Source organism: Zootoca vivipara, chromosome 8 (assembly GCF_965207765.1).
Source record: "Zootoca vivipara chromosome 8, rZooViv2.hap1.1, whole genome shotgun sequence".
Classification (NCBI taxonomy): domain Eukaryota; kingdom Metazoa; phylum Chordata; class Lepidosauria; order Squamata; family Lacertidae; genus Zootoca; species Zootoca vivipara.
Genome location: NC_142591.1, coordinates 51,188,526 through 51,476,883, shown reverse-complemented (window position 1 = coordinate 51,476,883; position 288,358 = coordinate 51,188,526). Strand labels below are relative to the sequence as shown.

The window sequence follows — 288,358 nt, the reverse complement described above, 5'->3', positions numbered from 1 at the left end:
GTCTCTATTCAGATCAGGTCTCTCCATGGTTTTAAGTTTGGTAATAAGTTGCAATTCAGCAACTTCTCTTTCCAGTCTATTTCTGAAATTCTTTTGTAATAAGACAGCTACTTTGAGATCTTGTATAGAATGTCCTGGAAGATTGAAGTGTTCTCCTACTGGTTTCTCTGTCTTGTGATTCCTGATGTCAGATTTATATCCATTTATCCTTTGGCGTAGAGTTTGGCCGTCATACAATATAGAGAGCTGAAGGGCACTGTTGGCATTTGATGGCATACACAATGTTAGAAGATGAACAATTAAATAGTAGAACAATGAAGGCTGTAACTGCCTGAAGGGACCCATGTGGTTTATAAGCTTTCTACACACACAATGGCAATGCACAATCAGTTGGTCCACAGTAGCAACGACTAAGCAGAAACTATGCCTTCTTATTAAATGTTACCTTTAAGTATGTGGGCATCAATTTTTACATGCTTCAGTTTGTTTTTAAACTAACACCAGTCATTTCATGTGGCTGACAGCTGGGAATGAAAGTGAGTGTTTTATTTTATTTTCTACTAGTTCTGCTATAATGTGCTTTCAGCTACAAGCTCTAAATTGCTTTTTTTTCTATCTTCAGACAGATGATCACAAAGAAAACCGTGAGAAAAAATCTACTGAAAGGAGCACCATACAAACAAAAATAAAAAATATACAAAGTGGGAAATGTTGATAAACCATTGTTTCTTAGCATGATTTGACCCAAATGGGGCCCGATACCTGAGCAGTAGCAAATGGGTGTGGCAGATAATCAACCCATTTTAACAAATTCAAAAGCATGATAATGGTATCCTAAACCAGGGCTGAGATGTTGTTGACCCTTCAGATGGTTTTGGATTAGCCGTGCTGGCTGGGGTGATGTGAAGGGCCCCAGGTTCCCTATCTCCCCACCTAAAACAAAGGTCACATTTCTATACTTACATATGTACAGTAGTTGAATATTCTATAGAACTCAAAATGCCTTACTTCCAAGTCGGCTTGTATAGGTTTGCATTGTAAATCCTCAGATATTAAAGTGCTTCAAATCAGAAGTTGTTTAAAACAAAACAAAAATTGCAAAGGGAGCATCTCTCAACAAAGGAACCTCTAAATTTCTTGAGTCCTTTAGGGGAAGACTTGAAGTTTTCCTCCATGCTCCAAGAAGTGTCTTCCTGGGGGGGGGGAGTAGATTTTACCTTTCTCCTTGTACCCAATGCTTTCTGGATTTCCGTTTCCATCGAACCCCCAATTTTGCCTCATTATTTAGGAAAAGCTTTGTTGTTTCTGCCAGAAACAATGTCTTCTTTAAATGGTTCGGAGCTTTTCTTCAAGGGTTCAGCAGTTGTACTATTTGCTTTTGATATTGTTTGCAAGATTTTATGTTTATGCAACTGCCCAAGGTTATAAAGGCTTACCGTATATTTCGTTCCATAAGATGCACTTTTTTTCCTCCTAAAAAGTAAGAGGAAATATCTGTGCATCTTATGGTGCGAATGTGTGGTCCCTGGAGCAGAATTGCCCAGGGGCTAAAGGCAGATCATGCTTTTTTAAAAAAGGAAAAGAAAGAGCTAAAGGCTAACAAGAGGGAAAGAGAGCTGAAAGGAACCCGCTCAGCAGCTGATTGCAAGAGATCGGGGAGGGAGATAAGGGAGCTAGCTCTCTTCCCGGCCCCTTGCCTAGGCCTCAATTGTTGCCTGCAGAGGGAGACATGTGACTGGCTGATTAGATTTTCTGTCTGGAAACTGTAGAAATGTGTCCCTTTCTTTTCCTAGAGAAGCTGCCGAACTGTGGGTTGAACCCCATAAAAACAGGATTTTTTCCCTTTGCAAGGAAACTCAGCAACTTTGAGCTGATCCTAAAAAGTGGAGCTTTCCCCCTTTGCAAAAAAGATGCACAACTCTAAGCTGACCCCCCCCCAAAAAAGGGGCTTTTCCCATTTGCAAAAAAAGCTGCACAACTTTGAGCTGATCCTTTAAAAAATGGAGCTTTCCCCCTTTGCAAAACAAGCTTCCTCAAATATTTAATGGGGGGGCAAAAGGTTGGCTGCTATTCAAGAAAGCAAAAAAATAATTCTTGTTTTCCTTCTCTAAAAACTAGGTGCTTCCTATGGTCAGGTGCGTCCTATGGAGCGGTCCATCTAGGAATGTGATTCACACATATAATAAATTTTGTTGTCACTGCACAAAACATTGTGTACCTACAGGCAGCGGTATAGCTAGCCACTTGAGTGCCTTGTGCGGGGGCGTGTCCTGCAGCCGGGCCAGGGCAAGCCGCCCATGGGGGTGGAACAATCCATGCCCATGGGGCGGGGCGATACACCTGTGGAGGCGGGGTGATTGCCTACAGGGTAGTGGTGTCGTCATTGTAACCAATTCTGTTGACATACTGTATTTGCCACAATATCAGCTCAGCATTCTGCTGGGCTATTCTATTTTGCTGAATTTCTATTGAGATGTGCTGGTAGAATGCATGTAAAGAAGGTGCAAGGGAAACGAAACCACAACTGAGAAAAGCATTAGGCAATGGCTTCATTTTGGCATAATACTAAACCATGACTTAGCTTTGCAAGAACAAACTGCACAGAGCCTCGGGCTCATTTGCCCCCCTCTCCATCCTCCAGCACAACTGCAAGGAGTTTGGTAGCTTTTGATTCCATTTTAGATTACCATATATACTCAAGTATAAGCCTACTTATTCAGCACAAAAAATGTGCTGAAAAAGCTGCCCTCGATTTATATTCGAGTGAGGCAGGCGGTGGCGGAGAAAGGCACAGGACCGGGGGCTGCAACTCTCCGAACCCCTGTCCTATGCCTGCTCTGTGTGAGGTGGTGAGGAGGGAGAAGTGGCGAGGAAGGGATCCTTCCTCGCCGCTTCTCCCCCCACCCTGCCGCCGACAGCTGGGAAAGGCATAGGATGGCATTTATTTTTATTTTTGAAATTTACCAGTAGCTGCTGCATTTTCCACCCTCGGCTTATACTTGAGTCAATATGTTTTCCCAGTTTTTTGAGGTAAAATTAGGTGTCTCGGCTTATATTCGGGTCGGCTTATATTCGAGTATATATGGTAATTGCAGGTTATTGTTGACACCTCAACTCAGATTAACTGTGGTCAACCTTTAAAAGAAAAGCTAATGTGTTTTCAGGGGGTGAGGAGTGGAAAGCATGACCACTCTTGCCACCTCTCGAAAAAGGCAGTGAATGTGGGGGGGGGGGAATTCAGGAGGTTTGCGGGTACTAGGGGAACTCCATAAGGGCACTATCTCACCCATGAGCACCATATTGGCAAACCTGGGTTTAGAAATAGGATGACGTACTAAATGGAGGAGGCAGAGAGAGCCCTAGACTTGCCAAATCCTATGAAACATTATTTCATATTACACCAGAGCACAGCCATAGAGTAATTAATTTGCAGCACAGTCCTAGTCATATTTACTCCCAGAGACACAGGTACCAAGTTTTACCAATAAAGAGTGTAATTATGAAGCCACATTGAAGCACAAGTGTCAAGTCTTATCAGAAAGCGCAAGCTGAATGCTTTTATTGTTACAGCTGGTGCAAAAATTAATAGACCTGAGTAATCCATAGGTTTAATTAAGTATTGGACAATATAGTTCTGTGCACAAAAGTGTTTGCTTCTAAAAGTATTGTAAGGAGAGTTCCTTATACATGCAGGGTTTCCTACCCATATTCCTAGTAGCTCCCCCCCCCCTTGTTATGAGGGAATTACCTCCCCATGGCCATTGCTGCAGAACTGATGAGATAGCTACATCACCATGACGATACATGTTTTGTCCTTTGAGAAAGATTCTTTGGGTCTTCTTTTGTTGTGTTTCCCACCTCCATTTCAGGTCATTTTGCCCTATTTGGCAGCTTTAGTTGGAAGAATAATAGCACAGTATACAACAGTATTCAGAAGTATTCAGATGATACTATTGTATGGTATGTACAATATTGTTCTAAAAATGAGGAAAAACTGCTGTAAATTGATTCCCTAATACTGTAAGTCAATTTAAAGACTCCTCTGAAATGACTTGCAACATCAGGAAGTTCAGTTCTCAGAAGGAAATCAAATAAAATTAGCTGCCCGAATCTCACATGGAAGCAAAAACTAAGTGCTATGAGTGACGAAGAAAAACCCTTGGAGTATTTTAAATGACATAATAGGTAGAAATAATTCATTGTGACTGAAGTTTAAATTAATGTGAATAAGTTCACCTTTTACTCATTCCAGAATTGTATAAACATGGGCCATCTTCAATAAAGTTGTTTGATGCTTATTATATATTGCCTTCCAATTGTATGTTTGTGGGCACGTACCTTTTTAGTCACTGAATGCCAGCAATTGCAGAGCTTTTAGCAGCAAGCAGCCGATGTAAATTAATATTGAATGTACAGATTGACACTAACGAAACGTTAGTGTTGTACACCAAACTGTGGAACTACAGCTCCTTAATTTTTTAATACACTCAGTCCAACTTGGGACACATTTGTAAGAAAAGTTTCATCATTTGACTCTGGCTTGATTTAAGTTATTTGTGTTGTGCTTTCTGACAAGCGAAGGCATGCAGTTTCCTGGCTTTGAAATCCCTCCTCTGCACTTCCCCATGTGTTCCCAGCATTTCCTGTTTGCAGCCAGAACTGTGTCTGTCAAGTCTTTGTCAAAATATGTTTGTTCTCCACAACAGCCAAATCCCCAGTGGGCAGTAGCCAGTGATGTGCAACCAGCAAGTCTCTATGAAGGAAAATGCAAGGAAGGTTGGACAGGAAATTCAAAAGACACAAACACAGTATGCTTCTGATATTTCACCTTTGGGGACTTCTAGGTAAAACCAAGATCCTTGGGGTGGGGTGGGGGGGGACAACCAACCATGGTTTTGATGTATTTACATAGAACTTGACTGATAGATTAAAACATAAGTCTACAGAACCTCAGCTTTCATCTGCATACAATGTTTTTGAAGAGAAGCAGAGAGATCCTGTTTAGATGCCAGACTTAGGTGGATGGAGGAAAGGAAAAATAAATTCTGCAAAAGAGAAGGACGTACGTAGTAAGGTTGCTTTGCAATTTGATGCCTATATTCTGCCCTGACTCAACAGTTCTTTGTCCCATGTGTGGTTTGCCCCTAAATAGAAATGGCAGTATTTTCACTTCAGCAAGGATACGGGGTGATTAACTGACAAAGGATGCATGGGCAGACCTTGTGTAATCTTTAAGTAAATGAAGAAATGTCAGCTCATGTGTTGTCCTATGTGCCCATCAAGTGAAGCTTTTCAGTATCACAAATAAAGACGTTTTTAAAAAGGTTAAAATTAGCCATCTAAAAATGCAATTGAATTCTACTAGTTAGTATTATAGACCCCCACACACCCAGACAAAGACGTTTTCGAGCCGTGAGAATTTCAAAGGGCAGGCCTATTTGGTTTAGTCTCCTTTGGGTAACAAAGTGTTGGTGCCTCTGGCGGATGCGATTTTGTTACACACATGCAGCACACATTAGGCACTCCAGCAGCAAGCAGCTGGTCCTTGGAGAGCAACTTGAGCAGCACTTTCTCTTATGGCGGAACTGCCAATTCCAGCCAACAATAGCTAGCAAATATTGGTGCCTCTCCCCTCCTTCTCAAAATGCACACTCTGGCTTTCTATTTGTGTATCTTGAAGGTTGAGGCCCAATCTTTGCAGATGAAGTACCAAGTATCCACAGCCATTAAGAAAACTTAATATTATTTTGTGAAGGCTTTGACTGCTCTTTCACAGTAATCAAATAAGCCAAACTCAGAAGAATATACCAGGGAATGTGTTGCCAGTGCACGTGTACACACACTCTCCCTCTGCCTACAAGGAAATGTCATAAAATGAAAAGTAAACTCTGAAGAAGTGTCAACTCTGAGGAAGGAAAGTGATAGGAGACAATGGAACTAAGGCATTTATGCAGTTAGAGAAATTCATTCCCAAAGGTATCAAGAGATATTCAGCCTTTTTGATAAGACTAAAAACTACATTTCAAAAGGCCCAAACTTTTTATTCTTTCTTTGCCAGATTATGATTATGTAATCAAGCTAACAGACCCAGGAAGACTTCTGACAGTGTGATTCAAGATCAAACATGTTCTAGATAATTAGTGAGGCACATACATTATTCTTTTATACTTATAATGTATTTGATGAAGGAAGAAATTAAAAATGGATAAGTGGGGCTTTTGTGGGGGTGATGACACTTTGATCTGTTTTGTATCCAAGTCCAGTTAAAAAGTATTCTATTAACTTTAAGTTCCATTTTGATGTAAAAATACTAATAATATCATTTTCCATTAAAAATATATCTTGAAAGTATAATTGACTTCTCATGGATTTAGAACTTGTGTTGAAGTTCAGAAGCTTCTTTAAGCTTTAACTTGTGTTGAAGTTCAGGAGCTACTTTAAGCTTTAAGTATTTAACCATATTTCCATCCCAACATATTTAAAGTACACACAGCTCTGTTCTTTTATTTTGTAATAGTGTTTGGAATCTGACATCTCAAGAGTAAATAAAGAAAACAAAGTTGCTTTGAGTCTCCTTATAGGAAAGATAAAAAATAAGGTTTTAAAAAATAAATATGGGAGGAACACACACACACAGAGAGAGAGAGAGAGAGAGAGAGAGAGAGAGAGAGAGAGAGAGAGAATTTCAGGGGAGGAAAACCTATGGCCTTTGACTATTGGTCAAGTATGATGGGCATTGTAGCCTAGCAACACTTGGAGGGCCACAGGTTTCCCATCCCTGGTATATTTGATTCTTTACACTACTGATAATAAATATCTGAAATTACAGTATTGATCCTATTCCATTACTTTCTGGCCTTCAAGAAAGATACTGTCATTTTATTGCTCCTCCTCCCAAAATTGTATTCTTAGTGACTTGCGATCTTGGCCAAGTGGGATTCTTTCCACAGTGTTAGACTGCTAGCAGTTGGTCAATAAACTAGACCCTAGTTATGTAATATCCATGTTAAATCCCAGTGGAACATTGCTGTAACTGTTTTTACCTCAGGGAGGTGTGCAAAGTCAGATATTTTGTTTTGTTTTTTTCATGTTCTCACAAATGACTGTTGATATTGGTTCTACCCTACTGCTGAAACCATTGTTTTCTGGCTATAGGAAGGACATTTCCCTAAGGGAAACATGAAGCCTTAAAGTTATAGTCAAAGAAATCCTGAAACATGAGAAAGAGAAGTGATATTTGGAAAAGTAAGTGGGTGGGTGGGGGAGTGTGTTGTTGTTGGTGGGTCTGTTAAGATTAGGACTCCATTTTTACTCAAAAGTAGCCATGCACTCCATTGTTAGAATGCAGGTGATCCTGCTAAAGGTTCTTAAGATGCAATATGTGACTGACAAAAATCCATTTCTGCACCTTACCAACTAAAAACTTTCATAGGAGCATGTATAAAATAAAATGATAATGTATGGCCTGCTTCCTGTGTAACCTTTGTGCTACAGAAGAAAATGATTCCATTTTATAACATATACTTTATGCTAAAGGGAAATATAAAGATTTCAAATTGTTGAAGTTATCTTTGTCTGTGGTGATTTAAAGTTCATCCTCTCTTTCGTAACTATGAAAATGAAATATTTGCAATATTTAGCTTTGTTCTTTATGCTGTTGAAATAAAACAATTTTTGGATTTTAAAAAAAATGATTAATTTCCAAGTAGAATGAATATGACTTTGGCACAGTCCCAAATTAGAAAAAGATAAATTAGTGTCTACTCTGGAGACATTCTAGGTGTGCAGATGTATAGAAGGTTTTGAATTTAAAGAAAAATCTATCTTAGGTATGCAGACATTCTTGATAAGCTGTACATAAATACATAACCTGCTGAGTTAAAAGATAATGCTATTTTAATGGTATGCAGAAGTCCTAGGTATCCTAGTACATACATCTGGGAATTAAATGACATTCTTTTTTAAAAAAAAATGCTTAAAGAATGTTGATGGTAATTGCACCTACAGAAAGGGGGTAGGGTCTAAAGAAACTTGATGTTAGGCACACTGCATTTATGCACGTGTACAAAGAGGCAGAGGGCTGCCTCACCCACCCCCAGCAATTCATGGCTTCCCTCAGCTTTGGCCCCGACAACTACAGGTTAGGTCTGGACATCTGAGCTGGGGAATATGTGCCCAGGTTTTTTCAGAGCAGATGACAATGCCTAACATAACTCTGGAGTGCAGCAGCGACCCAGATACACAGAGAATGAAGGGCCAAAGGAAGTACCAGACCCAAACACCATGACTGACCCCCCAAATGCTTGATCCTGAAATGCTTGAGAGCCATCCCCAAGCCTGAAGTCCCTGACCCAAAGATTTCAGGTCCAACAAGAGGCCAACATATTCATCTCCAAGAACCTTTCACTCCATGATCCCAGTGCACCAACACAGGCCGCATGCCTGGCATGAGGAGCCACATAGCTTCCCCTTTAGCTGCCCCATAATCCTATGTAAGCCTGAGAAGTGTAGTCAAGTTCAGAGATCACAAAAGGCTCAGTTGGAAAGAAGTTATTGTTGCAACAAAGAGTCTGCTTGTTAGGCTCTGTCCAGGGTCCTGGATAACCTGCTAGTAGTCTCCCATGACTTCATGGCATGTCTCTTTCCTGCTTGTCCTCTCTTTGTGCTCCAGACTGCTGTCTGGATTTGTACCCTCCTGACCCACCTGTAGTCCTGCTTTGCAAGAACAGAATATGTAGGTTGGGGCTGGGCAAAACTGTGCATCATCCGCGGCCGAGCCAACGGCATAATCCCACTGCACATTTGCACACATGTTGCCCTTTGGTGCAAATGTGAAGCAGGTTAAAATGAGGCTATCAACCAAAGCAGATTGAGACAATGAATATTTGTATGCCAGTTGGGAGTAGGTGGAAATAAAGGGAAATTGAGGTCAAAGGAAATTCATCTGCTCAAGTCTTTAAAAACCTTACGGAAACATTTTGGAGGGGATTATGGTACATTTTCCATCTCTAGAACTCTTAGTTAAAATACTTCCCTCCTCTATATAGCTAAAACGTGTATGTCTGGGGTGGCAGCCCTTTAGCATTATATACACAACAGAAGATCTCAAGAGGAGAGGCGAAACGTGGTCTTTATCTCTCCCCTGTTCCTGAAACTCACCCCCTCCCCAAGAGGCTCTGTTCCAGACTGCCTGGAGCCATGCACAGCATGACTCCTTTTAGGGCATAGGAATACACTAACATTTTGTTACAGGTCCCACTGGTAGAATTATAATACTGGTCTCCCAGGGACTATGTAGGGGGGTGAGATGTACTGTTTGTCCTCCACTAGCCTATAAACAGCACTGAAAATTTTATAAAAATGAAAAACAAAACACAACTTCCAACAGATTTATGTAATGTGGCTGCTACTCATGACTTCAGGATCAGATATCGGGATTAAGAAGGAACAAATAAGTTCAGAACAGTTAGTCTGTGCCTAGGAGCAGTTATGTGGCATCATTTTCACTTTGATTGGACCCATCCTCATTAAATTACTAAATGAATGCATAACATCATAATCCATTATTAGCAAATGAACATAATACAAATACGTTTTAATTAGCTCACCGAAAGATTAGAATATTTTAGTTACAGTGTAATTATTAGAGCTATGAATATGGAAAGCACACTGCAGGGAATTAAAGGGAAACCTTTTGGCAAAACATAAAGATCTATAGTTGCAAATATTTAGGGAATTGAGCCCTTTCCCGTTGGAGTTCAAGATTATTATTATTTCTTTTTTGTGTAGAAAATATCCAAAGTACCAAGCTGTCATGAGCCCCATAGCAGGCAGAAACTCGGGCTCCAATCATGATGAGAAAAGGCCAGTCAACTCAGAGGTTTCAGCAACAAAGGCCATGTAAAAGCTAGACTCAGAGGCAAAGCCTGTCCACCAAAAGATCCTTGAACAGAGGTCCCCAGAGACTGCACCCATTGAGATCCTCAAAGGATGAAAACATCCTCACCTGGCAGCCTCCCACTGATCACCATCACAAGTCAAGAGCCAAGAGCAGATGGAGTGCCCTTTAAGTTCAACATTCTCCAAGAGATATGAGGTCCTTCCTGAGAGGGGTTTCCCAAATCAAGATCACTTGGACTTCAAGCTTTGTTGGAGCAAGTTGCTTACTTGGCTTTTTCCATGGTCCCAGAATTCCATCTTTATCTGTACCTCCTTGAGTTGACCTAGTGGCACCAAAATTTGATGCAGTTTTACACCCCACATGATGTTGTTCTGGTATAGAAAGTATGACCTGATTAGATCATAAAGAAGCATCAGAACAGTCCAGCCCTACCATGAGGCACAGGGAAGCAACCACCTCAGACAGCTGGTTTTCTGAGGGCAGCAAATTGCTAACTGGGTCATGTATTTGTGCTTTTACTGCCAAGGAAGGGGAGAGGTGCTTGTAGAATTTTAAAACTCTCCTTGTTTATTATGCCCTATGACTTAGAATCTAACTCTTTGGTGGGTGGTTTTATGTTCTGCCTTAGGCTGCAATATGTTTTGGGCTGGCTCTAGCTAAAAGCACCACTGTGCTTAGAACTGGAAGCAGGAAAACATGGCTATGGTGTAGAAGAACAGAAAGTAGCCAAAAAACAGAGCTGTGGTGCCCAAGAGGGTCTGGTAGTCTGCTTTCACAACCTAGCATAATTCTCTGTTGAATTTGATTGAAGAACTCCCAGTTAGTGTGTGCATGTATTGATGGCATTAATTCCTTTCAGAGTAAAAGGATTACTGCTGAAGAAGGTATTTGAATAGTGACTCTAATATAATGTGCTAGACTCTCATAAAGTTTACAATACTTGCTGAGTAATTAAACAGCACTGATCACAGGAATTCTTTAATCAGCAGAGAGAGAAAGCACCATTTCATTTTGCAGTTTCTTGGGCATTTCTGCTAATAAGAAATTAGGATTCTGTAAACAGGCAGCTGGGTGCTGTCAATAACTGTTTTCAATGGTGAAGCTATTCCACTGCATCACAGTTACATGAGGAATCTATTTACTTTTCCAATTTCCTCAAAATATTATGCTACATTTTTGCATATTTATGCAGTCTATTCCTCTGAAAAAGAGTTCTCTTTGCAATGATTATGATAGGCAGCTTCAGCTGAAAATGCAAAGCAGACTCCTTAATAAAGAGCTTGAATAGTTTTATAGCCATCTGTTCTGGAACAATCTGACTTCACCATGGTCTCATTTCATTGTGTTGTTGCTTAAGGGGACTCCACTGTAAATAATACCCAACAATTATTGAGGGTGGGTGGGTTGTATGCATCTAGAGAAGAGATCAATGTGCTAACACTGTTTATGTTTACAAGCTTAAAGACTGAAGAACTGATATGTTATATTACAGATCTTCAAACCCCAAAATATTGGGGTACAATGCTCACCATTTTGGATTTTAAAAAGCTTCTGTATTGTGAACACAGGTAACAAAACATCAATAAATAGATGTGCATTTGTATAAAAGCCTGAAAACTATAATCCATTAAATGATTAATCTGGATTACTTGGATTTAAACTGGCTTTTATCTGTGCCATCTGAGTATGGCTTGAACTGGAATTCATTCACAGCAAACATACATGGTGATTTTCACTCTTGAGCAAGCAGGTACATCAATTTTAAGTTAACACACTGCATTTTGGGATGTAGTTTCTATGGGCAAAACATTCTAAGAAATAACTGAGGATTCGTCCCAGTAGCAGCTGTGAAGTCCTGGCTGGGTGCTACAATATCCAACAAGGGAATGCTAGAAACATCATTTGAATTACATATACTTCTTCTCAAGGATCTCTCACATTAGCAACAACAAGCCAGCCATACAGAACTTCTTTGCTAAATCTCAGTGTTGTTGTTGTTGCTCATGTAAAAAATCATGTAGAAAAGCCAACAACATTTCAGTAAGATGCTGTAAGCTTTGCTTCACATTAAAGAAAAATATGTTTCATTTCCTTTACCTCTTTTTGGTGCTGGACTTTCTCTATAGTGTCATTTGACCCTGCAATGTTTTGCTTCCCCATAGGAACCATCTTATCCTGCATGCTCCAAACGGATCTGTGGAAGTACTTTTAGCAGTCCCCCACAGAAAAGAAGCACAACCCATGTCGATGAAGAGTCCATTTTCAAATTCACAAATCACAATTGAGCACGAGCTTGCTTGTACAAATATTTGAAGCTGAAAGGGGTCAAATTTGAGGATCACATATATATTTCTCTTGCTAATCTTATGTGAGAAAAAGCAGGTGGTGTTCTAATGAGGACTAAAGCAATATATATTGTATTCTCTGTTTCTGAGACTGACAAAAAAACATGCCCTAACATTTCAGAGAAGAGGAAGCTTAATAAGAGCACTACTTGAACTCTTCAGTATTATCATGACTCAGAAAGGTTGTTTAGAATCAGAGTAGTATGTACCTTCAAATGATGGCAGTTTATTATGTGTGACATGATAAAGTCTTGATCCTTCAAAAGCTTGCATTGTTTGCTCCAGGACTACAATGGCAGATGAATTTGTTTTTGCTTTTCATAACAGCAGATGAAAAGATTTTGTTTCCTACTCTGCTAGTAGCAAAACTAATGGATGTTCTTCAAACTAATGTTCAGATGGAGCAAACACGGCAAACTGATTATTAACTTCTCAGCAGGGAAGATGCTGTTACAATCTAAAGGCTTCCAGATTTCTTTCCTTATGTGATTTGTTATGAGGCATATGGTACTCTGCCTTCTTTGTGCCTATTTGTTTGTCAGATTTGAGTGGCACATCCACACTGGGGGCCTTCAGGCTTGGTCTAATAATCCAAATGTATTAAGGCCAGTGCTTTTTTTCTGGGGGGACGCAGGGGTGTGCATACCCCTAAACATTTTGTGAATCTAAGTTTGGCCTCATTGAGGGGCAGTATTTCAATATAAGTAGGAAATTGAGAGTACCCCTAAACATTTTTTTGGGGGGGGAGCACTGATTAAGGCTGATATTTCTAACAACCCACAGTGGCTAAAGCAGATCTTCTAAAAAATTCAGCGAGGATTTAAACAGGTTGCTGTATCTTGGGTGAATATTTAATTCAGACCTCATTGGCTACATTCAGGTCTACCTTTCTCTGAGCGGGAAGCTGACAGAGTGGTGCAGAGTTAATAAAGCCTCTTCCCGGCTTGAAAGGGAGGAGGGGTTGTGGGCTGCACGCGGGCTTCACGTGGGGGGGGGGAATGGCTAGCATTCCCCCCAGCCCATTGGTCGGCCTCCTGCCGCGGCACGCCTGCGGTGCGTCCAATCGGGGCGCACCGGCAGGGCGTGGCTTGCCAATATAGGTGAGGCCGCGGCAGGAGCTCGGCCTCTTGCCTTGGACTCATCTCACCTTTTTCTCCCACCCACCTCCCCCCGTTCAGGCAGGGTTTCCGTCTTGACGTTGCCTACGGACTTCGGTTGGTCGCCGTATTCGGGGCCTGGTAGGAGTTTTTCCCACCTGGCAAATTGGCTCAGGCCAGGTGGTTTTCGTCTACCTCGTGGTAATCGTCACAACTTGGTTTTGGCGGTAGGCATTGGATTATCTCTTGAAGGTCCAGATGGGGTGGGGAGGTTGCTACCATCACCTCCCCAAATGCGGAGGGGTACTCCCTTAAGGAGTCCAAGGGGCGTTGCCAAGTCCGAAACCGTGGAAGGTGAGGGCCAGAGGGCACGACCCCGAATGGTGGCCCCAGGATGGGTACCTAGTTGATGTGCATCGCAGGACCCATCCAACGGTGGTTAACCCTTCACAGACTGCCAGCAGAGCGGGCTGGAGTCAGATATAGTCGGTTAGATCCAATGCCTATGCCAATACCTCTCTTCTTCCGTAATCAATAAAGTTGTGGCCTATTCGACCCATTAACCTTAAGCTATGTGTCCTGTGTCTTTATTTCTTCCGGGGAGACCGCGGGCATTGCCACACAACTTGCTCATAAATACAAAGAAAACAAAGGAGCTTGTGGTGGACTTTAGGAGACAGAAGAACGAGGTCCAGTCACTTTTGATTGACGGAATTTGTGTGGAGAGGGTAACAACGTTTAGATTTCTAGGCATTGAGTTACAGGAGGATCTGTCCTGGAGTGTTAATACAAGGGGGCTTGTGAAGAAGGCGCAACAGAGACTGTATTTTTTGAGAATTTTAAGGAAAAACCATCTTCCACAAAAGCTACTGCTTGCCTTCTATCACTGTGCCATACAGAGCGTGCTCACGTACAGTTTATGTGTGTGGTACGGAAGCTGTACTTCCCAGGACAGAGCAGGGCTGTGCAGAATTATTAAAACAGCAGAGAGCATTATTGGCTGCTCACTCTCCACCTTAGAACAAATCTACACCACCAGGTGCCATAACAAAGCACTAGACATATCAAGAGATCCAACGCACCCTGGTCACCATTTCTTTCAGCTCCTGCCATCGGGACGGAGATATAGAACTATGCAGGGAAGAACAAGCCGTCTCAGGAACAGTTTCTTCTCTAGAGCAATTCTGGCCTTAAATGGAAAGCCTGGACTTTGAAGTCATCTTATTTTATTTGTTATTTGTATTATATTTACAGTTTTTAATTAGGTTTTGTAATTTTGGATTATGCAGAATGCTTTATCTGAGTGGATGTAGCAACCGAGTAATTTTGTTGTTCCCGCAAGGGGACAATGACAATAAAGATATCTTATCTTATCTTATAAATCAGAGCAGGCTTTGGAAGATAGAGTAATGAAGACCTCTGGAGCAGCAGCGCTGGTCATGTCCAAAGGCGAAGAGCTGTGGCTCAATGATGGAGAATGCACTTTGCATTCAGACAGTTCCAGGTGTTGTCAGAGAGCTGGGAAAGGCTCCCATCTGAATCCCTCCCTGTCAGTCAGTGTTGTTGCCAGAAAGCTGCTGCCACTGAGTGTTGATAGTAACATTGAACTAACTTGGTAAATGGCAGCTTTCTATGTTGCTGCATAAGCTAGCGGAGACATTCTAGGATCTGGTCACAGATCTCTTGTCTGCAATGCTATAGTATTAAACACCATAACATATGACTAAAGCAAATAACAATAAATTCATCAAAATACTACAATTCAGTAAAATCACAATAATTCAGAATACCGGAAAGAGCTGCTGAGCATTCTGGCTGTGGCATCTGTCATCCCGTTGATTGCCAGGGTTGAATTGACTATTCTGGCTGGCTAGGCAGGTGTCCCCTTCCTCCCTTACCTTTCCATGTCTGTCCCTCCCAAAGCTCTGTGCTTGGTGGAAGAGGACGACCACCCCAGATAGGTTGCATATGTGTGTGAATAAACCAGATATCCTAAAGACACAATAGTCTCCGCTGTCCATCATTCCAAAGAAACTGAACCCTAGATAAGCACCTGGTACCCCTAGAATCTTTCACAGCTTGGAGATTGGGGTGGTGTGCAACATTATCAGTGCTTTTTTTCTTGGGGGGCACAGGGGTACGCATACCCCTAAACATTTTGTGAATCTAATGGGAGAAGAAACTAAAAATTTCTGACATCAGTTCCGTTAAATAGTACAATGAAACTTCAGTTCCATTGCTACCCCCAATGGTGGCCTCATTCCCTGTCACAGTGTTTCCCGAGTCTCAGGCGGAAGCGAGAGTTTAATGTATGAAGTAGCACGGTGATTGGTCAGTTTCTTTGTTACCATCTCCAATGTACACCAACAGCAAGCAGAGAAATTGGGATGATGTTAGTGCACACAACCTCATGCCAATATGGATGTTACTGTGAGCTGTCCACTGTGTAATATGAGGTAATGCGTGTTCCTTGTACTTTTGTGCATTTACTGTATTTATTTTTCCCAATTTGAACTTTAAAATGGTGATTTTCTTGAGTCAAATGAGAGTACCCCTAAACATTTCTTTAGAAAAGAGCACTGATAATGATGATGGTTATTATTATTATTATTATTATTATTATTATTATTATTAGTGATTGCTTGTTGTGGTCCACTCGAACATCCAATGAAATAATTGCCATACCTGATTTGTTGGCAAATGAAAGGTCAACATAGAAAAAATATGTATTATTTTTTGTACGTTCATTAAGGCAAAAGTGGTGTGCAATAATCAGTGATGGTTTCTTATTCCCTTCCGCCATTGAGTATCTTGCCTCACAGCATTACAAGAAAAAAGGAAGAAAAACTTTAAAACGTACTTTTGATCTTTCCTTCTTTAAACTTTCGGTTATCTATGGGCCCCAGATAGAATCAATGCTTTGAGCAACTTTTGAACAGCATTCAGTTTGTTTGAAGCTCTTTACCTGGCTGGCATATTTTGGGGTATCCTCTTGTCTTGTGCTGTCTTCTCACTCATGAAGAATGAGCAAAGGAGTCTGCTGTGCTTGGAGGCCCATTGATTCTTGCCCAGAGCATCAATCCAGTGAAAGGACCCACAAGAGATCATGATCTAAAAGGGAGGAGAATAAAACAAAGAATTGAGAAAACCTTTCAAAATTATATGGCTTAAGTCTATGGTTTCCCTTTCTCATTAATAATGCAGTACCACTGGAAAATAGTACCTTTTTACAAAAGGGAAATAAATATCCCTCAAATAAAAGCAGAGGCTTTTGAATTGTGTTTTGAAACATGGATAGAACTCTTCAAATTGGGTACCCAAAAGGAAACATGTTCAAGGAAATATTTGGCTCCAAGACTCCAGGCAGGAATTTTAGCTGTAATTGATCCCAAAGAAGCAAAGCATAAAGGCAGCAGTAAGGAATTATTTACTAATAGTGAAATATAGAATGCAACCAGTTATTTTTTCAGCTTTTCCCGTGAATAGGATTTAAACTAGAGATAGAGAATCTCTGGTCTTCTAGGTTTTACTGGACCCCAAATTCTCATCAGCCCCAGCCAGCATCGCCAATATCCAGGGATGATGACAGTGAAGTCCAGCAACATCTGGTTGGCCACAGATTCCCCACAACTTAAATCAGATCACAGTTTGAAGATGGCTATGACAAGGAGATAGGACAATTTAAAGGACAATATGTATTAGCTTAATGGCACACCTGTGCTCCCAGGCAGTAGGCCCAGTAGCGTAGGAAGATGGGGGTGGTGAGGGCACGCCGCCGAGGGCACGCCGCCCCGGGCAGCGCGATCCCAGGGGCGCCATCACGGCGCCCCCCCTGCCCGCACTGGTGCCCCGCCCCCAAAACGCATGCCCCGCCCCTGCGCGCAGCGCGCCCCGCCGCCCAAAACGCACATCGCGCCCCGCCCCCATAATGCACACTACGTCCCTGGGGGCAGTGTGCCTGCTCTCCACCCTCGGTGGCAGAGCATGAAGCTCCGCCTCTGAGTAGGCCTTTGATTACCAAGGAGTATGTTTGTTTGTTTGTTTGTTTGTTTGTTTGTTTCATTTCTGTACCACCTTTATCTTACAAGGATCTCAAGGTGGTGTTCTCCCCCTCCCCATTTCATCTTCACAACATCCCTGTGAGGTAGGTTAGGCTAAGAGGTGGTAAGTGGCCCAAGGTCCCCCAGTGAGTTTCATAGCCAAGTGAACCATTTTGCCACACTATTGCCTTCAAGCAATGTTGGTGGGCTACTGAGAAGCATCTGAATGTCTGCTGTAGAAAGCAAGATGTTTGACTAGATGGATCCTCAAGCTATCTGGTAGGGCTCTTATATTCTATGATGTTGGTAGTAAAATGACTACAAATTGCTGAATCGGTGACCTGCCAAAATTGTCAAAACACAGTAAATGAAAATATAATAGGCTTGAAGGACAGATATCATGTGAGTGCACATCACCATATGCTCTGCAGCAACTGCCAAGAATAATAGCATTTTTAAAAAACACAACTACTACATTAATCCAGAAATAACACGTTAAAATGCTAGGGATATCAATGTGGTGGATTGAGTTACTGAGAAAGGAACTCTCTATGTGTGATTTCAATGTGAAGTAAGAGGAGGGATCAAGACTTCTGGGCCATAACCCAAATAAATATAAGGATAAAACAATTAATGTCTTCTAGTCATGATGACTACACACTATGGCCAGTATCAGTGTGCCTCTGGATACTATTGTGCTATCGTGCTCATGTCCTGTTTGTGGGCTTCCCATAGATAGCTGGTTGGTCACTGTGGGGACAGAATACTGGACTACATGGGCCTTTGGTCTGATTTAGCAATGCAGGAAATGCCATTTATCAATGCCTATTTTCTTATAAGACCAGTTCTACATTAACATAGAAAACTGCCCTATACAAAGTCAAACCATGGATCCATCTAGCAGGGGGGAATCCAGAATGCTGAGCTCAACAATGTTTCAGAGAAGTCTTTCCCAGCCCTACATGGAGATGCTGAGGATTGAATCTATGACCTTTGCATGCAATGCATGCTCTCTACCACTGAGCCATAGCCGTTCCCTAGACCTGTGGTTATTACAGTTGCAAATCTTTGTGTTTGAAGTACAAGCCAAAGCAACTGCACTCAGTCCATGGCTCTAGAGAATACATGCTGTGGCTGGTTCAGGGGGAGCCAATTGCTTATGTCAAAATGGCTTTGCTCTGGTTTCTCCACCAGCTAAGATGCACTTAGAGGTCAGCTAAAAATATGTTGGCTTCAAGCACAGTATGACTATTCCATGTACGCAATTGATCTAATTGCTTTGTAAATGTTGCTGGGGTTACCATCTTCTTTGTTGCCTTTAGATAATGCCTGTCATTTCAGGAATTTCTTGACATCTCACATTATTACATGAACCAGCCCTAAGTAGCTGCTCTAATTATATAACGGATATAAGTGGAAGTGGGCTTGCCATTTTCTTGACTGTAGTATAAGTCACCTCCAGACTGTCACTGTTTTGTGGCAGAGATTGAAACACATACCAGAAATTTAGCTTTACACAGTTGAAGTGGATTAAATGGCATTGTTGTCTTGGAACAACAAATCGACTTTTTATGAAGCTTTTTTCAGTTTAGAAAGTGATGGAGAAATGCACTGAAAAATATGGAATGAAACCATACTAGACCCTGCTTAGCTTTGCAAATGTGCTAGCAGTTTCATTGCTGCAGCAAATAATTAATGGAAAGATGTATAACCACCATGTAAACAAATCGGAACAATTCAAGCTGAATGCTCATTGTCATATAACTTATCTGAAAACAATTCAGAACAAATGCTCAATAACAGCCAGACATGGTCCAACCTGCATCTAAGCTTTGTGCAAACAAATCAGGGTGACTGTTCAATAAACAGGTCATCTAGAGGAGCCCAAACTTGTTCTTCTGAACCTCATGTATCTGAAGTGTTATGTCTGACTATTTGTGTCATTTGGAACAGTGATGACTCATTCATGTATGCAGCTCATTACTAAATTAATGAGCAACATGCACATGAGAACCAGACAATATACAAAGAGCTGTTAATAACCAAGTGCCTTCCATTGTGGCGGTATAATTTCAATACACGATTACAGTGCTGAGCATTTTTATCCCACTATTTATTTAAATTTTTATCTTCCCTATAAGAAGCTCAAAGCATTGTGCCTACAGTGGTGCCTCGCTAGACTAATTTAATTCGTTCCACGGGTCTTTTCTTATAACGAAAAAATTCATCTAGCGAGTCCCATAGGAATGCATTGAATTTTTTCTCATTGTTTTTTGCCCATAGGAACGCATTAATTGAATTTCAATGCATTCCTATGGGAAACCGCGATTCGCTAGACGAATTTTCATTCGTCTAGCGAGGCAACCTCCGCTCAAAAAATCCTTTCGTTAAGTGGAAATTTCGTTAAGCAGGGCATTCGTTAAGCGAGGCACCACTGTACTTCAGTCTCCTTTTCCCTCCCTCCATTTTATCCTTACGATAATCTTGTGAGCTAGGCTAGGCTAAGAAAGAGCAATTGGCCCAAGATCACCCAGCAAGCGTCATGGCTGAGTGGTCTGGTCTCCTTACTCCTAGTCTGACACTCTAACCACTACATTGCATTGACTCTCTTGGCAATAGCATCGTATACAATCCATAGGAGGATTAGAGTGCTCTCATAGCTGAGAAATAAGAAAATACTGGCAACTGCCCATATTGGCTAGAATCATGTTAATTTTAAGAATTCCCAGATGGTGTGAGAATGCACAGCCCATGCTGTTTTGTTGCCTGTAGGGACTGGCAATGCTGTGTGGCCCACTGAACTCTTAAAATTAACCATGTGCAGAGATGCTTCAGTAACACGGAAATTCACAAAGGCATAGTGGCATGTGGTGCATTGCACACAATGACTGAAAATGAGCAACAGGAAAGCAGAGATATGGAACTGCACGGGTTTTGAAGGAACAAGGATGGGAGAATGATAGAAACTGGAAAACAGGATCAGGTTTTCGCAACGGGGGGATAGTTCCAGTAAACCAACAGCCTGTTCCCCTCTATCCCTCAATGTTATCTCAACATCAAACCACATGCATTAAATGAACACCATAATTTCCTCGCAGTAAAACAGGTCTTTGGTTTCAACTGTGTTTTTGTGTGACCCTGGATTTTTATAGCATCTTTTTCTTAATGCTTATAACCATAGAGAACCTGCTTGCCTAAGGTTTGTTTAGAACAGGGGTTGGGGGACCTGTGACTGTCCAGATATGCTGGACCATAGCTCCCATTATCCCTGACTATTGTGTTTGGTAGCTGAGGCTGGTCGGAACTCTAGTTCCCCAGCCCAGGGGAAATGAAATACTCTAAAAGCAGAGTGCTAAGCAACCTATTTTACAAGATGTTCAAGACTCTCAAAAGTGAATGATGAGGACAGGATACTTCCTTCATAAATACTTTGATTGCTGTGGTTTTCCCTCTTTAGACACATTATATAAACTGGGCAATCAGAAGAACTAATACATGAGCTGCTGAAGAAAATGGGCTCCTTCAGCTCTACATGGTTTTCTGTGGCTTGTTCAGATACACTAGGGTACTTGATCCCAGATACAAGGCCAGCCCTACCAATAGGTAAAGTGGGGGCAACTGCCTCAGGGGGTAGGTGGATGTTTGGCTGTTCCTCCTAAGCCTCCTAGTCATTCCCCCCTGTTGAAGGACAGGTGCTACACAGCCCATGAGGGTCCCCTAAACAAGCCTCCTACCTTGGGTGAAGAGGCGGGTGCTACTCCATCACCAGTGTTGAAGTAATGCTCAATTGCCTGCCCAGTCAGCTTCTGTACATGGGAAAGGGGTGGTGGAGGTGCCATTTTGTCCTTCCCCTCATGCAACAAAATGTATTGGGCCAGCCTTGCCCAAATATTACCTTATTTATCCTGGGAGCAATTCAGAAATAAGATCTGAAATAATGAGATTGGACTGCAAGATGCTTTGGAGATATAATACCATTCGCATGCCAGAACACAATAAACCGGCTGTTATCTAATGCAATCTCATTGGAAGAATACAGCACAACCAATAAGACCTCTCTTTCTCCTGCAAAACAACCACAGTATATATATTTTGAATGATTTGTTTAAAAATGTATTTATTTCTCCTACTGGACTTCAGCTTTGTGTAACTGGAAACCACAATGTGCAATGCACATCAGCAAAAGTTGCTGGAGAATATCTTTAAAATTACAGTACATTAAGGAATGGAAGTGTCATGTTATTTAGGTCTATGACGTTGCCTATAATTTTGCTATGCATTATTATTTTCACCACCGGGAAAGGCTGCTTATATATGCATTCATATTTAACCATGGCTGCCATATACAATTAAAGCAATGCACAAGTGATAAGCACTTTCCTGTGTGGCCTATTATTATGAATAACATTTAGAATTCATTGTAATACTGTAGCTCTAATCATAACAAACTTGCTTAGTATTCATGAGACTGGAAAGCAAATTTTGTTCCATTATAATTTAGCAAAAGTTAATGGGCACATTTTTACTTTCTGTGTATGCTTTTAAAAAAAATGTTCAGTTTATAACAGTTTCACATCTGCTGTAGAACGCTTGTAGAAACAGCATTTTGGAATGTTTCTTAAAGTCATTATCGGGTGTGCTGATCTTTTACATGAGATTATGAGAGTCCACAGTGATAACTTCCTAAAACAAATTTTTCCAAAAGTTTCTGGAAGATGGTAAAGGTTCCTTGGTGACCAGTGCATGCTAAAACAAGATGTAAATATAAGAAACTTGCAAAATGTTTGTAACTATGTTTGTAAATATTGCATGCTTCTGAAGGAGAAAGAGCCTGTATAAGGAAGGAACCTCTGGAGATAGCGCAGAAATGAATTGCACACTATCCCTTTAGTGTGAAAAGGCACGGCTACTTTTTGATCCAGGATTTCTGTTGTAATTATTAGATATGTAACCAAGCCCACTTGCTATGGTTTGGCAAATAGTGGAGCCCAGAGACTCACAGCAGCTGAAGCCAGTTTGCACATTCTGGTTGTTGTTTTTTTAAAAAAGTAAAAATAAACTTTTTCCCACCCAGTCCCAGATATCAGAGTGGAATTTTTCTGAACAGACCAACATGGCCTCTTCTGCCTTTTCATTGCCTTCAAGAATTTATAATTTAGTTGTGCAGCAGCAGAATCCTAAAAATGGGAGGGCAATGACCTTCAACCACCTAAAAATTGAATTCTGTTTTTTAGAGTTACAGCCCCTGCAACTATTAAATTATGCTACCCAATTTCACCGTTGCTCCCTCCACATCCCCAAGGGATGGGACAATACAGATGGAGCCAGCATACATGGTTGCACACAAGAGTACAGCAAACTTCCACAGCAAGCAATCCTTTTCTCATCCCACACCCTCCATTTTGCTTAACGTCAAGCCTGAGGACAGACCCAAAAAAGAAAATAACAGAACACCACTAGTCATCACATACAGCTCCCAAGTTAAAACAGTACAACGCATCATCAGAGATCTACAGCCTCTCCTGGACAATGACAGCTCCCTTTCTCAAGCTCTGGGAGGAAGACCTTTCATTGCCTACAGACAGCCACCCAATCTTAAACAACTCCTCACCCACAATAATACAACCACCAGACTTAACATGGACACTGGTACCAGAGCCTGCAATAAACCCAGATGCCAACTTTGCTGCCACATACACCCGGACAACATCATTACTGGCCCCAACAACATCCAACATACCAACTCAGGACTATTTAATTGCTCATCTTCTAACATTGTGTATGCCATCAAATGCCAACAGTGCCCTTCAGCTCTCTATATTGGACAAACAGGCCAAACCCTACGCCAAAGGATAAATGGACATAAATCTGACATCAGGAACCAGAAGACAGAAAAACCAGTAGGAGAACACTTCAATCTCCCAGGACATTCTATACAAGATCTCAAAGTAGCTGTCTTACTACAAAAGAAATTCAGAAATAGACTGGAAAGAGAAGTTGCTGAATTACAACTTATCACCAAGCTCAAAACCATGGAGGGACCTGGTTTGAACAGAGACACTGGATTCTTATCTCATTATACATGATAAAGCTATTTTAAGCCATCTCATTGTCTCAACCCTTGCTTTTTCATGCAAAACCATTTGCAGTCATTTTCGGTCATCAACAGCTATCAGTCAGTCAATCACCCACTTCCACCACCCTTCTGAGTGATACCCCCTCCCCTCCCCACCCCCTCCCCACCCCTTCTCTACATAAGCGCCTGGGGACTCCTATTTCAGCGTATCTGAAGAAGTGTGCATGCACACGAAAGCTTATACCAAAATAAAAACTTAGTTGGTCTTTAAGGTGCTACTGAAGGAATTTTTTTAAGCCCGAGGAAGATATTTGAGACATTGAAATCTTACTCATTTTGTAACATTTCAGGTGGCCCTATTAGAAGCATTTCCCAACTGCAGATTTTGGATTTTTTCTCATTCTTTCTAATTACTTTCTCTGTTCACTCTTTTAAAAAAATATTTTCACCTTGTGTTCTTGAACTGATTGATATCTGGCTTTCTGAATGTGCTCAGTCATACCATTTTCCTCCTTCTCCAGAGCTGTAAAAATGACTATGCTTATGCTACATTGAGCCATATTCCTGAGGTTGCTTTTGGTTTTGTACACTGTTTATATCTCAATGCAGCCGGGCAACTAGAACTAAAGAGAAGCCAGATGAATAGGCAGGTCTCCAAGGACAACAAGAAAATACTGTAGGGACCACCCACATCTCCAAGATCACAGATGGCAACTACTGGTCTCTAACTAAACAGATGGATCACAGTACTGTTTTTGGATTTGCAGGGACTGGATGGAATACTTGTGGAACAGAGAGGCATGAGCAACTACTTAGACATCTGAGGGTGTCCGTGATTTTAAAAAGTGTGATCTGGATTATTTAAGTCTCTTTCTGCCAGTAGTCAATGGGGGGGGGGGAGAAGCTCAAGGGATAAATTATATTCTACCAATTCTTGTGTCATTTAGTAGATCAGAAAAGATAGGTCCTGATGCTCAAGTTGCATCTTTCCCGGGACACAAGCACTTACGTTGAGTCAATGGCAAATGCTTGAAATAATTGTCATAGAGAGGCATGGCAAGTCAATTGTTTTAGTTGTGTTGTGGGAGACCATTCTCTGATGCTTATGAATTGGTGCTCTTCCCAGGCATTCATCTGCTCAGTCTGACACCCCAGCTGCGAGGGTGGCTTTTTATAAGGGCACAGCAGAACATTTCCTGGATCAGCATTGAAGTATTAAACTTAATGTGGGAAGCATGCATAAACGTGGAGCTATGATGTGGTCGAGACACAGGTGGCACTGTGGGTTAAACCACAGCCTAGGGGGCTTGCCGATCAGAAGGTCGGCGGTTCGAATCCCCGTGACAGGGTGAGCTCCCGTTGCTCGGTCCCAGCTCCTGCCAATCTAACAGTTCGAAAGCACATCAAAGTACAAGTAGATAAATGGGTACCGCTACAGCAGGAAGGTAAACGGCGTTTCAGTGTGCTGCTCTGGTTCGCCAGAAGCGGCTTTGTCATGCTGGCCACATGACCTGGAAGCTGTACGCCGGCTCCCTCGGCCAATAACGCGATATGAGTGCCGCAACCCCAGAGTCGGTCACCAATGGTCAGGGGTCCCTTTACCTTTATGATGTGGTCAGGAGATGGTGCCAAACTGTACCAGGCTCCACATTTACCTCTGGGTGTAGTGTAAACAAGCAAAAAAAACCTAAGTGTGTTTGTGGACCATGTGAGCCAGAGGGAGACCCTGGATATGTACTTCAGTTCTGAAGGGGGTAGAATGAGACCATAACCACAGGGCTTTGTGCTATCCCAACATTTGATCGCCTTGTTCATTTAAAATACACCTGAGGTCAGAGCTGGCCCAAGACATTTTGGCACCCGAGACAAACCACAAAATGGTGCTCCCCTCACTGCCAGCAAAGAAGGGATCTGCTGCCCCTGTGAATCCTGAAGCCTAAGGAGGTCTCCTCACCTTGCCTCATGGGTGGGCCAGCTCTGCCTGAGGTAATGAAATGCCACAAACTTTTCTCATTATTTAGGACCAGGGTGTGTTCATACAGCATTGCCCATAGCATTCAACCTGGTTGATATAAGAGTTTCTAAACTAGGAGAGAAAAATATTTCTCACAAAGCCATTGAATGATTTTGAGGGAATTAGTCAAAGAGGCGGAGCAGAGGGCCAATGAAATTAGCCTGCTTCAGGCCTAACAGCATTAGAGTTCGAAAGTGGAGGTTAAATCCTCCATCCGTACTATGTAAAGAGGCTTCAGGAATGGAAAGGAACAGTTTTTCTTTCACTCCTGCTGTCCGGAAACTCACTCTGTGCTGTAGAATAATAAAGTGCTCAGGTTCAAGACTTCAGAAATATAAACTACAGCATGGGAAGTGTCCTGACAACAATCTGAGACTTCTGCTAGTGCCTTTGCACCACCAAGACTTCCCTGAGACCTCCCCATAACCCCTCACGGAAAGCAACCGTGAACCACCTACTGGGAAGCTGACCTAGTGGCTCTGCTCTGTCCAATGAGCCACTTCTGCTTTTACTCTACCCCCACAGGTTCTGAATAGCACTTCAAGGAGTCACTTCCAGACAAGCTAGCGGAACTGTTACAGTCTTATGCTGTGCGATAACAAGCAGAGCTCAGTGAAGTGGGTGGCCAGCCAACCAGCAGAGTCTCTGGTGTGTACTTGCCTGGAGGCAGAGTCAGTATCCAAAGTCAGGCAAACTGCAATCCATGTGGTCAGACAGTCCAAGGGTCAGGGAATTCGATGATGAAGGATCAAGATGAGTAGGAAGCGCAAGGTCAGGCCTGGAATGACAAGCTTTGGTTCCATCATCTGACTGAAGGTGGAAGTTCTGCTTAAGAAGGCTGAAGCCAGCTGGTTCTTATCAATGCCTTCTCCTCTGTGTCCTTGCAGGCTGACCAGCTGCAGGTGGAGTCACTCTGCCTTCTCCCCCTTCAGGCTGCTGTTCAGCAGGCAAATCTGACCTATGACAGGACCCCGGAACATGAATATTCATATTCATATTAGACACTGGAGATAGATAGAAATTTTAGTCTCATGCCCCCACTTGTAACACCTAATATTCAACATTTGTCCGTTCTTACATTTTACCAACCTCTACTTTCCCCAAGATTCTCTGTTATCACAAAACTTGGGGTGGAATTATGCATATGACATGAGCTGGGCCATGGACATGATGCTTGTCTTGGTTTTCAGTTGTTCTCAATGAATAAATCTGCATCAAAATAAATAGGCTTCTATCTGTGGGAGTGGTGCATCCGAAATGCTATAGAAAGAGTTAATGAAGTATAGAGTTCTATGAGGTCACCACAGTAGGCAATTTTTCCAGTTAGGTCTGTTATCAACTGCAGAGTCAGAGTCAGAGAGTGAGTTTTACTATTAGAGCAGCAAGAGTTGTTTTGTGTTGCTCTGTGCCTCCGACTAAGTTTGTAAAGTCTCATACGTTTGCCAGTCTCTCTCATTCACACACACACACACAGACACACACACACACACACACACACACACACACACACGTAAATGGCTCCCAGAGTGTCTGGGGAAACCCAGCCAGATGGGCAGGGTATAAATAAGTTGTTGTTGTTGTTGTTGTTGTTGTTGTTGTTGTAGTGTACCAAGTAAAGTAATGTGCTATGTTTAAACTCTAAACAGATAATCTTGCACAGTCTTTTCTAGGGGAGAAAAAGAGAACTATACTTTAAAGGGGTCAAGCAACCCGAGGGCAACTTCCGTACATATAAATACCACCCTATCTAGGACATGGTTCAGAGGAAACAAAACCTGACTTTCCTCCTAGCACCTAAAATCACCAGGGACAAGGGGCACATTTAGCTTCACCCCAGTAGTGAGGCTAAACCCACCCACTAGTGGAGGTAAAACCGATTCACCATCTCTCAGGTGTAACAAAAGAGAAAACAGACATAAAATACATGACCTGCAAAATAAAATAAAATTGTGCCCCCACTTATTAAATTACTTGCATCTTTTCATCTTGGTTATCTGTTTATTTTTCTGTTTGTTTTTCTTCAAGACAACAGTCTAATAGATTTGTACAGTGTTCATATTGGACATCTGTTACCATTTCCTTTGCTAAAATCCTAGAAACCTTTAAAGGTCTATTTATCCTCAGTTGTATTTACCCTACATATGTAGTTTGTTTTATTGTTTTAACTTTTTTTAAAAAGAAGAAGAAGAATGAATTGTGTCTTTGTATTGTATCTCTCCCAACAAGGTTTTTAGCGGTGCCGTTTTCCTGACTGTTAGTGCAAGGGCTTTCTTCATGGCCTTCATATGTTGTGTGAGTGTTGCTACTGTCAGCAGTGAGTTGAATGCTCTGACACAGCTTTTGCCAATCGTCGTTGACAATCTGCTCGGCATCGCCTTTCTCAGTGCAGCGATGCATCTTCTTGCAGGCAGCAGGTCTGTACTTCACTACAGCTTTGCGCTTCGCAGAAATAACAGATTCCATGCCTTTAACGTATCACATGATCCCATATGGTAGCAAATGCATTATTTGTCTGTGGGTTGTTATACAATCAAAGAGGGCACCAACCATGGTTTGCAGAAGTACAAAAATAAATAAAGAAAATAAAGGGGGAGGCAAAAACAGCCCAATGGGGGCTAAGGTAAGCTCAGAATGTTGCCTGTTGAAAGAGGAAGGGGAAATGGAATAGCCTGGAAGATGGCATGGGTAACTACAACTAGGGCTGGCCCTTTCAGTAGAAAGGGTGACGCAAGCTTCTCAGGCAAGAAGTTCTGGCTATTCAGAAGGCAGAGGGGGAAGTCCCTTCAGCTCTTCTTCTTCTTCTTCTTCTTCTTCTTCTTCTTCTTCTTCTTCTTCTTCTTCTTCTTCTTCTTCTTCTTCCTCCTCCTCCTCCTCCTCCTCCTCCTCCTCCTCCTCCTTGCCCCTTGGCTGCATACTTCTATTGGACAAGATTCCTGTCCCACACTCCATAACTAGTCTGCTTCCTTCTGGTATGGTGAAGGATGCTATTACGTTGCCAGCTATGAAGTGAAATTCAACTGCTATTCCAGTCGGTGGCTGTACATCAGGCACATCCAACAGGTAGGTTGTGAACTACCGGTAGATCACTGGCTCCCCCCAAAGAAGCTCTAAAACTTTGACTCTCCTGAAAAAAAGCTCAACATTTTTGCCTTGTACCCCCCCAAACAGTGTTTTCCTCCCTAAAAAAAGCTCAACAACCTGAACCCCCCAAAAAGGGGGTAGATCACTGCCAGTTTTTAACTCTGTGAGTTGATCACAATCTCTTGGGAGTTGGCCACCCCTGCTGTACATGAAATGTGTGTGTGGGAGGGGTAATCTTGTCCTTCACCACAGGCAGCAAAATGCCTTGCGTTCGCCCTGGTTGAAACAAGAACACTCCACGCTGTAATATTTTGATCTGCATAACTGACTCAGCAGCAGTTAGCCCCCAAGCGGCTCTTCTTCCTGTTGAGTCCTGGATTAGCTCTGCTGTGCCACATCATTCATGCCTCTCGTTAACACCAGCTCTCCTTTCATAGTGTGCCATGATCCAAGGCATTCATCACAGAACCCATTAAACACACTACATTATACAATTTTAAAAGCCACTAAACAAGTGCGTACAAATTGCAAATACAATCATTCTCAGCGAATACATTTCAGAATTCTGTCAAAACAATACATTAATTCTTCACTAAAGTATCATCAGGAATGCCCTCTGGAACTGAAAAGGGAAACCAGCCAAAAATTCATTTTGCTGGCCTGTGAATTATAGTAAAATCATACAGCTGCAATGAGAGACATCAGCAAGTAATTCAAGAACTTGAGTCTTTCATTTGTGCCATCCATTTTAAAGCATTATGATTGAAGCTTGAAGATTAAAATGACAACCACACAGATAGCACTGTAGATGTTCCTTACCCAAGTTGACACATAGAGATCAGCCTTTTTTTTACCCGTCAGGTCAGGTCCTCGGCACATCATCATCATCACCGCCACTGATTTATTTATTGCCTCCTATACCACTGTCTCACGGCAATTTACACATAAGATGGTTAAAAACTGTTAAAAACACAAAAGAGCTAGTAAGTTTATAACAAGACTAAAGCCATAACAAATAGACACTTGTGGTAAGGGCTCTTTTATCCAGCTGGGAAAGCCTGTCAGAACAGGCATGTCTTCAATTGTTTCCAGAAAGTGCAGACAGTGGGCACTTGTCATCTTCCACAGAGCAGGGCCTGCCACACTAAAATCTTTGCTACAAGTTACTGCAAAGGGGGTTTCTAAGATCTTTGGAACTTGCAGGAGAACCTCTCCTGTAGACTGTAGTGATCTAAGAAATGTGATTGGCTGGTTGATATTTTAAAGAACAAGCCTGCCATGTGCCTCTTTTAAACGTGTATGCAGCAATCCACAGCAGTCAGTCAGCTCACAGGCAGGCAGCTTGCAAAGCCCCACCACTATTGATTCCTCCTTGTGCAGTTCTCAAGGAAAGCATCCAGTAATTAACCATGCGGCTTTGGACTTAGTGCATTGAATTTTATGCATCTGGGTCATATTTGGATATGTTCTCTCAACTTGAATGGCAATGGAAGTCAAAAGATGAGACTGTGCATGTACTAGGCTGGCATGCCAACCCTCCCGTCTACACGACAGTCTGGATTACAGAGAAAATAACATCCAATTTGGCTCACCGTCATAGATGTTATTTGGATGTTGCACTACACCAGAGGTTGCCATCCTTTGGGGCCATTGGGTACATTTGGAATGTTAAGAAATGGGCATCAGAGATTCCGCAGGCATTGGTCACAAAAAGGTTAACAAAGTAGCTTGCAAATGAGATAGGACCACAAAATGGTGCAGGCATGCCCCCAATCAACCATTCCCATCAATGGGGGGAAGTCACCTACATCAGCCACTGCTTCTTACAGAGAAAAAAACTCTGTACCACCAGAAAGGAGGGAGAGAAGGAGGGTGTCCTATCCTGGCATCCAATGGAATGTGGGCATTTCAGTGGGGTATGTTCAGTGTAGGAGAGGATGAGTTAGTGCAAACAAGGCTGAACAGGAAGAACAAGTAGTGTTTTGCACACTGTGGATTTCTGTGGGGATATTTGCCGAAACCTTTCCTGGGTGCCATATCCCTGCACTATACGCAATGCTATCAGCAAGGTAAACTGCTTTGAAACCCTGAGAGCTTTCAGCACAAACCCCATTAACCTTTGACTGGACTGCTATTAAAACCAAGTGGCATGACAGCAAATGGGCAAAGCCCAGCTGACATATGGAATGCCTTATGTAATGACTTCCCTCTGGAAGTCCATCACAGGGACTATGCTGCAATATTCGGAATCAAAAGAACTATTTTCTCCTTCCTTGCCTCTCAAGCTGCTTTAAGCACCACCTTCTATGTTGTGACCGTGTCATTCCTACAGGCAAGGAAATTGCCTGTAATCCAGTGCATGCTAAACATTGCTCCAGAACAATCTGCTTCTTAGGTAGCATAGGACTCTTTTTGTACTTTCCTTCCTGCCATTCAGCCGTTTGGGTTTGAAGGAAGAGCTGGAATTATCATTGCTGCCAACACATTAGTGACTCACTTCAAGTAATGTAATTGCATTTTTTTGAGGTGAGTACATGATGTGCCAGACCAGATCACAGGGAGATGAAGCCCCCCCCACTTGCCAAGCTCCATTATGATCCCTCAAAACCCACTCAACCAGTGCTGACATGGGTGTTGAAGAGAGCCACCTGATAACCTTCAGTCCCAGTGGCAAGAGTTTCTTTTTCTTTCTAGGGAGTCATGGCCATATATGTAAGTTGATGAGCATAATAAACCTTATGATACAATCCTCCAGCAACCTATCTGAGCACTTGCAGAGCCACTTTCAGTGATAACTGGGAATTTCTCAGTGACTTTGTTTTCAGCCTCTGTCACCATGAGAACATTAATCCCCAGGTGGTTTCTTATGCAGCAGTACATAGGGAAGAACATTGAGTTAAGGGTGTTTCATAGCATAGCCAGGCTGTCACACTGCTCATGTTTTGTCTTTTCATAAGCAGTAAACAATATGTGTTGAACTGTCATATATCATGAGCTGATCAGGTCTAGCGATCAACAGTTCAGCAACATGTAACCTATGCACGTACACTGTGCCACCTTGAGTACATTTCTCATGATAACAGTGAATAGCGTAGGCAATCAGTGAACTTCGCTGGGGGGGAAATGAAATCTGTATTGCTGAAAGAAACTTCTGCCATTTAAAAATTCAACACTGGAAAAAGACACCCTCAATCCTAAAACCATCATTGATCTACTTATTCAATGTTGTCGTGCTATTTTTGAAATGATGTTTTTTTAACATAAATGTAATTAAACATCTCTACCTTGTACAACAAAGTATCTTAATTCACACCTTTCAAGTCTTTGTAGAATGTCAAGAACTTGGTTAAAACCAAGATACGGTTGATTAACTGTGTTTTACTTGTCTTTTCTTTTAAAATACGTTTACAATATTTTTGTCAGGAGGCTGTAAATATTTAGGCTGCGGTCCTTTCCACACACTTACTGCAGCCCCTATTGCATTTTCTGCCAACCCTCTGCTGTAATTAAACTTCTGAGGAGATGAAATCTACCAAATTTCAGGCTAATAAGGATGGAGGGGGTGTAGTGCAATAGTTTTGTTTTAAGTTTCAGGTTGCTTTTAAGAAAGAATATACCTTTAAATAAATTAAAGACTGGGTGAAATTTTTAGGCGTACTGAGGTGAAGAAGTCTCCCAGGTTTCAGACAACTAGGTGAGGATTGTTTGTCCAAGACAAGTGTGGGAAACTTTTTTCTCTCCAGTTGTTGGTGGCATGCCAATTTGGCCCTGCAACCATGGGTGCCCAGGGCCATGGGTGCCATGCAGCATGCATGGCCCTGGCACTGAAATTTGTGGGTGCTTGGCCCCATTGTGGGGAACTTTGTGGGTCCTTGGGCACACAGAGCCCCAGGGAGTTGGCACCGATGGCTCCCACCATCCCTGGACATGCTTGCTGTAGCTAATGGGAACTCCGGAGGTTCAGAATTGTATCAGTTTGGGGCTTGTGCGACACTGAAACTAACAACCCTCTGAAAACCAGCCTGAAGCTTCAGGACCAGTCTTATTTGCTTTGGACTGCTTCAGACATGAGCCATTCCAAATACATCCAAAGCAAGTGCTTCAGTTCAGTATCTGGTCATCATCTAAAGTAGATGCACACCCCTGATATCTAAGGGTTAACTTGGTGTATCAATTGTCCAAGATGAGCTATAGATCCTTGATGATATGCTGTTGTGATTTCAGTTATAATATGTAGATGACAAGCTGTACTCCATTACTTTCTCTGCTGGGCCAGTTCTGCAGCAAGCAACTTGGTCTGGGTACCATAGAATCGTAGAGTTGGAAGGGATCTCAAGTGTAATCCAGTCCAAACCCTTGCTATGCATGGCCTCTGCTTAAAAACCTCCAATGAATTAGAGTCCACAACCTCCTGAGGGAGTCAATTCCACTGTCATATAGCTGGTTATGGTACTTCCTGCCTAAGTGCACAATCTGTTAAGGTCGTATTAAATCAAAATGCAGTCTAGTTTTATCAGTCTGTTTCTTCACTTTAATGGGCAGCATGGTGTGAATTGATATCCAAGGAACTGAAGTGAATGTAGCTGATTTTAAGGTTTATCTCCAGAAGATAGGCCACATTTATTTGTTTGTTTGTTTGTTTGTTTGTTTGTTTGTTTATTATGCCACCCTTCATATGAAGATCTCAAGGTGGTTCACAGCATAAAAATAAAAGATCAAACAAGAAAAGCAAACAAACCAATAAGCCCACCTCCCACAAACACATGGTGTGCTCTTCATACACTGTGGAGGTATGTGTAGCAGCATGAAAGAGCATTTTGTGTGAAGCTGGATAAGTATCCCAGCTAACACTCTAATCCCATTGTTTATGCTAGTCAATAGTGCTTTTCACTCACAGCCACAATCTTATCCTTAATTTCCCACTAATCCTTTGACTCCTGCATTATACAATGTAATACATTTCATATATCACATGGACTTTAATCCTTTTCCTTTTTCAGAATTACAGCTTTTAGTTTGCTCTCAAAAGGAATACATGCCTTTGGGTTTAAAATAATTAATGTTTCTGTATGCAAACTCAAACTGTATTCTAACCATTAAAACCCAAGTGCTCTTTGTTAACTGGAAATATGTTCATCAATAAATTGAGCTGCAATGTAAACTTAATCACTAGCTTATGATTTTTTATTTGGCTCTCAGTATTTATATTTATATTGAAATCCTTTGTATGTGTTTATATAATGGTGTGCCTGTTTATATAAGGTGTCTAGAGTGAAGACAAAGGACCCATTGTCAGAGTATGGAAAGTTCCAGAGCAGGAACGTGCATACTAGCAGGTCAATTGCCAAATTTTGATCAATAATCGTTGGAAGCATGCTGCATTGTACTCAATATACATTTTAGGTAGGATTACTACCTATTGCTCTGGCCTTAGCAAAGAAAGAGAATCCAAATGGGAAAGGAGCTTAGGTTGCCTGCAAGTTTACAATCTACTGCTTGATCCTTTATGCTGTCTAGCCTCCCTAGTGTTTGGGGAGTATCATTTTTGTCTCAGAACAGACATCTAACTGCTTAGAATCATAAAATCATAGAATTGGAATGGACCCTGAGCTTCATCAGGCCCAACCTCCTGCAATGCAGGAATCTTTTGCCCAAAGTGGGGCTCAAACCCACAACCCTGTGTTTAAGAGCTTCATGCTCTACAGACTGAACTATCCAAGGTGTGTATTATCCCTACACACTTATACTGGGCTTCTCTTCAAATACCTGAAGGGGTGTTACATAGAATAATCCTGCCCTTTGCTGTCCCAAGTTCTCGTGGTCTTAAATTATAGGAGGGCAGATTATGGTTCAGCATTAGGAACAACACCAGTTTGACAATGGAACTGCTGGGATTAGGATTTGGGCTGCACAACAGGATGAGGCTGGGCATCTATTGGGGGTGCCCTAGCTCTGGATTCCCTGCATCAAGCAGGGTTAGACTATGTAGCCCATCTAGTCCAGCACTCTGTTCTCATGGGAGCCAACCAGATGCCTATTGGAAGTTTACAAGCAGACCCTGAGTGCAAGAGTGCTCTTCCCCAGTGGTGGACCTACATTTTTGGGGTCCCAAAGCTTGAGCTGTCATGAGGGCCCTTTCACAACCAGCAACAAGATCTGGCTAACAACAGATCACCACAACTGTGCCACTGTCTCTCAAACAAAATAATAATCAATTTGAGTCGTTCGACTCAAATTTGGTCTACTAGACTTATTTAAAACAAAAAACAAAACAATGCTGGCTAAAATTGCTTATGGGGCCCCTCTGGAATTAGGAGCCCTGAAGTTTCATCTCCATTAGTTTCCTAGTAGATCCATCCCTGCTCTCCCAACTTCTAATTCCCAGTAACTGGTATTCAGAGACAAACTGCCTCCAACATAGACATCATGGCTCCTCAGACAATGAGAGTGCCCAGTGTATCTTCAGATCTGGACTCCCTATTCATCTCAAGAGAATAATCAAAAACCACTATCTTCCTTTTAAAAATATTTCTGAATATATGAGCACTAATGTTTTACATACAATATTTTTTACATACAACATACAAACAGTGCAGTCCTGTACATGTCAACTTGCTGAGTTGAATGGAACTTATTTCCAGATAAGTGTGTATAGGATTGCAGCCTGAAAGAATATGTAATATATAAGCCTGTCACATCTTCTGTTGTTAATATAACACAGCATCTCATGGGCGTAATGGGAACATTGATGTTAGGCATGCCTTCATTTTATAAGGGTGCCATCTCCTCAGTCAGTGGAATCTAAATAAGAAAGGAAACATGTTGTCAGGTTTCCCCACAGTTGTTTTCAGTATTTCTCCTTCTGTGTATAAAACCCCAAATGCAATTTATCATGATGGCAAATATTGTTTTTACCAAGGAAAGCATACACAATGTGGATAGATTTTTTTTGTTATCTGCAATATTCATTCCTTTGCAAAAAGCATTTACAAGCAGAGGCTCATTTTTCTGTGCAACTACCTTCATGAAATGAAAATAAAAGAATGCTGCTTTATTATCTGAAGGAAATATATTTGAAGTATGTCTCATCTATTATATGTATATTGAATTGGCTGGAAAAATTAGCTTTCCCCTTGCCCCTGATACTGACATACATAATTTTTGAACTACATCTCCGCCCTCCCTTTTAATAATCTTATGTAACATATATATTACATTTTATCAATTACAATGTCTATTTTAAACAAGAATTCATAATAAGAGATGTTTGGCTATGGTACTCTGGGACATTCTACAGAAGCCCCCTTGAAATGAATGAGGCGGCTCTTACCTCAATATATTCCACACTAAACCGAGCCTGTAATTTGAAAGGCCAATTCAATCAGATTGTAAATTATTGGGAAAGTGGAATGATAGTGCTACAGACAATTGGAGTAGGCTCTATTGGGTTAGATCAGGCATCCCCAAACTGCGGCCCTCCAGATGTTTTGGCCTACAACTCCCATGATCCTTAGCTAACAGGACCAGTGGTCGGGGAAGATGGGAATTGTAGTCCAAAACATCTGGAGGGCCGAAGTCTGGGGATGCCTGGGTTAGATGAACCAATAGCTTGACTTGGTATAGAACAGTTTTCTATATAGAAATACATACATGTGTTTCTATAAAAACATGAAAGTGCCTTGTATAGAGAGAGTCACATGCTTGGTCCATCTATGTTCAGTACCAGAAGACCATTGGTCTACCTGCCTCAATATCTTCAGTGTTGTGATTCTGCTATGTCTTAGACAGGTCCTACTATTTGAGATCATTTAATGCCATTATGATGATAAAACCTACAACTTCTAAATCATGTGCTGTACTTATGGCATTGCTCCTTGAAATATACATGCCCTTGCACCTACAGATACGATATGATATGATATGATAATCTTTATTGTCATTGTCTAATGCCAACAACGAAATTGAACATCTACATCAAACTTACAACAACCAACAGCCTACTATCCAAAAAAATTACATATCGACCCGCTACCCATCCCACCTATACATAAATAACCCCCTAAAACGCTAACACCCCTCCTGATTTACCCCCTAAAACTCTGATGCCCCATTATCTGAATACAGACCCTCCCTCACAGACTGCCTTTTGCTGCATTCAAAACCGAAATCGCTCTTGGATAGAAGCTATTTCTCAGGCGGCTAGTCCTGGTCTTTATGACCCTATACCTCCTTCCATTATTATTATTATTAATAATTATTATTAACAATGACCCAAACTTGTTCCTTACTGCATCGTTCTGAACCAGTGCCAGCGCTTAATAAAGAAACTCTCTTTGCTCTTAAGAACAGGGTTCTCAAAAGCTCCTGCAAGGAAGTGAGTGCCCTCTAGTGAGCGAGTCTGGCTGAGAATAATGCAGATCGGATGCAAGGTACACTCAAGAGGTGCCTATGGCAGTGAGGACAAAATGAAGTGAGACTCATAGCTGCCAAGTTATCCCTTTTTTTCAGGGATTTTCCATTATGCTGAATAGGCTTCCTCGTGAGAAAAGGGAAAACTTGGCAGCTATGGTGAGACTTTTCTTTTCATCTCTGTTCTGACAAAGAAAAAAGGGTGGGAAAGAGAAAGCATCATAACAGAAAACTTTAAGAAATGCTCAGTGTGCTTCAGCATATTATATACTTTTCTTAGGAGCAACAGAATATAACTTGTGCTAACTCAGTAGGGCATGAAAGCCCAAAAGCTTTGTGTTTTGAGTATCCCAAGCAACATTCCTTTGACCCTGAGAAAGGTATAACCCTTTAAAGAGGACTGGATCAATTCATGGAGTATAAGGCTAGCCATGATAGCTGTGTTGTAGCTCCACAGTCAAAAGTGCTGGGGTCCACAAATGGGGAGGGGACTGTTGTGCCCAGGTCCTGCTTCCCGTAGCCACTTAGAAGCCACCTGGGCAATTATGTGGCATATAAATAAATTGGCAAGCGTGAGGAGAACAGGATGCTGGAGTAAACAGGCCTTTTGGCCTGATCTACATAGCTGCCAAGTTATCCCTTTTTTTAAGGGATTTCCCCTTATGCTGAATAGGCTTCCTCGCGAGAAAAGGGAAAACTTGGCAGCTATGCTGATCTAGCAGGGATCTTCTTATGCTCCTGTGTATAATATCATAATGCAGTGAGCCTTTCATAGTTGATGTCAATGTTTCCTATAACTCGACACCGTTCATTATTTGGTTTTGTTCTTTTTACTTCCACCCACCTCCCCTTGCAGGTTGTTCAGAGGGAATTTAAAGCAAGTGTCACTGGCAAGGTGGGCTACACCTGCTGATCTTCCCTCTTCCACCCAACTATCAAAGCTGCAGGGACCCTGTCCTCTTTTGCATCTGGTCACCCTCCTTCCTGTTGCGTGGCATCACTCTCTTTTTCTGCTAAAATATCTAGCCACAATGCTCCAGTAACCATTTTCTTTTGGATGCGAGTGTGTTTGTTTGTTTGTTTCAGTACCGTACTGCTGCCTGTATCCTTGACATTCACTTTTTCCCCTCCTCGGCTGTGGAGCAGGCTCAGGAGCCATCTGTTCCTCACAGTATTTGCCTGGATTCTAATAAACACAGATCAAAGCCATCAGAGGCAGTGACTATGGTCCTTTGGGTGGGGGGTGGCACCTTTTCAGACATAGCCTGAACATAATGTATACAGTACAGAGGACTGAGTTAAGAGATCTATTGTGGCATAAGCTTTCTTGCAACTGAAGCCCACTTCATCGGAGGTGTGAAATGTGGTCTCTGGTTGGTTGACATATGAATATGGATGGTGGGTGGGATGAAAACAATGAGGCCATGATAGCCTACTTCGAGTCTCTGATTTGTCTATGCAGAGCTCAAAAATATATGAGATAATGACCATTCACAATAAAAGTCATTATAGTGGGCATTATAACAATATTGGAGCCCATTTTCAGCTGACCTAACATATCTGTCCTGCCACTTTTAACAGATGTGTTGACATCGAGTAATTTCAGAAGTCTAGGACAAGGCATTTCAATGCAAGAAAGGGGACAAAGACCAAAATGATGCTGTCAAATACATTCCAAAGTAAATTGCAAGAAATTGGTGTGCTTCCGTTCTTCCGTTTGGTTATTCATTTGTTTGATTGTTCATTACACTTATTTCCTGCCTTTCCTTCGGGGGGGGGGGGCTCAAGGCAGCATACATGGTTGGTTCTCTTCTGCACTCCCGCATTTCATTCTCATCTTACCCTGTCAGGTAAGATGAGAGAAAGTGAATTTCTCAAGGTGATCAGGTGAGCTCCATGGCTGCGGTGGGGATGTGAACCTGAGACTTTTAGGACCAAGGCTGACACTCCAACAATTATACCTCATTGTCTCTCTTTTCTAAAGACCATTTCCTTATCTTTTAAAAGACTTCATAAGAACTATAGTGATGTTATCAAACACAGGCCTTATTTTAAGCAAATGAATTTGTACTTTCAGCATCTATGCCATGTGTGAAGATCCATTCAATTGTTTATAACACTCAGGTTATAGAAACACTAAGCTGGCTGGGATATTAGACAACACATTATGAATAATAAGCCCCTGTGGTCTAAAACACAAGAGAGAGGGTGTGCTGTCTTCCCTAAGTACCTCTTCTGCTTGTTGGGGATGCATTGCTACAAACATTAAAAATAATCTTTTCATGGGATTATCCTGCTTCGGCCTGAGCACTGAGTTTATTTGCTTCCCACTAATAACTGATCTGAAAATTGTTTCAGGATCTTTTAACAACATACCTTTTTAGGTGTACACCTAAAAATGTAATGTGCAAATCTGTTTCATATAGAGAGTAACACCTTTGCTTTGTTTTGTTACTCTGTAATGTGTACAACATCTTTCAGTCCATGGATCAGCTCACATCTCATAGCTCTCAAACACTTTATATTTATGGTTACAGGTAGGTAGCCGTGTTGGTCTGGATCGAAGTAAAATAAAAAAAAATCCTTCAGTAGCACCTTAAAGACCAACTAAGTTTTTATTTTGGCTCATACCAAAATAAAAACTTAGTTGGTCTTTAAGGTGCTACTGAAGGAATTTTTTTTATTTTACTTTATATTTATGATGGTGGTTGGTTGGTTGGTTGGCTTGCTGGCTTGCTTGCTTGCTTTTCATGTCATCTTTTTAAGGGCCTCTGCAAGTGCTCTGGGAGTTGTTCAGATTCCTTGGAGTCTGTTTAAATAACAAGAAAACCTGTCTTCTAACAGTGAAAAGCCAGGTGTGTTAGAAGTTTATTAAAATCAGTCACTCCTTACCTCCAAATGTTTTCACCTCTGTTGGTCTTCCTCAGTCCTATTCTCTCGCCTTGTAGCCTACAAAAATCCACATGAAATTTGTTAATCCAGACAGGGAGAATTTTGGAAGATGCTGGACCACATGAAAATCTGATATATTCTATGCCCTATACACACACACACACACACACACTTACTTCACTGTTAATTAACTCACCAAATTGTTCAAAACCAGTCAACTGTCGTCCTGATGCTCCCTTTTTTGGAAACCCCTCCACACACCCCACCTGTCATACAATTTTGTCTCTCTGCAGCAGGTATCTTTGTGTCTTTTCCTAAGGCTGTGTACAAACCATACCTTTTACAGCACATTTAAAGCACGCACACCCCTCCCATAGAATCGTGGGTGCTCTAGTTTGCCCCTCACAGAGCTACAATTCCCAGCACCCTTAACAAACTACAGTTCCCATGTTTCTTGGAGGTGCAATATGTTAAAGACCGGCAAGGCTGAACCTGGCGTAAATGCCAACTATACCAGTTGAACTCAGCAGAGTAGCGCAGGCACAGCAGAAACTTCTTGGTTGCAAGATGAAGGCAAGTTTCAGGAACACAGGAACTCACTGCAACTAGTACTGTGTAACTATTTACAGCTTTATTTACAAGAACAAAACAACAAACAGTACATAGATCGGTACTTCTCTCTATCTCTCTACAACACAATAACCACATCAGAAACACACCACCAACTCTCCACAAAACCCCACAAATTCACCCTTAGTCTAATAGGGTTACTGCACCAATGTATGGATGGGGCTCACATAGGGAACTGGGCATCCTCCTCACCCATACACACCTAGTGCAGACATTTAGAGCATCATGTTATGCATACTTTCACAAAGAAGACTGCATGTCTTTGTTTTCCTGAGAATATAACAATTATATACACAGCTCTGGCATAAAATGGGTGCCTGGCATAAGCATTTATGCTAGGACTGAATGGGATGCAAAGCTGTGTCATACTACAGGGAAGCAAACTAGATGGTTTTAGCGTCCATGCACCATTCAAGAAGCAGCTGTGAAATTGGGATGGTTCCCTCCATGGCTGTTTTGACACCAGAGTGCTAAATCAGAAGCAGGGTGGGGTAGTTCTCAAGTGTTTGCCTGCGACAGAACCTTGAGGACAGATGGTGGAGCAGGAAATATATATCAGATAAAGCACAAGCTTTCTAGAGGGGTCTTTTTCAGAGTGGCACCTCAGCTATGTAGTAGTCTCCCCACACAGACTCACCTTGCACCCCAAATCCTTCTGTATCACCCAGGATTTAAAATTGTGTTTTAAATTCGGGTTGTATATTGTTTATGCTTTTATGTAAATTGGTGTATGTTTTATGCTGTCTCTGTGGGTGGTTTTTTGGTGAATTGTGCTCTTTTATTGTTCCTTGCTGGTTTCAATCCCTACATGTTGTATTTTTAATATTGCTTCCTCTGTAAGCTTCGTTTTGCTTCTAAGCTTAACCCAGGGAATATTTATTCATAGCTATTGATGAGCAGCTGTATAACTAGGACATAACTGATGAACTAATTGATGGGCAGCTGTATGACTTTAATGAACATATAAATATGGCTTGGCAAACTGTTGAGCACCAGAGTGACGTTCCCAATGGCATCCCTTAGCTATGATCTGAGGAACTGATTCACGTCCAACATCCTCCCTCGACGGTGGACGACTCAGGGTCAGAGCCTTCGAAAGCGGGAAGAGATCTATCCTGCCAACATCCACTCCTCACAGCTAGAGGGGAGAAAAATATGACCTCAACACGGGGGGGGGGGTGCACCCGTCCCAAGTGGCAGGCTGGAAGTACTCGTGTCCCCGCGCCATCCATTTTTACGGAGGGGGAAGCTACCTCGGGGTGAAATGGATCCCTGAGGAGGGTGGGGAGATGGGGGGACGGCCGGTGAGTAGTGCATCTGCCCACCCACGCCGGGGGAAAAGCGAGTCGTGCGTCGTCTGTTGGCCTCGGGCAGCGTGCGAGAGCCCCCTTCCTCCCCCTCCCCGGAGTGCCAGGAGCTCCTACTGGATGTCGTCGGTGCTGCGTCACATGGAGGCTGGAAGCGATTGGGGAAAGCTCGGCGTTTCTCTTTTTTGACTAATTATAAAGTCGCTCGCTCCACTTCCCCGGGTGCTGACTTTGCTGGAGAGCTCCCGAGCCCACGGAACAGACCAGCCTCGGGAAAGGTTAAGGCAAGGAGCGGCTCGTCCTAGAAGTTCGCATCTCGACCATGTAAGATCTGCTGGAGCTGGCCAGCCTCGAGGGAGCTGTCCGCAGCGCGGCGTTGAACTCTCGTCCATGCCTTGACTCGCTTGTTTTGTTCTCTCTCTTTCTCCCCGCAGCTCCTCGACAGCCGCCTCTGCGCTCTTCTTTTAAAAGAAGAAGGAGAAACCACCGAGCGAGCTTCTATAAACTTCAGCGGAGCAGCTGCTCACTTCGGTAGAACGGCCAGGAACCCTCCAGGAGAAGAGGTAGGGGGACGGAGGGAGATGGGCATCGAGGGGTGGGAGGGGATTCCTCCTCAGCCTCTTTCCAGCAGCCAATGTTCACTCTCGTTTCTACTTGTCTGCTTAGTGCAGGGGTTAGAGAACCTGCCTTGCATTCAGAAGGTCTCAGGTTTCCACCCCCGGTGTCTCCAGGTAGGGCTGGAAAGGACTTCTGCCTGAAATCCTGGCTGGCTTCTGCCAGCCAGGGTAGGCAACACTGAGCTGGACGGAGCAGTATGAGGCAGCTTCCTATGTAAAGCCATGGGAATGGGTTGCATGCTTTTGCTGATGCTGCAAGCTTTGCCATGAACGTGGATCAAACTCTGTTCTGTCACCAGTGATGTGCTCCCTTTCCTTATGGGACTAACACCACAGACTAACACCACAGTTTTCTTGCCTTCTCTTGACCTGGTGGCCAGGACCAATGTTAGTCAATATCTCTTCTTCCAAACTCCTAGGCAAGGTGTCTCAATTTAGATACCTATTTAATAAACCCACTTTACTTGGGCTTTTGTGATATAGCCATCAGTGTGATTAAAGAGTAGCAGAAAGGATCAACATTTCCCCTTCCGCCCAAGGGTATGTCAAATGTAATTCTAAACAGCATTAGGAACCATGTATACAGAACCAATGAGTGGTGATTATTCCAGGTTAATTAATTTTTGGAGGAAGGCAGAAATGAAGGGATTCAACACATAGTTCTTTTAAATGCTTCTTCTTTGCTGGTCTATGACCGTAATAAAGATATTATTATTAATGCTTCTTCATTCATTGATAACTTTCAGGACCCTACATGTTCAAATGAAGCAGCACAATTATAAATCAGAAATGTGGTCCCTGGACTATGCACTCTACCGGTAACTTTCTGATGTGCAACATTAACACATTAGATTTAAAAGAGCTTGGATAGATTTTAATGCTTTGGTCTTCAGCGTTCTTCCTTGGAAGCACCTGCTTGATTATGAGCGGATTTGTTCAAATTCATGGTTGTAGAGGGTGTCGTTGGTGTGTGATGGTTAGTGCTCTTTCACCAAACTTCCCTGTGCATATCAATTTGGAACACAATGTATGTGCCTTGAACTAGGAAGCAAGTGATTAAGTTCAATTATCATTTTTTCTTTTTGCAGACCATGACATTTCTTCTGAGGTGTTATTTCTTGCTCTTCGCTCTTAGCACATGCCTCATCCTTACAGTTCAGGCAGAATGCAGCAAAGACTGTGCATCTTGCACCCACCGATTGGCATATCATGCAGACATCAACCCCCTGGTAAGCAGAATTTAGGCTTGTTTCTGAAGAACCCAATTAATTTATTAGCCAGTTAAGAAGCTTATTATTACTCACATTCCTTCTCTATCTATCGCAAGGTGGTGTACAGTAGAGATGTACAATATATAATAAATAACAACAACTTTAAAATATTTTAAAACAATACAAAAAACAGAATATGAATTTTGAAAAACTAATATAAAATAGAAATTATGAATTACCATGAAAAGCTCTGCTAGTGCAATCAGATTACAAAACTCAAAATTGTGTGTATCTCTAACACAGATTAGCCACCCCCTAATGCACTTTAGCCACTCTTGAAGGGCTGTTAAATAACATTGCGATGTAGTTTTTTTACATATGTTTGTGTGTAATGTGTTGCTTCCAATATGTATAAGTGAGCCTGACTACAGCATCAGAGAGAATGAGTTATTCTGGATTAACAATGCACAATACAAGCATGTACAGTAATTGTATATGCCCTCAGAGACATATACCTTTCCTCCAAGGAGCTTAAATATGCACTTCTTTACCCACTAGCAGAAGATTGCCTGAAACCTGATCTTAGTGTAATTGAAGATCATATTGAATACTTAATATTTAGAGTCAAATTATCTATGCTTCTTTGATAAATTAATAATAAATAATCACAAAACCTGTCATATTGGTTTATGCTACACTTCTGTACTTAACACTACAGACATACCAGCTAGTTCAGCACCTTGGAGAACTCCCACATTTCTCATTGTTCAAATACTAGATCTAGCTTGGTTATGTAATCATGGAACTGATGAACATAGAAAATGAGGCAGAAGGAATAGGATTATTTTTGCTTACGTAAAGTATGTAAATTGGGCATTTGCATCCCTAAAATTATATATGGAATCTACTGTTTTTAAGACCAGCATGAACACTGAAGACTTCAATTCCATTCTTCATTATTGTCTCCCAGTACAATACTTATCCCAGAGTTATGGTCGTCGCATAATTAATACCATTCTTGGGTTTTGTAGCCTCTTCCTGGAGCAGGTTATTTTGATCTGCCATAAGTCTTTAGGCACCATCAATGAACTAATTGGCCAAGGTGCATATAAACATGATTCAGGAAAATACAGCAGGCAGGCACAGTTCAAAAATGGATGGTTTCCTTTTAGAGCCCATTTAAACTTAGCCTTTGATTTTGCTGGAGAATGTATGCCTTTCCTATCAAATATTGCTTGCCTGAATATCTGAAGGTTTATGTGTTGTCTGCTTGAGATCCTCAATGGTACGGAGTGTTTGGCGTAATCAGTGTGCATGGGTTCATGTGGACTCATATTGGCATTTGGCTCTTCCAACTCTAATGCTCAGATCCGTAATAATGCACAACTAGTTCCATTTGCTCATGAGGCATTTGAACTTTGGTGGCTCAAACTGCAATCCATGCCAAATGGCAAGCCAGTTTTGAAATATATTATTTAATTAGGTATTAAATGCACACCCCGCCTTTTCTCCAAGGAGCCTAAGGTGGTATGCATGGCTCTTTCATCCCATCTCATTTTATCCCACAACAGCCTTGGAGGTTGGGTTGGGTTGGGTTGGGTTAGGTTAAGATAGGTTAGGCTGAGAGGTAGTACAGGGTCATTGAGTGAATTGCATGACTGATTGAAAATTTGAGCCTGGTTTCCAAGCCTTGCGACAACCCAAAATGAGATGAGCTTCAAAGGGAGCTTTTGATGTGGCATGTTTCACAGCTTCTGGTCTTCAAAAGTAACATTTTTAGAAGCCCCATGGGGTGCACAAAAGTCCTTCAACTCCCCTATGTGAACTCTTGATTTCTAACCAAATCTTCTAGATGGGAACCTGTGGGACAGCCACAGAGAGAAGGTGCTGGAGACAGTGGTGATGCAGAACTGTTTTTGAATGTGGAAATTAGGCATCACCGGGGAACTGACGTTTAACAACCCCATAGAAAAAAAATATGAAGTACCATGTTGCTTCATCTCCATGTACATCAAAGGGAATGGAGGTAGTTTGTCTCTTCAAGATTCAAGAGTGCTCCTGTAATTTTGTTAGGCTCTTATTGTTGTGCTTTATTATTTTCTTCGTAACTGCATATATTGCGGGATCATAACAAGGATCCAGAAACATAGGAACTTGCAACTAAAAGCATTACTTAAGTTCAGGACTCTCATTATTTTGACTATATAAAGTTGAAATCCTGTACCCCTGGGAATAAGTCCCATGCATACAGTGTGATTTACTTCTGACTGAGTAAACATGCATACTAGAACATTAAAGATCCATGAAAAAAGGTATGGTCACATCAGATCACTTGTTTTAGTACTCACTGGAAACTCTTAACAACTGGTGGGCTGTACTGCAAATTAAATACGCCATGTTCTAAATTTGTTTCCATTTTAAGCTGTTAACAGATGACATATTTTGACAAAATGTTTGAGCTGGCATTAGATGAAGTACTTTGTACATGAATAGAATTGGTTTTAACATTTCTTTCTGCTATAGTGTTTGATACCATCAGCTTTATTAGATAATCCACTATAAATCACCCTCATTAAGATTAGACTGAAGAAATAGAAATGTTAATATGGAATGATATATTACTTGTGTTTAATTTTTATGTTGAAATTAATAGGATGTGCTTGAATTTGGGTGGAAATCAAGTGGCTATTTATTTTAGTTCCGTGTGCATTTGAACCTATGTTGTTTATAACCATTGTATAACTGTTCTGTCTTGCCTGAAAGAAACAAGGGGGGGGGGACCCAAGGAAGTTAGACAGCATAAGGTGAAAAGGTACCTAGAATTACATATAAATATGTTGTAACTCTTTGAAAAGGAATGGATTTTGAAGTGGCTATATGTTTTCCAGATTGTTCATTTATACATGCAAATGACAGCTCTATTGGGAACAATAGTAGATGGAGATGGTGATGATAATGATTAACATTTGTAACCAATAACCCACCCACCCCATCCTCCCGCCCACTGAAAAAGATGTTTACAGTCACTGTTAGGACACTTACTTTATTCCAGATATTCCTATTCAAGCATGAACAGCTTCTATTTTGCAGGTGGGGGGCAGGCGGTGGCTGAGTATTAACTCCCCTTGTATCAAAAGTGTGCCACAGGCAGCCTGGGATCCTCCTTGCCTCCTTTCCTCTAGATTCCATTTTCAATCCAACCAACAATTTTAATCAGAACCCTCTGAGATATTCATTACCAGCACACACTATTCGAATTGTAATACTATATACAATACGTTAGCCACCCTTTTTACTCACATAGATGACACTGGCTGCATCCCAAGGGACTGGGGAACAGCCATAATAGTCCCATTCTATAAAAAGGGCAACAGAAGGCACCCAGCGAATTACAGGCCGATCAGCTTACTAAGTGTGACTAGTAAACTTTATGCAAAGAACCTCCTAAATAAGTTTACAGAATGGCTAGAGAAGGAAGATATCCTGGCAATAGAACAAGCAGGCTTCAGACCCGGCAGGTCCACGATAGAGCAGTGCCTAACGTAACAACATCTCATAGACAAGTATAAATCAGGAGGGCAGGGCTCATTATACGCCGCCTTCGTAGACCTAAAAGCAGCCTTTGACACAGTTTCCAGAACTAGGCTCTGGGACAGACTACAGGGTATTACCATAGATAGATGGCTTCTGCTACTAATTCAGGCACTGCATGCAAACACGGCCCTTAGAGTCAAGTGTAGCCGCCTAGGACACCTAACAGACCCCATTAAAACCTTCAAGGGAGTCAGGCAAGGGTGCCTTTTGGCCCTTCTACTATTTAATTTTTATTTAAATAACCTAGTAGCCGCACTCTCTGACTTAGAACTCCATCCACCAAAGCTCGCAAACCGGCATATTTCAGTCCTGTTATATGCCAATGACGTGGTAATTCTATCTAGAACCCCTATTGGACTCAAAAGGGCACTAAGAAAGCTCGCTGTATACTGTGAAACTGAATGTCTCAAAATCAACTATAAAAAAACCAAGATACTACCCTTGGGGGGGGGGGAAGCTGGGAACTTCAAGGCCACAAATTAGAACAAGTCACAAATTATAAATATCTAGGAATGGTGGTACAGGCCTCAGGAACCAACAAACTTCACATAAACTCTGCAGGAAAAAACGCAAACTGCATCCTCAAATTTTTTAGAGCCCAGGGGGGCTTTTTTGTCCCCACAGCCCTCAAACTATACAAGGCCAAAACGCTGGCACAGCTCCTTTATGGAGCCTTTCTGGGTTCACCTTCCTCTACCTTCTCCCCCCTGGAGTGCATTCAATCCAAATTTCTTAGAGCTCTCCTACAAGTCCCCAGATGTGTTTCAAACGCATGGGTTAGACTAGAATTGGGAATGATGAGAGTGGAGGCTTTCATCTGCCTAACATCAATCTACAAATGGCTGGCATTGAATCTGCTCCCTCGAGGAATAGCCACATTGATCCTCTGCGAGCAGTTCCAGTCAGGCTGGCTGACAGCAGTCTTGAACTCCCTCCAGAAGCTGGGTTTCGCTCCCCAAGCCCTTCTAAGTCTGGGATTGGGCCAAGCAAAAGCCACGGTGAGACAAAGAATCATAGACACTGAGAGACAACAGGACTGCTCAAGATGCCCCTACTATAAAATTGGAGAAACTGAGAGATATATAGCTGCTCCAGCAGCTTACCTCTTCTTTCTCCTATCCAAAAACACAAGAAGGGCTTTTACACTCGCCAGAAGCTCGGCTCTGCCCTCACTAGTCCTGGAAGGATCCTACAAAAAAGTCCCATACACTCAAAGACTCTGCACCTGTTCATTGGGGGAAATAGGAAGCCCAGAGCACCTGTTTTTCAGGTGCCCCTTCTATGAAGAGGCATGTAGTGGGACCATTGATTCCATGCTGGTGAGGCTAGCTGACCTCCTGGAAAAGCAGAAATTTGACCTGCTCCTGTTAGGCAAAGATCAGAAGACGATCCGGATGGTCGCCAGATTCGGTGTTCAGATCTGCAGGCATAGACCTTTCTCCAGATCCAAACTAGTTCATTAGAAAATCCCTGAACTTGGTTCTGCGAGCGACCCAGGGTCAGCTCTCTGCGACAGCTTATCTTAAAGTTTTTAAATATCTATCTGCTTATTGCATGTATAAACATTAATTTTACCGTTGTTCAATTTTTATATGTATGTTTTGTCCTCTAGGATTGTTCCCCCAAATGTGTTTTTATAAGCTGGTCTCCAACCGTAATAAATAAATTATTCATTCATTCATTACAAGCATGTATTGACTAACATTTCAAACAACATTTTGCAAACCACTGCTCAAGCAATGAGCTAGGTGTTCCAACCATCATGTTAGATATACTAAATGGGGATTCTGAAATTTGTTATCAATAGTAGACATTTTTGTTGTTGTTTAGCTTTAATATGGATGTGCTGGCATGATTTTTAAGAAGACTTTTTGGTGCATTGGGCTATTTATTTTTGTGCTACAGTGATTTTATTTATTTCTGTGATGTATCCCTGTTCTAAATTTTGGAAAGCCTTCTGTGATGAAATTATACCAAAAGGTTTGGTCTAAATATGCAAAAGAAAACAAAAAATAATCCTTCCTTTGAATGAATAATGTATGGTTCTGTTGAAAAGATGCTTGCTTCCAATACGGTTGTATTAACTGGCTGGTATAGCAACCCTGTGATCCCCATGCTATGTGAGTACGCAGCCAGAAGTGCCCAGTGCGGGCCATGCATGCCGGCACGATGATGCGTGCATTTACAGCAACTTAAATTTCAGCAAATGAAATGGTGTAGAGCCGCTGTGTGGAAGTGCTGCTTCAAAAGCCAATCCCTTCACATCAGAGCCTTGTGCCAGCCACATGCTCAGCAGTCCCCACCCACAAGGTCATGTGTTACCTGCTTTGTTGTTGGCAGATGTTGGTGCATGCTCTAGTTATCTCCCGCTTGGACTACTGCAATGCGCTCTACATGGGGCTACCTTTAAAGGTGACCCGGAAACTGCAATTAATCCAGAATGTGGCAACTAGACTGATGACTGGGAGCGGCCACTGGGACCATATAACAGCGATCCTGAGATATCTGCATTGGCTCCCAGTATGTTTCCGAGCACAGTTCAAAGTGTTGGTGCTGGCCTTTAAGGCCCTAAACGGCCTCGGTCCAGTATACCTGAAGGAGCATCTCCACCCCTATCATTCAGCATGGATACTGAGATCCAGTGCTGAGCGCCTTCTGGCGGTTCCTTCATTGCGAGAAGTGAGTTTACAGGGAACCAGACAGAGGGCCTTCTCGGTAGTGGTGCCCACCCTGTGGAATGCCCTCCCATCAGATGTCAAGGAAATAAGCAATTGTTGTTGTTGTTGTTGTTGTTGTTGTTTTCTGTTAAATGTTTTTTTTAAAGATGCTCCTGGTCCTAATGTGATTTCTTCATCTAAAGAAATTCAGAGTTGGCCACACAATCAAAGGCATGGCACCCACCCCACCTCATGCTGCTTTGGTGGACAAATGTTTCACCTCTGCACTGAACATGCAAGTACATATTTGACCCTACATTAAGATGCAGATAGCCAGTCTCACTGTGTGCAGCTCCACAGAATCAACAAATGTAAGAAAGGGGTTAAGGACTTAGACTGCATGTAGTCCACTCACATTTGCTATCTGCTCTCATTAGGTTTGCCAGGCTCCCCTTCTTGTAACAACATTACATATTGCCATGCAATCTCTGGCTCTGTGCCTTGTAATGCATTTCATCTTTAATAAATAAATGCATTTTGGGGGAAATGTGATTATGCATCTCTTCTTGTCGATGTAAATCCCACCACAAATCTCAAAGCAATGCTAAAACAACCCAGGTTAATGGTTCCCAGTGAGCGAAGTATTTCAGAGAAAGATAAAAATAGATAGTTGTGACATTTCCCCCCCTCCCCCATTATAAATAACTTGGTTTATATTCTAACATATGGATTTCTAGTATTGCTGCTTTTAACAAGGCAAAAAGAGGTCACAAATATGTTCTTACTTTGTAAATCAAACTATTTTTCAGGCATGTACACTAGAATGTGAAGGAAAGTTGCCCTCTGCCAAGGCCTGGGAAATCTGCAAAGACCTTTTGCAACTGAGTAAACTGGATACTTCCCAGGAAGCCATTGGTGCCCTAGGGGACAACCCAAAAGAACAGGATGAGAGTCATTTGCTAGCCAAAAAATATGGTGGCTTCATGAAAAGATATGGTGGCTTCATGAAGAAGATGGATGAACTCTATCATACAGAACCAGAGGAGGAACCTAAAGGAGGAGAAATCCTTGCTAAAAGGTATGGAGGCTTTATGAAGAAGGATGCCGAAGATGATGCCTTGGCTAATTCGTCTGATCTGCTGAAGGAGCTTCTTGGAACAGGGGAAAATGCTGAAACTGGGCATTATCGGGATCTGAATGATGGTGAAGTCATCAAGAGATACGGTGGCTTCATGAGGAGCATCAAGCGCAGTCCTGAATTGGAAGATGATGCCAAAGAGCTGCAAAAGAGATATGGTGGCTTCATGAGAAGAGTGGGGAGGCCAGAGTGGTGGCTGGACTACCAGAAACGATATGGTGGATTTCTTAAGCGTTTTGCCGATTCTCTCCTTCCTTCAGATGAAGATGGAGAAAGTTATTCCAAAGAGGTTCCAGAGATGGAAAAAAGATATGGTGGATTTATGAGATTTTAATTACCTTCCTTTTGTCCTTTTGGTCCCAAATCAAAGACTGCTTCATGGATCATAATTTATTGTCATGTGTTGCTTGTACTGTACAGTTTTTTACTGTCCTAGTTTATAATGCAACCGCTGTCTGTTATTTCAAGTTCTGTGCTCTTTTAAGTCAACAAATAACTTCTGTAATGACTTCTAATTTGTCTGTTGTACTTTTCATGCTAAATCTATTTTAATTACCATATCCATTTCTTTAAAACAGTGCAATTGCTTAGTTGTATATACAATAAATTGTTCATCCTAACTGCATACTATATCCTGAAGTATTATTTTCCCAACAATCATTACAATTCATTTTTTTCTGCACATGTGAAATGGAATTTATTCCCCTCTTCTCTCTCTCTCTTTCATTTTAATTTTTCAAATTTATTTTAGGAAACTTGAAGTGAATATTCACTACAACCATCTATGCCACACATACACATTAAAGCTCTAGAGGATGGTCAGTATATAATAATTTGTACACCTTGTTTGCAAACCGAATTACCAGTACACATCCCCATTTTAAGAAAGAAATTATAGTCTCAAAAATTCTGAGGACTTGCTATTTCTCAAATTTAACAACCTTTAACAGAATTCCAAAGCAGTCTAAATCAATAGGGTTTAAATTAAGAAAAATGACACCAAACCGCATTAGTTTGGGATCTTCCCATGTTGTATGTGTGCAGAAATGGCTCTGATGGATCTTGAGCTCAGGTTGCAGCTGATTACTATTACTATTTATTAAATTTGTATACTGCCCTTCATGTATAGATCTCAGGGCAGTTCACAGCATAAAAATACAAGATAAAAACACAAAACACATAATAAAAACAAGACCAAGAACAAAACTAACCAATACCCCCTCCATAGCTGCCAAGTTTTCCCTTTTCTCACGAGGAAGCCTATTCAGCATAAGGGAATTTCCCTTTTAAAAAGGGATAACTTGGCAGCTATGACCCCCCTCTCCCCCCACCAACCTGCTCTCACAAACATTTAAAAGGGTATAGGATGTTAATCAGCTCAAGGCCTGGTTAAAGAGGAACATTGCTTCGCCTTCTTGGAACTGAATTAGCCTTTCATCAGAATTATAGGAACTCATAGGAAGCTCAATATCTCTCAAGAACTATCCCAAAATGGATCCGACATTGTACCGATCTCTACAGTTTGCATTGGCCTTTCAAGATTTGCTTTTCTTTGGTTTTCTAATTACTTTCTTCATACATGTTCACCTCATATATGAATATATGTGAGTCTATCGCACAGGCTTATGTCGCTTTAAACAATGGACTAAATTCCTTAAGAATGAAGGTAAAGCTAACCTGGTCACTCACTAAAGTACTGTCATTGTTGCCATTCTAATTTTGTTTCATACACCCCATGGCAATCAAATAGCAGTAAAACGTATTAGAATTGGTTTCAGGAAGTAGTTCTTCTGGGTCTTTGTAGTGCACAGCAAATAGCGTAATTTACACTATGATTCCTTATGAGATTGGCACAAACACAAGGATGAAAAAAAAATTAAAGACAAGACTGTGTAGCTACCTGTTATGTACTGAGAATAAAGAGCATGAAATTCACTCTCGACTCTGAGTATATTTCACTACCCCTAATTTTATCCTCACAATCGGGTCTAAACCACTGAGCCTAGGGCTTGCCTATCAGAAGGTCAGCGGTTCGAATCCCCACAACGGGGTCAGCTCCCGTTGTTCAGTCCCAGCTCCTGCCCACCTAGCAGTTCGAAAGCACATCAAAGTGTAAGTAAATAAATAGGTACCACTCCAGCAGGAAGGTAAACGGCGTTTCCATGTGTTGCTCTGGTTTGCCAGAAGCGGCTTAGTCATGCTGGCCACATGACCCGGAAGCTGTCTGCGGACAAATGCCTGCTCCCTCGGCCTATAAAGGGAGATGAGCGCCGCAACCCCAGAGTTGTCCGCAACTGGACCTAATGGCCAGGGGTACCTTTACCTTTACCTTTTAAACTTGACTGAGAGACTGTGATGAGTGGAGAATCACTGCGTGAGCCTCATTGATGAAAGAATATGAACCTGGGTCTTCCCAGCCTAAGCCCAACACTCACATCATTCCACTACATACGCTCCATTCACTTTCAGCAGGGATGAGGATCCTGTGACCCTGCAGGTGTTGTTGGGCTCCAACTCCCATCAACCTCAGCTACCATCAGCCAAAAGCCATGGGTGATGGGAGTTGCAGCCTAGGAAAATCTGGATTCCACTTGCCTGCCTTACAGCATCCCAATCTCATTCTTTTCCTACACAATGAAAACTTGTCTTGCTTAGTTGTTTTCCTCCAGTTTCTTTTCAAGCTTTTCTCCAGCTGCAGGGCATCTGCTGCATAAACGTTTCGTGCATCACTCCTTTCCCTGCCCAGCCCTTTTGAACTGTCAGATCTTATCTCGTTTCTTCCTTTCACAAAGGGCAAAAATCACAGCTTTTTCCATATGTTTGACAACACGGTTTATAATGTTTTAAGGGGAACATCTTGTAATAGTGGATTAACATGGAATGTGTCAGAGAAAAGGAGGCATCTCTGAGTGAATGTGGCAGCAGTTGTGGAAAGGTTGCATGTAGTCTGTATTCATTTGAAGACATTAGGAAAAATATTTAAAGTTTAAAAATCATAGTTATTTTAGGGAAGCTTTTAATATTTGATTAATTATTGTATTTTAATATTTTGCTGGAAGCCACCCAGAGTGGGTGGGGAAACCCAGCCAGATGGGTGGGGTATAAACAAATTATTATTGTTATTATTATTATTATTATTATTATTAATGGTTAGAAAATCAATAATTTTTTCCTCTCCTCATATTTTTAACTTTTTTTAAAAAAAATGCATCTTTGTTTTAGAAGAAAACTCAAGGTAGCTTAACATTACAGAATTAAACACAGCACAAAAACATCAATAGAACAATAATATCCACACTGAAACAGCAATCAATAAAACATCCACTAGAACAAGGTCGCTGATTATGGATAGGTTGCTAATTATCAGAATATAATCAGCGAACAACCACATCTTTGCCAAATAGCATACAAATAAGATGATCATGATTGTGATGATAACATTGGCAGTTATGAGGTCTGGGGCAGAGATTCTAATGAAGGGCTAGGGAACTTGTGGCTCTCTGGAATTGTTGGGCTTCAGCTATCATCAGCTACAGCCAGCATGAGAAAGGCCAGTGGTGGTGAGAGCCATTCCAGTCCAGAGGCACCTGGAGGGCTGCATGTTCCCCACCCCCTTTTCTAAACTGAAGGTGTCCTTTCTCCCAAAGACCTCTGCTGTCAATCAGAATGCATGGGAGGGAATTATGAGACAACCTTGCTGTGAGTTCTGCAAGACTTGGTCCCGGTCCTGCTCATTTTCACCTGGCCTGAAAGGGAGGGATTCCGACTACTCCTGCTGCTCACAGTGCCTAGAGATCAATCAGGATGGTGTCTTGTTTAGGGGTTATTCCTGGAGGCAACTTTTAGTTGTGGAGGAAATGTATTGTTTTTGCTCCTATTTGGATTCTGTCCTTGTCTTTCTATGGTTAGGCCTTGGTATGAATTACTAGTGAATTGTTTGATTGTAGTGTATATTTGTTAATATGAGATGTGAGTAGCCTTTAGATATTAGTATGAGAATTTCCATTTTTGCTATGTCTTGTATTTGTTAGTGAATTATCTTGAAGCCTTGCTATTTAATGTAAACTTTCCTGATATTGTAAGCCGTTTGCAGTATGGCTTATCATGGAAAAAACGGCGTACAAATAAACAGATGATGATCATTTAATGAGCACTTCCTGTTGTTTCCTCCAAGGATAAAATGAAACCAAAATCACACTTAAATTTAAGCCGGTGCCCAGCATTCCATCCCATGCTAGCAGCACTAAAATGGATTTATATGTAGTTACCGGGACAGTAGTAGGATATCCCTACTGGTATTCTTGAATGTTTCCCTTGCAGACAATTGGAGCAACATTCAGTTCCCTGAGCAACTCCCATTCTATAACGACAGCCTAACCATGAGGCAGACTGAGACAGCCGTCTCAGGTGGTGGAATCCAAGGGGCTGTGGTGGCTTCCTGGTTCTAGTGAGATCTCACAAGAGGGAACCTGCAGAACCCCAGTAAATGAGGCTTTGGTAAGGGGGTGGAAACCTTGCACAAAGAGCAGCAGCATCTTCCCACTTCGCCTCAGAAGGCAAAACAGGATGGGCCATCCTTGTATAAAGGCTTTCCAAGCAAGAAAAAAACATACCGGTATTAGAAAAATGCACAAATGTGTGGCAGCTGTGTGTTTTGGGTTGTGAATTGTGATCACATACCACTGGGAAGTTCTAAATTTACATTTTAAAAAGGCTGCATACAGATACAACTATAATGGCAAGCAGGCGGTTTAGTTCTTGTAGTAACATGTTTCTGGTCACTACAACTATTAAAAAAAAAAGCTGCTGTGTACCATTCTCGTATATATAAACTGTGTTTTCCTATACTCATATGCTCCTGAAAAGACCCCAGTCAATTTTACATTAGACGACTTGCAGTTGCTATGAGGGTGTCAAAGAAGAGTTTGAAGAGTAGTTGTGGAAAATCAGAGCATTCTCTTTAGGAAACTTAGATACAAAAAAGTCTACTTTGTTTGGAACAAATTTTAATATGGTTAGGCTGCAATCCTATGACCATGTACCTGGGATTAAGCCCAATTGACCCCGGTGGGACTTACTTTTGAGTAGACATGTGTAGGATGGCATTGTAAGGATTCTACATATGACACTCCAGACTGTATTACTCACCATGACTAGACCAATTGAAATGAATGAACCTAACTTTAATGGGTCTACTCTGAATAGGACTGGTGCCCAAGTGCGATGGCAAATATACTAAGCTTTCTTTTTTTGTGGTAGGTTTGTGGCTCCATTCCTTCCTGGAGGAGTATGTGATTTTTTTTCATAAGTGAGTTACCTTTTCTTTAAAAACAACCCACAAATGACTAATGAATTCAATAAATAATAGTAGTAAATGAAGGGGAAACAATTTGTATGAAACATTATTTAGTCTTAATGGATATGTTTATTGAATTCTTTTACCAAACACCAGAAATCATCAGACATGGCATGTTACTCAGCTCCAGAACAAAGAACAAAACAACTCACCCAAAGAGAGTTTGTGTTGTTGCTCTTCCAATCGAGCAGTTTGGGGGAAATTAGATGGGGGAAATTATGTGTATAATAACTAGAAATAAGTAACTTTATAAAAGACATTTTCGTGCATTGGAATACGGCCCCCACAAGGTACACAATGTGAATTCTTCAAATCCCCAGAACAAAGAGAAATACAGCTCATCAAAAACTCGTGTGTAGGGAGTACAGAAGGGAGCAGAATCATGTTTCTTTCCCCTTCTCTTTTTAACATTATTTCTTGTCATCAGAGTGAGGCTCATCAGATCTTCCAGAGTGAGGCTCATCAGATCTTCCAGGGATTGGACACAAATAGCATTTTAAGCTCTTGGCACATCCTTAGCATTTTGTCATCCAGCTGAAATCCTGGTGCAACAAAATCTGGGCAAGCTTCTAAGCTCATTCAGTGGAAGGTGGTTAAAAGTTTCCTTCAGGCATTCTAGGTAAGCTCTCAATAGTAGGGTGTGCCTGTGTGCTCTTCCTTCATCCCTATTTAGCATTTAGGTCCCAATGCAGCTTGCATCTAGTCATCCTCACAAGCTGTTCCCATGGAAGTGTTTTCTTAAAGCAGCTTTACCTCCAATATTGCATCACCTTCCTTAGAGAATCATGAATGCAATCGTGGTATATGCACAGCCATACTGCTCACGTACTGGATATATGTCAGATGACTGCTGGCAAAGTGCAGTGGCCTGATGAAGGGGACCCAATGCTGAGATAGACCTAAAAGCCCGAGTCTATTTCAAAGTCATGGCTTTAGTGAGGCACGAGTAGGGCTTCTCTATAGGAAGCGAAGCCCAGTACACAAGCACCCCCTTGCGAGCCATGGCTGCTCATGTTTCTGTTACCTTGGCCCTATTCACACCTTACTCACCTGTAAAGACATTTATAGTGTTTCAAGATAATTTATTTATTGCATGTTAACACAATTTACTGTTTCTACCTCTGCTTGAGTTAAACATCTGCTACGCCACACAACTGGCCTCTTGCCATTTTAAGGATCAGTTTAATTTCTGCTGATTATTCTTAACATGTCAGAGCTGGCAACCAAGTAAAGCCGCTTAATCTTATTATACATAACACCAAATTAATATAAGGTAAAGGTAAAGGGCCCCCTGACCATCAGGTCCAGTTGTGTCCGATTCTGGGGTTGCGGCGCTCATCTCGCTCTATAGGCCAAGGGAGCCAGCGTTTGTCCGCAGACAGCTTCCGGGTCATGTGGCCAGCATGACAAAGCTGCTTCTGGCAAACCAGAGCAGCACACAGAAACGCCAAATTAATATATGTAAAAGCAAATAATTACACACTCATAATGCATAGGTCCCCATATAAACCAGAAAATTCTGGTGACGCCCAGGGGGCGGTGGTTAACATGGCCACCTGGAGGGATTTTCTCATTTATGTATGGGATTTTTTTTTCTGTTCCCCTATGGAAGCGGAAGCACTGTGGAAAGGTCGCTTTGTTGTTGCCTCCCAGATGACCCACCCGTCACCCTGCCGTCCACTGCTGCCGGTCGCACACAAAAAGCTCAACAACTTTGGACAATCGCTCCAAGAAAGGTCAACAACTTTTTGGATGGTCGCCCAAAAAAAGCTCAGCAACTGTGTCTGGATTTTTACCTCTTGAAGTATGGCAACTCTAAGTTAAGGATACTATGGCACATGACTCCACTTAAGACTGTCAAATACAGTACCTAGAGAAATTGTAATGAACATTCCTGGAAGTGTGGAAAGAAAAGGCCAGGTCACACCCCTTCCCAGGCCACACTCCCAGGCTACATTCCAAGGCTACATTTCACAATGACCGCTCCCCACATAAAATGGGGGGGCAACTTTTGCATGGTCACGGACAGCTCCCTGGACCCCAGTGTGGTTCCCGGTAGTTCGGGCTGGCTTCATCCTCCCCAGGCTGGATACCTGGGGTCTCCGCCTACCTCAGTCATGCGGCCTGGCTGGGATGAGTTCTTGATCATCAATCATGCCTCTTGCTTGCTTAGAACCAGAGAGGTGTGTGTGTTTGCAAACTTCTTACTCTGACTGTCAAAAGGTAAGAGTCCCACCTGCTGCTCCATCCACTTTTGGTTCTGGACCTGCCCAGCCCAGGCATATGGCTCCCCGTTAATGTTGCCCATGAAGATATGCAACCCTAGAGCTGAAAACTCCAGCTTTAAATCCCAAAAGTTATTTATTAACTTATTTAAAAGATGCAGCATTTGGGGGGAGGGAAATAATTATTTTGTTATAAGGGGCCATTTTTGCTTTTTGATATATAAATGGGAAAGAAAATAAGCCCCTTTCTTTAAATCATGGCTCATTAAATTATGGGAACTGGCAATCCTAAAATGTACTATTGACTCAATGGAAGGAAAGCTACAATGAGAGTAGGAATGGGAGCCATTAAGGAGTTCTTGGAATACAAGGCAAGGAAAGCTAGGGTGCAACGCCTCCCACTCCTTATTGGTGTCAAGCTTGGAGAGTCCTCCCTGTGATGGGCTGGAACTCGGGCTTGGACTCGGAACCAGAGGAGTCTCCATCGGCCCCGGAGCCTCTGCCTCAGACATTATCGGAACCTAGTCCAGGGCCCGATCCTGAAGAGTCCCAGTCTGCACAGGCTCCCCTGCAGCAAACACCAGCTGGGCCGAGTCAGGGGGAATTCAAAAGGGGAAAGGGGGATTCATAAAGGGGGAAAGGGAGGACCCAAACAATTACCGCCCAGTCAGCCTGACATCAATACCAGGAAAGATTCTAGTGCAGATCATTAAGCAAACGGTCTGTGAGCACCTAGAAAGGAACACTGTGATCACTAAAAGTCAGCATGGGTTTCTGAAAAATAGGTCATGTCAGACTAATCTGATCTCAGGGTTACAAGCCTGGTAGATGAAGGGAACACTGTGGATATAGCATATCTTGATTTCAGCAAGGCCTTTGTTTGACAAGGTGCCCCATGATATTCTTGTATATTTCATTTCTTATATTGTATTCCAATTTCTATGCACAATAATATAAAATACACAAGAAATATGATTTAAAACCACGCAACATATTGCATAGCACATTACAACTGCTACAACAGGCATAAACAAATATTTAATTGGTCTGCCAAGACTCTCAGCAATTTCCATATGGTCGGGGGGGGGGGGGAGTTGGAAAACCACTGATTTCTATATTGTTTTTCTTGTATCATCCCCGGTTTGGAAAGGTACCATAGAGAAAGAGGAAGAGGGTATTGTTTAATTGGCAATGTTATTTTAATGTGTCTCGTTTTGAGGTCCCTTCCCTTTTTGTTGTTGGAATTGTATTTTCCCTCTTCTTTTCCCGCCTCTTTAATGATTATCCAGCAGTGGAAAATGCAGAAGTCTTAAAAAAATTAAAAACTGTAATTCGTTTAGTGCATTAAAACGTTTATAGAATGGGGTGGGTGTTCACATGTAGTGGTTGGTAATTAGTACTTTGCAATATTTTATTCTTAATATTCTTAGTAATTACAATAAATATATTTCTTGGTTCTAAAAAAAGAACATAGGCAACACAATAAATGTGCTGCTGCAACTACACACACACACACACCCCTCTCTTTTTAACCTGCATTCCAAACCAGCCTACTACATAATCAGAGGCATTGTTCACCCCCTGGGTAAGAAAACAAATTCCTATTTATATTGCTCTAAATATCTACCAAAATTTTATACCTATTGTAAGTTCAGTTCTTGATTTCAAAATGCCCATAATTATTTCACTCCTGCAAAACTGGTTGTGTATAATAAGCTTCTAATGACAGGTCACTACTTTATTATAAATATGATTATTTCTAACATGCAAAAGCTAAACACATTTCTACATCAATCTGCTTTTTTAAAAAAAAAACTATGCAAAATTTCATATTGAAATAGGTTTTGTCACAAATATATATTTTATCACAATGCATACATGTCTCTTTTTCTTTTTGTGTAAACATTTTTAAAAATACACATTTTAATGCATTTTGGTACCTTTTAATTTTTTTAAAAAAACAAAACACCAAGTACTCTAGGAACACCAGGAAGTGATGTCAAAGTTTCTCTCTTATGTCAGTTTTCTGACATATTAACTGGGCTGAGGGTTGGGCTGCCTGGCAGGAAACTGTTGCCTCTTGGCAACAGCAGTATTCGCTTTTGGAAACACAACTACATCTTTACAAATGTATTCAGATACTCTTATGAATTATATTTATTTTACTTTCTGTAATTGGAATCGTGCTGTTGCTAAATGCTTATTTCTTCAACCTATCACCTTGGTACGTACACATACCGTACTTTCAACCCTTGCTGTGTGATGAATTCTCCTTTGGTCTGTAAATTGTTTTAAATTTATGTAAATTATAACTTAGTTGAGGAGAATGGGCATATTGACTATAGTATACTATATTGTATTGTCTATGCCAGCTTTTTTCAACCTTGGGTCCCCAGTGGTCAGAAGATGGGAGTTGTAGCTCAACAACATCTGGGGAGCCAAGGTTAAGAAAGGCTGGGCTATAATGATTGGTAGTGGCTTCTTCGGGGTTTCAGGAAGGTTACTCTCCAGCCCTACCTAGATTTCCTGGGGATTGAACCTGAGCTCTTCTGCATGAAGGCAGGTGCTCTACCACTGAGCTACAGCCCATTTGTCACTATATATAGCACTGAGCACCTTTTTCTATATCATACTTGACAAGGAAGCATAGAAATCTATGGCGGATTACTAAATTAAAGGTGATTGTTTCTTCTAATCCAGGTGAAGCACATTTACAAAAATGTACATCTTCTGATTATCTTGTGAGTGTCTGGAGGACGTTGGAGGATGGATGGCAGCTAACAGATTGAGGTTGAATCCTGACAAGACAGAAGTACTGCTTTAGGGGGACAGGAGGCAGGTGTCGGGTCAGCCAGGGGCAGGAATGATCCACAGGCACAATGCAGGAATGAATCCAACCCGTCTCTCCCATCAGCGTTCAGCGTGCAGCTCTAGGGAGTGCCAACAGCCCTTTCCGACGATTTATTATGACTCATGTCTTGGAGACACTGAGCACATATTCAGAGTCCAGGAGAGATAAAATGCAGACGGAGCCAGGCTGAAGTTGTGTACTAAAAGCTACTTTATTAAGCGTAAGGTAATGGTAAAGGGACCCCTGACCATTAGGTCCAGTCATGACCGACTCTGGGGTTGTGCGCTCATCTCGCATTATTGGCCGAGGGAGCCGGTGTACAGCTTCCAGGTCATGTGGCCAGCATGACAAAGCCGCTTCTGGCAAACCAGAGCAGCACATGGAAACGCCGTTTACCTTCCCGCTGTAGCGGTTCCTATTTATCTACTTGCATTTTGACGTGCTTTCGAACTGCTAGGTTGGCAGGAGCTGGGACCGAGCAACAGGAGCTCACCCCGTCACAGGGATTCGAACCGCCGACCTTCTGATCAGCAAGCTCTAGGCTCAGTGGTTTAACCACAGCGCCACCTGGGTCCCATTTATTAAGCGTAAGGTGGAACAAAAGAAAAACATGTCTCCTCTTGCTGGGAGAAGTCCAAAGAAGAAAAAACACAAATGAAAACAGAATACAGCAAACATCCGCTCCCATGATTCCAACAATCTTTTCTGGAATGCATAATACAGGGATGTGACCTGCACAGTGAGAGAAATAGAAACCTAACAGCGGACAGGGATGGAGGACTCCCTGGTCCTTAATGGGGTAACTGTGCCCCTGAAGGACCAGGTGCACAGCCTGGGAGTCATTTTGGACTCACAGCTGTCCATGGAGGTGCAGGTCAATTCTGTGTCCAGAGCAGCTGTTTACCAGCTCCATTTGCTATGAAGGCTGAGCCCCTATCTGCCCGTGGACTGTCTCGCCAAAGTGGTGCATGCTCTAGTTATCTCCTGCTTGGACTACTGCAATGCGCTCTATGTGGGGCTACCTTTGAAGGTGACTCGGAAACTACAACTAATTCAGAATGCAGCAGCTAGACTGATGACTGGGAGTGGTCGCCGAGACCGCATAACACCGGTCTTGAAAGACCTACCTTGGCTCTCAGTACGTTTCCAAGCACAATTCAAAGTGTTGGTGCTGACCTTTAAAGCCCTAAATGGCCTCGGTCCAGTATACCTGAAGGAGTATTTCCACCTCCATCGTTCTGCCCGGACACTGAGGTCCAGTGCCGAGGGCATTCTGGTGGTTCCCTCGCTGCGAGAAGCCAAGTTACAGGGAACCAGGCAGAGGGCCTTCTCGGTAGTGGCACCTACCCTGTGGAACGCCCTCCCACCAGATGTCAAAGAGAAAAACAACTACCAGAGTTTTAGAAGACATCTGAAGGCAGCCCTTTTTAGGGAAGCTTTTAATGTTTGACAGACTATTGTATTTTAATATTTTGTTGGAAGCAGCCCAGTGTGTCTGGGGAAACTCAGCCAGATGGGTGGGGTATAAATTATTATTATTATTATTATTATTATTATTATTATTATTATCTTATATAATATCGATTTGAAGAATAACCATTTTGCTTAGCATGCAACTGGGCATGTTGCCAGGCAACTATGTGTTTATGTGCATATCAGGAAAAAAATTCACCCCATGAACAAGGCTCATATTCTTGTTGCCTATCTGGAACTAATCTATGTAAAACACCTCTGTGGTATGAAGCATATTGGACAGGCTATAACGATACACTTTTAAACAGATTAAGCTTTTTAAATGAGGGCATGGTTGCATGCCTCATTTTAATACTATATGATGCTGAAAGCACTCCAGCTACAATCTTTGGACTCCTTATGATGACCTGTTTATTATGCATTAATCCTGTTTAGCTTGCGCAAAACTCATGCAATAGATTAAATCTGGTCTTTATTAAGCTTTGTTTTCAGGGCAGTTACAAAACAAGCATTCCTCCTGATTTGGGTTACATGGTTATATGTCTACCCATTAATCAATTGATTACTTCACACTTCTCAGTGCATTTCGCCATCACTTTCCTAACCACAAAAGGCCTGCTTTGCACAATTATTTTACTCCAATTTAATTCCGCATATAATTACACCTGCAAAATACTGGCAGGCCAGAGGTAACTACAATCATGTTTATGTAGAAGTACATTCCCATTGAAATAAATGAAACCTGTCAAGCAAAACACTTAGAAACAAGGGGAAAGTGCCACTGAGTTCAAACTGTAGTCAGTTCAAAACTCCAGGGACCCAAAATTTCACAGTGCAGGAACTGTGATAAAAATTGGTTTGGTCAAAACTGGCTTTCTGCTTCTGCTTCAGTCATTTATACTCTGGCTAGACATACATGTAAACTCATGAGTTAAACTGCTTAACCACCACAACATTGTGAATTGATTATGTAGAAACAATATTAATTGATTACCATAGAATATATTTTTGTACAATGTGTCTGAAGTTACAGTCAAAAGGCAATATATTTTTGTCAGCAAACGTTGGTTGTACTTATTATTCTTTATTGTTTTTGTAAATTGCTTTTTTAATAAATAAAAAAACTCAAAGCAGTCCCCAAACTCCAGTTTGTCAAGGTAATATGACTGTCAAGGCAAGGAACATTTGGTCAACCACACTTCTTATCTTCTTGTCTTCTAATTTGGCTAAGGCAGGAGTGAGAAACAGATGTTTGAATTCAGCTCCCACAACTGCAGCCATCATAACTGTGAAAAGAAAATCTTTGGAGATATATGACAGATAGATACAGTCAAACCTCAGTTCCCAAACGCTGAAAACCTGGAAGTAAATGCTCTAATTTTCAAACATTTTTCGGAGTGCAATAAGCCCTTGCAACCAATTGGAAGCCACGCCTCAGTTGCTGAATGTTTCGGAAGTCAAATGGTCTTCCAGAACGGATTATGTTTGACAACTGAGGTTTGACTGTAGTTAGTTAGATAGATGTAGATAGATAGGTAGATAGATAGATGATAGCTAGAAATGTCTGTCTCATGGAACATATGGGTCGTGTTTATTAAGTTCAGTGGGTCTAGTCAGACTAAATTTAGTTGAATACCACCCTGTTGCCTCACCATTATACTTTCAATCTTATATAAGGCATTATATTCTGTGAGAAAACAGACACTGTCACGTACTACTAAGGATTAACTTAAATACACCCCAGAACAGCAGCAATTATGTTAAAACTTTTAAAATGGCATGTTACATTATTCCAATCTATTGAAACCTTAGCCTAAAAATTTGAAATGACTATTCAGTTACACTAAGACTTGTAAAATGCTTATACAGTGGTACCTCAGGTTACAGACGCTTCAGGTTACAGACTCCGCAAACCCAGAAATAGTACCTTGGGTTAAGAACTTTGCTTCAGGATGAGAACAGAAATCGTGTGGCTGTGGCCTAACTTGCTCAATCTGTTTGCAGCATTTAAATCAGGCATCCCCAAACTTTGGCCCTCCAGATGTTTTGGACTACAATTCCCATCTTCCCTGTCATGAGACTGTATGCATTTCTGTTGCTGATGTTAGTGAAGCATTGTGGGAAACGTAGAGCCTGATGGGACTCTGGCCCTGAAGAGGAATCTATGGGAATCTTAACTCTTGAACTCAGGAAGGGGGGGGTTTCTTTAATCCTTCCTGCCCTTTTGATGTAGTGTGAAGAATCTCTCCCTTGCAGCTGTAAACTCTGGCATTCCTGTGATAAGCAATTTAGGGAGGGTAGTCCTCTCTGAGAGGTCTGGGAGTCAGGAAGTTAATTGCTCTCTAGAATGAGTAATGAGTCAACAAAGGGCACCTGCGTAATCTCACTAATTGATGACTGAAGTCAACAATTGTCAATCCATTGATTGGTCTGTTTGAATGAAAATCAATGATGATTGGGTATCTATCTGCAATCCCCACGTGGGACTAAGGAGTGCCTCAGGGATTTAAACCCCAGAGAGAAAGTGGTCTGTTGTTCAACAACATGGGCGGGAAATCTTTGTCTGTGTTGTCTGTTCCACCAGTCAGCTAATTGCCGGAGGGCTGTGCGCTGCGTCTGCCTGAGGGAGAGACGTAGCTTTGCTTCTATTTCTCTAAGTAAGTTAGTTTCTTGTTTTAAGTTTGTAATTCCTTTTATGAGAACTGCTTTTACTTTGTTATAACTTGTAACACTTTGTTAAACCTGTTTGCTTAACTATTCTTATTAATAAATAGTTAAAAAGGATTTCTGTTAAGTTTGTTCTTTCCTGAGCTGCATGGTCAATCTGGTTCCTGGCTGCTTGGTTACCTACCAAATATGTGTTAAAGTAATAAGTCGCAATTTGCTGGTAAGAAGCAAATCGCTGGTGGCAGCTACCGTTGGTTCTGATTCTCCAGTTAGACCAACCAGTCATAGCTTAGTCGTCCTAAGACAGGGGTGCCAGTCCAACTCTGGAGGGAGGTGGGTGGCACCGGGTGGAGGACAGACAAAAGGTGACTGGGGGCTAACATGACATTCCCCAACCACTGGTCCTGTTAGCTAGGGGCCATGGGAGTTGTAGGCCAAAACATCTGGAGGGCCGCAGTTTGGGGATGCCTGATTTAAATTAAAAGTAAGGTGTGGTCTACTGAAAAATTAAAGTAACAGTACTATATCTAAAGATACTGAGTTTTGCTGCGACAATTTAAAGATACAGTATCATGGTTTAACTACAGGCTGTATGAAGACACAAAATAAATTATAAGAATGCTGTAAAGTCAAGACTATTGTTCAAACCCCACGGATGTTACGTATTAAAGAGATGGATGAACTTAGATTCTTGTTGAAGGAGAAGTCTGTCATTGTTCTTCCAGTGAAAGCGGGCTGGAGGTAATCTCCATATTACAAAGAATAAAAAAATCATCCTCTGTATGTTTGTGTTGGATGTAGTGATCAGCCAGTGGCGCCTGATCTGATTTCGGATCCTAGAGCGATGTTCGCTTATTCTGAGTTTTATGGGTCTAGAACATTTGCCAATGTACATCTTTTGACATGGGCAAATCCATGCATATATGTATTACAGTTAGTATTACAGTTACTAAAGTGTCTGATGGTGAACTTAAACTTGGATAGGTCATCAGAGAACTCCCTCACCTGTAAAGAATATTTACATACATGGCATCCTCTGCATCTAAAGTGGCCCGAGGGAAGATCCTCTCTAGGTAAGGTTTTTGGCAGCATGGGGTGGAAGAATAAAACAAAGACAGAGACAGGCTTGATCAGCATAGCCCGTGGAGTAAGTGCGATCCTGCCTTTCCTCCTCAGGTCATTTTTGTTACAATCAGAAAACGTCACAGATTTCAAACACTCTAATGACAATTCATTCAGCTTTCCCCAGCTCCTCCCAAAGGTTCCCACATGGCAGGAAGGTGAGATACAGAGAAATCTCATGAGGCTGGGTGAGGTGCAATCTTCTATCTACATATCTATCAGAACTACAAAAGGATCGTGCATATTTGGTAAGAGGAAGTAGGAACAGTAAAAATTCCTGAAAGGATTAGGCATGGGGAACATCAGGAAACAGGTTTTACCACCTCTAGGATCTACTTCAAAGGATGTTCACAAAAGGAGAAATGCAAAATGCCTCTTATCACCAAATGTTAAGACAAATGGTTTGTGCCTGCTCAACCCAAATGCTTGCCTGAAACCATCTCAGGTTGAAATATGATTTTGCAAGTACAGTGGTACCTCTACTTACGAATAACTCTACTTACGAATGTTTCTACTTACAAATGGAGCTCCGTCCGCCATCTTGGATGCGGTTTAGATTTTTTCTACTTACGAACTTTTAGATAGGGTTGCTTCAACTTACGAATTTTTTCTCCCAATGCATTCCTATGGGATTCAACTTACAATTTTTTCCGACTTACAAATGTGCGTTCGGAACACAATAAATTCATAAGTAGAGGTACCACTGTATAGAGAAATGGAGACTTAAGCATCCTGTGGACTTTATGTCGCAAATCATACATTCTATAACCCAGGTGGAAAAAGTCTGACATAATGAAATATGAAATTCAAGTCATCCTCTTCAACCACACACATGATCATAAATCTATGAATTCTTTCAATAAATCCCTGGGGTGCTACTGCTACAATGAATCCTGTCTATTTATCTTGTCTGCTCTTCGTCGTGCTTCAGTCATTGTTTTCTGTGAATATCCGCGTTGGATCAGAGAGGTAGCAGAGAGGTAGTCATCTTCCTCGCAGAAATGTCGTAATCCTGGTAAGATGAGGTAAGATGAGGAATTTCTCTTTAATCGCAGGTGTTGGCCATATGGGAGGTTTTTGAGTAAGTGAGGCGGATGGAATGATAGGTTTTCAAGGTAGGTGGTGTTGTTAGATGCCACTTAAATGCCAGATGTTATGAAAAATGTACCCCAAAATGCGTTGCCTTTTAAGAAGGACAGACGCGGGTCGGAAGCTCCAAAATTTGCACTAAGTTCAGCTCTGCCGGGAAAATGACAGAGACCACACGATGCTGTCAGGAAAAACAAACTGATCCCTTTATTGCAGAATGCAAAACTACAGCTGTAGGGTCCCTGCCTCTGGAAAGAAGGAAGGAACCCCGGAAAATGGTAAAGTCCCCTTATATACCCTCCTGTCCCTGCATGGAAATCTCTGGACTGGGAGGGAGGGGGAGACAAGGGCGACGGGTGGGGGATCGGATTAGCTGGGTGCGGAGATGACTTTTCCTTTCAGATGGAGAGATGTCAATCGCTCTTCTCCTGTCGCTGATGGTGCTCCCTGTTGTTTGGCAGGAAGGGCAATCAGTCGAGATGGGTGCAGAGGTGGGGCAGTTCCTGGCGATTTCCGTGGGGTGGAAGTCCGCCCGGCAGGTGTTTTCCTCCAGGCCATGGAAGGGTGGACTACGTTGAAGATGGCATTTTTATTTTAATAAAGTTGTTCCAGCTAATCCCTCTATTGTCCGTGCGTTCTTGGGTGGGTATAGGGTGGTAGTAGGGAAAGGTTCAGGTAGGTTGGGGTCATACAGGGTTCACACAGAAAATATACCTGGAAAACATACCTAATACAGGGATTTCTAATTAAAAGGTAGCAGTCCTGACATATACAGTTCTAAGATATAAAACAGCAATTCCAATACAAAGAGATACTAGCAATTCTAATACAGAGGCAGCGGATAGAGATTTCATGGTAAGAGAACATATAATAGGCTGTATTATTAACTTGAGTAGAAAAGTGTCACTTTGGATTTGGGCGGTTTCCCCCCCCCCCTTCTTCTGGAAACATTGTTTTGTTCTGGGCGGAGGGGAGGTGGAGAGGGGAAATGTGTGAGTTTATGCTAACTGTTGTGCATATGCAGATCCTTAAGCCTTCCTTCAGGCAGGGTCGCGTCCTAGCGGGAGGGGTGGGGAGACAGGGAAGATGGCATTGAACAGGATTCTGGGTATTGCAGCTGTCAAATTCTGTCACCCCTCTCTGTTCATTAATAATGGTGTCCTGCAAACCCCCCCCCCAATATGATTTTATAACACAGAAGAGACTCTGTTTTAAATACATTCATCTGTAATTGTCATAGAGTAAAACGCTTCCTCTGTGTTATTCAATTCCTGAGGAACACCACCAGGGTGGGTATTCAGTCTATTCAGAAAGCTTGTGAATTTTGCTGTTGCTATTGTTGAGGCAGCTATTTCAAACCAGTTTTGCTATGGCTGATGGTTTAGACTTGTCTTAAGGATTGTTTCTGGTGGCTTTTTTCTTTCTTACTAGCATGTTTCTTGTTGTTTTTGCTGTTTAATCATTTTTGCTTGTTTAATCATTTATAAGTTGCCTAAAGAGTTTATTATTTGATTATAGCAGGATCCATGAAAAATAAAATATTCACTGCAGGTGAATTAAAATATTATTGCATGCAACCCAATCTCCAAATGGTGAGAGGCTCAAGGGGTGTCTTGTTTGGAGTTTAGTTTCTTTGGAATAAAGGGAAATGGAGAATGTGGCGTCTTTAGGATATAGGGTTTCTTTTCCACATACTTACAACCTGAGCATAGGATGGAATGGCTCACAACACTAACCCCCCAGCCCAGCAAACCTTGCTTCCCCATTACACTTCCAGGGATGCCACAGCAAAGATCTAGCACAGAGCAAGACATGTCTCTATGTCTCCAGCTTCCAGTAGTGCTTAACTGGCCATCCAAGGCCACTGGCTTAACAAAGGAAATGGTTTGGCTAATTCAGAAGTCTCTCCTACTATTTTCTAAACAACCCTACAAGGGACCCATGATATAAATAAAGACCGACCGCCCCCATCCCCCTCCAAAAAAATGACATTATAAATCTATGACATTATAAATAAAATGTTTAGTGGTAGTAGTAAATTAAGATCTATTGCAGTTATTCTGTTCCATGTAGAACAAATGAGAACTGTTTTTTTCCAGATGTGTAGAAAAATCTGTACACCCCCCTCCAAAACAACTAAGGTCCAGGAGAGATCATTTATCTCACATATATCTCTTCAGATTGATCAGTGAAACCAAAAGAGAGCAGTATCTCCAACAATCAGTGAAATCATGTCTGACCTTACACTTTGAACTTCTTCAAGGTCTCATTTCAACACACACTGTTCTCAGATTAAAGATCTAAACTTAGAATGCTGAAGTACTCAAAAAAAAATTTTCTAAATTGTTCTTTGTTGTTGTTGTTGTACACATTGGAGGTTGTTGGGTTTTTTTATACATGTATGGTAGTATTCATAGTTTCTGTGAGAAACCTTCTGTGAGAAAGAATTTTTCCAGAATTCCCTACATACTGTGATACAAAGAGAAAGAAGAAATAACCAAGGAAAGGAACAAAACTTGTTGAAGTACTCTCTGTATTAAAGCGAAAAGTTATGTGCAGCTTGTATCAAAACCCATCTATACTGTTAGTTCTAGAAAGCTCACTTATAGATATTTTTTGAAGGGAGGGGGTTGGCAATGCTTTTCTTTTTCTGTAATTTTATTACACCAAGTTGCTGTGAAGATGGAAAAAGATTGTGGTTTATCTCAGCCTATTGAAAACTGGGACATCATATACTTCCAAAAAAAAAAGATTTGATCCTCTAGTGAAGCTTTCCAGTATGAATCTTTGTTATCAGTTAAAATCATATTCAGAAACATTTAATTGTCCTGAAGATAAGAAGATGCGAAGGATTAACAATTCCATGGTTTATAACCTATTATTATAACTGCAGAAATAGCTAATCAAAAGCATTTTCTGTATAAACTGGCCTCTAGCACCCTCCAATGGATTATGGCAGTATAATAATTTGTTGAAGCGAAGCATAAATAATTTGTCAAAATTGTGTGTGTGTGTGTGTGTGTGTGTGTGTGTGTGTGTGTGTGTGTGTGTGTTTAAGCATCCTGTTACTAACGAGGCCTTCACCAACCTGGTGCCATGCAGCTGTTTTGGACTACAATTCCCATCAGCCCCAGCAATGCTGGAGGGGACCAGGCTGTACTAAGGGATTCTGAATCAGAAATGACTTCTATCTAAATCCTAAACTTTAGAAAAGAATCATTCCTAATATTGGATAGAAAATGAAATGCAGAATTCATATTTCAATATCTATGTAGCCCTGTACCGCAAGACAGCTCCATGTAATCTACATACTCTTCCACACAAACTAATGCAGGTAAAGGTAAAGGGACCCCTGACCATTAGGTCCAGTCATGACCGACTCTGGGGTTGCACGCTCATCTCGCATTATTGGCCGAGGGAGACGGCGTATAGCTTCCAGGTCATGTGGCCAGCATGACAAAGCCGCTTCTGGCAAACCAGAGCAGCACATGGAAACGCCGTTTACCTTCCCGCTGTAGCGGTTCCTATTTATCTACTTGCATTTTGACGTGCTTTCGAACTGCTAGGTTGGCAGGAGCTGGGACCAAGCAATGGGAGATACATCCCAAATTCCGCCCTTGCAAGGGCTTTTCTGAGAATGACTGAACTGATAATCTTTTGATGGGAATCATCCCCCAGTCCCCTGCTGTGATCCAAACAGAAATCATCTCCACACTGCTATTAGCCTTAGCAAAAAGCTCCCATGGCTTTTCTGCTATGGGAGCTTCTCTGCCTGTGGCTAAAAATGATGGCTTTTGTTGACATGGTGGCCAGGGGAACAAAATGCAAACCTTCCCATGCACTACAGTTTTGACAAAAATTGCCCTGTATCTTTTGTTATTACTTTCTAAGACACTGACATAGTTGCTAATGAAGCATTATTTGCAACATCTATGTTGACCCTCACTTAAGTACAGGCCACACACACACCATTTACGGGGGCGTTCAATACACAACCGCATACATGTGGATCAAACCGAACCTGGTGGTGGCCCCAAAATATCACAGAACCGTCATAAAAGGGGCAGGGTGTGGTAGGGAAGGAACAGGGTGTTTGCAGGATTTTCCAATGGTGTTTCAAATATACACAATTTCATTGATGTGGTACCTCGGGATATAATCCCCACATACCGGTAAATGGGAGATTGCCTGGATAGGAAGCCATGTTCAAATGAATATCCAATAGCAACACTTTTCATGTGTAATTTGAAATGCTTTTTAAAAATTGTTCTCTGAGACCTCCAGATATAGGGTAGTATATAAATCAAATCAAATCAAATCAATCATTCAATATATAGGAGAAAGTGAGTTCCAATCTAACATCAGGGGTCTGGTTTCCTTTTGCTATTTGTGTAGAGCAGGCATCCCCAAACTTCAGCCCTCCAGATGTTTTGGACTACAATTCCCATCTTCCCCGACCACTGGTCCTGTTAGCTAGGGATCATGGGAGTTGTAGGCCAAAACATCTGGAGGGCCACAGTTTGGGGATGCCTGGTGTAGAGCTTTTTAATGCAGCTCAATAATCTTTCAATAACATTTCACAAGATCTTTGATTGTAACAAAACCTCAAATCAGTTTGTCATAAATATATCACATTTTTTTCAAACAGTCAATCTGCTTTTTTTTCCTTAAAAAAAAATTCCATGTCACATAAGCATATCCATTTATCTATCATTGCCACTGACATCTCTCTCTTATGGTAGGTGATCTCTGGATTGTGTCCACAACTCAAGATCCAAAGGGATGGTCAGGGGCAAAAATTTTTTATTATTTTACAGAAAGACTCATTCTTGCTGGTATAATCTTAATATTTACAACCAGGTGAAGGTTTCATTTCTGGAATAATAAATTTTCAGAGTAGTTTTTACAGTTATATCAAAAATTACTGATTTGATTATACTATTTGAAAATACATAATTATGAAATTATTGTGAGGTTTCATAAGTTAACTGTTTATATTTGGACAACTTTTCTGCTGTACTTTATTGGAAGGAGAAAAATAATCATTTCCTTAATAACAATTTAAACTATTTATCTAAAACAATAACATTATAGCATATGTATCCATGTTTGTTAACTGATGTGGTTAATCTTTTTTTAAAAAAAAACCTTAGACTGAGTTTTAGCACACATGAAAAACTTAAAACAAATCCTTATTCCCTGATGAATAGCCTTTGGAGTATAATGTAACTTAAATAGAAAACTATCTTTAGAAAGATTTTTCCTCCAAAAGCATTTTATTTTAAAAATCCAATTTAAATTAAACAAAATCCGATTTTCAAATAATTTTTTAAAAAGATATTTGATTTTTATCCACCCTGCTTGGAGAACAGACAGACTTCAGGACAAGAGAGCTCCAAGCTGTTGCAGGACTCTGTGCAAACGGACTTAGAACTTGCATGTGGACTTTGTTCAACAAGGACTTTGAAGTACAGACAGCCCCTGTGGGACCAAAGAGAGAAAAGCCTTGTATATCATGTGTAAATACAGAGTGTGTGTTTTGTGTGTGCCAAGTAAAACAACTCTGCTTAAAAACAATGGTTTCATGTTGGTGATCTTAACTACTTTGCTGATGCTTCTGTTGCGCACAGGAGAGAGAGAGCAAGATTTTAAGGGAAAAGATAAAACACACACCCCAACAGGGAATATATATCATCATGGGCACATGAAACCAGTTGCATTGGCTCCTGGCTATTTCCTTTTCAAATTATGCCCCATTTTTTTTTCTAGCACTGCAGCTGTCACTGCCATTGTGACACAGCAGCATCAGCCAATGCATTCTTTGTGAATCCTCACCGTGTCCTTGCCTCATGGGTTGGCTGGCCCCGTTCCACATGCATCTCAGTGGCCACTGCCAGAACAGGATGCCTGAACTAGATGAGCAACCCAGCAGGCTCTTTTTGTTCCCATCTGCCCTTCACTTCCCTCTACAGCAGCACATGCAGAAACAGCCTTTGGCCTCAGATGCTCAATCTGCCAGAGCCATTGGCTACCATCACCTGGTTTAACCAAGCCAGTCAAAGCTGTTCCTGGGGTGCGGTCACTGTTGCATGCTGACAGCTTCTAGGAGCTACAGGTGAGAGCTGAGTGCAGGGTGGGGACCAAAGGTGGACAACCTACCCGCAGAAGGAGCATGATGTGTCACCCACCAGAGGTACTACCCCTCCCCTAACAGCCCATGCACCCTGGATTCACTTACTTAGCTCCGAATGTAACTGCAAAACCTCGAATACCACCCCACCAATTTAGCTCTATGAGCCTGGGTTCATTGCATGCTGGCAAAGCCTCACTCCTGTCAGCAATTGTGCTGCAGCATTACAGCGTTCCAGACTAGCTGCAGCATCCAGACCATGTGCAAGGGAAGCCCCACATAGAGCGTGCTGTTGCAACCCAGCCGACCCTCTGTTCCTATCCAGTATTAGCATGTGTAGAGTCTGAGGTTTCTTCTTCACAGGCTAAGTGACAAAATACGGGAGAAGTTTTGTAGCCAATGTGTAGGGAGGAGGAACAGTAGTCGCGCCGGCTCTCCTGGCTCCCTCGGAGGCAGCTGAGATTCGCCCGCACCCGACTAAGGAGGGCGGAGGCGGAGGCTTCATCGGCCCACACAGTCCAGGAAATCGCTGCCTCTTTAACAACCGCGGCCCTTGCCGGAGGGGAGGAGACGGGAGCAGCAGCGGGGGAGTGGGTGGGACCTTCCCGGGGCGCGTGCGCTGGCCAAGTACTGTACTTTATAGCTCGGGACTGCGGCTTGTTGGGTGGCTAGGTCGTCTGCGCAGCCGGAGGAGCGTCGCCTGCGGTAAGGCGGGAGGCTTCAGGCAGGCGCGGCTCGGGCGGCTGCCTGCCTGGCTGGGAGGGAGGGAGGGAGAACCGGCAGAGCTTGGCCCCGAGACGCATTTGGTGGCAAGCGGCAGGGAGGAGCGCCGCCTCGGGGTCCTTTCTAGTTGACTTCAGTCCGGGACCGCAAAGGGGTGGCTGGGGAAATGCGACGCTCGGACGAGGGTCCCCCTGCTGGGCTTCAGTGCGCGCTGTAGGCCGGGGACTTGGACGGCGGTCCGGCAGCTCTTGGAAGCGCCGGCTCTCTTGACGTCACCGCTTCCTCGTCCCAGAAGCGCTCCTGCGCTCGGCCGAAATGGTGGCAAAACGGGTCTTGGCGTCGCTGCGGTTCCAGAAAGGGTGGCAGCGGGGGAACTCCTCCGTAGGATGCAAACCGACTTGCATGGCAGCTAGTCGCGAGCACCTCCGTGGGGCTGAATTCTAGAGCAAACGTCAAAGTCGACGTTTCCTAACGTCGCTATCATCTTTCTTCTTCTTTGGGGATCACTCGTAGCCGAGTAAGATTGTCTTCCATAAACACGGTTCCACAGTGGGGACATTGGTTTCTGGGTGGGAGTTGATCACGGTGTGGATTTCCCAAGCGTGCCTTCCTCTTAGCACGTTTCTTCCTTGCGTCCGGACTTCGAGTGTCTTCAAAGCCACACCTTTGGTAAAGGCTGTTCTCCAATTGGAGCGCTCACAGGCAAGTGTTTCTGGTGTTTATACTAATTTTTTAAAACTTGCCTTAAGACAGTCTTAAAACCTCTTTTGTTGACCACCAGCATTATGCTTTCCATTTTTAAGTTTGGAATAGAGTAGTTGCTTTGGAAGACGATCATCAGGCATCCGCACATAACCAGTCCAAGGAAGTTGATGTTGAAGAATCATTGCTTCAACACTGGTGATCTTTGCTTCTTCCAGTACACTGGTATTAATTCGCCTGTCTTCCCAAGTGATATGTAAAAATTTTCGGAGACACAGTTGCTGGAATCTTTCGAAGAGTTGGAGATGGTGTTTATAAGTGGTCCACATTACACAAGCATAATGCTAAGATGATTCTAGCAAGGGATTGTTCAACCCTTGGGAAATTGTTTTTTACGAGGTACAGTTTATCTATTCCTGGCTCAGCCCAAAGAGGCAAAAGGTTATTTGTGCAAAGGTAGGCTTTTCTTGGCTGGGATATGGTTAAAGTGCAATACTTTGTCGGTTCCTTTGACTTCAGTTGTGTAGCAATTTCTTATTTTAATGTGGAGGGGGGGAAATTACATATGCAGATACAGTAGTGGTAATGTGTATGTCCTGAAAGGGAAGCAGGCTGTGGGTAGCTGGAAGCTGTATCATGCAGTGTTTGTTTCTCAGCTTTTGGCATATTGTAGACAGCAACAATGACCAAAAGAGTCTACTAAGACCTCACACCCAAAAAACTATGTGTACGATTGCACTTGCTCAAGTTTCTTGAGTTCATCAAAAGTACATAATTTTGACTGGATTGAACCAAGTCAGTCCCTCCAGAAAGCATGAGTAGGAAACCAAATAACACCCATGATTTATACACGGTGGTAGATTGCAAAGATTCAAATGGTTTTATTTAAAACACACCCGCGCCTTTGTCTACTCTGTCTCTAAAAGTAGCAGAACTTGAAAAGCCGTTTTTCAGTCTGAGGAAAAGTGAGAATGTTCTGATAATAATTGAGACAGCAGGCAGTATATCAGTAAACATTTAGGCAGCTTGGAAGCACTTTTAATTTATGGGTAGTAGATGTATTCAGGGCTACATTTTAATTTGTGGGTAGTAGATGTATTCAGGGCTACATGAGCACACATTGAATTGAGGCCAAGATGCATGACCCTTTGGTTGGGCATATCTCGCAAGCTGTCAGCTGTCTGCTGTGACAGCAGTCACGAAATTAAAAGACGCCTGCTTCTTGGGAGAAAAGCAATGACAAACCTAGACAGCATCTTAAAAAGCAGAGACATCACCTTGCCTACAAAGGTCCGTATAGTTAAAGCTATGGTTTTCCCAGTAGTGATGTATGGAAGTGAGAGCTGGACCATAAAGAAGGCTGATCACCGAAGAATTGATGCTTTTGAATTGGGGTGCTGAAGGAGACTCTTGAGAGTCCCATGGACTGCAAGAAGATCAAACCTATCCATTCTTAAGGAAATCAGCCCTGAGTGCTCCCTGGAAGGACAGATCGTGAAGCTGAGGCTCCAATACTTTGGCCACCTCATGAGGAGAAGACTCCCTGGAAAAGACCCTGATGTTGGGAAAGAAGGGGACGACTAGGAGAAGGGGACGACAGAGGACAAGATGGTTGGACAGTGTTCTCGAAGCTACGAACATGAGTTTGACCAAACTGCGGGAGGCAGTGGAAGACAGGAGTGCCTGGCGTGCTATGGTCCATGGGGTCACGAAGAGTCGGACACGACTAAACGACTAAACAACAACAACATCTCGCAAGCTAATCTAAATATAATTAAGTGAAAGAATGAAAGAACATACAGTGGACCCTCTGAATACGGATTTAATTCCATCTGGGGGTCCATGCGCACCCCGAAAAATCCATAACCAGAGACACTGCTTCTGCGAACACATGTGGCGTGCAGAGTACTTCTGCGCATGCATGAGCAGCGAAACCTGGAAAAATACTTCCAGGTTTGCCGCTTTCGCAACCCGAAGATTACGTATCCAGAGAGGTACGTAACCCGAGGGTCCACTGTAATGAAAGAAGACTGGATCAAAAACTAGAGCTGCTGAGGTGCTAATCTGTTCATAGTCAGTTATCAAAAGATATATTAATGAACATTATTCTGTTGTCCTTCCGGAGATGCTTTGTGGTGGGAAGTTTCACTTGGATCCATGGGTGTAGCCAGGATTTTTGTTGGGAAGGGCAGGACTTGTGTTTGGGGGGGTGCAGAACTTAAGTGATTGGTAAGTTAGTTAAGTATTTCTATTGTTTTACTTGGTCTAGGGGGGGCAGCTGCCCCCCCTTGGCTACACCCATGCTTGAATCCTTTTTGGGTTCTTTGATCTGTGTTGCTCAAATCCTTATGTGGGCCCCACCCTGCAGTCATAAGGGCTAGAAATTAGCTGTGTTAAAAACTGAAGGCACAGGCTCTCTGCCACTTAGGAGTTTATTAGATCTTGTGTTTGTGCAGTTTGCAATGCAGTTCTTATTAAGAACAGTTGTAGTTCAACATGGCTTGTATGCCACCCTAAGCATCACTCCATCAACTCTTCCTTTAAATGATGGCTGTCCTTCCCTCAGATCACAACTCTCTGTGTTCCTGGAACCTAGGGCTACCACATCTCTTTTCCCAAGCTTTTAAAAACTGCATGACAGTCAGGAAAACAGCAGCTTCGGCTTTTCTCTACTTTTCTGTGCTGGGGAAAGTATTGGTTGCTGACATTGCTACCTCTTCAAGCAATATTTGCTGTTCATCACACTCACTTCTGTCCTGCCTTCTGCTGTTCCTGCGAACAAAAACTTCTGCTCCTGTGGTTCTGTGTGAGTCCACCCCACCCCATTGCACAGTGTGCTGATTTCCTCAGTTTCCTCTCTTTTCCTTAGGTCCCTCTTTACTTTATGCACTCTTTTCCTACATTTGTATTCCAGGAGAACAGCTGGCTGCCTTCTTTCTTGGTCCACATTGTATTTCAGATTCCTTGCCTCCCAGAACTACTACTTATCTTGCCCTCACAGCTCCTTCAGCCTCAAGAGCCAGGCCAATGTTTTCATTTTATCTAAATGATTGCTACCTTTATTCAAAACACATTGACTGTGGGGACGTAAAATGCTGCCTGCTTCATTTGCTTAGAACGTATGTGAGCGTTCGAAGGCATATACCAGCTTATCCAACAGGGGATCAGTTGGAGTCCAGCAACATCTGGAGTGTCAAGGGATTCCCAACTCCCATTAGCTCCAGCCAGCATGCCTAATGATCAGGGATGATGAATGTTGTAGTCCAACAACATCTAGGAGTTCACAAGTCCCCCATCCATTCAATAGGAACCCAAAATATAGATGCCAAAATCATATGAATTGTGCAATGTTTATCCTGCCTAGTGTATTTTGATAGATGATGCTATCGTGTTGTATTCCTGATAATCATGAATGTTTCAATTTACTTCTTTTCCAGCTTTCCTAGACAGCACACACTCAAAAACATGACATTTATTCACGGTAGTTGAATCTAACTCATCTTTTTAATTATTGAACAGGTAGTTTGATATATATATATATATTGTCCAAGATGAACTTCTTCCTGGAAACACTCAGAGCCATTGGACTGACAGTATATTTTACACTGGAGTCTTTCGTCTTATTATTCATCCCTGTGCGGAAGAAGAATGTGACTGGTGAAATAGTGCTTATCACGGGAGCTGGAAGCGGAATCGGAAGGCTGATGGCTCTGAAATTTGCTCGCCTTGGAGCTACGTTGGTACTCTGGGATATCAATGTAGAAGGCAACAAAGAGACAGCCAGACTGGCAAGGAAAAATGGAGCTGTGAGAGTGCACAACTACAGTTGTGACTGTAGCAAAAGGCAGGAGGTCTATCAAGTAGCAGATCAGGTAACTATGTTTTGCAAATGGACTTTTATATTGCATAACATTTTATCTACTCATTTTCACATATGCTCTTGCAGCATGTTCATGTGTTGCAAGATACAACCATGAACACAGCTTCACTGTGCTTAGCTGCATTTGTATGAAGCCACCATATCAACCTGATACCCTTTGGTTTATTCTTACTTAAGGTTATGGAAGGCAAACCAGAACAAACATAGCTTCATTCAGAATTATATTTGGCTGTTGTTGGTTTTTTTAAGACATAATGCGACCAATGCTTTGATCTCTTGGGTGTAATAATCACCCGTTTGGTATAGGAGTTGCCCATATATATATAGATATATATATAGATATATATATATGACACCTTCTCTCACCACAGGCAACTCAAGGCTTCTATTACATTTGTTGTGGATATTCTACATCCATAGGGTGAATTATTGTTTTTCCAGTTCCATGACTGCTTCATGTTTAGAACTATTAACCACACTGATTAGCATCATTCCATTGGGAGGTCATTGCCCCATCTGGGGATTACATAGAAACACATAAACAGGCATTTACAGGTGGAGAGAGAGAGAGAGAGCTTTTCAATGAATGTGTGGGAGAGATTGGATTGTTGCTTTTTCAAGAATGCTAATAGGATTGTTTTTTATTTCACACACCCTGATGAATAATCAAATGTACAACTGAGAAAGTTGCTCACATCAATTTCTGTGATTTGCATATGTTTGCACAGGGCCAAGTCTGGTATCCTGGTGTCTAATCTGAGAGCATCTTTTTAATCTCCAGTAGAAGTATGTTGCTTCACAAGCTACCTGAACCTCTCAGTGGAGGCATCAAGGACTGACAATTTTACAGTGCAGTTCTATATACATAGGCACAAACTATATGGGGCCCTGTTCCATTCACCAATATTTAAAAGGGAGATAAAAATTGTGTTGCCTGTTTAGAGTTGAACCTTGTACATGGCCTAGACAAAGAGATTGAAAGACCTACATTGGCTCCCAGTACGTTTCCGAACACAATTCAAAGTGTTGGTGCTGACCTTTAAAGCCCTAAACAGCCTCGGTCCAGTATACCTGAAGGAGCATCTCCACCCCCATCGTTCTGCCCGGACACTGAGGTCCAGCGCCGAGGGTTGGTGGTTCCCTCACTGCGAGAAGCAAAGCTACAGGGAACCAGGCAGAGGGCCTTCTCGGTATTGGCACCCGCCCTGTGGAACACCCTCCCATTAGAGGTCAGAGAGATAAACAACTACCTGACATTTAGAAAATACCTAAAGGCAGCCCTGTTTAGGGAAGTTTTTAATTTGTGGTATTTGATGTATTTTAATGTTTGTTGGAAGCCGCCCAGAGTGGCAGGGGAAGCCCAGCCAGATGGGTGGGGTATAAATAATAAATTATTATTATTATTATTATTATTAATTATTATTATTAATTATTATTATGCCCAGGAAGGCAGTCTAGACATTGTGCAATAAATAAAAGTGTGGGACCTTCTCCATGCAAAGCCCATGTCCTCCCTAAGTGATGTCTCTTGAAGCTGCAGTCATGAAAATTGTCATCTTTGCTTTGCTTATGTTAACTCTGAAAGAATCCTTTTAGATGTAGAATCCATTGTCACTCTGAAAGTCTATCCAAGTGGTTTGAGGGTACAATTTAAAGTGGAGAAATGATAGCTGCGAATATATTTTCAATGGACCCTTCTTTCCTCTCTCAATCTCCTGCTTTCTCTTTCTTGGGATCTATGAAGTCAGAGGATGACCTACTAGAGAAAAGAGGAAGGGGGTGTGGCTTCAACATCCACCTCTAGTTCAAACCACTGCCCAATACCAGTTCTTGCAGTGACCCAAAATCTAGCTTCATTTTGCAAAATATTTACCTGAAAAATGGTAAGACAGTTTTATACCATAACATAAAGGAGCTATAGTGCTTCTAATTCTGAAGGGGTAGGAGTTTTTAATTGTAAGAAGCATTTGTTTCTGGTTTGTTTTTTTAAAACAATATGTTAAAAGAACTGGCATGTAAAAATGGTTTAGAAAAACCAGCCCGAGAACACTGAGGCTTTGTTACAAAAACTGTTAAACCAAGAGAACAACATCTTGACAATATGAAGAATCATGCAAATCCCTTTATATGCAGAGTCATTTACAGACATTGGTTCTCTCTTTTTAACTATTAAAATTTGTCATAGTTTGAAACATACTCTGATAAGATGTTGTTGTCCTAGGTGAAAAAAGAAGTCGGTGATGTTAGCATCCTGATTAACAATGCTGGCATTGTGACGGGAAAGAAATTCTTGGACTCTCCAGATGCAATGATACAGAAGTCTATGGAAGTGAACACAATGGCACACTTCTGGGTAATAGCATTTGTGAATTAAAATTTGTGATTTAACTATGAAAGTATATTTGAACTTGGATTGGGCTTTGATTCGTAAAATGTAGGCTTTCAGTTGTGTTAACAGATGCTCCATCCAGGTTTATAATAATGTAAGCTGAGCGCTGTCCTATGTAATACAGGCCTGCTGGATCAGGCCAAGGACCCCTTTAGTCCAGCATCCTTTTCTCAGTGGCCAACCAAATGCCTGCAAGCTTGACATGAGCAGTAGTCCATCTAGTTTAACAAATCACCTGAGCTAGAAGACATTTTATTTGTAAATTAAATCTGTGAGTTCAGAGGGAGAAAAGCACCATGATTAAATCCCATCTCCTTACAAAGATTTGGAGAGTAGCTGCATCGATGGGATGTCAGTGCACATCTGACAGCCTAACTTCTGTCCCAAGTAACTGGTAGTAAATATGATTAAAGTTAGTAATGTTTAAACGCATCTTACATGAGGGTAAACATGGCCTTGACAAAGGGAAGTGCTGCCTCATTTAAATAAATAAATAAAAGTATGGGTGATTTAGACTTCCAAAAAAACCAAATGACTAAGTCCCTTGACCAAGGCTCTGGAGTAAACTGAGTCACAGTTTCAATAGAAAACCCAGTTATGTCAGTTAAATATTCTATTGTTTTTGTCTAGCACTTGTCATGCTTTGCTGGTCACTGACCAATCATTTTGGGTTGAAAACGTGAGTTTAAAGAACAGGTAGCTGAGAATAGGAATAAATGGACAGCTTCTTTTTCTCACTGGAAGGAGCTAAGCTCTAATATATAGAGCAGACCAGTACTATTTAGCTTATTGGTTAATGGAGTAGGGAATGAGCAGTAAGGTGGTCAGGCTTACACATGAACAGTTGTTCACGACAATGAAGAACTAGGTGGAAGGGAAATAAAACATGATTGGATGTCAGTATAAACTGCAGTTGCCCACAGAAGCACTTGAGAAGGATGCCATAGCAACAGCCCCTCTTTGCTCTGGCAAGCATCCACCTCTTCCTCAGACAAGTGGATGAACTGATAAGGCTTGCTTGCGTAGGCTTTTACTTATTGGCACAGAGTTTAAAGGTCTGGAGATGCAGGAAGCCAAGCACACTTGGGAGTGTGCAAATCTTTACCAAGCAGGGATTCAGGATCAAAGTGCACATTTATTTAAAAAAGCTTGATGCTGCCCTGTGTAATTTGAAAGAACGTTGAAGGAAAAGTAGCCAAGTGGCAGCCTCAGGTGGACAAGTAGAAGTTCCTTAGAAGAGCAACCAGGACTGCCTTTTGCTTGCTCTCGCCCTCTGGGTGGTCCCAGTGGGCTTATCACTATACTGCCCCAAGAAGGGGAAAGGGGACGGGTGGAGCCTTTCAGAGAAAGAGGCCAAGAGAGTGACCAGAGGCAGTGGCGATCATTCACTTGCCTATTCTTTGCAGCTGAGAGAGAAGCAAGGAGTATCCTCCCCCATCTTCCCACATGACCCCTTACTAGGCGGTGCTGCTGTGCTCAGGTGAGCAAGTGAGAGGAGGGTGTGCCTAATCTTTCCAGCGCTGACTCCCTATGCCTTGACACTGAAAGAGGACGGATTAGAGAGCAGGTGAAGGCAGCTGCTTGTTCTTTTTCTCTGGGCTGCGCCATGGCTCCCTTCTTTCTTGCATGGCTGCCTCCCTGGAAGTGGCAGAGCTCAGTGGAGAAGGGGACATGCCTCCTTCTCCAACTCTTCTGGGAAAAGGAAACAGTGATTTTCTATTTACTCTTTCATAGTGTGCCTTTTCCCTCAAAAGTTTAAAACCAAAAGGAGAGCCGGGTGTTCAGGCTTGTGCAGGCAACATTTGATTTTGTTTTTTTGATCTGTGAGTCACAGGTCAGACTTAACTGAGCCTTTTTAATCCTTGGATTTCAAACCATTGCCTGTGAAATGCGAGCTAAAACAAATGTAAGACTTGAATCAGAGCCAGGTTGTATTACATCTCTCTTTCTCCTTGATAGGATTTCTAGCACTGTGTAAAACCTCTTGTAGAATGAACAAGCATTTTGAAACTGACTGTAAGATCATCTAGCTTGCCATCAGACATGTAACAGTTAGATTATTGGCAGGAGAGCATGCACATGCTCAGGGTGCACTGCAGCCTGATTGTTTATGCAGAAGTAAAGGTAAAGGGACCCCTGACCATTAGGTCCAGTCATGACCGACTCTGGGGATGTGGCGCTCATCTCGTGTTATTGGCCAAGGGAGCCGGCGTACAGCTTCCAGGTCATGTGGCCAGCATGACAAATCCGCTTCTGGCGAACCAGAGCAGCACAAGGAAACTCTGTTTACCTTCCCGCTTGCACTTTGACATGCTTTCGAAATGCTACGTTGGCAGGAGCTGGGACCGAGCAATGGGAGCTCACCCCATCGCAGGGATTCAAACCGCCGACCTCTGATCGGCAAGCCCTAGGGCGGCTCTGTGGTTTAACCCACAGCGCCACCCACGACCCTTTTATGCAGAAGTAGGCCACACTAAATTCAATGGAACTTTGTCCCATGAAAGTGTGTGCACAGTATTGCAGTCCTAGTTTGTATAATTAGTTGGACGTTTGGAAGTGTTATAATTTGAATGCAGCATTCCCCACCCTCAACCCATCCTTTTAAACATTTATTTTAAAATAATGAATAAAGGTATAACCAATGGGGCTGTTCTTGGAATCTTAAATGAAGGGTCTTGAATGCTGAAGAACTGTGTTCATAGTGAAACCTACATAATAAATGGCTTTTTGAAAATCAGTGATCTGGTCTGAAAGATAACCTTCATCTGAAGTAAACTCAAGCCTATGAAAATACACAGGGGCAGGGAATGTTTGGTTTTAGGATGCCAAAGGAATCCTGGTTCTTGAAAGCCTTGTCACTAATTTTTCATTTTTGCAATAAACCTTCTTGGACAGGAAATAGACATCTTATTGGACTAACCCCCTTCTTTTTCTCCATATCTTGGGGTGGTGGTTCTCACCCCGCCATCAGCAGTTTATCCTTGCAAACCCCTGTGAGGTAAGTTAGGCAGAGAGACAATGCCTGGCCTGAGGTCTCCCAGTAAGCATCATGGCTGTGCGGGGAATTGAACCCTGGTCTCCCAGAACTTAGCCCACAGCTACGACACTACTCTGGCTCTCTAATCAGCATAGTTGCCACAAAACTGGTTGTCTAACCGTAGATGAAGTGTACCATTCTGCATTAGCTGAAGCTTCCGATTCTCTTGAGGTCAGCCCCAATTAGCAGCCAGGCCTAAAGGGTACAGTAGTGCATATCATTGAGGCCTGGGAGCACCTGTAGACCTCCAACCTGATCAGACAGGGTGACTGTTTACATTCCCTGCACCGTGGGGCATTTGCTTTTCAGGACTGAGGGCTATATTCAGCATAACACTAAAGATATTGTTCCATTTCTGCTTGCTCAGCAGTATACTGCCTTCTCTCTGCATGCTGTTCTGAGGGTTCTCCCAGCCCTCTGGAGCAGATATGGGAAGGGATGTGGGGTACACACAGGGAGATGAGAAGACCTAGGTTGCCAGCAGAAATCCTTGCACTGGCTCCCTCTAGCACAACAATTTAGAGAATGTTGTTTTGGTCTTGTGTTTTTACTGTAACTTTTAACACCAGTTTTCAAACCATGTACCCCATGCCTAGAATGTCTGCCCATTTTCACACTTTGCTTCTGTCTTAACTACAGAAGAAATCAGAAGTTGAAATTTGTTCTGGGGGTATGATGTTATTGATTTTTTATTGGAAACCGGAAGAAGTTCTGATTTCGGTGGTGCAAACAAGTGCTTAAAAGGCCCAGTAGGATTGGTGAGCAATGGAAAATGGATGTAAGATGCATGTAGAGGAGTGATGCACTTCAACATGATGTTGTCTGAGACTCGTCTGAAAAATGTTTTGTGTTTGCAAATAATAGTAGAAATAAAAAAGGAGAGTTCTGTATAAAATCTGTATTTATGTATCCACTTGCTATAATTAGAAATGGGGCTAATGGTAAGTTTTTCAGCAGAATAGTCTGTAAAAAAAAAAAACCAGGCAACTAGTGCTACTAGCAAGTTTTTTTGTTTTGATTAAATGGTAAGTCTGTAGTTTAGATGTGAAACTTCTGAAGAAGAAAAATTTCTTGCAGGTGTGCAATCCATAGACTAAACTAGGTGGTATTTCTGAGCATGAAATAACAAATAAACTTTAGCTTCTTAGATTGGGAAAAAAGAGAAATAGTTAATCTAATACAGTGGTACCTTGGTTTGCGACCGCAATCTGTTCTGCGGAGGTGGTCGCTCTCCGAAGGCATGCTTCTGCACGTGCGCGAAGCGCCAATAGAACACTTCTGCGCATGCATGCACTGCGCAGATCATGTCTGCGCATCCAATGCCTCGGAACCCGGATGTAAACACTTCCAGGTCCGCAGTGGTTGCTCGCCGAAGAGGTCCCTCACTGAGGTAGGCGTAAAGTGAGGTTTGACTGTAAAGGTAATGAAACTGAACAGTAGCAAAGACTGTCACTGCCAAAAACTAATGAACTACTAAAACTCCACATTTTAAAGATTGGATTACAAAATGTATGGCTTGTTGTTCAAATGTCAACAGGGTTGGCCATAAGGAAGGTAAGCTTCCAATTCTATGGTAGTCTTCTGCTGAGCATTAGAAGATGAGTTACAGTGTTGAAATAAGATAGTGAGCCTGCCAAAGTTAAGTAAGGGATAAGTCCCAGGTGTGCACAGCCAAAACCACATAATCAGCCATCTCTGGAGGTGTGAGGACTTTGGGAGCATCCTAGAGCCTTCACGCCTCATTCTCTGTACACTGGTGCCTCACTTACCAGGCTTTGGGGATGAGGTGTGACACTGCCAGAGGCTTTGTGCTGCCTTCTGAAAGCCCAGTAAGCAAGGAAAATCCACCGGGTGGGGGGAACAAATAAATGGATAGTGGGGAACAGTGGGTTTCCCACGCGCTCCTTTAAAAAAAAAAATCCCTACCCTTGCGAAGCTGTGCTTGTATGAAAGTAGCATAAGTTTGCTGTACTTACTTGTGCTTGGTTTTTGTAATGTATTACTGTGAATTGTAAACCACTACTATGATGATGAAGAGAGTAGACGCATCTTGCCTTTTCCCACATAAATGCTATTTCTATAAACATCGACCCTGTACAGCCTAGAGGAATAGCCTCCCCTCTGGCGTGCAATTATCTGTCGATAATTTTCAATAAGATGGCTGGTAAAAACTCACTGCATGGATGATTTATTGCTTTTGCTACCTGTTTTGTTTGTGATTTGTTGTCAATTTTATCACCCTGGGACTCCTGAGTGAAAAGCTGATTGTAGAAGCCTCAGGTAAATAACAAGTTGTACTAACTGATGCTAAAGTAGCAACAGCAGAAGTCCTGTGCCTAAGATCACCCAGGAAGGTCCTGGCTGGGGTGAAATGGTTAGAGGGAGCTTGCTCACTATGCTAGCACATGCATCCTTGCATATTTATTTGTTATCGTATGATTGGTTATCTTTGTTGGTTTGTTCTCTAGACTGTCAAAGCATTTCTTCCAGCCATGGTAGCTTCTAATCATGGACATGTCGTAACTATTGCAAGTGCAGCTGGCTTAGTTGGCGTCACTGGACTGGCAGGTTAGTACACATCAGATGTACTGATGAACAAACTAAAGGCACAAACCACAGATCCTTTCATCTATTTTAGACACGTGGTCCAACAGGTGAATAAACAGGGGCTTCTCTGATGTAGAAATACAGCTCAAACAGCTATATGGAAGCAACTGGGGAGAGCCAAGAATGAGCTGCTTTTATAGATGGCCCCAGTAATGATAGATTAGATTGTAGGTACAGAGAAGTTGGTGGCAGAAGCAGTTTCATTAAATATTGCTATTGAGGCTAGCATGCCAGGTTATAGGTGCAGATAGACCTCTGAACACTGAGTTTTCAGATTTATTGTCATATGTTAGCGTTAAGCTATGATGGGTAGCTTTGGCAGGTATAGAAGTTAACTGGGAGGGGGGAACCAACAAAGTAAATACTTTACCAAAAAAGTACAACGCAGAGTGTAACACAGAGGATGGGGAACGTGTTGCTCTCCTGATGTTAGCTCCCATCTGCCCACCCAGCATAGCCAATGGTCAAGAACAGGCATCCCCAAACTTCAGCCCTCCAGATGTTTTGGACTTCAATTCCCATCATCCCTGACCACTGGTCCTGTTAGCTAGGGATCATGGGAGTTGTAGGCCAAAACATCTGGAGGGCCGCAGTTTGGGGGTGCCTGGTCAAGAATGATGGGAAGCTGCAGTCCAGCAACATCAGATGGGCCACAGTTTCCCCTAACCCCGGTGTAAATGCATGCATCGACAACGCTGCAGTGAATAACTGAGGAATGTGCTTGCAGTCTGAAGAGAGCTAGAAGCTTTTGAATGATGATTGTGGAGAAATGTTAGAACATTGCCAGCACCTGTGTTGTCACTTGTGCATTGGGCCATAGATGTTTGTGCAGAAAAGGATCTTGTATAGAGAAAATGGTGTACATGCAAGTGAAGAGCCAATCAACAGCACAGGCGGCTTTCAATGCATTCATAATTTTCAAATTCACTCCCAGTAATCTCTGTGTTAGTCCTAGTTCTGTAGAAAGTAATTGTAGTGGAGACAGACCAAGGAGCCCTGGATTCATATCCTTACTTCGCCATGAAGCTGATAATGTGTCACTGAGTTAGTCAATCTCTGTTGCTGTATCCATCCTCATAGAGTTGTTCTGAGTTCATTCAACATTCTAATCAGTTAAAAAAAAAATACCACCTATAATTGCATGAGACTGTTGAAACTATTAAACCAGGATTGCCAGCTCTTTTGCATGTAGGCCATGTCACCAAGGGTCCCATCTTTAATACTCTGCTTTATCCAGATGTTGTCCTGCTGCAATGTTTCTAGATCTTTCCTCTCATTCCACAGATTACTGTGCAAGTAAATTTGCAGCAGTTGGCTTCGCTGAGTCTCTAGGTTTAGAGATAGTGGCATTGAGAAAGACTGGTATTAAATCCACCATTGTCTGTCCATTTTTCATAAACACGGGAATGTTTGATGGCTGTCAAACCAAGTGAGTTAACTGTTTATATATTTGTTGACATATATATATATATATATATATATTTATATAATGTTAAAATTATTGTAAAACAAAAATGCTGAAATAGTGAAAGTTGATTGAAACAACCTAAGGCCTTGGAGAGCCAAGGGCCCCCCCCCCCGAATAATCTGCCCTATTATAAGGCTGCTTCCTAGGTTCCTGTATGCTCAAATCTGCATGATATACATAAATTAAGCAGCAAGTTCCCCATAATAGCATATATGTGCTGAGAGAAGCGGTACCTATTGTGTCACTCTGTATATGACGGATAACTGTTGAGGATGGCATTTTATTTATTTATTAAGTTTCTATCCAACCCTACCTTCCAGGGTAGCTCACACAGCAAAACAATAAAATAATATAAACAATATGCAATATAAAAGTATACTACAGTCGTACCTTGGAAGTCAAACGGAATCCGTTCCAGAAGTCCGTTCGACTTCCAAAACGTTCAGAAACCAAAGTGCGGCTTCTGATTGGCTGCAGGAAGCTCCTGCAGCCAATCGGAAGCGACGGTAGCCCCGTCAGACGTTCGGCTTCCAAAAATAGTTCGCATACCAGAACAGTCACTTCCGGGTTTGCGGCACTAGGGAGCCAAAACCTTCAAGAACTAAGCTGTTCAAAAACCAAGGTATGACTGTATTTAAAACCATTTAAACTATTTAAACAAGAGGGATAGCTCTATTGATAGAGCATGAGACTCTTAGTCTCAGGATCCTGAGTTTGAGGCCCACGTTGGGCAAAAAAATTCCTGCATTGCAGGGGGTTGAACTAGATGACACTTGCAGTCCCTTCCAACTTTAGACTCCTATGATTCTATATCTAAATAATTGCTGCCTAGAAGATCCTCCTGTCTCCGGAGGTGGGCCAATCTAACTGTTCCCCTCTCCTCTACAGTGAGGATCAATCACAGGCAATCCAAACTTCACCACAGAATGATCTCTTCATGACGGCAGCGTGATGATCTCTCCCCCTCCCCCCCCCACCCTCACACAATCACTAGTTTTTTCCCCAGTATCCTCTGTAGCAAATACCAGATCTAGGGTATGACCTGCAGTATGTGTCAGCTGTCAAACTGTTGACCTGATGGTCATAGCAGCCATGAAGTCCTGAGTGGACCCTGGCAAAGGGTACTCGGCATGGATATTGATGAGACCCAGGACTCATGTCCTGGGATTCTTTAACACCATACTGTCTCCACCAGCTCACTCCTGAAGCTGGTTGAGCAGTGAGGTGGATGGAGCACCCACAAGATCCCTTTCCTATCTCTATAGCCCAACATCATGTACAAACCCAGATCCCAGATAGACTGGCCTCCTGGTCAAGTTGTGGGTTTTTTGTGGGCTGACCTGATGTTTCATAACAACCCCATCAGATAGGAGGACAGATCAACTTGGCTACTGAGGAGTGATTAAGAAGGAGCTATATACATCAAGGGTCTCCCACTCTCTTTTATGAGGATATGGTTTTTCTCCACCTGTATACAGTCTCAACCCTCACTCCAAATGATAGAGGTCTTCAGATGACAGGTCTTCTCAAATACTTGCACTGAAAAAAAATGCCCTTTAAAAGTAATGAGGGGAAATCATATTGAAGAAAGAATAAATGACCCCCCCCCCGGGTTTGGAATGGTGCTGTACTAGGCAGCAGTCTTCATATCTGAAACTCATTGGCACAGGTGATAGCCGTGGGGAACTCCTGACCATTGAGAAGTTCTCTTACCTACTTTATCTCTTCAGGTGGCCACGGCTCCTGCCTATTCTAGATGCAGATTATGCAGCTGAAAGAATTGTCTCTGGTATTCTGCGAAATCAGGTGTATGTCTACATGCCGCGTAGCGTAGCCATTTTGGTTGCACTGAAAAGGTAAGAATATCATTTTCCTTTTGCATCCATTTTCCATACATTTCTTTCTTGCTCTGAAGCCCAGCAGTAGGCAAGAGAACTGTTAGGGCATAAAAATATTTAAAATATTAAAGGATTGAAAAGGGTCTTCCCATAAGGTAACCTAAGCATTGTGTTTAGAGGCAAAGCAGCCAGCAGGCAATCAAAATGAGTGCCGGGATCTCCCAAGTCTTTCAGAGTTTTTTTGTTTTCCATTTCTCTATTATTCCAAATCTCCAATCTCTGGTCACACGTGGGGCAAGAAGTTCTATTGTCTTGTTAATGGCCCACAATGACTTTCTTAACGGCCCTAGTTTGGCCAGGCTACCCAGGAATTCCTTCGCACTTTATATTCTCCCCTCGTATTACAAATAACCCAAAATCCTAACGCTTATTAATTTCAGTGTTTGGGGGGGAACCCGCCCTCCCCCAGTTTTGTAACAATATGGTGCAGCTGCTTGGGATAGCAAGGTGACTTGGGACAGATATGGGTGGAAATGACTTACTTTCACAAGATTTTGATTTCAGAACAGGAGTTTTGAACAAGTGTCAGCAGTAGCATCTTAAGGTCATCAGGCGCCCTGGTGCAGATCCCTCGGGCACACACCCCCACTCTTTAAAAAAAAAGGAAATCTCTGCTGCAGAGCGGAACAGGGTCCTAGTGCCCCTGCTCCGCTCGTTTACCTCTCTCCTCCAAGCGGCGCGGCTGGTGGGCGTCCAGGAGGAGGGAAAGGGAGGCCACCACGCAGCTCCCCCACTTGCTGGGGCGCCCCTCAGCGCCCTGGCGCCCTGCAGCACTAGGGCCAATGGGCAAGCCGCCCCTGAGTGTCAGTAGAAATATGAAAGAAAGGCAGGTGTTAAGGCAAAAACTCATCTGGCAATTTATACTCTAAAAATCTTGGTGTGACAAACTACCTTCCCATGCCTTGTCCACAGGCCCCAAAGAAGGCAGAAGGGGTGACTTCAGGGCCAAGCTACAGTATATAAAAATGATTAGGACTCCAAACACTTTACTCAGTAGTTGTGGAAGACATCAGTTTGCTTGTTCAAAGTTGCAGAGGCAGTTAACACAACCTGCATTCCCCATGCTTTGGTATCAGTCTAAATCAGGGGTCAGCAAACTTTTTCAGCAAGGGGGCGGTCCACTGTCCCAGACCTTGGGGGTGGCAGACTATATTTGGGGGGGGGGGGCGAATTCCTATGCCAAATAATCGAGAGATGCATTTTAAATAAAAGGACACATTCTATGAAACCAGAAAATATGCTGGTACTGACATCAAGACATAAATGTAAGGAATAGAAAGGTATTGTTGTTATTATTGCATTATTTTTACATATGTCTCAAGGCCTGCTTTCCTGTAGGATTCCTGTCTCTTCAAAATCACACAACTTTTAGAAATGAGCAGGAGAAGCTGCCTTTATTTCTTTCTATATATTTGTTTAGAAGTGTTTCTAAACTACTCAGTATTTTAAAATGCCTGAGTGGTATACAAAAATACCAACATAAAAATGATAAAATAGACTCCTAGAAACAGAGCTATGACATAAAAACAGGCTTTCATTAATAAACAAATACATAAGCAGAGGAAATTATCTGTTGAATAAATACCCTGGTACAATTACTTTGCCTCATTATAATTACCTCACTCTGCAGACAGAATAAATATGCTTCTGTCCTTAATTTTTGACAGTTATGCTTCTCATAATAGTTCTCATAATAGCTGCTTTATATACCTGGAGGAGAGAAATAGATGTCTGTATTATTACTTTTCCCACAAGGTGTAACAGGACCATTAGATGTATGGGCAGGAGCTAGATCAAGGGAGTTGTGTGGAGGTGAAGAGCTAAATGCATGGCATTTGAGTAAAATATACTATTTCAAGAGCTCTAATCTTCTATGCCATGTGTGTTTTGGTCCTAAGGTGCAAAAAGAGATGATGATAAATAAGGGCTGTATAAAAATAAACAGCAGGGGGAGAAGTTGGGAAGTTCTTATAGTTTGTGGAGGGTGTGGTTGCGGAAGAGAAAAACCACTTCCGCATTGCCACAGAGGTGGTGTTGTGGGCTGGCCCCGACCGAACTCTCGCGATGGGGGTTGAGAGCTCAGCCCCCTCGCGAGGTGGGAGTTCCCGCCTCTGTCAGACCCAGCTGACCAATAGGGTCGGCCGGGAGGCGGGGCTTCGCCTCTTTTAAACAGGCCGGAGGCGGGAACGCGGCCTCTGTTTCCCTGGCTCCCAGCCCGCTCGGATCACCTGCCCACCCACCCTTTAGGCTAGGCAGGTTAGGCCGACGCTGCTATGGACTTCGGTTGGTCACCTTGGTTGGCCGGGGGGCCTGGTAGGACTTTTCCCACTTGGGCTAGCCAAGCTGGGTTTTTCGCGTACCTCATAGCAATTCGTCACAACTTGGTTTGGCGGTTAGGCATTGGAAATTTGCATAAAACAAGAAGGGGGGCAGATAACATCATCATCTGCCCAGAAATTGGAGAAGTAATTCCGTTAAAGGGGTTCCAGGGGCGGTAGCTTTGTCCTGAGCCTGCGGAGGTCAGGGCATTATAGCACCCCCCCAACGGTGGCCACAGGAGGTGTTCCGGTAGATGTACATCACTGGGCTCCTTTCTGGTGGTTAATTTCTCCCAGACTGCAACACACGGGTTTCAGTCGGATATAGCCGGTTAGGTTCCAATGCCTAAGCCAATACCGCTCAACATCCGTAACCAATAAAGTTGTGGCCTTTTCACCCACTTAAAACCTATTCACTGTGTCTTGTGTCATATTTCACAGGGAGGGAGGGACATTGCCACACAATGTGTGACAGGTACAGCTTCCTTTCTTTTTCCTGCTTCTGGACGCCCGGGACAGCCGTAGCCAAGAAAGCCTTTGGCTCACTCTGGTTGGTGATTTCTCTGCACCTTAATCTGGGACGATCTTATTTAGCCCCAGTAACATGTGTCTTGGTTACATCAGAATTGGATTAACATGACAGTGATGCCTTTGAAGCGTCTCCAGCATGTGTTGAGAATGCAGCAGCCAGGGTTTTCACAGAGCATATTGTTGCCCTTCTTGAACACCTGCACTGATTACTGCTAAGTTTCCAGGGGGCATTAAGATGTGCTGGTTATTAAGCCCTACATGGCAGGGGTCCAGGATACTTAAGAGACTGCCATGCCACCCTGCCTGTGCTCTGTTGGGAAAGTTCTTCAGGCCCTGCATAGACTGGTGCACACATGAAAGGCTGAGGGCATGTCTTAGTTGTGGAGCTCTTCCACAGGAAGGCCCTCTGGTCTCTCAGCTTATTTTGGCTCATCTGGTTCAGACGGTTTTGTCTTGTTATTATTAACCTGTCTAGGTTATGTATTGATGCTTGCCTTTTTAATCACCTGCCTTTTGATTCTCCAGTTCTGTGGCATGTCTGTGTGTTTTTAGTTTGCTTTAATAAACTTATTGTTGGACACCTTGAGCATTATGTGCTAGTGGAAAGGTGGGAAAGGAAATAAAACAATGGTGCCAAAGCAGAAGAGAATCTCAAAGTCTGACATCATGCCTGTGTTCTTTCTTTCTTTTCCCCCAGTTTAATACCTACAAAGGTTGGTCTTGTTCTCGGAGACTATATAGGGTATTTCCATTTTATGGAGACGTTCACAGGTCGTGGAAAAAAGATTGAAGACAATAAATCTCAGTAAACAGCAACAAAAATTCCAATTTTGACTTACCTCCTGAAAGTCAGACATGTGGAACTCCTATAATGCCAATACTTGATGTGTGTGCCTGAAACATCAAAGACAGCATGACTTGTTAGTAAGAAATAAAATTATTTTTGAACTAAATTTCACTGATGGTGGAATATGAATGATTTTTAATTACAACTGTTTTTAGAACTGCTGCTATGTCCTTGCTGTATGTAGCTTGTGAATTAATATTTTATTGCAATAAAAATCACTTAAATCTTGGAACAGATTTGTATATATTAAGGCTTTATGAGCTTTACTTTTTCATGTACAAATTAAACAGCAGCAATAATTATAAAAACTGTTTTTCTTAATAAATGATTTATCTAACTCCTGAAGTCATGGTTACATGCACACGAAAGCTCATACCAAAATAAAAACTTAGTTGGTCTTTAAGGTGCTACTGAAGGAATTTTTTTATTTCCTGAAGTCATATTTATCCTGTGTATTTTTGTGTTTCTGGCCTAACACTTTTAATATGGGTGAAATGGGGAGAACAGTAATTTTGGTAACAGAAGAGTGTAATATTGATGTACCATTTGTGTATCTAATTTTGTCTTCCAGCTTTGTGAGGTTCAGTTGGCAGGAGCCACCTAGTGAGCTTCATGATGAAGAAGAACTTTATCTTGAGTCTTCTATGAACCAACTCTCCTCTCTGCCCCATTACATACAGGCAGAGACCATTTTGCACACATCCAATTGACATTTGACCACCAATGTGTGGGTCCTTTTGGACCTCAGAGAGGGCAGGAGGGGGGTGGGGCAAGCTTATGCATACTCCACCAACACATGTGGGAACTAGGAACCAAACACCTGTGCAAAATGGTCGCTATCTGTACTTTCTAATATTAAGAGTTGGTGGTATATTTTTACTTTACATTGTTTATGTACAAGTAACAGCCACAAGTATGTTTCTTTTTAATTAATTTATTTTCTTACATTTAACAATGCAAATGTTTCAGAGATACAAAAATAACAATGGCTTGCCTGTTTGACATCATCTGTTCCACAGCTTAAGAAAGAAAATGATGCAAAATTGTTATTGCAGGGAGTTCAAAACAATGCTATGAATAATAAGATCACAATTCTATGGAAGCACAACAGAATGATCAATAGTAAGTCCTGGAATATAATATTATCCAGATAAAATTATACTTTGCCGAAATGTTAAAGCCATAATTTTGTCTTTTGACATAAGCTGTGAATGACCACCATGTAGCTGCATAGAACGAGTGAGTTTTTAGGAGATTGTGATAAATAAGACCTCCTTAAACAGGGTGTCAAGGGGGAAAGAGTTTATCCTCCATCCTGGGCAATGGTTAATAGTGTGGCAACAAGCAAATAAATTATATGTGGTTTACAAATAAGATCAGCATTCTGATTGGTGAGGACGGACAGCAACGTTGAGGATATGAATAGACTAGGATACTTACTATATCCTTGATTTTTTGTAAAACTTGGTCAGCTAAAAATATTTTAATACTGAATTGATTACTTCGAAGTAGCAACAGCAGAAATCTACAGTAAGTTAAAAATATATTCCAAATATCCTTTTTCAGTATAATCATCTGTGGGAAAAGCAAAGTGAAACAGAATGCAGTTACTGTACAAAGCATCCTGCCACTCCTCGCAACCCAAATGGAAAGTGGTGCAATGGGGGGGACAGAAGATGGGACACACAATTCTTTCAAAGCCGTGCCCTGGTTGCCCTTATTGTAAAACTGCCTCAGTAGCAACTATAGCAAAACTAGGCAGGGAATCAAGAGATCCATCCTGAATGTGTGACACAATGGGACCATGTTTCACCGAGCATCTAAATGTCAGAGGCAGGGCCAGCTGTGCATCCTGTCACGAGATGCTGCTGCACACCCAACCCTGCACTTGGGTGGGGGAGCACTGGATAAGGCATAAGAAGAGCCAGCTGGATCAGGCCAATGACCCATCTAGTCCAGCATCCTGTTCTCACAGCGACTGACCAGATGCCTGCAGTGAACCCACAAGCAGGAGCCCTAGGCCCAAGAGCAGTCTCCCCTCCTGTGGTTTCCAGCAACTGGTATTCGTAAGCATGACTGCCTCGATCAAAAGGTCAGGATTGTGTGGCATGGAGGCCCTGGCAGGTCTCACACCATTTAAAGGCAATGAACTGCACTATGAACTCGAAAAACTGTCTCTGAATGATGTGTTCACACCCCTCTCTGTGGAAAAACAGTATACAGCACTGATGCTGCCTTGTTCACCTTTATATGAGTTCTTAATAGTATCTGTTGGTAGCGTTAGCAAATACATCTTGTAAATGGGCCAGAGTCTAAATAAAAGTTAGGCTAAACCAGGCATAGGCAACCTTGGCTCTCCAGATGTTTTGGAACTACAACTCCCATGATCCCTGACCACTGGCCCTGTTAGCTAGGGATCATGGGAGTTGTCATTCCAAAACATCTGGAGAGCCAAGGTTGCCTATGCCTGGGCTAAACTGTTTATTAAAGGAAGTACATCTTCTATTCCTGCTTTTGTTTGTTTGTTTTACACTCAAGCCTCACCTATGGCTGTGGCAGATGATACAGTCAGTACAAAAACACCATTGTGCTCTACCTATGTACAGGGGGTTGATTTATGTGCTGGGGAACCCATCAATACAAACTTCGATATGCTGCAGATGAGAGTCACTTTTTAAAGTAGTTGTGTATTTTTAAAGTCAGCTTTCTTATAGAGCAGGTATTCCCAAACTGGTCCACAAGTTTCATTGCGGTGATCCGTGGCATGTCTGTGAAGAACACTTGCACAAAATTCAGATTGTCCTAAAATATAATATAAGAAATGATGATTAAAAATCATACAGCAACCAGCACAATGTGGTACAATTGCTGTAACAGGAAGAAGAAAAATCCTAAATTCATGGGAAGGGAAAGTTTGGGAAGCAATGTTTTTAGAGCAAAAATCTCAAAGGCCTTTTTTATAGGGTCTTATTATGAGGAGTGCACACAAACGGTCAGGCGAGAGGCGGTAAACTTCAGAGTGCTGCTAAAGAAGGGATCGCTTACCAGGTGCTGATGTATCAAAATCTCACACTGAATTGCCTCGTGTGTGAATCGCAAACGTAGATGGTTAAATATATTCAACACTGAATGTTTGAGTCAAAATCCCAAACCACTTAATTCAGAGACAGCAACTGCTGTCAGGCAACTCTGCAATATCAAAAGCAACACGATGGCCAAAAACAATTACAATGTGAAACTTTATGGAATAATTCAAAACATAAAGCTTAACAAACTAAAGTCTCTGAAAGTAGTGAATGAATCACGGTGCCAGACTTTACCCGGCGGAGAACAAGCTGTGAAGCTTTGTAATCGGCAATGTCCAATTCTGATGTCCAACTCTGAACTCTGCTGAACAGTGTTTCTGGATAGCAACTACTGTTTCGTTGAATTCTTCATCAGCCAATTAGTTCAACAAACAATCGTAAGTAGAAGTCAGGCAACTCTGGCAGATGAATGCATATGTCTGTGTTTCCATATGGAAACCTCAAGCTTTTTGGAGTTACCTCCAATTAGTGTGGTAGGGTGATGATAGTTAGGATAAGAAAATTAAGTTAACTTCTCTTGCCTGTAACCAATTTTTTGTGAGGTGTGAAGTATCATTTTACAACTCTCACCTGCATTGGCTATAAAAGGCTCACTAATGTTGCTTAAGCACAAGTAAGATGGTTTGGTAAATGGGTAGCAGCATGCCTGACATTCCCCTTTTCAGTTGGGCTTTCTGTGCTGGTTTAAAGATTTGACCAGTCTGGTGAATATTCTCTGTCTCGGCTTTCTGCAGGGATGGGGAACAAATTCCCATCAGCCTCAATGTGCATGCCCAGTGTCCAGGGATGAAGGGAGCTATATTCCAAGCACAAAAGATTCCCCTCGGTTCCCAGTGAACCTAAAAAGCTGAAACCTTGAGCACACTTAAATTTAGCCACTGTTAAATTTAAGTGGGACTTGCTTCTAAGTAAGTAAGCATGGGATCTAGTTGCTAAAATTAATTGCTGCTCCTTATGCAAAACATTAGGCAATATTACATTGGGCTGCATCTTGTGCTAGTCCTGCTTGAAGTAGAGCCATTGAACTCAATACCCATGGATAAATTAGTTCCATTTATTTTAATGATTCTACTCTGAGTAGGATTTAGATGGATATGACCCATTTTTTTTTAGTAAAAAAGATAAAATGTGTCTTGTTTTCAAACACATATCACTATGTGATGGCTGTAGCTTTACAGGATAGTTAGAAAATTTTCTCAGGCTGTTTCTTATGACTGTTGATGTGTTAAAGCAGAGAGAATGATCCCTAGATAAATGTTGTGTGCCAATGCGCAAGTATGGCTTCCCACTGAGAAACAAGCACCACATGGCGCCCCGTATTATCATATGTGCTGTCTGATGTATACATTTGTTTTATATTTATCCAGAGACTATGTGAACCTTTCAGCCTCCACCCTCCCGCCCGTTTGCCACATATTAGTTACAGAGATTTACTTCCAAAATAGGAGTTGCTTCTTTATTTTCATTATGGGGAAGTCTGGTTTGTGTTTTATATAAAAGCTGGTCTCTTCATCTTGATATGGTAATATCTGAAGACAGGGCTAAATGTTTAGCAGACGGCGCTGTAGCAAAACCATCTTTTGAACAGTGTTTTCTATTTTTATCTAAAACAGTTCACCGAAAGACACTACTCCAAAAAACAATGAAAATAGGAAAGTTATCTTTCCGATCAATCCCAGACAGTTAGCAAGGAGATACATTTGAGTTATTCCTTAGTATCAGGTGGCCCTAGATCTTGTTTGACGCTAGGCTTGCACATGAACATTGCGTATTTACTTATCTTGAACATGTGTGGCAAGTTGTACTTTAAGCCACTACTCCCCCTCCGTGACCGGCAGGGGCGAGAGGGCGCCAGGATCAGCCCCAAATTGGGCTGCTCTGACCCCCTCCTCCCCCTCCGCGATCGGCAGGGGCGAGGGGGCGCCAGGATCAGCCCAAAATCGGGCTGCTCCGACCCCCTCCTCCCCCTCCGCGATCGGCAGGGGCGAGGGGGCACCAGGATCAGCCCCAAATCGGGCTGCTCTGACCCCCTCCTCCCCCTCCGTGATCGGCAGGGGCGAGGGGGCGCCAGGATCAGCCCGAAATCTGGCTGTTCCGACCCCCTCCACACACACCCCGCGATCGGCAGGGGCGAGGGGCGCCAGGATCAGCCCGAAATCGGGCTGTTCCGATCCCCTTCTCCCCCTCCACCCGCCCCACAGCCAGCGAGAAGGGAGACGTCCTCTAGCCAGCTGGCTGTGGGGTGGGTGGAGGGAAAGCCAGCCAAACACTTTGCGCGGCTCTGGGGCTTTCCCTCCACCCGCCCCACAGCCAGCCAGGGAGAAGGGAGACGGCACCGGGCAGCGGGGCAGGCTGGCCAGCGGCCCTGCTTCTAGGGGGGACAACTGCCCCCTCCTGCCCCCTGCCTACGCCCATGAGGTTTAGCCCTACTGCCATCGTTTGATGCCCTGAGACTCAACTGCTGCACAAACTCCAGGCTGGTCCAGTGTTAGGTTCCCTGCCCCACCCTGGCTGCTGTGTGTGGCAGGGCAGCAAATGGGGCAGTAGCCCTGCCAGGCTGTGTGGGAACTGAGGATTTGCTCCCTAAGTTCATGAAGATTTAAACCAGCCTTTGCCAAGCTGGTTGGCATGCTGCCATGCTGGCCTGGGGATGATGAGAATTGTAGCATCACCTACGCTTTGGAAATCCCTTTCTTTCAATATTAGGCAGGCATCCATACTGCACTACAGGGTCCTTTTTTGGCTCCATGGGCCAGATGCTTAGTAGGATTGGCTTTGAAGGCCCAACTTGACAGGTGGGTAGGGGCGCCCTCCAGCCAATCACTTGATGTCACAATAGTGTCAGATGTTTTGGTGCTTTGAAGTCTCGAAGTCAAGACTTCAAAGCACCTCACACGCAGCAAGGCTCACCACCCATCAGAAAGCAGGCTTGGCTCTCCCACCATCAGCCAAGGAGTGAGAGAACATAAGCCTCTTTTCTGATAGGAGGTTTTCTCCAAGATTTGATGACCCAAGCTTGCCGATCAGAAGGTCAGCAGTTTGAATCCCCATGACGGGGTGAGCTCCCGTTGCTCTGTCCCTGCTCCTGCCAACCTAGCAGTTCGAAAGCACGTCAAAACTGCAAGGAAGGGAAACGGCGTTTCTGTGCACTGCTCTGTTTTTGGTGTTCCGTTGTGCCAGAAGCGGCTTCGCCATGCTGGCCACAAGGCCCGGAAAAACTGTCTGCGGACAAACGCCAGCTCCCTAGGTCTGTAAAGTGATATGGGTACCGCAACCCCAGAGTCGTCCACGACTAGACTTAACTTTCAGGGGTCCTTTAACTTTTTTTTATAGGCAGCTATGTGGGGTTTGGGGGAAATGGCCTCATGGGGAAGCCCTGATGGGACAAATTTGTTCTATGAGCTGCAGGTTCCCCAGCCCCACTGTTTTAGACTTCTGCTATAAAAAATAAACGTTTCCCCCCAGCAAATGTTTACAGTATATGATTTAGTCGTGTATACTTCTTATTTATATCTTGCTGGTCTTAGCTATGCATTGCTGATCATTATTTTTTTGTACACTGCTTATTCTTTTATGTAGTGTTTTTCCTAATGTGATGCAGAACTTGCACAGCTCATCTTTCTCTGCGGAGAAGTGTTTTGTACGTTTTCAGACGAGCCTCTAGAGGGCACCAGTTTGCTTTCCTAAAAAACTCGCTCCGTCCTTCTAAGCAAGCAACATGTCTGCCTGCCAAGCGGCCAGTTTCCTCGGAGCTGCGTCAGTGTCTGTTGCCAGAATCCGTACTTAACACTGGTGGTGAAACTGGAATGGATGCACAGTGGTGCTGTGTTATGGTCGCTCAGGTAAGCCAGAGCCCTCTAGAGGTTTCACATGGAACATATACAAGATTTACAAGCTCTGAAAGGTGGAGAAAGCTTACACTTTAAGCTACAAGTTCCAAATCAGATATTACAAATACCAAAAACAGATAAGTGCGCTTCCTGCATACTTGCATGTCCTGTGTCTGAAGCCACTCTATACTGGTGTGACACATGAGCTTCCATTGCAGGAAGGGAGAAATTTTATTCAGTTCTCATTTCAAAGCATTTCTGAAACCAAAGCCACCCTTTGAAATTCACACTTCTCTGAATTTTGCAATGCAGCTCTCAAGCCAAGTAATGTGTAATGTGTACAAAAATGTATATAAGTGCACACACAAATGCATATATAAAAGAACGTACAGTACAAAAAATATATATATCAGGAGGAAATGCTTTGCAAATATGTGATATGAAAGAATTGCATTGAACAATGTGCATCTTAAGAAAACCTGTACACTACTAAAATGCATATGACTACTGTTTTCCATTGATTCATATATTCAAGAAATCTACTTATCCTATGTTCTTTGCCCCATGGTGACTATCCCATTCTGACATAATTCATAATTCACGAATGCAGAGACTCACATTCATAATTCAAACCTTTCTCTAAAAATTTTTTATCACATTTTCAAATGTTCGATTTTTCAGAGCTTTTACAGTTTAGAAATTACTTGAATGATTCTCAGGTTCTTAAATATGATGAACAAAAAATCTTTAGCACTCTGCCTCCTTTACATAGAGTATACAAACCAAATGCTTGCATGAATGCAAAGCATGCATGTTAAATAACACAACCAAGCTGCAGAGACTCTCTCTCTCTCTCTCTCTCTCTCTCTCTCTCTCTCTCTCTCTCTCTCTCTCTCTCTCTCTCTCTCTCTCTCTCTCTCTCTATATATATATATATATATATATATATATATTATTTTAAAAAGTCATTTTATTTGGTTTTACAAATATAAATTTATAAAAATCCTAATGCATATCCATATGCATATCTCGAGACTCCCCCCCCCATCCCCTCCATGGGTCCTTTTGTCAACATTTACAACTGCATATTATTCCATGTTTTATATCAATCCATATTGTCCATTATATCTGTTATATTACAAGTGAGATTAAAATGCTGCTAATGTTTTCATCTGCTTGCAGTGGTTTCTTAAATAAATTATAATTTTTCCCCATTCTTTTTAAAAGTTTTTGTCCTCTTGGTGTCTGAGCTTTCCAGTCCGCTTTGCCATTTCAGTGTAGTCCATCATTCCTCTCTGGTAGGGACTCTTCCTTCTTTCTATCTCTAGGCTAAAAATATGGAATGCTTCACAAATGCAGAGACTCACATGTAGATGGGGACCAAACATCATAAACCCCTCTCAGGTCATCTGAGAGGTACACACACTTAGTTGCACATGTTCCAGTGTCCAATTTCTGTTTACCTTTCTAACTCCTGGTTGTATATGGCAGAGGGGGGATCTGAATAGATGAAAGCAACATTGTGATTTAGACTCACACTTGTGGAAGCTGGAGACTAGCCTCATCTCAGTCTTGTCTGATTTATTATTGAAACCGAGCTTAGCTATATAGAGCACTTTCAGTCTGCATCTCCCATTACAATGCTTTTGTGTTTTTGCTATAAAATAAAATGTTATTTTTTAAATAAAAAACCCCCTAAGAATCACCTTTCAGCCCAAGTTCCATATAGCCCATCATTCTGTGCACAACTGTCATTGTCTAGATAAAACATCTGTTCCCATGATGCTACTGTATGTGAAAAGCTCCCAATATCTCTCTTCACAAAACCTTTTCTTAAATTCTAATTACTGGATATTTATGCTCATGCAACTCTGCCTTCCCTCGTTCAGCCCTGAGAAACACAGATAAAAAAATTCCATGAACCTCAAGGGCTAACATTTGCTTTTAAAAACAGAAAGGATTAACAAAAGCGCCAAGCCACCCAGAAACCAATCTAAAAGCTGAAGGACACGAGGTAATGCTTACTTATCTTTGCAACAATCTATTCCCATCTGGTTCTAGGAGTAGAAGGTAGTTCTAGGTTTAAATAAAAATTAGAGTAGCGGCAAGAGTTGCCACCTTACCGCTCCCAGGCTTACCTCTGTGATTTTAGTAGCCATTGGATATATAAGTTTAGCAAATAAATCACTTTCCTGCACAGAAATCCATAGTGGGAATACTTTCATTGATGTGATAATTTTCTAAATTGGGTTAACTGGTAAAAGGTACAGGAATAAAAACAACAGTTTTGCTTCCACTTAAATGTAGAAGTGTGTTCCATCAGCCTTTTATCTTTCAGATCTTTGCATATTTTGAAAAGAAAAGAAAGAAAGAAAACAATGATCAACTCTAGAAGTGCAATCATTCAGCCACTTGCTTTACAAAGGCAACATCTGAGGCAACAATACAGAACCCATATGAATGATACAGTCAGGTAGTGACACTTTATATAGTGTGGCATTTTATTAAGGTACATTTCTTCCAAAAGCGGAAGACCGTAAACTGAACTTATTTCATTGCAGGAAAATTTGCTTATTTTGCCTCCTCTCCGGAGGTTACCAACAGCACCTTAGACAGGAGGTAAAGTTTTCAAATACCTCCAATTTACTAAATGCATGCTTCTGCTTTTTGGAGAACAAAAATCAAAGCTCCCTCGTAATGAGAACCATGTGATTGGCAACAAAAGGATGCTTTGTTCCAGCTTCAGTAACCAGGAAATGATGGAAGAACCAGAAGAATGTATATATTTTCAGAAGTCCACTGTTGAACTTTACATTCCACAGTATCCACTTCTTACTCTATAATACATATTTTATTTATGGCGCTTGCTAATTGTGAGGAGCTACCAACTTCAGTAAGATGGAAAAGTCATACCCAATCATTTGAGAGAGAATGATTTCACCACAGAAACTCAAATTTCTCTGGGGGGGGAGGCAGGTTTCAGAGATAAAATGTTGCTACAGGTATACTAAAATTTATTTATTTGAAAATTCACAATCTGCTTTTCATAAAACATATTAAGGCAGCTTACAACATATCAAAAACAATCTATAAGTAGGTCTATATGTAAAATGTCATTTAAAACACCAGTAAGGCAGCAGGAAGATACATTATAAGTTTACTTAAGACACAATATTCATTCATCTGTTAGGTTTAGCAGGCAATTCTAGCATCTGCACTTATGAAAAACTGGCTTAATCCTGAGTTCTCTTTGGAATTCTGGATTCAGAAAGTGACAATTATAAGCCATATTAAAGAAATATCTTTATTAAGACCAATTAAAATGTCATTAAGTAGTGAACAAGCTTTTGAGTTTTGCAGAATTCCCCCATCAGGCAAGATATTAAACAAAATACTATTTTGTGGCATTTTTGTTTGTCTGAGAAGTGAGTAGAGAGGCTGTTCTGAACAGCCTTGCACTCCCCTGCAAGAAACAAGTCCGTGCCATGGGTATATTCCTGGAGCCAATGTTGGCTTCGGTGGCCTGTTTCCAGCTTCAGTCCCTATTACACAGAGATGGCTTGGCATCTGTATTCCATGCAACTTCCGGATTGCATTTGCACTCTGTATGGGACTGCCCTTGAAGGCTACTTAAACTTACCATTCCAAAATGCAGAGTTCATGTTACTGGCGGGGGCTCCAATAACCTGTTAACCTAGCCAATTAAAGGTGCTCCTGTTGGTGTTTAAAGCCATAAACAGGCCACAAACAGCTGAAACCTACATGCCCTTTCAGCTGTTAAGATAAACAGAGAGAGGGCCTTTTGGTAGTTCCAGCATACTCAGAAGTACAGGGAATGGTGGCCTGGGACATGTCTTTCTGTGTGGAATCCCCTCATATAGCATGAGTGCCCAATATCCCACACTATTCTTCCAATTGTAAATTGTTTTAACTATTTTAAAAGAGTTTAAAATCTTCATGGATCAATGCCTTGTCATGGCGAAGGGGCTTGAATAACTCAGAGAAGCTATGAGCTATGCCATGCAGGGCCACCCAAGATGGACAGGTCATAGTGGAGAGTTTTGACTAAACGTGATCCACCTGGAGAAGGAACTGGCAAGCCACTCCAGTATCCCTGCCAAGAAAACTCCATGGACAAAGACAACAGGCATTTTAACATTGTGATTTTATATTCTATATCACTCCTATATTTTATATAAATTCCCCACTCAGTATTTTTCCTCTTCAAAAGCCTATACTTTCTCTTTCCCTCGTGTGTGTGTGTGTGTTGGAGAATACTCACTTTAATCGTACAGGGGAGATCTAGAAACTGGAGAGAAATGGCATACCACCATGTGAAGAAGCAATATTTGGGGTGAGAGTGTGTGTGTTTTTTTAATTTTTAAAATCCTTTATTGGTATATTCAAGTTAAAAACAATATAAAGAAAACAAATAATATATTTAAGCAATCGTACAAAACACTATTACATAAAAGAAATAATAAAGAATACAGAACCATTATAACTCAATAATTAAACAATGAAAATGAAGAAAGAAAAGAAAAACAAAAGAAGAAAAAAAGAAGAAAAAGAAAAAGAAGAAATAAAATGAGGACATTGCCTAATGTCCCCTAAGGTAAGTCATGACTTCCACCGCTTCTTCATACAGTTGTTATATAACATATGTAGTCCTGTCTTTTCATAGATATCATTGTTGCTGTAGCTCATCAATATACAGTCAGACCAATTCTATTTCCCATTTCCAACAAGGTCATTCTAAACACAGACGGATTTTTGCTCCCAGGTCTTGTTTCTTGTTGGGGCGAGAGTGTTATATGCCTTCCAGCCATCCCATAATGCTACAGAACTTGACTCCTATTGAGGTTTTCTATAGCGTGTCACCTAATTAACATTAAGACCACTACTACGCTCTTTATTGTTTGCTCAGTTCCTCCCAGGCTTCCAGTTTTCTCGGTTTAGACTTATATATGAACGTGTTTGTTTCTTGTGCGGTCATGGAAGCAGTTCTGGTTATGTTCCATTTCGCTGCACAAAGCAGCTACTATTGTCCATAGCAGTTTAACAAAGTCAAAATATTATTGCATACTTGGAGGAATTAGAAAAGTCAATAAATTTCTCCATAAATATTATTTAGTCTAAATTTCTGCCCAAACAGGAGACAGTGAGTAAAATATGTTAGCAGCTTGGTGTGCCTATTGCAATGATACAGAATAGCAAACTGGTTAGTTGTAACAATAACCAGTCTAGTCAAACACATATTGCTGAATGGACCTATAGATTACACTTTGTTTGTACGACAGAGATAGGAATAGATGGAGGACAAGAAGTTACCACATGCAGTGGGAGAGGCGCTAGAGATCTGGCAGGGCTGGGTGCCTGAAACACACCACACGGATGCATAAATGCCCATAACTGGGATCTGGACAATGTGAGGGTAGAAAGGCGATGAAATTTAGCAAATCAGAAAGATACATATCAAAGGAAATAGTAAAACACCAATAGTTCCCCCTTTCTTGGGGGAAATGGGGAGGCTGAGCTTCACTGTGGCCTCTGAGTCATGGCTGGATATCTGGAGTCTAGAAGAAGCAAAGCCTAAATGCTTTTGGTGGCGATTCACTCGATTATTCTAAACACTGAACATGCGATTTTCTAGAAACCAGGAAAAATACTTCAGGCAGTGATGAAATGGCCAAAGGTGGACAAGACTTCATAGGTCACCCTTGAGCCACACTGCTCACTGACCTTGGGTTTCTTTGAACCTTCCCAATGAAGTTCAAAAATGGAGAAGTCTTCCCTATGCATCCATGCAGGGCTCCTAGCTAACCATAGGAAAGTTATTGCTAAGGGACAAGGTTATAGGGGAGGCAAGCAGACGGGATCTAGCCAAGGCTAAAGAGAATTGCTCCTGCAGACATGAGCAAGGTCAAGCAGGCTTAAGGAAAAAGCCACTAAACGCTATTAAAAAAAATGCAACCAGCCACAACAGTCAACAAACAGCCTACACACTGACAGAGCTGACTAGTCACACCACTGCACTATGATTCCCAGCAAAGTTAAAAAATGCAGTTCATCCCAAGAATGAAGGCAAAAAGGCTCAGTGGAAATGTACCACTCACAGTACATACATTTTTCAGGTCCCTTATTTGAAGGAGACATAGAGGTTGATGACAAAAGGGTCTTTTCCATTATGGCTACCACCTGTGAAACGCTCTCCACCTGCTGTCTTCACAAATTTCTTTTTGGCATCCGGTAAAAACTTACCTTTCCGCCCAAGCTTTGGATGGACTAAGATGTTTTTGCTGTTTATGATACGATACGACAATCTTTATTGTCATTGTCCCATGCAGAACAACAAAATTGAAAATCTACATCAAACTTACAACAGCCATCAGCCTACTATAAATAATTCGTCCTAACAAACCCTGACTCCTTGATTTTAAACAAAATAAAAAAAATTCCTTCTAGCAGCAACTAAGTTTGTCATTGGTATGAGCTTTCGTGTGCATGCACTCTTCTTCAGATACACGTGCATGCACACGAAAGCTCATACCAATGACAAACTTAGTTGGTCTCTAGGGTGCTGCTGGAAGGAATTTTTAAATTTTGTTTCGACTACGTCAGACCAACACGGCTACCTACCTGTTCCTTGATTTTAGTTAGTGATGTTTTATTCTTGATTGTTGTATTTGATATTTTAATATAGGTTGTAAACCATTTTTGAGATCCCCCCTTTAAAAAGATAAAGTAATAGAGAAATGAAATGAAAATAATAAAGCTAGCAGCTGAACATAAACAGAAGTAGGATGCAACATGTACAGACAGGCAAAAGTAGGCATATTAGGGATTGCAAAAGTGTAGAAGTAGCTAGTCCATGTTGTATCAGGTTTTCTTTGAACTTGCTGCAATGTTGCACTACAATGATTTTGTGTCAGTTCAGTTTTTGCCAGCTGAAAATGTCTCTTTCTTTTCTTACAATGTGTTGCAGTAACTTCATTCTGGTTTCTGCAGTTTAGAGTCCGAATGGCTAACCTCCAGCCCTCCAGATATTGTTGAACTACAACTATCATCAACCCTAACCAATTTTCAGAGTCGATGGGAGTTGTAGTTTAGCCACTATTGTTCAGTTTTGCCAGCTGTGACTAGTACAATAACTTTGGAATAATATTATGTAATGTCAAATGAAAATATGCTCTGACTTTAAACCTGGACTTAGTTGATTAAGCAACATGCTGTATCAGTGCTAAAACTGCAGATGTTGGTACTGTGTTTATGTTGTGAGGTGCTTCCACATGCCACTTTTTTACAACTACTGACCGGTCAGCTTGACATAAATACCAGAAAAGGTCCTAGAACAGATCTGTGAGCACTTAAATAAGGATGCTGTGGTTTCTCATAAACAAGCTGTCAGGGCATTGTTGTGGCTACTCTCAAGTAAAGACGCTCCAGCCTGCTCTGTCTTTAAGAGCTTTATTGTGCATACTATTTACAGTGCAGAGACATCGGAAAACATGACTGCCTAGTCTGATTCAGAACCCGGCAATGGCGCTTTTCTGCTTTTGTGCCAGCATAATAGTCGGGGCACCCCAAAACGCCGCCCCCCCTTTCCCTACGTCTGGGTGCATGACCCAACATGGGCGCCGGAAAGGGCTGCATGCCTTCGCCCGCCCTTTGGCTGGAGTGTTGCAGAGGCTCCGACACCTCGCTGCGCTGTCCTTCTGCGCTGTCCTCGCTGCGCTGTCCTCTGGCCAGCTGGGTCAGTGCCGAGGCTCTGACACGTCTTGGAGCCCCCTCTCCACTCTGCTTCATTCCTCATTCCCTCCTTCTGACCCACTGCTTGCACTGTCACTGGGCGAAGTGCTGGTCAGGATGACTGGGGGAGGGTTCCTGTAAGGAGTCCCCCTGACATAAGCCATGCAAGACAAATCCTTTTTCTTTTTTTGATACGAGTTATAAGCTTGGTAGATCAGGGGAATGCTGTGGAAGTAGTGTATCTTGATTTTTGTTAGGCTCTTGACAAGTCCATGATTCCTCCTGGAAAAAAGTGACAAGCTGCAGGGTTCTGTTATGGGCCGGCTGATATTCAACATTTTAATGAAAAACTAGGGTGAAGGAACTGAGGGGATGCTCATCAAATTTTCAGATGACAGCAAACTGGGAGGGGTGGCTAATGCTGCAGAAGACAGAATGGGGAATCAAAATACCTTAACTGCTTAACAAACTGGAGAACTGGGTCCAAACAAAATGAAATTTGAACATATGGCTTAAAGTTACAAGAAAAGAGATTCCAACTAGACATTAGGAAAAAAACGTTTTGACCGCTAGAGCTGTTTGACAGTGGGCTCCCTCAGAAGAACTCTCCTTTGGAGATTTTTAAGCAGAGGTTGGATGGCCACCTATCATAAATGCTTTAGCTGAGATTCCTGCATTAAAGGAACTGGAGTCCCTTCCAACTCTACATTTCTATGATTCTATGAACTCAATAGGAAACATGCTAAAGATGCATCACAAGTGATTCCTGACTCAACAGAGGCTGAAAATTAGTTGTAATTTGCAAAATGATGACAGTTTGAGATATGTTAAATTGTACCTCAACTTTTACACAATTCCAGAATTGTGATGTAATAATTGGTGGGAAATAGTGTTGGTAAATAGGAAGTTCCGCAATACAGTTTATCAGAAGACCCAGTTGCTATACTACTGAATTATTTGAATCAATCTGTGGTGAAAGGAGATACTCAAGTTGTAACTAGATCTGTTACTGTGGTGAGAATATAGTACAGTTTGTTTATTGGCATCAAACAAACACGCAGACAAAATAATAACAGATTAAAACTATCACTGTGGCAAACGCTGTGTTAAGAGAGAGAAGGGAGTATTCCGCTATCCGCTTTCACGACATTGGGGCTTCTAATAATTCAGACGACTGCAGAATATAACGACGAGAAAATAGCAAATGAAGATAATGAGCCACCGTCTTGGTGAGCACCTGGTCCTTCCCCAACAATAGGAATTGTAAGATTTCCCGCTCTGTTCTCCTTTTGGGGATGCAGAGCCGGTCCAGGAATTGAGAATATAGTACAGTGGTACCTTGGGTTAAGAACTTAATTTGTTCTGGAGGTCTGTTCTTAACCTGAGGTACCACTTTAGCTAATGGGGTCTCCTGCTGCCACACAATTTCTGTTCTCATCCTGAAGCAAAGTTCTTAACCCGAGGTATTATTTCTGGGTTAGCGGAGTCTGTAACCTGAAGCGTCTGTAACCTGAAGCGTCTGTAATCCGAGGTACCACTGTATTGTACTGAAGACTAGCATAACACCAATTAAGTGTTTCATTTTTCAGGACGTGCAATATTGATACAATTGCAAAACTGATTTACTATAGACAAATTAGAGAATCCCCCAATTATGTAAAGCAAATCTAACTAAAAGTGGTTCTCCTTCTTTCAGAACAATATTCACTCTTTCTCCTAATATGGTATAACCTAGGCTTTTTCTCTCAAATTAAATTCCTATATGCCACAGTTTGTAATCTTATGAGATTCAATTGTTTGCTTTTTAATAGCATAGCATAAAAATTAAAAAAAACATAGTTTCATCGTTAAAAAGGCTGATTTATTACTAAAAGTTTCTCTTACATACCATGTACAGTAAGTTACTTTCTGATAGTCATCAAGGCTTCAGGTTTCTGCTTTCAATAAAAACCAGCTTATAGACGCAATACCCTAAATTGTTGTTCAGAAGGGTATTGTACAAAGGTGTTTGAGAAGGTGGCAACAATAGCCACCAAGTCTAATGGTGTTTTTCAACATTCTTTCCAGAATGTCTTGCTTACAACAACACCACTGTAACACTGCACAATCAGTATGGTATTTTTCCTACTGATGCCAGGATCTTCTCTCTCTCTTCTGCTGTAGGCATATCTGGTTTGATTCCATCTTTTCTTCTCTGCATCACGATGCCATTCTAAAAATACAGACAATCAGTGTGGCAGTGAATTAAATTATCTTCATTATTAGTAAAATATGTATTTTAAATATTTAGATAACTGGAAGTCTAGCTGTCTTCGAAGTTGATATACTGGCAACTTTCCCCTACTTGTTTCAAGACACTGGGTTACAAGAATTGTCATTTTGCTGCAATACAAAGCTACAAGGGGACAACCTACCAAAACCAGTTTGCACATAATATGCCACGTATTTGCTAATTTAAAAGCAGCATTTTCTCTGCTAAAAATATTCTGCTTAATTAGAGTCTAAAGTTGGAGAAGTCATGTTAACTCAAAATAAATGTGAACTCCCTGCATACCGGTAGCTATGCCCATTAAGATGGCAAAGACTGATTCAAAGCAAAGCAGGTTAAAGGAGAATGGTATCAGATATCTAAAGTGAAATTCAATCAAGTAAACTGTTAATGATCCACACCAGCAACGATTGAGCAGTTTGGAAATGGAACATGGTCCCGAAATGATTTCTTGCACAAATCTGGACTGTTTGCACTTCCTAGAACTGCCTGGAGAGCACTGTGCCTTAACTTTCCCTCTTTAGCCACACATTTAGTTTACTACCAAGGAAGAGCTAGAGATGTGCTAGCAGCTTTAGCAAGGATGTCAGCTTGAGGAGCTACTACCTGGGAAAAGATGGAAATAGTGTTGTTGCTGTAATGAATAACAGCATCTGGCTAGCTCTACTTTGTGAGTCCACTGCCTCACATGAAGACAGTGCTATCTAATTTTGATCTATTTGGCTGCAAAAGCATATGCCCCTGCAGGACTAGGGTAAGGCAACCCCTGATAACTCTTGCACTTTTATTGGGACTGGGGTCTGCATCTAAATTCTATAAATTGGATTGTGTGAGTATCATCATCATAATTGTGTTTTCATATACCCACAGCAGTTTAAAATACATTGCCTCATTAAAATTGCCGGCTTTTCCAAGATCAATGGCTAATTAAAGTGCATTTCCATGATCTTGCAAGTTCAGATGTAAAAAATACCACAAACATTCTGATTACAGTGTGATTAACCTACTTACCCAAAACTTTTTGCAGCTCTTGTATCTTAAAAAGTACAGGGTGCATGCATCTTTATTGTAGTTGTTCTTATCCATACATTTGCTAGAGGCATCTGCTTCCTTGAATATGAAACAAGATACACTTAAAAAGCCAACAGGGGACAAATATTAACTTCCCACATGTTTTAAATGCCACACATACTGGTTGAAATGCTGCTGAACAGCAAAGCTGAAATTCTGTATGTACGAACTAAGTGGTACTTATTATGCTTCCTCAGAAGATTGGTTCAAAATGCAATCCCAAGCATATTTAGAAGAAAGCAAGTCATGCTACACTGAGTACCTAAGAGAGAAATGCCCATCAGGATTAGCCTGAAATTGAGAAGCTTGCGAAAAAAGGACTCTCAGCTGCTTTGCAGTTTTAAGTTCAAATAAGTTTGTGCTCACCCATCTAGATGAAGGGCATTAACAGCAGTCAGCATACCTGCAAGATACTTCCCAAATGAAAAAAAAACCCCAACAATCTGTGCCAAGAAATACATTTCAACTAATGTGCAAATGGAAGAGTGATGGTTGTTAAAAAAAGAAAGAAAAGAAAAACCACCAAAACCTCTTAACCCAGGAGATCATCCAATCTGCCTACCAGGCACACAAGAAAACAAATCATTCTGTATTTCAGACCAGAAAATACTAAGAATGCCTTAAACTACAGGTAACTGATTATATAATTTAATTCACATTAAAGTTTGTAGAAAACAATTGTACAAAACAAAGAAAAAAGTTAGTACAGAATGTGGGGGAGGAGAAAAATGGCTCTGTTTCACTCATTTGCAATGAGCGATGAAGGATTGCTATGATCCTTCCTAGGACTAATAGGTGTTTGGGGTGTGATTTTTCTTAGGACCACAGATGTGATTATCTTTCTTTCTCCCTTTGACTTGTCTCAAAAATGTACAATTAGGACATATGTACTTGTTAAATACAATAAATTCTATTCTCTGGTGAACTATTTAATGATTAAATGTTGTCAGATGAAATCAGGACCTCAAACTATAAGACAGAAAAATATCAGGACTGTCTGTGTGGCTTGAGCAGACAAAAATAGATTATGTATGTATCCCTTGTTCTCCAGCTGGCTGGTATTTTTGATAACAAATTTTAAATACTTTATTAATGAAAAGGAAAATATTTATAGTGACAAACAATTCTGAACTAGTTTTGTACTTAAGAAGGCATCCTGGTGTACATTTATATTTTTTACAGATGGCAACAAACTGATTCTATTTATGGAACATTTCAAGAACACAAAAACTATTCCAATGTTTTAAAATGCCTAACAGTGTGTAGCATCAAACTACATAATAATACTAACAAAAAGAATCTGTGTTTACTACAATTCACATTCTTACCACAAGGCAGGGATTTATGTCATGATCTCGAAGACGTTGCACTTTTCTAGACATAAAGATATTGGTTTGTGGTGGTACTTTAAAGACAGCACCTAGAAGAAAGGAGGAGGTATTTAAAACAAAACAAAACAGGATCTCTCTTAATTAGGATTTAAGGCATTTTCCAAGGAACGGTGCATATTATCAGCAGTACTATTTTGTGGGTGGGGGGAAGCACATAGATAGGTTCTCACCCCAAAATTTAACATTTGAATGTTCTCTTCATACACCACCACCAAAACTATAGATTTAATCCAGAGATCAAATTTCCAAAAGCCATCCTGTGGGTTAATGCAGACTAATGCTAGCAGCTAAATGGGGTGCTAATGTGAGCAAGAAAATACAAGTTCCAGCCAAGTCACCTCTATGTAGAGTCATGAGGGTACTCTCAAACTGGGGATAAATCCCATTTTTCCATTGTTTGAAACTAAAAAAAATAGAAAGGAGAACTGAATAGTCCATTATTAATTATTTTTTACTTTCAGGAAGTTGAATTAATGTTTTAAATCAATGTTTTAAAATACTGTTTCACAGCCAATTCATATTTCTGCAAATCTCTTATACTTCAACAATAGTAAGGCTAGACCACAGAGTCTAGGGCTTGCTGATCAGAAGGTCGGCGGTTCGAATCCCTGCAACGGGGTGAGCTCCCGTTGCTCGGTCCCAGCTCCTGCCCACCTAGCAGTTCGAAAGCACATCAAAGTGCAAGTAGATAAATAGGGACCGCTCTGGCGAGAAGGTAAATGGTGTTTCCGTGCACTGCTCTGGTTCGCCAGAAGCAGCTTTGTCATGCTGGCCACATGATCCGGAAGCTGTCTGCGGACAAACGCCGGCTCCCTCGGCCTATAGAGCGAGATGAGCGCCGCAGCCCCAAAGTCGGACACGACTGGACCTGATGGTCAGGGGTCCCTTTACCTTTACTGCTTCAATGCAGATATGTTATCACGTTTTGTGCTAACCATGGCTTGCACTTACAAATGTACAATAGGAAATCCACTATTTTTACTTTATTGTTAGAATTTATAGGATTAAGATTCATAACCATAGTTTAAAGCTGTCCGTCTGCTTTGATTTTCCATCTGCTTAGCATTCATAAATTCATTCCAGTCTTCAAGGTCTAACAGCTTCTTGAGATGGAGCAACAACTGTAACTGTGCTAGAACTGTGGTTTGTTAACCAGCTTCAAGCCATGGTCTGAATGATATCCTTGCAGCTGGTATGTGACCCAACACAAGTTTTTACATACCATGTCTTTATGAAAATTACTGGGATGCTGTACTGGATGAGTAATACTTTTAGGACTTATGTAAGAAAAGTGCTTTCAAATTCTTAAAAAATGTAATTAGGGAGCCTGCAAACCATATTACTCCTGCAATATGGTGACAAGATTTTGATATAACAGAAGCTTCATTCCTCTTACTTTTCATGGGTTTCACATTTCTGTTTACTGCATTCAGCAGAAAACCAGTGAAATATGAAAATGTAGAACAGCAACATCAGGAGGGTCATAGGCTCCTAACACCTGCCCCAAACATATTACTAAAGACCAAACTATTATTTGAAGAGAATGTAGATATTTGTAATTTGAAACATATAGGCTTAAGTTTGGCTAGAAATGATTCCTCAAAGTAGAGCTGGAAGAATACTTTAAATAGGGAAAATGTTGGTATCTCAGGGCGAGAGGCTGGGAGGAGAAAGCAAAGATCCTAGACAAGAGCTGGGAGGAGCTGCTTGGGTGGTAAGGGCTAAGAATTACTTTGAAGAGAGGACTCTGTATTTTACTTGTGTTATTTGTATCTTCTGCAGCTGCTAATTTATTATATTATGGAAAATACTTAATAAAAATCTCATGTTTTAGGAAAAAGGAAGAATACTTCGGATTCTAGGTGCCAGCAGCATGTTTTACAATACATCATCACTTCAGATTTTCCCATCAATATCACAGCATCATCTAAAAATGCATGACTTGGTATGCTTTACAAGAGAACTAAATACACTTTCATATAACACTCTGAACGGCACTTTAAAAAACCTGCTTACTTTTATAATCTTACCAGAAATAATATTGGCAAGATACTACTAACATCTGCAAGGCATCCAAGAAGCAGTACGGTCGCAGAGAGAATTTAGATTTAATTTTTTGGCCAGTATGACTAGACCAAGTCACACATCCAAGGAGGCCTGTATTCTGATGAGTACAATTCCAAACTTTTGGCTAAAATATATACATTGTTCACCAGCTAATCTGAATATTTGTTAACTTTGTAAACAACATTCCCATCAATGGTGCTCTCTAACCCTGGTTCCCCTTTTACGCTTTGGTATTTCATTTTTTAAAAAGCATGCAAGTCTAGATATATGGGAACAAATCTACCTTCTTACAAGTCCTTAAGCATGTTAATTTAAATTATTAACACAGCCATTCATACTAATGTGCTGACAACATATATTTGTTCTTATGTTTGTTATACACCTCAGGTCTTTTTTTGTTTTGAAACACCTAAATATTTTTTGCTTCTCTCAGGTGGCAGTCATTAATTATAATTATTAGTAGAGTATTAACAGTAAAGATGAAAGCTTTGGAACCCACAAGGCTTTTTTTCATGCAGTCATCACAAAAGATTAAACAGCTTCCTCAACTGGATAACCTTGTCCATGGAGGCTAAACACTACATATAGTCCTATCCCTCTTGGCACACATTAGGAATGAGGAGTGGATTCTCTACTACCGTGTTTCCCCTTTTTTAAGCCGTAGTCATAAAGTAAGCCATGGCAGGATTTTTAAGATTTTTAAAATATAAGACATACCCCGAAAATAAGACATAGGTCTACCTGCAGGGTCGGCGCCCAGCAGCGAAGGTGGGAACGGGGCCGAGGACGCCTCTGGCCAAAAGTTTAGGGGGTTGTCGAGAAGTTCCATTTGGCGGGGGGGGGGAGTTGGAGGGAGGGAGGCACTGCTGACTGGGCTTGTTGCTTCTGTTTTCTTTTCACGTTGTTTGTTCCTGTAAAATGGCAACCCCTGGGCGAAAGCAATTGATCCTCGCCTATGTTGCTTTCCGGGGTGGTGGGAGGGGGGAAAGAAAGAGGGAAAAGATGTCGGCGGGGAGAGAAAACGCGTGAGTCCTCTCCCTTTCTTTCCTGCTTAGCCAGCTTGTGGGCAGGCCGAAGCAATCGAGCCAACGTCTCTAATAACAGAAGCTGTTCTGTCATTAGAGACGTCGGCTCGATTGCTTCGGCCTGCCCACAAGCTGGCTAAGCAGGAAAGAAAGGGAGAGGACTCACGCGTTTTCTCTCCCCGCCGACATCTTTTCCCTCTTTCTTTCCCACCACCCTGGGAAGCTTCCAGGCTGCTTACTTGATCCGGTGGCCTGCCGGGTCAGCACTGATCAGCGCTGCACGGAGCACCGGATCGAGGATCCGGTCTGCAGAGTCAGCGCTCAGCAGCGCCGTGCTGGATTGAGGAGGCGATGCTCCGTGCGGCGTTGCTGGGCGCTAACTCTGCAGACCGGGTCCTCGATCCGGTGCTCGGCGCAGCAACAGCCAAGCGCAGCGCGCCGAGCCGGCCAGCACCCTCACCCTCGCCACTGCTGCGGGCACAGGCACGGGCATGTCCCCCACCGGCGCCAGCCTCAGCAGCAACGCCAGCAGCAATGCCTGCATGGTGCAGCTCAGCCCCACGGCAGCCCCAGCGCTCCCGCTCCAGCCACCTGCATGAGCCATGCTCTACGGCCTCGGCCCCCCGCTCAGCACCGCCAGCAGGTCCACCGCAGCGTCGGGGGAGGAGGGGAGGAGGGACTTTTCTGCCTATGCCATCCGTTCTCGGCTTGGTTTGCTTAGCGTCGCCTTTGTCATATGCCACCATTGTCGATTATGTCCTCCGGTTTCACAGAATTGTGGAATTGGAAGGGACCACGAAGGCCCTGCAATGGAGGACTATTGTGCCTCCAACTCCCCCCTGCCAAATGGAACATTCCCGACACGCCCCCCTTAAACTTTTGGTCAGAGGCGTCCTCCTTGCTGTGCGCCCTGAGCTAGCGGGACCCAGCAGCAGCAATGCTGGCCGCGGTAAGGAGGGGTACTTACAGTAATAATATTTTTTTAAAAAAGACACCCCCCGAAAATAAGCCATAGGCGTATTTTCTTGAGTAAAATTAATATAAGACGGTGTCTTAAAATGTGGGAAACACGGTATACCAGCTCCCTAAAATAGTCATTCAGCAAGTTCCTCCTTTCAGCTAAAACAACTCCCAACCACACCTCTAAATTGAAAAGTACATCCCTCAAAAGGCAGCTCTTAAACTAGCACTTGAAATCCAGTTTCAAATCCCAATTATAAATTTTAGTTTTCCCACAGAAGGGACAAGTTGCATGACCCTGCCCTTATCTGGATGAAACCCTAAACCAGGCATCCCAAAACTTCGGCCCTCCAGATGTTTTAGATTACAAGTCCCATCATCCCTGACCACTGGTCTTGTTACCTAGGGGTCATGGGAGTTGTAGGCCAAAACATCTGGAGGGCTGCAGTTTGGGGATGCCTGCCCTAAGCCATAGTTCTGCGCTATGGGAATAGACCTTGATGAGCCTCAGACTTGCACCTCACCCAGTTCAGAAGAATTTGCTTCCATTTTCAACTGTTGTGCATTGTTATATCCATACAAAGAACTGAAGCTAGTTTTAGCTGTGTTCTATCCAAATCCAAACAAGCCAGGATTGTAAAGCCTCAATTTAAAGTTAAAATGAATCCCAGTGTATCCCAGTGCATACTGACAAATCTTGGTTAGTTTATGACAGGAAGCAAATGCTTTTGATATCTTCCTTGTGGCTGCAATGGAGAAGAGAACAGATGGGAGTGTGCTTAAGTCCAAAGCTGGCTCATTCCTGGAGTGTGAAACTCTAGTTTATCATTGCATTGAAATGATGCTATTTGTCATGTTCTCTCTCACAAGCCACTTTTTCAACTGTTGGATAACAGTCCCAAGCTTTTCCAGATTACAATGAAGGTCTCTGTCTCTCATAAGGATGGGGAAAGCCTAAAAATAATGTGCCAAGTACAAAACCATGTCAATTAAAAAAACCCCTCAATGTGGTAATGACAGGTTTGTCTTATATAGAAGGTTGGAGAAAAGAACTTGCCACACTTCAACACCAATCAGATTGTTTCCTGAAAGTGAAAGGCCACACACAACCCAAGGAACCGATAGCTTAAGTAGCCAAAGAGATCAAATTTTCCAACTATAACAGTGGTTCCCAATTTTTTTGGGACACCTCCCTCTTGGTTCTTAACCTCATTCACAGTGCCCTCTACCCTACAAAAAGCATTATTCAGAATAGCACTTTTCACAACCCACTAAGAAGAAGAATTAACACCATAAAATCAAAGACACTAACTATTAATTACACATATATTCAAGATTGGGGTTGCTGTTGTTGCTCTATAATAACCCCTCTGGACAGCAATAATCCAGTAGCACTGAAGAAGCATCACATAATAAAGCCATCACTAATGCACTATATTATTGTTTACAGGTAGGTAGCTGTGTTGGTCTGACGTAGTCTAAGCAAAAAAAAAAAAATTCCTTCCAGTAGCACCTTATAGGCCAACTAAGTTTGTCATACGGTAGGTATGAGCTTTCATGTGCATGCTTTCATGTGCATGTACACGAAAGCTCATACCTATGACAAGGTCTCTAAGGTGCTACTGGAAGGCACTATTATTGTGTCAACAACATGCTGCAGAATACATATGAAATAAGACTGACAGTCTGGAGGATCCCCCCCTCCAGTCTAACATACTCTCCCTTTCCAACCAAGTGCTGTCAAGGAGGCCCACAGGCTCAGCAAAGCTGCTTTCCCTACCATTTACTGAAACAGTAGAACTCAAGGCAGTCTCTACAGATGCCAGAGTCAGAATAGAAAAGAGTCGATGCAACATAAGAATGGTGCAAAAAGAAAAATGAATGAATGAATGAAGGGATGGGGGAGCCAAACCGCTTTAGATTTGACGTCGAAGCCCTTATCTCTTTAATTCCTGTCTCATTCGGCGGATGGGCTGGGCTGGAGGATGTGGATGCTGAAGCCCCCAACCCACCCCGAGCCCTGGGGCAGCAGCTAGCTATAGGATGGGAGCGACAACATGCTGCGTGTCTTTTACTCACACACACACACACACACACACACACACACACACACACACCGCACCCACTTCAGCTGCCATGTCGGGAGCCACCACTGAGCCGGGGAGGGCAAAAAGAAAGAAGCGCTTCCTGGTCCAGCCACAGAAAGGGCAGCGATGGGCGGAGCAGCGTCAGGAGGAGCACCTGGGCGCACCCATGGGCGCTTTGCACGGGCCTGCAGCCGCCGCCGTCCCGGCCCGCCCTCCACAAGCCTCTAGCCTAGAGACAGCTCTCGGAGGCTGCTCCGCGTGGAGCCGCGGGGCCTGCCACCGCTAAGCCTGCTGCCACGCTCCGTCCCGCCTCGCCTGCCCGGCAACGAAGCCAGCCGCCGGAGGGAGCGAACGGGAGTTTGGCGCTGCCCTTTAGAGCGGGCGGGAGGTTGGCGCTGCCACGGCGAGGCCGGACCGGACGCCTGGGGACCAGGCAGCTCCTCGGGAGGCGACACTCACCTCACCCGCCGCGAGGGAAACCGACTCGCGGGCTCGGGACTCGCTTCCAATCCGAAAGACGTCAGCGGCTTGGGCAGCCACCTTATAAGCGGCGCAGCCTACCCCGTTACTGCCCCGCAGCCCTGCCGAAACTGACAAGCCCGGCGCCCAATCGCTCTCGCCAAGGCGCTCTGAAAGACAGCTCCGAGCCCGCCGCCGCCGAGCCAATCCGCGCGCGGCTCCTCCTCTCCCTTCCCGGAGCGGCGTCCCGTCCTTCCAACGGGGCGAGCCGCGAGCTCCGAAGCGGCCGCCTTCAGGGTGCGGCCAAAGGGCTGAGTGACAGGGGGAGGTGTCCAACCCGCGGCGCGTGTGGGCGGCTGGCGGTGTGGGCGCGGCGTGTGCGGCAGGCTGAGCTGCACCGCAGCGCATACACTACAATGGCTGCTGGAAAGAGGGGAAAGCAAACAATTTCCAGGCCCGCCGCGTCCAGCCCGAAATATGGGGAAAAAATTACAGAAAAATCGGAGAACCCTGTAAAAGGCGGGAAGAGGGCGCTGAGGGGATGCTGAGGCTCCCGCGGTGAGTCTGCTGCGGGTTTGGGGGTCAGGAGCCGGGGTTCAGCAGGGAAATATTAGGGTTATTTAAATTCTGAAGGGGGAGGAGGAGGAGAAGGGGGGAGAGCGGAGCGGCAGCGATGAGGGAAAGTTTGTGCGGCTCCATCTCCTTCCCCTGCACTCTTGGGCTGCGTCGCGCTTTTCGCGGGGGTCCCCAGGAGCAGCCCCTCGAAATAAAGCCTCGCTTTCCTTAGCTTTCTGATTTCTCCTCTCCTCCGCGCCCCCCCCCCGACTCCTTCAGTGAGGTTTTCACTGAGAGGCTGCAAAGAGGATCGCACCCCCCTCCTTCTTCCCCCTCGTTTCTTGTTATACAAACGGGGAGGCGGTTTTGCAGAAACTTTTTTGAGAAGCCCCCCCCCCCACCGCGCTTTCCTCGCTCTGAGTCTCTCTCTTCTCTATCTCCCCCCCCCCCCCGGAGCTCCGGAGCTTGTGCTTTGAATATAGTGACAGCAGCAGTAGCAGCAGCAGCAGCGAGGAGGGAGCGGAAGACATTAAGAGCCCGCGGTGCCCAAAAAATGAGAGAAAATTAATATAAATTCAGCCGTAGCACCAAAGCGGGCACATTTTGCGCAGAAATGTCGCGGGTGGGTTGCACTCTCGGGACGGGGCGGCGGGAACCCCTGGCCAAAGCTTTAGGGGGCTCCCGAGTCGCTTTGGGGCGTGCAGCGCCCTTCTCCTCCCGCTTTTTATTGGACAAAAGTTTTTTCTCTCCTTTCCCCCCCACCCCATAAAGAGACGAGATTGCCTCCCGCCTGACTTGGACCGGCCGCGGAGCCTTTTCTTTCCCTTGCGTGGGTACGAGAGAGGAGTTTGGGAATGCGAGCCCGTTTGGAGGGTGGGTTGTATTGGGGAGGTGGGGGGGGGGTTCTCTAACTGGAAGCAGGAGAGATCTGGAGAGAGAGCAGGGACAGCTTGTTGTCAGTATCATAAACAACCAAAATGGAGGGAGAACCGAGGCATATAACAAAATAAAAAATAGCCCCAAAAAATTCTTAAAAATGCCCCAAATCGTCTCCGTCCCCCGATTTCTCTCCTAAGAGATCAGGTTGAACCCCGCGTCCCCTCACGTCGGGGTTTCAGCTCTCAGAGAGCAAGGAGTTAAAACTGATGCCTATTTTTGTTGTTGATGACTGCTTTGGAAAGGCAAAAGCTCTTTTACAGCTCGTTCCCGACAATGCGAGAACGTGAAAATCCCCTTTCTCCCTTGAATGGTGGTGGGAGGTGGGAATGCACGAGCTGCACAACTTTGGGGCAACGAGGAGCGATTGCACGGGAGATAAATGCTGCATGCCAACTTTGTACCTTCGTTTTCGTGCCCTTTGTTTGTTTGGGGGGGCACAGGTGGGGGGAAAGGGGGAGGTGGCGCGAAATGTAATACCTATGCATTGCTTTTCTCCCGACCCAATTATGATATGTAATGCAAAAGAGCAAATATTTCCGATTTATGGAGTACCTTTTCGTTGCCTATGGATCCCGGTGTTTGTGTCCACGGTTTTTGAAGTGCTTTCTGTTAGAGTAGTATGGACTGGAAGCAACGTGTCGTAGGGAAAATGAAAAATACACATAGTGAGACCACACTTTTGGAGGAGAACCGGGGCTTACTTTAGCATGCTTTTTCACCTATTTTGTATTCCGGGGAAGAATGTATTCTGCAATTTTCTCATGTTTATTAAAAAATGATGCCTCAACTTGCATCACATAGAACTAAACGCGAAAGTGCTGCTGATGTTGATTTCCACGTGGGATCAGGGACAGAGCATGGTATCTTAAAGAGACAGCTCCTCTTTTCTTCTAGCTATGCTCACCTATGCAGAAGTTCTGGCTAAAGTTGGCTTGGATTTGTTAAAGTGTAAAGTCATAAATCAAACTCTGAAGGCAAGCCAGACCAGTGGCTACTTATCCTGGTGGATTGCATTAAATCCAAGGGGGCTGTTGAGGTGTAAAAACAGTTATTGGCTTACCCTTTTTGTAGGAGAAATTGGTGGATATTGTTTGGACCTAGCATTTATTATCTCTGATGCAACTCAAGATTGTGGTATGGTGGCTGAATTTTAATTCCATTGTTGTGTCTTGGATTTAGAATGGTGTGTGTAGAGATAGCCTAAATTATAATAATATTCTGCTAGTTTTCAAGTCACTGGAAGAACACAAGACATTTAGTGGACTTTATGGTATAATTTTAAAGCCTTTTTGCAGACATAGACAACTTGTTTGGATGTCTTCTGTTTCATTCCATTGATTTAAAATACAAACCTGTTCATATTTAAAACCTGCAAGTAGTGTTCAAAGGATCTGAATTTCAAACCCGCAATATTCAAGGGGTTAGAATATATGCCCTTTTCTAAATCGCTCTATTACAGATTTGTGTAATGTGTCTTGATTTGGCTTTATTGAAATACATAGTTGTGATTTTATTATTTGTTTGACAGTAAATTTTTGTTAATTGAAACAGATTCCAAAAAAGTATCTATGATAGATGTTGCTGAATCTTTAACTTATAAATGTGTAACTTCCATGATAAGAAATGTTATCTATAAAGACTTAACTTAAATGTTTAAAAAGCTGCTGGATAGTAGAATGGTATTTCGGATATCTATTGTCCCAGATCTTGTGTTTCTTATGCACAATTACATTTTCATTTAAAGTGATTTGCTCTTTCACTGTCTTGATTTAAATCTAAATTAAACTCTTGATAGCAGGTATTCTGCTCAAAGAGATGGACCAAATCTTGAGAGAGACTTCATCAGTTATACTTTCTTTTGTTCTTTATATACCAAATCAATTTTCTGCTCAATGTGTAATCTGTTTCTATTCACTTTTATATAAGTCTCACTGTGTTGAGGGGGCTTGATTCTCCAGTGTACATAAGATTTCATCATTTGTTATCATAGATGTCTTGCACCTTTATTGCATTATGTAGTAGACTACTGTCCTGGATAACCCTGTGGCTTCAGATTTTGGAATGAAAGCACCTTGTTTTCCAGTGACACAGTCCCCCAAAGTAAACTGTGTCATTTATTCTTAGAGAATGGATTTATACAAACTATATAGCAATAATAATGTGTCTGTGGGAGAGGGTTATTGGTTTGTTTTTGTTTTATTTTGTATTTTGTGTTCTTATTTTGTATTTTTATGTTGTGAACCACCTGTGATCTTTGGATGAAGGGCAGTATACAGATTTAATAAATAATAATCAGCTCATGAGGGGAACATTTATCTGTTAACATGGAGTTGTATACACATTTATTTTTTATTGAAAACAACTCTATTTTTGGCATAAACATTATCATTTAAATCAAAATAGAAAATATCTGAAAGCAAACTTGGCAAATGGTTGATGCATGCCATATGGTTTAAGAATGTCACATGATTTACTAGTGTTTGTAGATAATTTTCATCTACCAGTTAAGATACTAGGTTCATAAGTGCACCTAGGATAATAGTCAGAAATTTAGCCTGTAGTCAGTTCTTATCCTAAATACATTTGATACAGCATGCACATTTTATCACAGGCATGAACCATAACAGTGTGTGCCATGAATTGTTAAGCTCAGAAGTCAGAACACATGAAGTCTGGTGTCTCTTCATTATCTAAATTTTAAAGCTATTTTGTAGATATGGAGAAGTACAAAACTTGCATTTGGATCTTTATATGTATATACAGATCTGCTGTACAATTATTAAGTAGTCTAAGGTAAAAGCATTGTGGAAGAAATACATTTTCTGAAAGCACCAATTACAATTTTGCTTTCTTCCTCTGTCATGAAAGTTCTCCATCATATGCAAATTTAATGCCTTTAAATGTGAATGCTCATTCCATTGATACATTTAACAGTAAGGAGACTGAGAAAAGTAACTCTTAGTAGAAAAATAGCCTGAAATATTAAATTTATGGATTCCGATAAAGCTGCATTTATCTTTGAGAACTATTTTGTTTAAACTATGAAGCACTTGCATATAATTTTAGTTGGTTAGTTAAAACAGTGCTCTATGAAATTAGTTGATTTTTTTTATAATTCATATAATGTAGATCCATTATTATATACTATAGATTATGCAGACAGATTCCAAGGCTTCTTGAGTGAATCTTATTGGCCAAACTACTTTGTGATGCTACTTGCCTTAAGCAAAACCTTTGAAGTCTAAAGTAGCTTTTGAGCTTTTCATTGTAAGTTTTAAATGTTAGTGTATATAAATATAATTGTAATTATATTGGGTAAAGTCTTCAAAACTTTTTTGTGGTTCACTATATTGTAGTGCTAAAAGGAAAATCTGAATATATGTTGATGGTATGCATCTGAAAGCAAATATCTGCAGATACCATTCATTTGTTTTAGTAGAAAGATTTAATAGCTGTCCAAATGAGCTGTTGACCATTTTTAACCAATTTCTAACTATTTAGAAAGCTTTCAGACAATGTGAAATAATTCAAATATGTGAACAATGTAATATTTTGTACTGATCTGACATACAATATGTGTTTGAAATCTAACACATGATGGACGGTTGCTGCATTAAGCAAGCAAAACATTTCAGAAATAGATAATATATTAGGAAGAAAACATAAGATACAATTGTAGTCTAGTTCTTGATTTGGAAATGTCATGGATTTGTGAATAGAATCAGCAGACTGAATATGTTCCTTTTTCATTGGAAATTTTAGCATTTTTCTTTGCTATTGCTATTGCATAAGTAGCAATTAGAATCTTCTGTGCACTGTCTTACCTAGCACTAAGTCAGCCTTTAAAATGTTTATGTTTGTTTTTATACATAATTGTTTGATTGGTATCTTATATTCTAGCTACCTATCCTTTGCATATATGTTTTTCAGTATGTCTTAGGACATGGCAGGAATAACTTTTGGAATCTCATACCTAAGAATTCAGTTTCCAAAAAGTATTTATATTAGTTGAAAGTGCCATGTTCTTTGATCAGTACAGTTGTTAGAATTCATACAATCTATGGTTTGTGCTTTAAATTGCTTCAAAATTGGTATCAAAGTTATTGTGAGTGCTGGGATTTTTTTTATATGTAAGCTGAACTGAACAAGTAGGAAAGATGATGCAGTCATATTAACATTCGTTAGTTTATAAAAACAAGTTTTCTTACCTATTTCAGTATGTTTAAATATATATTCTCTGAACTTGCTGTATTAAGGAATGTACATAGTAGCAGAATGTTTCATATGCATGCATATCTCTTGCCAGATCTATTACCCATTAAATGTTAAAATGTGTGAGTATAGAAATAACTGGTATAATTTCCAAGAATAAAATGAAGCAGATTATTTGCAAGACAGCATAATTTCTTAATTCAGCTCTTTTTAAATTGAATGTGTTCTAAGACTAAGTTATAATATTCAAAATGGGATTCATACATCTTGTGTTAAATAAATGAAGTATTAAGAGCTTAACAAGAAAACTGAAAGAGAATTAAGAAAAATATACTTTTAAAGAAAAATTAGGAAATTCAGCATGGGGAGAAAGTGTCTTGCCATAAGCTGTTATAATCTTATTTGCACTTGTTGAGCCAAAAGTGTCGCTTTGTGGAGAATATCCCTAGAAATCAGATTAGAAAGTGTTTAATGGGAATTAGTTATCAGCTTTTTAATGGACAAATACTACTTTTATAAAAGCTAAGATCTGATTCATATGTTGACAAGGTGAACTGGATTCATTAATTTTTAATGTATCTTTAATATTGAATACTGTGATATTGTTCCTCCCACAATAACATCAAACTCAAAATTATTATGGTTATATTGAATTTTTGTCATTTAAGCAGATTTTATGCATAGATCTTTGATTTTAATTACAAAAGCAATTACTTATTTGTAGTGACTATGTTAATTTTGCAAATTTCTGGTTAAGTCACTAATGAAGTACTGTGTTACAAAATGTATTTTTCCATTTGACAACTGCAATAGTCCAAGCTCATTTAAATATGTTCATGAATATTTGTTTGTTTCTTCAGTGTGTTTGCTTAATGAGATGGCTGCAATGTTCCGCAATTACATTTTGAGAAGTGGAAGAAACTGTTTTTGTTATGTTAGCATATGAGATGTATATTATATGTAATAAAGTTATATGTATTGTATGATAGCATATAACGTGTCCTGAATATACAGTGCTACTGTTATCATAAGGCTCTTAAAGATATTTTAGTTACATACTGGTGATTGAGATTCGTTCAGCCAAGAGAACCTCATTCATATGTGTTTGTGTGTGAGATAGATAGAAAATCATACAAAACATTTATGTTCTAAAAGAGTAGGAATATTTTTATACTTAATATTAAAGTCAGCTGTTAACTTTACAACTGGTAAATCATGTTCTAAAAATTATTTGCAGTGTAGATAATTGTTTAAAATATGCTTTGTGTATTAAATAGTTGTATATATTTTGATACTAAAAGTTTTCTTTAAAATGCTGACATTTTTATTGAGGTTACATAGCAAATCATTTAGTATTCTTAACTAGCACAAAACTACTATTTGAATGTTCAGAATAGATTAGTCATAGTAATAGTAACATTACTAAGTACAAACAATTTTTAAAACATTCTGGAACTAAACTTTTCTGTCAAGTCAAACAGATATTGTTAAAGCTGATTATGCTTGTTGGAAGAGAGTGTAGTTGATGCAGGTTTAATCACTCTCCTCTAGGGGACTTTTAAGAAACTATGAACCATGCATCTAAAGAGCAGATCCAGCATTGCATGCTTATTGAAAATGCCGGTTCAGTTGGATTGTGTATTTTTTTTCAGTGTCCACATTAGAAATATGTATAGACTGAAGTATAAGAACTTTCCCATAAACAGATAATGCATTTCAGTCCATTGAAAGAGGATATTGTCAAGTGCATCTGTTGTTTTTTGAGCAAGCAACTTTAACAGTAATTAGATACATATAGCTTGATAATTGCCTTTTAATGTTATCATTAATAAAAACTGTGATTTTATAGCATGCTCTGATCCTGAGACTTGGAGTGAAGAAGAAATATTTTTAATTCTCAAACAAACCTACGGGAGGCTAAATGATTTCCCACAGTTACTCAAGGAGTCTGTGGCTGGACTGATTGCTACTGAAGTCCAGATCCATTACCAAGTAAAGATTAGTTTGAAACAAGAAAATAAATTACTTTAATAAAAAGGTCAACTGTATCCAATATGCTTACTGATTTGTTTCAGTAACCTAATTTTGTTTAAACACCTAACCACCCTAGCTCCTGATAACCGTCATTGCTTTCTTGATTGAGACCATCTGCCAAATAGCAACGCTTGCCAGAGAACTACCAAGCAGAGGTGGCAGTGGTGAATATTGGACCCATGGAGATATAAGCGGCACTTCCATAAAACAGTGAGTTGCAGTGGTGGGGTACTGCAGCAGAGGCAACCCCAAAGGGGGGTATGACACCAAAGCAAGGGTTCTGCTTTAGGGAGGTGCTAGGGCACCACTCTTTCAGTTTTAGTGGCTGCATGTGCCCATTTGAAGGATTCCTGAGTTGGAATACAAATCTTCTGAGTGTTGGGATAGGACCTACACCTATGACCAAGTGAAAGCTTGATAATGGAATCCTTCAGCTAGGGTGGAGGAGTCAACTGGGATCTGTTTACAGTATGAGTGTTGGGTGGCTTGAGAGTATGTGTGGTGGTTGTGGAAATAGAATGGGATAGGAATAGGCTTGATGCATTGACTGCTAGAAGGTGGTAGTAAGTGATTGATGAAAATTTGGCTTATATAGACACTCTTGGGGATTATGAGCTGGTAATGCTTCGATGAGATTGTGTTGAGTGCTTTTATGTTGGTACGGTAATCCTGTATGTGTTTAACTGGATATTGAGAATTAATATTGTAAGGGGTGGATGGAGCAGAGTCATGATAGCTTCTGGGATATTCTGGGAGGTCAGTAGGCTTTCCTTGATTCCATTGCATAGCTGCCAAGTTTTCCCTTTTCTCGTGAGGAAGCCTATTCAGCATAAGGGAAAATACCTTAAAATAAAGGATAACTTGGCAGCTATGTTCCATTGGTTACAGGCAGAAGAAGTTATGACACTAGAGAGCAGACAGGCCATTTGCAGAAAAAGGTACACAGCCATGTACAGACTGTGTCCCTTTCTGGTCTGTCCCTTATCTCTTGTCTGCTAGTAGCTTGGTTGTTGGGCCTTCTGCTCTGACAATAAAGCTGTTTAGCACCAGTTCAGTTCGCAATAACACATACCCGGTACTCACGAGGGAGTTATTCTGGGATGCGTTTCTGAGACATATGTGGGCTAGATATCAAGAAAGTTTGTTCACCTATGATGTGAACATGCAAAAAAGGGTGGTGGTGGAATCAACTACATTCAACCCGAGGAATAATCCAAAAACATGCAACACGTCTTTAAAATACAAGAAGCTGACCATAGTCATGGGCTCTCAACTGTTACCACTTGAAATCCCGAATGGACACTTCCCTTTGAAGGGTGCTTAAAAACAGCAACACTCATGTGCACACCCATGACTTTCTACAGCACCAGCTGAATTGGATAAACACACATGTGTGAGTTGGAGTTGTTATAGTCCGTATAATTCATTTATCTGGCTAAGAAACCTCTCTGATCTGGAATGGGCTTTGAGAGCCTACTGTTTGGCAATCAAGACAGACTGGGATTGCTGCTCATGCACCCCTAACCCTTCTGGACTAAGTTTGCTAAGGTGGTCTTGAAGTTGGTGTTGAAGAACTGTTACCTGTATTCTGAGGTGTAAACATCCATTCTGGCTTCATAACCTCCATGACTGTCTGTCATTGACACACAGAGAAGATCACATCCTCAATCTTGTCTTTGCTTCAGGGCAGGTGGGAGTGAGAGTCTGGAAATGGAGGGTGGTGTCCTGATAACCCCATTGTTATGGCCAGACCATTTCTTGGTAAGCTTTGATCTTATATTACCAGTTCCCCCTTTCAACGATAGGACCCCCAGTAAGATCCACAGTGCAGCTAGAGGTACCTCAGCCCAATGAGTCCCCAAATGCATGGTTTGTATCCACCATGAACTGTGCATTCATTATTGTAAAGCCAATTTTGTAGAACTCCCTTATAGTTGAGATCGAACAGGTGCCCTATTGTTTTTCACAATAACGGTATATTGATTGGAGGTCTATAAATATTTGTTACAATCCAGTGAATTCAGTCCCAAATTCCAATGGAATTGGTTTATTTTGGGGCACAATAACTCTGTTTTGCAATATGATCACTTGCATTCTATAGGGCATAAAAGCCAACTAAATCATTGTGCAGGTGAAATGGTTTCCACAAGTACAACAGTACTTCTCACTCTCCTCCCCCTACAACACCCTCTAATCTGCTCCAGAGGGTTGAGGGAACCCCACAGAGCAGATTTGGGAGGTATTTGGGTGAAAGGGAAGGGAACTTCCATTGCATTAACAGATGTTGTTTCATTTTTGCAGTGATTTAGTTGGGTTGAAGCCATGAATTGGAATCCAGTTGGTGCCCCTCCCTTTCACTTGATGATGAAAGAGTCCCTTTTTTGCCTGATGAAAGATTGTCTACATTAGTACACGGTCTTAGGGCAAATAATTTTGATGTGTTCATTATGATCAAAGAAATGTGTGTAATTTTGACTGGTATTGTGTAATAAATGGATGAAGTGAGTTTTCCAAGGCTTGAAGTCCTGCAAAGTCAGGAAGCTTGTTTAAGTTAACTTAGGCAAGTTTTTCCTCTCAACCTGTGTCAAATGTTTCTGTGAGGATAAATGAATTTGGGGCCCAGCATCCTGAAATTAAGTGACAAATCTGAATTGGGTTGACATTCCCACTTATCAAGAAGCTCATTACATAGCATTTTTATTGTTAGATTATTCAGCTATGCTACACTAGTCCAAGTGCTTTCTAACTTGTATGCTTTTTAATGAAGGACAGTGATAACATCATGTATGCATACAAAAACCTGAAATCCTAGATGTCTTTCAGCAGGAATGGGACCTGCGTATAAGAAAATAGTTCAACATTCACCACCAGATTCACTAAATAAACTGAAACCTGCTACTTCAACAGAAACAAATGTTTTTATCCAAGTTTTATCAAACACATGCCTCAGTAAGAATTTAAAGGAATCTGGTACTTATAGCCCTTCTAAAAGTATACATGTGTCTGTGCATTTGTAGAAATACACTGTAATTTTGTACCATTCTAAGTGTTAGATAAGAGAGCGATCAAATATCCATGCAACCTTTTCCATGTGGTTACCTGCTCAGATGTTTCCATCTTCATTACTAGATTTTAATGCCAGAACTAATGTTAGTTGAATAGTGAGCCTATTCACAAAAAAGGTATACATGCTAATTCTGAGTAGTGTGAGGTATTATTTTTTAATGTTTTTATTTTATCAGTATATAACCCTTCATCTGAAGAACACATGGTGGTTCATAACATAATAATACAAAATGACAACAATACATAATTTTAAAAACCCACAGCTCTGCCTTCCACAAACACATTTAATCAGCTAAAGGACTGGTTACAGAGAAACATTTTTGCCTGGGGTCCAAAGAAATGTATTGAAGGTGCCAGACTCTCTAGGAAGAGCATTCCACAAATGGGGAGCCACCACAGAAAAGCCCTGTTCTCGTGTTGCCACTCTCCAGACCTCACATGGAGGAGGCACATGAAGAAGGGCATCAGAGGATGATCTCAGGGTCCATGTCAGTTCGTATGGGGAGAGGTGATCCTTGAGGTATTGCAGTCCCGATCCATTTAAGGCTTTATAGGTAAAAATCAGCACTTTGAAATGGGCTGGGAAACTTACTGGCAGCCAGTGCAACCGGAACAGGATTGTTGTAACATGCTCAAAACTTCTTACCCTGGTGAACAACCTAGCCACCAAATTCTGCAGCAGCTGAAATTTCCAATGCATCTTCAAAGGCAGTCCAATGTATAATACAGTAATCTAACCTAGGGTTTACCAGAGCATAGACAACAGAAGTTTGGCTATTCCTGTACAAATAGAGGTGCACTGGGCCAGTAGCTGAAACTGATGGAAGGCACTCCACGCCACTGAGGCCACCTGAGCCTCAAGTGACAGCGGTGTGTCCACTGCTTCCATCTGGTCTAGGGAACCACCCACTAACATTGCCTCAGCCTTACCTGGATTGAGCTTCAGTGAGTTGGCTCTCACCCAGTCCCTTATTGAGGCAATACAACAGTCCAGCACATCCACAGTCACACCTGCAGATGTAAAGGAGAAGTAGAGCTGTGTGTCATTAGCATATTGCTGACAATGTACTCCAAACTTTTGGATAACCCCACTCAGTGCTTAAGGGTGGGGATTGAATCCTGAGGAACTCACATTGAAAGTTTCATGGGGCCATAAGTATCATCTTCTGGAAACGACCATCCAAGTAGGACTGGAACCAACACAAAGTAATGCCGCCCACTCCCAACTCAGACAGCTGCTCCATAGGGATACCATGGTCAATGGTATTGAAAGCCTGATAGGTCAAGGAGAAGTAACGGGCACATTTCCCCTGTCTCTCCTGACAGAGGTCATTATACAGAATGACCAAAGCAGTTTCTGTGTCAAAATTGGGCCTAAACTTCAATTGAAATGGATCTAGAAAATAAATATCCTCCAAGAGCAACACCTGCTCAAGAACCTTGACCAAGAAGAGGAGAATGGCAACTAGCTGGTAGTTACTTAAGATTTTCAAATCCAGTGAGGCTTTCTTGAGGGGTGGTTTTACCACTGCCTCCTTCAAGCAAGCAAGGACCACACCACCTCGCAAGGAGGTTTGAATCCCCTCCCTGACTCAGCCAACTGCCCCCTCCCTGCTAGTTTTTATCAGCCAAGAGGGACAAGGGTCCAGATTGCAAATGGTTGCACTGACTGATCCAAGCCCCTTGTTCACATCCTCAAGCCTTACATATGAACTCCCTTGAGTTACAGACTTGGTTATAAAACTTACAAAATATTTCATAACTCTGTCTCTGAATTTGCCATATAACAAGCGCTACCGAGACTATATGATTCAAATAAGATAGTTGATTGGAGTTTTGCAGAGCAGCTGAAGTCCAGCTTAAGTTTCACCATTTGATCACCATCCTGTTTTACACATACTGTACAAAATATAGAGGAATTGAATTTGTGCCTCATAGATATTGTCTGCCACTGATATCTCTTCAATAATGGAATAAACTAGCTCACAGAATGTTCAAATGGTTCTATTAGTTTGCAATCTGACAATATTTAAACTTGCCAACCAGAATGTCGGCAGTTCAAATCCCTGCGACGGGGTGAGCTCCCGTTGCTCAGTCCCAGCTCCTACCAACCTAGCAGTTCGAAAGCACGTCAAAGTGCAAGTAGATAAATAGGTGCTGCTACAGCGGGAAGGTAAACGGCGTTTCCGTGTGCTGCTCTGGTTCGCCAGAAGCGGCTTTGTCATGCTGGCCACATGACCTGGAAGATGTACGCCGGCTCCCACGGCCAATAACGAGAGATGAGTGCTGCAACCCCAGGACTGGACCTAATGGTCAGGGGTCCCTTTACCTTTATCTGACTGGGGTTGGTACTTGATTGCAAAAGTCTGTGATTAACATAACCTGCAAATTAGTGTCTGCCAGCTAAGCATATGCTCAACCTTCTAAAACAGCTGCCAAGACAGTTGGCTATTTTGTTGCTTTGATAAGCTTGTACCATTTAAGCAAAATGCACACTTGGAACTTGCTGGTATTAATAGCAAGTGCTAAAAGCACCTCCATGCCCTGTCTTTTACAGATGTGAGTGCTGCAAGGGCATGAGGCTGCACATTTTCCACAGTGATGCCCACGTAGTGGAACACTGCCAGCTAAGGTATACCTGTCCTCATCTCTGTTAGATTTCTCTTGGTGGGTTAAATTATTATTGAGAGTGTTTACTGATGTCTGAAAACTGCTATCTATCCTTGATTTTGTGTGGAATCTTGCCTAGTTCTGTTTAATTCAAAATCTCTTTTTGTTTAGACAGCTTTATTTTTTATTTATGGCTGTATACCACTTTGCTGTTTTTTTGGAGGCAACAACAAATGTAACAAAAGCCAAGTTTTTTTCTTATTGCTTACAGTTCACCACTTACCTTGAAAAGTAGCAACAATGGGATGAGGGTGGGGAGTGGTGAAATGTAGATTTACTCTTTGACTAGTGATGTTTATAAATCTTTCGGTGGGTAATGGAAAGATAGTGTGATAGTAGTTTTGGGTATCAAAGGACCTTGCAGACCAGATACCTTGTTTGGCATGTAGGCACCATAACATCTTACAGAAGTATCTACTGTAGATACTGTAGTTAGCTCAATAAGCAAATTACAATAAACTTATTTATGGCAATATTTTATGAATTACTTCCCATAATTGCTTCATTGAGACCACAGAAATTATTAAGAGGGTGCTGGTGTCAATATCTGGTGCTTGCCGTGCTTTGTGCCTGGATATCTATATAGGTTGTCATCCTCCCTAGTGTTGTTCTCTAATATTTATTTCTTATTTAAAGCATTTTTAAAACCAGATATTCAGCCAAAAGAGCTTACAGATCAATAAAAAAATTTCAGGCTTACAGTCTTAAAAGATGTAGTACACAAGGGGGGTGAGAAAGAAAGAGGGTGAAAAAGCAAACCAAGGGACCCCTTCACCTTAAGAGTCCCCCCCCAAAAAAAACACAACTTAAAATAAAACCCTACTTGGCTGGGATGGAAGCAGTTCCAGGAAGGGAGGAACTGAAATGATCTGAGGTCTCCGGATTGCTTAAGGAATGGTAAGTGGTGTTGCTTCCCATGTGTATTCGTAAGTTTTGAGAAATAGGGGGTATAAGAATAAGTCATACTTGAAATAGACCTGTTGAAATCAATGGATTTAAGTTCATCATAACTAAAGTCAGTTGTTTTCAATAGCTCTACTTAAACTGTGACTTAGTCTGATAATACCAATAGTGATTAAATAGAGGATTGTAAGAGACCTAAGGCATATCAGATCCAACATCCTGTTTTTGTAGTGGTCAATGAGATGCCAAGGGAAGCCTGCAAGCATAACCTGAGTGCAGTAGGACTCAGCACTTAAGCTCCCTACCAACAGGTATTCAGGGCATGTTTCTTCTGCCTCTGGAGGCAGTAAATAGCCATCAGGGCTAGTAGCTGTTGATAGTCTTATCTCCATGAATTTGCTTAATCTTTAAAAGGCATCACTGCATCTTGTGCACTGTATGAAGAAGTGCATGCATCGTTTCATCCGTCCTGAATCTTCTAACGTTCCCCTTCATTAGATGGCCTTTGGTACTATGAAAGAGAGGGGTTTTCTCCCTGTCCGTTTTCTCCACATCATACATGAATCTGTATACCTTCTATTATGTCCCCCTTTACTCACCTTTATACCTTTTGTTAGTAGTTCTAGATCCTTGATCATTTTGGTTGCTCCTATCTGTAACCTTTCCGACTCTACAATATCCTTTTTGAGGCGAAGTGGCCAGAACTGTATATAGGATTCCAAGTGTAGTTGTACCATAGACTGTGATATTAGCAGCCCCTTTCCTAATTATCCCTAAGGTGGAATTCACCCTTTTTCATAACTGTTACACACTGGTTTGGCAACTTCATTCCAAAGTCTCATTCCTGATCAGTTGCCACCAATTCAGATGTCATTAGCATATATGTGAAGTTAGGAATTTTGTATCGCCTTATACTTAAACTGAATTGCATTTGCCATTTTAATGCCCATTCTTCCAGATTGGAGAGAACATTTTGGAGCTACTAGCAGTTTCCTGCTTTAATTAAACCATTAAAGGATGCCTCTGCTGAGACACTAGCTGCATTCCACCCAAAGTTTTTAAGAGTGGGAACTGTTAGTTAAGTTCAGTCCTAAGTTTGGATGTTATTGGCATGAATTTCTAAACTTTTAAGAAACAAGTCTAGACTTCTTTGCCACTTCCCTAGCGATAGTATAACTTGTGAGGATTATCTAATACAAGTTGAGTGAAAATACCACTTTTGTCAATTCTCTTGGCACTGTTATTGAGACTTCTGAAAGAAAAGCACTACACTTTTCTGTATTATCAGTGGTACTCCTTTTTAGATCATTAGCACACATGTACATTTTAGGACTTCTTAACATCTAACTCCCACAAGCTTCTATCAATAAACTTATATTTTAATGTGCTATTGTGCTTGTGTGAGAAAGTAAGAGTCCAGGGTATATAGGATAGCAGCTGCCATAATTTCAGTTGATTTTCAGTCTCTGGATTAGTTCATTAGGTTACTTTGACCTGCAGATCTAGTCTGCTCACAGATCAAGGGAAAATATGAATGCATAAATACTGAAGTGTATGTAAGCACACGATGAAACTGTAGAAAACTGTAGTACTTACGTAGTATGGAATTAAGGTAAAGGTAAAGGACCCCTAAATGGTTCAGTCCAGTCAAAAGCAACTATGGGGTATGGCGCTCATCAGGTGTCATATCTATTTCCACGCTTGAGTGAATGTATAAGCACCATGGCTCTTTCCTGAAACTAGGCTATGCCATTCTAGCATAACTGATTTTGAACTATGGATGCAAATATTAAGTAAGCATCAGTATCTTTTTTTAAATGTATCTGAACTTGCATTCAGCAGGGCATGTATAAAACATCAGGGGTAACATAAAATCACATACCTTTCTGCTAATTGCACATTATTTGACAGTTGTGATGACACATCCATAGGAAATATGGGCTTGATACCATATTCACTTTTATGTGCACCAGTTTTTAAAATAGAGCTGTACAATTCCCCTGCAAATTAAACGCATTGTGGGTTTTTTTGAGGGGAAGCCTATTGAATGGAACAGCTTACCTGCCAAAACTTGTCCATCAAAAGGAATTTCACACTAAACTACTATATTTGTCATTTGTTTGGCCAACTAAAAGCACAGCTGGAGATCACATTATATTGTCCAGTTACTTTATGCTAAAGCTCTGTGGGGACAGTAAGCAGTCAGAAAGAGTATGAAGATGTAATAGTATCATGAAGATGTAATAGTATCTAATGGTATAAAACTTTAAAGTGTGGTGCTGGTTCAGTCATTCTGTCTTTATATTCTGTCTCATGTAAATGGATCTTGGTTTTCTATATGTATAGGAATTGGTCTGAATTATTGACCCAGGGTATGCCTGATCCGAGTTAGTAATCACAGAAGCTGGTGGCAGTGATAAGTGAAGATTTCTGCTCTGTGCTAAAACAGAGAGACAAGAGTTTGCATTCTAAATCAGGGGAAATTATTTCACACAGTGGTAAAGCTGGGGAAATTAAGATAGCTATGCCATGAGGTTGAGACACCTTTCCCCATTATGATTTATAACTAGCCTCTGATGCTATTGACCACCATTCTTTCTTCACCCACCCACCTGAGTACTACTAGTACTTATTTCTGTACTTCTTCTCTGTCATCGCTTCCCCTTCTGGTTTCCATTGTGGTCATCCGGGGTTCTGTTTTCAGCACTTTGCCTTCTTTGGGGTCAGTTTTTCAATTCTTTAAGTGGGTTCCCCTCTTCTGATCCAACAAGCAGCTACATGTAGACTTGTGATAGCAGTGTCCTCTGAGAGTTTCATGAGGTTTGCATGTGCAGAGTAAGGCAAAGTGAGCATGTGAGCCCTGGAAGAAAGAGGCAGGGAAAGATGGCCCAAAGCATGGAGGAGTGTGACACCTTGCAGAGAATATGACTTTGCATGTAGCAAATGCCCTGCTCTGAAGTCTGTATGAAGAGTTTTCCCATGGAAATTAAATGAACTGTACCACCTCTGCCCATGAACTCCATTCACATTATGACCTTGCCCCAGAAGTGTCACCCATGGATATGTGCTTACTTGCCACACACACACACTTCATCAGGTCCCCTCCTACCAGTATAAGGTCTCCTTGCTGGACCCTGACTTGCAAATAACAATGCCACTTCCTCTATGATTCTCATAACTGGCCCGCTTCCAGCCACGCTCTTTTAGCCATACTCAAAACATTGCCAAAGTCTTTTCTGGATATCCACCCCCTTAGTATTTATTCTTTAATTTTTTGCCATGTATGTAAAGCTGAATGCACACAAGTTAAATGTGTGTAAGTTGAGAGCTTTAGCGTACATGTTGTTGCATTTTTGTGGTCAATTACCAGGTCTCCATTAGGTACAAAAAAGATAAAGTAGCAGTGCTATTTGGGGGGGGGGCAGAGGGCTTTTCAGTGGAAATGTAAAAATTAAAACAGAAGATGTCTGCTGAATCTTTATTGGCAGAGCATTCTAGAACTGTGTCAGTGCAGTTTCTTATTGCTGTCAGGTGAGCTTTACCATCTTTGGGAGGTGACTAACAATGCTCTTGCAGATGAACTCGGTGATTGAGCTGAAATAGAAGTTACCCTGGATCTGTCAAGTTGTTCAGGGCTTTGCAAATCAATGAACATGATGTAGTAGTAGCTAGTGAAAATGTTTTAACAGTGGTGTCACGGTGTCGGCCATGCACCCCTATCTGTATGGGCTGCCAAATCAGGAGCCTCCAAAGCAGCCCTAAGGGCAGCCCCATATAGAATGCATTACAGTAATCCAGCCTTTAGGTTGCCAACACATATAATGGCAGTGGCTGCCGAGACCACATAACACCAGTTCTGAAAGACCTACATTGGCTCCCAGTATGTTTACGAGGACAATTCAAGTGTTGGTGCTGACTTTTAAAGCCCTGAATGGCCTCAGCAGTATACCTGAAGGAGCATCTCCACCCCCATCGTTCAGCCCAGACACTGAGGTCCAGCGCCGAGGGCCTTCTGGCGGTTCCCTCACTGCGAGAAGCAAAGCTACAGGAAACCAGGCAGAGGGCCTTCTTGATAGTGGCGCCCGCCCTGTAGAACGCCCTCCCATCAGATGTCAAGGAAACAAACAACTATCTGACTTTTAGAAGACATCTGAAGGCAACCCTGTTTAGGGAAGTTTTTAATGTCTGATGTTTTATTGTATTTTTAATATTTTGTTGGAAGCCGCCCAGAGTAGCTGGGGAAACGCAACCAGATGGGAGGGGTATAAATAATAAATTATTATTATTATTAATGTATCACTGTGCAAGAAAAGCTGTAGCTGGTGAACCAGACAGAACTGGTAAAAGGCATTTTTGGGTGCTGATACCTGGAAGGTGTAAAGTTTCCTCAGCCCTCTGCGATGGAATTTTATTTTATTTTTAAAGGACTAGACACGAGATGTGGATGTACTGCAGATCAAGAGTTCTGAGTTCCCACTTGCCTGTGAGCTGCTACATATCTAGGCAAGTGGTTATTTACATGTCTGGCTTGAAAGGTGGGTGAAGGTTTTTTATTTTTATTTTTTATGTTTTTGCTTTAACAAACTTTTATTAGATATATATTCCAGTATTCCTTAGGATGATTCCTTTTATGCTTACAAAAATCTAGTCAGGTGTGTTAGATCAAAAAATGGGCACAATATTTCATTCTTTAAATGGACCACAGAACTGATTTAGAGATTGTATTCTGGTCTCCTTCGTCCAAGCATGACACATCATATCATGATGCCTTTTAGGGCCTCATCCACACCTCCATTTGCCTTGCTGCTTTCCCACAGGGAAACCCACAGTTTACCACTGTATCAGACCAAATTGCAATTGGGTGTTCTGTGGATTGTTGTTTGTTCCAATTCAGCAGTCGAGAGTGTTTTTTCTAGGCGAACGCTGGGGGGCAAACACACAGCCATTCAGACCCATGCCTAGAAATCACAGGACCAGCAGAATACCACTCAGATCGGCCCCATGTTTTTTAGACACAGAACAAATGGACGAGCTCTTAGTCACATTTATAATTATAGGTGTGTTCCCATGTTTACAAGCTGGGATGGCTTATGCTTCCCAGAAGTGGGAATGCTATAAACCCTACCAGTCCTGTCAAGCTACCCCTAACCACACCTTTACGTGGACCTTTTTTTACTATTCTACCGCAGCTCTGCTAATTGAAGGTTCCTCTTATCAGCCATAATATTTAAACCCACATGTTCAGAGACAGTATAACTCTCCATACTGGATGCTAGGGACACTTGCAGGTGGGAAATATAATCATATTCATGTCTTGATTGTGAACAGAAGCACCTGGCTAGTCACCATTGAAAACAAAGCTGCGCTAGACTTCACCTGATCTAACAAGTCTGTTAATACTCTTATGTTGTGGGTTGTTTTGGAATATTTTGAACAGGAAAACTTTCTGGTTCTATAAACTAACTGGCGTTTGATCCAGTCCGTTAAAAACAAAACAAAAAAACCCTGCAGAAATATGCCTTAATGAATATGTCCCCCCAAAAAATAAACTGAAATATTTGATTAAGAAGCAACTTCAGTAATATACAGGTGTCTCCCAACTTGCGCACAATCAGCACGTGTGCTCCTGCTGACACACGTGCCAAAAATGGTGACGACAAAGGTCAGGGCAGAACGGGGGATCCCCACTTGTGTGCGTTCTGGAACAGAACCCCCATGTAAGTGGGGATTCCCCTGTAGTTGTAAAGTTATATCCAGACAAAGTGCAAGTGTCATTGGGGGTGAGGGAAATGATTTTTTAAATATGAAATGACAACTTGATAGCATCCACTTCATTTTACAATGGTATCATTTTGAGAGAGAGAAAAGGGCACTGTGTTTTTATCTTGATAACCAAATTTAGGAGGAAACTCACAAAACAGTTTTTCTTTTTCCTCTTCTCACTGTAGTTCCTTACTATAGCTAGTTGGTAGAACAGGAGACTCTTAATCTCAGGGTTATGGGTTTGAGCACCACATTGGTCAAAAGATTCCTGCATTGCAGGGAGTTGGACTAAATGACCTTCGGATTCCCTCCTAACTATAATTCTGTGATTCTCTGAAAAGCCTGTCCAGAGGACTGGGATGTCTCCTGAATAGTAGCTTAAGGGGATTGCTTTTTGCAGTCTGTGCTGGTGCCTGATAGTAGTACTACACCTGCAAAAATCTTTAAAAAATCAACACTTTTATCACAGACACGTGTGTGTTGATGACCTTTCGCCATTATCTAAATGTTGGCTTTGATGCAATGTGGGGAAACCCAACCAGATAGGCAGGGTATAAATATTATTATTATTATTATTATTATTATTATTATTATTAAGCACGCTAAATATGTGCGATGTATTAACAATAATACATTGCTAACTTGAACATATAAATTGTATTTGATGTGTGAAACTTCTTTTGTAAATAATTATTAATAAAAATGTACTGGAATAAGTATTACCTTTTGGTCTTCATGTGTTCACCCTAATTAAACAATTTTGATATGAAACCTAGAATAGGAACATCTGTCTGAATGGAAGTGTTCGCTTTGATAAGTGTTGTTTTCATTCTTCTATTTTAAGTTTGGGAAGAGAGAATACGCTCTCATATCGTGCATAACTTATTCTTGACAATCATACACAATATCAATGCATAAATGTTGAACAGTATCTCTTTTGTATAAAGTGAACAATAATAGAGAATTCAACAGTAACACTATATTTTTATTTGCTTTCTTGATTGTATTCCAAAATTTCCTAGCCCATCCCCAGTAGAAATAAATAAGTTATTTCTTTTAGTACTTCTAACATTTCCCAGGCATTGTCTGCTCTGTTTTGTGTTACTTCCTATTAAAACTGTTTAGATTGCATGTTATAGTTTTATATTTTATGATTGTATCTATGGTGGGATGACAATTTTTGGTGAGAGTCTGAGGTGGGGTTGTCAAACATGGTTAGGTGAGGCTGCAGGATTTAGGCATAATTACAAACCATAGTTAAAAACAAATCATCATTCATATGCCAACAGCAAACCATGGCTTTTCATCATGATTTGTTGTCTGGAAACAAACCATAGTTAGTTTGCTGGGCATGCTTCGGATGGTCGAACAAATCACACTTTGCCTATATAAGCCATGGCTTAGTGTTGTGTGTGAATAGGCCTTTGAAACTAATATTTTCAAGTTCATTTTAAAGCTAATAGATCATTGTCCAACATGTCAAAAGTAACATTGTTTGTATTGTGAATTTGTTCTCTCTAATGTAAATGGATTGAGTAATTGTTTTCTTTGTATTATTATTCCTACAGTTTATTACCAGCCCTTCACCCAAAGTCCCAGGGCAGGTTACAACAATTAAAACATCCTTAATTTTTTTAAAAAAGAATTTGAATTTGATCCAGGCATAGTCCTGCTATGTGTACTGAGTAGCATATTGCAATTCATACTTGCAGACTAGGGAGCAAGTTATGTATAAGTACATGTAATGGCTGCCCTTCATCCCTTTTCATGACTGGAAGCCATGATTGGTGAAGAGTGCTTAACCATTCTTCTAACTGATCCTTCTTGATTCAAATCAAATGCATGCATGCACTCACACCTCAAAGTGGAACTCAAACACATGTACTCTCATCTTTGGGGTTATTTGGCTTATGGTACTGCTGTTGCTTGTGGAATTACTACCTTTTGTAATTCACCATTATCAGTTACGTGCATTAAATTAAAAGGTAATGGTAAGAGCTGGTATGCATTGACCATTGTAAAGCATGTTGATTCCATGTGCAAAGGACTGGAAACAAGTGAGTGAATCAAAGGGAAGGAGCAGAACAGGGAATGAAGACGCAAACAAGAAGAGTAGTGAAGATTGATTACACCTGACTTATCATCCCTCTTGGTTCTCATGTAATGGCAGTATCTCACAGAACATACTTCCTCTGGGCACATTCAGTTACTCGGATCCTATATGCAGAACTGTTCCTGGTGCTGTTAGTTTGCTGAAGACTAGAAGATTGCATGCAGCCAGAAAGAGGAGTGTACTGTTGGGCAACACTGTTGTCTGAGCACCATGTGTGGGAGAAGACTATATTAGCTTTCTAGTTTATATCCTCTTCTGACTTGCTGTCTTCTAGTCCTGTCTAGAGACAAGATATGTTCTCTGCATGCAGAAAATCTGGATCATGATTACTGTTAATTATTGTTATATACCATAAGAAGTATGAGCACAGGCTATTTTTCTTTCCCATTGACATCTAGTTTTCTGAAGTCAACCTCTTCACTAATGTCTAGCCCCTTCTTCTTTGTTTTTCAGATCAACAAAAATGGGAAGCACTGGATTCTGGTTTGCTCCTAGACATGTCAGTGGAACTGGTTAAGACCAAAATCTGAAGGTTTTTCTTCGTTATCCATCACCAGGTGTGCACTGAACAGAGGCTACCATAAATCTGTTTTGAGTATGAACACCTTTTAAAATGGTACAAAATATATAAAAGTATTGTTTTGTAAAGTAGATTTTAAATGGTTTCTAATAACTGTATCATCCATCCTATAGTTGTGAAAGAACCAATATGAATAAGTAATAATATACTGAAGCTGAAAATAGGCATTGTGACTCAAATTTTTTTCAGCTGGTCTTTGAGAAGTGTAATATTTGAACATTAATGCTAAAATTCTGTCTGCATTGCTCAGCCTGTACATCCACAATTGAATTAGCTTATCTAGATAGCTAGAAATAATAAGCCAGTGAGTGGTTTAATCAGAAATTTACTCCAGGACTAGCATAACCAAATTTAAATGGCTGGGCTCCAGAGGACCATATGCAATGTTCTACATGTGCACTAGGGCTTTACTGATCCTCCTTTTCTACTGAAGCTCCTTGCGTGCATCCCTCTCCTTTCCCTCCCTCTCCTCCCAGCTGCTTCTAACGGTTAGGGCACACTCTGGAGAGAATTCAGTGAGCACAAGGTGGTGCAGTTGTAAGGGAAGATAAACTTCCCCACCTCTGGTACTTTGGGAAGTGCTTTACGTGCATGCACAGGCCTCTTTGGATCCTGCCTGCTGAAACTGTTTTTATATGAGGGCATAGCTGCACTTAATTTATTAGCATTTGCATCATCGTAATGAATTCAACGGTTAGATTCCAGAGCAATAAAGATCTTTCTTATTCAGCACATAGTTTCAACTCCTTAAATTAAATGATCTTGAGGCCTTAGCTAGATGTAGTAGCGGTAGACTTGAGCATTCAAACATGGGTCTGCAGCACAACTCTAAAGCACAGTATATTTAAAGGGAAAGAGAGGTGGTGAAGAGGAGTGCTGAACTAATTGCCCTTAGCATTTGTGCCCCACAATCCATTACATGTAGCTGAGCTCATAGACCAAAATGAAACGTGGCTAGGGGGATTGGTTCTGGTTGCAAATACTAAGAACAAAAACCTGTTGCTGGGGCAAGGGCTCAGCATTTCTCGTACTGGTTTTACTCTTTCAGTCATACCCCTCCTGCTTTACAGCTTGCCACACCACTACCTTTGGTCCACGGTGCAGGTGATTGTGCCATATGTAGGGTCTTGAGATAGTCTCACTCTTTTTTTTTTTTTAGTATAACAATTACACACACATGCACAAACATATATGGTTGAGCCTATTCACAACTTCCTGACAGGAAAAGGCAGTAGTTCTAGTTCTTTTCCAAGGTACTTCTAAGGCCTTACAATTTGTTCAATGTCGCTACTGTATTAAGAGACAAATCCTTGAAAATCTTACCACTAAACCTATGTGGGTAGATAAAATTACAGTTCACTATAGGTGTAGCTTCTTTTTTAGGGCTTGAAGATGCCATATAGCTACAGAATTATGATGAAGCAGTAATCACCATGAGATGTTATGCTTTCCGAATTCATTAAGCATTTCCGTAAACACTTCTTGTATTTTATTATTTTTCTTTTTGTGCTCACTTAGGTTTTGCAGTTTATTCGCTTAAGACTTTTATAGGGACACACAACTGAATTTTGGGGATGCATGTTCTGCTTCCCAGTTCCTACTTCATCATATTTTCTTAAATAAGCATTATTGGTATCAATAAGGAAATGTTAGAAAGATGGCAGGCAAATAATTAAATGTGCTTTATTTTTCATTTGTAGTTTGACTTGCACTTGTTTGCTTTTGTTGCTAATTAAGGGACACAACAATTGGTCACTGGAACAGCCTCAGTTCCTTTTCACTTAGGACGTCCTCAGAGTATCAGTATCTGGCACAACAAATAGGGATACGGTATTCAATTTGTTGTGGAACATGCATTAAAATATACCATTTTAATAAATAAAAAAAATATAGTCCCCCCCCACCCTACCCCCAGATAGTGTGTCAGTTGTGAGTTTCATAGTTGCCCTTTCCGCTCTGCTGTTAAAAAGCTCTTACCGTAGAACTTTTTTGGGCTTTCCCAGTGGCCTAACCATGAGTACATGAGAAATCAGGAGTTCCCCGAGGACTTAAACCCTGAGGTTTTAGCCTTCTCAGATGGGTCTTTCCTCCCACTACCAGTTTTGGGCTAACTATTATTGGTATTGCAACTGCATCAACATATTCAATAGACACTTTATAAAAAATGGTCTTAACTATGGTTATAAACTGTGGTTGATGCTAAGTGTGTTTAATGAAATTGCTGATGCAGGCATAAAATCAATCTTAGTAAGCCCTAAATCTCAGAGGCTAGGGATGCTCACTCGGGAGGACAGGAGCACACAAATTTGCATTCTGGTCCTGACTATACAGCCATGATGAGGCTGCTGTACAATAGGGGCATTCAGATGAACACCACCACTACCATGACTTCTAGAAAGGCTTTTCATGAAGGGCAGGTGGCTGCAAGGGGGTGGAAGGGACAGGAAACTTGCTGTCTGCGAACTTTCTTAGGTTAAAGTGTAGTGGTAGCGAAGCCTAAAAATCTAGAATTTAATGTCTGTAGAGGGTTGCTCCTCCCAAAACCAGCTGAATCTGCTACTAGCAGGTTTTAGCATGTGGATAAAACAACATCCTGGAGATAATTATTACCACTTTTCCTAAAGGGAGGTATCCCCCCCCCTTATATGATTTATCTAGTTCGTTTAGAAAGAAATTGGCACCAATTATGAATAGCAAAATCTTCTTTTTACAATGTGAAGTACAGAAATCAATAATACAATAAAAAACATGCTAGGATATTCTATACGTTTTGCCATTCCCTGTCCCCCAAGAAGTAGGTTTGATTTTTTCCCCCACTGATGGACGTTTTTAAAACAATACCAGGTTTTTCAAAAGTTGATATAAAGATTAAATATTTGGATGGTAACTAGGTGTTCATTAGAATACATGGTTTGTTTGAAAGCACCAAAGATTTTACAGACAATTGTTCAGTTAGGAGGAACTGGCCTAGTTTGCAAATCACTGTAAAGCAAGCTGTGGCTTATTGCAACTGCATGAACATGTTGACTCCAGAAGAGAGCCTGGCTCCTCCCCCAACCCTTTAGCACAGAGTGGTGCAACAGCTGAGTCAAGGTTCAGCTTAGTGTGTCTTTTGAACCTGGGATTTGTCCTTTGGTTACAGATCGTGGTTGAGGAGAGATCATGATCTTGGGTTGGGATGCCATTCCATACTGCTAAAAGGCCTGGGGACGAGCAAAGCAGGTGTGAGCTTCTCTCCAGGAGCTGTTAGATTCACATGGTTTCAGTAAACCATAGTTTGCTTTACCGTGACATGCAAACTACACCACTGAGTAAATCTTATTACAGTACCTTCTATGCTTATGCTTGTCTTTCCTCATAAACCTTCAGTATCTGTCAGTTGCATATCTAGCTTCCAATCTGTTTCCTTAATAGCTTCTTGGGCCTTGCTATCTATGATCTCAGCTTAGTTTTAATATTTGAAAAACAGTACTGTTAGGAATAGAGGATTGCAGAGTGCTCATGGTTACGAAAAGCAAGGATTAAATAACTCTTGGTAGATGTTGACATACTTGTGCCCATATAATTCCTGAGCACTAAATCACCACAGCTTGGCTTCTTCACATGATGAACAATTGCATGGTACAAACCATTCAGGACTATAGCACTCTGGAATGCAATTTGAGGATTTGCATGATTGAATACACTTAATACATTATTATTATTATTATTATTATTATTATTATTATTATTATTATCATCATCATCATCATCATCATCATATTTTGAAGTCTCTGTGCACAAATAACGAAGGTCAGAAGATGCTGAGTTAGATTAGACATTATAGTTATCTGTTCACAGGGGCTTTTCCTTGGCATTTTGTATTCCACAGTCAATAAATTTTTTTATGTACCGTAAAGCTATTCAAACTTGCATTTCCCCCAAAGTTCTGTAGTAGTATAGTCACGAGAGTGCTGTATCATGTGACATTATTTTTAGTCATGTTTACAGTGCTGCTTCAGACTATATTCCTTTTGAATTGTGCTTTTTTTCTTCAGTAGGTGGCACTCACTTAGCCATATCACTTTGATTTGATACAAGATAAGAAACTGTTTTATACAGAAATATAGGAACAATTACTTTTATTTTAAAGGCTTAGATAAATTCTTGCAGTACTGCTACATTACCTCAAGGACCTCAAAAGAATGGCAAGATGTAGTTTCAGCACATATGTGGTTCTGTCCATCCTGAGCAGTGAATTTTGAGCTGTGATAAATAGCTTAAATGAGCCTACATATATTACATTAGACCAGCTGAACCTAATTTTATATAAGCTTTATTCAAAAACATCACATAGCAAGTAAACTTCAAAATTAAGTGTAGTTACAAATAGTTGTTTCTTATTTTTTTTTCCAGTCCCCTTTTGCTTTCTTTAACGACCACATGAAACTTGAGAAGCCATCTAAAGCTAAATCATTTAGTGGAGTTGGGCAATTCCCAAGTGTCCAACAAGAAGGCCTGGTTTAGGCTGCGATGGCCACTGTCATTCCTGGTGATTTGTCAGAAGTAAGAGATACCCAGAAAGTCCCTTCAGGGAAACGTAAGCGTGGTGAATCCAAACCAAGAAAAAACTTTCCTTGCCAACTGTGTGACAAGGCCTTTAACAGTGTTGAGAAATTAAAGGTTCACTCATACTCTCACACAGGAGAGAGGCCCTACAAGTGCACACAACAAGACTGCACCAAGGCCTTTGTTTCTAAGTACAAATTACTAAGGTATTAAACTCTATTTATTTTTCAGATTATATTATCATTTGTTGGCCATTTTAAGCTTTGTAAAAGTATATATCTGTGTACACTTCAGCTGATTTGCAGGGAGGAAATGTTAGTTAATTTAGACATCAGATTGTAGAAGTACAGTATAAACTATAGTGCATAGTTTTACAAGCTAATATCTTTCAGTCTTTGTGTGTGTTTTCAAAGAGGAGTTTAGAGCTTTTTTCAGTTGTATAAACATGTTGCAAATAAGTGTATCGATTGAGCATTTTTGCTATGGGCATAATTGAAATATTCATATATAATGAAATACATTATTAAAATAACTTAAACATCAAACTAAAATGTCAATTGAAATGAAATTGCTTGTAATGTGTGATTTGGTATATTTAAGTATGACATTTAATGTCTATAGTGACATGGCTTCTGCAAAATATTTGTTTGAAAAAAATAGTTTAGTATTTAGCTGCCATAAATGAACATGTGTACTTTTTGATCAAAATAATTACTTACAGAATATATCTGTGTTTCAAGGCATATGGCTACTCATTCTCCTGAGAAAACCCACAAGTGTAATTATTGTGAGAAAATGTTTCATCGAAAAGATCACCTAAAGAATCACCTACATACACATAATCCCAATAAAGAGGCCTTTAAGTGTGAAGAATGTGGAAAGAACTACAACACGAAGCTTGGGTTTAAGCGTCACCTGGCTTTGCATGCTGCAACAAGTGGTGACCTCACCTGTAAAGTATGTTTGCAGACATTTGAAAGCACAGGGGTGTTGCTGGAGCACCTAAAAACTCATGCAGGCAAATCATCAGGTGGAGTGAAGGAGAAAAAGCACCAGTGTGAACATTGTGATCGTCGGTTTTACACCCGAAAGGATGTCCGAAGACACATGGTAGTGCACACTGGAAGAAAGGACTTCCTCTGTCAGTATTGCGCACAGAGATTTGGCCGGAAGGATCACCTAACACGGCATATGAAGAAAAGTCACAACCAAGAACTTCTGAAGGTCAAAACGGAGCCAATGGATCTACTAGACCCATTTACTTGCAATGTTTCTGTGCCTATAAAGGACGAGTTACTTCCAGTGATGTCTTTATCTTCCAGTGAACTGACATCAAAGCCATTTACAAACACTTTGCAATTAAATCTCTACAATACTCAGATTCAGTCCATGCAGAGCTCAACATCTGCACACCAAATGGTTGCCACATCATTACCTTTAGGAATGCCTTGTCCAATAGATATGGAATCTGTCCATCCTTCTCACCAGCTCTCTTTAAAATATCCACTCAGTTCTACCTCATATACAGTTTCTATGACTGATAAAGAGCAGCCATTGAAAGGGGAAATTGAAAGTTACTTAATGGAACTGCAAAGTGGTATGCCTTCTTCATCCCAAGATTCTCAAGCATCTTCATCTAAATTAGGGTTGGATCCTCAAGTAGGGCCACTAGATGATGGATCTGGGGATGTTTCCCTTTCGAAAAGTTCAGTTTCTATTAGTGAACCTCTAAGCACCCCATCACTGGACTTCTCTCAGTTATTCAATTTTATACCAGTAAATGGACCTCCTTTTAATCCTTCTGTTTCTGTAGGAAATCTTGGAATGAGTTACACCCAAGAGGAAGCACATTCATCTATGACGCAGCTTCCTCAACAGGCACAAGATCCACATGACCCTGGTAATGGTATAGGTCTTGGGTCTTTGCATTCATTATCAGCAGCTTTCACAAGCAGTTTAAACACAACCACAACATTACCACGTTTTCATCAAGCTTTCCAATAGGGTGAAAAATTGCCTTGTGACAAGTTTTGTAGAAATGCCTTAGATTACTTTTATTAATGTAGTGCCTACTACGTTACGTCATTTGTAAATCTACTTTTGTACAGTACCAATCTCATTAAGCCAGTATGAAATTCAAATTAACTTTTAAAATATTTTGAATGTGTTCATTCACAGTTGTTTACTGTTTTTTTTAAGTCTCTATTCTCACTGCCAACAGACCCACACTTAAAAAAAGGAAAAGGAAACCATTCCCACTAAAAGTTATGTATCCCTTGTTTAAAGTTTCATTAAGATCTGATAATTCACTTTGTCAATGGAATTGTGGCTATTTTGATACTTTCAAGACTAGGAACAAAACATTACTGTTAATACAACTAAGTTTGTGAAAAATTCAGAATATTTTTGCCTTGTTCATGAACTGAAAATCATGATTTATAAATAAGGAAATGTGTTACTCTTGTTTGAAAAAGTTTTTATGTGTAGTCTTCTTCAAAGGTCTGAAGGACCTACCACTTACGCTTAAATAACTTCACAAGAATAGAGAGGAAGAAACCTCTCACTTAAGTGCAATTACAAAGTATTATAATTTGGTAAGAAAGTTATGCCTGATTGGGAAGTTTTAAAAGAGACAAAATGTAAGAGCTGACCTTCAAATAAAAATATTGGGTGTATTCAACTAAGTTTTTGCTCAGAGTAGACTCTTTGAAATTATAGAAATTATAGTTAGGTCTATTAGTTTCAGTAGGACTATTTTGAGTCAAATATGGTTGAATACTACTCACTGGGTATCCAATGAGTATCCAAAGTATCCAATGCTTTCTGCTCACTGATGAAAGGAATCCATCAGCAGAATGGAGGAGGGAGGCATCTTGTGGGGGAGGAAGTGAAAGGAGAATGTTAGCCGCTGTGAGACTCCTTCGGGTAGTGATAAAGCGGGATATCAAATCCAAACTCTTCTTCTGTGACAGTTTCCCCTCTCCCCTGAACTCCCCTGCACCCCCCACCCCACCCCCATCTGTGCCAGACCCTCCGGACCAGATTTACAGTAACCATTGTGGGCAGTAGAAGGAGGAATTGCTAACAAGTGCCTTCTTCCAGTTCTGCTGACTAATTCCTTCAGAAAATAAGCAGAAAGTATCAAATAAAATCCATTTTAATGTTACCTTTTCCATAATCTTTTTTAGCAGTCTCATCAGAAAGATGGGGTGAAGTCGAGACAAAGTTTTTTTATATGATGTCAATTTGATGTTTAGTTTGCAGTCAAAAAATGAATGTAAACTGACAAATACATGTTTCCATATTATCATTGGAGCGGATCTCTTGAGTTGTATTTCATGGTGTGTAATGTCACCCTAAGTAACAACGCAGATGGTAATCACACTTACCACGCCTGGGTATTTGGCAAGTGATTTTTCTCACTGCCAATAATTAATAACAGGACTCTTAGGAGTGAAGTAAAAGCATATTGCTTATGCCACTTTTACCTGATATAAAAGGGTGTTTGGGAAAACTAACAACAAAATGGCTACTCATGCTGTATATCAAATTGCTGTTCCTTTTCAAAATGCCCTCTTATATTCCCTACCCCAATAACCAAAAGAGGGGGAAACTGATATATAAATGCAAAATGTAGTTTTGCTGTGACTTGGTAACATTCTATTCCTTGGCATAATTATCTCCAATTATTTGTGTAACTGAATACAAGGTTTTAAGTGGTTGACCTTAATATACTTCACAGAAACAAAAGTTGCTCCCATTAAGGAGCTTTGGCTCCCAATATTTGTATCATTAGTTCCTACTTTTTTATCGTAGGAACAATATGCAGGTGTGATTTTACTATTTTATACTGATGTATTTAAATTTTATTACTGAATGGTAACTTTTTATAAATGTTTATGTTCCAAAGGCATTAAAAGGGGGTGTATTAATAAGGAAAATACAGTTTCAAAATTCTGCAAGCTGCTCCAATATGCTGGGAGAAGACTTTCTCAAAGTAGACTTTAGCTCCGCTGCATGATTGCTTCCTTTAGTTTCTATGAAACAGGTTGCTTAAATACAGCTTTAGTGGAATGACTTGTTCAATATTGCTTTCCAGCCTTTTAGCACCATCATTTTAAGGGAGGGGAGAGGAGCACATCAGAAGAAAATTGGAAACATTACAAACTTACTTTGTGTCCAAATGACAAAGCAAATAGAAAATTGTTTAATTGTGATTATGATTAGTAGTAGTAGTAGAAAGGACGGAATTACTATCTCTTGAAAGGAGTCATGTCCTATGAGAAAAGTATACCTCCTTCCATGATGTTTCGGTAGATGTTGGAGCAATTCAACACCTTTCAGAATCGGTACCTGAGGGACTGGCCTTCTCTGTCCCATTTTTTTTCACACACTCAGTAGTTTTTTGTGTTAATGGGGAAACACCAGCAGGTGACTATTTGAAAAAGCTGTTCACCCATTTCAGAAGTGAGTCGAACTAGTTTTAACCTTTCATTTTCTAATAGAGCCTTACCACTACATTGCTTATGGTGCTTGACAGGGGTGGTATGTACAAAGCATGTCATGACAATATTATCTGTTTTCAGTGTTAGTTGCTGGTTAACTTGGTTTTTTTTAAAAAAATTTTTTAAGAAAACTAGTTTTTCCAGTACTCCTTAATACATATGAAGGCTCCATGTTGTTACGGCAGTTCCCTCAGGTTGTAAAATGGGATTAATTAGAGACACAGGTGCACTTCAAGTTATAGTAGTAGGGACCTCTGACAAGATATTGAACCTCATTCAGTTAGTATTTCAGCAGATGGCTACACCTTGTGTTTCTGTCACTGAAGTAAGGTGTAGGAGTATATGGAAGCAGAATGACAGCGTAGGCAATATTTACACATTAGTGCTTTATGACTATCATTTAGGCAAAGTCATTATTGGCAACTTAAAACTGTCAATGTTAAAGCCTATTTTGTAGTTACCAGGTTAATTCTTAAGGGTGGGGTGTGGTGTGTGCTGGCTGATCATGCACCACACTTTGTGCAACTTCTAAACTTCTGCTATGGATTTAAAAAAATATTATATATATATATATAATTTGCTTGTGTTTATTAGTAGTGAATTGTGGAATAGAGTGATTTATTCATTTGGCAGTAGAGGTTTTCAAAAACCATATACTGACTAAAAACATGAGCCAGACCTGATTGCTTTATTAAGCTAATAATGAATGTTAAGAGTACATATTTTCAGGATTTTTGCCTAGTGAGCTCTATGTATTGTAGGCTGTTTCTCTTGTTGTTTTTTAACTAAAGCTCGATCAACTTCTGTGTTACACATAATACAAGATATAGCACTTTCAAAAAAAAAGAAAAAAAAACCTAAATCTTATAAAAGAGAATTTCTTACAGGTTATGCTTTCTATTATTAAAAAAAACTTTTATTATAATTTTTCAAGTGCCATTAGATGACATATGTGGGCCTTTTGGTATAATGCTTTGGGTACAGAATGGTAAACATTGTAACTTTTAACAGGTACATCTTAAAAGTGTTTTTGTATCAATTTGCTATATTGCACAAAACCAGTGTGTCTTTTTAAAGGGTTTTTACAGTGGATTCCTAGGTTTACATGTTTCTACTGCAGTCTTCTACTGCCATTTCATACCAGTCCAAAAATTGAATAGTCAACAATAGTTAAGTGTATACTCTGAAATCTTAGAGGTTGCAGTCATGTGCCCACTAATGCTAAGTAAGTCCCATACATTTCAGTGGGAATTACATGTGTGAAATTAGGCACAGGAGCACAGTCTTATAGCTCAATACTATGTGTATTTTACTCGGAAGACCCACTGAATTCAATGGAATTTACTTCCAAGTAAGTGCATGTAGGACTGTAACCCTCAGAACATTTAAGATGCAGTATTTGAAAGATTTTCCCTACCATAGCTATGCTGCTGCTGGAATTCAACATAGGGTTGGTCCTGTGCCTTTTAGTATAAAGAGAAGACTTAAGCTCTTAATTATTTGTCTCATACACTGGTTTAGCAGCTTAAAATAACGTGCCTCTTAGTAATAAAATCTATACATTGTTTGCTATGAAGTATGCCATGTAGGTTCAGCTGCCTATTTGCATTCTGTCATATTACAATGAAAACAGCCACTTATTTGATACTATAGAGGAAGACAATTTAAAGTGATGTCACAGTAATAAAAAAGAGTGTTGATAGTCCTCTTCAAGGGGTGGTCATGTGCTGGAAGGCCATGGTTTTTTTTTGTAAGTATTTAACCCTAAAGTTGACACAGAACTATTGCTAACTGCATGCAAACACTTTTCAGTATAAGCTTCAGTGGTACAGTTGAACCAGAATGAATGTTTATTTTCTCAGAAACACTCATGCAAATATATTATAGTGGATCATGCTGCTAATATAACTTGGGATACAACTCCTCTCATGGTGCTACAGACCTCCCTGTCTCATTCAGACTGATGTATTTTTATCCATAGAGAAAGGCCTATACTAGATTTATAGATGTATGATATATTTTTATACTGTGACTTAATTTGTCATTAATGAATTTTGTACACCACCATGTATTCATATGCACTTGCAAAAGGAGAAACTTGGACATGTAAATTTGTACACAAATGAACCTATTCTCAAAACTAGAAGATGATAGATGAAATGGGGGGCTTTTGATATGGTGTGAAGTGAAGAACATACTTGTTTTTAAGAGCCCTTTGAATATTAACAAACTGGCGGGAAATATAAAAAGAATGACACCTGAACCTGACTTGGATTGCTGAAACTTATATTTTTAGATAGTGAGAAATGTTTGGACTTGTGTGCTAAAATGTTTAATGATACAGATTTTGAGTCAAAATAGAAAAATGCATTCCAGACTGAATTTGTGTATTTCATTTAAAATTACTATCCTGTGATATGGGAAATTGAGTTGCTTATCATGTATATTTACTTTAAAATGTATTCACAAACTACTGTTGTATTTGTATAAAATATAGACAAAAGATTGCATATATATTTTTGTGTATAAGCTCTGTAAAATAGCTATCACATTATGAAGCTGCAGCAGAAATTCATTTTAGACATTCATATCCAAAGAAACAGACTATTTATTGTCCACATACCCTGATAAAAATATAACTTGCTGCTATTAAACAATAGTGCTGCAGCTTCTTGTGGCCTACAGTGTTATGTTTGCTGTACAAAAATATGTGAACTCCACAAAATATCAATAAAACAGAATGGTTTTAGTTATGTACAAAATATGCCTGGAATTAAGTATGGTGTGTGTGTGTGTGATTATGCAAAAGGCTGTGAACTTAATATTAATGTATTCCAACAACCTTTCTGATTTGCAGATAGTAAATTGACAGCTAATGGAAGATTGTGGGTGCCCTCAGTTCAAAATTTGTTTATACATATTACAAGTCTCAAAAATGTCTTTAGCAAAGTGGTGACATCATTCCAAACTTAGGCAGTATCAAGATTTTAATGTGGAGCTGACAGGTTTATCTGAACCATTTTCACCATTTTTTACAGGTAGGTAGCCGTGTTGGTCTGACGCAGTCAAAATAAAAATAAAAAATCCTTCCAGTAGCACCTTAGAGACCAACTAAGTTTGTCATAGGTATCCATTTTTTTAGTATGAGTGACTAAACTGTGGCCCTCTCAGATGTTGTTAGACAGTTTCCATAATCCCTGACCATTGGCCTTGGTGACTGAGGCTGATGAGAATTGAGTCCAAAAAATCTGGAGGGTTGCAAGTTAGTCACCCATGCTTTATAGCATTAGACTTATGCTACAAAACCTTGCCGTTTTTAATATATATTATGAATCATTTTATAGCAATGGAACTATGCTGTGCATAGTAATCTTCAAAGCCGTAGCAGTGGTGTGGCTCATAGGTTTCCTTGGGTGACAAGAGTCACAGCTGCCGTCCTCTCTTTCCTGAGTGCATTGCCACAAATGCTTCCTAATTACAGGGCTTTTTTCTATACAGGGCTTACAGATACTTACTCTTGCAGTTAGTAAGCGTGGGACAACAGTTAACATTTAGGCCTGTCTACCTTCTTTTTGCTGATAGCACTGCAAGATAACCAACACAAAGGACCAACATCCATCTGGTGTGCTGAATGAGGAAACCCAGCAAAGTTCATTACAAAGTTCCTTGTAATGCTTGGTACCATTTCTCAACTTTGCTTTCCTTATCACTGGAATAAATATGCCACTGCCTCCTAGCAGAAACACCAGTAGTCACCATTTGCGGTAGCCTACTGCATTTCTCCAACTAACTATCACAGATACTGTTCATGTTGGCTTACAACATTTTAACTCCCTATAGAAAGCATGGACTTTTTGAATTGAAGTCATACTGACTTTCTCCTTGCAAAGATTATGGTAGAACACCCAATCAGTAACATAATGTGGTACTAAGCCAGGTCTGCCAAGTCTTGCTGTGTAACTTACTTTCTACACTCATATAGCCATGCATTATACAGGAAAAGAAGAAGTGGTAGATTAGCTGCCCTTCAGCTACTGATCATCTCATTTTAAGAAACAGTTCCCCAGGACACAGCCTGAAAACCATTTGCCCTAATCTGTTAATGTCTGCTAAAGCTACATGCTGAAGATATGGGGAAGATTGGAGCTTAGTAGTACAACACATACTCCGTATGCAGAAGGTCCCATATTCAGTTCCTGGCATCTTCGGATGGAGTGAAAGAGAGCTACTGCCAATGAGTATAGAAAATATTGAGCCAGATGGACCAATGGTCTGACGTGGTAAATGGCAATTTATGTTGACAAATGGCTATAACAATCCTTAAAAGATCAGTTTCGCAGGTCAAACTGGAAAGGTGAGTGGGGCTGTCCACCTGTTCATCACATGACACCATTATGACACCAGATGATTGGCAGGTGGGCACCACAGCCCACCATTCAAAATCCCTTGCAAGGGCTTTCTAAGTGCTCAAAAGCTGCTAGATGTTTGGGAACCTGCAGCAGTTTCAAAGCCCTTTTGCTGTTTGCAAATGACTTTAAGACAGGTTTTAATAGACAGTGTAAACTATATTGTATTTTACCATAGCAAGTGTTTAATATAGCACTTATAAACTTTGTTCTCTTTCGTTTTTGTTTCGGTGGTTCTCACATCACCTGTTCTACAGAGCAGCCCATTTAAAAGATTTCTGAATAAAACCTCAAAACTACCCAATGCTTGGATGTAACCATACTGAAATGGGGTGGGGAGTAGAAAGGGAATCCAAACTAAGCCTGAACATTATCGACTGGAGTCACAAACTTCTCAATGGCATTATTTACAAATCTAAAGTTGTGGGGTTTGAGAGAATGACCACTTTGGAGAGCTGTTTTCTTTCATATTGCACTGGAGTTAGAAGAAGATAGGAAATCACAGAAGAGTCCTGTGATATCTCACTATCTTCAAATCCTAGTATTGAAGACCCTCTACTAAATCCCCAATACACTGAGCAAGGTAGAGAGTGAGATGTTTTTGTACTGGGCATGGGGCATAGAGAGACAGAGAAGCCATCAGTCTTCGTGTCTGTGCTTATCGTTCCTAGAATACAAATTTATGCATGAAAAGAGTACTAAAATACTGGGGAATCGTATAGTTCTTCTGTTGATTTCATCAATCGGTTTCATCAAAAATTCAAGCCAGACAAAATACAAGGTTGCCCCCTTGTGTAGATACATTGTATCAGTCTTTTTTGTTAACATTACTAAGCACGCAATAAGACGTCTTACAGTGACTTGCTCAATATCATTTTTTAACTAACAATGCTTTCAGCGTGCTACATATTATCTGTATAGGCCACATTTTTTCCAGTAACTTAAGCTTATTCATAATAAGTCCAAATTAGTTAATTTCACTTTTTGTATAAAGTGTTACTTCCTAACATTTTTATCCGTTCCCATATTTGACATCTGAACTCATAGCTACTTTCTAACACATTTTCTGCCACTAATAAGTGAAATTAAATGTAACTATATAATTTCTCCTAGCTAACTTTTGACTATGACAGCAATATCTCAGAAGACTCAGGAAGCAAATATCCAATCTCATTATATACAATGTATATTATGAACAACATTTTAATACTACCCATTAAATAAGTTCTCTGGTGCACAGAAAAAAACATATATAATTATAAAAGCATCAGAATTAAACCAGAAACAAAGAGCACATGCTTGTTTTTAACTGGAACAACTGGAAAATAAAACCTGGAACTGAAAAGGTCTGGTGAGCCTTTCTGGGGAGAGCATTCCACAACTCAGGTATCCCTGCAAAAATATATGCTGCTTACTAGCCACTCATTTTGCCTTATTGGGGGCTCATCTTGCTCTATAGGCCGAGGGAGCTGGTGTTTGTTCACAGAACAGCTTCCGGGTCATGTGGCCAGCATGACTAAGCTGCTTCTGGCGAACCAGCGCAGTGCACGGAAATGCCGTTTACCTTCCCGCCAGAGTGGTACCTATTTATCTACTTGCACTCTAACGTGCTTTCGAACTGCTAGGTGGGCAGGAGCAGGGACTGAACAACGGGAGCTCACCCCATCACAAGGATTTGAACTGCTGACCTTCCGATCAGCAAGCCCTAGGCTCTGTAGCTGGAAAGGGGAGAGGTGGGTTTCAGCAGCATAGTGCGGGCACCCAAACCCCAGTACTTTAAGTATTAAGCCCAGTACAGTGGTACCTCTACTTATGAATTCAATGCGTTCCGAATGCACATTTGTAAGTCGAAAAAAATTGTAAACCGCATCAAAGATGGCGGCCGGAGCTCCATTCGTTAGCAGAAACATGCGTAAGTAGAGTTATTCTTAAGTAGAGGTACCACTGTAGTCTTAATTTCATATGCCCATAGAGAAAGAATGGTGGAGAAAGAGAGAAAAATGGGGCAATGCACAGAAAAAGGACCTGATCAGAAGTGTGGTGTCATTTCCAGGTAAGGCAGCCTCCTTTATACAATTCAAAAAGGAAGGTTTTGAAGCCGCAAAATACTAATTTATGTGTACATTTCTAATATGCATGCATTTTGCTTACCATACATATATAAGGTGGCTGAAGAGATTCAGGTGTATTATCCCACAGCCAGGTTGGATTTTTGTTTACTCCGCTTATTTCAAAGGAACTCACAACTAAGTGCACACAGGACTGCAGCATCCTTACAAGAACCCTGTAAGATAGGTCAGCCCTGTTATCCTATACTGAGAGGTGTAAGGGAAGAAGGGTGACACTGAGGAAATGTGACTCACCCAAGACCGCATATTGCAGAAGTAAGAATGACCTAAAGACTTCACGGCATACAACTCACACGCTTAGCTACTACACAGATGAGCTCTGGTAACAGAATAACTGAATGATGTGCAACACTCTGGGAGATGTACTGAAATTGCATATTGTCTTTAAAATGCTGCAATTTTTTGACTAATTTTTCCACACATTTCTCTAGCTCCAATTCTGCTTTGGCCCTAGAGAAGCCTCATGTGATAAAGAAAAAATAAAGCAAAACAAATTGTTAGTAACATCAGCTACTGAAACTTACATTCACCTATAAGGACCAGGCATTTAGTTACGCCTGTGTCATATCACACACAAGTTTAACTTGTGCTCATGCTCATCTGAAAGTCCCATGTAAGCATATTGAATATACACAGCTTTGATTAGTAGCAGCTGATCTATAACATCGCAAAATGACAGCTAACTTGTGTCATCATCATCCCACAATTATATTTGTTGCTCATGGTGTGGTGAAATCTGCATGGAGCATCACTTTGTGAAAGGGCCCAATATAAATGCAATTCCTTGGCCGCAGTATGATAGCAAGGTAGAATTTCTGATTGATAATGAATTCTGTGTGGCATTCCATAGCCTCTCATTCTGATATAATTGCAAGCAATTGCTGAAAAGCAGGAAAATACTTTCAGTAAAGCAGCTTAAGGAAATGAAAACTTTTAAAGAATGGGGGGGGAGGTCTGAAAAATGAGGGCTCCTTATAGGAATAAATCTTAACAAGTTCATAGTACTGTAATACTATGGCAAGTTTAAAAAACTAATCTAAGAAGCCTCTTTTTAGGGCAAATGACTTAATCTAATCCTGAATACACTTACAAACAGAAGATCAGCCCTACTGGATCACGCCGAAGACCCATCTTGTGTGTCTCCCAATGTAGCACAATGGGAGACAACTAGAGCGCAGGTGGCGGAAAACTCACTCCAAAGCTGACCAAATGCTTATTAAGTCACAGAATGCTGCCTGGAGAATGCTGCAGTGGAGGTGACAAAAGAGAATTACTTTGCCGTCTCCATTGCATCCTCAAAGAGCTGTCTGGCAGAGTTGTTTTGGATAGTCCAAAGGCTGCTCATTACCAGAAGTGGTAGACCTCTGGAGCCCTCAGCGGCATGCTCTGATCACAGCATTTTTTCACAGCACTTTGAGGATAAAGTAACTTGGGTGCCTTGGGTGTCACTGTCATTGCAATTCCACCTGAGATGTCATATATAGTGCCTTCCCATGCTTTGTGGGATCAATTTCAATTTACGTGGCCCAATGTTTTGGACAATACTCTTACAAATATGCAATCTGTTTCTTGCTCTCATGAACCATGCAACCAGGCTGTGGTGAATGCATCTTTATGTGATGGAGTGATGCCTGCTTCTCTTAAACAAGCAGCAGTGTGTTCACTCCTTAAGAAGCCCACTCCGGTTCCTATAATTTATAATAACTACCACCACTGCAATTAGGGACCCAGGTGGCGCTGTGGGTTAAACCACAGAGTCTAGGCTAGGGCTTGCTGATCAGAAGGTCGGTGGTTCGAATCCCTGCAACGGGGTGAGCTCCCGTTGTTTGGTCCCAGCTCCTGCCCACCTAGCAGTTCGAAAGCACATCAAAGTGCAAGTAGGTAAATAGGTACCACTCTGGCGGGAAGGTAAACGGCGTTTCCGTACGCTGCTCTGGTTCGGCAGAAGCAGCTTTGTCGTGCTGGCCACATGACCCGGAAGCTGTCTGCGGACAAACGCCGGCTCCCTCAGCCTATAGAGCGAGATGAGCGCTGCAACCCCAGAGTCGGACACGACTGGACCTGATGGTCAGGGGCCCCTTTACCTTTACCACCACTGCAATTGCCTCATTTGGGGGGTAAGGTGGTGGAGAAAGTAATGGCTGAGCAGTTACAGAAGTTCCTGGGGGATACAGATTATTTAGATCCACCTCAATCTGGGTTCAGGCACAATTTTGGGACTGAATCAACCTTGATTGCTACTGGATGCCAGTTGCTGGAAACCACAGGTGAGCAGAGTGTTGTTGCACTCATTTCTGGCTTGCTGGCATCTGGTTGGCCACTGGGAGAACAGGATGCTAGATTAGATGGGCCATTAGCTGATTCAGCAGGCTCTTAGGTTTTTTGCTCAGAGCCATATAGCTTCACAAGGTTGCAACTTTTCTCTGAGAAAGCCCTTCTGTCTTTAATGTGCTGAACAATGGGCAGAAATTTAAATTATGACTCTTCCTGGCATCAAGAGTACAGTGCCTGTTGAATTTCTACCTGTCATTCAGTTGTTAAATTCCACCAGAGGTCACTCTATTTAGCTACAGCCTTCAAATGCAATACACAGGACCAGGACAGCATAAGAACCTAATGTAAGATCCAAATTAAATATTTCTAGCAAGTGTACTTAGGAATAAGCCTTTCATGATTTCCGTGAATGGAAGGCTTGTCACTAAGATCACTTAGTAGGAATAATTTGTACTGAACTCAGTGAGACTTACTGCTAAGTAAACATGTTTAGGATGTTTAGCATTGTGCTGTAAGTATGTTTAGGATTAGGACTGCAATATAAATTCCCTTTACAGGCTAAAGTTACTAGAGTAATTATTAAAATTGGAATCATCTGAAACTGATTGGAGTTTGTCATGTGAGATTAAAAGCAGCTATTTATGAGAAGGAAACATGAACTTGGAAGCAAAAAGAGAACAAAGTCAAGAAAACCTACTTAATCCTGTCTCTTGGAAGAAACTGTGTTGCCTAACCTTCTTTTGAAATAATTATGCCATCCCCTCTTCCACATAGTCGTCTTCTCCATCTGGAATTTTCTCCATCTGTGGAAACACGACCCTGTAGTAGTCCCTTGGTGTTTCCTGCCAAACGTGAAAAGCTCTTGTTGGGGGAAGGTCCGTTGCATAGGGCTCGTCGGCTACCCTCTCGTGTAGCTTGGTGTTCTATAGACTGGGATCAGTTGTGCCTGCTGCACCCCCTAGGCTCTGGTGGCTTTGGTTCTGTCTACAAGGCTACGTACCATGGAGCTACAGTGGCTGTAAAGCAGGTAAAAAAATGCAGTAAGAACCGTTTGGCATCACGGCAGAGCTTCTGGGCAGAACTAAATGCAGCACGCCTTGATCACAAAAATGTGGTGCGTATAGTAGCTGCTAGCACATGTGCCCCTGGCAATCAGGATAGTTTGGGCACCATAATAATGGAATATGTAGGAAATAGCACTCTGGACCATGTTATCTATGGGACTGGCTGTATAACAGCTAAAAGGAAAGATGATCAGCTGAGTATAGCTGAGTGCCTGGGCTACTCCTGTGACATTATTGCAGGCTTAGTGTTTCTCCATTCACATTTGATTGTGCATCTGGATTTGAAACCTGCCAACATATTCATCACTGAACACAATGTTTGCAAGATTGGAGACTTTGGATGTTCCCAAAAGCTACAGAACGCTGCATCAGACCCACAACTTTGTCAACAAGGGGGAACATACACCCACCGTGCTCCTGAACTCCTTAAAGGTGAGAGAGTCAACCCCAAGGCAGACATCTACTCTTTTGCCATCACCCTCTGGCAAATGGTTACACAGCAAGAGCCTTATTCGGGTGAGCGCCAGTATATACTCTACTCTGTTGTAGCTTATAACCTGCGCCCTTCTCTGACTGCAGCTGTGTTTAGAGACTCAACAACTGGCCAAAGGCTTGAAACTATAATTGGAAGCTGTTGGAGAGCTGATGTAGCAGAGCGTCCTAGTGCAGAACTTCTCCTTCACAATCTTCAGTCCCTGTCTCTAATAGTATAAAAAAAACCTTGTCTTGTTCCTCTTCATTTTTATTGTTGATCATCTCTTGCTCAGTTTGTGTATCTTATTGCTCTGACCCTTCTCTGCATGCAAAAGAAGTTTAAATATATATATGTTGCTGGTGGTCAATTTTCTATAAATAAAGTTCATTACAGGAAATTTGTAAGAAGGTTTGATGGTGTTCAGAGAATGCTATTAGCTGTATTCAGTTTATTATTTTGTCCTAAGCATCTGCATAGGTTAAATATGCCCAAAATCTGAGGCTTGGTTGCTATCCTAGGCACACTTTGGTGGGAATTGGGTCCATTGCAGATAATGGAGCTTCCTAATAGGAATGCATACCAAGAAAAATGTAACAATTGTCATACTGCCAGTGTCATATTAAACTAGTATTGCACAAAGGGGGGGGGATAACAGTGTGAATGTTATTTTATTCTCTTTGAAAATGGTGGTATATCTGTGTGCATTGAGCTACAAATAAGTTATATAATTTCTTTCCTTGTTTTAAATATTTGCTAAGCCAAAGTGACATGATTTAAATGGTCAAAACAGGCTTACAAACAAGGTACTGTATCAGTATGTGTAAAATATCCATGCATTTTGGGGGGAACTGATAAACATTATGAATAATAGATTGGCTTGCTATTTTGTCTCCAGTTCAGATAAACCATCCAGCTGTCCCTAACCAGGTGGTGCAGTTTATGAAAATACTTTCTTAACTGTACATAGATAGCAAAAGGCTTGACAAAACAGAGACTGATCCTTGATGGACAAATACAACTGCAGTTCACAAGCAGTCATTTATAGGCAATAAATGTAAGAGTATATTGTTTAACTATCTAGTGATTGCTTTTAAAGTGTGGCCAGACACAATAGAGAACAGGGCCATGCACCTTTAATAGTAGTGTAGAAGTAGGAATTTCAGCAGGTGTAGCTTCTCATGAATCTAGCCACCCTAGAATGAATACTCAAGCATTATTCTAGAGTCAATACTCAAGCATTATTCTCCCAGATTAGTATTGTTTGGAAAGGAGAAAGAATGATATTGGATTGTTTGCATGCTTTGTGCCCTCATGTAAATCACAAGCATTCTTAAAATGATAAAACCTTATTTGCTGTCTTGGCGAAACCAAGAACAACACAAAATAGTTAACTTCTAACAATGGTACTGCAAAAAGATTTGGATACTTATTCATAACAAGGTACTGTACTTTTAATATGTGGTGTGTGAGTTATGCTGCAAGCCATCCTGTGATCTTTGGGTGAAGCACAGTATATTATTTAATTAATTATGCCCCATTGATAATGAAGCAGGAGACTGGAGGTCTGCAGTAGTTTTCTAACTGAATCTAAAGATATGGTGAAATCCTTGCTATTTTATTGCAACACCCTCTCGGATGACCTTTGAATTATGGATAATGATTTGTTTAATTTCACTTCCATGCAAATGTCAATGTTCCCATTTTGGTTGTTGCAAGTCTTGTGCTACCTTGTTCTTAAATGTTTGTGTTTAAGCTCTGCTGTCATATCCACATTTTCTTTATAACACACACATAAACACCAACTAGAAACTTCAATTTTCTTTTATGTTAAGAAATGCAAGTTGAAGTTTATTATAAAATAATAATCAAAGCTACTTCTGAAAACAGTTTCCCTACCATCCCAATACTCTGGTCACAGTTCAGAGAGCTCTTTTACGTCATATGACGTATGCACTATGGACTTTGGTTTATGATGGTGGGGGGGGGGGGCGTCCTCTTCTCCTCCCCTCAAGTATTTCAAACTGCTTCAGTCATTCAAACTTCCAAGAGACTTACCCCGTGCTACAATATGCTGCTGTTTGTGGGGGGTAAATCATATTGATTTCTGTATTATGGCTATGGCAGGGTTTGTTGATGTGAATAGACTGTGGCTTAAGTTACATAAACTTGTAGGATAGGCTGTTTTAGGAACACAGCTGGGAGCAAATGCAATTCCTGTTCTCACAATAAGAAAATCTTGTTTCCAGCAGAATCAAGTTTTGCCAAGTTCGTCTTTTTTATTAAGATATTAGGAAGTTTAAAATAGCACTCTCAATTGTATCTATTTAAACAATAATCAAAAATAAGCAGAGTATTTTTAAAAACCCAGAACAGCTGCTGATGCTTCCTGACTTTGTGCCTAGAACTCTCTAGCTTTCTTGTTTGGCTGACAGAATGACACTATTACGACATCTAAAACTTTCTATATATATATGGCAAAGTCTGAGGCATCTATAACATGACAACTGGATATGTGTCATACACTACAAATATACAGAAGTGGTGTTTTTAATATAGCATAAATAGAATCAAAATTGCTAGGAGTTAAATTCTAGTTCAGTGATGTTACATTTTACAGCAGATTTGAGATGGGAGTCCCATACAACTTTGTAATGTGGTGGCAAAAAAGTGAAATAAAAGTCTGTTGGTGGACTATTTTAAATTTAGGTCAAGGATTTATCTCCCACTGCCAGCATTGTTTTCCTAGCTTTGCTAAGCTAATGTATGGTATATTGCCAATGACAAGTGTTGACACTGCTGTGCATAAATAATTCTTTATAATTTTTATACTAAGATCCTACTAAAAAGGAATTGTTTTCTCAAGCTCAATATGGATGGCATCTTTTCTTCCTCCCTATTCTCCACGTCATGCCTTATTGCAAAACTACCACCAATGATATTTAATCTCCTTTGTCATCCATCAAATCTGTTTTGTATTCATATTAGCTTCAGCCACTTACCCAACCTTCTTAACAAAAATGTGAGTGTGAAAATGAAATAGGCTTATCCATTTCAATTTATCTACAACCTTCACCTTTTAAAACAAGGCAAAACCTTTTATATAAGAGATAAAAACAAATACCTGATAAAAATGGTGCCATTGCTATTTTAACCTACTAGATGGGTAAGAGCAGTAGCATGATTACTGAAGCCCTGCTAATGGAAACAAGGAATTAAATCCTATATTGCAGCGATGTAAGATATGCCTATTTTGTGTCTTGTATTCCTGAAGGCATTCTGACTTTTGTTCAAAATAATGACCAAATTGTTCCAGGGCGAGTTTTCACCTCCCCACACCCCAACAATCTCATTCCCATTTACCTGGGAGTAAGCCCCGCTGAATTTAATAAACTTAAATCTGAGTAAACAGTTAGGATTGCACTGTTGGTTGGATATATCATTGTGCAAAGCAGAAGAGAGGGTTTTTGCCATCCAACAGGTACAAAATTGTGATAAAATGGTCATCTGAATGGTTCTATTGGAGAGCAACATGATTAGACAGTAGGTATAGCCACCTAAATAGGTACCGCTACAGCGGGAAGGTAAACGTGTGCTGCTCTGGTTCACCAGAAGCGGCTTTGTCATGCTGGCCCCATGACCTGGAAGCTGTATGCCGGCTCCCTCAGCCATAATGCGAGATGAGCGACGCAACCCCAGAGTTGGTCACGACTAGACCTAATGGTCAGGGGTCCCTTTACCCTTTACCTATAGTCTAGTAGGTATAGTCACCTACTATTTTTATTTTTTCTTGCTTTATTTGTTGTTAGAACATGTGTTCACACTAGGATTTTATAGTACCTTATTAAAGGCATTTGGCTCATTATTATATAAAATATTCCATTAAGCCTGTTGCTTAAAAACTTGGCTGAGGACTAAGTTGTTCCAAAGAAAGTATAATCAAATTCCAAATTGTGTCTGATTGTGAGGAAGAATAAAGTTAAAAGTTGGCAGATCTTTTAACACAAGGAATACTGCAAAGATAAATTATTCTGCCCTAGTTGCATACAGTATGTTCAGAACACTGGTGTTCTTGGTCCTGCCTTTGAACCATCCCATTTAAAATGTAAATATTCATATGCTGCTGCACCAGTCAATTATAAGACTGAAAAGTGATTCATACCTTCCAATACTTCATAATAGGTCTCCCTAAGGACTAAACAGAACTAAACGTTGAATACATCACTATCTATCCCATGTTTGTCTTTGTCTGGAAATAGAAGTCAGTTTGCAGCAAGTGGGGGGTGATCCTATTCCCCCCACCACCACCATTTTGCCACTGCAGATTGCCTCCCCATGTTTCGCACCCAAATGTGCATAGCTGCTCAGAAATAAGTACCCTTGAGTGCAATGCAGATTTAAGTGGAAGTCTTAAGACTGCAAGTCTAAGAATGCTGTGGGTTCCATCACCCTAAGACAGACTGGTTGACGCAGAGTATCTTTGAAACAAAGCTTGGGTTTCTGCGCATTTGTAGGAGTTAAACCAGCGCTCAAGGGAGTAATCCCACGCACAACAACAACAACAACAACAACAATTTATTGGCCAAGTACATTTTCCAACATACTTATTTGGGCGTTAAGCCTCATAGGCTTAAGTGGGGCTTCCTTCCCCCTAACTCCAGCAACGTGGTTAACACAGGTGTCTTCCACCTCTACAATTCTATGGGCGAGGGGCTGCTAATCGGGAGTCAATCACTGCTGAAATGGAAGGCAGCCTGAAGCTAGAGATATAAATAGTAAAAAGGGAGGCGGGAGGTAAAAAGGGGGGTTGGAGGTTTAACCAATTCTAACTTGACAGACGAGGCTTGGCATCCTGGATAAACTGCCTCAGAGCGGCAAAGGCTACAGCAGAAAAAGACGCATTGTGAGTATATGTTTACCCCTCGATGGAGTATTGGGTGTGTGTGTGTGTCTTATTCTGGATCAATCGGAAATTCTACATTTCAGAAGGAAGGTTTTAGAATTTCCTTTCTTCCCTGCCGGAATAAAGGGGGAAATGACAGAATGGAGATTTCAGGGAGATCCTACGCTTTCCCTTGACGAAAAGGGAAAAGGACCCGGCTACCGCCACAAGCCTAAAGCACATCGCACAGCCATGGCGGCTACCCCCCTCCCCTCCCCTCCCCCGATCCGCCGCCCTGAGGAACAACTTCCGCCCCTGCCCCGCTTCGCAGGCCGAGCCCTCGCCGTCGCCGCTTCTCCTCCCCATCCACCCACCCGAATCGGTTCCGGGGCGAAGGGGCGGGGCGTGTGCGCCTCGGCGAGCCTATAAAGCCCGCGCCGCCGCGCCAGCCGCCCTCTTTGCGTGCGCGTACGTGTCTCGGTGAGGTGCTCGTTTCCTGACTCACCGCTGTTCCCCGGGCCTCGCGCGCTTCGGCCAGGAATAAGTCGGTCAGGAAGGCTCCGCGGCGACCATGGTGAGGGAGACTGGGCCTCGGAGGTGTCGCGCGGGGAAGAGCCCTCGCGCCGACGGGTTGCCAGGGATGTGGGAGAAGTTCGGATTGAAAGGTTGCGCCTAAGGCCCTCTCCCCAACCCACCTTCTCGCGCGTGCGCTCTCACTAGCTGTCTCGAACTGCTTCGAGTTCGTCGGCCCGAGGTCGTGGTTCCTTGGTTCTGCTTCTCTTTATTATGCCTCATTAAAAGTCCACCACGGATAAAGACCTCTTTAAGGGAGGGGGTTATTGGTTCGTTCTTGGTTTTATTGCCCGTTTTTCTGTTTCCGTTTTGTAGTTTTTATGCTGTGAACCGCCTTACGATCTTCAGAAGAAGAGCGGTATACAGCTTTAACAAATAATGGTAATAGGCGGGCAGGATAACGTTACAATTCCCGCGGCTTAAGAAAGATGGGGCTGCTGCTGTTAAGAGGCACGCGTAAGATCCCATTTTGATGTTCCTCGGTATCTCGCCAGATCAAGCTTTAATGCCGTTTTAGCTGCAGCTCTCGGGAAGTAAACCCCGCGGAACAAAGTCTGATTTACGAGTAAATATGCATAGATAGGATCGGGCTGCGCAAAATACCGATTTGCGGCTGCTTGGATATACCGAGGTTTATAACAAAGTAGGACGACTGTGCCCACGTGCTACAGAGAAAAGAACTCTTTCGTCGCTGTTAACTCGCGTGGTGGAGGGATGTTTGTTTTAAGAACTACAAAGTTCGTTTTCATTGTCCACTGGGGCTCTTGTTACATATGTTTTTGCTGCTGTTTTACTTTTATTGTTTACTACATGGAACATTTTGTTAAAAGAGCAAGATATGCATTATGAAAATAAATAGCTCTTAATCTCACAGTCACCAGACTTGCATTTTTTTTTAGTTAGTGAATTGGGTTTGCTAGATCCCAATTTCAAATGTAAGGGACACATGGTCTATTGCATGGGTCTTTTAACCGAGCCCAAGTGGTCAGTAAAAGCTTTTTGTGCAGCCCTTTATTGAGAAGTGTCATGGGACACCTTTCATGACAAATACTTGTGCACCTACAAAGTTACTCTTTACTGAGTACCCTGGGGATTTTGTTCTTTGGCATTGAAAGTGTAAATAATTATACTTATTCCTATTCACAAAAGACTAAGATCTATCAACTAATGCTTGAGTTTGAGCAAGTTGTTGCTGTTGTAAAGGTGATGCAGAAATTGCCTTCCCATGTGTGTTTACTGTTTTATGATGTGCAGAGTGCTAAAAGCTTCATTTCTGCTTGGTACTGTAATGGAGGGAAAGAGTCTTAATATGTACGGTAGATCTTATTTATGTTTTTAAAGATTGATTTGAATTAGTTTTTGAGGTTGCAAAACTAGCATCAAATGAATGCCAGAACTTACCATTACAACCCATTTCTTTCAGGCATTTAAAGATAGTGGGAAAGCACCTGTAGAACAGGAGGTAGCAATTCATCGAATCAGAATCACCTTGACAAGTCGCAATGTGAAGTCGCTTGAAAAAGGTAAGTTGCAAAATAGCTGATAGGATCTAACCTCAATAGATCATAAATCCTAAATGGCTGACAGAAATCTGTGCACTTTCCCACCCAATTTTCTGTTTCGGCAGTTTCATCCTGTGCAGTTTGGTGCTTCTAAGCCCATTGATTTCATTGGGCCTTATGACATCGTATTCAGCTGTTAATGTAGTTAATGTTTAAAAATTGTGAGGACATGCTTGATTAAATGACAATTTCAGTTGAAATTAAGGACACCTCTATAGACTCATTAGTTGTGGTCTGTTGAAGTTTGCTACCATATCTTGTTATTGAGGTAGAGTTGCATGTTTGTATCATCTGGTTCACTTCCATATTTTAAGTGCAGGGGTAGGGATAAACCCAAGTCTATGTTGATTGAGGTAATTTTTATGTTGTGTAAGTTAAAATTTTTGCAGTGGGCATTTTTATGAAATTTGAGAATGTTGCCCCTTAAGCTATATAGAAAAGAGAGCAATGAAATTAGTTTCTTAGTTATCCTAAATGGTCGTCACTTCTAGTCAGTTGTTGCATTGGCAATTTCACAGTAGGAAACACTTATCTACATTGTTGGCTATGAGGACAAAAGTGCACTGAACTACTTTGATTAATTTATACGCTATTCTGAGCCAACACTTGTACTTCTTTTTAATAGTGCTTTTTTACGGATGAACACACAACTTTTTAAAAACTCACTTTGCACTTTTATAGTCTGTGCAGATCTGATCAGAGGTGCTAAGGAAAAGAACCTAAAAGTGAAAGGACCTGTCCGCATGCCCACCAAGGTATGTAACCACATGCACATTATTATCCTGGGTGTTTTTAAGTTTAAATTCTTTCTTGACATAGCACCACTTCCTTTGTTTCATAGCTTTTACAGATGGAAGATCCTCTTAATAAGGCCTATCATTGCATCATATTTTACTTGCTCTGTAGTGAATGCATTGGTTAGGGATGGAGAAGGAGATAGAACTAGTATAGTATTGTGTAGTGTAGTATAGTATTGAATAGTTATTTTTTAAAAAGAAGTTAGAGGTGTATAAACTTGCATTAGAAGGTACATACAACTCCTTGCCCCCCTCCCCAATGTTTTAAAGATTTAAAAGGGACCAAACAGGCTGCAACATAGTACTGTACCTGAACTGGGAACTATCTAGTAAGCACCTATGGTACCTGTCTTTAACCAAAGATGCTACGGTAGCATGGTATAAATGAGTCCGTAGTTACTGGTAAGTCAACATAGCAATATGATGCTTGTAAACTCTTTAGTCCTTCGTAGTGGGGCTATTTGCTGAGGTAATGTTGATCAACTGCTCTGTTATCTCCTTGACTTCCCCAGGGATGCAAGTTTCTGCAAAGCTCTATAGACATCTTACATAGCATTATGCAAGTGTCATATCATGTTCATTCCTTGAGTTCAAGGGATATTTTGGTGTGACAGCAACTAATCTCTGAAATGCCTTGTCTATTGATATTAGGGAAGGTACTTGGTTGTATTGTTTTTATACTTGCCACCCCACCCCCTTTTTTAAAAGGCAGGCCTTTAATATGTATATTTGTTTTTATAACTTGGTTTTATGTATATTTAGATAATGTTATTAAACAAAATGTTTTAATGTCTGTTTATCTCTATTTTGAATGAATATGTAAATGCCTCATCTTTTTATTAACCTTGCTAAATATATAAAATAAACATTTTACTCATATTTTAGACTCTGCGAATCACCACAAGGAAAACACCATGTGGTGAAGGTTCCAAGACCTGGGATCGTTTCCAGATGCGCATTCACAAGCGTCTCATTGACTTGCACAGTCCTTCGGAGATTGTCAAGCAGATAACTTCTATCAGTATTGAACCTGGAGTAGAAGTTGAGGTTACTATTGCCGATGCCTAAATGATTGTCATCTGCTTCAATAAAAGTTAATATCAACTTTTACTTCTTGTTGTGTGCTATGTGGCAGTGTTCCTGCTTTAATTATGAATAGTATCAAAAGCCTCTACTTGTCCACAATTAAAAAGCCTGCAAAGTATGTAATTATCAAGTAGATAAGAGATCTCTGATTAAACTGATTTTTAGAACTCATTCAACAAATGAAGCATACCAGTGTGAATAGACTAGGTGGGGTTAAGGGAGGGGGGTTATTGGTTTGTTATTGGTCCGTGACACAGGCACGTCCGCAACACGCAGCGTTCGTAACCCACAGTGCTGCGTGTGACGCAATTTGATGCTTCTGTGCATGCGTGAGCGGCAAAACCCGGAAGTGACCCTTTCTGGTACTTACGGGTTTCCTGCGGTACATGAAAACATGTAACCCGAAGCGTTTGTAACCCAAGGTACCACTGTATTTATGTGCTAGGTTCCTCCTGTTGGACATGTATATAATCAATGTTAACTATGTAGCACTTGAACCAAAGTCTTGTATCACAAGAAGTTTGTTGGTATATTTGGCTAGTTTGGGAGATGCATTCTTGCCTCCAGGAGCCAAATCTAGTGTTTGTTTATCGGACTTCATTACATGTGAGGAGGAAGTGGAAATCAGTAACATTAAACAGCCTTCAATACACAGTGTACATAGTTTGACATAGCACATTGAACATAAAAAGTCCCTGAAGTATTTGTATTCAAAATATACAAGAATGCTAAATGGAATTTTAGGCCCGGACCACTGCTTATAAGGAGTTGTTACAATAAATAATGGCTATGTAGGATTCTGAAAATGAGAGTGCTACATTTAACTTAACATTTGATTGATAATGAGGGAGAAGGCATTTGCTAATGCCCTCTGCTGGAGAACAGCTGCAATTGTAAAAGCACATAGTGTATTTTTGCATGTATTTATAAACATAAGGTGAAACCAAGGCAAGGGTGTGCATTCAGTTTAGAAGTAGCATTTGTGTTTTTTATCCAACAAGAGAAGTTCTAACGAAGATTTTTTATTCAACAACGCTTTGAATGCCAGCAATGAAAGACTCAAATCCAGGTAAGTCAGCTAGCTACAATTAGGGTCATTTTAATCCTCAGTAATCCACACTGAATACATTCCTTGGTTAAAAAGGTAAAGGGACCTTTTAAAGTTTTTATTTTGGTATGAGCTTTTGTGTGCATGCACACTTCTTCAGATACACTGAAACATGCATGCACACGGAAGCTCATACCAAAATAAAAACTTAGTTGGTCTTTACGGTGCTACTGAAGGAATTTTTTTATTTTGTTTCGACTCAGACCAACACGCCTACCTACCTGGAACTTGATAAAAACTACAACTTACAGTTCTATAGGCAGCTGGATAATTCAATTGTCAGGGTCCCTTCCAATTCTATGATTCTATTCTGATTCCCAGTGAGTATTTGAAGTACAATGACCTACTTCACTATTACTTTTGATTCAAAGAGTGGGTGGGTGGGGTACAGATTGAGCACCTGAGAGGCAACATTGAAGGCCAGGACAAAAGTTTCCCAGTAGTAAATGGGGATGTGTGTTTCTAATGCCTGTTCAAGGTTGTTGAGGTTTCTGTGGATATAATCTGCTTGGCGGGGACCCAGGTGGCGCTGTGGTTAAACCACTGAGCCTAGGGCTTGCCGATCAGAAGGTCGGCGGTTCGAATCCCTGTGACGGGGTGAGCTCCCGTTGCTTGGTCCCAGCTCCTGCCAACCTAGCAGTTTGAAAGCATGTCAAAATGCAAGTAGATCAATAGGAACCGCTACAGCGGGAAGGTAAACGGCGTTTCCATGTGCTGCTCTGGTTTGCCAGAAGCGGCTTTGTTATGCTGGCCACATGACCTGGAAGCTATACGTCGGCTCCCTCGGCCAATAATGCGAGATGAGCGCGCAACCCCAGAGTCTGTCACGACTGGACCTAATGGTCAGGGGTCCCTTTACCTTTAATCTGCTTGGCATATGGGAGTGCCCTGCATATCTTTTAATGGGCAAAAAATCTGTGGCCTTCCAGATGTTGCTGGACTGCAACTACCCTTATTGCTCACTATTGGAAATGCTATTTGGGGCTCATGGCAATCCAATAGTATATGAAGGACCTTGAGATATAATTTTGTAAATATAGCAGTCATAAGATTCTAGCTGACTCAGCTGATGGGAGCTGGAGTCCAATAACATCTAGACCAGAGTGAGCGGTATCCCCATCACTTCATCAAAAATCCAGTGGGCCTAATAAGATTGCTGAAACACAGTGGCTGAAACACAGGTGTCAGAAAACGGAATACAATAATTATCAAGCTTACTTTCTGGCAGTGAGGATGGAGAAGAAACAGAATTTCACCGCTGCATTCTTGAACTGTAGTCTGGTATGGACAGGCCAGGACATTTTCCTTCCTGAGTCAAAGGTCTCCCCATTCCACATCCAGCTGAACCTTAATTCATCACTGACAAGATGGTGAGCACTGGCTAGCTTAGAGCAGCGTTTCTCAACCGCTGTTCCGCGGCACACTAGTGTGCCGCGAGACGCTGGCTGGTGTGCCGTGACGTGCGGCGACGAGAAGGGCGATTTGCATTGTCATGTCACGTGCCTGCCGGCCGCCAATACACAGCGCTAACCCGCTGGAAAGCAATATTTCTCCTCTTTCCCAAAGCTCAGTGCAAACGAGCCTGGCGGCCGCCAATGCACAACGCTAACCCGCCGGACGGCTTGTGAAGCCTTATTACAGGAGATTGCAACCAACACAGCAATTGGCAAGTGTTTTGCAACCAACACAGCAATTGGCAAGTGTTTCTTACAGTCATAATTATAGTCAATATAGGGCGGCACAGAGTTAAATTTTTTAACTTTTTTAATGGTGGTGTGCCTCGTGATTTTTTTCACGGAACAAGTGTGCCGTGGCCCAAAAAAGGTTGAGAAACACTGGCTTAGAGGGTGCAGGGTAGCATGTAAACTGCTTTGAGGGTCCGTCTGTCCCCAGTCAAGTGGTATATAATTGAGAAAGATTGTTTTAAAATTATATTAATTTTCATTAAAGATTAACTCAAGTTACAAAACGGGTTGTTGCAGAGCAAGCATGCTGCCTGCCACAGACTACACCGGAGTCTTCATGCTTCACTCGTGTGTGTCACGCCAAGTCCTGAGCGAATCAGGAGAATGTTCCTCTCTTCATGCGAGGCTGGGATAGGTTTGCACAGATAGCGTTCGGAAATGCAAATGGAAAGTCAGAAAAGTGGGCCTAAGTGGCAATGCTGGGCTGGATTCCTCAGATCTGGTGAGGGCAGGAGGAGTGGCAAAGCTGCTTTATTTGCTGCTGCTTCACCCCTCAAGCCCAGCCTTCCTCCTGGATGTGTACACCACATTTCCTTTTATGTTATTACCGTGTTTCTCCTAAAATAAGACGGTCCTCAAAAATAAGCCATGTCAGGCTTTTAATTAGTAGAATAAATATAAGACATCCTCCGAAAATAAGCCGGGGGTGGGAGCCGCTTCGGGGAGCGCAGCGCAGCGCGAAGAGCCTGGTGAGAGGCAGCTGCGGCTGCAGGTGAAGCCCAGGATCTGCGTGGGCGACTGGGGGCGAACGCCCTGAGCGCTGCGGCGGTGGTGAAGAGGCGCCCGATCAGCCCGCTTCTCAGCTGATCGGGCGCCTCTTCGCTACCGCCGCAGCGCTCAGTGCGTTCGCCCCCAGTCGCCCACGCAGATCCCGGGCTTCACCTGCAGCCGCAGCTGCCTCTCACCAGGCTCTTCGCGCTGCCGCTTGGGGAGCACAGTGCAGCGCGAAGAGCACTCTTCTGGTGCTCTTGTGCGTGCGTGCACGCGAGGGAGAAGTCCCCTTTTCCTTACCCAGGTGCAGCAGCAGGAGGTTACCCCCGCGAGGTGGGCAGTCTGTGCTCTGCACACACACACACCGTTTTGCCTCGCTCCGTCTCTCCCCCCTCCGCAAAGACACCAAAAAAAAAAAAAGACATCCCCTGAAAATAAGCCGTGGTGTGTTTTTTGGGAGGAAAAATAAATATAAGACGTGTCTTATTTTAGGAGAAACACGGTATACAGTCTGCCCTCCCAACACTGTTCATCTGAACAGAGGTGAGCAGCAGACAGCAGAGCTTGTGCACTGGTTCCTCTATGCCAGAAGTAGCTGGTGCTCTCCAGATGCTGTTGGGAGTAGAACATGATGTTTTCACATCAGCCCCATGCTGGCTGGGGCTGATGTGAAAACATGTCGCCTACCCCTGCTCTGTGGGCCAGAGCTCATCCTTATTTTATACTAGTGTTTCTCTGACCCTCCTGCTTTATGAAATCCTGTTTGCTTGAATCTTAGAGCTGCTCCCTCTGTGTGCAAGCCTAATGGCAGGGACGTGGAACATGCGGCCCACCAAACGTTCTTGGACTCCAATTCCCATCAGCCAATATGGCTGTAGTCTCTGGGGTGATGGGAGTTGTAGTCAAGTGATAATAATAATTTGCTTCCAATAAAATATTAAAATACAATAGTCCTTCAGATATTAAAAAGCTTCCCTAAACAGGGATGTCTTCTAAAAGTCTGGTAGTTGTTTATTTCCTTGACATCTGGTGGGAGGGTATCTGAACAACCTCAGGTTCCCCACCCCTGCCTTAATGGCTTATCTTATGCAGCTGTTTGGTTTCAAGCAAACACAGACTCATTTTTGCTCCTTCCTAGGCATAGGACTTCTCAGGGTTGTGGACTTGTCCCGTTCCATGCGTTCCTGAAAATGCCATGCTCACATTTGGATTCACAGAAGTAAGTGCTGCTTTGCTCAATGGGAGTTGCTTCCAGTTAAGAGTGAATGATATAGCAGCTGTGCAGCCCAATCCTTTTTGTGTTTATTCAGAAGCAAGTGCATCTGAGTTCAATGGGGCTTTACTCCCAACCAAGTGTGAGTCTCCACAGGATTACAACCCTGTGCTTGTTATTGTTTTCAATTGAGAGGTGAGTCACTCTGCCTGCCTCCAATGCAGTTTTGTTCCATTTAAAACCCAAAACCAAAAAAATTCTCTGCTCTCAGGTGTGCTGTAGGTCTCTGGTGTGTCCACCTGTTGCTTTTGAGTCATTTGGAGAATGGAAATATGAGTTAATTGACGGGCCTGTGTAGCTGTTTGTTTGTCTTTTCCTCATTGGTCAACAGCCTGCCTATAAAACTCGGGGGAGGGATATAGTAGGTCTGACTGAAGCAGTAGTAGGAAGCACAATTTGTCTGTGTTAGCAAAGACAAAAGAAGCTAGCAGTGTTTGTAGGAATATTAAAACGGGTATGTATGATGAAAATGTAAAGTTCATGATAGGAAAAAGTTATTTGGTAAAGAAAAACAAGTATGTGTATAAAGGCTAAGAATAAGGAAAAGTCTGAACACAGGTATAGGAAGGGTCTAGCAGCCCAATTCCACACATGCTCTTCTTTTAGAAGTAAGTTTGTTTTTTTCAATGGAGCTTTCTCCCAAGTAAGTGTGCAGAAGATTGCAGCAATTTAGCTTGACCCTATTCAATGTTAGATAAGCCTAAGAACATTGGAATCAATGGGCCTAAGTTCTCCTTTCAGGATCAAGCTGCAAGTAAAACTGGGTATACGAGTGAAAAGAGGAGGCAGTAATTGAACAAAGACATTTTCTTTTTGAAGTAATGTATTGATAGGTGTAAAGTGTTGTGCATATACAAGTTGAGTTAGTAATTATGTAAGTTTTCAGAACCAGAAGCTAATTCTTTTTATCTCACATTCTGGGAATTTCTGTTTTTTATGGGAGGCAATTGAAATAGTTTTTTCTAGCTCAGAAGTGCTGTTTACCATGCCTTTATCTTCCTGCTTGAGAAAAGAATAGGTTTGTTAGTACAGGTGCAGTTAACTCTGCATGCACCGAACTACTCTCCTACATGCTGAAGAGACATTGGGTCCAGATTCATTTTCTGATATCATGTACTGTACTCATTTTTGTAGACTTCAATGATATGTCTTTAGTCATTCTGGATCTGTAAAATTAAGAGATCCTTGCTCAGTATCAGAGGCTGGGGAAAAGACTGTAGCTCAGGAGCAGAGCATCCGTTTTGCATGCAGAATGTCTTAGGTTCAATTTCTGTTATCTCCAGGGAAGACTGGGAATTGTTCTCTTTTTGAGACCAATTGGAGAGCTGATGTCAGTCAGTGTAGACAGTGCTGAGCTAGGTGGACCAATGATCTGACTCACTAAAAGGCCCTTCCCTATGTTCCAGTGCTGCCTGGCTTAATAGTGGGCCTATTGAAACTTGGTTGCTGCCGCTGTGCTTTGTGAACACGGCCACTTATGGCCTGTTCATGTTCTGGTGAGCAAAAACAAAACAAAACAACAAGAAACCCCTTAATTTCTTGGAACGATAACAAATGTTGAGTGCGGAAGGTGGAACCAGGAACCAGGACTTGAATTCCAGATTTGCCATATACATGTACTCATTTTTTAAACCTTGACCAAATGAGTGGGGAAGGAGCAGTTGTTGCTAATAGTGATCCTCCTTTGGTACCTTGTGCTGGCTGTGGTTTTTTCTTGTTTAGAAAGGCTTTGAGAACTAAATTCCTTGTCACTTACTATTACTTTTTGGTTAAAATCCATGTGGGTGGATTGCCTTGACATAGCAAACATCAATAATTGTAGCATTGGGTTGGATCCAGAGTGAGTCATTTATATCAATGAGGATATCCTTTAGTTACACCTAACTTCTCATGCTGATTTCAGTGCAGCTGAAGTAAAACTTAGTTGCTGTAGATACAACTCATTGACTTCACCAGGAAGTGATCTATGGTCCATAAAATACGTATATATACACTTGTGTCTTGTTTAAAGGTTGGATACTGTACAGACCTGCTATTTCTTTTCCCCATCTTATACGGTAAAATAATGAATTGTCAGGAAAGACAAAGAATAACATCCGCTGCTGAGGGTATGGCAGAATTGATGTCTATGGACTCATCTGAAGTATCCAACACAAGAGATGAGCAGGAAGAGGAGGTGGGCTGCTTGCTATTAATTTCATAAGCATTTGTGTGGTTTTCTATTGGTTGTGCATAGCAAATGCTTAGTATGAAAACTCTGTTCCTTCATACATATATTTCAAAGACTAAAAACCAATCTGCAATAGATTTCGGCATAGCCATTGACTTCTCAATACCAACATGGACAAGCTGACTAGGGCAAATTGGGGCAGTTGTATTTAAAATGTACTATATTAAATGCTAGAAATTTATCAAAAGAAAACGCAGCTATTAAGACTTTACAGCTTTTGAAATATAAAACTTCCACTCAGTTTTGACTTTGCAGTGAACTAAGTAGGGAAAGCAGTCGGGTGGTGGATATGTGCATTTTATTGGCGTTTTCACTGAGTTCAAATAGGATTTGCAGGACATATAATACCCTCACTGTGCCACTCTTGGTTAAAAATGCAGTTCCATAATTGTATTCTCAGGGGTGGAAGGGGGTGGAGACTATCTGAGTGTTTAAGAGAAGGAAAGTTTTAAGGTGGAGAAGTAATCTTTTTAAGCAGAAGTCAAAGCTTGGGCAAAACATGAAGACAAATGATGGGATATTGAAGATTGACAATACTGAAGTATAAAGTAGTGGTGTAGAACTTTAAGAACCATATTTAATATAACCACAGTTTCAGCCTTAGTTTTTTATTATTTTTTTAAGATTATGTATCAGCCATTGAAAGTATATTTGAGAGTGCGGCCCTTTTCTAAGGCAGAGCTTGAAAACAATGAAAACCAGGTTAGTTGTGAAATATGGCTTCATTTTTTAAAATCTTTTGTGGGGAATTGGATTCAAAAACAGTTTGGGAAATTGAAATCTTTAACCTATGTTTTGTCTGTAATATGGTGGTTGGTGGTCCTTACTTACCCTTCTCCAAACTCCATCGGTACAATGAAGTTACATTGCCTTAGTATGTATATAGTTAGTCTGCTTATACTTGCTGTGAGTCACCCTTCACAAGATTTGGACACTGAAACAGCTGGAAAAGCATGACATATATAGCAGACTAGGTTTTTAGATGATGAAGCTTAGATAACTACCACTGAAATGCTCCAATGAGACCAGGCATAGGCAACCTTGGCTCTCCAGATGTTTTGGAACTACAACTCCCATGATCCCTAGCTAACAGGGCCAGTGGTCAGGGGTCATGGGAGTTGTAGTTCCAAAACATCTGGAGAGCCAAGGCTGCCTGTGCCTGAATGAGACTGTTAGAAAACTGGCTCTCTTGCACCAGAGCATGGGTAGGCAATGTGGTAACCTTCAGATTTTGTTGGGAGTTCCACTCCCATCAGCTCCAACCAGCATAGTCAGTGATGATAGGAGCTATAGTCCAATACCAACTAGGGAACACAATACCCCTGGTCTACAGTAACGTTTGGAACTTTGCATTTAACTACACTATGTCAAAGTGCAGCTTGCACACTGAGGCTGCATGCATACCACACATTTAAAGCACATGACTGCTTCTAAATAATCCTGGGAACTATAGTTTAATGGTGCTGAGCAGGGCCGGCCCACCCAGGAGGCAAGGTGTAGTGGCAGCTTCAGGCTGCTTGGTCCACTGGGGTAACAAATCCTGGTGTAGATCTTCCCTCGCCCCTTCTAATCTGGTGGGGAGGGGGGCACCATTTTGGTGCCAAGTTTTTCGTGGGCTGGTCCTGGTGCTGAGAATTGTAGCTCTGTGAGGGGTGAACTACAGGTCTCAGGATTCTTTGGGAGAAGTCACCTGCTTTAAATGCACTTGAAAGGTACGGTGTTTACACAGCGGCAGAATCGCATGCACCGAAAGGTCACAAACGAAACCACGTCAGTAAGTGTAAAGCAGGTTTGTAGCATGCAATTTAGTAGGCAAAGAATGTTTCAGGAAACTGGTTAAAATAACTTGTGTGCTCTTAAGGACTGTTTGATTATTGAAAATCAAGAAACAGTGACTCTTCACGCACCTAAATACTCTACTGCTATGAAGAACAGTGAAAAGGGAATTGGACAATCAGCGCATCAGTTCACCTTTACACAGGTAGGTTCTCCTCCATGGCCAATTTCGGTGAACATAAATAAAAGTGCATAAAGCAGACTGCATTAGAAGAACACTTGGTGCAGGCTGCTCCTGTTTCTGTAAGTGGTGAGAACTCGGAGCAAAATATAGCTGACTCCCAAACAGTTGCACAGGACTTCAGCCTTAATGTGCACCATTGCATTAATTGCATGCTGCTTTCCTGTTGTTGTTGTTTAGTCGTTTAGCCGTGTCCGACTCTTCGTGACCCCACGAAGTAGGGGTACCGTATAGTAAAGTTCTTAAAGGTGGTTATTCTTTTGAACTTTATACCAATTGTATGGAAAGTGACAGTGGGACAGGGGAAAGGGATTCCACGCTCCCTAATGGTGGCTGAGACCAATACTGTTGAACTGGAAGAATAGAAATATGATTCCCCTTAATAAGGGGCTAGACAAACATGACAATATTAGTAACATACGAGCAGACTGCTTATGGACACAGACTTTCTTTGGATAAATATAATGACATTTGTAACAACTTTATATAGAATATATGATGTGGTTGTTAAATAAATTTGTGTTAGGATAATAAGACTATACACATTTGTATATTTGTGGAAATGTAATGGAGTATTTTTCTTCAATTTGAATTTTCATTCACTTTTTCACTTTCCCCCCCCCCTTCTCACCACTTTTCAATAAATGAAATTCTTCTAATAAAATATCAATAATACTTTTGAGAGGATTCAGTGGTGCTTTGCTCTGAGGATCAAATTGACTGGGTCATGGTATGACTTGTCATAAGCAAAGCAATTAAACTGCTTCTCTGTGCCAAACTGGATGCAACATGAATCTATAAATAACATATTCTATGGGGTTTTTTTAAATAAACATTATCAGTAGCTGCTGAAAGGTCTAATTTGGATCAGAATAATTACACTGGGGTTTGGGGGTTAACCCTTCCCCTCCCATTCTAATCACCCTTTCCCCAAAGTTGCTGTTTGCCTCATGGGGAAAACCATTTAGGTATCATTTGACTTCATGAGGCAAATGGCAACTTTGTAGGAGAGGGAAGGACTGATGGTGAGAAAATGTTAAGTTCCATGGTCCCAGCTTGAAGTAGGCCCCTATGGGTGCTGCTATTAACACAGGCACCCCCAAACTGCGGCCAGATGTTTTGGCCTACAACTCCCATGATCCCTAGCTAACAGGACCAGTGGTTGGGGAAGATGGGAATTGTAGTCCAAAACATCTGGAGGGCCGAAGTTTGGGGATGCCTGTATTAACACTTCAATTAGTCGGAGATCCCACTTGCACCTCATGTGTACAGTTTGCTTCTCACTGTCCCTGTAAAACTTTTTCCTATACTTAGGTTTTTGGACCAGAGACTTCTCAAAGTGAATTTTTTGAAGGAACAATGAAAGACATAGTAAAAACTTATATCAACGGAGTGAATGGACTTGTGTTTACCTATGGTGTGACTAACGCAGGCAAAAGTTTCACTGTTCAAGGTATCCAATTATTCTTCATGGGGTCAAATAGAAAAGATCTAACAATGGCATATATTGAAAAGAGGCTCATTGTTTCTGCAGGCTGCTCAAAAGATGGTGGTATCCTTCCCCGCTCTCTTGATCTCATATTTAACCATGTAAGGGGAAGACAGTATCCAAAGATGAACTTAAAACCATGCTTCAGCAATCTTACCAAGAGGCTAAATGATATGCAGGTTAAGCAAGAAGAATCCATCAAAGCTGCCCTTCTTGCTTCTCTGAAAGAGGTTAGTGGCAAGTACCCTTCCGTATCCTGCTTTGGTGTTTACCATGTGTTAAAATTCACACAATGTAGAACTACACATTCCTTGGAAACCCCAACTACAAATTCATATAGGCTCTCAAGGGGCCTGGCTTAAGGGGGTTCTGGACTATAGCACTGCTGTAGTTCTTTGGGTTAGATTATGTGGGGTGGAAACACCACAGCAAATAATAATAATAATAATAATAATAATAATAATAATAATAATAATAATAATATAATATTTATACCCCACACATCTGGCCGGGTCTCCCCAGCCACTCTGGGCGGCTTCCAACACACATCAAAATACATTAAAATATCACAGACTAAAAAGTTCCCTAAACAGGGCTGCCTTTAAGTATTTTCTAAATGTCAGGTAGTTGTTTATCTCTCTGACCTCTGATGGGAGGGCGTTCCACAGAGCGGGTGCCACTACCGATAAGGCCCTCTGCCTGGTTCCCTGTAGCTTTGCTTCTCGCGGTGAGGGAATTGCCAGAAGGCCCTCGGCTCTGGATCTCAGTGTCCGGGCTGAATGATGGGGGTGGAGACGCTCCTTCAGGTATACAGGCCCGAGGCCGTTTAGGACTTTAAAGGTCAGCACCAACACTTTGAATTGTGCTCGGAAACGTAGCAAGGATGGGCATTGGTTTACAGCCATCTTAATTTCCCCAGAATTCCTCTGGATCCTGAGATAGCCACCTAACCTTGCACTTCTCTTTGAAACATTGGAACATCTTTGAAAAATGTGGGAGATATTAAAATGTTTTGGGAAGCAGGTTGGCACCACTGGTTAAGGGCTTTATGGGAGCTGTTGGCTCCAGCATTGCCACATTATGCTGATGGAGAGCAGGTTCTCAAGCTTCCGAATGCAAGAAAGGCACCAGGGCCTAATTTGATTAGTAGAATGTCTGTCATCTGGTGGGAGGGCTTAAGTGTTGTGCTCTGGAATTGGCCCCTCCCTTCGGGTGTTCAGTTAAGAGAGACCAACTGTCATTCTTGCCTCAGGGTGGTGTTTTAATTTCTCTCAGCCAGTATGTTATTGTGTTACAATTTTCTTTATTATTAAAACTTTGTTTGACATATACGTGAGCCACTTACTATGCTGAAAGAAAAGAAACTGATGAAGAATGGTGGAATATCCTATACTGTGTGAGTGAGGGGATATTCCCAGTCTGACAGGAGGATTGATTTATTTAATCACCCCCACCCTCCACAACAAAAAACATCCTTTCAATTCATCCTTCCACAGAGAAGGCTTGCATGCTCTTTTAAAGTGATTGTTCTGTAAGATGCTTCCGAAAAGTTGAAATGAAAGTAATTTATAAATAAATATGCTGATTTTTCTTTTCTTCATTTGAGGCCACCATTTGAGGTGTAGTAGTTCTGAGTGCTGAATCATGCTTTAGCTATTACGATAACGCAGCAGAGAGCATCCAAGGGGACTTCTCAAAGCATTTTGCTGTTTGGCATGGAGGTCTATGGAAGGAAGGAAGGAAGGAAGAAAATAAATACCGTTATGGAATTTTTCTCAATCCCTTAGGTCACGGGTGGGGTATCTGTGGCCCTTCAGATATTCTGGGACTCCCGGACCTATCAGCCAAGTCAGCATAGTCAGGAATAATGGAAGTTGTAGTCAGCAACATCTGGAGGGCCACAGCATACTTTCCCTTTCTTACATGTCTTTTTCAGTCTCACCCGAAGTCTGACATTCATCTTGAAGTCTTCTTGGTGATGAAAGTGTTTCTCTTCAACCAGGCATTTGGCTGTTTAACATGTGTTTAAAATGTGTTTGTGGGAGGCAGGTTATTGGTTTGTTTATGTTTAATTATATATTTTGTATTCTCATTTTGTATTTCCCTGTTGTGAACCTCTCTGGGATATTTGGGTGAAGGGTGGTATCCAGATTTAATTATTATTAATCATCATCATCTCAAAAATGCACTTACCTTGAATTGTTGGGAATATCCCATTCAAAATTGATTTAATTAAAATTAATTTAAAGTTGTTTTGTTTTTAAAACAAAAAACTTGCCTCCTGTAGAAATTAGCTTGCCTCCTGTAGAAATTAAAAGATGTGAATTACAGAGGCAGCAACATAATCTTGACATTTTTGTATTTCATCAAGGATACTGAAAATACTTCAAAGTCTATCAGAACTTCAAGTGCATCAGGCTCAACTTCTAGTAGCTGTAGCTCACCAAGTTTTGTTTTGAATGAATCAGGTAATGGGTGAATATTTGTGGTTAAAAATGCATATAGAATTGTGTAAAATGGTGGCTATAGCATTGCTTACTAATTGTATAAAAACAGGATTGATTTATGTAGGATATTGGGGAAAGAATAACCCTATGTTTATTTATTAAAATATATATTGACTTTCAGATGTAATATCACAAAATAAAATTATTAATTTCAGACTAAAAGAGCAGGCATTTAAAAGAACCCAGCTGGTATTGATGTTTAGCAAAGGCCAGGGCCGTCTTAAGTATATATGGCGCCCTGGCACCGTGGTGCGACGGATCCCTCTGGCGCCCCCGCCCCATTTCCCAGTGCAGCGGGCGGGCGGGCGGAGCTGTGCGGGCGGGCGGGCACAACGCACAGCGCGGCTGCTGGGGGTGCAGCTCCGTGGCGGGTGGGTGGGCGCAGCTCCACAGCGGGCGGGTGGCCCTGCGCCAACCAGTCTGGCCGTAGGGCCGGCCCTGGCAAAGGCCTCCAGGAAAAAATGTGTTTCCAGTATGTGCCAAAGTTGTCAGAGGGGGAGGTGGTTCCACAGGAAGGGCATTGCTGTTGAATAGACCCTCCTCCTAGTCGCCACTAAGTGAATCACCGCGAGGCACAATGCAACCAGGAGCACCTCATCCAATGATTTTAGCGCAATAATGTGTAGTAATGCAAAAGTATGTGCCTTGTACCAAATGCTTAAACAAGAATGGTGCAATATCTGTCCTGGGAGGAAGTATTCATAAATGAGAACAAAAATAGCACATACCTTCTGCTGCTGCAAGTTGTTTTAAACTGTTTCTGATCCTGTGTTTTAATGTTGGAACGTGACCTTAGGGCAAAGGGCAGTTAAATAAATTTAACCTTACAATAAACAACAGGCGTAACGGTTACTCCCTTTATTCACCATCCTTGAATGTTTAGATTCTGAGGTTTATAGCAAGTGCCCCAGGACCCTGGCATCTGTATGGGTTTCTTTCTTTGAAATCTACAATGAGTACATCTATGACCTGCTGGATTTAGTGCCTGCATCGAAAAACCAGAAGCGCAAAGTTTTAAGGATATGCGAAGATCAGGGAGGAAACTCTTACGTAAAAGGTAATGCTGCAACTTTGCTGGTACTGCTGCTTCAAAGGAATAATTCCTCTTTGGGTCTAGTTATCTCAAGAATCCATCTAGGCCAGAGGTTTTCAACCTTTTCGAGTCCATGGCTCCCTTGACCAACTGCATTCTTTCTGTGGCGCCCCTGTGGGGCTCAAGAGCCCAGTTATGTCATCCCTTGCCTGCAGATCTGGCAGCCTCTCGCCCTTTTCAAACACCCTCCCTTGTGGAGTGTTTCCTCAGCCTCCTCTCCCCTCTCCTTGGGAGTCCTTCAGACAGCATCTGCTGCCATCCCTGGTCTCTGAGCTGCACCCCCTCTGTCACCCCAAAGAGAGATGACTCCCAGTGGTACCACTCGCCTGCAGAGCTTATAGCCAGGGCTGCTGCAATAATTAGCTGTGCAATCCTTTGGGAGGCATAGATGCAAGAGGGCGTCAAAGGAAGGGAAGGAAGGGAAGAGGGACAGAGGCCAGTGTTGTCCATGGCACCCCTGACTATCATTCAAGGCACCCAAGGGTGCCATGGCACGCTGGTTGAAAACCACTGACCTAGCCAAATACTATTTCTTGGACAGTGGACAGCTTCAGCTGCATGAGGAAGCTCTTGACACCAGGGGGCGCAGCTTTCCCACTCTCAGCCAAATTTAGCAAGTACTTGCAAGACCAAATACTGTCATACCTCGGTTTGAGTATTTTCAGTTTAAGTACTCCGCGGACCTGTCTGGAACGGATTAATCCACTTTCCATTACTTTCAATGGGAAAGTTCGCTTCAGGTTAAGTACAGACTTCTGGAACCAATTGTGTTTGTAAACTGAGGTACCACTGTAAATGTACAGAATACCCTTATAAGCCTTGATTTCCATTGTAAATAATCTAAGGTGTAATAAAGTTCGCCCATTTTTTTTTTATCTTGAAAAAGTTTCACGGATGGATTGCTTTGAGCTGTTTGGTTATAGTCACTTAATACAGATGGCCAGTTATGGCTTCCTGTCCTTGAGAATGGTTAACCTTCCCCCACCATTTTTATAACATGGCTATTCATGCTGTTAAGGAGAACCTAGGGGCATCTGTAGTGCTGGTGGAGGAGTTTATGAATTCAGAACCAACACACATCCGTTCATCTTCCCTCCCCTGTTCCCTGCCAGCTGCTTTTAAAGCAGATTAAGAGGTGTGAGATCAGTTATTGATCACCAAAATCTTGTTCAACTTGCATCTAAAAATAATAGTTCTATGCTGGCCCAACTTGTGAAGACAGACATGTATTTAAAAATATGCCATTGTGTTTATGTAGCACTGTTTTTATTCAAAAATTCAAAATTTCATACTTTATATCTGTGGTCCTTCAAATTCTGGTTTGATTCCAGTTTAGTATAATTTAAAAAACAACATGTGTTGATTTTTTACATTAGGCATGACTATCCTGTGACCTTCCATATGTTGTTGGACTACATTTCCCATCATCCCTGACTGGGGCTGATGGAAGTTGGAGTCCAAGAACATCTGGAAGGTCACACAGGTTAGTCACCCTTGCTTTAGGCTGCCGCTGTTTCAAATCTTTCTTGATCTCCATTATGTTCTCACACTTAGGTTGTAACCTTATTTATATAAGTAAAACTCCTTGAACTCAGTGAGTCTGATTTCTTGTGTAAGCATGTAGAAAAGTATGCTGTAAATGTGCCAAAAAATTTACATACTGCTAATTGTATAAAATACTTTATTGTTCCAGACTTAAAGTGGATCAGTATAAAGAGTACAGATGAGGCTTGCAAAATTCTTAAAGTAGGAAATAAGAACAGAAGTTTGGCATGCACCAGGATGAACCAACAATCAAGCAGAAGGTTTGTGGTCTCATTTTTAAAGTTCTTGTTCCTCAAGGAGGGGTTATTGGGTTGTTGTTGTTTTGGTTTTGATTGTGTATTTTGGGGTTTTATATTTTGATTTTATTCTGTGAACCACCCTAAGACCTCCTAGTATAGGGTGCTCTATAAATTCAATAAATAGTAATAAAAAATTGAGGCTAATGGCATTACTAATACCACAATTAACTGTGTGGGGCTTTAAAGCTGATAATGCCAAGGTTGCATGTTTGATCTCCGTATGGGGCAGCTGCATATTCCTGCACTGCAGGGGGCTGGACTAGATGATCCTCAGGGTCCCTTCCAACTCTATGATTTATGGGCTCACAAGCCAGTTTTGGCCCATAAGGCCATTTCCCCAACAGCATGCACACCTGTCCACCAGCTGATGCTACGGTACTGGGTGATTACAGCATTCTTCCAACAGCAGCTCTCTGTGCCCATGGCAAGTTGCACACCTGGATTTTCCCATTTTTTATACAGCACTAGGGGCTGCTGTTTAGATCAAAATCTTAAAACCTGCTTGATGCATGCGAGTCACTGGCAGCACCTAAATGAGGGTGAATTGATTCATATCCTGCGACAGCAATGCCCCTTGGACTTCCTGGCTAGAAGGATCTCTGCTTGTGGAAAAATAAATGATTAATGTTGAGAACTATCTGTTCATTAATGATCACTCTGCTGCACCTAGTTTGTGTTGTGGTGTTTCCTAGGAGACTTGGAGAAGGAGACATAGCCCTGCATAATTGCAGAAGGCGCCTGTCTAGCCCTGATAGATAAACAAGACTAGAACATGGCCATCCACATCCACAGTCCAGCCATTTTTGGTTTTGGAGAGAGTGTGAATATCCTAAACCAGGCACCCCCAAACTCGGTCCTCCAGATGTTTTGGGACTACAGTTCCCATCATCCCTGACCACTAGTCCTGTTAGCTAGGGATGATGGGAGTTGTAGTCCCAAAACATCTGGAGGACCGAGTTTGGGGATGCCTGTCCTAAACACTGTATTATTGACCATTGCTCTTTATCCTTTCTACTGGCACTAGATTTATTCTGGAATCTAACTGCCAATTTTAAAGGTTACTTTGTATTTGCTTGTTTGTTTGTTTTTTTACATAATCCAATTTAACAAAAAAATAATATATTGCCTGTCTTCCCCTTAACTTCTCTATAATTAGCTTTAAAAAAATAAGCATATGGGATATACCCACATGCCAAGTTATTTTCCATATGTTCCTTATATTTGAGGAATGACCCAGGGAAAGTTTGGAAAAGATGGGACTTTCCCCACCTTAGGGGAAATGATGGGACTTCCGAACTTGTCCCATTGATCTGAATGGACCTTAGACATATCTACCGTAACTTTTTTCTGATGAATGTTTTTGCATGTTAAAGATCTGTGCACATTGAAGAACAGCCTGTCAAGAGTATTATGAAGCTTTGACACCTGAATATAATTCTAGGCAGAGGTGTATCATCAATTATAGAATGGTATGGTAAAATTTGGGACTCTGTTTTAATGGCTAAATTGACCTCCTTTATCAGACTCAAAGGACAAAATTAAAGTTGGGACATTTTCAGGCAAAAATGGACATTAAAATGGATCGTTATAGGATATATGTTATCCAGTGCCCATCATGGAGTCTTGAAGTTTTGATAGAAATAAATCTACCCTGTTTCTTCGAAAATAAGACGTAGTCATAAAATAAACCATAGCAGGATTTTTAAGTATTCAAGGAATATAAGCCATACCCCGAAAATAAGACATAGTGATAGGCGCAGCAGCAATGCTGGCCGCGGCAGAGGGAGAAGGAAAAAAATAAGACATCCCCTGAAAATAAGCCACCGTGGTTTTTTTTGAGGAAAAATAAATATAAGACAGTGTCTTATTTTCAGAGAAACACGGTATGTTTCTATGGGTGGCTTGCTGTATTATTAAACAGTAAGCCCACAACTTACATGGGGGTTCTGTTCTGGGGATCACACCTAAAGCCAAAATTGTGTATAGTCAAAACACATTGGGTTCAATGGTGGATGGGATTGTCAAAGTTTCCCCCCTGACTGACCCCTTTTTAATTTTGTATATCACTTTTTGGCCATTTAATAAAGTTAAATGTGTGTAAGTTGTTTGTGTGCTGTATGCCAAAATTTCAATTAAGTAAAGTTATATGCATTATCATCTCAATATGACTAATTGTAAGATACCTTCTCTTTGCTCTCTGTTTTTTAAACACCCCCACCCCATCCCATTTTGAGATACCTTCTCTTATATCTTCTACTTTTTTAAAGCTATGTACTTTGTAAAATTAAAGGAATAAAAAACTCTAAATAATGAAATATTAATACTTCCAGACAAATGTCAAGCAAATATATATATGGGAATTGATTATTCAAGCAACTACATCAGTTATGCCCCACAGGAGAAAGTAAAGAAGCACAATATAGAGCATAATACAAAGTAATTAAATAATGAAATATTTTTTAAAAATCGAACTTGTGTCTCTTTTCCTCCAGTCACAGTATATTTTCTATTCGACTGCTCAGCTTGAGTGATGAGAGTGTGCCACGAGTTCTTGGAGTCTCTGAGTAAGTGGTTTTTGTTTTTGTTTTTTTGCTTCTGCTAAATATGCACTGTAGTGAATCTTCCTTTGTGTGGAATTATAGCAAAGTTGTTGAGGTCAAACTAGTGTTCTCAGTTTTAAACTATGCTAAAATGCAAGCCTTTTTTTACTGGCCTTAGTTTGGAGTTCCTGTCTTTGGCACAGGGACAATGTTGAGACTTTGCTTTGTAGGTCTCACTGCTTTCCTGGTGCAGAGAAAGTTGAGTGAAAACAAAATCTTCTTCTTTGAAAATGTGCTTGTACAAATGCCACAGTGTGTTTTGATTTTGCAGTATGTAGATCTTTTTGTCCTCATGTGTGTGTAGCTTCAACTATCAAGGTGAATAGGGTAACTCTGTACACAAACTGATTGTATGTGAATGTCATGATAAGCCAAGGTTTATAGCAGGTGGAGAACCTTCAGGCTGCAGGCCAGGCCTGGCCTGCCATGAGTTCATATTTGGCCTACAAGGCTGTTCTTCACCAAACCACCTGTGTTCTCCAAACCATCATATGTGAGGCAGGTAGAGAATTCACCTGCTAGTGCACAAGCTTTGGCAAGAGAAGGCAAACTTCAAGCCTGCTGAACTGGCTGCACTAGCGAGTTCCAATGTCAGAAAGCAGACTTTGTGTCAGGCTTCGGAGAAACAGCTTCCTCCCCCACCCCACCCCTTAGCCGTGGCATCACAGAACAAAGCAGTTGGAGTCCCTTACCAGTTTAAGAGTGTTTAATGATCACAGGCATTCTGGGAGTAAAGGTGCTCCCAATTAAGTTTCCCCCTACTTCCCCCCAAGTCATCTCTGTCACTTTCCCCTTCTTGCAACCTGATCTCGCAACCACTGGAGCCTTCTGTGTAGCAAGCAACCTTATCAGCTCTCCTTGCCCTTGGAGAGAGAGGCTGGACACTTTCCAGTGAAGAGGAGCCACTTCTCTCTCTCTCTCTCTCTCTCTCTCTCTCTCTCTCTCTCGAACCTATGACACGCAGAGCCCTCATTGCTGGCACGCGCCCCGTCGGCCCATTCGCGCTGTTGTTGTTGTTTTTCCCCATTTGTTCTCCCACTTCTCCTCACGCTACATCTTGTCTCCGCTGTTGAAACCCGGATCTTGTTGTTGTTGTTGTTGTTGCTGGTAGCCAGAGATTGGTTTTTAACCCTTCCTGTGCTGTTTTTTTTTGGCACTTTGGCAGACGATGATTGGGTGTAGCAGCGTTCATTTTTTAACCCGTTACGTGCTGGGTTTTTTTGGCGCTTTGGCAGACTATGTCAGTGCTGCGTGTTAGTTCCAGCGAAGGTATTATTCGTCATTTATTTCTGTTCTCTTCCCCCACAAAAAGCACAGCAGCTTTGGGGCACCCCCCCCAAAAGCAAACCAACTTTTGCACCACCCCAAAAAACCTCCAAAACTTCAGCAGCTCCCCCCTAAAAGCTCAAAAACTCTGGGCACTTTGTTATAAATAAGGGGTTTTTGGTTTGGTTTAGTTAAATAATTAGTTTTTTGTTTATTAAATACAGTTATATATTACAATTATACATTTTTGTTATTTAAACTATAAATATCTGGGGGGTTTTCTCGAAGTGACACACCACCTGAGTTATGCTCGGTTTTTTGACACACCAAGCTCAAAAGGTTGCCCATCATTGTCCTAGCTGTTCCCTATTCAGCTCTGCCCAGCTGTGGTTTTCCAAACTATGTCCCTCTGCAAACCAATTCTCTAAATCTATACTGCTCCACTGTTCCTGGGCAGCTTCAGGATCCTGGTCAGGAGCAGGAAGAGGGGGAGGGGGGGTTCCCACCATTCCTCATCAAGGCTGTAATCCTCAGTCTGGTCTGACACTTTGGCTTCACCATTCATCAACAGATGGGTGGAATAGTCAAAGCCTTGGGCATTTAAAGCACCACACAGGGTTTTATTTTGTTTTGCAAGAGCTGTGTAGTACTTTGAAGTCCTGATTGTGGAACCCAACCACCCAACATTATGGTGTCAGCTGATTGACAGGTGGGCAGCCTCCTGCATCAAGTTTTGTCTACAAGTGTAGAATTTTATAAGGGTCTGGCCCACAGAGCCGAAAAGTTTCCCCACCTTGGTTTCTAGTGCCAGGAACAAGATGAATTGACCTAGGTTCCCGAACCCACCTGGGAGATCAGAAGCATTCACTTCAAATTCTAGTTAGCTACAATTTGCTGTTTTCTGGAATTGCAGTCAACATTAATTGTAGCTAGCTTCATCCTATCTACTTGGTTGGAAGTAAAGTAACAGATTAACAGTGCTACAAAAGGGCCTGTCTTAAGGAGTCAAGGGATATTAATGTACAGTAAACCCACAACTTACATGCAATTAACTTGTGTGTACAGTGGAACCTCGGTTTATGAACACCTCTGTTTACGAAATTTCGGTTTATGAACGGCGCGGACCCATCTAGAACGGATCAATTCACTTTCCATTACTTTCAATGGGAAAGTTCGCTTCAGTTTATGAACGCTTCAGTTTATGAACAGACTTCCGGAACCAATTACACCCATGCTTCGGGTTAAGTACGCTTCAGGTTGAGTACTCCACAGACCCGTCTGGAACGGATTAATCCACTTTCAATGGGAAAGTTCGCTTCAGTTTATGAATGCTTCAGTTTAAGTACTCCGCGGACCGTCTGGAATGGATTAATCCACTTTCCATTACTTTCAAAGGGAAAGTTCGCTTCAGTTTATGAACACTTCAGTTTATGAACAGACTTCTGGAACCAATTGTGTTCATAAACCGAGGTACCACTGTACAGTGGTACCTCTACACGGTGGTACCTCTACTTACGAATTTAATCCGTTCCGAATGCACATTCGTATGTAGAAAAATTTGTAAGTCAAATCACGATTTCCCATAGGAATGCATTGGAAACAGATTAATTCGTTCCGGAGCCTAGAAAAAAAGACTTTAAAGTGCAATTTAACTGCACAGCAACATTACCTTTCAGTGCAGGGAGTGCTGGTGGCAGCGGCAAGGGCCCGATTCGGCCCAGCGGGGGTGGCAGGAGCGCTGGCAGCGGCAAGGGCCAGATCCAGCGGGAGCCGGCTGAGTGTGGCAATGGCGAGGGCCCGATTCCGCCCAGCGGGAGTGGCGGGAGTGCTTGCGGCAGCAAGGGCCGGATCCGGCTTCTTATTGTCACAATAATCTATAACTTTGTGACATGCTTATCAACAGCTGAAGGTGGCCATTGGAACACAACACAGTAAAAATACAGGATCAATAATAAAAGTTATTACTTGACAGTGTGTATTTTACCTGTTAAAAATATTATGAGTCTGTGTTGTACCAGGCTACCTAAAATTCAAATATTTATTGATGTATTGAAAGAGTGATAGGAAGTCCTTAGATGTTTTGTGTTGTGTCCTTGGTTTGTTGTGATTTTGTTTTCATTTTCTCCATTTATTCTTTACTTAATCTTTTTGAACTCTATGAAAAACGCGAATAAAAATTAATTTCAAAAGAAAGATTGATATTAAAATCAGCTGCATTCTTTGTACAGACTCTCTCTCTGTGACTTGGCTGGATCAGAACGATGCCATAAAGCACAAACGTTTGGAGACAGACTGAAAGAAGCAGGCAATATTAATAATTCTCTTCTTATTCTTGGAAAATGCATTGCAGCTCTAAAGCAAAATCAAAACCCTAAGTAAGTGACAAAAGTATATCTTCACACCAGTTTCACATAAAACTGTTTAGTCTAACCTATTGTTACATGACGTTTATCTTTCCCCAAGAAGCAAGGTGTCTGTTTTATCGGCTAAGAGTGCTGAAAACAGATTCCAACATTTTTTTCATTCTTTTGTATGCACACTTTTTATGAGGCAGCCACCTTGTGCTGTCCTCCAGTCATTGACATTCTGCATTTTCTCTGTGTTGCTTATGCCATTTCTCCGTTTTCAAAAAAATCTGGGTTTTTCTTAAAAAAATATGTTTAGGGGTACTCTCATTTTCCTACTTAAATTGAAATACTGCCCCTCAATGAGGCCAAACTTAGATTCCCAAAATGTTTAGGGGTATGCATACGCCCAGAAAAAAAGCAGTGGGTATAGATGCCATTAGCACTCATTTTCTGTCTTTTGGGGTTTTTGACATGGGCAAAACATATTAGGAAAATCACCCTAGTACTTTTCAGCAGGCATTCACTGTGACCCTTGCTTTTTTATGACTCAATTTTGTTTTGTTTTAATCTTTATTTTAGTTACTACTAAATGATTTTCATGGCTATAATTATATTTTAAATGAAAGAGATATAGTGCTGTAACACCACAGTACTTTAACATTATAGTACTATAGTTGTACCTTGGAAGTTGAACGGAATCCGTTTTGGTAGTCTGTTCAACTTTCAAAATGTTTGAAAACCAAATCGCGGCTTCTGTTTGGCTGCAGGAAACTCCTGCAGCCAATCAGAAGCCCCGTCGGACGTTCAGCTTCCAAAAATAGTTAACAAACTGGAACAGTCTCTTCTGGGTTTGCAACATTCAGGAGCCAAAGCATTTGCGAAGTAAGCTGTTTGAAAACCAAGGTACAACTCTATAGCATTTTCACTATTCTTCTCTTTGGTTTTAAAAAAGATAAGTAGATGGAACAGTCTGTTGGCAATAATTAAAATGAATAAATGAATGAAAATGGGACCAATCTGTTGAATCTTAAAACAGCTATGTCCTAATAGGTACTTGATCTGCAGATAAAGGGCAGATAGCAGTCACACATGTCTGAATCCATGCTTGCTTTTACAAATCATGCACATGTTGAAATTAATGTTAATACAACTTTCCCTTAAGATTAAGGCCAGCATACATTCCCTTCAGAGAGAGTAAGCTGACCCGCCTGTTCCAGCCATTCTTCTGTGGTAAAGGCAAAGCTTGCATGATTGTCAATATTAACCAGTGTGCTTCTACCTATGATGAGACATTGCATGTAATGAAGTTTTCTGCTGTAGCAAAGCAAGTAAGTAAAAGGCTGTGCCCTCCACAACATACCCAAAGCACTGCCTGTTTTATACCATTGCCTTGTTTTTTTCCTGGGTGAATAATAATAATAATAATTTATAATAATAATAATAATTTATTATTTATACCCTGCCCATCTGGTTGGGTTTCCCCAGCTACTCTGGGCGGCTCCCAACAGAATATTAAAAACACAATAAAAGATCAAACATTAAAAACTCCCCTAAACAGGGCTGCTTTCAGATGTCTTCTAAAAGTCAGATAGTTGTTTATTTCCTTGACATGTGATGGGAGGGCATTCCACAAGGCGGGCACCACTACCAAGAAGGCCCTCTGCCTGGTTCCCTGCAACCTCAGTTCTCATAGTGTGGGAACCACCAGAAGGCCCTTGGAGCTGGACCTCATGATGTGGGTGGAGACAACCATTTGGAAATTATCTTCTTTATGAGCCAGTGCTTCCTGGCTGAGGTGTGTCCATGCAAAGTAGCCTGTAGGATCCTGACCTCTTTACTAGGAATACTTACTTGCTTGGCCCATCTAACTGTAACGCACAACAATAACAAAAATGTAGCAGCTAGCCTTACACCCTGAAATATAACGGACGCCTGATACATATCAAGACTCTTTGCCTTCTGTCGATGTTCTCCGTCTTCAGCTCACAGCAACAAATATGTGTGTGTGGTGTTTTTTCAGTTTTCTTTTATATATATAAATATTGACATACCAACCACTCTCGTAAAATACCAGGGTTGTATAAAACATCGTGTACAAATGCAACAAAGCATAAAATACCACAAAACAGCACAAAATAATTGTAAGTGTAACTGGCTCATCTTGGAAAAAATGTTAAAACAATTGAACAGGCCTGTTTGGCTTCAAGAGGGGTCTGAAAGTTAGCAGGGAGGCTGCTTGCCAAATTTCTGCTGGTGGAGTGTTCCACAGCATGGGGCCAACGACGCTGAATGCCTGGCTTATAGTTGGAGCTGGCCAGACTTTTAAAACACAGCCAGCAACTACAGGGCTCCACTGGATGATCCCCGAGACTGATTTGGGATAAAAGGACTCAGGTGATCCTCAAGGTATGCTGCTTTATTCTGTTGGCTGTCTGCACACATCAGCCACCAAGTTGCTCCATTTTGCACTTGCTGGAACTTTCAGACTCAAAAAGGAGGATAGAGGGGTGGAGAGTCCAAATTTAAGAACCAAAAGAGCATACCTTACTGCTCTCTGACTCTTAAATCTAAACCTTGCCACCACTTTGTGTAAATGGAGAAGACATGGGTTTTAAAAGACTTCAGCAAAAGCACACAGATTATTGGGTTCTATGTGCGTATATGAGCTGCAGTGTAAACTGTGAACAGATATACCATGACAAATGCAATTTAAAGCTTGGTTTTGTTAAGATTAGAGTGTGTGGCTAACTCTCAGTTCCTTAGACAACTGAACTTTTCAACCTTCTTAATAGTGACCTCTCAATTATGATCATTGCAGTGTACTTCCCAAAGTTCTCAAAATTCCCTTTGTGGCCTTCCAGGGCAAATAACGCAGAACTACAGTTTATTGTGAAATTGTGCTCTTATTTGTAATTTAAACCAATGACACAGTATTATTTTTCAGGTTATTCAAACATTTGAACACAAAATATTTGATTATTTTCCCAAAAAATATATTGGAAGGGACGATAGGCCTACAGTGCACTTTGATGACTTATCTGCAGAGCAGCTTCCAGAGGATTCTTGTATCTCCTCTGAAGAAGAGGAAATAGATATAACTATTATGAACCACGAGGTAATGTTTAAAACTGTTTTCAGACAATCTGGTGCATGCTTGCTCAGTAGGAGTTAAATCATCTTAATAGTGTTAAAAATTAATGGAGTGATTCTGAAATCAATATAATACTTTGGACTGTTTTGAGTTGTGTTACCTGGCCTACATCCTTAATAGATTCTGTAGTGGTTAGGGACGGGGAAGAATTTAAATTCAGTTTGCATTTAAAGTTGAATTTGTCAAATTCACACTTTCCAAAACAAAATGAGAACTAAAACACAGTCCTTCAATTTTTCCACTTATCCCAATTTTTTGATGCGGTTCTCCAAACAAACAAGGTTTTACAAATTTCTGCAAAAATATGGAGAACTAAATTTAAGATTGGAAAAATGAGAAAATGAGAGAACCATAACTGGCAGTTCCTTCCATCCCTAGTAGCAGATAGAAATCACTTAAGTATTTTCCCAGTTGTGTAATGGGTTTCTTAGCCCTGTCAACCAGCATGTGACCCTTGGCTCATTACCCCTTAGGGCAATGTTCCCCAACCTTGTGCCCTCCAAATGCTCGGACTACAAGTCTGTGCTGGCTGGGGCTGATTGGAGGCATAGTCTGAAACATCTGGAGAGCACAAGGTTGGGGAAAGGAGGGGCGGAATGGTCTCCCAGTCCTACTTTAATGAATGGCAAATGTTAGCTCAGGCACCGCATGCTGTCTTCTGCTCCTTGATTCCATGTTCTTAATTTGACTTCATTCCTGCAGGATCTCTTGAAAATGACAGAGATCTTGAAGAGCAAGCTGATTGCAGAGAGGCAAGGCAAGCTGCTCCTTGAGGTGCAAATACGCAAGGAGATGGCCGAAGCAATGTTTCAGCAACTGATGGAAACAGAAGAAGCCTGGAGGTAAGCCTTAAGATTTTGTAGCAGTGAGGAACTGAAAGGCCGCAGGCACCCACCTCTCCAAGCATGGCTTAGCACATCATCAGTTCTAGAATAAGGCATCATATTTACAGGTGTCTTATTCTAGGACAGATCTTTTGTGTTGCATGCTGGACTATTTCAAAGCAGTTGGTTTGAAAATGCTTTGCTTTTCCAAATATTTGTGTAATAGCTTTCTAGCAATTATTTAAATATATTCTGTGATAAAATCTACGTGTTAGAGACATCTGCTTCTGTCTCAAGTTCTCTTAGCTAAAATGAGTTTGTTTTACTAGTATGGAACCAAGAAAATGTGTCTTGCACAATACAGTGGATGGCCAATATAGGAAATCCTATTAGCCACCTTTCAGTTTAATTCAATGTTTATATCCAGCCAACAGCAATGGGACTGTAGTACTAGAGCAACAGGATATAATAACAATAATCAATAATAAATTGTGGGTTTAATTCTGTTGAAAATGGTTGGCATTCACATTTCTAGTTACTTTCTGAATGTAAATCGCACATTTACTAGGAAGTAAGATATTTTGTAGTAAATTGATTTTACTTCTTACTATGTAATAAAAGTAAGCTGTAGGTTAAACCACTGAGCCTAGGGCTTGCCGATCAGAAGGTCGGCGGTTCGAATCCCCACGACAGGGTGAGCCCCCCTTGTTTGGTCCCAGCTCCTGCCAACCTAGCAGTTCAAAAGCACGTCAAAGTGCAAGTAGATAAATAAGTACCGCTACAGTGGGAAGGTAAACGGCATTTCCTTGTGCTGCTCTGGTTCTCCAGAAGCGGCTTTGTCATGTTGGCCACGACCTGGAAGCTGTACGCTGGCTCCCTCGGCCAATAATGCAAGATGAGCGCCGCAACCCCAGAGTCAGTCTGGGGTCCCATTACCTTATGTAATAAAATTATAAGCCTGTCTTCATGCTGCAGTTCACGTGGCCACAGCAACTCCAGCATGATGGCAGACCAGCAGGCAGATGACCCAGGCAAGCTGTTTAAAGGAGATCTGGAGGACCTTCAGAGAATAATTTTGCAAACTGCTCTCTGAAGTGTTCCCACCCTCCTTTAAAGTGGGAGGGGGTGAGCTATAAGGAAAGGGAGGTGGCATAGCTGTGAGAGAAGGCTTGGGCAGCCTGTGAGGGCATAGGCAAAGGGGGGGAGGGAGGGGGGTTGGCCAGGTGTCAGTTACTATGAGGTTAGTCCTTATTTGTACAAACCTCCAGGAAACATGCATGGGACATAATCTGTGATTTCTAGCTATGGGTTGGAACTGGAGCTCTTCCCATTAAATGAAATGAGGGCTTCTATAAAACAGAAATGAGGTAGGAGGCATATTTTGACAATTCCTCTGTGCTGTGGCTCAGAGGAAGGATCTTCTAACCCAGGCACCCCCAAACTCGCCCCTCCAGATGTTTTGGGACTACAACTCCCATCATCCCTAGCTAACAGGACCAGTGGTCTGGGATGATGGGAGTTGTAGTCCAAGAACATCTGGAGGGCCAAGTTTCGGGATGCCTGTTCTAACCTCTGGTGTAAATTAGGGAAAGGGTGCTGGGATTGGAGACGGCTGCATTTTGTACCCACCCCTCTGTAGGCTTGTTAATTGAATCATTAGTATAATTAGTAATTAAAAGTATTTTGTCTGTCTCTCATTGCTAATACTGTCCAGTAAACGCTTAGAAGATCTGAAAGAAAGGTATGAAGAACAATTGGAGAGTAAATTTGAAATGTACAAGGAGGCCATAAAGAAGCATGCATACATGTGTGCAATGGATCAAATTGAAGACCGCTATGTGCCAATAGAGGAGTTCATTGCTGAACAAGCAAAGGTCGAGGTACTTATTCCCTAAAAGTTATGTTGTCCATTGTACATGTTGGCATTCTTTCCAAGGCACCTGCAGGAATTCTAGTAAAAGGTTAAGTTGTTAAATGAAAGCTCTGAAAGGTAGGGTTTATATTGGGTGGTGTTTTTTGTGGGAGAGAGTGATGTTAATTAATCCTCATTACTTTGGATGTGCCTATGTATTTTGAAATGTTGTGTGCCCCAAAAATATTTTGACAGGTGTTAGCCAAAAGTACATTGTCTGGTGATATACCAATAAAGTTTTAGACATGAAAGGGTTCCTAAATATATTTAATGCAGAAAAGATTAGACCAAAGTGGGATGTGACACAAATATGTTTGTTTTCCAAAGACCATCATATTGGATAAGGAAATAGGTGCTAAAAGGTATCTTAATTGTTGCTTAAAGTGATGTGGGAGCAGGAGGGAAGAACAGCCAAGCTTTCTTTTTTTTTTTAAGCACATGCTGTTAGTTACTACAATGAAATGTGCCATTCGAGTAAATTATTATGATTCAAAACTATTATAATTCATCTTGTTGCTCAGGACAGAGAAATGAAAATACTAGAGTTGAAAGCAAAACTTGGTAAACTCAATACCTTGCCTTCAGAAAGTCCTAATTTAGACTCTGCAGAAGGGAACATTGATCCAGGTAAGCAACCTGCATTCTTGAGCTTAAGATTTTTTTCTGAAAAGTGGCCCAAATATTCTTAACCTTCTTTTGCTTCACAGATATTAAATGCAATGCTTCAGATGCTTTGCAGGGACAATGTGATGAGAGAGACAAGGTAATTTCCTGATTCCTTCTGTGGTCCCTCCTGATTCTCTGCTTCATTATCAAAATATTTCTTAGAGCTCTTTGATCAAGGGGCTGGTAAAATACGTAAGGTGGTGATGGGGAACCTATGGTGCTTTGGTTGTTGCTGGACCATAACTCCCACAATTCCTGACCACTGGATGGGGCTGATGGGAATTGGGAGTCCAACAGTATCAGGGTTGGGGGCTACCGGATTCCTAAACCCTGACCCTACAATAAAGCAAAATCATGGTCAGTCAAAGGTTGCAGCAGAGTTACACCAACATGACTCTCCCTTTAATCACTAATTGTAACAATAAAATTGTTTTGCAGCAAATAAGATCCTTGAAATTAAAAATAGAGAAATTAAATGAAATGTTGCAAGATGCCAATGAACTCTGCAGACAAGCAATGGAAGAAAATAATAGACTTAAACAAGAGATGATGCATAAGGTTGGTCACATGGCTACTAAAGCTGCATTTTGCTGTTCTCTCTCTCTCTCTCTCTCTCTCTCTCTCTCTCTCTCTCTCTCTCTCTCTCTCTCTCTCTCTCTGTGCTATTTCCCCTGCTTATGACTGCTATACCTGTTAGTCTTAACCTGCTACATGACTTGAAACTGTCTATATTTCAAATTTACCAGGATAATAAGATTAACTTGAAAATGCAGTTTTGTGTTCTCTTCCTATTCAAGCTTTTAGTGAGCAGATATAGAAAATATGAGGTCTTATCTCATCTCATTATATTTGAAGTAGATTGCTATACATACCAGCTAAGTAACAGAGGTATCGTCTTGACTGAAAACTGGTGATTTCAATATGGCCTCTAACTTATTAGAAAATAGTTACAGGTAGGTAGCCGTGTTGGTCTGAGTCGAAGCAAAATAAAAAAATTCCTTCAGTAGCACCTTAAAAACCAACTAAGTTTATATTTTGGTATGAGCCTTCGTGTGCATGCACACTTCTTCAGATACACTAGAAAACATTAGAAAATGTTTAACTATTCATTTTGGCTGCTCACCTTCAGAGGATGCCAGTGAGATGTATTAAAATCAGTAAATGCCAGGACTCATTCTACCTCTAATGTATCCTTCCATGGCTTAACAGGAAGAAGAAGTCAAGGGTCTTCAAAACTGGGCTAAGCGTGGCAATGAGCTTGAAGCCACAGTGTCTTTTTTACAAGAGGAGCTACGTGAAAACAAAAAACTCCTAAGCGTAGATTCTAAGCATCAGAAATCCAAGAAGGGCTTTTTTGCAAATCTGAAATATACCCTAGCAGATGTTCCTAAAACACTCAGTGACAAAGACTCAGAAAAACCTGAGGTATCTTCTACAAGCTCTCACAAGTGACCTCAGCAACACACAAAGTAAGAGTAATTGGGATCCTTCTTGGGGAGGGTTGAATGGAGCTACTGAATTAGTACAGGTACTGAATTGGTGGTTAATCGGAGAGTGCAAAAGCACTGGAGGCAATTTCTGCTTTGAAAATAAAATGCTTTGCTTAACAAAAAGTTGAGTTAGCATATCGGCATGGCTTAAATGTGGCCTCAGATGATCTTGTTGCTGTATAGTGCTACTATCTGCATCAAGAATGCCAGAACACATTGAACACACCATTGCTTATGTTTTTCTTGTACTAGGATAGATTTTGGAAGTTCCCTTGTTTTAAGAAATATATTTAATGTTCAGATCACACTATCCATTATCTCAGCTTCAGGCCCATTGTACAAATGTGTAGAATGAAGCTACATGAATTCTGTGATTGAATTGCTTTCCTTGTATGAAGAAATTGGGATGGAAATGTGTAAAGCAGCCATTTTATACATTTGCTAATAAAAATGTTTACCAATACTTTACAAGCAGCAGCGAATGAACTAAACAATTGTCTACGGAAGCATAGGCTTAATATAGTTGCTGCCATATACTGTGATTGTCAGAACATACTCAAAATCTGCCAGGTTTGAAATTTCAAGAATGCTTATTTATTAAAATCACAATAAAATGAAAACAGTATTTACAGGTTGACAGCCTGGTTGCCAGTTTGTGAACTGGATTCCTTCATTTAAAAAGAGTAAATATCATGTGTACTACAAAAATATTGGTTTGTGCAACTGAACATAGTTAGAATCACAATGTTCCTATAGTAACCAAGTTGTGAATAAGTATTTTGGAAAAGTCTCAGCATGATATCGAGGAAAAAACACAACCCTTTTGGAGAAAGCTGAGGCACAGAGTAGTGAGATCGCATCCTGTTCATAACTTCAGTCCAGTCGTGACTTTATACAACTAGTGCCCTTAAACCTGATTTTCAAGTGTCTCCCATCCCACACCCGCATCCTACTTACGTAATACGTTCAACAAATTGTATAGACTTTGGTTATAATAGTAGCTGGGTGTACTTTCTAATGGGAATGTTGTGTTAGTTGTGCTTTTTGAATTTAAACATTAAATTGCCTAATGTTGGAACTAAAGTGCTGCCTTTAAGAATGGCAGCTTTATGAGCCACACTGGTAGAAAGGTTTCTGCAATGACTCTAGGTTATACTTCATTTTATCCCTATCAGATTCCTATTTGAAAACAAACTATAAAGCCATATACAATATACCTTTAGATCAGGCATCCCCAAACTTTGGCCCTCCAGATGTTTTGGACTACAATTCCCATCTTCCCCGACCACTGGTCCTGTTAGCTAGGGATCATGGGATTTGTAGGCCAAAACATCTGGAGGGCCGCAGTTTGGGGGTGCCTGCTTTAGATCATCAGGTATAAATGTACTGCATTTCAGATTCTATAGGTAGGTCCTTTGAAGGGAGGTAATGTGAGCCAGAAAGACTGTTTCTTGCTTAAAAGCATGGTTATCTCCTGGGGGTTGTGGGGAACCACTCTATTCTGATGTCTCATTCACTTCATTGCAACTGTGCCAATTCCACCTTACTCTTTAGACAAGTATAGACACTACAGCAGCTTTTTCTGTTTAAGCCCATTCATCCAATCCACTTTCACAAGGCAAAACACAAAAGAGTTGTCTTTTTAACGTAAAATGCAATTGCAGCAAGCTGCTAGCATTAGCTCCTCAGTGGTGAGCAGGGAAGAGCTAAGTGGGCAGGCTGATTAAACATTTCCTCTGCCACTGTTTATTCAGTCAAAGTTGTCTCTCCAAGCTAGTTTCCAATCTAAGAAAGACCCCATTCCTGTGTCTTTTATGCTGCAGGTGGGCAAGCCATTCCAACAGATGCCATTCTGAGCAAATAAATGATGGCTCTGCAGTCCTCCCTCCCACAGCCTGAAAAGCTTTTCAGTTAAAATAAATGGGTGGCAACAGCTCATGCATCACTATAGCATCTAGATGGGCCCTAAAACAGACCTTTTTTTGAGATGCTTGTTATGACTGGACCATGTGGGGCTAAGTTCTGGCTGCTGTCATGAATTGTTGTTTTTCTTCATTACATTTGCAGCTGTCTCCAGCTTGATTTTGATCTTCTGGTGTGTCAAAAGAATCTGGGTACTTAAGAAAAATAGAAAGAAAGTGCCAGCAATAGAGGACATTAAAGCCTTAAGCTGGATAGTGGTCACCTGCAACGTTTTCTTGAGCTTCAGGATCCACAAGCAGTTAGGATATCCTAATGCATAAAAGTAACTGGCGCAACCACAATGTCCCATTAAGAGGTCTACACCAATTTGGAGGCAGGAGCTCCTCCTTTTTCCTGTTAGGGCTGCTGCTGATATTGTCCTTCTGTAGCAGTGTAGAAGTCATCAAGGACACTCTGTAAATATTCAAAAGTTGGTCTCTCTTCTGCTTTATCTTTCCAGCAAGTTTTCATAATATCATAGAGCTCAGCTGGACAGGCCTCCATGCGTGGCATGCGATACCCACGTTGAAGAGCTATCATGACATCAGAATTACTCATCCCTGAAACAAGAAAAAACATATTTCTTCCACTAGCAAATTTGGCTATGTCAGTCTTAAAAAAAAAACACCAAACCCAATCAATCATAAACTTAAACCTTCCTCCACCCTTGCATTTCTAATACTTATATCAAATTCATTCATTGAATAGTCAAGCTTTTGTTACTGGAGAAAGTCAATTGTAGGAAATTAAGATGACTTATGGAGTCAGCTCCATTGAAGTGCTACAGTGGGACTTACTTCTGAGTAAACATGTGTTTGATTGCACTGTAAACTGAATGTCAGCTGATCTAATAAGGCCTCCCTGCCCCCCCCACTACACCCCGGTAGGATACATCAGAACCCCCCTCTCTGATGTAAGAGAGGAAGACCTTAGGTTGGATCTCCATACCTGCTGCCACAAAACCTCAAGATGCCCTTGCCTTCCAATGCCAGAGCTCCAATGTTGGCTGGGTTAAAAAGTGGGTGGTATCTAAGAGGGTGCTCGGACCCAAATATTACCTAGCAGAAAGCCAAACTGGTCACCTGTGTTCTCAAAGACTGTATGTTTGCATTTTGGCCTTTCAGAAACCTTCCCTAGAGAGGTAATCACCTGCCAGGGCCATTGAATCAGCAGCAGACAATCTTATCTGAGATCAGCTCAATTTCCCCCCTAAGGTACTAAGGATCTGTAGTCCATCCCCAGAGTTTCATCACCTGTAACATTCAGCTCTGACCCCAGGGCCTGCTTTCAGCTTTCCACTCCAGTTATGATACGGTGGTACCTCGGTTTAAGAACGATTCAGTTTACAAACTCTGCAAAACCGGAAATAGAGTCCCGTTTTGAGAACTTTACCTCGGTCTAAGAACGGAATCCAAACAGTGGAAGGACACCGGGGGCGGGAGGCCTCATTAGGGAAAGCCGTCTTAGTTTAAGAATGGACTTCAGGAGCGTATTAAGTTCGTAAACCAAGGTACCACTGTACAGCAAACACACCTGCTTTTGTAGCAAAGATTATCGTGCTGCTCAGGGCCGTCTTAAGCACATCCAGCACCGTGGCTCAAAGATTCCTCCAGCGCCCCTTCCCTTTCCCAAAATTTAGAACTCCGGGGGCAGCGCCTCCAGCCCCACCCCCAGCTTGGTGGCTGCAGAGTTGAGCCCCGGCCTCGCAGGCTCCCATTGGCAGCTTCAGGGATTGTGGCGGCAGCCAGGAGCATCTCCAGAGCTTGAAGGGGCAAGGTAGGGTGCCTGCTCGGAGTAGCGGGGCTTTGGGGGGTCACCTGTCAGTGGGCTGGCCAGCGCAGCCCTAGAGGAGCGGGGCCAAGGCAGTTCCTGCCCTTGGGGTGCCCCGCGCAGTGGCTAGCAGGGGGCATCCAGAGGGAAGTTCGCCGGGAGGGCAAAGACTCCGCACGGGGCAACGGAAAGGGCGCCATCATGGCGCACCGGGTTTGTACCACGCTCGCCTCTCAGCCATAGCTGGATCTCGGCCAGCAGCTGCTCAGGGCTCAGGCCGGCCTCCACCATGCCTACGCTGGCGGAGCCTTTCCTTGGGTATCTCTTTTTGTGCCCGCTGCCGCTTCCCCGGTCCCCATTCCCGCCGCCCAGTCCAATGAGCATGTTGAGCTCCTGCACTTCTTCATCCTTTACTGCTGCGGCAGTAAAAAAAAATGCTGCAGGGAGGCCAAAGACTCGCATGGTTTCAACCCACATTCCTCCTATGAGTACTTTGAAGACACTTTAAGTACAGCAACCAATAAACATTTTATAATTATCAAAATGTGTCTTGTTGCATGTTTGCACCTATTCTACGAACTCTCGTACCTGTATAAACTGAGGGCAAATAAGCAGTTAGCAGTAAATAAAAAGTACATACCTGGATAAGGAATTTTCCCATAAGTAATTATTTCATACAGAAGCACTCCAAAGGACCACACGTCAGACTTAATAGTAAATGAGCCAAAATTAATGGCTTCTGGTGCTGTCCATTTGATAGGGAATTTTGCACCTACAGAGAGGAAAACAACAGCACCGTTTTAAATCTGGTTTCATTCATGTAACCATTAGAAACTATTCGTAAGGTGATTCATGAGGGAAAAGTGACTGAAAAATTGGAAGTGACAATGAAGATTCTTCAATAGTATGGAAAATAAACTCTCACAAAATGTTGAAGGAACTGGTGTTCAGCCTGGGAAGGAAGACCGGGGGGGGGGGGGGGATGACGACGACAAATTTGCCCTCTTCAAATACCTGAAAAGTTGTTCTCTGCTGTCCCAAAGGGTGTAAGTTACTGAAGAGTAGATTTTGGTTTAATGTTAGGAGAACCTTCTTGGTTTCAAGATCAATGGAACTAATTGGACACCTGCAACATACACTGTTCTGGAGGTCTTAAAGCCATATTCTGGAGATGCTCTAGCTCTGGATTTCCTGATCAAGCAAGGGGTAGCCCCTATGGCCTACAAGACTTCCTCCAATTCTATGATTTTATGACAGGAGCCAGTGAGAAAAATGTGAAGGTCTGCTATGTCTTTCTGTAGAAATGCAAGTGCAAACCAAGTAGCAAGGTATGAAATCCCAGGGGCAGACAGCAGAGATGGAACAGTGGGTGTTGTTGACATTTAGGTATTTCTAGTGAAACATGTGGCTGTTAACATAATTATTCTTATAGGGCTTAAAATTATAATGTGATACAAACCTTCCCTGGCTGTATATTCATTATCTTCAATTACTCTAGCAAGTCCAAAATCAGCAATTTTGCACATTAGAGACTCTGAAACAAGAACATTAGCTGCTCTCAGATCACGATGGATGTAGTTTTTTCTTTCTATATATGCCATCCCTTCTGCAATCTGCAACAAAAAATGAAATATCTTTAACTTTTGTACTTTTTTGTAAGCACTTTTATACGCACACAAATAATATTTTTAAACAGTCAGGGAAACTCCTTTTTTAACATATCATTTTTACACATTAGCCATGATATGCACAGCCTCCAATATTTTAAAAATCAAAATAGGGATACACTTGAGTACTGATAACACCCCTTTGCTTACATTAAATATCATTCATTGCTCAATGGTAGATTGTATTTACAAATGGAGAGGAGGGAAATGGGGAGTGGGTTGGTCAACATTCATAGGTTTTCCTCATTTTCAATTTACAGAAGTGCCATAAAGTCCCTTTACATACAGCCAAGAACAGCATTTGGTATAGGCTTGCCATATGGTTTGTTAAGTATTTAGGCTTTCTCTTGTGCAATGGAACATTCCCCTTGTGGGTTCCTTATATCTGTTCTGAGGTGCACACACTGGGGGGAAAGGGGGCAATTTATGTTGTGTTACTGCTAATCCTTGTGCTAGCACAAATATTTAGTTTTCTATGAATCATCTCCCATCTATAAATATGCTTTGCTTGAAATAATAATTATTAATATTTCTAGCTCATCTCCCCTCCCTGCAGCTCACTCACACCCCAAGTTGATGGCAGGTTGCCTCACTTCTTTCTCTGTTGCACCTCAACCGGTAGGAGCAGAGGACTGTGTAGGATAGGGGTCGCCAAGCTTTTAAGGCCAGTGAGAACATTTGGAATTTTGAGAAATGACCATGAATGGCAATCACAAAATGGCTGCCATGGTGCATGTCACACAACACAAAATGGTGGCCACAGCCAAAAGAGAAGAGGCAGGAACACAAAATGGTTCAGGCATGCCTCTCCCCAATTGCATTGCGGATTTCTGAGGTGATGTTTACTGAAACCTCTCCTGGGCACCATCAAAGGCACTGGCGGGCATGGAGGCAACCAGCTGGCAACTCTTGGTGTAATGTAATGTCTCTGCATGGCAAGGTAAAGATGTCAGAAGACAGACACACAGCTCAGATCACAGTTGCCCCCTTCTCTTCCTCAACTTCTAGTACTTCTGTCAGGCTGCAGCCAATTCTGTCCCTTTGTAACACAGTTCTAGAACATACCACCTGTCTCTTTGTTTTGATACAAACATAGGGGTCCCTAAACCAGAGAGACCAGGACAGATGCAGACTGGAAAAGCTACTAATCATTGTTTTTCAGGGCTGCATTAGCTAAAAGTTTTCAGCTCAGTTCCCGGCTATATATTTATTTTATATTTTCTAAAACAACGCAACATGTAAAAGGTATCAGTTCCTAGTTTTGTTGAGCAAGTTTGTCAACACACAGCCCAACCAAGCCTGATGAGCAACTTACTTTTGTCTTAAGTTTTCGCACACGAGCCAGATTTCATTCTTTTTAAAGTTATTTGGACTTGCTTGGCTTAAATAGTTTTGGCTGTTCAAGGAACTGTAGAGCTATTAATAGATACCATACATGTCTGCACACTCTTTAAAATGTCTCAGGTACCAGTCCTGTAGCAATATGCAGATCAGCATCTATTTTTAAAAAGGAACTGCACACTCGCTTTGTTCCTCTTTTTGTGGGTCAGGCAATGGAAAAATACCCATGGTGGTACTTCCCACCACACTGTCACAAGTGCTGAACACAGTTTTTGTGAAGAGAAATATTGCACAAAAGCTAAGCCCTTGAAGAGGACCAGAAGTTTCTCTCTGGTGCAGGAGGCTCAGAAAGTAGGGCTTCTTATAACCAGAGGATGTGGCTACTCCCTTAGTGGCAAATATTTCCCGTTCCCAGGATCTGTTGTTGAACAAGGCCTTCCATATATATATATATATATATATATATATATATATATATATATATATATATATATATATATAATTTTTCTACTAGGAGGCCTAAGGCTAAGATATCTGTTGAAGTGTGATAAGAAGCCTGTTGACTGAAGGGATTTATAAAGACAAGAAGCCTGCAACAGGTCACTTAAAAAAAACTTGAGATGAAATGGGGGCACAAAAGGCTGGATTGAACAAACAAACCCATACAGACTGGAGCAGCATTGAAAACCTCAATAAAGTTGGTACAAACAATGCCAGGAGGAGAAAAAGGAAGGATCATGCTTCCTGACACCAGGCATAGATTGGCCCTTGTGCACAGGATTTGTACCTTGCATATATTCCCCCACCCCCTGCAAGGAAAGAATTATTGTCTCGTATCCTGGAGAGAAAAAAGATGAACAAGTAGATGAGCTAACTGCAGCACCAAATTTAGACCAAATTTCAGTCCTTGGGTGGGCCTAGAGAAGAGGAAGCAGGAGTGGGAACTTCCAAGGTATGCCCAAAGACTTCTTGTTATTTTAAAAGGCCTCTCTAGGTCCCTTCCCTTCCCAGCAACCAAAATCCCAGTTAGAGCATGACTCTAACACTGGCAACAGAGTGCAGCACACAGGTGCAAACCCTCAGCAGATAAATTTGGAACTTAAACTCAAGGGAAGCATGTGGTCTGCTACCCCTGAGGAGGGATTAGAGAAGGTGTGTCATCAGCACCTGCTCCAGTCCATTTTAGGAAGCTGCCCACCCCGACCACAAAATCACATTTTAACTGTAAAGCAGACTTGCTCCTTCACAATGGAAGAGTTTGCTTGAATGGCTGGATTGGTTTCAGGCAAATGGGGTCGATTCCAAGGTTGTGTGGGGCCCCTGAGCAAAGCAGTCTTGGGTAAGTCCCCTCCTTTTGTGGTGACAGTGCTATAAACATAGTTAGATGGCTGGATTAGCCACCATTTTAATTTCCCACAATGCCCCCAGAGTGTTGTGACATTGAAAGCACGCTGGAAATTCAAATGGCAGTTAGACCCAGCCATCTGGCACAGCTCAGAGTAGCAGGCCAGAAAAAAAGTTAAGGGGTGGGGGGTTGAAGCAGGCATCATCGGTGAGCTCAGTCCGGGTGCTAGTTCCTGACAGTTGCTTAAGGGTGCCAGATGCTGGTGCCAGCTCCACAGGCAAGCACCAGTGGTCAGAGAGACAAGCCATTTCTTTTGCCTGGGGCTGATGGGAGTTGTAGTCCAAAACCATTTGATTCAGTAAAGGTTGGCATATTGGGAGAGTATGATGGCCTTCTTTTGCATGTACACTGGAAGGGAGATATGAACACATGAAACTGCCTTATACCAAGTATTGGCCTATTTAGTATTGTCTAAATGGGTACTAAATACTTAGTATTGGGCAGGACCTTCCTAGAGTTTCTTTCTCAGTCCTATCTGGAGATGCTGGGATTGAGCCTGGGACCTTTTGCACCTAAAGCAGGCATCCCCAAACTGCGGCCCTCCAGATGTTTTGGCCTACAATTCCCATGATCCCTAGCTAACAGGACCAGTGGTTGGGGAAGATGGGAATTGTAGTCCAAAACATCTGGAGGGCCGAAGTTTGGGGGTGCCTGGCCTAAAGCATGCCCTCTACCTCTCATTTCTGGTCTCCTTTCCAATGTTACAATCTTGACTCATATTCAGTGCTGCAAGATTAGGGTAACTGCATATGGTAACTTGCATCAGAGAAAATAAAATTAGTTCTGTTGGAAATGCTCCTGGTGCCCTATAGAGTGATCTAATATAGCATATTGATTTTTCTTATATTTAGTAATCAGAGCTAAAAAAATTAAAACTACCATACATGCTCAATATTTATTCACAGTCTGCATCTATTCCATGAAATGAAAATGTCTATGAGGAAAAATACCATTTAAAACCATGTCTGGGTCATGTTTGAAGCTAAAACGTCAAGTTCTATATTAAGACTGTTTCAAAACCGTGTTATTGTGAAGCCACTTGCGTGTTTTAAAACAGAAATGTGGAATATACAAGTGTTAGTAAAGAAAACAACTGTAACACAATCTGAAGATAGATATTAATCGTTGCTAGTATGGCATGTGACATAGATAAAGATGTTGATATGAGGCGTCTGTTACTATTACAACCATTTTCAGCCAGACTGAGGCCAACTTTTGCAACAGGAAATTAAGGTTCAAAGGATATTTGGTACAGGACATGTTGCTCTGTAGTGTTGTGCCCTCTGGTAAATATTGATTTAAACAGGATTTAAATGTTTTTGTTTAAAATCTACCCAAGCATTGTGGGCCCTTTTCCACTTACACTTTTTCTTTTCATTGCCATTGTTTTGAAGATGAGCAATGAATAGAGCATAGTATATTCCAACCAGCTGCTATGTGTTCTAAAGAGAATGAAAGCCATTTGCAAAAATAAGGAAGACGAAACCAAGAGCAAGCTATTGTGCAACCTTCACCAGAATGCAATGTGCTTGCTCTGACTCTCATCTGACTTGCCTTCCCTGCACCTGTCTCTGGCCACATCCACAACAGCCATTTAAAGCACCATGCTACTACTTTAGACAAATGGTGGTTTGTTAAGGATGGTGGGAGTTGTTAGGAGATCCCTATTCCTTTCACGGTGCTACAACTCCCAGAGTGCTTAAACAATCAATTCCTCGTTCTGAGAATTGTAGGTTTGTAAAGGGAATAGGGGGCTCCTAACAATCCTCAGATCCCTTAACAAACTACAGTTTCCAGGATTTTGTGGTGGAAGCCATGACAGTTTAAAGTGGGATAATAGTGCTTTAATTGCATGGTGCAGATGAAGCCACTCCATAGTAATGGGGTCCATTTCTACAGGGACTTTTGTAGCTCCTTTTACTACTTTGGGGAAAATAAGGGTGCAGGTTACTTGGAAGCACTCTCTAAACCAGGCATCCCCAAACTGCGGCCCTCCAGATGTTTTGGCCTACAACTTCCATGATCCCTAGCTAACAGGACCAGTGGTCGGGGAAGATGGGAATTGTAGTCCAAAACATCTGGAAGGCCGAGGTTTGGGGATGCCTGCTCTAAACTGACGGAAGGGACTAAGAACATCATTCTGCATGGGTTCCTGCTCTGTGATATGTCTCCCAAGGATTGTGGAATTTTTGGAGCCTGTTACCGTTTCACACAGCTCCAAGCACCAGCAAGGCGATCCAGGATGTATTGAGCCAATGGATGCCCATCCCTTGCAACATGTCACTTCTGAATAAGGAGCAATACTTCTGAATTTGCTGCATACTCTTTGGGGCTACCCATCATTGACAGGAAGTAGTATCCGTTGCTGGAAATTTCATTCACTCCCATTTCTTCCTGGTTAGGAGCAATCCTCATCAGAGGTTATGCATCAGCCCCTTAGATCAGTCATAGGCAACCTTGGCTCTCCAGATGTTTTGGAACTACAACTCCCATGATCCCTGACCACTGGCCCCATTAGCTAGGGATCATGGGAGTTGTAGTTCCAAAACATCTGGAGAGCCAAGGTTGCCTATGCCTGCCTTAGACGATCCTGCCACCGTGCTAAGCCTGTGTTACACCTTGGCCTGGGCAATGTTCATTGTAATCTCCTTGGCAGTAGCAAGCGGCAATTTATTTTACTAAACACAGTGGCAGCCTTCTTCCAGACAGCACAAGAATAATCTCTTTCTTCTCTTGCCAATTCCCCCCACTAATTAGAATATTTGTGAATATTCCGTGACATCACAGCAACTCAGGCAACATTTGGAGAGACAAACAGGCAGCAGCCCTCTAAATACAATTAATTACACTTTCATAACTAAGCAAAGTTTACACAGTAAAGGTAGCATTGTACATAAAACTGCAGTTAGGCCTACTCTTACACACCCAGGGTCAGGATGAGGCCAGTTACATCCTCTCAAGCTGTGCACTGGGGTAGCTATTATTTATATAGTTCAATCCAGGTACATTATTCTATTATTCCACCTATAGTTGACCTGCCACTTCCTCCTCAAAATGGACCCAGATGTGACTTGACTAAGCCACAAATGGTAGGGGATAACACAATGTGCCTGGGGCCCCAGCAATTCAGAGAGCAATTTTATGTTGCCACATCTGCAGGAGAAATCCACTTTAAACCAAACTTTCAGCATCCAAAACCTGTCTCAGTAAACCTGGCTTCCAGACAACGGTGAAAACGAAGCATAGCCAGTGCCAAGCCAGCCCAGTATCAAACGTCTTCAGCTGGAACACACTGAGCTTCAGAGGGGGTGCATGGAGGTGGCAGCTACATGGAATAGCTCCTAGGTTTCCCCCCAAGCTTTGTTTTACTGCTGCAGGAAGCACAGGGAAAGCACAGGTCTCTGTTGTAACATCAACTTTATATAAAGCAGCCAGAAATGCTCATAGCAACAGGCCCATAAATGCTCATGTTATGTATATAACATGAGCATTTATTTTAAAAAAACATATTATTTATAAAAAATAAAAATAATTTATTTACCTGAGCTGAGAAGTCAATGAGCTTTGGAAGTAGTAATTTCCCACCATCTTGACTCTTCAGGAAATCCAGCAAGCTCCCTGTGTGATAAAGGAAGGGCAAGACAAGGTGGTAAAAACAAGTCAAACTCAGGTGCGAATGAATGGCATAAAAATATTTCTGGGGATCTTTTGAGTGAATGAGGTTTTTAAAAGCATTCATCTCTATTTAAATGTTAGGGGAAACTTACCTTTTAGCAACCCTAATACATTTCAGCTTTCTGCTCTGCAAAACCATGCCAAGGGTGATTTTGAGATTAGTTTATAAGAGCTGCTTTAAGAAACTGGCCGGAGATTCATAGTGTGTACACATCAGGCTTATGTGCAGTGGAAGAGATCTCAATAGCACATGACAAATCTGCGCTCACTTTGCACCCATTATTATTATTTTAAATGAAGCAGCCAAACAAGTAGGCCATGAGAACTCTACCACTGCAAACAGCAGAGGACTTGCCATATCCTGCTAGGAACTCACAAAACACAGTATCTTTTCAAAGGTTACAGAAATATATTGGTTCTTCACAGTTTGCCATAAGGCTTAATGTGCATGGTGTGTGTGTGGGGGGGGGGGGTTCCAGGAAAAATTCACCAGATGCCTGTGCAGCAAGTGTCTGGGAAAGTGGTGCCTGTAGAATTTTGTGCCTGGCTGTTCACTACAAGTTGCTGTGATGTGGGAGCACAGTGCAGTTTGTTGCATGAGGCAGAAATTAAGTGTTGGGAAAGTTGTGACTGCTAAATTATTTGCTCGACAATTTCCCACCTTCTACTGTATATCCATTGGTAACTGAAAGAGTGTGGGTTCAGGGAGCCTAACTTAAAAGTGAGAAGAATATGCAAGACTATATAGTGGTGCTTCGCTAGACGAATTTAATTCGTTTTGCGAAGCATTGAAGCATAGGAACGCATTGAAGTGTGGTTTCCCATCATCTTGCGAAGCGCGCCATAGGAAACTTCGTCTTGCGAGTCTCCATTGGGACGAAAAAATTCATCTTGCGAAGCGCGCCATAGGAAACTTCATCTTGCGAGTCTCCATTGAAATCGCGAGTCTCCATTGAAATCGCAAAATGCTTTTGTTTTGCGAGTTTTTCGTCTTGTGAGGCATTCGTCTAGCGAGGTACCACTGTAATGTCTTTAGCTGCTTAATCTAGGCATTCCCAAACTTTATACTCAAAGGGCCCTCTTGAGATAGCTGAAAATTGAGACCCTCCAGTCACAAAATGGTGACTTATCAAAGCAGTGTCCAACATGAGCTACTGATATTGTTTTCTTTTGATTTATGATCACTCTTTGGAAATTGCTTTTAGTCTTTACAACACTGTTTTCTTTCTAGCAAGCAGCTCCACACTTCAGCTTTCCTTGAGACATTAGGTATGGAGGCATTCTGACTCAGATTTCCACTTTAGGAAGAAAATGTTGATCCAAAGCAGGCATCCCCAAACTGCGGCCCTCCAGATGTTTTGGCCTACAACTCCCATGATCCCTAGCTAACAGGACCAGTGGTCAGGGAAGATGGGAATTGTAGTCCAAAACATCTGGAGGGCCAGTTTGGTGATGCCTGATCCAAAGACTCTAAGCAGAGAGGGATTCCTATTTTATATTTTCATCTCCCTGCACCAAGCTTTTCAGAACTGTTTTTATTCATTGTAATTTCTCCTCCCTCTCTTCCATACCTAACTTATCCACTTCTCATAAATTACCACTTTTTCTCATCCCTCATTCACTTTAATTTGTTGTTATTTTTAAATGACCCTTTTCTCTCTCTTCCTAATTTTCTTCAACACCTTTTCTAGCCCTTTCCAGTCAGCGGAGGAGCAACCCCTTATCTGTTTCCCCTGGCATCATTCCAACAAAAGGCTATATAGGGACCTGAATGTCCCTCTCAAGTGATTACTAGGCAGCAGTGGTTTATACTCAGCACGTGTATGAATTTTCAAATTTCTCTGTAGGCTGAAATGGTTGGGGAACTGCATTTTCAATAAAAACTACAGACACTTCCACTTCTACCAAAGTAACAGTACATACTAATGTTTACTTCGACCTAACACAAGATGCAGAACAGAGAGATATTTTCCTATGCTTCAGCCCAACAAAATCTAGAGAGATGGGGAAAATCTGCAGCACCTGTCAAAATGCCAGCCATTCAAATATTTTCCCCACATGTCCCACTAAGTTGCATCAGTTGGCAGAATTGGTACTGCTATAGGTGCCCAGGCCCAGTTCTAGGGGTAGTCTTGGTGGTGCGTGGCGCCAGGGCGCCGGGCCAGCAGGAGGGCGCTGCGTGGCAAAGCCGCGCAGAAGCCATGCTGCGTGCTGCGCCCGCCCACCCACCCACCCACCCAACAGGGCAGGGGCGACGGAGCGATCTCCGCGCCAGGGCGCCCGGCCGGCTTGAGACGGCCCTGTAGGTGCCACATACCAGTTCTGTATTTGTAAGAACTAAATCATTTAGCGTGGCAGGGCCTACACTTTGGAATTCCTTGCCTATTGACATCAAGCAGGTACCGTATTTTCGCTCCATAAGAACAAAGGGAAATGTCTGTGCGTCTTATGGAGCGAAGGCACTGGACAGCAGCAGGAACCCTCGAGTGGAGGGATGCCCCTGCTGCCAGAGCCATGGCTCCCAGTGGCAGCAGCGGAATGAGCAGCCCGAAATCGGGCCACCAGTGGCAGAGGGGCAGGGGAGGGGCGAGTAGCCCGAAAGCGGGCTGCTCCTCCCTCCGCCGCTGCTGCCAACAGTGGCATTGATTCAGAATATTTTTCCCCTCCTCTAAAAAACTAAGTGGGTCTTATGGTCAGATGCATCTTATGGAGCGAAAAATCTTATGGAGTTAAAAACATCCTTGTCTGGCCAAGCCTACCCAGGTGATTAGAAGGTCAAGCTAATTTTAATCTGTTTTAGCATTTTAAAGTATGCATTTTTTTCTTGTTTTCTCTTTTGTAAACCACTTTGAAGGTGGTGGTAGTGGTTGTTACAATCAAGTGGTGTATAAAATTTACGAAATAAAAACAAATGTTAATTGGTTCAAAATAAGCCACTTATCTATCCTATCCTAAATTTGGCATGAACCACCCTCAAGCTTTCATCTCCTACACATTGCAAAGTTCAAATGTAACCTGCTGCATGATTTTCTAATTATAATCCATAGAACAGGTTCATCCCGCCAATTCCTCATGATGATGGCAGAAGGCAATTCAGCAGACTGTGGCCCCTTAGAGCTCTAGTGCAAAGAAAGGATGTTTTTGGATGACAACTCTCATCATTCCTGGCCATGCTGGATGGAGATGCTGGGAGTTGGACTCCCAACAACGTCTGCAGAGCACAACTTTGGCTATTTGCAGAACAGATGAAACTTTGACCTATTTGTTTCTTTAAGTGTATTCCTCTTATGATACCTAATTTAATGTGTAATATTTTTTGTCCAGAGTAAGAGACACTGTTAACCAATACTCAAGTTACTACAGTCCCATAATGAATGGCTATCAAATTGTCAGTTACAAGTGCCTGTTGCAATTGTACCATACGCCATTACCTACATGCAAATGGTACTTCTGGTTAATGAATTCAGTAATACCTACCTTTTGCCATGAATTCAGTTATGATATAAATTGGTTCTTCTTTGGTAACTACAGCGTAGAGTCTGACCAGCTTGTCATGCTGAAGTGATTTCATAAGGTTGGCTTCTTCCATGAATGCCTGTGTGGACATGGTGCCTGGCTTCAGAGTTTTCACTGCTACTTTTGTATTGTTATTGTAGTAACCTAGAACAAAAGGGATAGTTACAGGAGAAGAGACATCCAGAGTGCTGGATGTGGTGGTCAAATGTCTTGCCATGAGAGATCTTTAACAATAAATTTATAAATGATGTATTTACAAGCAGGCACCAACAAATGCTACTACAGTCGTACCTTAGTTGTCGAACAGAATCCATTCTGGAAATCTGTTCAACTTTCAAAAACATTTGATAGCATTCAAGCAGAAGCCACGGACGCCCCGTCGGACATTCAGCTTCCAAAGAACATTTGCAAACCGGAACACTCACTTACAGGTTTACGACTTTCAGGAGCCAAAATGTTTGACTCACAAGACGTTCTGGATCCAAGGTATAACTGTATTGGCCTAGGAAAATGTACTTCAGTCTTTGCCAACCTGGTGCCTTCCAGATATTTTGGACTACAAGTTCCACCAGCCACTGAGCACCAGGTTGAAGAAGGCCAAATACTGTATGTAAAGAATAACCTGACACACACGATCTCATTTTCCATTTTCCCCCACCGCACATTTACTTCAATAATATTTAGTAAAAAAAGAAATAAATACACAAATACATTTTGACGGCAGGAATTAAACTTTGAGATTAATTCTGTCAATGAAGAATGCAGACCATGGCAGAAGTGGGAGGAATATTTTCACAGCCATTAACCAATATAAACTAGATGGTTGCCAACTTCCTGCAAGCTTAATCTTCTGTGATGATTGACACTGCAGAAGAATAAGCTGCTACAAGCAGTGGCGTCACAAGGTGGGGGCGGTACTCCCTGGGTTCCATGTTTGGGGGGGGGGTGACAAGAAGGCACCCTGCAGGGTGCTGGCCTGGCTCAGGCTTGGCGTCACGAGCAGCCATCGCTCCGCCGCAGCCGCATGTGGAGGATAAGCCGTTCGTGGCTGCAAGCGGAGGATCCCTCCGCTGCCACGGCAGCCGCAAGCAGAGGATCCCGCCACCATCCGTACAGCTCTTGGATGGCACCAGCAGCAAACCGCTATGTACAACGCATGTGCAGTATCGTATGCATGCGCTGTGTGTAGACGCTGCACATGTGCTGTACATACCGGTTTGCACTGGTGCCACTGGAGCATCGTACGGACGCCGCCGGGGTCCCAGCCTCCCTCCCTCCCCGGCTTGCCCTAACCGGCTCCTTGCTTTGCCACTTTACAGCGAGCCAGGGAGGGGCGGGTGGGAGCCACGGCTCCCCCTCCCTCCCTGGCTCACTGTAAAGCGCCAAAGCAGGAGCCCCTTACAGTGAGCCAGGAGCCCCCCTCGCAGCCTCGCTATAAGCAGCTCCAGCTTTGCTGCTTTACAGCGAGCTGGGAAGGGAGGAAGGGGGACGGACAGATGGACGGGAGCCGTGGCTCCTGAGAGGACAAGCTGTGCAGCTTTGCCAGCGCCCCAGCAAAGCGGCATTGCTTCCCCCTTTCCCCGACAGTTTGGGGTACTTGGGAGTCATGGGGGTGGGGATGCAGAGGCGTAGGAAGGGGGGCGGACCACCCCAGATGTCATCGCTGAGGGGGTGACATTCGGCACCCGCCCACAACTCCCAAGCCTACCCCGAGCTGTCGATGTGGGGTAGGGGTGTGACAAAAAAAATTTCCGTACCAGGTACCACCTGGGCTTGCTATGCCTCTGGCTACAAGGAAGAGGACTTCAAATCCCAATGTTTTCATGGTGGACATAATATGGGTTGACATGCATCATGAGGTCTCAGTTGGCTGTTTCCCCAATGAGTGCCCACCATGTACCTGCGAAAACATGTATCTCCTTTTCAAGTGGGATTGTTTCCCAAGGGAGCCTTGCCTATCACTTAATCTGATGTCATCTGTGCACCAAAGATGTTTTTATTCTCCTGGGCATTTTCATTTTTAGAGTAGCAGGGCCATGTCATCGCCTCTGCAGAGAGATCAGCTGCTTCAGCTGTCACCTGGCAGCAGCCATTCCATCAGGCTTCCTTCTCAGCTGGTCATTCTAAAACTGTAACATTAGGAACTGGTGCACGAGCTTGTCCCCCCCCCCCCCCGCTTTCCCTCCACATCCTTTTCTCATTGTGTATAAATAATGTATTTCAGACTGTAAGCCCCAGAGCATAAACTGGCCTATGACCAATCCTGTAAGCTGCTCTGGGAACTTTTTAAGCCAAAGAGTGGGATAAAAGTTCTCTGTCCACATGGTAAGATGCAGAGGACACATGACAAAATTAGCATCATCTGGCTGATCAGATTTAGACAGTACCTTTCACTAGAGCATATTACTTAGCTTACTTGACCCTTGTAGAACTCTTTGCTCTTTGAGGACCTTTCAATCCCCTGCTGCTTCGGGCACACTATGAGAGATGGTGAATAGACCCACATTGCACAACTGGTTGGTTTAAAACAGTGCTTCTCAAACTTGGGTATCCAGCTGTTTTTGGACTACAACTCCCATCATCCCTAGCTAGCAAGACCACTGGTCAGGGATGGTGTGAATTGTAGTCCAAAAACAGCTACTAGAGACCCATGTTTGGGAAACACTGGTCTAGAATTATGGCAACAGATGACCAGAAACAAATCTGTCTACCTTATTAGGGTAGACAATATTAGGGTCTGAAGGTAGATAGCAAGAACTATGCCAAGCTAATGATGTATCTTACAGTGGAAAAAGTGTAGATCTACAAACTATTATACTGTGGATGATAGAATTTGGATCTGAAATATTGCCTACGCTGTTAAAAGGATGGAAGACACAGACCGGGGTGGGGTGGGGTGGGGTGTTCATTCCAGTTGATCAACTGAAATCACCTCTCCAATTTCATTGTTAATCTCCTCTTGCAAACAGTTCCATCCCTGTCATTTCCTGTGTCTGCTGAAGTAGGCTCTTGCCCATGGAAGCTCATAACACAATAGAGTTATAAGCCACCATGAAAATATTTGCATCCTGAAACTCAGGAGATAAATAAAATACAGTAAAGCATAATAAAGTGCCCTGCAACACTGCTGGTTTAGAACTATGTAGAAACACAACCACTATTCTAAAATGTTTTCCTAAAACAAAACAAAACACAAACAAACAAACAAACAAACAAACATAAACCTTCTCTTATCAAAACTCCCATTTCTGTGCACTCACTGTGCTTCCAGAGCTGAGTTTTTAATCCACGTTCACACAATGTGATCCAAAATGCATATGCATCCAATAGTTTGTTATAAAATACTACTGTTCAATGAGCCCAACCAGCTCACATCACTGGAGTTGTTAAGCCATTTCTAGTTTGTCTCCAGCCAAGACGTGAACACCTTTAAGTAGGGTAAAGACATCCCACCCCATCAGTGTCCCCTGATGCATACACAAGCAGAAATAAACAGAACGCTAATGAAGCTATGCCAATGTGAACAGCTAAGGGGAAAGAGCTGGGAAATCCACTGCGGGGAAAACAGTAACTTCACTGCAATGTAATGTGAGTACAGCCTAGTTTTTTACAATTATATTTCTTTTCGTTCCTTTGCCATCCTGAAATCATTCTGAAACAAGCAGTGCTAAGTAAACGCAATCCTTGGGAGCTGATGGAACTCTTGGGCCCTCCATGGAGAAAGGCAACTGGAACGCTACCAAAGCATGCAGTTTCGTTCCAATCAAACAAGGTCTGCCATCATGCAAATCAGCTTTTCATACTTGCAGCAAGGAAAGGAAGAATGTAGTCAGGCTTCACAGTGCAGTAATTTTACCCATAACGTAAAAGTAACCCACAGAGGACCAAGCCAAATTTAGACGTCAAAGAGGCACACATAAACAAGAGGAAACATCTTGAACCAGAAACACTCCCCCTCTACCCTTTGTGAGCACATACGCAGGAACATAACTTCCTGAAATTAGTTCTTTCTTCTGCAGCTGACAGTGCTTCAATAACCCCTGCATATTAGCTCAGTAGGCAAATTGTTTTCGTATGGGCTCATTAAACGGCAAATGCCCTGATGATGTCATCCCCAGAAAATGAAGGCATGTTTTCTATTACACTAGCAAAGTGGCCAACCAATATGGTGGGTAGAGAAGGGAGGAACTCATGGAGATGGAATCACTGGAGCATACCAAGGTGCATTACTTAGGGAAGCACAGGCAGTGCAGTTCAAGTGAAATGCCAGTGGGCGCCAAGACTCCTTGTGCCAGGGAACAGATTTTGCCCCTGTCCCAACAGTATCCACCAAGTGCCACATGGACCCCAGCTTCATGCTGTCAAATGGGAATCAAGCTAGGGATGCTGTTACTATTCCTGCACTCCCTGGTGCAACTCTGTCTGTCCCCACAACATCGGATACGTGCCTAGGGAACAACAGATGAAAAGGCTACTTTTCTGCTTCCAGTTGAGCACTCCCATCACTATGGTGGACAGGAGCCTGGAGGAAGAACAACAGCAGATGCCATTGTTCATGCAAATAATTATTTGCAAGCCCTCTTCAAATGGTCATTTCACATTTTGGTTTACAGCAAAATCTAAAGCATGTTCAACCATTTGGATATTATCCCTACCCACAGTTTATCTAATGTTTAGGGAGGTTTTTAATGTTTAACAAATTAGTGTATTTTAATGTTTCTGTTGGAAGCCGCCCAGAGTGGCTGGGGAAACCCGGCCAGATGGGCGGGGTATAAATAATAAATTGTTGTTGTTGTTGTTGTTGTTGTTATCCCATTTTTTTACTGTCCCACAGAGTAGGATTTACAGAACACTTAACAACAATAATTTAATGCACAACATTTTAAACCAGAGACGGCTAAATTGTGGCACTCCAAATGTTGTTGGACTCCACCTCCCATCACTCAAGTCTGCATGGTCAACAGTCAAGGATGGTGAAAGTTGCAATGAGCTAGCATGACATTGGAATTGAGCTTCAAACTAAGGCACAGTGTGGATCACCTTCTCTAGCATTTATAGGCTCCAACACAGCCAGCTAAAGCTAAAAATCAATGCTGACTGCAAGTAGTATTACTCTTGTCTCTGACAAATAAGCTAACATCAGGGTCTGGTCCTTGATTACATCATTCTTTCCCTTATGTGCTGTACTGGGGTTCTTCTGACATGGGGAGAAAGCCTGATGCACTAGTGGGACTTGTGCAGTTTAGTTGAATTCAGCACAGAATTTCCTCAGAGTAGGGAAGGGAAATAAATATTTATGTGCATGCACACATATGGCACTTCCCCATTCTAGGAGTTAAAACAAAATGGGGCATTTTTACAAATGAATGAATCTAGTTCATTTCCTATCTTACATCACTGAACATGAACATAGTTAACAACCTAGCATGTCAGTTCTGTGGTGTCACACATGTTGCTAAATATCTGAGTTATCCACATGAACAAATATCTTACCCATCCAGACTTCTCCAAATTGACCAGCTCCAAGCTTTTTTACTAATTTGATTGAGTCCCGCGGAATCTCCCAGGCATCTTTATCCCACGGTTTCTGTGGTTTGGGACTGAGGCATGCCTTTTCCAACTTTCTGCATAATCCATCTGGCTGCTCTGTTTAAGAGACAAACATCATTACATTTGTACCTTGAGCAACACCAAAAGGTAAAGGGGACCCTGACCATCAGGTCCAGTCGTGTCCGACTCTGGGGTTGCGGCGCTCATCTCGCTCTATAGGCCAAGGGAGCTGGCGTTTGTCCGCAGACAGCTTCCGGGTCATGGGGCCAGCATGACAAAGCTGCTTCTGGCGAACCAGAGCAGCACACAGAAACACCGTTTACCTTCCCGCCGGAGCAGTACCTATTTATCTACTTGCACTTTGATGTGCTTTCAAACTGCTAGGTGGGCAGGAGCTGGGACCAAGCAACGGGAGCTCACTCCGTTGCAGGGATTCGAACCGCTGACCTTCTGATCAGCAAGTCCTAGACTCTGTGGTTTAACCCACAGCACCACATGGGACCCTAAGCAACACCAAAGGACAACATACATGCAGAGATTTACTTTCTCTTTTAAATCCTCCTTGCAAGAATTTTTTGAAAACCCAACAGGAACAAAACTATTTTCTTCGTTGCTTGTAAACAGCACAACATGTGCCATAGGTTCAGCTGCACTGGACTTCTCCCTCTGACCTTGACACAACATGGTGTAGTAGTACAGATACATGCTACTGGGACAAAATATTCTCTCACTTTGGTATGTGGCAACCTTCCCCAACCTGGTGTCCTCCAGATGTTTTGGACTAGAATTCCAATCAACCATAGAAAGTATGGCCAGTGGTCTGAGTTGCAGTCCAAAACATCTGGAGGGCACCACGTTGAGGAAGGCTGGTATATGGCAACAGGTACTGGTGGGAGGCGTACCCTTCATGATTCTCAGTTTTAAATGCACATTTTCCTTCTTTTGCCATGAACAGAAGGATAACTTTAATTACACTAGTAGATGCTGCAGTTTGCATCATTACATGGATTGCTGACAACTATCAACAGCTGATAGATTTTAGTCAGATATGTGTTCTATGAAAACCTATTTTGGTCACTGGGGTAAGTAAATATCGTTTAGGCTTCTGAATATAGAGCAGGCATCCCCAAACTGCGGCCCTCCAGATGTTTTGGCCTACAACTCCCATGATCCCTAGCTAACAGGACCAGTGGTCAGGGATGATGGGAATTGTAGTCCAAAACATCTGGAGGGCCAAAGTTTGGGGATGCCTGATATAGAGCGTGCCAAGATCCCAGGAATTCATAGATTAAGTGTCATTCTTTTTGTTTAAATGAGTTTGCTTTATATATGTGTTGTTGTAACCCACCCAGAACTCTTAGGACAAATGGTGGGATCTAAATTAAAAGCAACTTCTTAAGTATAGCCATCACCTGTTTTAACCTCAGAAAATGCACTCATATGAAGTTAAGGCTCATAGTTTTAAACCAAGGAACATTATTTTGCCAAATGCCATATATTAAAAGTCATGCCCTGAAGTATTTAAGATCTGCAATCAGGTTGATTTAAAGTATGGTCTTCCCAGCTGATGAAAACAGCATCATGGGTTGTTGTTGTTTTTCAGCAAACTTCTGTATAAAGCATTACTATGCATGAACTACATGTTCTTTTTAAATGTCACTGGTGGTTTTACTTTCCCACATCAAATATGTTCACAAGATTGCCACCGTGTTGGCACATAATAATTACAATGCCGATAACTTCTCAGCTTATCACTATGTCCATACTAGTGTTTAAATATTGCTTATACTCGGCAAGCAAAGTGTTCCCATTTACACTGAGCTGATATTTCTCCTACAATCAACTCAGTTTCAGGCTGATGTAAAATCCTGTGATCAAAGCTGACATACTTTTATTTCCCACCCTTGAGAGAGTTGTGTGGAACTTTCATCAATGTCCACCTTTACACAATCTGCACTATAAGTTAGAAAATATTTAGAGTGATCTAAAATACAGATATATATATATATATAATTATTTGATAATAACTTGCATTTTGATAAAGGTACTGGCTTACTTTGGTAATGTTTGATCATGTCACTGATACAGGGAAAAGTAATTCTTGGAGAGATGTAATATCCCCCATTGTCTAGACTTCTGATTTTGTAGTGCTTGACGACATCACCATGTTGTTTGTCATAGTCCCTCATGGACAGAGAGTAGCTACCTGTATACAAAATAATAATAATAATAATAATAATAATAATAACAACAACAACAACCACAGGTTAAATGGGAGTTAGAACTAGCTGCATCAAATCAGAGTTTTGCTTTCATGTTGCTGTATTATCCAAATCCAACAAAATGTGGTTAATCATAACTATGATTTGTTTGAAACAAGCCCAATTCCAAACTGGTTGAAGTGAAGTTGCAAGTGAAATATTCTGCCCTTCTCCTTGTGGATGTCCTGGAGGAGAGGGGAAAGGGGAAGCCTAGGGGTGGATAGCCACATTCCCATCATGATAAACCACTGGTTATGACAAAACCATTGTTTACCATGGCATCTGGATGCAGCCACTGTGTCAGTGCCAGATTGCTCTATATTGCAATACTGCAGGTACTGGTCACATTAACATTACAATATATCTGGCTGTATGATTATCAAACTGGGCATTCCATAAATGATACTACAAGGTTTTGATGTGAAAAAGAGGTCTAGATAAGACCAGAACAAGTCTCTTTGACCGTTTTTGTACTTTTAATACTATGCTATAAAGTCTACATTTCTCCCTGTGCAAACACATGTTAGTATATAATCCCTTCACCAGTGCCCAGTGTCTCATCAATATTTGTACAAGAGTTTCTCCCATAGCTATTCTCTATTTACAAAGGCTACATAGGCATGATATCCCAGTTTCTTCATATATTTAAGAATAACACGGCTTAAGGTAAATACTTGGTCTACAGTTATCTTCCCTCTTTGCTTGTCCATTCCTATATAATAATTAGGTGCTATTAGCCACATTTATCGGGCTAATAGATTTTTTTAGTAATAAGGGGGGCAGGGAAGCTAAATGTAAATTGAAAATGCTATCATCATTCTTTGGTGACAGATAATAAGTAAATTCACTCATACATAAACAGAAAAGAGAACTTACTGGAAAAATTTGAGCTCATCAAGGCAGAAGGCTGAGTTTCCTTTTAATTCAAATGAAATACAGAAAGCTCACCTTTCAATGTTTCACTCTCTCTGATAAGGAATGACCCAGGAGCATTCCCAGGTGCTAGAAGTTGCCTTTCTGCATCTTTCCTGGTTATGTCTTTAAAGAACCATCTGTAAAGTATTATGGGGAAATAGTTACACCTTTTTTTGTCTTTCTCAAGTGCACAGTGCCAAAGTAGAAAATCAAATATTTAAAATACATGAACCTACTCTTCTGTTTCCAAGGTGTTAACTTTTGCGACATAGTTGCTTGGGATAAAGCCTTCTCTCTTGGTCAAAAGGGATTTGGCTCTCCACCATTCTCCATGTCTAAGAAAAAGAAAAGAACCTTTTGTAAAGAGGTATTGATCATCTTCAGAGCCATCCAAACAGGCTTAGACTTCACTGGAAGGAGAAATATGTTGCTTTCCACCAAACATTTCTGGAATAAAGTCCCCTAAGAACATCTCCATATCACTGAAGGCTGCAAGCTGAATTCTAGATCATGCAATTAAAAATAAATTTTTGATGATTCAGAGTAGAGAAATATAAGGAGGTTCAGCCCATACTGCTGTGCATCAACTTCTCTGCATTTTGATTAGTATTTTCTGGAGAGGCAGTTATATTAGTCTCTTGGAGCAAAAACTAACACAAGTCTTAAGATAGGGTGCCACAAAACGCTCTGCTGCTAGTCAGACTAACCCCAATAAGTGCAGTAGTTTGACATTTTTATCAAGGCAGGCATTTGAGGACAAGCAGGGAACTTCAAAATAGAAAGCTTGTGTGCATATGTATCATGCTGCTAGTTACTAGGTGGCAACACACACATAAACGTGGTCTAGGAGCAACAAACAGAGCAGTGACTATTTCGATACTTACTCCTCCAGAATTTTCATTTTTTCTCCTTTCTTGAAGGACAGATCATCTTCATGAATGCCATCGTAAGGATACAAGGCTACCACAAGGTCCTGATGTTCTTTTTCCTCTGCTAATACAGAAATTCAAGCAAGATATTCTTACTCATTTTTCAAGTCTATCAAAACAGCAACTCGTGGTAGTAACCAGCAGCCTTTTAGAAACATACCTTCTTTAGTGAACCTCTGACCTGGCAGAAGGATATCATCAGTTGCCTAGAAAAACAACAAGAAGAAGAGTTAACAAAATTGTTTTATAACACTATCATATTTATATAAATGCACACTTATAAAATTAGAACATGTTTAAAACATAACTATACAATTTTTTAATGATGACTGTGTTATCTCTGGCAGTTTTTAGATATAATTTATAGCATCTACACTGAGATTCTTAGAAGACAAAGTACAGTATAACGCTTTACACGCCTTCGGCAGTCAACAGCTTTGCAGCTTACAGGAGAAGCAGCACATGTTCTGAAATACAGCTAATTGGGAAACTGCTCTATGTTTATCAAGGGACAAGTGTTTTATTAATATGCCTAATCCAGAGTTGCTTCTGGCAAGAGGTGACTTGCAGCCGGATCCTATTTGTGCTTAGACTCAAGTTCCACTGAGCTGAATGGGATTCCCTTGCAGACTCACAGGATTCTAGATTGTCTGAAACCAGCCTTTGGGCAACCTATCAGCAGTTAGACCATTAAATGTTGAAAAGGACTTGTTGCAAGCATGGAACAAAAACTGGATATTTTGAAAGTATGCTGATGCTTAATAATTGCTTGAGAGGTTTTTTTTTAAAAAAATTAAAAAAAACACAGCTGCACAAAAGGACACAAAACTGCTTTTACTTTTAAAACAACCCTCTTCATAAATTTAAGATAGAAAATTGCTAGTTAATTTCCCAATGGTCTACAAAAAGTGGTGGAGAAACCTGTTGGGCCTTCTGCTAGGTCAGTGGTGCTGTGGGCTTACCTGGCAGAGGGCTGCAGTAGTGCTCCAATAAGAACCTGGCCCTTGGGTCAGGGGAAACCACTGTTTAAATTTCCTACAACGACCCTGATATAGCATCACTCTGGAGAACAGTGGGAAATTTAAAGGGACAAGGTCCTCAGATAGTGGAGAGCACAAACATTTTTATTTAATTATTTTTTAAAGGAAGAGACCAGGGCAGGTGTCAACAGTGAGTCCAGCCATGGAAGTGGGGCTCCAATAGCTGTCTAAAGTCAGTGGATCTATGGTTGTAACTCCATCACTCAGATTCAGTTTACACAGTCAGATGTACGTGAGCAGTTATAGCATGTCCTTGGAGCACAGCTTGTTCACAGAGATGTAACTGTGAAGCAAGATGCATATAGTCACATAGAGTCCTGTGCCTCTGGCAACTGGGAAATCCCCCCCCCCTGCTATTTCAGAAAAATGTACCAGGCGCTCATGCTTGTATGCATTAGTATTTCTCCATGTGATTATGGGTGTGCACAAAATCTTCTTAACAGGCACAGAGCCTCTTTTATAGACACAAGTTCCCTGGGCTCATAAAGCACAATGCGCCTTTGAAATAGTGATGCCTTGGAAGCATTTAAGATATGTTGTTCGATCATTTTTGCGACTTTCTTTAAAAAGGAGTAGGCAGCATGGCACTCCAAGTGATGATGCTGGGTTACAGCTCCCATCATCCCTGTCCATTCATCATGCTGGCTGGGATGGATGGGAGTTGAATTCCAAAACAACTGGAAGGGACTACACTGGCTCTCTATGGCATACAGCAAGAGGGTTTTAGAATGAGCTCCCATAGCTGCGAATCCAAAATCTGGAAAGGCTCTGTTAATTTTATTTATTTTTATTTCATAAAATCTAATCTATCTATCTATATTAAAAACAACAATCTCAAAGCAGTTTTGGGTGTTAGTTTCTGTGCTGCAGCCATCTCTGCTATTTTTCTTCATTAAAACTAGTTTGTTTTTGTTTGTTTGTTTGTAGACCAACTCCTCAGTGCATCTCCATCTCTGCTTTCTTCACACCTATGCCATTATTTAAAACAGCCTCTTTTCCTTTCAGTGTTACTCCCTTCTCACTGTACTCAAATCTCTCTCTCTTCCATTCCTCATCTGAGAGAGATAAAGGGTGATGAGCCCTCAAATACTCCATAGTACCGCCACACAATGTATAACACTTCTGGTACCCTGTGTTGCCTTCAACCGTAAGTTTCAGATTCAACTGCAGTAATTTAGAATACGTATCTTATTAACAAGCAAACATCTATATATTTTAAAACATCCATCAACTGAACTGAACTTTCTATAACTAAACAAGTTAACTGACAGGCTTGTTCTTAAGATTCTAGTTATCTTACAGATACAGTAACATATACCATCATGGAGTGTGTGCACAAAGGGGGCCATAGAATAGGAGAGAGGATGAAGTGTAGAAATGGTGGTTTGTGTGCAAGGGACAGTTGAAAAAAGAGGGAGGAGGGGGAGGCAAGAAAAAGGGGAGTGTAGGCGAGAATGGTGTTTGTGTGCAAAGTTGGCTGAAGAATATGATAGAAAGAAGAAAATGTGGAGATGGGGGCATGATTTGTGTGCAAGGGAGAGTTGAGAAAAGGAAGGGGGAGAGGAAAAAAGGTGGTTGCAAAAAAAGGCATATGAGGCATGGGGATGGGGTTATAGATGAAAGCAGGGGCATGAAAGGGTTTGCAGAAAGGTGGTTTCCTAAGTGGGCAGATGGCGCAATATGTAGATGTAATATGTGGGAGGAGGAAGACATAGGAGGTTACCATGGGGGTGCTTTGTGTGCAACAGGAGGTGCCTAAGAGAAGGGGAGAGGCATTGACATGAGCATGAAGGTGAAAATAGGGGAAGGTGGAAGGTGGAAAGCAAGCTTGCATAGGGTGGGAAGGGGAAGCTCTGTGGGGGAAATGGCAGGAGGCTGGCGAATGGTGCGAGCAGGGAGGCAGCCCCTAGTTTTAAATAAAAATTTAAATTATGCCAGTCATGCTGTGATCTCACTCTTGGGAATTCTTCCCTGAAACTAATCTACTTACTGGCCTTTGCTGTTTATTGGACGTTGGATCCCTCACATAAATAGTTCGTTCAGATTTACGTACTGGTTCAATCTTCGCATCTCCCTGTAGATTGTCTTTTCGTTTGGATTTTATACATCCCATATTTTCCTGTTGGAATAAATAAGAATTAAGCAAAAATCAATGTTGTCTAGGTTATGTAGCAAAAATCTTCCAAGGCCTTTCTCCCAATATCTCTTCTACCAGGGCTGCAGTAATTATTTAGAAAGGACGGGGATTTCCTGACAGAGGTTCTGGAATCTGATCCCCAAGCACTGATCCCACTATGTTGTAGTGGCAGGCAGGGAACACTTTCATTTACTGGACCGTGATCTGATATGAACAAATCTTACATTTGTTTAATGAGTTTATCTGCCACTTTGTTTTTGTTTAAAAGCATTTCTGAACCTGCAGTGTTTAAAAACCTCTATGCAGTATACTATGCAGTTTTGTGTTTTCTTGTATTGGTCTTACGTTCTATGTCGTCTTCGTCATATCAGATTTGAGGGCCGCACAAGATATAATGAATACATAAAATCGTTCCCACACTAAGATGTATTGCACAACTTCTAGAAATTGGGTGTACATATCTTAAGATTGTTGATTTTGACCAACTGGATTTAAAGAGGAGGATAAAGGACTGAGCTTAAACAACTCTTACCATGAGCCAAGTTTCTCTCTGTATGTATGAATGAATGTAGATAAGTGCATATTTACTTAAGATAGGATTGTATTCCTTCACAAGAAAAAGAAAAGCAATATATTTTAATGTTAATGTTGTTTTTAAAGCAAAGAAATTATTTTAGAAATACTTCTGCCAGAAGGATTTCACTTTATTATTTTTTTTAAAGGCTAAAATGCTGACTCGGCTTGGACAGTTGAGACATAAATACAAACTGAACTATTAATGGCCTTATCTCTAACACAATAAGTGTTTCCTATTTCCTCTGACATGCTGGTTTATCTACAAATTACGGGGGGGGAACCTTCCTATGCACTGGCTGACAATTTTTCTAGGATGTTTTGCAGCAAAGTCTATTCATATTTTCAAATGAGGACATGAAACAGCTAAGGTTATTTCTGCTGTGCGACTTTTATTTCTGCCAGGTACAAAGTTTGCTAGAGAAATTATGTTGCAATGCTGATCTGGAATGAACCAAGTTGGCAAAATTTGGTGGTAAGCAACAGTGCACCAGTTTCTTTTTAAAAAACAAACAAACATATTTTTATTAAAGATTTCTTGGTTTACAAAAGTATGTGCTATGTCTCTTTTTTCAAGTTACATTTTCTACAGATCAGTTTCATTTGTTGAGACATTAGTGTTACCTTAGGAAAAAAAGGGGGAAAGAGGTGGAGGGGGGCATGGTGAGTGGGGGTGGGGTCGGGTGGTGATGTTTCTATTCTACTTAATGTACGTGTGGGGTTTTGTGTCAGCATCGCTTGTGCGGTGTTACTATTCGCTTGCGTTCCTTTGGTGGTGAGAGAGGTTGGGGTTGGCCTAGGGTGTGGCTATTTGTTTGTGATTGGCTGTGGTGAGAGTGCACCAGTTTCCAGCATAGAGTTTCTTCACTCACAAAGTCTGCCATAAATGAGCATAAAGTAAATGGAATGCCCCACCAATGAAATCGAGGAAAATACTTCAGAACTGAAGCATCTGTGGGAGAAAGCTGAAGACTTGGAAGTTGTAAGGTGGAGGCTACATATGGAGTAACCAAAATTAATTATCCACCCCAAATTAAACTCAAAGATGTATTTGCACCTCCACTCACCCCTCAAGACTTTTACAACTGGAAGATTTTGAGGCATCTACATCATGGAGTGCTTTGTCTCCCCTTTCATATGAAGAAGAGTTCTAGAAACCAAGAAGCTCACACACTAATTTGTGACATTTTAGTTGGTTGCACTAAAAAGTATTCCCCTTTTGTCAGTGGGTGGGAGCCAAGTGTGTCAGAACCAAGACTACAGATGTCTGAGAGAACGAAGCTTTCAATGGCATTCCCATGTTGAATTACCCCCCCCCCCCCGTCTTGGAATGTACAGGGTCACTTACCCTGGGCCATGGCATTTTTTAAAATAATGAGTGCAGTTCGAAAGCACGTCAAAGTGCAAGTAGATAAATAGGTACTGCTACAGCAGGAAAGTAAACAGCGTTTCCGTGTGCTGCTCTGGTTCGCCAGAAACGGCTTTGTCATGCTGGCCACATGACCTGGAAGCTGTACGCCAGCTCCCTCGGCCAATAACGCGATATGAGCGCCGCAACCCCAGAGTCGGTCACAACTGGACCCAATGGTCAAGGGTCCCTTTACCTTTTACCTTTACCTTTATATTTATAATACTTTTTGGGTTTACAATACATATTTTTTTACTGCTCACCTAAAAACCAGTAGGGATGGGGCTAATGAAATCAGTAACCAGGGGCTGCTGCAGAGAAGGTCCTGCCTCATGTTCCCACCAACCAAATATATTTAGCTCAAAAGCAGGTCTCTGAAGATTAATGTAGCCTACAAGCAATCCATATGGGAGTAAGTAGTCTTTCAGATATCCTGTCAAAATCACAAGAATCCCACTGAATCTTTCACTCTGTACGCAATCTTTCAATCTGTACTACCGGTAGTTACAGGTAGGTAGCCATGTTGGTCTGCCATAGTCGAAACAAAAAAAAAAATTCTTCCAGTAGCACCTTTGAGACCAACTAAGTTTGTCATTGGTATGAGCTTTCGTGTGCATGCACACTTCTTCAGATACACACTGAAGAAGTGTACATGCACACGAAAGCTCTCATACCTTAGTTGGTCTCTAAGGTGCTACTGGAAGGAATTTATTTTGTTTTGTTTCAATCTGTACGCAACTGTAAAAATGACCACTTCCTAATCCTCAGTTTCAGATACAAGTGTGAATATGTAACAACAAGAATTTCTGTTCCTCTCCTCTTGTACTCCTCCTGTAGCTTCTTAGGGGATGGAAGCCATTAAATACAACTTAATGAAGTGTGGAGGATGGAAAAATACTTAGTATATAAGTGTGATGATTTCACATTGGAGTTTGCACTGATAAGGAAGGGTTGTCAGTTACTGTTCATTTTTAAACAGATCACTGGACTGAACAATTCTGTGAAAAGGGGAATCTGTTGGGGTTTTTAAAAGTGAAACGGAAAGTGGAAAAGGAAAAATATTTCAACCATGATCCAGAAATAGATGTTTCAGGAGTCTGTCATGTCTATATGCGTAATTAAATGATATAATTCTTGCACTAAGCCACAAAGTGGTATATAGCCAGGTCAACATGGCAAGTGTTCTCTTTCATAAGAAGACAAGGTTACAGGTAGGTAGCCGTGTTGGTCTGGATCGAAGTAAAATAAAAAAATTCCTTCAGTAGCACCTTAAAGACCAACTAAGTTTTTATTTTGGTATGAGCTATCTGAAGAAGTGTGCATGCACACGAAAGCTCATACCAAAATAAAAACTTAGTTGGTCTTTAAGGTGCTACTGAAGGAATTTTTTTATAAGAAGACAAGAAGCTGCCTTATAGCAAGTCAAACCATAGGACCAGGTACTGAGACCACTGGTTTCTAGCCACGGTTCTCCAGGATTTCAGACAGGAGTCCTTTACCAGCCCATTAATATAGTACCGTACTACTGTAGATTGAGTTTCACAACTCGAAAAGGTATCTGACGTTTTTGTCTGGGTGGAAGATGGTGAAGGAAGGGACTCTAAAGGCCCGAAGCTCCTAAAAGCTGTGCACTTCCCTATTTCAAGAACTAACATTTTTGGTGTCATTTCCCTTTATGACTGACTCCCTTCCCTAAAGGCATAGTTAGGGAGCACTAATTATCCAGTTGCAATAGCAAAGATTGCAACAAATGCATGGTGTACTTGCATGTGCCACTTAACTGCCTGCTTAACCAACTGATGACCCTCTCAGCAATACACTGAGATCAGGGCAAGAGGTTAATTGTCCCTGTTCCTTAAAGCAACAGATATGTCATCACTCTGCTCCTTTTTTCCAGTGGAGGAATACAGTACAGTATACTTTGTGTTCACGTGGGGGTGGGGGTATGAAGCTATCTTTACACATATGGGCCCCTCCAGCCAGGTGGTTTTTTTGTGAGTGTATTCTGTGTATGTCATTGAAGCAATAATAATGCACTAGGGGTGGATTTATACCAGATGTTCCACACATAATTCTGCTTTATTAATTGTTCTAAGGTGCTTTCCCAATATTACATTACTGCTGTCTGGAGGGGCACCTTAGTGCTATGCCACAACAAAACATGGACAAAAACAAAAACAAAACCCCGAAACATTTGTGAAAGCAACTGGATTTCAACAGGAAGCTATGAGGCATGCACTGTTTGGAGATGAAGCAGTGGTTCATCTCCAAAGTGGCTGCAGGGGCCTGTGTTCGAAACTCCCATTGTTCTAGGCGCATTTTTATTAGCACAAGTTTATGAGCTCTGGGCGCAGTACTGCACCAAAGATTTCAGATTAAAACCGCAGAGTTTTCTGCCCCCACTTCTATCTACTCTCTGAAGACTGAAGAAGAGACCTTCTTAAGAATATCAGTGGGGGGGGGGGGAGGACTAGACCATGTGAAAAATGAACATAATATTTTAACTGTAGTTCATACATTTTCAGCTTTGTATTCTTGTTATTAAAAAAGTGTGCCTAGACTTTCCGTTGTTGCGCCCATAACCTAGGTTTAATACAGTGGTGCCTCGCTAGACAAATTTAATTTGTTCCATGGGTATTTTCTTATAACGAAAAATTCGTCTAGTGAATCCCATAGGAATGCATTGAATTTTTTTTTTTGCCCATAGGAATGCATTAATTGAATTTCAATGCATTCCTATGGGAAACCGCGATTCACTAGATGAATTTTTCATAAAACGAATTCGTCTAGCGAGGCAACCTCCGCTCGAAAAATCCTTTCGTTAAGCAGAAATTTCGTTAAGTGAGGCACCACTGTATGCCATTTAGCTCCTAGCTTTTATACCTCAGTTTCTAACACTGGCGGGGGCAAACAGTATTGAAAGCAGGAACACCTATAATCACATCATTATGATCATGAGCACAAATCATCATGAATGCACAATAAATAAGGCATCTGAATGGGCCCTATCCTAGCAGAACAGTAAACAAAGCTCAACAAATAGGTGCTATACAATGTAGTTCAGGGAAGGGAAATAAAATACCGTGTTTCTCATATTATAAGACACGTCTTATATTTATTTTTTCCTCAAAAAAACACACTATGGCTTATTTTCAAGGGATGTCTTATTTTTTTCCTCCTCCTCCTGCCGCGGCCGGCATTGCTGCTGCTCCTATCACTATGTCTTATTTTCGGGGTATGGCTTATATTCCTTGAATGCTTAAAAATCCTGCTATGGCTTATTTTATGGGGATGCCTTAAAATATGAGAAACAGGGTAAGGCTTAAGAAGAAAACTATTGGTGGACAAGAAACTGACACCTTCTGTTTGGAAGGTTCAGGCTAAGGCAGGCCTGATGAAAGAACCCACTCTCATTCAGGTTATTTATTTTCTCAGGAAGTTAGTGTGTGCAACAAACTATGTATGTGGGTAAAGGTAAAGGGACTCCTGACCATTAGGTCCAGTCGTGACCAACTCTGGGGTTGCAGTGCTCATCTCGTGTTATTGGCCGAGGGAGCCGACGTACAGCTTCCAGGTCATGTGGACAGCATGACAAAGCCACTTCTGGCGAACCAGAGCAGCACACGGAAACACCGTTTACCTTCCCACTGTAGTGGTACCTATTTATCTACTTGCACTTTGACGTGTTTTTGAACTGCTAGGTTGGCAGGAGCTGGGACTGAGCAACGGGAGCTCACCCCGTCGTGGGTATTCGAACCGCCGACCTTCTGATCGGCAAGCCCTAGGCTCTGTGGTTTAACCCACAGCGCCACCTGCGTCTCATGAGAGTAATATGCTTTAAATAAATAAATAAATTATATGGCAACTTGTTTTTTCTTCTTAGTGCTTTCCTATTTAAAACCATCACTTGGAGGGGAAGGGCTTGCAAGTATTGCATGCATAACAGGTGAGTAAAAGCGATAAACTTGGTCAACCAGGGCCGGCCCACACATCAGGTGAGGCAAGCGCCTCAGGTGGCAGAATCCATAGGTGCAACAGATCACAATGCAGTCTGTCCTTGTTCCTGATGTAGATCTTCACTCACTCCTTATTCCTTGGTGGGGAGGGGGAACGCCATTTTGTGGTTTGCCTCAAGTACCAAAATGTTTTGGGCCAGCCCTGTGGTCAACTGTGGGAAGCCTTATAGGTGGGAAGCCTGCGTTAAGAAAGGGGCCTGCTTACTTAGTTGTTCATGTTTTTGTAGATGCTTTCCCACTCTTCCCAGAAATATTTTTTGTGAGCTGCTTACTGCAGACAAAGAAAGGGGGAGGCCTTCGGGTATCATAGTCTACTTTCTGTTCTTGTACTTGTGCTGGAGTGAAGTGAAAGTTGCTAAAGACTGGAATCTGCAAATGCAGCAAAAGACACAGATGAAACAACTGCATGTGCTGGGTGTGTGCATGGGAGCAACAGGAAGAAAGAAAAAGAGGCAGCAGGCAATGGGGCAAGAGGTTGCTCATGAGACTGTTCATTATTCATTAAATGGAGGTCACAACTAGACATGATAAGAGTCTGTCATTCACACGTCTGTCCCACCCATTACATCCCAGCAGTTGGTTGTTCCCCACACTTCTCTTCCGTCCTGCCTTCAACACTGGACCGGAGTCAGATGTAGATAAAAATGCATTCATCAAATGACAGAGAAGAACACAAGAGGGTACACAGCACCCTTCTCTCACATGATCCTTTTATTGCTAAATGTTAAGACCTACTGCCGGTAGGAAAGTAACACAGAAAGCCAAGACTGAGTACCTGATACCATCATGTCCAATTTGGCATGAGAGCAGACACGGAACCAGTACAAGGGGCAGACTGCGATGGTGGTTTCACTCAGCGGTATCTCGCTAGTGAAACCACCGCCGCTCCCGTGTCCCTCTGCTACCAACGCAGCGAGGGAGAAACAAGCTACATCTGACCACTGGAGGCAGTAGGACTCAGAGCCGGAGTGATTTCACCAGTGATATACCACTGAGTGAAACGGCCATCACGGTCTGCCCCTCATGCCAGCTCAGAGGGACAATCAAGTTGCATCGGCCAGGCGCCAATACAGCTTATTCCTCCCTCCTTTTCTTTAACCTGCTTGGCTGAGGAGTGTGTGGCTGCCCTCACACAGTGGTATACAAATATTTTAATATTGTTCATTCAGTTTCTACAATTTTCTAAACCCTTTGCTCACTAGCATCACACATCAAGCCAGATGAGAGCCAAAGAGGTTTGCGTGCTTCTAAGTTCAACTATAGGCAAACAATGTACATTGGAGGTATGCAAGACAAAAGTACGGTAAGTAGCATTGTAGGAGATTCACGTCTGTCTGGGGCAGTACCAGATATGCCTGTGGAAACTATTAGCTACTTCCTGTTCATCTATAGTTGGATGACTTTTGAGCATTGCAATAAACAGAATGTCCATGGGAACAACTCCCTGGGACATTCAACAATGAAATAGAGTAATGTAAGGCTGACTTCATGTTCTCTATTACTTAAAGCCTGCATACTTTTTTAACCAATTTAAATTGGTCACAACGGCAGTTACGGCCTTACCAATTCTGCATCCATCAGCTTGGTTGAGCTCCAAATATATATTTCTTCACTTCCTCCTTCCCGTTCATGGCAATAACTTTCAGCTCCTCATCTGAATCTCCAGCATTTCTCAACCTATGCTTCCTACCTTCATTTTGCAAATAAATCATTTAAACAGAAAGTCTGAGGTGGAAGAGACTTAGCAAAAAGGCATCTCTTGTAACCTGCAATAATCAGAGGCGGCTGGAGATTCCAGAGACAATCTATTCTTCTAGCATGGGAACTACATTATCCCCAATATATTGCTAAACTCTATTCAACTGCACAAATTGGAGTTCTTGGAAGGGAAGAGAAACAAAATGCAAAAATGCTCGGGCCAAAAATGCTCGGGCCAAAAAGATGATTTAGCTGTTCAGTCTTTAAACTATTTTATTTCTTTATGTTGAGGTTAAGTTCCAGCTGAAATAAACTCCAGGACAAGGCCCTGTTTCATAATTATTCGTCAGCTGGAATATTAAGAGACCCTACATTAGACATATATTGCACAACAATTACTAGCATATCTATACATTGTTTACATTTTGTAAATAAATTGGTACACATTGACCGTGGAAACTTGGGAAGAATTATTTGTTTGTTGTAAACCATATAACTGTTTATTTAGAAAATATAAAAAAAATTATAGATACGTATACTAGTAACGGTTGTGCTATATATGTCTAACATAGGGTCTCTTAATATTCCAGCTGACAAAGAATTACGAAACAGGGCCTTGTCCTGGAGTTTATTTCAACTGGAACTTATCCTTAACATAAAGAAATAAAATTGTTTAAAGACTGAACAGCTAATCATCTTTTTGGCCCGAGCTCTTGGAATTTTTCGCATCAAACTCCATTCAATGGCAACAATTTATTGTTGCATTTCTCTAAAACAAATGTTTTAGCGAAATGGAACAACATAACGTTATGGGAAACATGACATGACATCCGCATGTCTGCACTCGGTAATAATTCTCAGTGTCTAAGAGAAGGCAGGAAGAAAACAATACATCTTGTCAAGAGCTGATATAGATTTAACATGAAAATTCTCAAATGCAGACTGAGCTTCATTGTGGGGGGGGGGGAAGGCTAATTCCATGTAAGGAACCATTATGAAAAGGATGAAAAACAAAACTGCCCAAGGCCTTTCCACAAACATGTAGTGCGACTACACGTGGAATACGAATGACAACTCTGGATAATGTAGAACTAGAAAACGTGAATAAAAAGGCAACCCAAATGATCAGAGGGCTGGGGCAAGTCATCCTACAAGTTCATCCTCAATGTTTTGGGCTTCTTATTTTTTTGGGGGGGGGGGGAGCAGAGTAAAAAGGGATGTGGTACAAGTGAACATAATTATGGATGATATGGATAAAATGCAGTAAGTCTCTATGAGGCACAGGATGATGGAACAGATGGGCTTTGGGTGTGATCCAGCAGAGCTCTTCTTAAATTCTTATGGGATTAATAGTCACACAGGAGGGACTATTGCTTAGCACTAGAAGCATTTAGGTTCAGTTGCCAATATCTCAATTTAAAAGTACATATATTGGATACCAAGCCTGGGGGGAAATGGAATAACATAATAGAGGTACAGTAAAACCAAGGCAGAGAAGACTTGTGTTCGACTGAAGCTCCTACCCAGTATAAGATTCCTATGTGCTAAGAAAACATTGATGTGCTACCTCCTGTATAGGTTCGTAAGTTATAGGTTCATAAGATCGTGAAGCTGAGGCTCCAATACTTTTGGCCACCTCATGAGAAGAGAAGAATCCTTGGAAAAGACCCTGATGTTGGGAAAGATGGAGGGCACTAGGAGAAGGGGACGACAGAGGACGAGATGGTTGGACAGTGTTCTCGAAGCTACGAACATGAGTTTGACCAAACTGCGGGAGGCAGTGCAAGACAGGAGTGCCTGGCGTGCTATGGTACATGGGGTCATGAAGAGTCAGACATGACTAAACAACAACAACAAGAAGAAGAATAAGAAGTATGAGAAGCTGCATGCCCAGAAATTACATGTGAACATAGATTCCATTCAGAAGGTCCAATCAATGCACACCTTCCATATGTTTTACAGTATTGTACACAGGCACCTCTTATTTAACTCAGGGGCTTTCCAAGCTCAACATTTACTCTCTTTTAAAATGTTGTCTAAGTTGCATAGAACCAGAGGAACTTAGGTGTAGTGGTAGTCTGGGACAGAGATTCTGAAGGCAAAACCAGAACGCTTAACAAACTTCAGTTCCCATGTGGAAGCCAGATTCCCCATCCCTGAAACAGGTAGTTTGTAGTCACACTTTGAGCCCTGTCATTGGAGGTGGGGGAAGCCGAGATATTTGCCTGGTAGCAGATGATTCACCAGAGAATTCTGAATGGGATATCTGCGTAAGAGCAGGACTGATGGATGTGAAGTGTGTAAAATACACAGCCTAAAACGTAAAGGATATTTTAGGAGGGACAGGCTTTTTGTTTGGGGGGGGGGCACAGAACCAAGTTATCTTTAATTCAATTAGTCAGTTAAGTATTTTTATTTATTTACTTGATGGGGGGGCAGCTGCCCGGCTGCCTGCGCCCCCTGGCTACACCCATGAAGTAGCATCTTTAACTACTGCCACAGATTTGACATTTACAAAAACATAACAAAAGGAATACTAATACATTAAATCTTCAGATCACCAGAGATGTACATTATGAAAGCTATCAAAGGTATACTAGAGTTAACAGAGCTACTGTGTGAACACACACACACACAGGGTTTCGTGTCGGCGTCAACTGGATAGGTTCTCTTTCTCAGAATCCTCAAAGTTGACCACCAACAGCACCTGAACTGAGCAGGCACAAAGGTCACCTGGTTACAGCCATCTCCGCTGTGTTGAGATCTATTTCTGTTAGCTAGTATTTCCAAGTTGGCACCCAACCAGGAACAAAAAACTCAGCTTCCTCCACCAGTGGCCCCAGCAGTCAGAAGGCATATACAGGTAGAAGCCAGAAGCTTCTCGGGAAAAGGGTTCAATTCCTGTTTTGGTGCCTGTGATTCCACACAGTAAACACTAACAATACTAAATAGAACATGCTGGGTGCCTGTGGGAGGAGAACTAGCTTTTTCCAAAGTAAAGGGAAGGAAGCCATTTGTACAAGAATGAAGTATTTAGCAACAAGGTTGCTGGAGACAGGGGAGAAAGTAAACAATGGGTAATAAGAGGTTTGGGTTCAATGTGTACCCTATGGAAATAAAATTGTGGCCTCCACAATGCAAAACGTACCTTCTGGGGAACCTATTGGAAACAAACTTGGATGTGCTTTCGAACTGCTATGTTGGCAGGAGCTGGAACCGAGCAACGGGAGCTTACCCCGTCGTGGGGATTCGAACTACTGACCTTCCGATTGGCAAGCCTTAGGCTCTATGGTTTAGACATGACATGAAATCCCAGGGGAACGCGAGATGGAGAGATATAAAAGGTGATGTGCAGGGAAACTTTCGTTTCGGGATCTCCATCGACTCCAGTGGGAAGGTTTAAGCTACAATATCTCTTGCTTGCTAGCTTTTAGGCACCAAGCAAAGCTCATTCTATTCCCTTGTACAAGGGATCAGAGATCCTTTTAATCGCCTTTAATGCTGTCTCTGTTAGGGCTTTTAATTGCCAACTACATTTTATCTATTTTTATGTGCTGTTTTGTGTGTTGGTTATTGTATTTTAAATGCTTTGCAATGTAAGCTGTTCTGAGACTATTTGGAGAAAGGCAGGACAGACATCCTGTGAATGAAAATAGAAGTGCATGCATAATATCATGTTATCATCAGAGTTGGGATTAGCTCGTAAGCATGCATGTAGCTCTAGCTAGTTTCCATTCCCAAACTGAAACAATGACCACTGGAAGGTGAAGAAAGGGAGTAAGGAGAAGATATAGTGTCACTATAGTGCTGCAGTCACCAACACAGCGACTGTACCGTGTTTCTCCTAAAATAAGACGTGCCTATAAAATAAGCCATGGCATGATTTTCTCGAGGCAATAAAATATAAGACATACCCCGAAAATAAGCCATACTGATAGGCGCAGTTTTGGAGGGCGCCAAGGAAGAGGCTAGGCTGGACGCGGCACCTCCCTTAAGACGGCCCTGGCTAGAGCTCCTGAGGGTGCCCCCCCGCCACCATTGCCACCCCGCAAGCTCTTCGTCCCTCTGTTTAGTTACCGGTAGTTTAGTTTTTGCGCGCCTGCCGCGTTCGGAGAGCACGAGATGTTTTTATCTCCACCGAAGCAGGACCTCCCGCCCCCGCTCCCTCTTCCAAAACCTCCGAGCTGGGTCCGCAGCATGGTGGTAGCGGCGGAGACAGTGAGTGAGCCACTGCCCGCGCCCTCCGCCCCCTTGTCAGGAGGCTGCAAAGGGAGGATGCAAAGGCGGAGGGAACCGGAAGCCCCCAGTGCCTCCCCCAGTCCCGCTGCCGGGCCGGGCATGTGCGGCGCCCCAGGAACATGGCGGAGGCGGCGTGAATGAATCCAAGCAATGGGGGCAGCAGCCGTGCAGCTGACAGGCATGCAAGCCACGTTGCCGGCGCGCCGAGGGGGCGCGGGTCCTTTCCCTTTGGTGAGTGCCAGCTGGCGGCTCCCGGGCCCGAGGTTCTGCCTCATGCCCAGGCTTCCGAGGAGCCTTGCAAAGGGAGGAGGCCATCGCCTCCTCCTCCTCTTCCCCCTTTGCTGCCACCGCCTCCTCTCCTCGCTGCAGCGTCTACCGGGTCCCGCACGCTGAAGCGCAGACAGTGCAAGAGGAAGTGGCGGTCGTGGCGTAGCAGTTGCCGCCCGCCTTCCGGAGAGTGCGTGTGTGCAGACAGGGACGTGGTTGGCTGCCCGGTGGGTGCCGGCAGCTTGCTCGACCAGAAACCCGCTCTGTTCTGCAAGCTGGGTTTGGCTGAGGAGGGAAGCAGCTCTCCCATCCCGCTGGCTCCAGTTGTGTCCCTCCCACCGCACCGCACCGTTTGTGTTGCTGCTCCGTCCCTCTCCGTGCAATTTGGTGCTGAGCGCGCGTGCTCTCCGTCCCCCGTTATTTTAGTTTTTGCGCGCCTGCCATATTCAGAGAGCGTGAGAGAGTTTTTATCTCCACCGAAGCAGGACCCCCTTCTCTTCCGAAACCTTTCATGTCCACGTTCCTTGCGATCAAAAGGCCTAGGGAAGGGGGAAATGCTTCTGGTGACAAGAATTGAGATGGATCCTATGAATGTTTACTGTGAGCTTAGTGAGTCTTAGTTGAAGTAAGTAAGGTATGTTTAGGACTGCTACCAATTAGGGAATAAGCAAACACACAATTATAATTGAATAAATGTAGATCACTGTACCATACTTAATTTTTAAAAAAATAAGACATCCCCTGAAAATAAGCCGTGGTGTTTTTTTTTTTGGAGGAAAAAGAAATATAAGACGTGTCTTATTTTAGGAGAAACACGGTATGCACAACGGTTCCCTAGAGGACATCCCCTGGTGCTTTATCATGAAAAGCACATTTATTTAGGTGTTTTGACATCATCCTATGTAGAAAAAAATGAAGACTCATGACAACCAATGCCTTGCATCAACATTCCTGCAGTTCTGGCAAGAACCGGATCTGTGATTATATATATATATATAATAAAACAACCTGTGCAGTCTGTCACTGTAAGCTTTAATTAAATGGCATTTATGGCATTTTTGGAACCGCATGTTGCAAATTCAATATATTTCATTATTAATTCTATTGATTCTGATCTAGACTCTCCCCACCCCAATCCTGCTTTGGAAACGCAAAGCAGTGTTTGTGTTTTCTCTGTTTCTGTTTGTCTTTTTTTGGGGGGGGGGAACGATCCCCTGTGGAGGGGGAAGAGAAACCACTGGAGAATAGGGAGCTCATAGCACTCCCTCAAGATTCTTCAGCCTTCTAATGCCAATGTAGCTGAAAGAAATTCTTTTTTTAAAAAAACAGACTTCCTGCATGAAATAATGAAACCTCAACAAAAGGAACTGTGGCACCATCTTTAGTAACTGGGTAGCGGAACGGTCCCTTCAACACAACATGCACTCTACCAGATGATACAACAACTGACCAGATGATTGAAGCAGTAGAATACAACAACAACAACAACAATTTAATTAAATTATAATAATACTTTATTTATACACTACCCATCTGGCTGGGGTGCCCCAGCCACTCTGTGGAATGTGATTAGCAGCGTCATCTGCTACATGTCTACTCAGAAGTAAGACACATTGAGTTCAATGGGGTTTACTTCCACTTCAGTAGGTCTCAAAGTACTAGTGCATGGCAAATACACAAAAGGTAGCTGCCTGGGTAAACAGATACAAAGGAAGATAGGCGAGATGTATAGAAGTTGTCACTTTGGCAGGTACCTCAATATACAGAATTATACAGTGCTTTTGTTCTAAAAAAATGTTTAGGGGCACTCTCATTTTCCTACTCATATTGAAATACTGCCCCTCACTGAGGCCAAACTTAGATTCACAAATTGTTTAGGGGTTTGTGTACCCCTGTGTACCCCCAGAAAAAAGCACTGGAATTATACATTATACATTGTGTCAGATATACTGGTAGACCTCCATGTGATATTGGACTCCAACTCCCATCAGCCCCAACCAGCATGGCCAGTGGCTAGGGATGATGGGAGTTGGAGTCCAACAACTGGAGGTCACCATGCTGGCTATACCTGTGTTATATACTGTATAAATATTATAAAGAGCTGCTAAACAGCTATTAAAAGCATGGAAACCTCTTTTGTATCAAGACCCATGAGCCAGCAGTAGCCCCCATGTATGAGAGCTTAAGGTTCTTTTGACTAAATAAGGAGTTGACTCAACAGTGAAACCATTCATTAAATAGTAGATACAATAGTCTGATGTTGTTAAGACTCCAACTGCTATTAGTCCCAGCCAGCATGGCAAATGGTCAGGGATTATGGGAACGGTAGTTCAACCAGGTCCCAAGGACCACAGGTTCTCAGTTCCTGGTTTAAAGTACTATAAGATGCCTTGTCTTGTCTTGGTGTTTCTTTCCAAGCATGATAAAAATCACCTTAGCTGTGACTGTGCAAACCACGGCTGCATGGAAACCTCTCAAGTGTCAATCATTTGAAATTTGGAAACGAAAAATGTCCACAGAAATACAAAAAAAAAGGGAAGTCACTGCAGTACAGCTGAGTAATTAAAGCCAGTTCGAAGCCAAACATTCACTAGCAGAAGCCCCTGAGGAATTATTTCACTTGCAAAGGTAACTAGAACCCGTGTTCATTCCTCTAGTTCTACATGCAACCCTTTAAATAAGCATCAACTTCTATTTTGAGGAAGCACACTCACTTTCTGTTTAGAAGTCCATTATGCATAACCTCTTAACTCTTTGCTGACTGAAACAATTGCTCTTCTAAAGCACAGTGCCATGGGAAAAGAAAGCAATTAATTTCGACATAGGTGAAAAATAATCAGATCTATATATTTTGATACACTTCTGTGATGCCACAAAAGAGTATGTCATTTTAAGTACGCTGTCCCTTCTGGAGTGGAAAACCTTTTGACAATCTCTGTTCTTCTGGTGAAGTGTGGTCACTACCAGCTATGAATATGCAAAGCCTTTCTTTATTAAAATGTGAATACTCTGTGTCCAGCAAAAGCAACACAGGTTCGCCATCCCTTCCTTAAATTAACTTTGCATGATTCAAAACTTTATCAAAAGCAGTGATACATTTCTTCTTCAGTACTTTACTTCAAACCAGAATAATACTACAACAACCACTGTAGTGTGGAGGGCACCCTGTGGAGAGCTACATCACAAGATGCTGCTGGGGCTTTTGGCAAAATCTTTATTTCCACTTTATCATTATGTCTTCAACAGTGTTTTTTTTTTTTTTTTGTGTGTGTGTGTGTGTAGTCCCCATCATGTCATGAATCAGTGGTGGCTTGATGCCTCCTGGGACTGGTGAGGCGGGAGGCTGGTAGGCAGAGGCATCTCGTTCTAGTTTTCTCACCATCCTGTTTCCTTCCCTGCTGAGTTTTATAGGAGGAAAACTGAGACTAAGGAGGAAGTAGCTGGTTATAACTAAGAAAGCAGGTAGGTAAGGCCTGGCTGAGGGTGGTTGGTAAGGTAGAGTCCCATTTGCCCTAATAGACCAGCCTCCACTGCCTTCAACGTTTATTTCAGATCATTCGGCAAATACATTTACTGTACTTGATGTGACTCCCAAATTGTACAATAGCAATTGCATATATATAGCCAAGGACTAAACTACTTACTATTCAGAGAACAGTTTGTGGATACGTATGATGAAGCATTGTTGCAGCTAAGTAGGTGTAGACCTGATCACTGGTTGACTTTAATATCACTATGCTCCCTACTCTGGGGTAAACTAAGCAAGCAAACACTTTAGTTTACTGCCTTCCCAAGGCACCAGTGATATATATATCTATATCTATATATATGGTTGGTTCCCTTTTGCATGGCTAAGAAGACAGGAAGCCATTTTTGCAGCTGTTCCGGTTTTGGAGAAAATACCAACTTTGTGAAATACCAATTGGGGAAGCTTAGAATAAAAGAAATGAAAAATTTAATTTATCCAGCATTATATCTGCTTGCTTTAAGATTCCCTTTTATGTAATTGTTAACTTTAGTCCCTCCCCAGATTTCTAAACCTGACAAATTAATCATGAATGGTAACAAACAAAACACTAGCAACTACTTGTGGTGATTCATCACAAGCTTTACTTTTACTAAACCTTTTGATTACTTAACAGAGTGTAACAAAAAAATGTCATCAGAGTCCCTGTGGGGAACAATAGATTATAATACATCAATATCAGATGAGTTCCCAAAGTTTTTTTTTTCCTTAAGCAAACAAACAAACTCCAATTGTAACAAGAAGGCAGGAAAATGTGAGCTGTACTTACAAAGCACTAGAGCAACCAGTCAGATGACCTTAAGAATTCATCAGCACCACATGAGAGAATAGGCCAGATAAACGCCCCTTCCCGCAGGCTAAAGGAAAAGCGAGCCACTGCGAAAATAACGCTACTTCCTTTTAACTAAACTACTGTAACATGTTTTAATCTGGGGTCCAGATAGAAGCTCCTCTAGGGGTCAGGCGCGCGCACCGTCCAATTAGTACCACACTTCCTCTTTTTTTAAAATGTGCTCCGCATATGGTTCACAATACAGCACTTTAATAATTTTCATTTTAATAGAAGAGAGCGCACAGAGGGAAGGAGCTTTTATCAGATTTCAGAGCTTGGTGAAAAATAAAAGCTCCCTTGGTATATTACCGCAGCTGAATTATGCAAGGTGGTTATCTAAAAATGATACAAAAGCCCGAAAGCCTGCAGCTGAGAGAAAGGGATTTATCAAAGCCCTCCTCCCAGGAAACTTCACGGTTGATAGGAATCCCAATCTCCCGCAATTCTCTCTACTCATTGAACTCCACCCCCACCCCCGCGCGCCACTTCACAATAGAGAAATACTCCTGTAATCGATCTAAAAATCTATGGCCACGCCTTCTTTTCCCTCGTTCGGGGCTTATCTCGCGCAGCCTTTCTTCCCCCTCGAAAGAAAGGATCGTGCTCCTTGCATGTGCGAAAGTTATGTTTGGCTGGCAAAATGCAAAGCAAAGAGCTGCAACGCTGTTCGCACTGTTTTGGCCAAGCACGAGCCCAGGTGCTTCTGCCCTTGGCGACATCAGTGTCGCTGCAACCCTATGCACGCTTACCTGCGAGTAAGTTCCACTGAACTCAATGGGGCTTACTTTTGAGTAGGCACGCCACAGCCTTGCACTAAAGCAACCCACATATCTTTAGACAGGGGGCATCTACCTCATGGAGGAAATTATGAGGAACCAACCAGCGAAGATTCAGCTTTCTCTCTGCAGCGCAACAGGACTTTGCTACGTGGCTAAAAACAGCAGCAGCAGCAAGCATGCAAGCAACACCGACGCTATTAGCCCGAAGCGCGGCGGGAGAAGTTCAAATTGCCAGGCTTCGTCCAAGCCACCTTCCAGCCCCTCCGTCTCGCCACCCAACCGGGGCTTTGCCGAGAAAGTGAGGGGAGCCCACTTACTTTTCCCGGGGTCTCAAGCTTGTTAAGTCCACGGTCGCTGCTTCAGCCCAGTGGCCCGGAATCGGATAGAGCCCGAGCCCGAGCCGCGCGTTTTTCTCGGCCAGAGGGGAACTGAGAGCACGCACGCCCGAGGGGAACCAGCGAGCCGCCTCCTCCTCCTGCCAAGCGCCCGTCCTGCTCCCTCGCAGAGAGGAACTTGGGCGGCTTTCGCAGCCTGTCGGGGGCTGAGACTTGTCGCTCACTTCCTGGTCCCGGGAAATTTGCATAGCAGGTCGGGAAGGTGGCCGGCCGGCGGGGGGTGGGAATATTTCTTGGAAACCGAAAGGCGGGTCCAGGCAGGACGGCGACGAGGCGCCCCAAGAGTAGTGGTAGTGCGGACACACCCGCTTCGAGAGCGGGAGAACTCGCTCGCTCTTTCTCGCCCTCGCAACCGGGGCTCTTGAGGGCAGCCGGCCCCACAGCGCGAAGGGGGCGGAGGGGTGGGGACTCGGCCCGCGGCTCCCTGCTCGGTCATCCCAAGAAAAGCAGCTGCGCGCCTTCCTTGTGGGTGGGGAGTAATTATTCCGACCGAAGCAACCCGGTGTGTGAGGGGATAAAAATAGCTAAGCCAAGTGGATTCTGGTCCCAGCTCTGCGCCCGCCCAGCCTCAGAAACGAGCCTCCATCGGGGTCTCCCCCCAAGAAGCCTGCCCAACTCTGGCTTGCGTGGTCCTGGGCAAATCATGGCCTTCCAGCCTTTAGCCCCCTCTAGTGAAATAGGGGAAAGAAACCTCGATTGCATAAGGAAGGCCTCTGAAGATCAATACTCCTAGCCACATGCTCCAGTGCTGCGTTACACCACAACTTCCCCAATCTCCGAGCTGGGAGAGACCCAGGGGTTCTAGTGCTTCCCCAGGGTTCTGCTTCCTTAGGGCCAATGGAGATGGTGGTGCCTTTCAAATATATGGTTTTATTTACACACATCTACAACCTGAGCATATGGAGAATGGAGAGGCTCGCAGCATCGACACACCAACAGATCTTGTTTCTCATTTAGGTTTCCAGGGGAGCCCCCAAAGCCCAGCACATGTTATGCTAGCAGCACCTAGCATTCCGGACCCAACTGACTGACACACACACTAGCTTATTGTTCTACATAGGAGCTAGGTAGGTGTGGGGGTAAGACCCTTTTGTTCCTTCTGTGGTGCAGAGCAACTTTGGTTATGCTAAATTGTGGTACTTAAGGCATCCAAAGCCATTGCCTTGACAAAGGAACTAGTTTGGCAAGCTTGCTCTTAAACATTCTACCCCAGGCATACCCAAACTGTGGCCCTCCAGATGTTTTCGCCTACAACTCCCATGATCCCTAGCTAACAGGACCAGTGGTCAGGGATGATGGGGATTGTAGTCCAAAACATCTGGAGGGCCGAAGTTTGGGGGTGCCTGTTCTACTCCCACAGATACATGATCCGGAGAACTGGAAAGGGACCCAGGGTACCATCTAGACTGACACCTTCCAAACACATAACAGTTACTACACAGTCAAAAAAAAATTTGAAAAAATCCTTTCAGTAGCACCTTTGTTGTTGTTTAGTCGTGTCCGACTCTTCGTGACCCCATGGACCATAGCACGCCAGGCACTCCTGTCTTCCACTGCCTCCCGCAGTTTGGTCAAACTCATGTTCATAGCTTCGAGAACACTGTCCAACCATCTCATCCTCTGTCATCCCCTTCTCTTTGTGCCCTCCATCTTTCCCAACATCAGGGTCTTTTCCAGGGAGTCTTCTCTTCTCATGAGGTGGCCAAAGTATTGGAGCCTCAGCTTCACGATCTGTCCTTCCAGTGAGCACTCAGGGCTGATTTCCTTCAGAATGGATAGGTTTGATCTATCCACCTTAGTAGCACCTTAGAGACCAACTAAGTTTGTCATTGGTATGAGCTTTCATGTGCATGCACACCTCTTCAGATACCACACTGGATCAACTCTGTGGCTGTATACAAATTACCATTTATTTTGTATCCAGTGCACTCCCATTGCTGGTTTTTGAAGCCACATATACATGAGGTTAACCCAGAGCCGGCTCTGCCCTTAGGCATACTGAGGCAGGTACCTCAGGCGGCAGAAGCCCCCAAAACAGCATCCTTGTGGGTGCCTTTCCTCCATGGAAGCAGTGTCAGTATCAGCAAGATAGATAGATCATGTGCGATTTCATCAAGATCTTACTCAAGATTGGAGCCAGCAGCAGAGGTGACAAGATGGGCAGAGAAGTGACAACAGCAGGGCAAGGCAGCACTTCCCGTTTTGCCTCAAGTGGCAAAACGGGATGTGCCACCCCAGTTTAGCCACAATCCATATTGGTCCTGTAGGTTCTTGAGAAGTGCTGTCTATTGCAGTTTTTATTGAAGCTTTGCTTCAGCTAGAAAACTTAAGCCACATTCACTTTGCAAGTCAGCCAGGTGTGTATATTTGAGGCATCTGTTGCACATGTGAAATGTCAGCTTTGTGGAGAGGTGTTGGGGGGAGGGTGCATGGGGGTGGGAACTGAACAGGGTAATATGCATTGGGTAAGGACACCCTTTTACCCCTCTCTGATGTGTACAGCAAGGGGCAAATGTGGCTTGAATCACAGCAGGAGAGGAAATACCCCCACTATGTTTTAAGCCACTAATGCGTACATAGCCTGATTCAGTTGTGCGCACTGCACGGCCTTGGACAGCTCTTAGCATTTCAGCTTGTAATCCCTCTATAAAATGAGGGAAACCAAGGTTTACCTTGTAAGAAAGGCAAGCACAATAAGATTGTAAAGTTAAGAGTTGTTAAACCTCTGGCGGGGGAGCCTTCCTGTGGATGAATCTGCATGACTTCTGCTAATGGAAGTCTTGCTAATCTGAAGGCATTAACTGTTGTGTGGATACAGCTGCGTGGCCGTCATTTCAAGATAGGCAAATCATGTATGGCATGTAGCTCATGTATGGCAAAAATGGTCACTAGGTGGGATGGCATTTCAAATGGATTAGACCAGGCACCCCCAAACTGCGGCCCTCCAGATGTTTTGGCCTACAACTCCCATGATCCCTAGCTAACAGGACCAGTGGTCAGGGAAGATGGGAATTGTAGTCCAAAGCATCTGGAGGGCCGAAGATTGGGGATGCCTGGATTAGACAATAAGCATAGTCTACTGAAAACCTTTAGTTATGATAAAAATGGAGCCTCCATGTCCAGGAACAGTGTACCCCTGATAATCACTTGTCAGGAACAAACTCTCTCAGTTTTGCTGCTGCTTGTGAGCATCACAGGAGCATCTGTTTCCCAAGTATTGGAGACTGTATATGTGAAACAGAACTTTGGCCTGATCTTCTGATCCTGCAAGAGCTGTTCACGTTCTTCTTTCCTTTCCGTATTAAACATGCCATGCAAATACCTTTATGGAAACAATGCACCAATTCAGGTGTCAGCTTGTCGTGCATCCAGCACCAGCAGGAATACTTTCCCTGCTGATATCCCATTTGTTCCCAATTTTTTTGCTGTATGAAAAGCCAGGAATCATTAACAGGGGTTTTGGATTGTCATTGTATTTGAGTGTGTGTGTGTGTGTGTGTGTGTGTGTGTTCATTTTGAACTACCCAGAGGACACTGTTGATTGGGAGGGATAAATAAGCCATAAATAAAAAAATAAACAACACAATAATACCGGTATATACTTACAGTGATGCTGAGGCTACTAATAAATAATCATTACTTAACAGTAGGAAAAATAGAGGCAGGAGGCAACCTAGGTTTTCCTCAGAACACAGTTAAGTTGTGTCTAATGTAGAAAGTTCTGGGGCTCAGTCATTACACTGGAAACAGGTTTAATGTAAAATAAAATTAACATATTCTCCATGTGTGTCTGCGTTTTTAATAACTGGGTAAATTGTTGCTGTATATGCTACAGCGGGAAGGTAAACGGCGTTCCCATGTGCTGCTCTGGTTTGCCAGAAGCGGCTTTGTCATGCTGGCCACATGACCTGGAAGCTATACGCCGGCTCCCTCGGCCAATAATGCGAGATGAGCGCGCAACCCCAGAGTCGGTCACGACTGGACCTAATGGTCAGGGGTCCCTTTACCTTTACCTTTATGCTTGGGGACAGGGGTGGCAACTTGAACAAAATATTGGGGGAGGGCAGGACCCTGCCCCACACAATTGATCACAAGATGTGGCACACACACACCATTTGAATGGCAATGCCCATCAACTTTTGGGGGGTCGATACCCTGAAATATTTTATGGGGGGGCTGAAGGGACCTTGGCCCCCAGGAGTTGGCTCCTGAGCTTGGAGAGGTGTAGAGTGCTGAAATCTTCTGATATGACTTCAAAAAGAAACAGCTAGGAAACAGCTAAACAAGAGAGTTTTCATTTATGCCTACCGGTATTTACAGTGTAATTCTATACCTATTTAGAAGTAAATTCTGCTGACCTGTGGGGTTTTTTCCTCTGATAAGTGGTTATAGATTGTAAGCCTTACAGGGCACTCCCATGCACATTTACTCTGAAATAATTCACATTGTGTCCCATGGTGTGTTCTTAAGTAATGTTGCATAATATTGCAGTCTTATGAGGAATGGCTTAGGGAGCTGGGTATGTTTAGCCTGGAGATGAGAAGGTTAAGGGGTGATATGATAGCCATGTTCAAATATATAAAAGGATGTCATATAGAAGAGGGTGAAAGGTTGTTTTCTGCTGCTCCAGAGAAGCGGACATGGAGCAATGGATTCAAGCTACAAGAAAGAAGATTCCACCTAAACATTAGGAAGAACTTCCTGAAAGTAAGAGCTTTTCGACAGTGGAGCTTGCTGCCAAGGAGTGGGGTGGAGTCTCCTTCTTTGGAGGTCTTTAAGCGGAGGCTTGACAGCCATCTGTCACGAATGCTTTGATGGTGTTTCCTGCTTGGCAGGGGGTTGGACTGGATGGCCCTTGTGGTCTCTTCTAACTCTATGATTCTATGATTCTAAAAGGCAAACCTGTGCACATTACTTGAGAGTAAGTCCCAATGAATTCAAATAAAAATAAATCCCACTGAATTCAATGGAACTTACTTATTTATATTAGATTCCATTTATGAATCTCATCCCATAAGATACCTCAAATTGATTTCACTGTAAAAACATCAGCAATAATTTCATATAGAGAAACAACTTGCTTAGGGTTGTGCTGTGTACTGTAAGTCACATATAGGTCAACTTAATGATTAGGCTTTCAGATGAAAAGGTGAATATGTTTCTCAGCTGTTCAAAACCCCTTTGAATTATAGGAACTTGAAGGTACCATAATTGGAGCCCATTTGCCTTGCTAGGCATTGTGTGTTTGAGTGGTTGTCTTCTGCTGAGCTAATTGCACCAGTAATTTATTTTACACATTATCTTTTTTCTGCTTGACTTGAAAATGCAAATATCCTCCAGCTATTCATGTATATATCACTCACTCTAACAATATGTATAATAACAGAGCTAGCAATGATTTATGAGTACATCTTATTGTATATGTTTGTCAATGCACTTGTGCTTCATTAATACCCAGCATCAGGGGTTCCCACTACCAGTGACTGGGGAGGGGAAATAAAAAGAATAGCAACAGGAAAAAAGAAATGAACAACAACAACTTTTAAATATAGCAAAATATGGCACTTGAGTTAGAACATTTGACTCCTTGACTAACATGCCCTACTAACGACATCAGCTGTAAGAATTTGGTGGGAAATACAAATACAAATAAAGCTTTGGATAAAGCTGTCCTGTGAAATGTTTATATTCAAATACATAATTTAGGTATGATTTCTGATAATAATGCCCTTCAATGACAGAGTTAAAATGTTTGCTGTGGGCTTACCCTGTAAAGAAAAAGAATAAAAACATGTGCTAAGATTTACTGTGCTAAGAGCAAAATGCATGGATCAGAGTACCGGTAGATGTTCAAATTCTTTAAGGCTGGGTGGCACTGACAATTGCCCAGTGTGATCAGTGGGCAGAGGATTCATTTGCAGAACAATGAAAACAAATGCACAGTAAACTGAAGTCTGGAAATTATGTGATTATAACTAACTATCTCCTAAACCCTTTCCCACTCGGCTAATCCCCTCTTGCTCCCCACCCTGTTCCCTCTCCCTCCAGCTATCAACTGACAGAATCCCCACACTGCCCAGGCTGTCCTTTCCTTCCTCCAGCTGTGTGGGTCTGACATAGTTGAAACAAAATTTAAACATTCGTGTGCATGCACACTTCACGAAAGCTCATACCAATGACAAACTTAGTTGGTCTCTAAGGTGCTACTGGAAGGAATTTTTTACTTTTATTTCCTTCCTCCTTCCTCCTGCCTCCTGCCTTCCAAACACAAACTCCAAACATTTGTATTGCTTGTGAAGGATGCCATGGCAAACATCTAATTACATAGGCAACTCTCTAACTGACAAACAAAATAGCTATTCAGCTTTGGAAAAGCCTCAGATCAGGCTTTGATTACACAAGGATTACTATAGATTTTTTTTTCCACCTTTCCCCTCTTATATGACTGGTGAACAGAAGGAGTCACTGCTGCCTGTAAGGCTCGGGTGCCCCTTCTGGCCATTGGACCAGATACCGGTAGCTGGATCAGAAAATACAAAGTCACTGTGCTTTGTAGTGTTGCCCATCAGAACCAGCGAATGATTTGGGCAGGAAACCTGCTGCTCTTAGGCACTGAGCCTGACAAACTCCTAGGATGGAGCAGCCCATTGACTATCACTGAGCTCTTATCTGTGAAGCTGAATAGCAGATGGATGCACTGCTTAGAGTCCAGGTGAATCCAAAGAGAGTCTCCTTCTGTTATGGCTCTCCATTGTTCAGTCATGATGTTGGTGGAATGTATGTCATAATCCATGCTACTGTGGAATTGGGCATGTACCTATATGAAGCTGCCTAAGACCCGGGGCAGTGCATAGGTCATTTTAGCTTGATAATGTCTTCTCTTCCTGGCAATGGTTCTCCAAGGGATTTGTACAAGGAACTTTCCCAGCCTGTGAGATAACAGGAACTGAACCTCAGACCCTCAGGTGCTTTACCATCAAGCTACAGGCTCACTCCAATAGTAATTCTGAATTCATTAATGCAGAATAAAGGAGTATAACCCAGGATATAATGTGGCAGACAGCAATCTTTCAACAGTGAAAGTCTGTAAAGTACCCCTGTCCATAAAGGTGGATGCAACAAATGCAGGTTTAACCAGTTGCAGGTTTTTGCACAGCCAAAGATGCATGAATCTGGGTGCTTTAGTGATGTAGTTGCTGCTGGAAAAAATGGTTTCCATATAGTCTGTCTCCGTACAGCATGTTGCTAAAGGTTTGGATTTAAGGCTGCTAGTCCTTCATTTCTGTAAAGGTAAAGGTAAAGGGGCCCCTGACCATTAGATCCAATCATGACCGACTCTGGGGTTGCGGCGCTCATCTTGCATTATTGGTCGAGGGAGCCAGCGTACAGCTTCCAGGTCATGTGGCCAGCATGACAAAGCTGCTTCTGGCAAACCAGAGCAGCACATGGAAACACCGTTTACCTTCCCGCTGTAGCGGTGCCTATTTGTCTACTTGCACTTTGACGTGCTTTTGAACTGCTAGGTTGGCAGGTGCTGGGACCGAGCAACGGGAGCTCACCCCGTCGCGGGGATTCGAACCGCCGACCTTTTGATCGGCAAGCCCTAGGCTCTGTTTTTTAACCCACAGCACCACCCGCGTCTATAAGGAGGCCCTATTTCTGCCAGCTTTAGTTCCACCCGCAGCCTGCACCCCCTTCTATATTCAAAACATTCAGAGGCCCCTGGAGCAGATTTTCAGGGGAATGCAACTGGAAGGGAGAGGAGAGAAAGCCCCATTCTGTGAATATGTTTTGTTCAGGGAAGGAAAGATAGGATCCAAAGTAATGTATGCAAGCAACAAATTGTGGGTTGGAGCATCGGTTCATTCTTTTTTCCCTACACCATCCTAGAACAGGAAGGGTAAAAGGCAGCCTTGAAATATTCCAATTGTATACACAGATGTCCTCTCTTTGACCTAGAAAACCGTGCTCTGTCCTGCAGGCATTATATCCTGTAGATTGGATCGCAGACTGGAATGTATGACCTCACTTTGTACATGCAGTATGTAATGCAAATTTAGATAGGAGCTTTCCTAAATGTTCAAAAGGCTTCACATGTATTATCTCAGTAATACATCCAGGTATTATAGATGGTCAGAAGGGTAAAGCCTGGGAGACTATAGACCTGAACTTACAGTGAGTGCATAGCTGACCTGAGATTTAAACAAAGCACTTCCAACTTCTTAAACTACAACATTCTAAGCACATTTCTTTTTCTGAAAGAGAGAGATAATATGATGGTTACTGTTTTAAAGCATTTAAAAAATCAGGTTATTTTCAGCTTATAGAATCAAACTGTACTACATGAAGTCAACCTTAAATACTTTTCTCCTACGGAAGAAGGAAGTGCACTTTGTTTTTGTTAGCTGCTTTGCTATCAAGAGTCTTTTGTTCATAATCACACATTCCTGAACCGGTTACTTGAGGTGAATTCTATTATAAGGAAAGAAGCAAAGGACTGTTACAGTTAAGTAGACAACGGTAAGTGATGAAAGCATAATACTGTGAAGATTAATATCACAGGAACCAAAAGCAAACATTTGAAGCCAACTCGCTAAGTAACCAAACAGCTATTTAAAGCCTCTAGTAACCCCCCAGCTCATATTGATTACAGTATTTTGAAGGGGCAGTAGTGTTGTTCATAATCCTTTACAGAACTAACGTGGTTAAGGCATGACTCAGGCAAAGTTAAGTATTTGTGAATCCCAGCACTTTTAATAGGAAAATGAAGTCTGTGCTTAACCATCTCACACCCAAAATAAGTGAGGCTGTGAAAAAAAGAAAGAAATACAAATAAACTGGACTTCATTGTGCTTAATTTTGGAGGAATTATAACCTTAGGCTAGTATTTTGTTTTTTAAAACATGTTCATAAGGAAACTTCCTCTTTGATTCATTGAACACATTACTGCTCACAGTTCATATTTTTCCTGCTTCAAATGTCACCACAACTCTTCTGGTATGGTTGCATGCACACCATAGATATAAAGTACCCCCTCCTCCAAGAATATTGGGTACTGTAGTTTGTCAAGAGTGCAAGGTATTGTAGCTTTTTGAAGGGGCGAATTACAGCTCCCAGGATTCTTTGGAGAAAAAAGTGTGTTTTGAATGTATGAGGTACTACCCACTTATCGACTCTGGACTAATCTACTGCAGTCCAGAGTACCCTGTAATTAGGCTGGTGGCGCTGTGGGTTAAACCACATAGCCTAGGGCTTGCCGATCAGAAGGTCGGTGGTTAGAATCCCCATGATGGGGTGAGCTCCCGTTGCTTGTTCCCTGCTCCTGCCAACCTAGCAGTTCGAAAGCACATCAAAGTGCAAGTAGATAAATAGGTACCGCTACAGCGGGAAGGTAAACGGCGTTTCCATGTGCTGCTCTGGTTTGCCAGAAGCGGCTTTGTCATGCTGGCCATATGACCTGGAAGCTGTATGCTGGCTCCCTTGGCCAATAACGTGAGAGGAGCGCCACAACCCCAGAGTCGGTCACGACCGGACCTAATGGTCAGGGGTCCCTTTACCTTTTTATTACAATCCCACTTATGGCATGGCTGGCAAACAAAAATCAGTAACACACGAGGCTTAAAATATGTTTCAAATGTTACATGAGAAAAGGCTAATGCAACAGCAGTCTGAAGGGACAGGAGAAAGCTTGGCGACAAATGAAACTGCAAAGTTTGGGGTGAGACCCAACTACGGTAGTACTTTCTAGTGGCCCTGTATTTTTCCTAAAGCCAATCTCTTCTCCCAGTTGTTTTCCATTCCTGACCATCCATATTTCCTGACATCCATGATTGCTGACAAAGTTGCCTCTTGGGACAATCTCCCAAGAAGCTCTCCAAGCCCGTAGTTACAATGCACTCTTCCATAAACCACCCCCTCTAGTGGGAAGAGTTGCTTCTACATAGCAAAAGCAGCTGGAAAACCACTTACCATAGGTTTTGCTTTCACCCCCCCCCCCCCGCCGCCCAGGACAAAAGGATAAGCAGGTCTCAAAGATACCACAAATAATGGAGTGTTTGATTGTTAAATATGAACAATGTGTTTCAGCATAGAAAAGCTTAAAAAGCTCATTTTTTGTGTGTTTTCCCAACAAATAAAATTATAAAGATGCCACCCTTCAAAACCCATGTACCCTCTCCCTCCTCCTACTCCCCATTTGATCATCTTGAGTTTTTCTCTGATAAATTGAAAGTTAGAGACAAAATTGTATGACAGTTGTGATGCTGAAAAGTTGCTAGACATGATTTCATCCGTACTTCTAATTTGATGGTGCAAAGTAATCTTGCAAATGACCCCACAGCTTTAGGTGTGAAATAGTTGTTTTCGACCACATCCTGGCCATTAACAGAAAAGGAACAAGCCAGATCATGTGAACCTAGTACTGCAAGATGGAGCTCAAAGGCTGCCAACGGTATGGGACGCTAAAGCAGCACCATCAGCAAGGCACTGCCCTTTCAAATACCTGGCTTATACAAAAATATAGAACTTCTGGACACAATTCACACAGCATGTACAGAAAAATGAGAAGGGCCAGGGAGGAAAATGCACTTTAATAGGTTGAGTTCTCACAGTAAGAGAGATGTATGTGGAGGGCTGCAGCTCAGTGGCAGAGTCCACATTTCACATACATTTCAAGTCCCAGGTTCAATCCCTGGCCTCTCCAGGTAGGGCTGGGGAAAGACACAGTCAGTGTTGATAATACTGAGCTCAGTGGATCTATTCTCTGACTCAGTATAAGGTATATGATGCTTTCACACTAATGAACTGCCCCCCCCCGGCCACCTATATTCAAAATGATTAAATGCAATACCACAACACTCAGAATCAAGCAAACAAATTATACCACTTTCTATTGTCATGACTGAGCAAGGCTGGCGTTTGGGCTAAGTTCAGTTTGGGAAACCTCTCGATGTATAGGACTCGTACCCACAGAGCATACACCTGAAGCCTCCTTTGATGGAGACCCAGATGTCACGCCAAGTCCTATTTGCTTTCCTTTCTGAATCTGGGAGAGTGGGCATATCATGACAAATTGTCAGTACAATCAGCTTTGACAATACTAAGCACTTTGCTTGGGAGGTAGAAGATCAAAGTGCAATATTCTGGACCGGCTTATTTTTAAAACTATATTAAAATGTTTCGTTGGAAAAAAAAGCTGTCCAAATGCAGACATGAATGCGAACATTTTATGATGTTTTTGAAACATATTCTCCTTTCTTCCAGGGAGGTGCTGAGAGTCTGAAGTATGAAAGGTTCTCTCCTTCCTTCCCCCACTTGTTTTCCATCCATGCTCATCAGATGGGAGAGCAAAGAAGTTAAAGGAAAAACTGGGCAGCAATATCAGGATATCCTGCTTTGTTTATCTAGCAAAGTCAGATACATGACTCATCAAACTGTTTAATAACCAGACCCTACTGGACAGCTTTCTGCTCATTTAAAACTCTCTCTCTCTCTCTCTCTCTCTCTCTCTCTCTCTCTCTCTCTCTCTCTCTCTCTGTGTGTGTGTGTGTGTGTGTGTGTGTGTGTGTGTGTTTAATACAACCTTCTGGAATGGAAGCAGGTCATGGGAAGGAGGAGCCAGGAGGGAGCATCTATTCCAGCTGCAGCCAAGTGGAATGGCTGCTGCCACATGACAACTGAGGGAGGCAAGGAGGAAGCTGATGGCCTGGAGCTGGTCCTCTAGGAGAGGAGATAGAGGGCTCTGCTTCCCATCTCAAATAAATCTCAAATATAGTTATCTTTATTTCTTGCAGTGCTAGAAATAAGAAGCTGTAAGAAGTGCTGCAGATTCTACTGCATTTAGGCAAGCTTTCCAATAAGCCTGGAGAATTTACAACAAATTGTGATGATCACTTGTGCCTTGGCTGCTTTAGTTGCTAGTTTTATTAAGCAAGTTTTTCTAGGATCACGTGTGTGAGCACATAGCAGCATGAAAAGAGCCTGCTGGCTTAGGCCAATGGCCCATCTAGTCCAACATCCCATTTCTCAAAGCAGCCATCCTATGGAAAGCCTAAAAGCAGGCTTTGGGCACAGCAGCACCCTCCCCACTTGTGATTCTCAGCATACTGCCTCTGACGGTGGAGGTAGAACATAAGACACTGTGGCTGGTAGCCACTGATAGTCTTACGCTTTCAGCTGCTCCACAAATAAAGATGCCAGCCTAGCCTAGTTTTATTGCTGCTAATCATGACAAATGGTTGAATGTTTTCAATAGAGCAATAAAAAGCAGCAGGATGCCTGTCTCATTGCATTCTATGGTTCTAAGTTCAACTGCAAATCATAATCATCTAATGCAGCTCAGTAATTTAGCACTTGGCTGGTTACTTATATAACAATCCTCTTTTCACTGCCACAGAGAGAAGGGCAGCAGGAGCAGCTACCATAAATACTGTCTTACACAGGGCTGTGTGAGGAGAGCAGCTCTATTTCTAAGTGCCACTGGTTCCTAGACTACAAAAGAGCACGGGACATGTAGGCAGCTTTCATAGATCTACCCTGAATGAAATGACGGCAGAATATGACAATTGGCTGCTCATTCTGTTCAGTTCAAAACTCTGTAACTAGGACTGCAACAAAATTTTGCTGAATGTCCTCCTTCCTAAAAGTTTAGGAATCTGGTCAGTCATTTCCTCCAATAAGCGTTCTACTCTTCTTTCTTCCCCTCCCCCTACTGGATTTTCCCTCTCCCGGGCTACTGAGCATGCAGTTTTCATTGATTTGTTTCAGAGTTTGTCTTGCTCTCTTAGAAGCAGGTTACATGATCCCCATGAACATGTGGATACCTACCTCTCTCATTTCTCAGTGGCCCTGTTTTGGCTACAATCCTAGCAGCACTTGCCACCAGATATCTCTATTAACGACCAACAATTTTGTTGATTTATTAACAAACAACACTTCCAGGAATCTTCCCATGTTAACGATGGTTCAGTTTCAATTTGCCCCCTGTCAGTTTTCACTAATACTCTGGAAAGAGAGCATGTTGTACTGATCAGCTTGGTCACTCCTTTGTCCCAGTGCAGCAATCCAAAGGAATTTGGCAGCAATTAGAAAGTTATTGTTGCTAGTACCCTGTTTCTCATATTTTAAGACATACCCATAAAATAAGCCATAGCAGGATTTTTAAGCATTCAAGGAATATAAGCCATACCCCGAAAATAAGACATAGTGATAGGCGCAGCAGCAATGCCGGCCGCAGCAGCAGGAGGAGGAAAAAAATAAGACATCCCTTGAAAATAAGCCATAGTGTGTTTTTTTGAGGAAAAAATAAATATAAGACATGTCTTATAATATGAGAAACACGGTATGATGCTTAACAGGAAAGGACAAATCCAAAGCATGTTGCTCCTTTGGGGTTGTTACTTTTGAGTGTGGAGTAAGGCTGGGGGTCCCTCCTTTCATTCCTTGTTCGCCTTTTTTGCTGTAATATTTCCGGCAGTATTCTACCGGTAGTATGGGATTGGGAAATTGGAGAAATGTATGTGGGTTGTTTGACCATCCATAGGATTAAGTGTGATCCTTGGGATACCCAGTGTGGAAGTCAGTTGTGATTGATGAGTTAGCACCCACTGGGCATGAGCCAGGGGATGATGCATATTTGCAATACTACAGGTGAAAGAGTGGAATGCCTGTGAACAGGATTTAAATTATGGGTGCTATAAATTATGATGCTATCCTTTTAATGTGAATTGGCTGTAATGTGTCTGTGGTTGGTTGTCCCCTGTGGGTAGTGTGGGTAGCTGCCTGTGACTATTCTTGAGAAGGTGGAATGTAGGAGGAATGTGCCTGCAGGGAGTAAATCTTAGGGCAGTCTATCTCAGTGGCAGGCCTGTCCCAGATAAGGAAGGAAACATGCCTGATAATTAACTGTTTATTGACAAGAGAAACACTTACAGCAGCTTCCAAGGTGCTCCAGATACCACACGTTTCTAGCCTCTAAGCAGCTGTCCGCAGGTCTGGACCCTATGGAGTACTTGCAGCAACAGTGGGGGCCCTCCTCTCCTCCAGCTTACATTGCAACCCTGATGGTTTGCGTGCCTGCAACCTGAGGCTTCTCCTGCACAGGTGCCGCTGCTCTTTCCACTTTAAGCCCCCCCCCCCTGGTTTTAGGAGAAAGTGGGGTGGGGAAAAGTGGGAGTCTACTGTCAGCTGAACCACCTCCACATCTGGCACACCTTCCTCTGCCCTGACCTTCCCTCCTCCCCAGCTCCTGCCTTGCAGGCAGCATCACCCCACCTTGCATAAATCACTGGTCCCCTCTTCTGGGTCACTCCCCTTGTACCCTACCTCCACCACACTCTTTGGAGCCCTTCCAGTCACTGACACTCAAGTGTTCAAGGGGAGGGGCAAGCATGGCCAGGGTAGGGTGCACCAAATTACATATGCTTGCATGGTGGGTCCCTTATTGAGTTCCCCTCTATTCTTGGTATCTCTGGATGCTCCACCACTGTGACCAACAGTCTGGGGGTGGTGCTGTTAAAAGACTGGGTCTGTTTGCCATAGGATCATGCTGATCCCTTAATTGTGGATGAGCAGGCTGACTTACTGCATTTTATCAAGACCTGGGTGGGCCAGATTCAGCTCTGCCAGCTAACCTAGTCAGATTTGGCAGGGGGAGTTGCTGTGGACCACCAGAGTTCATTTTCCATCACCAGGAAACCCCTTCCCTTTGAAGGAGGAGTACAAGGCCTGTATCTGGTGTTGGGTCGGACAGGTTAGGGACCCAACAGCTTTCCAAGCTGAGGTGGTCTCCAGCATAGTGCTGGAGGATTTTGGCATCCATGCACCCGTGGTTATCTGCTTGACACATGGAAGAGTGGGATACACCCTTGATTTGGCCTTTGCTCCAAATAGGGAGGTGTGGTGGTCTAGAAATAGGGGCAGACATTGTCCCTCTGTTATAGTCTGACTATTTCCTGGTGAAGTTTGTACTTGCAGCAACTATTCCCATCTGCAAGAGGGCAGGGAGTTCAGATGGTCTATCCTTGGAGGCTGATCTAGCTAATCTGTTTGGGGAATTGCCTCACTGCTCTGTGTATGTAAATGTAAGTATAATTATTAATCCACTTCACACTTTACTTTGATAATCACTTAGAAAATCCTTCAGATTTATTGTAAAATATTTTATTGATACCTGCAACAGGCATTCTAAACCATTTTTCATTAATTAACAAAATGACAATATTTTAGAGGAGCCACTGATTGTAATATATGTAGCAGGCAAAGTATTCTTCAAAGCTTTGGGATAATATGTTTTGCCTTGACAAGCAGGTTCACTCACATAAAAAAGTCAGGATGCATGTTTTTTTATTAGATCACCAAAGTATGCAGTTATGGTTTTCAATTTGTTGTTCAGAAAGTTTTGTTCTATTTCAACTTTTCCTCCTGGCCCAGCTAAGGAAGCTACCTAAAAAGTAAAAAGAAAGAAAAACAACGGTTAAATAACTCAAAATGTTATTTAATAACTCAAAATAACACCAAGATGGTAATAGATTCAGGGCCTTAAAAGCCCTGAACAGCCTCAGCCCCGTATACCTGAAGGGGTGTCTCTATCCCCATCATTTATCCTGGACACCGAGGTCCAGCTCTGAGAGTCGTCTGGCACTTCCCTCACTGTGAGGTTACAGGGAACCAGGCAGAGGGCCTTCTCAGTAGTTGCCCCTACCCTGCAGAACACCTTCTCATCAGATGTCAAGGAGATAAACATCTATCTGACTTTTAGAAGACATCTGAAAGCATCCCTGTTCAGGGAAGTTTTTAATGATATCTTACTGTGTTTGATGTTTGAATTTGCTGGAAGCTGTCCAGAGTGGCTGGGGGAACCCAGTCAGATGGGTGACATATAAATAACAAGTTGTTGTTGTTGTTGTTGTTGTTGTTAGCAGGAAGGCTCATCTAGTCCAACCTCTTTCAGAAAACCACTACCACAGGATCCTTGATAGGCAACTATGAGCCTCTGCTGGGGAAATAATCAAGCCCACAAGAAGCTGAAATAAATGCTACCTGTTCCATACACAGGGACAGCTAGAAGGCATAGCGAAGGAGCTTTATTTATTGATAAGGCCATGGTGTGTGTGGGAAACAGGTTTCTTTTTGTTAAAAAGTGGGGGACATTTTGGGGCAAGCAATGCCTGTACAAAGAGGATATGTTCCATTCAAACTAGAATGGAACCAGACTGCTGACACTTAGGAATACAGGAAGCTCAGTCTTATACTGTGTCAGACTATAGATCCATCTAGCTCAGCATTGTCTACACTGACTGGCAGCGGCTCTTCAGGGTTTCAGAGACTGTTCTCTCCCAGCCCTACCTGGAGCTGCTGTGGATGGGGCCTGGGAGCTTCTGAATGCAAAGCAGATGCTTTACCACTGACCTATGGCCCTCTTTAATAGCAAAAAGAGGGTGACAAGTCCTTTAAACTGGCATCTTTAAACCGGCTATTATGTGGCACCTGTATTAATGCCAATTCCACCCCACATTCACATGCCACTGTGAAGCACAAACCATAGCTTACCATGCATACATAAATCATGTCTAATGCCCTGTTCCCTGTTATGGTTATGTGAAAGCAAATCACATTCTTCACCTAGTGCTACATCCAAATCAGGGACTGTGGTTTGTCTCAGCCCTAACAAACCACAATCTGTAGCCAGATCATTTGGGAGTGAAACAAACCTACAAACCCTGGTTCAAACGAAACACAAATGAAACCAGAATGATGGTTTGTTTTCTCCCAACACTCAGAGGGAGACTGAAAGCAGCTGTGATTCATTTGTGCATTGCAAACCATGTGGCATGTGAATGTGGCTAATGCATCCTCCCATGGCTGTATTTGGATATAATATCAATTCATGACATGCCAGCATAAGCACTTAAGTAGTAAAATAGTAAACTGGAAGGAAGCATATTTAATTGATTGAATATAACCCCCCCCCCCCAAGTGACAAACCTACGTTTACTAAAACTCATTTCCCAGTGCTAGTTCCTGAGCTCCTTGCTAGGTAGGGGAGAATCTTGTCTGTGGTGCTGTGATTCATTAAGGAGTTACTAACTTATCTTGACTCCCCAAAATATCTCAGCAGTTTCCATTTTTGCTTATGTACAAATGACTGGAGTCATGATCTACTTGTGTGGACTGGCCATATTACTGCAAGTGGATTTCTCTAAAGTTCATTGAACCCTGAGAGTTAACAAGGGGAAAAACTGGATTACACAAGACGCTCAATACAATCTAACTGCTTCTGGAGACTGCATTTACTCAGTTCCTGTCCTATGCACACTTGTTTTGTTAAAACACATGTGCATGTAGGCAGCACAGCAGGCTTTTAGGGAGAAACAGATTGGATTATATTTAAGAGATGCAACCCCCCAAAATAAAAATAAACATTCTTAGAGAAAATGAATTTCTGTTCTCCTCATCAATTAAAAGAATGAGGGAGCGTCATTCAAATGGATGCCGCTTCGTTACCAGCTGCTTATGGAAAGTTGCTACATGGAAATTTTCAAAATGGTCTGGAGGACACCCTCATCTCAAAACCTCAAATGGACAATTTGAGTCCTATAAAGCTCAATGGGACCTTCTCACAAATTTGAGCATCTGTATGTGAAATGCCCATCTTTGCTGCATGGCCTGGGCTGCGCCTAATGGAATAAATTTCACAGACATCACATTACTCTTTCTGTTCTCAGTGTACATGTTCTCTATCTGCAGGACATGGAGATGTACAGTTCCAGAGTGCCTGCCTATAGACTACTGAACCTAGTCAAACTTGTTCATTATCATCTCCAATGGTTTGAATTTGAGTTAGCATATCTGAAAAAGGAAAAACACACACATAAATATTCCTGCTTCCTAGGATAGAATTGGATGTGGAAGCTGTGTTTATATTTGAAAGGGATATCCATTATGCTTGTGCAAATGCCATCAGTGATGAGATCTGTCTAGTTTGTGCAGCAAAGATTACTTAGGAAAAACATATCTGAGCATCCCAAACTTGACAGGTACCTCAGTACAAAGATGGAATTCTATGCACATTTACCTGTGATTACATCATGCTAACTTGACACACCTGCTCATTTGGGACCATTTTCCTATGTGATTGTACAAGCTATCACTGACATTTTAAAGTTATGCTTTTTCATGCGCTACCAGTTTTTATCTCTGTTAACATTAGTAAGATTTGACATTTTTGGAACCTTTTGGAATCTGCAGTATCTCAGCAGACTTTTATGTAAACTTGGGAAAAGGCTCAAGATCCTGAGGGAATAAGTATCTGTTTACATACTTTGTTATTGCAACAAACCTAGAACTGTGACTGAAGAACAGACAATGGCCTAGATTGTAAGCCCAAACATTCAGTTTCTAGAAAGATCAGTTCCAGAAATGACAGTGCACACCTGAAGGAGCGTCTCCACCTCCATCATTCTGCCCGGACACTGAGGTCCAGCACCGAGGGCCTTGTGGTGATTCCCTTGTTGCGAGATGCCAAGTTGCAGGGAACTAGGCAGAGGGCCTTCTCGGTGGTGGCGCCTGCCCTGTGGAACGCCCTCCCAACAGATGTCAAAGAGGAAAACAACTACCAGACTTTTAGAAGACACCTGAAGGCAACCCTGTTCAGGGAGGCTTTTAATGTTTAATAGATTATTGTGTTTTATTTTTCTGTTGGAAGCCGCCCAGAGTGGCTGGGGAAACCCAGCCAGATGGGCGGGGTATAAATAAATTATTATTATTATTATTATTATTATTATTATTATTATTATTATTATTATGGTCTGGATGTGTATGTGCAAACATACATACAATGAACTTTTAATAAGTCTGTCCTATTCCAGGGTAGGTGTCTACATCCATATAAATTGCCTTTGAAGTAGCACTTTATTACTGCAAGTTGCTATTAAGTCTCCATCATGAGCAAACATAATAATGTCTAATAACAAACACCACAAAAACAACAACTGTTGACCTGGTTTACCTTCACTTTGCTTTTGTGGTTCTGAGCTTTTTAAACAAAAATACTTTCATGCCAAGCAAGTATCCCACAACCTGAAAACTCTGTCCTGAAAAGTGTATAAAGAAAGCCAGCAGCACCCCTATACCAAACAGTTCATTCTTTGCTTAGTTTAAAAGCACAGCACGCATAATTTACTTGCACTATCTGTATCTTTTTGGTATGACTGCTCCCTCTAGAGGAAGTACAAAGAAACTGACAATAATTCAAGTTTGAACAGCTTTGCCCCTTCAGGCAGTGTCTATATCTTCCACATTTTAAGGCTGGATTTGATTATTAACTGTTTATATTAAACTTTGTGGGGGTTTGTATATTGCTATATCTACAGCACTGTAAATATTGAAAGAAAACTGAAAATGCAAAGTAATGGTGCTCAAACCTTTGAAGTGTGATGTCAGACCCCAGTACAAGGTAGTGTAACAGGTATAGTTCAGGATCTCTGATGTGCAGCCTGCAAGCCTTTCATTGCTAGCCATGCTTGAGGACATTCCTAAAACAAGGTTTTAATGCTAAACCACCAGGGCTTGGGAAAATCCTTAACCATGATTAGAATGCTTAGATGTCAAAAATCGTTAAGTAAAAAGAGGAGAGTGAGTGCAAAGTGAGAAAGTGAATCACAGAGCCTAGGGCTTGCTGATCAGAAGGTCGGAGGTTCAAATCCCTGCGACGGGGTGAGCTCCTGTTGTTCGGTCCCAGCTCCTGCCTATCTAGCAGTTCGAAAGCACGTCAAAGTGCAAGTAGATAAATAGGTACCGCTCCGGCGGGAAGGTAAATGGTGTTTCCGTGCGCTGCTCTGGTTTCGCCAGAAGCAGCTTTGTCATGCTGGCCACATGACCCGGAAGCTGTCTGCGGACAAACGCTGGCTCCATTGGCCTATAGAGCAAGATGAGCGCCGCAACCCCAGAGTCGTCCGCGACTGGACCTAACGGTCAGGGGTACCTTTACCTTTAAGTAACTACTAGTATTGGAAAAGTTGCAGCTGCATCAGCCTAGTACTGCAAAACATTTAGTTATGGCCTTTGCCAAAAAATTACACCTGGTCCACCACCTAAGTGCGCCAAACCAGGTATCAATATAAAACCTTCACATAAGAACACAAAGGCAAAAGCTCTCTAAGTTCTTTGCTCCGCATCAACTAGTATTTAGGGCAGGCATCCCCAAACTTCGGCCCTCCAGATGTTTTGGACTGCAATTCCCATCTTCCCTGACCACAGGTCCTGTTAGCTAGGGATCATGGGAGTTGTAGGCCAAAACATCTGGAGGGCTGCAGTTTGGGGATGCCTGATTTAGGGTTACATTGCCTCAGAACAAAGAGATTCCATTTATATAGTCATTAATAGACCTAGCCCCTATGGATTGGCCTAATCCTTTTAAAATGTTATCTAAGCTGGCGGTCCTTGCTAACTTTTCGTGTACTCACTGATATACCGGTAAATTATGTTTTCCTCTCTGTCTGCTCCGCCATTCAATCTCACAGTGTGACCTCGGTTTCTAGCACAGAATGATAACACTATCCATACTGTCTGTGCTAGAAACCTCTATCATGTTTCCCCCTTTGGTCCTTTCCACCCAAACTTCTAAGGTTATTGAATATCAAAGAGCCTACTTTTTTCCAACAAAAATACATATTTACAGAAGAAGCTTAGTATTCTAGAACCCATAGCCCTCCAGGTGTTGGACTCCAACTCCCGCCAGCTCCACTCTGCAATGGGCAAGAGGTCAGGAATGATTGGAGAGGTAGAGGCCACCTGATTCCCCATCCTTGTTATACAGGGAGAAAATTTGATAACAATAATATTCAATCTTTACACATTCTACATAGGCTCTCAGTACTCCTTACAACAAATGTGTAAGGTAGGCCAGTGTTATCGCCATATTATAGATGGAGGTGGGAAGAAATGGAAGGTGAAAGACAGAGATTTGACTTAAGCCCATTGGGCAGAGGTGAAATGTCTGTTCGCAGCTCAGGAGCAGAATTCAGTCAGCAGAAGCCTTGCATAAGGACTTTCACTTGCAACAGGGCTTTCCCCACCTCTGCCCCCCCCAAATGGCTTGAGTGAGTATGGGGAGAGTCCCCAGAACAGAGTGTGTGTGTGGGGGGGGGGTGTCATTCCTTTTGGCAAGCTGCAAATGCGCAACATTGAATTCCACCCTAAGTCAACTGTACTGCACTACCCCTGAACCTGCAAATTAAAACTTACCTGATCTATGTTAGCATTACGAGGAAGAAAGTACACAATCTTGCTGGTAATCTTTTGCGACAGCTTGAAAATTTCAAATGTACAGATGTGTTAAGGAAGAAAAAGCAAATACTATTTCAATGGGTATGGCCCCCTTAGTAAGACAGTCCCCTAACGTAACACACATTCTTCCACAGGTGTGTACAGAATACCATGAGTGATATTCTGATCAGGGCCCTAGTCTACACAAGCAGCAGGATAAGGTAACAGAGGGGTAGGTATAGTTTTTAAATATTCTAGTAAAAAACAAAACTATTTGCAAGCATAAAAATGAAAACAAGCCATTAACGAATCAGCAAGAAATATTGTTCAGATTAGCTTTCTTCTTTCTATGCTAATTTTCAATTTAGAGGTGTTAATCACTTTCAAAAACGTGTCTCCCCCTACCCCTTGCAGTTTAAGTGGCATATTCCATGCAACCACTTTAGGTCTCTCCAACCTAATTCCCAACACGGGTGGCGCTGTGGTCTAAACCACAGAGCCTAGGGCTTGCCGAACAGAAGGTCGGCGGTTCAAATCCCCACGACAGGGTGAGCTCCCGTTGTTCGGTCCCAGCTCCTGCCCACCCAGCAGTTTGAAAGCATGTCAAAGTGCAAGTAGATAAATAGGTACCGTTCCGTGCACTACTCTGGTTTGCCAGAAGCGGCTTAGTCATGCTGGCCACATGACCCAGAAGCTGTCTGTGGACAAATGCCAACTCCCTCGGCCAGTAAAGTGAGATGAGCGCCGCAACCCCAGAGTCGTCCATGACTGGACTTAACGGTCAGGGGTCCCTTTACCTTTACCCCAATTCCCAGCTTCTCTGCTGCATGTACTGACCATACCCAAACTACTTGTCAAATGTTGTTCGGATGCCTGATTATCGTCTTCCAAAGCAGCTACTCTATTCCCAACTTAAGAATGATAAGTGTAATGCTGGTGGACAGCAAAAGAGGTTTAAAGATGATCTCAAGGTAAATCCTTAAAAATGTAGTATAAACACCAACACCTGGGAATCACTGGCCTGCGAGCCCACCAATTGGAGAATAGCCTATATCAAAGGCAACATGGACTTTGAAGAAGTATGAACTCAGGCCAAAAGGGAGAAACGTTTGGCAAATCCTCACAGTGATCTAATTCTCACCTGGAAACCTATATCCTCACTGTGGAAGGATGTGTGGATCCAGAATCAATCTCCACAGTCACTTACAGACAAACTGCTAAGACCATTTTCACGGAAGACAATTTTACTCGGCTACGAGTGATTGCCAAGGAAAAAGAAGGTATTTCTCCAGAGACATAACTGTTTCTAACCCTCCCTCATACCATATGGACAACAGATCTGAAATGATGATTGCGATGAATTTGGGAACCTGAAACTGCCCTTTACACTAGTTCCTCAATGTGGGAATTAGTTACTGCATCATCTAGTACACATGTAAAGTCATCCTATAAGAACTCAGAAATGTTAACCCAGAAGGAATTATTAGATTTAGTAGGTGATCCCGCCACAGGACCAAGAATGAGATTTGATAAGTATCTGATCCTTTTCAGCCCTTGGAGTCTATGAACCAATTCAACCCTTTTGTCTAACAGACAGTCAAACTTAGTACAAGGAACTGTCAAAATGTGGTGGGCTTTTTTAGAAAGCAACAACAGAAATCTCCCAGCTTACGCAAGACTTTATGCCAACTCAAACAAAACCTCTTCAACAACAGAAATCTGGTTGTCAGCATTATAAATCCAACATCCTAATTAGGACCAATTCTGAAAAGAAAGTCACTTAAAAAGAAACACACACACACAACAGTATTCAGATAATAAACATAGGGGGATGTGGAAAACCCCCAGCTTGTCTGGAAGCTTATTTATGATGTAATTGTCCATATCTCTTGTTAGTCAGAGTACCAAAATCTCTCCTGAGAGAAACAGCAATGAACATATGATTTACAAGAATCAGATTGCAACACTGCCATCAGCTGCTTTGAAGAAGGATATCACCAATCATTCAACCGTACAAAAATCTTAACTCATGACACTGGAATTCCTATGCAAGGTGTGTCATGGGAAAAAAACCCACCCCACAACAGAACTTAAGCTTAATATAAGCAGCTTGAAACTAAGACTACACTTTTCAGATCATCTGAGCCCCTTGCAACTACAAAGTAAGGGGGAAGGACCCTATTCTCTGGAAATGATTCTTTGGGAGGAAGGGTGGGGTGTTAATTTAATGTATAAAACGAAATTATAGATAGCAGAAAGCATTAATACGTGATAAGCGGTCACCCTGTAAGAAAAAACAGCATTTGTTTTACTTTTGTGGAACAAGTGACTTGAAAAAGGATATCCATCGGGAGAAATCATAGTCTGAACATCAAAGATTTCTGCAGCAGCATATTCAGGCCCACCCCACGGAGGGCTCAGAAACACAACATCTGCTTTTAAACTGGATGCTAGCTTCATGAAGTCTCCACATATGAACTCTATTTTGTCTGCTACTCCATAGACTTCTGCGTTGTTGAGAGCAAGACTGATCTTCACAGGGTCAATATCGATTGCGATTACTAAAAACAATGAACAAGGTATTTTTTTAAATGTAGGGGTTTTTTTATAAAAAATAATAATTTAACCAGTCATGTATGTTGAAAAGCAAGGAAGCAGTAGAAATTTGTACTTGTGCCACATAAACAACCAATTACCTAAACTGGAATAACACCACTATATTTTCTCTGCATTTGTATAATTTTTTTGGCCGGTGTATATTGTGTAACTCTGAACTAAGCTGATAATGGTTTAATTTTTCTAAGCAAGCAAAGCATAAGGCTGAACAAAGATCACCATGGGGAAAAAGACACCATCTCTTGGAGGATCTCACTAGTGAAAGCAGGAAAGGCACTTCTGCAGATTCCTCCCTCCTCTTACATCCACACGGTGGAGGGTGGAGGCAGTATCCAACACTTCCAAGACAACGTGGAAAGTGACACTGGGAACTAGAGGGGGGAATTTGCAACAGCCAATAGCAAAGACTGGATCTGTCCAGTAGTAAGAATCTTTACCTTTAACTAGAACACACACACACACACACACAAGATATATATCTACCACAAAACTAGCATCATTAATGCGCAAACAGTAGATAAGAGAAAAGAAGCAAACAGAAATGTTTACCTTTCTTCCCTGCCAAGGCAAACTGAATAGCGTTTCCTCCCACGCCACAGAATGCATCTGCTATTAAGTCAGAGTTGAAGGACTGACTTACACGATCCGCAATATGCTCTGCAATCTTCTCAGGCGTAACAGAAAACCATCCCTCTAATGGAAGAAAGCAGTAGTCATATTTCTGTACTTAAAAAGGACAAGCTTGAACATAAAAATCAGTGAAGTATATAGCTCACACATGCACAATAATCATTTAGTGCTGAAGTATCAAGTGATGGTCTAGATGTGTAGAATGGTCTATCACAGAACTTGCCAATCACTTCAAAACAAAGTAGCTTCCAATTAATATGTTCAGCTCTATCATTACTATGAATTTACCTCTGTCTAACTGAATCCCTTCATCAAATCGAGAGAAGAGTCTATAGCGCTGTGCCCAGTATTTAGCCAACTCGGGATCAGCAACTATTTCAGGGGGCAGAGGCTGCCCACACCTGTTTGTCTTCTTCAGTATTATCTTGATTTTCCTCTTGTTCGTAGTTTTTACATCACCTAAACCAAAGAAAACCATACTGTGCAATTAGCTCATTTCTCTTAAATGGATTTAGGAACACAAAGAAAAATCTAAATTACTTTTAGTACCCATTTCAGTTCAATTTATGGATTGCTTCACAGAGCCATGAGAAGTCCCAAAGTGATTACAGGGACAACAACATGCAAAATGTAACATACAATAAAATCCATTAAACTGAAATAAATATTAGTGTGATTGTTCACTTCAGCTGCTGATATTGCAACAGGGAAACAAAAAAGCCACAACAATCTGCTTTATTGCTGCATCTACTGTAGTAATCAAATGTGAAATTCACCACAAATTTATTCACTGGGAAAACTGTCTTTAGAAATAAAAAAAATATAAAGAAGCATATGAAAACATACAAAGACATTTCAACAAAAATTAGTACAATGAAAACCAAAACATTCTTTTCTCCCACAGAGATTTCAGGAATTTAATAGAACACAGAAATCTAACCAACAAAATCTTTTATGCAAAATTCCCCTAGCACCTATGTTGCTTATCATATAACATTTCTTGAGAAAGAAACTGTTCATTGGACCAAGAAGATCTCTACTATAGGTTGGAACTGCTCTCTTGTAAAACAAACTCACAGAAGCAGGCAGAGTTCCATGTTCCCCCATTAATCTGCTACATTTATTTCCAGCAGAAGTTGCTTCTAGCTGGATTTTTATTCAAAGGAGCAAACCATCCCTCTTGCAAATAAAAAGGGGGTTAATTTTTGTTTTTTGAAGGCTAGTATCTTGGGGGCTTATCAACAGTTTCTCATACAAGCACACACGCACACCCACATACCCCTTTTAAAAGCTTTTACTCAGAATTATCACATACCTTCTGTTTCCACCTGCAGGTAGTTTGGAATATCCATAGGAACTAACTCTCTTCCTGAAGGATGTGCATCTTCTCTTCCTGCCTCTTCCTTGGGCTCCTGGAACTTCCAGTCACTTGTTGCTACTACCAGATTTTCTTCGCCTCTTTCCTCAGTGCTGTTTCCTCCACGCTTTCCAGAATCTGAACTGGAGAACGGCAGGTCACTTTGGGGAGAATCCAAATTATTTTGTGAGCCAGCAACGTTTTCCTGTTCCTCTGAATCACTACTGGAAGAAGGAGGGTGAACTCTGTCTTGAGACATCTCTTCCGCAGCCTCATTCACTTGTTTCAAGAAGCTTTCTACCTAGGAAGACCATGTATTACAGAACCACATTTCAAACAATTGCAGAAATGTGACTTGCTGCTACTGAAGGGAGATTATCACTACTTCAGCAGTCTAAGTAAAAGGAAAAAGAAGTCAACAGAACCCTACAAAGGAACACTACGTTTTGGCATTCGGGAGCATTCACCTCACATGCTCGTAGACTCCCCCCACCCCCAGGCAGGGCTCTTCCTCCACTCCACCACTGCTTACTGTGATATCCAAGTTGCTTAAAAATTATGGCTCGGCCTTAATCCTGATAGTTTCATGTTATGTCTACAATAAACCTTGATGTAAGCGGACAATGCCATTGCAGAGAGAAACAAGCTGTTTTATCTGTGTAAACTGGTCCTTGGGTATATTGTGTTGCAGTTTCTTTCACTGTACACAGGCAAACCAACGAAAATATTAGGATGGAAATGCAGTACAGTCATCACATGACGCACCACCACATCAGATGACCTTGGCAGCTGCAGGGTATCTCTATGTAGGGCGCTTTTGACATGGTAAAATCTCAGGTCCTGTATATGCCCCAGGAACAATCCAAGATGGTATAATGGGGCTGAGTCCTTCCTAAACATTGAAGTCTCTTCTTAAGATACAGTCCTTACTAGACTAATACGAATTTAATTACTTACATAATCTAGTATACAGTAAGAAACATAAAATTGTACCTACTTTCTTTCTCTCACTAGCAACTAAGAGCATTCTAAATTATGAACACAAGTCATTTTGGTCTGTGACCGTTTAATAAAATTTGAATTATGAACACAATCTTGCACTATTTTTAAGAGCCAACAGACACACAGGTTTTAACATCAGAATCCCAAGTTCAAGACTACAGTATTAATATACCATATACAATACTGACCTTAATCAAAGTACTGCTCTTTTTAATTGCCCCTGTCTCAGGTTCTTCTGTAAAAAATATATGTTTCCTTTTGGTCTTGACTGTTCTGTGCATGTCCAATAATTTTGATTTAAACTTCATATTTTTATTGAGATGACTCACTCTTCTTTCACTGAAGTCAGGAATGTCTCTGTATCTGGAGAAAACAGAAGAAAGGTTAAAAACAACATTTTCAGTGATGGGGGAGACGTTTTGCTCCGCTTCACAGTATGTTTATTAGCTGTGCCTTCTTCAACTGAAGACTCCTTTTAAGCATGCCAAAATTGCCACATAAATAGGCCTAAAAAAATAATGGAGTTACTGCAGTAAACTTTGCTTTTATACATATTGTACTTTGATACATTTAAAGCTTACCAAAAAGCTTTAATGTATTTTGTTTGAATATATATTGTGTTGAATCACTCAAGCTTTTAAATAAGGCCTAGGGAACCTTCAAGCCTCCTAGCTAATTAGGCCCATCAGGTCTCCCCATTTGGTCTGCAATGACATTTCAGCCAAGCCATGCCCACATACCCTATACTGATGTCATATATGATGTTGGGGGTGGGACAGGTAAAAATCCAGCTCAGCTGAAATGTGATTTGCAGGCACAACCAATCAATTTATGCAAAGTACTGCAAATATAAGTGCTTTGAAAGGAGCTTAGAAGTCATTTTCAAATCACTCCAGAAGACCTTGATCAGATGATTGAAAGGGACTTAGCAACAGTGAACAAAGTGCTATCTTGTGCAGTACTTTGAAAGGGGTATCTCCAGAGGATACTGAGTAGCACTTTGCAAAGCACTCTGCAAGACATATGGAGGGCATAAATGTCACCAAACAGCAATGTGATGCCAAGTGATTGACAAGTAAGCTACCAAACATTGCCTGCCCAGGGCGAGGGAGATCATGATCTGGCCCACTGGCCAGATCCAGTTCTCTACCTTTGATCTAAATAGATCACACAGGAACTGTTAGTGGAAAAAGAAAACTATTTACAATAAACAAGCATGGCCAAATGTGGACCTCCAGAATTCTCTATCTGGTCCTCAGGATAGTTTCCAAGTCACACCTCTCACTGACCCTGCTCTGCCTGCTCCTGAAGTGCTTTTGCATCTTACTTGCTTGAATGGATAGAGGTGTGTAGAAACCTCTAGATTTTGCATGGCTTGAATGTAGCCTACTGTACAAAGGCAAGAGCCACGCCTGTTGTTGCCAACCACTGGCATGAAGCCCCTGGCAGGTTGCCTAAGAGGTAAGGTGGTCCTCGGGCTGAAATAGTTCCTCACTCCTGCTTTAAGGAAACCATTAGAACACTTATTACTTTTGTCCTTTGCCATGTTTGAGCCCCAAAAGACAGCAAATCTTTTCTGGATCAGCCTGGGAATGTTCTTCAGGATCCAATTCATGGCTAGAAAGAAACAAAAATATTTGTCACTACAGTTCACAGCAAGTTGAGACAAAAGAGCTGCCTATTTTGACTTCAAATGAAGGGTAAGTCTATTTCTAAATGCTTATAAAGCAACTAAGCAAAAGAAGCAAGTGTTCATTGAATTCAAATGATAACTTTTATCACTTGTTGACAAGGTCAGAAATTTGTACGGCCAGGTTCCCCAATGATGCCTAATAAATGCCTTCTCAGCATGACCTGAAGTTTTGTGCCCAGTATTGTTTCAAATTGAGACTCAGGGTCTTCAGTGAATAATAATAATAATAATAAATATTTATACCCCACCCATCTGGCTGGGTTTCCCCAACCACTCTGGGCAGCTTCCAACAGAATATTAAAATACAATAATCTATTAAACATTAAAAGCTTCCCTAAACAGGGCTGCCTCCAGATGTCTTCTAAAAGTCTGGTAGTTGTTTTTCTCTTTGACATCTGGTGGGAGGGTATGCCACTACCGAAACTGTCATAAAGACTTTTTGCTTGAAAGGAAAAAGTAACTGTACAAAACAATTAGTCTGGCTATCTCTACCAGGAAGGGAGGGGACAACCTTGAACTCATAGAACTCATAGAATCTTAGAGTTGGAAGGGACCCAAGGCTCACCTAGTCCAACCCCCTGCAATGCAGGAATCTCAGCTAAAGCATCCATGACAGCATCCAACCTCTGCTTAAAAACCTCCAAGGAAGGAGAGTCCACCACCTTTCGTGGGAGTCTGTTCCACTGCTGAAAAGCTATTACTGTCAGAAAGTTTTTCTGAATGTTTAGTCGGAATCTCCTTTCCTGTAACTTGAAGCATTGGTTCAAGTCCTACCCTCCAGTGCAGGAGAAAACAAGCATGCTCCCTCTTCCATGTGGCAACCTTGAAGATGGCTATCATATCTCCCCTCAGTCTCCTCTTTTCCAGGCTAAACAAGCCCAGCTCCTTCAAGTGCTCCTCATAAGGCATCGTTTCCAGACCCTTGATCATCTTGGTTGCCCTCCTCTGTACATGTCCCAGCTTGAACATCCTTCTTAAATTGTGGTGCCCAGAACTGGAAACAGTATTCCAGGTGTGGTCTGACCAAGGCAGAATAGAGTGGTACTATTACTTCCCTTGATCTGGACACTATGCTTCTGTTGATGCAGCCTAGAATAGTGCTAGCTTTTTTTTTTGCTGCTCCAAAGGCCACTGTCTGTTCAAACCTCTGGCAAGAGCAACATGTCTGTCTATCAGCAGCCAGCTGAGTAGGAAGGAAGGGCAGGGGAGAGACAGAGAAGTGAGAGCAGAAGGGGAGAAGAGGAGGAAATGCCTGGCCATGCTGGCTTTGGCACCTTCCAACACTGAATCCCCGACAGAAAAAGGTTGCAGACCCTTGATCTAAACTATAGTGAATCATTCGTCAACAGAAATAGACCCAAGAGAACAGCCTTATATTTCACAGAATATTCAAATCACTAGTAATAACATGAAAGCAGCAACATTTTGAAAAAGGCAATATGGCAGCAGCCAGTAAGGGTTAATAAGTACAGTCATACCTTGGTTTTCGAACAGCTTAGTTCTCAAACGTTTTGGCTCCCGAATGCCGCAAATCAGGAAGTGAGTGTTCCAGTTTGCAAACTATTTTTGGAAGCTGAATGTCCGAAGGGGCTTCCGATTGGCTGCAGGAATGTTTTGGAAGTCGAACGGACTTCCGGAACAGACTTCCAAGGTACGACTGTACACTAAACCATATAGGCACCCAAATGTGAATGGGAGAAGCGAAATATATGATAGATAACCTGCCTCCTCTTTAATCTGACTTGTTTGCGTTCAGGTGGCTCATCATCATCACCATCATCACCATCACTGTTACTGTGTGATCCCCTACCTCCTGTGGCATCTGAACAAGATCTAGATGACCCCTGTGAAACTAAGAAGGAAAAGGGAAAAAAGAGAAAGCATTGCTTTGATACACTGGTGGGGAATTTGTTTGCCGCCCGGTTTTTAAGACTCCATCAGCTCCATCGTTCATGGACAATAGGGATGATGGGAGTTGAAATCCAACAACATCTGGAAGGCCACAAGTTGATCTTCCCTGTGTTAATGAATTTTATTTGTTTGCTTGCTTAATTTGTATCCCACCAATGGTACTCAAGATGGCCAACAATAATACAAAACACAGCAAAATATAATAAAATACAATAAAACAGCAATCTTCAAGTAGTCATTCATTTCCTGTATGAGGAAAGCAACTTCAATCAGAAAATTTACATTTTCACCATATTCACAGTGGAAATACTGTTTTCCAGTTGCTTTTCATTAGGAACCCAACTGCACTCATCAATCTATCTGGTGTCGAGACAAAACTGTTGACTGTGCATTTGGCGAAGCAAATCAATCTATCACCAATCTGAAAGCCTCTGCTTCATTAAGTATCTGATCTAGGCATTTAAAATTCAAAAACATCAGAAAGCCATTCTTTCAGAGCCTCTTTCCAAATAACAATATAACAAAGTCCAAGTAGCCAGCTCTGAATTGAAAACATCAGGGTCTCAGGAATGTTCAATTTCTGACAGGGCTGGGAAAAGATCAAGGTGCCTGGGCGCTGCAGTATGTTCTGATAGCACCTCAAACTGGTAGAAATGCCTAGCAAGAAAACCAAACATTTTTGTGGAAAGATCAGAGGAATTGTGGGTAGAATATTAGGGGTGTTTCAGAGAAGCAAGGTTGGGCTTTGTCTTAAGTGAAGATTAAACAATAGTTTCCCTTCAGAATGACAAATGCATGTGGATGGAACACACAAACCCTTTGCCCCTTTACCACAGACTCAAGGCCATTCCCTGTACATCTTGCAAAACAGAACCAATCACTCTATTAGATTAATATTTTCAAAGTGAGCCATCTGGGTGCTAAATAACCTTTGATACCCAAGACCACAATATGGATGTGAGGCTCACTTTGTAAACAATGTTCTAAAGACCATTCACATTTTGCAAATGACTGTTCTGAGTCCAAAACATATCCCTTTTGAGAAGAAATGCCTAATCCTCACCTGCCCTGGAAATGATAGGTAGAATTCCAGGCTGCAGAAGTAGCTGCTTATACACACTTATTTACTCTCTACTGGACTCAGTGCAGGAATGTAGTAGACAGACAATATCTCTTATACTGAGAGCACAGGGAGAGGGTCTTTTTATATCTGTGTGCCAAAGCAGTCTAGGATGCTTGAAAGACAGTGTTCAGCTCTAGACACAAAGTTACGATGCGTCATCTACACTTCTTCAGCTGAGAATGTGCGTGGCAGGAATGGGGAGAAAGGGGAGAGGAAGGGAAACAGGATTGCAAAGAATGGGGAATAAAACATCCAAAATAATACAGCTTTTATACGGGCCACTCAATGGAGAAATGCACAGTACAGAATATGGGATGGCTGCAAGGGAATCTCTTTCCTAGCTTTTTCAAACATAGGGTCTTATGCCTTCTGGGAAAGGGAACCTGGTATACCAACCTGGCTTGTCTGAATATCCATTTTCAGAAGACGCATTACTTTCTCTTGTTCCCTCATCACATTTCACAGTCTGAGCAGTATCACAAGGACAACACCTTTCAATGCTTGTTATGCTCAGTCCACTCTCACCATTATAATCATCTGCATTTTCCAATTTGATCCGTTCTGTTTCTTCAGAGTTTAGATTTATTTTACTAATTTCAGGAAGAATGTCACTATTACAGTGATTATCACTTGGAGAAGGATTTAGCACTCCTACGAAAACAGTGTCTACACCAATGTTCTGCATTTCTGCTGGCTGCTTGGTTTCCAGCTCCCCTGCACTATTTTCCAGGTCAATATTGTGTGTGGGGTCAACAGTCCAACCTTGACTTGCCCAGTAGTGAAACTGTTGCCAGTAATACCAGTATAGTTCATTATAGTGCTGCTCCCACTTTTCCTTTACTTCAGGATTATTCCAAGGCTCAGTAATAGACACAAGTTCACAATTTTTCTCTTGCCAACTTTGCCACAGAAGTCCTTCTCCATACTCACTCCAATACTTTTCCCATTTTTCTTTCATATGAAACCCATCAAGTAAAAGGTCTCCATTTTCACAGCTCTTGTCATTCTCAGATCCCTTTTTAATTGAAGAGTGATCATCGGAAAGAAAGAGGTCATCTTCATCATGATCTTCTTTCAATGATTCCTGCATTACTGTGAAAATCTCTCTTTGCCGCATCTTCTTTTTCTTCATCATCATCTTCTTCTTCACTTTCTTACTTTTCTTACTAATATTCTCAGGTGCCTGAAATTCAGCATGAAAGAGAATAAGCATAAATGCAATTTAATGTACTTGGTTGACGTGGTTAATTCATTTCACAAATTCTCATGGTATAGCTTGGTTGTAACCCAGCCAGAAAATCACAAATGACACATCTACCCAGCTCTACAATTCTATGATTCTACCCTATAATCTTCAACTGCTATATTATTTGGTGTGCTCTTAGATTAACAGCCAATAATACATTTGCTTTCCAATTTGTTATTTTCGACTCAACTTTTCTTTTGTCACACTTCTTAAAAGCCCATTTCCCCCATTCCTTCTCTCATTTAACTTTGGTTTTTATTCTAGAGCCAGGAGGAAAAGGAAATGTATTCCTGAAAATTCTTTTGTGGGGTATGTTAATGCAAAGTATTAAGTTTACTTTACATTCCAAGAACTTTAAATAGCACAAAGGAACAGAAAATACATTGGGTTTTATTACCAATGTCTTATGGGCTGCTGCATTGCCAAATTGAATAGGTAAGCCCATGCATTTCATGAGTTCAGTCTCTGAATCGAGTTCAATGTCTTCCACTCCAGAAGCATGACTGTTAGATAAATCAGCAGTCCCAAAGGAATTATGTTTCTTGTCTTTTTCTTCATCCTCGGTGGTTACTTGATCTTCCCCTGTAAACCACAATACCAAGTTACAAAGTTTGTATTTTCATTCTTACTTTTGTCAGTCATAGATTTATGAAGCAGAAGAATTACAATACCAAATTATTTTTCCCAACAAGCATCCTGTGGCAGTCATTTCAAAAGAGTACACCAAGTTCCTTAGGAAAAATGATTAATTTCCCTTAAAGCGAATTGCATTAGATGTTTATTGAAGTTTGAGAAGATGTTCTCTTGAAAATACCAAATGTAAGTGAATAATCGTTTCAAATGAATATTCAGTGATTGATTCTATGCTTAGATTAACTCTGTTAGTCCAAAGCTAAATTTCCCAAAATGCCTGAATTTAAATAAAATATTAAAAAGCACAATTTCCTACTGCAGAGACAATTTCTTCCTACAGGCACAAACACAAGGGGGGAAAGCACCAGAGGGTCTCACAGTCATGAAGACTAGATACCAAAGGCACAAAACTGTCTAAATGAGAACCCAGCTGCAAAACACTAAGTCCAAGTCTGAAATTGTATTTAATGCAAAGCTATGTAACAAAGCAGCCAGCCAGCAGCCATACCATGTTTCCCTAGTCCATGTCCCTGTCCCTGTTTGTGAAATGTTATCTCCATGTGAGGTTCACAGGCACCTATTCTAATGTCCTCCTTATTCTCCCATGCCTGTTCTTGTTGCTGCTATGTTCTCTTCTGCTGCTTTGCACTTGCTACCAATTTGCTGTTTTTATCATTTAACTTTTGTGGAGATTGCAATGCTGCCCTGAATACTATCAGGGCAGCACTACAATCGCTACAAAAATTCATTGACAGGTGGGGTATGAATTGTACAGTAAGCTAACTAAAATAAATAATTATTTGTTGAACCAGTCAAGAAACCTAAACAGAATTCACATGCAGCAGTTTGTACAGCAGTTTCATGGGGTAGTGGGGAAAGCAGGAAAGGGGCACTGCTGAGATGTCCTACTTTCTGGTTGTTGGTCAGTTTCCTACTGTTTTATGGCTGAGGGCTTTTAGATGCGAGTTCTGAGATTTAGTTTTCAGGTACTGATGTAACCATCTAATAAGAATCACTAGAATCAGGCTACGAGATATTGGATAGCCTTGGGTAGAAGTGCTTAGCAGTGATTTCAATCCATGTTTATTCACATACATGTGTAACACTAAGAGTGGAATTTTGTGCATGTTCACTCAGAAGTAAGTTAATCTAGGCTCACTCCCAGGTTGATGTGTATGTAGGTCATAAGTAATACTACATTGGTTTACATACCTAAAGACACCCTATCTTGCCAATTCTCATGCAGATTTCATATGTTGTTTGCAACAATATATTTACTCAAGCACAACTACTGTTGTAACACTTTCCGTATATAAGTTCTCTTCACTTTTTCAAAAGTCTTCACCTACATTTTCTTATATGGACTTTGAAAAATTTGTATCTGAACATTGAGTTGATAAATTAATAGCAGGGATACAACTATAATTTGTTAATTCAAGTTTCTCTACCTTACAGGTGTGCAAACAACTTATTTTGCAATGCACACAATGTTAATTCAATATTTTGAGCATATCTTACCTATACTGTCACCTTCATCTTTGACATAAAATCCCTTCAAGCCTAGTTTGTAAAGTTTTCGATCCCTAGGGAATAAAATAAAAATACATGTCACTGTTAAGGCCATCAATGAAATATGGAAGTAAAATAGCAGATGACAAAGCAAGCATGCAAAAAAGGCCTTCTTTACACAACATGCTATAATTTTGGTTTTCCTGAAACTAATCATCATGTACAACAAAGAGTCTTGAGGCACCTTAAAGACTAACGAATTTATTTCTTGGGCTACATTCAATTTCATCAAATGTATGAAATGTTGTCCCAAGGTGTAGACACCCCAACTCTCTTTGGCATAGCCTTCTTTCTGTTGCTCTCATATGCCTTCATCTTGACTGAAAATGGTGTGTATTTCCATTCAAGAAGTGGCAGGGGTCTGTTCAACCTGGCACATCTCCATGCCAAGACAAAAAATGCAACGGGTTCTTATCCACAAGATGTGGTTTGTAGATAACGCAACCTTGACAGCGCACTCCAAGGAAACTCTACAGAGAATCACCAACCCCAAGCCTACTCATCAACCCCAAGCCTACATGGAGTTCGACCTCACCATCAGCCTTACAAAGACCAACATCCTCTGTTATGGAAGTGAGTCATGGTTAGCCACCCACCAGGAGCGACGCCTCAATGCCTTCCATATGTGCTGCATCAGGAAGGTTTTGGGCACCACATAGCAGGGCAGAGTCTCAAACAAAGATGTTTTCTCCCAAGCTCACATTCCCAACATGTTTGCACTTCTGTCTCTGTGGCATCTATGCTGGCTTGCTCATGTACACAGAATGGAAGATGGGAGAATCCCCAAGGATGTGTTCTATGGAGAGCTGCCTTCAGGCAACAGGCCTGTTGGCAGACCAACTCTAAATTACAGATGCCTGCAAACGTGACATGAAGGCTGGCAACATTAACCCCATCATATGGGAATCCTTTGCAGACAATCACGGTGTCTGGAGATGGACAGTCAGGTGCATCCACACCAGTGAGCAATGGAGGAATATCCACTAGGAGGAGCACAGAGAAAAGAAACACCACAGTGCACTTGGAGCAGCAAAACCAGACAGCCTGTTGTTGTTGTTTAGTCGTTTAGTCGTGTCCGACTCTTCGTGACCCCATGGACCATAGCACGCCAGGCACTCCTGTCTTGCACTGCCTCCCGTAGTTTGGTCAAACTCATGTTCGTAGCATGAGGCAGCCTAATCTGCAACAAAACATGCCTGTTCCATATCAGTCTCTACAGCCACAGCAGGTGCTGCAACTCTCCAAAAGTTTGACTTTACCCCCAAAGACACACTCTTCCATTGTATCCTGAGATAGACAAATGCCAACAACACGAATAGTCTACCATACAGCAGCTTTACCTTACTTTACTGGGGGGGGGCACCACCCCTTGCATTTCACCCCACTGTTAGCTAGCAAAAGTGTGACAGAACCTCATAATTATGTACTAAAATCCAGGCTAAATTAGCTGAACTTGGAACCCCACTAAAGTACATGAGACTTAGTTGTGACTAACATGTCCCATCTATTTCAGTGGGACTTGAAGTTCAACTAACACAGGAACAGGATTTCCCAAAGTGTGATATACATACCCCTGGGGGTATCAATGGGTGCATGACCCCCCTTCATTGTGATGTTTTTTTGGCTGCAGAAAACAATTCAAAGATAGAACAGTATTATTAACGCCTGCCCCCTATATATCTCCACTTGTGAAGATCTTTACAGCAGTAAATATTATGCTCTCCAAAGCGTCATGTTATTGTTCTAAGTTTGGTGGGAAACAGTGAACTGTTAGATCTAACCCAGGCACCCCCAAATTTGGCCTTCCAGATGTTTTGGGACTACAACTCCCATCATCCCTAGGTAACAGGACCAGTGGTCAGGGATGATGGGAATTGTAGTCCCAAAACATCTGGGAGGCCGAGTTTGGGGATGCCTGATCTAACCCACTGTCATCACCAGGCACCCCCAAACTTTGGCCCTCCAGATGTTTTTGACTACAATTCCCATCTCCCCCGACCACTGGTCCTGTTAGCTAGGGATCATGGGAGTTGTAGGCCAAAACATCTGGAGGGTCGCAGTTTGGGGATGCCAGGTCATCACCATCACCACCAGGTTACTACCGGTACTACTGTACTCAGAAGCCGCGGGAATTCAAAAAGTCACTCCTTGGCGCCACTTCTCCCGCAATTAAGCCGCCTGGAATCCCTGTCAGGGAACAAGGCGGGAAATAAACAAACAAGCAAATAAAGCGAGTGAGACCTTATTTATGGCTGGCCGCTCACACCGGCCCCCCGCCCCTGCCCCCCTCCCACTCACTCCACGAAGGCTCGCGTGCACAGACAGAGGATGTCGCTTCCTGCCTCCGCCTCTCCTTCACCCCGCAGCGTGAGCAGCAGCTCGGCCACCACCAGGGTCTGCGGCGCCTCGCGCAACATGCCGCCGCTTCTACCCCTCGAAAGGACTCGAGGCAAGCGTTCCGAACCCCGCGGGAGAAACAGCGCGGCGGACCTGTAGGCTGACAGACACACGGGAACTGGTATTTCCGGCGGAAGTGCGCCTCCGCGAGTGTTGCATCCCGTAAGTGTCCGGTGGGGAAAAAAAGGCGAGCGAGCGCGGGGCCGCTTTGTGCCCCGGAGCAGCAGGGCGAATTTGCTTGGCGAGGCTGGAAGGAAGGGGGGTGGCTCCCCTGTTCTGCGGACATTTGAACTACAAATACAATAAAAGATTTTGTGCTGTTTCAGCCGTGCAGCTGTTTTGTGCTGTTGCCAGGTGTCCTCGAGGCCGGTTTCCCCCTCCCTCCCCTGCGCCGATAAGAATCAGCCGAGAAATGGAGGCTGGTGGCTGGTTCCCTCTCTGTCTTCGGCACAGGAAGGCAGAGGCAAAAAAAAAAGGGCTCCGTCGTAAGAAATGCAACTTTATCCCGCTGGATGGCGCAACAACAATCCTTAACGACAGCCGGTCACCCATTTTCTAATGTCAATGTTACAAGGAACTCTCTCTCTGTGTGTGTGGAAATTCACACCCTCCATTTCTATAAGCCAAACTGCTCTATTTTTAAAATGTGAGCTGCCACACAGGCTACTAGTTTTCCTAGAAACCACATCCTTGGTTACTGAAGCGCTTCCCCATGATCCAAAATAGGCGTTTGTGGAGATTGCACTCGTGCTCAAAAGCGCTGCTATTATTTCACATGTTCCAGAGCTAATCTCTAGAAAAGATCAAATTAACCCCTGTGCAGTAAAACATGTTTCATTTCGTGGTGTCTTCTGGATTTTTTGTTGTGCCTAAGAGCATTATCAGGAATTATTTTCCCCTTACAAATACCCAATAACTCTTTGCCATACCAGAAACACATGTTGGCTCTCATTTGGTCTCTTGAAAACCAAGACAGAACCACAGTTGCCCCATGTCTCTTTACATCGGCATCCTTCTCACCACGTTTAATAAAAATAATGCATGAGCAAAGATAAATGATTTCCCTTCTTCTCCACACTGTGCCACATTGATCAGTCAAGAAAGAAGAATGTGCAATGTGCAGTTGTTACCCATTGTTCTTTTTAGACCAGGGATGGGGAACATGAGGGTCTAATTTCATGGAGCCCATGGCTCAAATTCATACAGATTGGAGGAGCCCAGTGAATCAGAAAGTGGGCAGAAGGGGGGAACTGGGGGAGGAAATAGGAAGTCTAAACAGGTAAGATCTCTGGAAGAACAACCTGTCGAATCTTGTCTATTCTCTAGCAGCCCACAGAGAATGTGGGGAGGGTGAGGAATTGAGTGAAGGAACCGGGGTGGCAGAAAGAGAAAATGTAGCTTTGTCGACCACTGACTTCAGTCCCACCCATGTACATCCACCTGATTACCCCAAGGGAATGTGGCCTTTACAAAGACGCAAAGAATGATAGTGGTCTTTGTTTCCTATCGTGTCTAGTGCGATCCTTATACATTACCGCAGTTTGTCCCTTGCTCTAATAACACTGTTAATATTTCCCATTCTTAAAATATGTCTGAAAAATTTAAGGTAGGTAGCCGTGTTGGTCTGACGCAGTCAAAACAAAATAAAAAAAATCCTTCCAGTAGCCCCTTAATTGGTCTCTAAGGGGCTACTGGAAGGATTTTTTAAATTTTGTTTTGAAAAATTTAAGTTTGCACCTATAGTCAGGAAGATATTTCGAGAGATGTGCTTCGAACGGCATTCACAGAAGGCATGGAAAACGGGAATGGGGTTTTGCCAAGTGACCTCATCATTGACCACCACAAGTTCAAGTGAAAGCTGTATACAACTGTATGAATATAATGCCCTGCTCACACCTTCTGTTGAACACACTGAAATTGAGTGGGACCAAACAGTTCAATCTCTCACCCTCTGTTTAATGAATGTCAGAATAGGGCTCCATTCTCTCATACACATGGATGTTAATGTCCTCCTAGTGATACAGCAATAAAACTGCTAGCACCTTGTGGCATTTGCCCACTCATTATGGAGATGTCGTACTGGGGGAGAGAGAGAAAGGGTTAATAGGCTGACCAATAAGAAAGCCCAGGGGCGGAGCCTAACTGTGCTTAAGGCTCAACACAGGGGTTTTGGCAGTTAGTTCGGTTGGTTTCTTGTGGGTGGGAGGCATAGGAGTCAGAGTGAGTTAGAGACAGAGAGAGTGAATCGGATTACAGTGTTTCAAAGTATTTAAAACCTGTTTGCGTTCACAATAAACTGGAATCTTTGTTAATATGTTACAGCCTGACTGAGCCTGAATATATTACCGGGGAAACCTGGTTGGTGGCCGTGGAAGAGATAAGCCGTGGTGGTGCAGGGTCAATAGTCTGTGGATCGACCAGGGGCTCTGTGCGAACGCCACACACATGTACAAAGCTAACAGGATCTGGGATGCTTTCAAGTTGGATGGGGCACTGAATGCTGAGATTCCTGGCATTGCAGGGGGTTGGGCTAGATGACCTTCAGGACACCTTTCAACTCTATGATAGACACACAGAAAGCAGAATCTCAGAATTGTAAAGACACTCATGACATATGAGAACCTGTACCTGCCCGAGGTCTCCCGGACCATCAGAGTGTTTCTTACATCCTGCAGAGTCCATTACTCTGAAAAGTTGGGTACTCTTTTCAATATTGCATTTGATAGGTTCTTTTTTATAATTCTGTTGCACACAACTCCAGTATCTGAGAGGTTTGCGATTCCAGGAGCTCCAGGTGCTTATCCAGGGTATGTGTTTCCTTCAGAATGAGGGACAGTTGAGACTGTGGTGTCTTTATGATACAGTATATGGTTTATTTACACACACATACATTACCCAAACGTATGATGGAGGGGTTCACAGCATTAACACCTGAAGAGGGTCTTGTTTCTTCTGTTGGATTCCAACAGGCTCTTTTTATAGCTCTATCTTCCAGCTGCCCAACCTAAAGCCTGCCAGCTTCTACCTTTAAGCTCACTTAACTGCTCAACTGTGGCCTTTGTCACCCTCCTATTTTCTTATGGCACAGAGCTACTTCCTTTGTTACCTTAATGGCCCATACTTAGAGGCCCATTACTTCATCAGGAAGCTAGCCAGGCTTTTCCAGGAATTAAATCTATGCTGATCCCAGGAATTAGAAGGTAGTTCAGACATACAGCCTACCACCCCAACACATAACAATATAGTGGGCTCTTTCCTTTTCTGCACCTCTCCTAGCTCACCACTGGAACTGC

General features: G+C 41.9%; 9 protein-coding genes and 1 non-coding gene across 41 annotated transcripts; 7 read left to right on the top strand and 3 right to left on the bottom strand.

The window, feature by feature from the left end:
• Positions 1–41,557: 41,557 nt before the first annotated feature.
• On the top strand, positions 41,558–52,943 carry PENK (proenkephalin). Its single transcript, XM_035125646.3, has 4 exons — positions 41,558–42,116; positions 42,227–42,355; positions 43,498–43,638; positions 50,681–52,943. The coding sequence occupies exons 3-4, from the start codon at positions 43,501–43,503 to the stop codon at positions 51,341–51,343; spliced, it is 801 nt and encodes a 266-aa protein (XP_034981537.3). The 5' UTR covers positions 41,558–42,116; positions 42,227–42,355; positions 43,498–43,500; the 3' UTR covers positions 51,344–52,943.
• A 20,731-nt stretch (positions 52,944–73,674) lies between these two features.
• Positions 73,675–94,667, top strand: SDR16C5 (short chain dehydrogenase/reductase family 16C member 5). 4 transcript variants are annotated; one of them, XM_088675558.1, is made up of 7 exons: positions 73,675–73,907; positions 78,867–79,219; positions 81,449–81,580; positions 87,122–87,221; positions 88,545–88,689; positions 90,459–90,584; positions 94,173–94,667. In XM_088675558.1, the coding sequence occupies exons 2-7, from the start codon at positions 78,899–78,901 to the stop codon at positions 94,282–94,284; spliced, it is 936 nt and encodes a 311-aa protein (XP_088531684.1). In that variant the 5' UTR covers positions 73,675–73,907; positions 78,867–78,898; the 3' UTR covers positions 94,285–94,667. The 4 variants fall into 4 exon arrangements, with proteins under 4 accessions (XP_088531684.1, XP_034981311.1, XP_088531683.1 ...); XM_035125420.3 differs by lacking the exon at positions 73,675–73,907 and adding an exon at positions 74,368–74,627; XM_088675557.1 differs by lacking the exon at positions 73,675–73,907 and adding an exon at positions 74,581–74,627 and having other exon boundaries at positions 78,871–79,219.
• A 16,159-nt stretch (positions 94,668–110,826) lies between these two features.
• On the bottom strand, positions 110,827–120,360 carry CHCHD7 (coiled-coil-helix-coiled-coil-helix domain containing 7). 3 transcript variants are annotated; one of them, XM_035126187.3, is made up of 5 exons: positions 120,317–120,360; positions 114,057–114,121; positions 113,656–113,747; positions 112,268–112,366; positions 110,827–111,199 (listed from the first exon to the last, which is right to left on the bottom strand). In XM_035126187.3, exons 2-5 carry the CDS (start codon positions 114,070–114,072, stop codon positions 111,095–111,097), a joined length of 312 nt encoding a protein of 103 aa, XP_034982078.1. In that variant the 5' UTR covers positions 114,073–114,121; positions 120,317–120,360; the 3' UTR covers positions 110,827–111,094. The 3 variants fall into 3 exon arrangements, with proteins under 3 accessions (XP_034982078.1, XP_088531681.1, XP_034982080.1); XM_088675555.1 differs by lacking the exon at positions 114,057–114,121 and having other exon boundaries at positions 119,897–120,360; XM_035126189.3 differs by lacking the exon at positions 114,057–114,121.
• A 133-nt stretch (positions 120,361–120,493) lies between these two features.
• On the top strand, positions 120,494–154,966 carry PLAG1 (PLAG1 zinc finger). 16 transcript variants are annotated; one of them, XM_088675544.1, is made up of 8 exons: positions 120,626–120,874; positions 128,133–128,266; positions 129,742–129,817; positions 133,680–133,754; positions 139,121–139,230; positions 143,025–143,128; positions 147,547–147,905; positions 148,440–154,966. In XM_088675544.1, exons 7-8 carry the CDS (start codon positions 147,664–147,666, stop codon positions 149,701–149,703), a joined length of 1,506 nt encoding a protein of 501 aa, XP_088531670.1. In that variant the 5' UTR covers positions 120,626–120,874; positions 128,133–128,266; positions 129,742–129,817; positions 133,680–133,754; positions 139,121–139,230; positions 143,025–143,128; positions 147,547–147,663; the 3' UTR covers positions 149,704–154,966. The 16 variants fall into 16 exon arrangements, 15 of the variants coding, with proteins under 15 accessions (XP_088531670.1, XP_088531666.1, XP_088531673.1 ...); XM_088675540.1 differs by having other exon boundaries at positions 143,025–143,187; XM_088675547.1 differs by lacking the exon at positions 139,121–139,230 and having other exon boundaries at positions 143,025–143,187.
• Positions 154,967–161,462: 6,496 nt separating this feature from the next.
• On the top strand, positions 161,463–162,942 carry MOS (MOS proto-oncogene, serine/threonine kinase). The gene has a single exon (XM_035126171.3). It carries the CDS (start codon positions 161,765–161,767, stop codon positions 162,788–162,790), a length of 1,026 nt encoding a protein of 341 aa, XP_034982062.1. The 5' UTR covers positions 161,463–161,764; the 3' UTR covers positions 162,791–162,942.
• Positions 162,943–167,900: 4,958 nt separating this feature from the next.
• RPS20 (ribosomal protein S20) lies at positions 167,901–171,473 on the top strand. Its single transcript, XM_035126186.3, has 4 exons — positions 167,901–168,005; positions 169,428–169,527; positions 170,248–170,321; positions 171,249–171,473. The coding sequence occupies exons 1-4, from the start codon at positions 168,003–168,005 to the stop codon at positions 171,429–171,431; spliced, it is 360 nt and encodes a 119-aa protein (XP_034982077.1). The 5' UTR covers positions 167,901–168,002; the 3' UTR covers positions 171,432–171,473.
• On the top strand, positions 170,108–170,171 carry LOC118090580 (small nucleolar RNA U54). Its single transcript, XR_004693276.1, has one exon. It is a non-coding gene; the product is annotated as a small nucleolar RNA U54 (small nucleolar RNA).
• A 4,595-nt stretch (positions 171,474–176,068) lies between the features above and the next one.
• Positions 176,069–202,357, top strand: LOC118089973 (kinesin-like protein KIF20A). Its single transcript, XM_088675536.1, has 19 exons — positions 176,069–176,232; positions 178,298–178,462; positions 179,141–179,218; positions 180,378–180,497; positions 181,848–181,986; positions 182,068–182,252; positions 184,394–184,490; positions 185,413–185,586; positions 187,316–187,427; positions 189,959–190,030; positions 193,561–193,707; positions 194,843–195,008; positions 196,625–196,795; positions 197,534–197,673; positions 199,370–199,535; positions 200,089–200,194; positions 200,275–200,330; positions 200,672–200,791; positions 201,443–202,357. Exons 1-19 carry the CDS (start codon positions 176,209–176,211, stop codon positions 201,683–201,685), a joined length of 2,481 nt encoding a protein of 826 aa, XP_088531662.1. The 5' UTR covers positions 176,069–176,208; the 3' UTR covers positions 201,686–202,357.
• On the bottom strand, positions 202,295–248,001 carry LYN (LYN proto-oncogene, Src family tyrosine kinase). Of its 8 annotated transcripts, none has more exons than XM_035125189.3 (13): positions 247,547–248,001; positions 229,745–229,873; positions 226,875–226,920; positions 226,670–226,778; positions 226,022–226,120; positions 225,819–225,922; positions 224,666–224,815; positions 222,553–222,705; positions 217,021–217,203; positions 213,410–213,486; positions 206,915–207,068; positions 206,096–206,227; positions 202,295–204,245 (listed from the first exon to the last, which is right to left on the bottom strand). In XM_035125189.3, exons 2-13 carry the CDS (start codon positions 229,865–229,867, stop codon positions 204,043–204,045), a joined length of 1,533 nt encoding a protein of 510 aa, XP_034981080.1. In that variant the 5' UTR covers positions 229,868–229,873; positions 247,547–248,001; the 3' UTR covers positions 202,295–204,042. The 8 variants fall into 8 exon arrangements, with proteins under 8 accessions (XP_034981080.1, XP_034981081.1, XP_034981082.1 ...); XM_035125190.3 differs by having other exon boundaries at positions 226,670–226,775; XM_035125191.3 differs by having other exon boundaries at positions 229,808–229,873; positions 247,547–247,992.
• Positions 248,002–262,767: 14,766 nt separating this feature from the next.
• On the bottom strand, positions 262,768–285,211 carry TGS1 (trimethylguanosine synthase 1). Of its 5 annotated transcripts, XR_015951500.1 has the most exons (14): positions 284,967–285,185; positions 282,618–282,682; positions 280,864–281,048; positions 279,617–280,403; positions 277,912–278,038; positions 276,024–276,110; positions 274,682–274,856; positions 273,450–273,792; positions 272,423–272,593; positions 272,054–272,197; positions 271,233–271,449; positions 268,868–268,946; positions 263,432–263,618; positions 262,768–263,066 (listed from the first exon to the last, which is right to left on the bottom strand). XR_015951500.1 is itself a non-coding variant. In XM_088675522.1 (13 exons), exons 3-13 carry the CDS (start codon positions 280,918–280,920, stop codon positions 262,950–262,952), a joined length of 2,304 nt encoding a protein of 767 aa, XP_088531648.1. In that variant the 5' UTR covers positions 280,921–281,048; positions 282,618–282,682; positions 285,159–285,211; the 3' UTR covers positions 262,768–262,949. The 5 variants fall into 5 exon arrangements, 4 of the variants coding, with proteins under 4 accessions (XP_088531648.1, XP_088531647.1, XP_088531649.1 ...); XM_088675522.1 differs by lacking the exon at positions 263,432–263,618 and having other exon boundaries at positions 285,159–285,211; XM_088675521.1 differs by lacking the exon at positions 263,432–263,618.
• Positions 285,212–288,358: the final 3,147 nt, after the last annotated feature.

Excerpts from the sequence above, each read along its gene's own strand:
- MOS (XM_035126171.3), top strand. The coding sequence starts at position 161,765 with ATGCCATCCCCTCTTCCACATAGTCGTCTTCTCCATCTGGAATTTTCT.
- PLAG1 (XM_088675545.1), top strand. The coding sequence starts at position 147,664 with ATGGCCACTGTCATTCCTGGTGATTTGTCAGAAGTAAGAGATACCCAG. Across the intron at positions 147,906-148,439 it reads TCTAAGTACAAATTACTAAG|GCATATGGCTACTCATTCTC; the intron begins GTATTAAACTCT and ends CTGTGTTTCAAG.
- PENK (XM_035125646.3), top strand. The coding sequence starts at position 43,501 with ATGACATTTCTTCTGAGGTGTTATTTCTTGCTCTTCGCTCTTAGCACA. Across the intron at positions 43,639-50,680 it reads ATGCAGACATCAACCCCCTG|GCATGTACACTAGAATGTGA; the intron begins GTAAGCAGAATT and ends ACTATTTTTCAG.
- RPS20 (XM_035126186.3), top strand. Across the intron at positions 169,528-170,247 it reads TGTGAAGTCGCTTGAAAAAG|TCTGTGCAGATCTGATCAGA; the intron begins GTAAGTTGCAAA and ends GCACTTTTATAG. Across the intron at positions 170,322-171,248 it reads CTGTCCGCATGCCCACCAAG|ACTCTGCGAATCACCACAAG; the intron begins GTATGTAACCAC and ends CTCATATTTTAG.
- LYN (XM_035125189.3), bottom strand. The coding sequence starts at position 229,867 with ATGGGATGTATAAAATCCAAACGAAAAGACAATCTACAGGGAGATGCG. Across the intron at positions 226,121-226,669 it reads AAAATGAAAATTCTGGAGGA|ACATGGAGAATGGTGGAGAG; the intron begins GTAAGTATCGAA and ends TCTTTTTCTTAG. Across the intron at positions 204,246-206,095 it reads TGGGAAAATTCCTTATCCAG|GGATGAGTAATTCTGATGTC; the intron begins GTATGTACTTTT and ends TTCTTGTTTCAG.
- TGS1 (XM_088675520.1), bottom strand. The coding sequence starts at position 282,897 with ATGAAATTGAATGTAGCCCAAGAAATAAATTCGTTAGTCTTTAAGGTG. Across the intron at positions 280,404-280,863 it reads CAGCAGCCCATAAGACATTG|GCACCTGAGAATATTAGTAA; the intron begins GTAATAAAACCC and ends GCTGAATTTCAG. Across the intron at positions 268,947-271,232 it reads ACTATGATTTCTCCCGATGG|ATTTGAAATTTTCAAGCTGT; the intron begins ATATCCTTTTTC and ends ACACATCTGTAC.
- LOC118089973 (XM_088675536.1), top strand. The coding sequence starts at position 176,209 with ATGCTCACATTTGGATTCACAGAA. Across the intron at positions 179,219-180,377 it reads TTGAAAACAATGAAAACCAG|GACTGTTTGATTATTGAAAA; the intron begins GTTAGTTGTGAA and ends TGTGCTCTTAAG. Across the intron at positions 180,498-181,847 it reads ATCAGTTCACCTTTACACAG|GTTTTTGGACCAGAGACTTC; the intron begins GTAGGTTCTCCT and ends TCCTATACTTAG.
- SDR16C5 (XM_088675558.1), top strand. The coding sequence starts at position 78,899 with ATGAACTTCTTCCTGGAAACACTCAGAGCCATTGGACTGACAGTATAT. Across the intron at positions 81,581-87,121 it reads ACACAATGGCACACTTCTGG|ACTGTCAAAGCATTTCTTCC; the intron begins GTAATAGCATTT and ends TTTGTTCTCTAG. Across the intron at positions 88,690-90,458 it reads TTTGATGGCTGTCAAACCAA|GTGGCCACGGCTCCTGCCTA; the intron begins GTGAGTTAACTG and ends TTATCTCTTCAG.
- CHCHD7 (XM_035126187.3), bottom strand. Across the intron at positions 112,367-113,655 it reads ACATAAATCCCTGCCTTGTG|GAAGCAGATGCCTCTAGCAA; the intron begins GTAAGAATGTGA and ends TTCATATTCAAG. Across the intron at positions 111,200-112,267 it reads AGAGCTGCAAAAAGTTTTGG|AATGGCATCGTGATGCAGAG; the intron begins GTAAGTAGGTTA and ends CTGTATTTTTAG.